This window comes from Kogia breviceps, chromosome 3, assembly GCF_026419965.1.
Source record: "Kogia breviceps isolate mKogBre1 chromosome 3, mKogBre1 haplotype 1, whole genome shotgun sequence".
Taxonomy (NCBI): Eukaryota; Metazoa; Chordata; class Mammalia; order Artiodactyla; family Physeteridae; genus Kogia; species Kogia breviceps.
In genome coordinates, this window is record NC_081312.1 from 182,768,462 (window position 1) to 183,056,819 (window position 288,358).

Here is a 288,358-nt window from a genome sequence, read left to right on the forward strand (position 1 = left end):
ATAACCCTTACTCAATCTGCCTTTTTTATGCAGGACTATTTTCCACTATGTAAACATGACACACCATCTTTTTTCATGTACAACCTACATGAAACCCAGAAGTTACTTCCTAGTTATACCATTGCAGTTAAAAGAAAGAAAAAACTAAGTGTTTATAACTGGAATATCAAGTATGATCCTTTATTATTTTCCAAATGGTCAAAAAATAGGGAGCTTGAGTAACTGTGAACCAAACTTGCAAAAAGAGAAACATTAAGAGGATATTGGGGTTTCACACAGTGAAATTCTCCCTGTTAAATATTCCTCTGAGCATAAATTGTGGTATGCCATAGTTAAAATGGACTAAAATTGTGTACAAAATTTAAATCTGTGGGAGCTTCAAAGAGAATTTGATGTTTTCTCATTAAAAAGGAATTATTTCTAAAAACTGCAGCTCTTCTGCAAATACCATTCTAAACTTTTCAAAGAAAATATTTTCTATGATTTTTGCAAGTAATTCTTTTTGTTGGGTTTCACAGTATAGTAAAATGAACCAACAACATCATGTAAACAATGACACCTGAGATTAGATTTGGGGCATTATGTGTGATGGGTAACATCAAAGGAAGGTTCTGTTGACTTGCATTAATAGGGAAGCATACATTCTCCTGGTATTCCATAAGGAATAGGCAAAACATAAAGCAATAGAATTAAATCACATGCTGAGCAAACAAGTCACAAATTCATGGAATTTTTCTTAGCCCCCACATAAAAACTGCTTTAGATAAAACTTGAATTATGAATACTATAGTTATTTTGCAATATCAGGGGGTGAAATTCTGGTGAAATAGCTGAATAGGACTCTTCTTGGAAAAAATGTGTTGGATATCTCATCATATCTAAAATTCCCTGCTAGTGAAAATATTGCCAAGTACCATCTAACTGTGCACAGTATTTTTCGGCACCTTTTGATTGCAGAATACCCCATGTAGGATGACAGATCCAGAAAATGTGAGTGTTTTTCTGTTAATAAAAGTACTCCACAAGGTATACTGTTGGGATTCAGGGCAAAACAGTCTAACACCTCTGTATCTTCCCTTAGTTTCCACCAAAGTAGCTGAAGAATCCATATCAAAGAAACCCACTGTTCTTTTCAGGGTTCCATTAACCAAATATATACCTAGAAACCATTAATAAGTCCTTTTAAAAGGGTTCTCAACCTTTTTGTCACAATGGAAATCTCATTTAATCTATTTCCATTCCTCTCCTTTGGACACTGTTTTCTATTGCAACTCCTGGAAATCTGGGAACTCAAGCGTGACAGAAAGCATTTTGCCGTTGTGGCTAAGGAGCCCATTTGAAGAGTCCCAGGTATCCCTGACCTTGACACTGAGATACTGCATACCTGCTACTCTGGAGGCCCATCCAGATAGTCAAGCCAAGTTGCAACCTGTGTAGTTTTTTAAGACAAAATCTTCTAAGCCTAGAGTTCAATGAAAAAGCCAACATACCTGGAGCCATCACCTTTTTATCAGAAAAGCATCCTAAATGTTCAGTTCCTCACAAATGAAGAAGTTGTTTACAGACTACTCCAAACTCAGGAGAGTAACAAAAATCTGAAGGAAGTGTTGGTCAGCAAGAATTCCCGAGGCATCTTAGAATGAAAACCTGTAGAAACCAGTGTGTGTATTTGTATGTGGAAGTACATAAGCATTCACACAATAGAGCAGGCAGGGTGGCTGGGTCTAGCATTTATTCCTTAGTTAATGTGGGCATGCATTATGTTACCACATTAATAATGATGAATCTGCCACACAGAAAGAGAATAGATTTTAAGATTAATGAGAAAGTTGTATTTGTTTCCTACTGCAGCTGTAACAAGTGACCTCGAATTTAGTGGCTTAAAACAACACAAACTGGGGAGATCAGGAGAGACAGGAGGGTGGGACCCTCTGGGAGGAGCGGAAGAAGAGTAGAGGGTGAGTGCTTTGCCCACTCAGGCACGGGGAACCTGCTGAGCTCCCAGGCCAGTCCCCTGCCCTCCAAGTCCCCACTGCCCCCACCCTCCCCACTGCATTCATCCTGGGGGCATAGGAGGGAGGCCGGGGAGATCAGGAGAGGCAGGTGGGAAGGGCTCTCCCAGACCAGAGGAGCAGTAGAAGAAAGGAGAGCATCTGCCCTGCCCACTCGAGCCCAGGAAGCCTGCTGGGCTCCCAGGCGAGGTCCCCTGCCCTCTGAGACCAGGGGTGGGGGGCATGCCTGGGCCCCTCCACAGCCAAGGCCTCCCCCCCTTTATTTTTTCTTTTCTCTCCTCCCATTTTTTACTATTGTGGTACTGATGTACCTTCCAGTTGTTGATTCATCTGTATTTTTATTCTTACATTCTTTCTAACATCTGCTAGTTTCCTACTCTAATTTTATTTTTTACTTTGTTATTGTCCTTTGTTTTTTGCCACTCCATACAGCTTGTGGGATCTTGATTCACGAGCCCAGGTTGGGCCGAAGCTCTGATGGTGGGAGCTCCAAGTCCAAACCACTGGACTAACAGCAAACCTCAGACCTCAGGGAATATTCATCAGAGTGCGGTCTCACGGAGTTCTTCATCTCAGCACCAAGACCCAGCTATACCCAATAGCTTACAAACTCTAGTGTTGGAGACCTCAGGCCAAACAACCAGTAAAACAGGAACACAATCCCACTTATAAAAAATAAAAATAAAAAATAAAAAAAGAGACAGCAAAAAAATATGTCACAGGTGAATCAGCAAGGTAAAAACCTACAATACCAAATAAATGAAGAGAAAATAAGCAATCTACCTAAAAAAGAATTCAGACTAATGATAGTAAAGATGATCCAGAATCTCGGAAGTAGAATGGAAGAACGGATTAAGAAAATACAAGAAATGATCAACAAAGATCTAGAAGAACTACAGAATAAACAAACAGAGATGAACAACACAATAACTGAAATGAAAAATACACTAGAAGGAATCAATAACAGAATAACTGAGGCAGAAGAACGAATAAGTGAGCTGGAAGACAAAATGGTGGAAATAATTGCCAAGGAGCAGAATAAAGAAAAAGGAATGAAAAGAACTGAAGACAAAAAGGAATAAAAAGAAGTGAAGACAATCTCAGAGACCTCTGGGACAACACTAAATGCACCAACATTCGAATTATAGGGGTCCCAGAAGAAGAGAAAAAGAAAGGGTCTGAGAAAATATTTGAGGGGATTAAAGTGGAAAACTTCCTTAACATGGGAAAGGAAATAGTCACCCAAGTCCAGGAAGCACAGAGAGTCCCATACAGGATAAAACCTAGGAAAAACACACCAAGACACATATTAATCAAACTAACAAAAATTAAATTCAAAGAAAAAATATTAAAAGCAGCAAGGGAAAGACAAAAAATAATATACAAAGGAATCCCCATAAGGTTATCAGCTGATTTTTCAGCAGAAACTCTGCACGGCAGAAGGGAGTGGCAGGGTATACTTAAAATGATGAAAGAGAAAACCTACAACCAAGATTACCCAGCAAAGATCTCATTCAGATTTGACAGAGAAGTCAAAAGCTTTTCAGACAAGCAAAAGCTAAGAGAATTCAGCACCACCAAACCAGCTTTACAACAAATGCTAAAGAAACTTCTCTAAGCAGGAAACACAAGAGAAGAAAAAGACCTACAAAAACAAACCCAAACAGATAAGAAAATGGTAATAGGAATGTACATATCAATAATAACCTTGAATGTAAATGGGTTAAATGCCCCAACCAAAAGACACAGACGGGATGAATGGATACAAAGACAAGACCCATATATATGCAGTCTACAAGAGACCCTCTTCAGACCTAGGGACACATACATACTGAGAGTGAAAGGATGGAAAAAGATATTCCATGCAAATGGAAATTTTTTTAAAAGTTGGAGTAGCAATACTTGTATCAGATAAAATAGACCTTAAAAGAAAGACTGTTACAAGAGATAAGGAGGGACACTACATAATGATCAAAGGATCAATCCAAGAAAATGATGTAACAGTTATAAAGGTTAATGCACCCAACATAGGAGAACTTCAATATATAAGGCAAGTACTAACAACCGTGAAAGGAGAAATCGACAGTAATGCAATAAGAGTAGGGGACTTTAACACCCCACTTACACCAATGTACAGATCATCCAAAATGAAAATAAATAAGGAAACACAAGCTTTCAATGACACAGACCAGATAGATCTAACTGATATTTATAGAACATTCCACCCAAAAGTGGCAGAATACACTTTCTTCTCAAGTGCACATGGAACATTCTCCAGGATAGATCACTTCTTGGGTCACAAATCAAGACTCGGAAAATTTAAGAAAATTGAAATTGTATCAAGCAACTTTTCTGACCACAATGCTATGAGACTGGAAATCAATTATAGGAAAAAAACTGTAAAAAACAAAATATGTGGAGGCTAAACAGTGCATGCATTACTAAATAACCAAGAGATCACTGAAGAAGTCAAAGAAGAAATTTTAAAATGCATAGAAAAAAATGACAACAAAAACACAACAACCCAAAACCTATGGGATGCAACAAAAGCAGTTCTAAGAGGGAAGTTTATAGGAATTCAATTTCACCTCAAGAAACAAGAAAAATCTCAAATAAACAATCTAACCCTACACTTAAAACAACTAGAGAAAGAAGAACAAACAAAACCCAAAGTCAGTAGAAGGAGAGAAATCAAAAAGATCAGAGCAGAAATAAAAGAAATACAAACAAAGAAAACTATAGCAAGGATCAATAAAACTAAAAGCTCGTTCTTCAAGAAGATAAACAAAACTGATAAACCCTTAGCCAGACTCATTTTAAAAAAAAAAGGGAGAGGACACACACAAATCAATAAAATTAGAAATGAAAAAGGTGAAATCACAACTGACACTGCAGAAATACAAAGGATTACAAGATATTACTATAAACAATTATATGCCAATAAGATGGACAGCCACAAAGACATGGACAAATTCTTGGAAAGGTGTGATTTTCCAAGACTGAACCAAGAAGAATTAGAAAATATAAACAGACCTATCACAAGCTATGAAATTGAAACCGTAATTTAAAATCTTCCAACAAACAAAAGTCCAGGACCAGATGACTTCACAGGCGAACTCGATCAAACATTTAGAGAAGAGCTAACAGTGATCCTTCTCAAACTCTTCCAAAAATTTGCAGAGGGAGAAACACTCCCAAATTCATTCTACGAAGCCACCATCACCCTGATACCAAAACCAGAAAAAGATATCACAAAAAAAGAAAATTATAGACCAATATCACTGATGAACATAGATGCAAAAGTCCTGAACAAAATACTAGCAAACAGAATCCAACAGCACATTAAAAGCATCATACACCATGATCAAGTGGGATTTATCCCAGGGATGCAGGGATTCTTCAATATATGCAAATCAATCAATGTGATACACCACATTAACAAATTAAGGAATAAAAACCATATGATCATCTCAATAGATGCAGAAAAAGCTTTCAACAAAATTCAAAACCCATTTATGACAAAAAAACTCTCCAGAAAATGGGCATAGAGGGAACCTACTTCAACATAATAAAGGTCATATATGACAAACCCACAGCAAGCATCATACTTAATGGTGAAAAATTGAAAGCATTTCCACAAAGATCAGGAACAAGACAAGGATGTCCACTCTCGCTACTCTTATTCAACATAGTTTTGGAAGTTCTAGTCAAAGCAATCAGAGAAGAAAAAGAAATAAAAGGAATACAAAATTGAAAAAGAAGTGAAACAGTCACTGTTTATCAATGACATGATACTATACATAGAAAATCCTAAAGATGCCAACAGAAAACTCCTAGAACTAATCACTGAATTTGGTCAAGTAGAAGGATACAAAATTAATGCACAGAAATTCTTGGCACTCCTATATACAAACAATGAAAAATCAGAAAGAGAAATTAAGGGAACACTCTCATTTACCACTGCAACAAAAAGAATAAAATACCTAGGAATAAACCTGCCTAAGGAGGCAAAAGACTTGTACTCAGAAAACTATAAAACACTGATGAAAGAAATCAAAGATGGTGTAAACAGATGGAGAAATATACCATTTTCTTTGATTAGAAGAATCAATAGTGGGAAAATGACTATACTACCCAAAGCAATGTACAGATTCAATGCAATCCCTATCAAACTACCACTGGCATTTTTCACACAAGTAGAACAAAAAAATCTTACAATTCACATGGAAACACAAAAGACCACAAATAGTCAAAGCAATCTTGAGAAAGAAAAACGGAGTTGGAGGAATCAGGCTCCCCGACTTCAAACTATACCACAAAGCTACAGTAATCAAGACAGTATGGTACTGGCACAAAAACAGAAATATAGATCAATGGCACAGTATAGAATGCCCAGAGATAAACCCATGCACATATGGGCACCTAATTTACGACAAATGAGGCAAGAACTTACAATAGAGAACAGACAGCCTCTTCAATAAGTAGTGCTGGGAAAACTGGACAGCTACATGTAAAAGAATGAAATTAGAATACTACCTAACACCATACACAAAAATAAACTCCAAATGGATTCTAGACTTAAATGTAAGACCAGAGACTATAAAAACTCTTGGAGGAAAACATAGGAAAAACACTCTTTGACATAAACCAAAGCAAGAGCTTTTTTGACCCATCTCCTAGAGAAAGGAAATAAAAACAAAAATAAACAAATCAGACTTAATTAAACTTAAAAGCTTTTGCATAGCAAAGGAAACCATAAGTAAGACAAAAAGACAACCCTCAGAATGGGAGAAAGTATTTGCAAATGAAACAACGGACAAAGGATTAATCTCCAAAATATACAAACAGCTCATGGTGCTCAATATCCAAAAAGCAAACAATCCAGTTAAAAAATGGGCAGAAGACCTTAATAGACATTTCACCAAGGAAGACATACAGACAGCCAAGAGGCACATGAAAAGATGCTCAACATCACTAATTATTAGAGAAATGCAAATCAAAATTACAATAAGGTATCACCTTACACCAGTCAGAATGGCCATTATCAAAAAATCTAGAAACAATAAATGCTGGAAAGGGTGTGGAGAAAAGGGAAGCCTCCTGCACTGTTTGTGGGACTGTAAATTGATACAGCCACTATGGAGAACAGTATGGAGGTTCCTTAAAAAACTAAAACTAGAACTACCATATGACCCAGCAATCCCACTAATGGGAATATACCCTTAGAAAACCATAATTCAAAAAGAGTCAGGTACCACAATGTTCATTGCAGCTCTATTTACAATAGCCAGAACATGGAAGCAACCTAAATGTCCATCAACAGATGAATGGATAAAGAAGATGTGGCACATATATACAATGGAATATTACGCAGCCATAAAAAGAAAGGAAATTGAGTTCTTTGTAGTGAGGTGGATGGACCGAGAGTCTATCATACAGAGTGAAGTAAGTCAGGAAGAGAAAAACAAATACCCTATGGTAACACATATATGTGGAACTAAAAAAAAAAAATGGTACTGATGAACCTAGTTTCAGGGCAGGAATAAAGAGGTAGACATAGAGAATGGACTTGAGGACACGGGATGGGAGGCGGAAGCTGGGACAAAGTGAGAGTGGCATCAACATATATACACTACCGAATGTAAGACAGTTGGCTGGTGGGAAGCAGCTGCATAGCACAGGGAGATCAGCTCAGTGCTTTGCAATGACCTAGAGGGGTGGGACAGGGAGGGTGGGAGGGAGGCTCAAGAGGGAGGGGATATGGGGACATGTGTGTGCCTATGGCTGATTGGCTTTGTTGTGCAACAGAAACTAACAGAGTATTGTGAAGTAATTATACTCCAATAAAGATCTATTTTCTAAAAACCCACAAATTTATTATTTTTTAGTTCTACAGGTGAAAGTCTCACTCTGTTGAAGTCAAGGTGTCAACATGGCTGAATTCCTTCTGAAGTCTGTAGGGATGTTACTGACTGAATTCTGTTCCCCTGAAAAAAATGTTGAAGTCCCAACAACCCCATCCCCAAGTGCCTGTATTTGGAGATACTGCCTCTAAGGAGGTAACTAAGGTTCAATGAGTCGCCAGGGTGGGGTCCCTGTCTGATAGTTCTGGTGACCTTATAAGAAGAAGAAGAGGCACCAAAGAGCTTTCCCTCCACACACATGCAATGGAAAGGCCATGCGAGGACAAAGTGAAAAAGCTGCCACCTACCAGCCATGAAGAGAGACCTCATCAGAAACAACCCCTGCCATCGCCTTGATCTTGGTTTTGTAGGCTCCAGAACGGTGAGAAATATTCTTTTGTTTAAGCTGCCGGCCTATAGTATTGTTATGGCAGCCTGAGCAGACTAATACAAGCAGAGAATACATTTCCTTCCATTTTCCAGCTTCTAGAGGCTGCCTGCATTCTTGTCTCATGGTCTCTTCCATCATTTTCCAAGCCAACAGCACAGCATCTTCGAATCTCTCTCCCTGAATCTGACAATGCTCCAAGAACCCCTGTGATCCCATTGGGCCTACCCAAATAATCCAGGATAATCTATCCTTTTCAGGATCCTTAACTTAATCACATCTGCCATGTCTTTCTGCAGAAAGTAAAACGTTCACGTACGTAAAAGGTTAGGAGGACATCTTTAAGGATTCCATGGTTCTACCTACCACTATGTGGCAATACACAAAACCATCTACTCTGCAAGTCAGAAGTCTTCGTTCTGGTACAGCTTCCTGATTAGTGAAAGCAAGAATGGCTGCGAAGCCATTTCACAGAGAAGAAAATGGAATGATTTTAAATCCGAGACCAGTTCACTTCAGGCTGAACTGGAGCCTAGGATCAGGATAAACTTCTTCCAGATATAAACTGAAAAAGGCCCAAGTGTTGCCCAGCCCTGAGAAGACTAGGTTTTGCATCCGCAGTGGGTTTATCCATCCACAGCCTTACTGAAGTGAAAGGAGGGCTTCTTAAAAAACAGATCTTCTATATACATAGGAGCTTCAGTATTGAGAGTGAGGTAACTTAGCACGTCCTGCCCCTTTAGTTCTTGGCTTGGGCTATAACCCAGTCAGTACAAAACCAATGTCTTTTTGTTTCCAAAAAACACTGCTTCACAACGGCTTTGAAGGCACATGGACCAGGAAGTCTACTACTTTGGGGGTTAAATACAATTCTTCTATAGTCTAGATAATTGAATTTCCTTTAATATTTCTCCTGAGGTCCTATATTCTAATTCAATTATATATTTTTTTATATTCTCCTTTGAGCCAGTCGATTTTTCTGCATCTCTGTTCATTATAAATTGTACACAATAGGAACCATAATATGCTGTCATTCTTCTACTGAAATTATTTCACTGAGCTTTTTTCACAGAATTTTTTCTATCAGAGGGATGAACTGTAATAATTTATCACATCCAGGCCCCCTTTCTTCCAACCTACATATCTGCCGACTGGAGATAGAGATGAATTTAATGGCCATGAGATAAAAGTGTGTGAAGTCTGAACTATGACACTGAGCCTCCTGCAAAATACCCCACCCTTATGCATCATGGGTGAGTATGGTTAGCTTCCAAATAGCCAGAAACTATGTAACAGTTCTTAATGAATTCCATCATTAATAGAGTCTATATATTCAGATGGAGAGTTGAGGCTCTTTGAGAGGAAACTAGTCTTGACAGATCGAACTTTAAAAATCACGTGAAGAGGACATAGAGAACAGACCTGTGGTTGCCAAAGGGAGGGGCTTGGGGGAGGGATCGAGTGGGAGGTTGGAGTTAGCAGATGTAAGCTGTTATACAGAGAATGGATAAACAACAAGGTCCTACTGTAGAGCACAGGGAATTATATTCACTATCCTATGATAAACCATAATGGAAAAGAATTTTTAAAAAACAGTGTGTATATATTATATGTATATCTGAGTCACTTTGCTGTACAGCAGAAATTAACACAACATTGTAAATCAAGTCTACTTCAATTAAAGAAAGGATTAAATGACTACATATGCAAAACAATCATGTGAAGAACTTTTAAAATGATATTTCTGACGATTCTATATGATGGAAAAACTTTCTAGCATACATTTAGAGAAAAATAACTATGCACAAAGTAAAATGGAGCCATGAGACAGTTAATAACAATTCAAAATAGATTTCTTTGATCTATTTACCTAGCTTTTCTTCATTTTAAATTTCATTTTATGTGTTTTGCTAGAGAAATTGTTTCCAGAGACTTTTTATCAAATACATCAATTCTGAATTTTAAAAATATTTCAGACACATTTCCTCATATCTTCCTCATAGTTTATGTATCTGTTCGTTGTCTAACAACTTTATTGTGATATAATTCACATACATAGTCACTCATTTCAGAGTACAATTCAATGGTCTAAGTATAGTCACAAAGTCGTGCAGCCACCATCACAATTAACTTTAGAGGATTCTGCGCCCCCCAGAAGAAACACCATACCATTAGCAGTCACTCCTCACTTCTCCCCAATCCCTCAAGCCCTAGGCAACCACTAACCTATTTTCTGTCTATAGATTTGACTGTTGTGGACATTTTATATAAATGCAATCATACAATATGTGGTCTTTTATAACTGGTTTATTTCACTTAGCATAATGTTCTTCAGTGCTGTAGGACATATTAGTACTTCATCCCTTTTTATAGCTAACTAATACAGTTGACCTTTGAACAACTCACTGTTAATCCAAGTGTAACTTACAGTCAACGCTGCACATCTATGTTTCCCCTGCATCAGTGGGTTCAACCAATCACAGATCCTGTAGTAATGTAGTATATTTACTATTGAAAATTATCTGCATATAAGTGGACCCATGCAGTTCAAACCCACATTTTTCAAGGGTCCACTGTATTCCAGTCTATGGATATGCCATGTTTCATTTATTTATTCATCAGTAGATGGACATTCGAGTTTATTTCTACTTTTGAGCTATTAGGAATAATGCTTATATGAATGTTCACGTAGAAGTTTTCAATGTGGACATAAGCTTTCATTTCTATTGGCTATATAACTTGGAGTGAAATTGCTGGGTTATACGGTAACCTTATGTTTAACCTTTCAATGAACTGTCAGACTGCTTTCCAAAGCGTCTGCATCATTCTACATACCCATCAGTGATGTACAGAGGTTCCACTTTCTCACAAACACTTATTATTTTCTTTTTGACTATAGCTATCCTGGTATCTCATTGTGGCTCTGATTTACACTTCCCTAATGGCTAATGATGTGCATTTTCCCCATGTATTTACCAACCATATCCATTCAGATTCTTTGCCTCTTTTTAAAATCAGGTTGTCTGGTTATTGTCATGAGATTTTCTATATATTCTAGATACAAGTCCCTTCTTAGATTTATAACTTACAAATATTTTCTTCCATTCCGTGGGTTGTTCTTTCAATTTTATGATGCTGTCCTTTAAAGCACAAAAGCTTTCAATTTTGACAAAGTCAAATTTATATCTTTTTCTTCTGTTCTTGTGCTTTTGGTGTCACATTGAAGAAATCATCGCCTAATCCAAGGTCATGAAGACATATGACTATTTTAACTTTTATAGTTTTAGCTATTGTACTTTAGTATCTGATCCATTTGTAATTAATTTCTGTATATGGAATGAGGTAGACCATACCAACTTCATTCTTTTACATGAAAATATCCAGTTATCCCAGCACCATTTGCTGAAAAGACTATTCTTCTTCCCATTGAATTTGTCCTGACACCTTTCTTAAAAATCAATTGATTGTAGGGACTTCCCTGGTGGCTCAGTGGTTAAGAATCCACCTACCAATGAAGGGGACACGGGTTTGAGCCCTGGTCTGGGAAGACCCCACATGATGCGGAGCAACTAAGCCCGTGCACCACAACTACTTAGCCTGAGCTCTGAGCTCTAGAGCTCTAGCCACGACTACTGAGCCTGTGCACTACAACCACTGAAGCCCGCGCGCCACAAGTACTGAAGCCTGTGCATTCTAGGGCCAGCATGCCACAACTACTGAGCCTGTGGGCCACAACTACTGAAGCCCACGTGCCTAGAGCCTGGGCTCCGCAACAAGAGAAGCCACCGTAATGAGAAGCCTGCGCACCGCAATGAAGAGTAGCCCCCGCACACAGCAACGAAGATCGAGTACAACCAAAAATAAATAAATTTATTTTAAAAAATCGATTGATTGTAAGCGTGACAGTTTTTTCTTGACTCAATTCTATTCCATCTATCTCTATGTCTATCCTTATGCCATAGTTAGTGTTTATTAAAAAGTATCTCTTCCACAGAAATTATATTTCATGGAAACATTAAGTATTTTAAACTAAAAACAACACCAAAACAAAACCAGCCAGAATGTTCATCACAATACCTGCTCTACTGAGCAGTAAATGGCTTGGAAAATGACAAGTGACTGTATATTGAAAACAGTGAAACTAAGGCAAGAAACAAAGTCAGTAAATGATACATCTAGGCTATATGATCTCAAGATAGTGAGCTATTGCCTATAGGTGAGGTATTTTTAGCTTATTATCATTGCAAATTGCTCTTATTAAAATCAGGGCTTATAGTAACTTCAGTAGAAACATTAAAACAAATACAAAATCTAAATTCAAATACATAGGGAAGACTAAAAATTCAAGAGCATATTGTACTCCCAGAATCAATCAAAACCACTAACATTTATTATGATCCAGCCACTTTACTTGCATTGCTACATTTCATCCTCATGACTCAGGTAAAGGGAATTACCCAATTTATAGGAGATAACAGTGAAGGTAGGAGAAGTTAAATAGTTTCTCAGCATCACCAAGGTAGTTAGTGGACAAGTTGTGATTTGAGCCTGGATTAGTGGAAACTCAGGAGAATTGATAACCACCACTCTTGTTTATCAAGCCTAGCTATCCAAGGGTTACAACATTTTTCAACCTAAGGATTGAAAACTCCCAAACGTTTAACAATGAATTCCTATTGTTATTTTAATCTCATCATCATATCACATTGTTCTTACTCATCGTCACATTGCTTGCAGCAAATTAGCTAAGATTTCAAAAATATGAAATCTAGATTCAATAATGATTCAAGAGCTTCTGGACTGGTAGCTATCTGACAGCCCATCTAATCCAGCCCTTGGTTTTATACGTGTAGGAACTGAGACTCGGGGATTAAATGACTTGTTCAAAAGCTCAGTATACTGCTGAGTGGTGAATCCTAGCATAGATTTCAAATATTACATTTTTTCCAACCACTGCTTCCACTGTACTTAGCATGTGTTATCAACTCCTGTTTGATATAATTCTGAGTCACATGTTTTAGAATCTAAACCCTTGCAGGCTGTGCTTTCTCTTGAACTTCTTTGACCTCAGAGCAGTTACCACAGACATTGATGTAAACACTTGCTTACTGCACCCTGGCGTTGGATGACCTTCTCCAGCCATCTCGGCTCCCAAGCCGTGCTCTTCACCACTCAGAGAGGCAGCCTTTATCTTCTACTCTTTCTCCAAATTATCATTATTTAACCCTACCTACTTCCTGTGGCTTGTATACTAAGTAGGTCTTTGGAGTCTTCTGTTTCACTTACTTACCCCTTTGGCCAAAACACAAAAGAAACACACTATTAAAGGTGATTCACTGGGTCTTCCCTGGTGGTCCAGGGGTGAAGAATCCGCCTTTCAATGCAGGGGACCCGGGTTCGATTCCTGGTCGGAGAACTAAGATCTCACAGGGCAACTAAGCCCCGCACCACAACTACTGAGCTTGCACGCCTCAACTAGAGAGCCCATATGCCACAAACTACAGAGCCCATGCTCCCTGGTGGCCCAGCGCCACAACTAGAGAGAAGCCTGCACGCCCCATCAAAGAGCCCATGTATCGCAACTAAGACTCGACCCAACCAAATAAATAAATAAATAATAAAAACAAGGTGATTCACTGAGTAGCCATCATAGTTCTTACATTTACAATGAAATATATATAGTCTCTACATGCATGCCTTTGGTTCTGAAACTCAGAGGTAATTTTTTAAGGTTTATTTAATAAATGCTAAAATTGCTCCTTTAGCAACATGTTTTGTCTTTTGGAGATTCTCTATTCAGTTTTTGGTAGGCAAAAAAAAACAAAAAAAAATTCTTGCTTAAGAGGCTAGGTTTTCATGCCTATTCATGATATAAATAAGTTTAGAACCTAACCTAAAGGCTATCAAGAAACACTTCACAGTATTGCTTTATCAATTCACAAAGACAGAAGAAAAAACTCCAAATTCCTCATTATTTCTACCTCTTGTAAACAACATAGTTAATAGTTAATATTTTTGTAATCATCAACTTTTCTGTGCAGCAGTTATTTTAATTAAGTCACTTTTGTTGCAGAGTTAAAACACAGGGCATAAAACTAGGTAGTAATTCACATTTTCAGTTGCCTTTTCAAACTTGCTCACTTTACAATCTTCTGCACGCCAGGTGGTATCACTTTAAAGGAAGCAAGCATTTTATTAAAGTGAGAGTCCCACACAAGGGGAGCAACATGGAAAGCTGTGATCTGAAATGGCAGTTGGTTTATCTACCATTTGATCACAAAATTTCTATGCCATCTGTGGGAAGCCACACAGGCAAATGTGTCACCACATCTAATAATGAAAAGAAAAAACAGACAGAACGTGCTGCAGAAACAGACTGCTTTAATTACCCCCTCACAATGCTCCTTGAGAACTGGGAAGAAAATCATTGTGCATGGAAGTTATTTATATTGATACAAAGAAGGTAACCAGGGTTGAAGTTTTGTTTTTTTTTTTTTTTAATATATCAGGGTAAATGCCCTTTTATTTCCAGCCTGTCCAGTTGAGAGCAGAAAACAGACGTATGGTAAAAGTTGAGGCAGAAATCTTGTCAAAAACAGACTTGGTAGGAAAATAGTATGGTTATTGTTTATAGTCCACTACTGATATGGTGAAATCTCAAAGTTAATATGCTTTAAATTAGAATATAACCTTACTATGGTTCTACAGTGCGAACACAGGAAGAGGCTGAAGGTACGTGAACAGCTCCAAGACACAGGGACTTCACTTGACCAACATCTATTGGTGAAATAGTCATTGGTGCCTGACAATTACCTTTCTTCTTTCAAGCTAGACCAGGGACCCATGTTGTAACTGTTCACAGTCTCCCTAACACAGGTGTTCTCAGAAAGATATGAGTGTCAAAGTTCTTTGCTGTACACATGAAACTAACACAACATTGTTAATCAAATATACTCCAATATAAAATAAAAATTTTAAAAAGATAAAATTTTAGCTCATGTAAAAAAAAGGAAATTGGGAGATTGGGATTGACATATATACTCTAATATGTATCAAGTAGATAACTAATAAGAACATGCTGTATAAAAAATAAATTTTAAAAAAAGAAAAGAAACAAAAGTAAGAAAAAAAAAAAAGAGGAATAATACGAGTTGTGTTCCGGGCAGGTAAAAAAGATGGGAAGGACACAGTGACTCATTTGACCCTTACCCATGTAACTATGATGACATAAGACCATTATATTCACTTTTCTCCATTCACTCTGAGATTGGTACCAGCTCTATACTTGGCCAAATCAAAAAAGAACCACTCCATTTCTGCTCACTTTGTGTTCAGTTTTTGTTCACTTCCCATTTTATTTCTGTTCATGTTTACCCCAGCTGTCTTGGTACCTTGAGTAACCACCACTCCACCTGCCACTGGTCCAGTAACTTCTACAGTCATCAATGGGTAAATCTTCTCATGACCACATCTCTAACTGACATTGGGACTGTAGTGTTGAAGTGAACAGGGAAGAGGAAACAGGAGTTCAAAGAGTGGCCAGTGAATGGTCTCTAGACACAGTGACAGATATGCTAAGACATCAGGCTTACAGCAAAGCTATTACAACATGGCCCCGTGTCTGTGTGTCCTGGGAATTCATTCTCATACTAACTTGTGTTGGCCTCCCTCTGAAACCTTACCACTGATTCATTTGGTAACCACTTCTGAGTACCAACTATGACCTAAGTTCCAGCAGCACTAAGGAAACAAAGAAAAAAATTAATGAATAAACATCATTGGGCTTGCCTGGTGGCGCAGTGGTTGAGAGTGTGCCTGCTGATGCAGGGGACACGGGTTCGTGCCCCGGTCCGGGAAGATCCCACATGCCCACGGAGCGGCTGGGCCCGTGAGCCATGGCCGCTGAGCCTGCGCGTCCGGAGCCTGTGCTCCGCAACGGGAGAGGCCACAACAGTAAGAAGCCCGCGTACCGCAAAAAAATAAATAAATAAATAAATAAATAAAATAAACATCACTGACCATGAAAAGTTACAGCCTATTTAAAGAGACTCAAACATCACCACACCATCATTTTAATTTTAAGATTACACAACAGATTCACATCTCTCTCAGATCCTTTGAGTATTTCCATTTTGACTAAAGGTCTACATGGCACCCAGGATGTGAAACAACTTTCTCAAAGTACCTAAACTAGCTTCAGGCTAAGTCAGACAGAGAAAGACAAATATCATATGATATTGCTTATATGTGGAATCTAAAAAACTATGATACAAATTAACTTATTTACAAAACAGAAACACTCACAGACTTAAAGGATGAACTTATGGCTACCAGGGGTAAAGGGTGAGGGGGCAAGGGATGGATTGGGACTTTGGGAATGACATGTACACACCACTATATTTAAAATAAATAACCAACAAGAACCTACTGTAGAGTACAGGGAACTCAGCTCAATATATATTCTGTAATAACCTAAGTAGGAAAAGAATTTGAAAAAGAATGGATATGTGTATGGGTATAACTGAATCACTTCGCTGTACACTTGTAACACATCGTTGTTAATCAACTATACTCCAATATAAAACAAAAACTTTTTAAAAACTAAAAAAAAAAATCACCACACAGCACTTTTTTCAGCATTTTTCTCATTTCATACACTTTCAGTAATACGTAACATGCAAGCCCGCACAAAAATGACTAAATATGAAGCATATGTAAAGATATTAAAAATGGCAAATGATATATACATGTATTTGAGTAGAAAATCTCTTCTTCTAGACTGGTACATTTTTAAAATTATTATTATAAAGTTATAATTCATTTTTTCAAAAATGTTTACTGAGCACCTGCCAAAGGCATTGTCTAGGCACCATAGATAGAGCAGCGTATACGGCAGACAAGATCCTTGTCTTCTGGAGCTTACATTCCAGTGAGGGAGATGGACAAGAAACACAAAGTTTTTGAAAAGTAAAATTGATAGTATGTAAGAAAGAGAAAACTGCTAAAGAGAAACCAAACCACAGAAGAAAGATAAAGGGAGGGATAATAAGGGATGTCTTGCAATTTAAAATTGAGTGGCCAGGAAAAGCCTTACTGCAAACGTGACTTCTAAGTAAAAGCCTGAATGGTGCCATGAATTATGTATCTATCTGGAGAAAGAGCATTAATAATATTCAAACTAAGTGCAGATCGATTTTGACTTGTTTTCCATTTAACACATGCTGCAAATATTTCATTTTAAACTTCATAAGAAAAAACAATCTGTCAACATATAAAATTAATTATGACATGTTTGGTTCGAGAATTAAATACATATTAAAATGTAATATAAAACCTAACTGTATGTTTAATACTGTTTTAAAAGGCAAAAACTGTTTCCAGGATCTGATACTCAGTAATTTTGCATTTTGGGGGCTTTAAAAAAATAAATCAACAGGTTTCACTCCTATTTGCAAGTACATTTCTGTAAATAACATATTGTGAGTGGGGAGAGTCTTAATTTCCCAAAAGTAAAAAATAAAATTGGAAATAATCATCAGTATGCCTTCTTTTTAACATATGATTTTGAAGTATCAGTTTTATCTTGAAGTCCAGCCTAAGACATTCGATCACATGAGTGGGATTAATGGATCTTACGAAGTTCATGTTGAAGTGAATTTGTAGACGTAGCATCATTTGTATCTCCCTATTAATTTACTGAATTTCAAAACCAGATTTTCTTGTACTGTGTAGAATTTATCATGCTTGTTATAGAGTTTAATTAAATAATATATGACCTATAATAACAAAAACACACACTTTAGAGCTGTATAATGGCCACTGGCACAAGATGGGTAATAGAGTTTGGCTGAAAAATAAAACATTCGAATTATTGACTCTGGGTCATGGTTACTGTTCTTCAATAACTGCCTCGCATGATCATCACTCCATACTTGGAAACTCTCCAACAAATCGGTCTTAAAGGGAAGAAAAGGCTTTGATAATCACTTTACTGCTTCATAGCTTAAATAATTACTTCATTGCTGAATGTACACCATTACTCTGTTGAACAGCGTGAGCCACCTGTAGTGCTTTGGGAAAAGTCAAGCTGGGAAATACCACGATGCTACCCCTTGATCACAAAGCAAGAGCTATAGCTTAAAAGGAGGATGGAGCTCAATGGAGGCAGAGAGGAAGGACCCATACTCAGGGGGAGGCCTTGCAAGAACACTTCATCTGAAAGACAGATAGGAAATAGGCAGTGTAAGAGGAAAGAGCTTCCATGCAAAGGTACAGAGTTTTAGGGAATGGCCAGCGGTTCAACATGATGAGTTCTGATGTGAGTCAGAGGGAACAGCAGAAGTTGAGGGAAGAAATGGCAGATCATGCAAATACGTTTATGACTCTACCCTTACGTGGTGGGGAGCCATCAAAGGGTTTTATAATGGAGATAAAGTATTTTGATTGGTGTCTTTGGAAAAATCACTGGTGCTATGGGGAAGGTAAAGCCCAGATACCAATAATACCTTGTTTTCATTGACGCCTATGTAATATGAGTTACAGAGTTTAAAGAGATCCAGGAAAGCTTTGTGCAAGTAATGCCGTCTTCCTCTTCTCCCACCCTCTTATAAATTCCACTTGGATGAAAGCACTGTCTTCATGCATCCTGGGTTAAAAAAATCACTGAACTCGCCAAAATGGGATGCTAAGAGTTACCAGTCTTCAATATTTTTGTCTATTACATTATTTTTCTCCTGCACTAAAGAGAAGCAAGTGAAGTAGACAGGAGGAGCAGTTTTCAGAGGCTTGGTGGTGAGTAGCCTATCCGAGGTGAAGGATCAGTCTTTTATAATCAGGAGAGAAAAAGTTGTCCGGAATTCCTGGAGGTGCTAGACCTCCAGAAAAAAAAAAAAAAAAAAAAAAGCAGGAAAATCAGGAAGGCAAGAAATTGAGGCTGGTCATGGTAAAGTGGAAAGAGTAGAAGGTATGAGAGTTGAGAACTCTGAGTTCTAGTTATGACTACCACTGGTGTCAGGAACTATGAAGATTCTGAGACTTTACACATGAGCTGAAAGTTAACCTGTCACAGCTGCAAGGATGCTGGCAGAAGACACGAGATTCCTGGGTCAGAGACAAAGGACAATGTTTTAGTAACAGCAATAGCTAAAGTATCATCATTGTCTTGCCTTAGTTCCCTGACTCCCAGTTCCTGTAGGGCCACACAGAAAGGGTCAGGTGATACTTGTATATGCAGTCGGTTGAGTTGTGGGAGAGGAACCCTAAGCCTAGCAAACTCTAGTCTTTTATAATGGGTAGCAAATTGACCAATCTTTGCTCTGGAAGGAGCATCACCTCTGTCTCCTAATACAACAGTTCACTCTCTTTGAAACAATGGTCCAGAGCATAAAAGACTCTGCCTTCAAGACATGCAGAAATGCTAGAAATCCAGGGAGAACTGTCTCCCAATAGTACCTAACACTGTGGTCTTGGTCAGGTTATCTGTCTTTACTGTACTTGTTTCCTTACGGATAAAAGGGAGAGATCATTACCCAACTCCTAGGACAGTCTGAAATAAAATATTATTCCAAATTCAAAAAGAGCCAAAATCATGACTACTTAACTTTTTATATGACGTTAGAGCATTTTCTGATAGTCCTGCTGGAAATATAATTTTGTTGTTACCATATACTGCATTAATAACCCACAACTGATGAAAACACAGGTAATTCCAATCCAGTAAGATTAAAGGTTAATCTCTGAAATTAACGAGGTGTAGAAAGTTAACTAATTGTATATCTAATGTAGCAATTGTACTTATACATTCCTTTTCTGTCTTTACTAATTAATCCCTGTTCCTAAAACATTCTTTGCCTGCTCATTTGTCTTCCTACTGGTTGCCTCATTAGAGAATTTTAAAATTTTACAGAGGCTAACAAATTTGTTTTAAAAGTTTGTAAGTTTCTTATGGGGATTAAATGAAATAATATATATAAACTGTCTGAATGTATCCAGAGCATATGAGGTGTTCAATAAATATTAGTTCTTTCCTATCATAGGAACATTCTATGATTTGAGGCTACTGAAAATAAATTATGCCAACATGATCATTTTGTAATTAAAACTACAAAGTCATATCGTTTCCTAATAGTTTTAAAATAATGACCATTTGCACTGATTACCATATATTTTCAGAATCAATATAATTTTGATTTTAACTACTCATGAAAAAATGGTATTTAAATGCCCCCATTAGCTAAAACACCTTTGTAGCTAGAGCATTCCTTTTACTTCCTCTTCATGTGTCCTTTTCACCTGGTTTCTCTCCCCCCCCCTCCCCGAGTCAGTCCATCACTTTTGTTTCAGGAATGGAGAGGGAGAAGATGTAAAAAGAGCAGAGGGGTTCTTTTCCAGTTGCCTATTTAGAGGAAGCCTTGGTACAAAGGGCACTGAGCTTATTTCAGATGGCCCCGAAATACTTAAGTGGGCATGCCAAAAAAGCTGAAGATCAAGTTTGCTAAGTTCTTTGTTTCCTGTGTGGGATGGGCGTTAGGGTGAAAGTCAGGGAAACTGTTACGGAGCCCACCATGCTCAGGGCCAGTTAACCCACAGCAGAGGCTTTGGGGTGGGCAGCATGAGTTGGAGGCCAAATAACAGATGTGGCAGTGACTCAATGGAGTCTTCAAACCCTATGAAGGACAAGGGGAGGCTGAGTCATCAGAGAGGGTTTTCGCAAGTCCTCAGACTCTGAAATACCATATGCCTGCACTGAGAGTGCATTCACCTAAGACTTCAATAACAGATAAACAGGTTACCTAAGATCAGAATTGGACTGCAGGGGAGCTAAGTTCACACCAGCTACCACAGCTACGCAGCCCTCCCAATTCCACAGAGTCTTGTGATCCCTGCCTCATACTCTTGACTGCCATCTTAGAAAAGAGCAAGGAGAACATAAAGCCATCTGAAACACTGAATGGTTGTCCAAAGAATCAAGTTAAACCTAAAGAAACAGATACATTTGCAACAACATGGATGGACCAATAGATTATCATACTAAGTGAAGTCAGACAGAGAAAGACAAATAGCATACGATATCACTTATATGTGGAACCGAAAAAAAATGGTACAAATGAACTTATTTACAAAACAGAAAGAGAGTCACAGATGTAGAAAACAAACTTACTGTTACCAAAGGGAAAAGTTTGGGGGGGGTAGGGAAAAATTAGGAGATGGGGATTAACACATACACACTATTATATATAAAACAGATAACCAATAAGGACCTATTGTATAGCACAGGGAACTCTACTCAATATTCTGTAATACCTATATGGGAAAAGAATCTAAATAAGAACGGATATATACATATGTATAACTGAATCACTTTGTTTGTACACGTGAAACTAAAACAACTATACTCCAATAAAAATTTTAAAAAATAAACAGATAAAATTATTTTGCCTTTGTTTTATATCAGACTAGGCTGCTTTGTGGGTTTTGTTTTCTCCTCTACCCAACCAGGTAGACACTTGATGAGAAAAATCAGTGTGAGTAAACTTGTGACCCTGCCACCTACTTTTCTGAGATGTTCAAAAACTTTCCACTATTACTGGGGGCAGAAACAGTTGGAGAAGGCTCACAGCAACAGAACAGCAATCTTGAGTTTTGCTTTTTTTAGGATTTCAAACTCTAGTATTGTGTTATTTTTTTTCCCTAAAATAACAGCCATAGTAGCTTGAGAGTGCAAAGTTATAAAACGAAATAAAAAGGTCTATGAGGGGCTTCCCTGGTGGCTCAGTGGTTGAGAGTCCACCTGCCGATGCAGGGGACACGGGTTCGTGCCCTGGTCCGGGAGGATCCCACATGCCGCGGAACGGCTGGGCCGGTGAGCCATAGCCGCTGAGCCTGCGCGTCCGGAGCCTGTGCTCCGTAGCGGGAGAGGCCACAGCAGTGAGAGACCCACATACCACAAAAAAAAAAAAAAAAAAAAAAGTCTATGAGTAGCTGTACAAATTGCGCATTAAAGCGGATCACTTTTTTTTTTTTTAATACCAGTTAAGCTTCATAGACTAAGGAATAACCCAGCTGAAGATCTACAAGTGATGTTATCCACAACCTGAAGAGTCTGGTAAATAAAGCCTTCACCTGTCAGCTCCTAGCATCAACCTCATCCTAATCAGATAAGTAAAAACTGGGTCTGACTTATGAGTGATGCAAAGCATGGCTCTTAGGGAAATAGCAAGGTTTGTAGTGATTTAGCACCTGGTCATTGGAAAACTTGATTATAAGGTAAAATAAGCAGAAGCTCTAGGAAAGGCATAAAAATGTCATGTAAATAGGGGAGCAGTCGGGGAAGAGCTGAGATCAAATAAAATTTTCTCATAAGGTGTGCCACTTTATTTTGATGCACCGAGAGGCAGTCTGTTGTGACAGTTAAGGGCACAGGTTAGAAGCCAGGCTGCTCAGTCTCGAATCCTGCTCTGCCCTTTACTGACCTTCACAAAGTCATTCAACCTGACAGTACCTGTATTTTCTCATTTGCAAATGGTGATAATAATAGTATTGACTTCACTGGTTGTTGAGAATTAAGTGTTCAGGTGTTTCAGGTTCTTAGAAGAGTGCCTAGGATGCAGCAAACACTATGTGAGTCTTAGCTGTTATTATCACTGTTGCTAGTAATATTATTACAATGACACCACCACGAGTGTGTGAGAGACACAGGTGATAGGATGCGCAGCGGAATTACCACGACCCCTGCCCTCTGAGAGTTTGCAATCTAACAACTGGAGTAGATTTGACTGAATAGCCTTTGATGTTTTCCAGTTAACAGAACAATAGGTTGTAATATGACTATGAATTGCATTTTAAATGCAAACTGCAACATACCTGGAGAAAAGTAAGAACTACTAGGTGGTTTTCAGACTGGTTTTTGAGCAGCGCTGTGTTTTTTTAAATTAATTAATTTGTTTGTTTTTATTTTTGGCTGTGTTGGGTCTTTGTTGCTGCGCATGGGCTTTCTCCAGTTGAGGCGAGCGGGGGCTACTCTGTTGTGGTGCAGGGGCCTCACATTGTCGTGGCTTCTCTTGTTGCAGAGCATGGGCTCTAGGTGCCTGGGCTTCAGTAGTTGTGGCGCACGGGCTCAGTAGTTTCTCCCCAGCATGTGGGATCCTCCCGGGCCAAGGATCGAACCCGTGTTCCCTGCATTGGCAGGCGGATTCTTAACCACTGCACCACCAGGGAAGCCCAGCCCTGGGTTTTGAGTAGTGATTCTTCTAACGGGGGAAGGGAGAGGGGTTAGAAAAAGAGGATACAGGGAGAAGACAGTGGAGCTTAGTATACCTTTTCAAAGCTTAGCAATCAACAGAAAAGATGTTTGAGAAAACAGCTCACAAATGACGTACGTAACTGCGTCCAAAGTGCTTGGAAAGTTGAGTATCTTAAACAGGTTAAGAATTTCCCTTTCACTCTTGCTGTTAACACCATTATTTAACCAACCACTTGGATCTCTAGCAAACCATTTCGATCCTAAGAAAAAGAGTAAAAAGTTCAAACTGACCCTTCTCCATATTATTACAAATTCCTGAGGTCTACTTTACTTATACTTGATCCAACAGCAATGACTCCAAAATACATCTTCTGAGAGCTAGACTGTGATATTCTATCTTTCCATAAAAATCAAGTAGTGGTAATCTCCACCTGATTCACAGGAGGAAAGAAAAAATGTACCAAACTTGTGGATAGAAAGTTCTCACTTGAGTTTTTCTTTCCTAAACTTTCTTCAGTGATTGGCGCTTATTACCACTACTGATGACAAGTGCAAACAATTAAATCAATCAATAAGTAGTAAAAGAAAGTTAACGAAAACCCTGGAAAAGGACCAGGCTCAAATTGTTATTTCACAGGCACTCAAGCGATGATTTTACAGGCCACACATGTTCTGTTGTTCTATTTTTGTTCCTGGTCCTCTCAGCAGAGCTGCATGCCTCAGTATTTCTTGGAGTCCCACACCCCTTAACTTTCAGCTCAGACATCTGAATGAGTCTGAAATCACCAAAGTATAAGCTCCTAATGCTTTAATACAATCGAATGGAGAACCTGTGTTTCCACGCCCAAGAGCTCTCCTACCAACTTCGCAGGCTATTTGAGAAGCCGCACGGTGATACACAACCATTAACATCAGCTGTGCTATTTGTGGCCTGTGGAGACTCATCCACTGTGAACAGGGCTGAGAACACTGTATCCCAGAACACTGCATCCTTGGCCCCAAAACGCAGAGCAGTTTGACTGGATTGCAAAACACAGTGGGAGAATTTGGAAAAGCATATTATACCTCGAATTCCATGGAGCCCGTCCCCACCTTTCCAACATGCTTTTAATCATTAGGAAGGATTTACCAAAGTCGTAGGAGCGCTATGCAGGCCACGGCACCCCAAGCAAGAAAGCTTGCCTTCCAGCTCTGCCTTGCGACCTTGGGGAAATTATGAAATCATATTCAGTGAAACGCGAGAGGGAGTTGACACCAATGTCTTCCCCAAACGTACCGTAGAGGAATTTGGGAAAGAAGGAAACTATATTTAGACTAAAAATCTCCTGCCCAAACAGCCTGTGACAACAAAACAAGGTTATACCTCCCAATTTTCAGAAATTTGCCCACCTTAAAAGGCTGTGAAGCTCTCTGGATCTTTAGCCAGGGATCGTCATCCTGTGCACCCAGGAACCAGCCCCTCAAGGCTCTTCAGTTTTGCTGTCTCTTGCTGTTGGCTTGCGAGATTGTCACCCCCACCCCGGACGGCTGCTGGCCACGAGGGACCCAGCCACACAACCAAGACCAAGTTCGAGCTTTCGCCAAGACCTTGTTTGATAAGCAGGGAAAAACTCGAGAGTAACTTAAGAACCAGCTAGTCAAAGAGCATGCAAACCCAAACTGCCCTTGGGTGCTATATGGATGGCGCTCATTGGTTCCAGCTGTTCTCCTGATTTTCTCTCTGTATCTTCCTAACTTCTCCTTAATTGAGAGTTATGAGGGCCTCTTAAAGTGCCAGCGTATAACTTATGTCTCAGAAGTTCCAGAAACGGAAAACCTTGAATGTAAATACCATGAAGACAAAATAAATGGGAAACAGTATTCGGAAAAAAAATGCATTTTGAAGTATGTTAACAGAGAGAGACAGAGACAAAGAGAGAAAGAGAGAGAGAGAGAGATTGGGATTGAGGATAATGAGCCTGTACCTATTCCAAAAAGTATCCTACACACATGCTTCGAACATCCGGGAAACCTGAGAGCTGTCCATAGTACTGCTGAGGCTTCTCATAAATTTCTGATCTTGAGTAGTCTTTCGAAGGTCACAGCTGTGGAAATGGAGATTGTGCAGTCTGAAGGTGCCAGGATTCTCTGCTCTGGGTCTCCAACTCAAAGCCAATTTGCATTAAGCTACAAGGTCTGCGGCTCGAGCTTCAGAGAACGATATGGGAATAAGGAAAGGTTTCTACTGTGTTGGTTTCCTCCGCAGCACTTGTGTGTTTTATAATTTTTAACTTTTTTCTCGTTCACTGTCTGCCTCACTCCCATGGGACTATAAGTTCTGCGAGGACAGAAAACACAACTCTTTTGCTTATTAATTTATACCCAGAAATGAGGTCTAGCACACAGTTGGCACTCAAAAAAAAAAAAGTCACTAAAATGATTGACTGAAGGATCTGGGGAGCAGGAAACAGAAAGAAAAATGCATCTAGCTAGTAAGTAACAGGGCAGTGAACAAACCATCTGGTGGACTGGCCAGCACAGGGCAGACCCCTATTCTGTGACAGTTGCCCCCCAGTAACGGGGTAACACCAGGTGCATGGGGGCAAGAGAACTTGGGTCTGAGGAACAATTGGGAATTAGAGAATTTTCTAGCTGAAAGGGCTGGGAGATAAGCTTAGTTATTTCAGGGTGCTCCCAAAGCCAGGCTGCTACCAACTTAGAGGAGAACCCAGTCTTCCCAACTCCTGGTTTTAAGTGCCATATTCTCTGAAGTCATGGCTTCAAACAGAGAGATGTGAATGTTAAGATAATGTCCATCAACAGAGGAATGGATAAAGAAGATGTGGTACATGTATACAATGGAATATTACTCAGCCGTTAAAAAAGAATGAAATAATGCCATTTGCAGCCACATGGATGGACCTAGAGATGCTCATACTAAGTGAAGTCAGCCAGACAGAGAAAGACAAATATCATACGATATCACTTATATGCAGAATCTACAACAAAAGGGTACAAAATAAACTTATCTCTTGATACAAAACAGAAACAGAGTTAGAGATGTAGAAAGTAAACTTATGGTTACCAGGGGGTAAGGGAGGAAAGGTACCCTGTAGTGACCTATTTGGGAAAAAAGTCTAAAAAACAGTGGATATATGTATATGTATAACAGATTCACTTTGCTGTACAGCAGAAACGAACACAGCATTGTACCTCAACTCTACGCCAATAAAAATGATTTAAAAAATAAGAAGAAAGATGGGCTGAAGGTCCTGGCAACTGACCCACCAGCCTTCTTGTAGCTCCCTAAATGCATACGGTGGCCTCCTGGTCCAAAGGCTCGATTTAAAGGATGAGAAGAGGCAAAATTCGCAGAGTTGATCTCTGAGCCGAACAAAGGCGAGAGATGGGGGAATAGACTGTCAGGGTGGGGTGCGATGTTGGCGCGTTGGCAGGGAGGAGGGTGGGGGAAGGTTCTGGGCTTTGGGAAAGAGCATCCACAGAGAGGGAGGGCTGAGCTATGTTGCTCCAGTGGCAGCTGGGGAGTGTGGGAGGTGTGGGAAGAGATCACAGAGGGGGAGCTGCAGGAAAGGCAGTGAGAAGCCTGCGTGCCCTTGATCTCCAAGGCTTGACCGCACAGCACAGTGGTCAACGCTGGGAGGCCCTGGGGCCCTCCGCCAGTCCCTGGTCAAGGGTTCCTGGCACCTTGGACCCTGGGGTCCTGTGGTTACTTCTGCCTTCTCCCCAGTCCCAAGCCACTCCTCTCAGGGACCTTTCACCCCACTTCATCAGAAGAATAACTCAAGCATCTGTTCACATTATTTAATTTTTAACTGCAAAAGTTTAAAGGCTTCGCACCCACTGCTGCTTCTAGTCTAACAGTTGCTGCTTAAACTAAAACCAGAAAACTCTGCAATGAGCAGCACAGAACTTCCCTCGGGTTTAAAAAAAATAAATAAAAATCTGACACAAAGTCTGTAAAATATAAGGGTGAGCAAAGAGGACATTTCCACAGACTTTGCTTATACTTGCCCTGTGACAGAATGATCCTGTTAATCTAACCTTTAAGTTACAATTTCTACTTGCGATTCTGTGGTTATCCTTAGGTTACAGATGAGCTGTTTTTGTCCACGTGGCTGTATCCTATGGCCTTTGCTCTATTTTGTAAACTGTATCGGTACGATCTCTAATAGCATCTCGAATTTATCTGGCAGTCTTCTTCAGAAAAACCTCAGGACGCTTTTCACATATGCCATTCTTTTATTCCTTTAGGACTTTCATTGAAAGGATTCTTAGAGGCGGGCATAAAATAAGAAGTCCATTCTTTTCCTTCAAGAGGGCGCTATTAAGTGTTGCCTATTTCAGTGAAATTCTCTTCACATTTACACATCCTCTTCTTACCTTTCAAGTTTTGTGATTTTTCTCTCCACCCACTGTTCTAAGCTTATTTTCTCATGAGACAGTGTCTTTTTGGCCCCCTGGATTTCACTGTCACCCCCTTGCCAGGCTTTCATTCTTTTCCTTCACCTGAGAAACAGCCAGTGGAGATTTCATCAAGTATTCTTCGATTTTTGTTTGTTGGTTTGTTTTTCTCCCTTACTTTCTAAACACCAAAATGTGAAAATGTAATTCCAAAGTGAAATTCTGGACTACTTTTCAGAGCTAGGCACTGAGAGTCAGCTGGTTCAACATCTGAAACGTACTAACTTATTTCAGAAAAGGGAACGTTGTAACTTCAGCAGGGATGGCACGTAGTTGCTTAGTGTAATCTTTAAAATCAGGCTTCAAACAATTTGAGGAGTCAAATGTTGTGCTACATGGATTCTTATCTACAAATACTTAATGGGAATCCAGGCTCTGTGTTGTGAATAACCTAGTTAATAACTTAGGTTTGGGGGCTTTGCTTGCTACAAAGAGGTTATAATCTAGTCATCTACATCCAACCTCTATGGGAGTCCTATCACTTTCTTAATAAGTTTACTTGCATCCATTCTTTGCATTAATTTAGCAAAAAACATTTGTTAGCGCCGACTGTACGCGATGGCAGTGCTCAAGTCTGGTAGTATGGTGGTGATCGAAACCATCCAGTCTTTCTGTTTCCACATAGGGAGTAATCCTCTAGTCACACTTTCACATCTAAAACTACAAACTGAGAGAAGCATTCCAAAGGCAAAGAGACAGGGCTTGCTATTTGAGATCATGAAACAAGGGGACAAGACCTGAAATAGGAGCAGCTGGGAATCAGAGAAAGTGTCACTAAAGAATAACACTGGACTGTAATCACTATGTTGTGCATTACATCTCCAGAACCTGTCTTTTAGTTGTAAGTCTGTACCCCAACTCCCCGACCCCTTAGCTCCTGGCAATCAACTTTCTATTCTCTTCTGTAGGTTCCACATTTAAGAGATACCATACAATATTTCTCTGTCTGGCTTATCTCACTAAGCATAATACCCTCAAAGTCCATCTATTTTGTTGCAAACAGCAGGCTTTCTTCCTTTCTCATGGCTGAATAGTAATATTCATATATTGTGTGTGTATATATATATATATATATAAAAGTATATCTCACATATTTATCCATTATCCATTTACAGACATTTAGCTTGTTTCCATATCTTGGCTATTGTGAATAATGCTGCAATAAACATGAGAGTGAAGATATCTTTTTGATACCCTGTTTTCATTTCCTTTGTATATATACATACCCTGAAGTGGGACTGTGGGATCATATTGTAGTTATATTTTATTTTTACGAAGAAACTTCACACTGTTTTCCATAGTGGCTTCACCAATTTACATTCCAACCAATGGTGCAGGAGGATTCCCTTTTCTCCACAGCCTCGCCAACACTTGTTATTGCTTGGCTTCTTAATGACAGCCATTCTGACAGACGTGAGGTGACATCTCATTGTGGTTTCGATTTGTACTTCCTGGACGATTAGTAATGTTGAACATTTTTTTACATACCTATTGGCCATTTGTATGTCTCCTTTGCAAAAATGTCTATTCAAAATTTCTAGGAGACTAGGTCTTAAGTGTTCTCACCGCAAAAAAGAAATGGTAATTATGTGACGTGATAGAAGTGTTAGCTAAAGCTATGATGGCAATCATATTACAATAAATAAATGTATCAAATCAACACATTGTAAACCTTAAACTTACACAATGTTATATGTAATTTTATCTCAATTGAAAAAGAAAGAATACCTCTTGACCTGAAATCTGTAGAATGGGAAGACTTTAAATAGGAGGTAGTAGGGGAGGGTGGTGCAGACCTATAGAATGACTTACACCTAAGTCCACGGTGTTAAGAGAAAAGACTAGACATTTTTGAAGATAAGGCCAAAAAGCCAGTTTGTCTAGACATGGAGAATAAGATGATCAAGTCTGAAGGGCCAATCCACAGAGGCGCTGGAGAAGTTTTTTTAGTTGCTGGGGATTAGGATTCAGGTGTTTATATTGATGGTGGTAGGTTTTTTTATTGGCAGGGTCAGGTTTATATTTTGGAAACACTGGCTGCAGTGTGAAGAGGAATAGCAAGGTGGTCTAAAATAGATGAGTTGGGATCTGTTAGAAATCTATTAAAAATCTAAGAGAGTGGGCTTCCCTGGTGGCGCAGTGGTTGAGAATCCGCCTGCCGATGCAGGGGACGCGGGTTCGTGCCCCGGTCTGGGAAGATCCCACATGCCGCGGAGCGGCTGGGCCCGTGAGCCACGGCCGCTGAGCCTGCGCGTCCGGAGCCTGTGCTCCGCAACGGGAGAGGCCACAACAGTGAGGCCCGCGTACCACAAAAAAAAAAAAAAAAAAAAAAAAAAAATCTAAGAGAGTGAGAAAAGTCACATAATTAGGATGGTTGAAATTGAGATAGAAAAAAAATGGATTACATTTAGAAATATGTAGGAGGTGAAATTGAGAGATTGGTAATGATTGGATTTGAGAGTAAGAGAAGGAAACGTCAAAGATGGCACCTAACTCTTTAGCTTTCATAATTAAACAGTGGTCCCAGATTAGGGAAATGGGAATGTCCAAAATTTGTTTTTGTTTGAAGATTTTGAATGTCTGTGTTTTTGAGAGAACTAATAGATACAGAACTGGAAATTGGATAAGATGGTCTATAGTTCATACAAGCCAGGATGGAGATATACATTTGGGAGTCATCAGCATATGGTCTGTTCTTGTTGCTATTCCCCAGGAGAGAGAACTTAAGAAGAGAAGATAAACTAAGACATAACTTTAAGAAAAAAACAAACATTTAAAAATACAAGAAAATATATATACTTTAAATGCTGAAAGGGACCTTGTGAAGAATCAGGAGAAAATGAGAAGGATGTGGTTTCATGGAAGCCAGGGTAAGAGAATTTTTCAAGAATAATGGAGTCCCTTACCTCACATCACGCACAAAAACTAACTCAAAATAGATCAAAGACCTAAATGTAAAAGCTAAAACTATAAACCTCTTAGAAGAAAACATAGGAGTAAATCTTTGTTACCTTGAATTAGGCAATAATTTCTAGATATCACATCAATACATATACATATAACCCCATATCTCCTCCCTCCTGCATCTCCCTCCCTCCCTCCTACCCTCCCTATCCCACCCCTCTAGGTGGTCACAAAGCACCAAGCTGATCTCCCTGTGCTATGAGGCTGCTTCTCACTCGCTATCTATTTTACATTTGGTAATGTATATATGTCCATGCCACTCTCTCACTTTGTTCCAGCTTACCCTTCCCCCTCTCCATGTCCTCAAGTACATTTTCTACATCTGTGTCTTTATTACTGTCCTGCCCCTAGGTTCTTCATGATCCTTTTTTTTTTTTTTTTTTAGATTCCATATATATGTGTTATCATACGGTATTTGTTTTTCTCTTTCTGACTTACCGCACTCTGTATGAAAGACTCCTGGATCATCCACCTCACTACAAACAACTCAATTTCGTTTCTTTTTAGGGCTGAGTAATATTCCATTGTATATATGTGCCACATCTTTATCCATTAATTTGTTGATGGACACTTAGGTTGCTTCCATGTCCTGGCTATTGTAAATAGAGCTGCAATGAACATTGTTGTACATGCCAGTAGTGGGATTGCTGGGTCGTATGGTAGTTCTATTTTTAGTTTTTTAAGGAACCTCCATACTGTTCTGCATAATGGTTGTATCAATTTCCATTCCCACCAACAGTGCAAGAGGGTTCCCTTTTCTCCACACCCTTACCCACACTTATTGTTTGTAGAGTTTTTGATGATGGCCATTCTGACCAGTGTAAGGTGATAACTCATTGTAGTTTTCATTTGCACTACTCTAACAATTAGTGATGTTGAGCATTATTTCATGTATTTGTTGGCAATCTGCATATCTTCTTAGAAAAAATGTCTATTTAGGTCTTCTGCCCATTTTTAGGTTGAGTTGGTTGTTTTTTTGTCAGTTGCTTTGTCAGTTGCTTCATTGCAAATATTTTCTCCCATTCTGAGGGCTGTCTTTTCATCTTGTTTATGGTTTGCTTTGCTGTGCAAAAGCTTTTACGTGTCATTAGGTACCATTGGTTTATTTTTGTTTTTATTTCCATTTCTCTAGGAGGTGGGTCAAAAAGAATCTTACTGTGATTTATGTCATAGAGTGTTCTTCCTATCTTTTCCTCTAAGAGCTTTATAGTGTCCAGTCTTACATTTAGGTCTTTAATCCATTTTGAGGTTTTTTTGTGTGTGTATGGTGTTAGGAAGTGTTCTAACTTCATTCTTTACATGTAGCTGTCCAGTTTTCCCAGCACCACTTATTGAAGAGGATGTCTTTTTCCATTGTATATTCTTGCCTCTTTTATCAAAAAAAAGGCGACCATAGGTGCATGGGTTTATCTTTGGGCTTTCTATCCTGTTCCATTGATCTATATTTCTGTTTTTCTGCCAGTACCATACTGTCTTGACTATTGTAGCTTTGTAGTATAGTCTCAAGTCAGGGAGCTTGTTTCCTCTGGCTCCGTTTTTCTTTCTCAAGATTGCTATGGCTATTCGGGGTCTTTTGTGTTTCCATATAAATTGTGAAATTTTTTGGTCTACTTGTGTGAAAAATACCATTGGTAGTTTAACAGGGATTGCATTGAATCTGTAGATTGCTTTGGGTAGCATAGTCATTTTCCCAATGTTGATGCTTCAAATCCAAGAACACAGTATATCACTCCATCTGTTTGTATCATCTTTAATTTCTTTCATCAGTGTCTTATAGCTTTCTGCATACAGGTCTTTTGTCTCCTTAGGTAGGTTTATTCATAGGTATTTTATTCTTTTTGTTGCAGTGGTAAAGGGGAGTGTTTCCTTAATTTGTCTTTCAGATTTTTCATCATTAGTGTACAGAAATGTAAGAAATTTCTGTGCATAGATTTTGTATCCTGCTACTTCTCCAAATTCATCGATTAGCTCTAGTAGTTTTCTGGTAGAGTCATTAGAATACTCTATGTAGAGTATCATGTCATCTGCAAACAGGACATCTTTACTTCTTCCTTTCTGATTTGGATTCCTTTTATTTCTTTTTCCTCTCTGTTTGCTGTGGCTAAAACTTCCAAAACAATGTTGAATAATAGTGGTGAGAGTGGGCAACCTTGTCTTGCTCCTGATTTAAGTGGAAATGGTTTCAGTTTATCATCATTGAGAATGATGTTGGCTCCGGGTTTGTCATACATGGCCTCTATTATGTTGAGGTAAGTTCCCTCTATGCCTACTTTCGGCAGGGTTTTTATCATAAATTGGTGTTGAATTTTGTCGAAAGCTTTTTCTGCACCTATCGAGATGATCATATGTTTTCATCCTTCAATTTGTTAATACTGTTTATCACGTTGATTGATTTGCGTATATTGAAGAATCCTTGGATTCCTGGGATAAACCCCACTTGATCATGCTGTATGATACTTTTAATGTGCTGCTGGATTCTGTTTGCCAGTATTTTGTTGAGCATTTTTGCATCTATGTTCTTAAGTGATATTGGCCTGTAGTTTTCTTTCTTTGCTGTTGTTTCCTAACAATATTCCAAAACAGACATCTTTGTCTGTTTTAGGTATCAGGGTGATGGTGGCCTTGTAGAATGAGTTTGGGAGTGTTCCTCCCTCTGCTATATTTTGGAAGAGTTTGAGAAGGATAGGTGTTAGCTCTTCTCTAAATGTTTGATAGAATTCACCTGTGAAGCCATCTGGTCCTGGGCTTTTGTTTGTTGGAAGATTTTTAATCACCATCTCAATTTTAGTGCTTGTGATTGGTCTGCTTGTATTTTCTATTTCTTCCTGGTTCAGTCTCGGAAGGTTGTGCTTTTCTAAGAATTTTTCCATTTCTTCCAGGTTGTCCTTTTTATTGGCATATAGTTGCTTGTGGTAATATCTCATGATCCTTTGTATTTCTGCAGTGTCAGTTGTAACTTCCCCTTCTTCATTTCTAATTCTATTGATTTGAGTCTTCTCCCTATTTTTCTTGATGAGTCTGGCTAATGGTTTATCAATTTTGTTTATCTTCTCAAAGAACCAGCTTCAATTTTATTGATATTTGTTACTGTTTCCTTCATTTCTTTTTCATTTATTTCTGATCTGATCTTTATGATTTCTTTCTTTCTGGTAACGTTGGTTTTTTGTTTTGTTTTGTTTTCCTGTCTCTAATTACTTTAGGTGTAAGGTGAGGTTGTTTATTTGAGATGTTTCTTAAGGTAGGATTGTATTGCTATAAACTTCCCTCTTAGAACTGCTTTTGCTGCACCCCATAGGTTTTGGGTCATCATGTTTTCATTGTCATTTTTTTCTAGGTATTTTTAAAATTTCCTCTTTGATTTCTTCAGTGATCTCTTGGTTATTAAGTAGTGTATTGCTTAGCCTCCATGTGTTTTTATTTTTTGCAGGTTTTTTCCTGTAATTGATATCTAGTCTCATAGCGTTGTGGTCAGAGAAGATACTTGATATGATTTCAATTTTCTTAAGTTTACCAAAGCTTGATTTGTGACCCAAGATATGATCTATACTGGCAAATATTCCATGAGCATTTGAGAAGAAAGTATATTCTGTTGTTTTTGGATGAAATATCCTATAAATATCAATTAAGTCCATCTTGTTAATGTATCATTTAGAACTTGTGTTTCCTTATTTATTTTCATTTTGGATGATCTGTCCTTTGGTGAAAGAGGGATGTTAAAGTCCCCTACTATGATTGTGTTACTGTTGATTTCCCCTTTTATGGCTGTTAGCATTTGCCTTATGTACTGACCTGCTCTTATGTTGGGTGCATAAGTATTTACAATTGTTATATCTTCTTGGAATGATCCCTTGATCATTATGTAGTGTCCTTCTTTGTCTCCTGTAATAGTCTTTATTTTAAGGTCTATTTTGTTTGATATGAGAATTGCTACTCCAGCTTTCTTTTGATATCCATTTGCATGGAATATCTTTTTCAATCTCCTTACTTTCAGTCTGTATGTGTCCCTAGGTCTGAAGTGAGTCTCTTGTAGAAAGCATGTATAAGGGTCTTGTTTATGTATCCATTCAGCCAGTCTATGTCTTTTGGTTGGAGCATTTAATCCATTTACATTTAAGGTAATTATTGATATGTGTGTTCTTATTACCATTTTCTTAATTGTTTGATTTGTTATTATAGGTGTTTTCCTTCTCTTGTGTTTCCTGCCTAGAGAAGTTCCTTTAGCATTTGTTGCAAAGCTGGTTTGGTGGTGCTGAATTCTCACTTTTGCTTGTCTGTAAAGGTTTTAATTTCTCCATCAAATCTGAATGAGATCCTTGCTGGGTAGAGTAATCTTGGGTGTAGGTTTTTCCATTTCATCACTTTAAATATGTCCTGCCAGTCCCTTCTGGCTTGCAGAGTTTCTGCTGAAAGATCAGCTGTTAACCTTACGGGGATTCCCTTGTATGTTATTTGTTGTTTTTCCCTTGCTACTTTTAATATTTTTTCCGTTGTATTTAATTTTTGATAGTTTCATTAATATGTGTCTTGGCATCTTTCTTCTTTCATTTATCCTGTATTGGACTCTGAGCTTTATGGACTTAACTCTTTCTTTTCCCATATTAGGGAAGTTTTCAACTGTAATCTCTTCAAATATTTTCTCAATCCCTTTCTTTTTCTTTTCTTGTTCTGGGACCCCTATAATTCAAATGTTGCTGCATTTAATGTTGTCCCAGAGTTCTCTGAGACTGTCCTCAATTTTTTTCATTCTTTTTTGGTTGGCTTTTCTGCTCGTGTTACCTGAGATCATTTGTGAGGCTGCAGTCACCTGGTACCATGTGACTAGATAAGGCTGGACAGTCTAGGAACCTCATTTATGTTGTCTGGTCATTGGTTCTGGCTGTTGGCTGGGAGCCTGTGTTCTCTTCCACATGGTCTTTCTTCTTCTAACAGGCCAGACCGGACTTCCTTACGTGGGAATGATCAGGCAATGGTTCCAAGAGACTGAGGATGGGAACTACTAAACCCCTTGAAGCCTAGGTTCTGGAATTCACATAATGTCACTCCTGCCACATTCGACTGGCCACAGCAAGTCAAATGTCTAGCCCAGGTTCTAGGAGAGGGGAAACAGACTACACCCTTCATGGGAAGAATAGCGTAGGCACAGTGCAAAGAAGTCTGCATTCAGAAATGGAGGGGTTATGGCACCCATCTTCACAAGCAATCTATCAGAGCTGAGTTGGACTTCCCTGTCAAGCTGTTGGATTTGATTTGCAATTACTACCCTGGGTAGTCTAGGGTTGGTCCAAGTCATGTTTTCTCAGTAACTTTCTCATATAGCCCTGTTTCTTTTCTTCGGAGTTGCTTTCTCAGTTTGAATTTATAGACTGGAAAGTATGATTATTAGGTGACTATCTCTCCTCCCTGGGAACACAGACGGGTTGTTTGTTTTTATTCACTATTGTATTACCAGCACTTAGAACTGTGCATGTAACTTAACAGCCACTCGATAAATTTTGTTGAATTATTGAATAAAGGAATGAATAGTGTCAAAGTGATGACAGAGGTAATATGTCAGCTGTATCTTGAAGGATAAATTTGACTGCACTAGGCAGAGAAGAGTCAGATGAGTGTATTAATTCATATGAAAGAATCAATATGCATAACAATAAATGGCTTTCAACATGAATTCCAAAGTTCTTTAAAAATGATAATAGGGTACAATTATTTAAATACATTAATATAATATGCTAGAACTAACAGAAAGTTAAAATAGACAAAACTAAGTAACCTCTTAAAACAGAAAATTATAAAGCATTAATGATAATTGCATACATAGGAAAAATATTAACAATATACTATAATACAATATATAATATATAAAATGAAGAGGTGAAATATAAATTTTTAAACTTTGACAATATATCAAAAGGAAATCTATCATAAAAATAAGTAGGAATTAAAATTATTCTATTAAAATATGTATTACAGAAAATATCTTTAGAAAATACATAAAAATCAGCAGAAATTATACCATTCCATTTCAAGACATCTGTAACAGCTATGTAAAAATCATCAGTGATAGCAAGGAGCCAGGCAGAAACGTTGTTTCATAATTAGTTTTTATGTAAAACAGAAAATATTGCAGGATAGGATATAAGGAAATATGAATAAACAAATGCACATACTTTCTTTTAAAGAAACTCTTATGAGGATTCTACCCAAATAAGTTCAAAGAGAAAAATCCCAATAGTACTAATGATATCTTAAGTCACAAAATATACTCTCTTGCTGGAACTCAGGAATAGAGCTACCAATATAAGTATGGGGATATTTTCATCCTGAGGGGGAGATATATTACACAAAGAAAAAACATGAGACCATTTTTTTAAAATCTGGAAACCTGTATACAACCTTTTTCATTCCTTTCTGCTAGAATAAGAAAGATCAGAGAAGTCCTGTAAGCAGCACCTTGAAAATGATGACATACACACCTGTATGTGTTCTAAGTTAACTAGAAGAGAAGAACCAGAAGCAGATCCAGCTTTAACATTTGTGGGACCCAGGGCAAAATTAAATTTAGAGGTCTTCATATAATACATGGAAATATTTAAAAGTTATAAATCATGATGAACTTTTAAATAAGTTATTTCTATTTATTTCCTTTACAAAGTTTCCATTTTGATTCTGTGATTCCTGAAACTGAACATCGAACATGGCCTACCTGTGGTCGGTATCCCTGACTTGCCACTGCCAGCTCCATCTGGCACCAAGGAGACCTCAAGTCCATTCATGAAAGTGCCTGAGCTCAAATGACCCACAGTTCCATCCACGTTCTCTCAAAGGACTCTCCCTTGGCTATCCTTTGGGCCTGGGAGCACATCAACAACAAAACAGACCTGGGAGGAAGCCTGCATAGTTTCTGGTATCAGCCATGGGGTAGATCAGACAGAGAACTTAACCCAACCCAAAGGGATTGCTGTGCAGGCTCAGAGTGAACACCTGTCCCCTTACCCCAACCCTGGCTCCATGGACTTCCTCCCCTCACTGGAAGGGCATCACCACAGGAGGGCTAGAGCAGGGTACTGTCTTACCTAATCTAAGGTAGAACTAAGCAAAAGAAAAGCTGGGCCATCAATAAACACTGTGGCATCATGCAGAGAATGTTCTAGATCCTCACTACATCCATTAGGGGTGTTTTTCACTATTTAAACTTAATTTGAGGTCTTAGACTTTCTGATGGTTAAAGTTTTAATATGGAAAATATCTGGTAATCTTATCCAATTGAAAAATATTTATTAAGGCCTGCTGTAGGCAGAAGAGGATGTTACTTGCTGGAAGTGAGTCTAAAGGACTGGCCATGACTTCTGCTTCAAGGAGCATACAATCTGGCACAGAGACTGTCACTTATGTTCAATTAACTATAATACAGTGTGATAAGAGCAAAAGAAGGCATAAAATAGTGATACTACGTGATGTCCCACCACTTGAATGCAACTTCTGCTAGGTCAGAGATTTTATTTCTGCTGTTTACTGCTTTATATACCAGCACCTACACTAATGTTTGTCCAAAGTAAGACATCAATAAATATTTGTTGGGGGGGGGGTGCTGGGATGAATTGGGAGATTGGTATCGACATATATACACCAATATGTAACTAACAAGAACCTGCTGTATAAAAAATAAAACAAAATTCAAAAATAAATAAATATTTGTTGAATGAAGGAAGGAAGGGACAATAGCAAATACTGGGCACTAGCTATGTATCAGGAACTTACATAAATCACAGTGGCTATGAAAGGGCTACTATTATCTCTGTTTGGCAGGTGAGGAAAAGGTGACATCGAGAAGTAACTTCCCTCTGAGAGAGTGGCATGGATATACATACACCACCAAATGTAAAATAGATAGCTAGTGGGAAGCAGCTGCATAGCACAGAGAGATCAGCTCTGGGCTTTGTGACCACCTAGAGGGGTGGGATAGAGAGGGTGGGAGGGAGACGCAAGAGGGAGGGGATATGGGGATATATGTATACATATAGCTGATTCACTTTGTTATACAGCAGAAACTAACACAACATTGTGAAGCAATTATCCTCCAATATAGATGTTAAAAAACAAAGTAACTTCTCTCAATTAAAAATGACTGATAAGTGGCAGAGATCAATCTAGAACCCAGATATGACCTCAAAGCTCATGCTCTCCACACCTCCACATCCCCATCAGACCCAGTGCTCTCTTTCTATAATAAATATTTTTTAATATTTTAAAATATCTTCTTTATTGTCCTGCTATGAAATTGACAGTGAATATATATTTGCATAAATAAGTTCAGAAAAATCAATTCATTGTTCTGATTATAAAATAAAGAATAAAAAGGAATGTAACTTAGGATAAAATAATACATAAATATTTACAATTGTTATATCTTCTTCTTGGATTGATACTTTGATCATTATGTTGTGTCCTTCTTTGTCTCCTGTAATAGTCTTTAGTTTAAAGTCTATTTTGTCTGATAGGATAATTGCTACTCCAGCTTTCTTCTGATTTCCTTTTGCATGGAATATCTTTTTCCATGCCCTCACTTTCAGTCTGTATGTGTCCCTAGGTCTGAAGAGGGTCTCTTGTAGACAGCATATACGTGGGTCTTTTTTTTTTGTATCCATTCAGCCAGACTATGTCTTTTGGTTGGAGCCTTTAATCCATGTACATTTAAGGTAATTATTGATATGTATGTTCCTATTACCATTTTCTTAATTGTTTTGGGTTTGTTATTGTAGGTCTTTTCCTTCTATTGTGTTTCCTTCCTAGAAAAGTTCCTTTAGCATTTGTTGTAAAGCTGGTTTGCTGGTGAATTCTCTTAGCTTTTGCTTGTCTGTAAAGGTTTTGATTTCTCTATCAAATCTGAATGAGACCCTTGCTGGGTAGAGTAATCTTGGTTGCAGGTTTTCCCCTTTCATCACTTTAAATATGTCCTGCCACTCCCTTCTGACTTGCAGAGTTTCTGCTGAAAGATCAGCTGTTAACCTTATGGGGATTCCCTTGTATGTTACTTGTTGTTTTTCCCTTGCTGCTTTTAATATTTTTCCTTTGTATTTAATTTTTGATAGTTTGATCAATATGTGTCTTGGCATGTTTCTCCTTGGATTTATCCTGTATGGGACTCTCTGCACCTCCTGGACTTGATTGACTATTTCCTTTCCCATATTAGGGACATTTATGATCATCTCAATAGATGCAGAAAAAGCTTTTGACAAAATTCAACAACCATTTATGATAAAAACCCTCCAGAAAGTAGGCATAGAGGGAACTTACATCAACATAATAAAGGCCATATATGACAGATACACAGCCAACATCATTCTCAATGGTGAAAAACTGAAACCATTTCCTCTAAGATCAGGAGCAAGACAAGGTTGCCCACTCTCACCACTATTATTCAACATACTTTTGGAAGTCTTAGCCACCACAATCAGAGAAGAAAAAGAAATAAAAGGAATCCAAATTGGAAAAGAAGAAGTAAAGCTGTCACTGTTTGCAGATGACAGGATACTATACATAGAGGATCCTAAAGATGCTACCAGAAAACTAGTAGAGCTAATCAATGAATTCGGTAAAGTAGCAGGATACAAAATTAATGCACAGAAAGCTCTTGCATTCCTACACACTAATGATGAAAAATCTGAAAGAGAAATGAAGGAAACACTCCCATTTACCACTGCAATAAAAAGAATAAAATACCTAGGAATAAACCTACCTAAAGAGACAAAAGACCTGTATGCAGAAAACTATAAGACACTGATGAAAGAAATTAAAGATGATACAAACAGATGGAGAGATATACCATGTTCTTGGATTGGAAGAATCAACATTGTGAAAATGACTATACTACCCAACCAACACAATCTACAGATTCAATGCAATCCCTATCAAACTACCACTGGCATTTTTCACAGAACTAGAACAAAAATTTTCGCAATTTGTATGGAAACACAAAGGAGCCTGAATAGCCAAAGCAATCTTGAGAAAGAAAAATGGAGCTGGAGGCATCAGGCTCCCTGATTTCAGACTATACTACAAAGCTACAGTAATCAAGACAGTATGGTACTGGCACAAAAACAGAAATATAGATCAATGGAACAGGATACAAAGCCCAGAGATAAACCCACTCACCTATGGTCACCTTATTTTTGATAAAGGAAACAGGAATATACAATGGAGAAAGATAGCCTCTTCAATAAGTGGTGATGGGAAAACTGGACAGCTACATGTAAAAGAATGAAATTAGAACACTCCGTAACACCATACAAAAACTAAACTCAAGGTGGAGTAAAGACCTATATGTAAGGCCAGACACTAGAAAAGCCTTAGAGGAAAACGTAGGCAGAAAACTCCATGGCATAAATCACAGCAAGATTCTTTTGACCCACCTCCTAGAGAAATGGAAATAAAACAAAGAGAAACAAATGGGACCTAATGAAACTTAAAAGCTTTTTTTTTAAGCCTGCAGAAAACATTTATTAATGATAAATACAACAATATTCTTGGGGGAAAAAAGACTGGAAAAATATGTAATGTTGAACAAAAAACACTATATATAGATATTTTTTAATAACAATCATTTATTGAGCACTTGTCATGTGCCATGCTGTTTTGGTTTTTTAAATTTTATTTTATTTTTTATACAGCAAGTTCTTATTAGTTATCCATTTTATACACATCAGTGTATACATGTCAATCCCAGTCTCCCAGTTCATCACACCACCACCAACCCCCGCCACTTTCCCCGCTTGGTGTCCATGAAACTTAAACGATTTTGCACAGCAAAGGAAAACATAAACAAGATGAAAAGACAGCCCTCAGAATGGGAGAAAATATTTGCAAATGAAGAAACTGACAGAGGATCAATCTCCAAAATTTACAAGCAGCTCATGCAGCTCAATATCAAAGAAACAAACAACCCAATCCAAAAATGGGCAGAAGACCTAAATAGACATTTCTCCTAAGAAGATATACAGATTGCCAACAAACACATGAATGGATGCTCATCATCAGTAATCACTGGAGAAATGCAAATCAAAACTACAATGAGGTATCACCTCATACCAGTCAGAATGGCCAGCACTGCTGGTGAGAATGTAAACTGATACAGCCACTGAGGAGAACAGTACGGAGGTTCCTTAAAAACTAAAAATAGAACTACCATACAACCCAGCAATCCCACTACTGGGCATATACCCTGAGAAAACCATAATTCAAAAAGAGTCATGTACCACAATGTTCACTGCAGCTCTATTTACACTTGCCAGGACATGGAAGCAACCTAAGTGTCCATCAAAAGATGAATGGATAAAGAAGATTGGGCACATATATACAATGGAATATTGCTCAGCCATAAAAAGAAAGGAAATTGAGTTATTTGTAGTGAGGTGGATGGACCTAGAGTCATACAGAGTGAAGTAAGTCATAAAAAGAAAAACTAATACCATATGCTAACCCATATATATGGAATCTAAAAAAAAAAAAATCGTTCTGAAGAACGTAGTGGCAGGACAGGAATAAAGATACAGATGTAGAGAATGGACTTGAGGACATGGGGAGGAGGAAGTGTAAGCCAGGACAAAGTGAGAGAGTGTCATGGACATATATACACTACCACATGTAAAATAGATAGCTAGTGGGAAGCAGCCGCATAGCACAGGGAGATCAGCTTGGTGCTTTGCGACTACCTAGCAGGGTAGGTTAGGGTGGGGAGGGAGACAGAAGTGGGAGGAGATATGGGGATATATGTATAAGTATAGCTGATTCACTTTGTTATAAAGCAAAAACTAATATACCATTGTAAAGCAATTTTACTCCAATAAAGATGTTAAACAACAATAATAAATCAGAATCTAAAACTAAAAAAATAAAATAAAATAAAAAATATATACGTAAATGCTCAGGTATGGCTACAGCAGAGACATGGTGATACAGACACTTGCTCCCATGCACAGACTCTCTATGACTGTGAAAACCATTAGTGCATAAGGAGAGAGGCAACAGATATCGGGGCTCAAACATCACAAGTGGTGCTACCATTGATTCTTGGCAACATTCCAAATAAAACAATATGCAGTCTTCTCTCAGTTTATATGGTAGCTGAACTCTTGGAAAAGTCAATTTAAAATATGTAAAGAAACTTAAAAAAAAAAGAGTGGTTACATGGATACTTATAACCGATTCACTTTGCTGTACACCTGAAATTAACACAACATTGTAAATCAACTATACTCCAATAAAGAAATTTTTTAATGTGTAAAAATACTGGGCATGGAATACTTTATTCTATAGAACAAGCTCCACCCACTAAATGCCAGAACTACTTGCTCTCATTCAACAAACTCACGAATTTCCAAAATGCCACATAGAGCACCACCGCCCAAGGACCCCATCTCCTTACTGGTCCTCAGTAAAGAGCTACGGAACTCCAAGGAGAAAACTGCAATTCGACCTTGCCCAGTCTGGGCTGTGGAAGTCAGCAAAGGCTTCCCAATGAAGGCGAAATGTGACTTGGGGCTTGTCAACTGTGGACTTCTCCATACTAAGTCCCTGGGAGCACTTTTCCAAAGAAAGACTGCAGGAAAAGGCTCAGACAGACCTTCTCTACACCCAACATCATTGATCAGAACTAGAATAGGATACTAGGCTCCAGGCTATTGTCAAATTTGTGTGGAGAAAATGTAATTATTGACTTGAATAAATTTCATTGACCTCAACAGGAACTAGGGAAGTCAAATTCTTACACCAGACCTCTACCAGGTTTTTAGCAAGTTATTCCATATACACCAGGTGTGGTTTTTTTAAAGTCTCCTTATAATGTCATTCAGTGATATAGTTGGTCAGTAACATTTTGAGCTCCAAGCGTATTAGGCTACAGATTTAAAAGAGGAAATAGGACTGATGATCCACGTGAACTGTGGTTTTTCACTATGAGCTGGATTCTGTCTCTCTCATATTTCTGGAACACAATTTCATTTGTCTAATACCTTGGCATATCTTAATCATGACGCTATGCTTAATCAATGTCTCTGTTTGATCTGAAGTCTCATCTACTGTATTGAATCAACATAGCCCTGCATTTGTGCCTGCATGTGTTGGAAATGCTGTTCAAGCATCTGTCCAAATTAGCGCACTGAGCTTCATTTCCTTCTTGGGGGAATCTTATAATTGTTCTTATTCTAGAGTTTTTAAGAGGCCTTAATTGTTTATATTTTTTGTTGTGAACGACTCCTTTGGAGCTGTTAACAAATACCTCATAATAAGTTGGACTAGATGATCTGTAAAATTTCCTTCCCGTTCCAACACTCTATGAGTTTATAAGTGGTACATTAATTTCCCTAATTTCTAGAGAACTCAAATATCACGGGCAGATACGGAAAACATGAAGTGGTTCTCGGTGAACCATCACATACTTCCATAATTTGAATACAAAGTGCACTGAGAAGCATTAAAGGGACAAAGGGACTGCTCCAGTGCTGAGGTTATTAGACTTGGGTGGTGTTTGAAAGGATTTCACAGAGTAGGATTATCTTTTAAAAGTTTAGAGCAGGAAGAATACCATGTATTGGCAAAGAGGCTTAAGGAAGTTCTACCAAGAAAGTGGAATAATCCAAAAGAGGGAAAGACAGCACAAAACAAAGATGTGTGAGAGGTGAAGTTACAGAGTTATGTGGTGGACATTGGCAACTAAACTCCAAAAGTAATGTGTTTTGGTCCAGGTAATTTTAAATGTAAAAAAAAAGTAAAACACTTCAGATTGTTGGCAAGGACCCCAAAATGGACTAGCTGCCACTAGATCCATCAAAGAGCCTACGGCGGTCACCTTCAGAGGATTTGGCTGCTGCACTATTACAAGAGGATGCTGATGAGGGGGGAGAGAGACCACTGTTTCACAATGTTTCCATTTTCAATTTTCATGAAACATATATACTGACCTGGGTTACTCTGATTTTTGTTCTTGTTACTGGTAAATAGAAATAGTTTTACCTTTTTTGTCTTAATATATATATACTGCAATATACACATATATATATATATATATATATATATGTATGTATAGCTGGTTTCATACAACTATCTACCCTCATTCCTGAGATGTTCATTTTTACCAGATCTTTCATTGCAAAGCAAATGTATAATGAAAATTCACATCTGTTCCTTTAATTAGGGTATTCCTCTCTAGTCCATTTTGCCAGTTTTCACTGGATTTCTATATTGTCTTCATTTCTAGCAGCATTTCCAATTTCCTTTTTCCTATGTTCATCTTCTGTCCTGTATATCTCTCTCGGAGAGTTCCTTAAATGAACATGGGCTCAATCTGTTTCTTACTTTGCCATTCACCTAAAACAATCTGCTTTTCCACTCCTTCATTATTCTTACAAGCATTCAGCGTGGGGAGGTTTGTAGTGTTGCTGATTCCATTGGCTACTTCAGGATCGGTCACACCTCTTCTCCATTCTTCTTGTCACACTACTTTGCTCATGGATTTTTCATCTCATGTGGGTTTATTTTGTTGATTCCTTTTCAAGACCGTTTTGCTGTTATCCTTCCACCCTCACAAATACACACACACACACACACACACACACACACACACACACACAGAGCCACCACCACCTCTGTGTTCCCCTTTGCCATTCCCTTTGTCACCCAGCTTATTTGCATCCTAGCATCAAATATGTAAGTCCTCCATGCTCACTGCAATTCTCTAACTTTCATCTCTCCTCCTGCCCTCTAATCCAAACCCATGCCATTTTACACGTATTCATTCTCACCTCCTTCTCCTGTCAGGAAAATGTTTCAGTAATGTTCATAAGAACCGACTGTTTATTTACCACTTCAGTGAAAACAAAACCCCCCAAACCACAGTTGAAATCTGAAGACCGAGAATCGACTAGAAGCTGCTTCTTCACTTAACAAATGTGTGTGGAGTATAGCTCTGAACTAACTCCATCTTTGAGAAAAAAAAGAACTATCAGATTTGACACCTACCCTCAAGGAACTCTTGCTTATTTAGAAATCATAAAAATCACAAACTAAATGTGATTGCTCCTATATGTCTGAAATGGGGAAGGGGGACTTTACCAGCTGAGAGGTCTGAGATTTCTGTCTAATTTGTCCTTTGAATGTTAAAATAGGACAGAGGGGACTTCCCTGGGCAACTGGGAATTTTCATTAAAGATGCAAACATATTATGGATCCCTACATGAAGCTGCTGCAGACTGAAAAGGAAGGAAATAAAATATATCCAAGTAGGATGCTATGGAGAGAGAATGTAGCTTTTAGAAAATAAAAATAAAAAAACCCCAAAAAACTAGAACCCAAAGCATACCAGAGAGCTGTAGAAGAGAGAGCAACATACCCAGAATGTACTGACTTAGGACAAAATAGAAGGCTCAGGAATTGCAGGTGAAGAGGCCTTGAATAACCCTTTTTGGTGAAATCAGAGCAGCTGGGCGAACTTCCTTGACCATGGTACATGTACACAATAGAATATTATTCAGTCATAAAAAAGAATGAGATCTTGTCCTTTGCAACAACATGAATGGACCTTGAGGGCATTATGCTAAGTGAAATAAGTCACACAGAGAAAGACAAATACCATATGATCTCTCTTACATGTGGAATCTAAAACACAAAAACAAAATAAAACAGAACAAAAAGTCATACATACAGAGAAGAGATTGGTAGTTGCCAGAGGCAGTGGGTGAGGAAAATGGGTGGAATTGTTGACATGTCCTTGACGCTTATGTTTGTATAGTAATAATTTTAACATATATGATGTGAAAGATTATTCATGGGATAAAACTCCTCTGTGCTTCAGAAGAATTCTCAATAGGACTCATTAGGTTGAATGAACATAGTTACACTTCATACCTGACATGGAAACCAGGCAAAACTGAAAACTGGTATAAAAAGGGAATTTCTAGCAAAACACAGAACAAATCTTACAAAGACTAAGTTTTCTTTTCCAGAATTCCCATAGCTCTGGATCTCTCCCACTTCTTTTTTTTTTTTTTTTTTTCTGTTACTGAAAAATTTGCCTCAATACAGCATCAGCTATAAGATCTTTCAGGAAGATTCTCACAATTAGAAACAATCTGCAAGCAGAAGTACTACTTTGTTTATAGTCTTCCACTGTAATTGAGAAAATAGACAAAAATGGAATCAACAAACAGAATCTGTGACATCAAAAAATTAGAACATCTCACGGGGATGAAAAGAAAAAAATACATTTAAAGATTTATGATTTGGGCTTCCCTGGTGGTGCAGTGGTTGAGAGTCCGCCTGCCGATGCAGGGGACACAGGTTCATGCCCCGGTCCGGGAGGATCCCACATGCCGCCGAGCAGCTAGGCCCGTGAGCCATGGCCGCTGAGCCTGTGCTCCGCAATGGGAGAGGCCACAACAGTGAGAGGCCCGTGTACCACCAAAAATAAAAAGATTTATGATTTGGAAGCAAACAGTATTTGATGTGTCCCTGCAAGAAAATAAAAGTAATGACTATAAAATACAAGATAACATACACAATGGTAATACAATAGTAAAAGGGAGGGGGAAAGTGCTCGTGAAGCAGGAAGAAATTAAAAGGAAGCAGGATGAAATAAGGAAAGAATGTGACATGAAGGACAAGCTTGAGTCACAGAGCCAGAACGCAGCAAAAAACACTGAATTGTATGACTGAATCAATATCATACCTGAAATTATTATGACTTCGGAGCTTTAATATCTGGTTGAGTTATTCATTTTTTCAATATTCTTTTTAAAATTTATTTTTATCTTTTAAAATTAATTTTTATTGGAATATAGTTGCTTTACAATGTTGTGTTAGTTTCTACTGCACAGTAAAATGAATCAGACATACATACACATATATTCCCTTTTTGGATTTCCTTCCCATTCATGTCACCACAGTGCATTAAGTAGAATTCTTCTTTTAAAACTTAAAAATATTTTTGTATTTTCTTCCTTTTGATAAAATGTTTTAAGATCTGACAAATAAAAACACTGCTGTAATTTTATACATACAAAATATTATTATATTTGAAGGGAATTTATATTTTTACTTGCAACTTGGTATGTATTTCGATTTAAGCCTTATTTTTTTTTTTGTCCACTGACTAAATTGTATAACTTTTTTCACATCGGTCTGACACATTTTAATTAAGTATATTCCTCTGTACTGCAGTCTTTTACCTTTTATTTAGGACCCTAAAGCAAAACTCTCTTAAAGGTAAAACACTAAAGCTATTCATGTTAATGTCAGGATGAGCTCATCATCTTTATAGTGCATTTTGTGTACTATAAAGATGCACAAAGTGAGCTATATAGTGCACAAAGTGCACTATAAAGATGTTTAGTTTATTAGTTTATTAACTAATAAACTAAACTATAGTTTAGTTTATTAAACTGATTTCCTTAAAGCAGTGTAAAAACAAATATTTAAAATAAGAAAATATAATGATGAGCAGAGTCTTAGAATTCTACCTTCAAAAAAATCAAAATTTTATCTCAGTTTCTTCCCTAAGAACTTTAGGTTTTACTATACAGCATCTCAAGATTAGAACTGAGTAATGTGAAATTGTACCTGTGACCTGCAGCAGTTATATGGAGTGGCTTTTCTGGAAATTGCCCACCCTTGAATAATGCTTTTCTGTGCACTTTAAGCAAGCAGTGTGCTAGTCTAACAGGAGGCATGGGTGGCCAACGGGGAAGGACAGAGCCTGGGAGAAATGGACGAGGAACACACAGCAGAGGTCCCCAGTTAATTAGAAATAGAGCCTGGATTCAAACCTATGTCCCCAACTTCCATCATGGAGTTTTTTCAGCTACACCTTTGAAGTCAAGTTTAGAGAATGGTTGGATATGAAGTCTGGGAAGAAAGAAGAATCAAAGATGACTCTAAGACTTGAGACTGGAAAAATGATGGTATTGCTGTCATAATTATGAGCATCAAGAGGTAGTCCTTCCTAGAGTTCCCTGGTGAAAAGGTTTCGCTTTCACTAGGTAGTCAACTGGCTCAGATCTTAGAGAAGGGACTTGTCTGTGCCTGGGACAAGCAATTCTTAGAAAGCCAAGCTGGCTTTAAAGCTTACACATCAGAGTGCATGGATTGTTGGGATGATGGGGAGCAAGGCTGTGCAGATATTAGGGAGCCCAAAGGCAAAACAAGCTACAGGAATGATTAGCCTGCTCTGTAACGAGCGAAGTCTGTGAAAGAATCATAAAGAAAGGGGCTGCTGAGAACATTATGGTATATGTATAATTTGTAACAAGAATGGTTCTGTGTAATTTCTGGGACATAAAGCAATAGTTTGGGAATTTTTGTACCAGTAAATAAGTGTATTGCTATTAAAATATACTTTTGGATCATTAGCAGAAATCAAGGATTGTCATGGCACAAGTAACATGTCTCATCTCTATGACTGAGATGATCAACAGGCAAGATGTGATCCCATAAGGGCAGGCAGATAAGAACTGAAGTGGTTTGAACACATATGAGGCCCTTTCCCATCAATTTGTGAAGCCACTACTAAATTACTCTAAATTCTCCGGCAAAAAGTGGTTCAAAGCATAATTGAGAAGGAAAGTTGGGTTGGGGGGGAACAACGTATTTATAAGGGAGTAATTAGAAGTTAGTTTGGAGGGTAGTTATTTGAAATATATTCAAAGTATCTATATTAGATGTGTGTTCTGACCCCACCCCCCAAAAAGTCCTTGAATTTCTGAAAAGTCCTTGCATCTCTGTGCAATTCAAGAACTCAGAAAGCAGAAAAGTTCCCTAGACTCTAGGTATCCAGTGAAACTGTTAGCAGCAACTGCACAAGTAAAGTGTCTGTGGTGGGTCCAAGCTGGGCTGTCTCATTGCCCAGAGACTTGAACAAAATGCCTCTACTGCCCAGTGCAAAGTGTTTGGTCCTCTCTATGGAATTACACTGACCCCCTCTGTAAGAAGCAAAATGGCAGCGGTGAACATTCACAAAACCAAGCCACATGTATTTGCTTATAAAAGAACATTCTAGAATATTTCCATCCTTGAAATACTAGACCTCTTAACCAGACAGCACAGATGTCAGCAATTTTTCCATGTTGCATTGCTTTGAATCTCTTTGAATTAGTATCATTCAGACAAATTTAGGGCACAGAAAATCTTCACGGCCAATAAAATTGATAAAAAGATTTTAGAAATTACTGTATACCTTTTTTTTTGCCCTTCAAAAAAAGATATATTCCAATACCTGATTCCAGTGATTGTAATCTGTGGAAGAAACAAACATTTCATGAAAGGTTTTTCTTAGACTTTGAAACTAGCCAGTCCCCAGTATGCAGGGTTTACATCATGGTCCTATAGAAAGGGTGCTTGTCACAATATTTTATAGTAGGCTTTTTAAAGATGGAAAACTGCATAAGCACCTGTATTTAAGGACACAAGACAAAACCATGATTTCAACCGTGGGGGAATCTTTCTAAACTATTTTGAACATAATTGCTCACCAACTTATACTGCCACATGGTTTTCTTGGAGCAGTCAAGACATTTGGTCATTCATGTGCCTTTGCACATCATAGTACCATATAGAAGAATTTAGCTGATTGGGTCTTTTGAAACTTATGGTAAAAATAAATATGATTCAAATGAAAAAGTTTGGTGGACAAGGGCTCTGTGGAAATAGTCATTAGGGTGGTGATCATGAGATTCAAAATTAAATCAGAGAATTCCTTGTAGCCCAGTGGTTTGGACTCTGTCCTTCCACTGCAGAGGGCCTGGGTTCGATCCCTGGTTGGGGAACTAAGATCCTGCAAGGTATGTGATACAGCCAAAAAAATTTTTTTTAATGTTTTAATGTTTTTAAATTAAAAAATAAAAACAAAAATGGCATACTAATTCCCTTGGTCTAAAAAAAATTGAGTTCAATTCAGGAAACATTTGCTCGTTTATATGTAATGATTTAGAGGTGTTCTAAATTTGGGGAGATAGAATGAGACATGTTTCTTTCTGTCAAAGTCTTCACAGACTAGAGGTAAAGCCAAGACTATAACTCCGTAACAAAGGTATACGTCACAGTGCCATAGACATGAAATCCTCCAAAGAAAATTCCCAGTGACCAGGAAACCTCTGGGCAGAAGACCTCCAGAGGAGGTAGCATTTGAAGAAGTCCCTTGATGGAAAGGGATGGGAGAGAGAGCAAAGAGAACAGAAAGTGTGTGTACTTGGAAAGGCAGGGAATCAAATGGGATGGACACAGAGGGGTCACGTGGGAAATAAGTCTGAGAAGAGCATTTGGGGCTGATTGTGTAGGGCTATTAAGCTCTAAGCCAAGGGCTGGCACTTTCTTCTGTAGGTAACAAGGGGACAGCACAGGCTTTCTAGAAGAAGAGCAATGTGATTGGATCTGTATTTCAGGCCAAGCATTCAGGCGGCCATATGTGGGGTGGACAGCAGCCAGGAGTGACTGCCTCAGGAGGCCAGTTCCAGAAATTGCTACAAGATTCCAGGTAAGAGGATATGAGAACAGCGGGAAGAGTAAGTGGGGTACAGCCAGAGGGAAATGAAATGAGGCAATGGGTACAGAGTCAGATGACAAGCTAGAAACAACAGGACTTGGAGACCCTGTTGCTATAGGGATAAGAGGAAGGTGTGGAAGTGAAGATGCCTGAATTTATTCTCTTTACTTCTTATTTGGAAGTGATTTCAGACTTAAAGTTGTAAAAAAAAAAAAAAAAAAACAGTATAAAGAATTCCTAAGTCTCCTCACCCAGAATTCCCAAATGTTGCATTTTTATCATTCTCTCTCCCTCTTTATTGCCTTACACGTATCATTTTTTTCTGAAAAAAAAATTCCTGACCTCTAAATACTGAAGATGACAAAGTTCTGAGCTTGCTGGTATTGAGAAACTTGTGACAAAAAGGAATCTAGAGTGTGAATATGAAAAAAGAAAGGCAGGGTGTGTTGGGAGCCAAACAATGCAAAGAGACTAGGAAGAAACATAAAAATGTCCTGCAAACTTTTTCTTAATGTTTATCTCATCAGTAGGTATTCCTCTTCTGATTAGAAAGGTTACTCTTTTCTAGCAAGTGTACAACTCTGAAAGGGTCACAGCCAGAGCAGAGATTGGGATGAAGGAGCACTCACTTCCCCAGCTGGATCAGCCAAATGCTTTCTGGTGACCAGATACTGCAGCAGATCAAGCTAGACATTAACCTAGACATTACTCCCTCCCCCTACTCTGAATCTTTCATTCATTCATTCCATCAACAAGTAGTAAGGGCTTAATATGTCAGGAACTTTTCTACATACTGGGAATTCAACAGTGAGGAAAACAAAGTCCCATGCTTTAATGAAACTTATGTGCGTAGTGGGGAGAAAGAGACAATAAACAAACAAATATGCATCATGAGATGATAAGGGCTATGAAGAATAGCTGAGCAAGGTTAAAAGGTAAAGAGTGTCAGTCCAGGTTTAGAGAGCTACCTTAGATTAGGAGGTCAGGAAGGGCTTCTCTGATAAAGTGGTATTTGAGCAGAGACCAATTGAAAAGTGGGAGTGAGCCATGGAGATACCTGTATAAGGAGAGCGTTTCCAAGAGAAGGACAAGAGAGAATAAACGTACTGAACTGGGAGCATGGTTAGTGGCCTGGGCAATATCAAGGAGACTTCTATTAAATTGGATATAAACTTAAAGTAACTATCAAAACACAAAAACAAAGAATTCTAGTTAATAAGCCAACAGAGGAGATTAAATGGAAACATACAAAATGCTCAAATCCAAAGGAGGCAGAATAAGAGGAAAAGAGGAACCAAGGGAAATGGCACAGATAGACAGCAAATACAGTATCCCCTGCTTTTCACAATTTCAATTTATGCCACTTCACTTTTCAAAGCCCTATGATAGTACCTGTTTTTGCTAGCCAAAAGAAATTCCAAGAGGATTTTCACTTTTATGAAAAAAAAGATAATTGCTTCCTCACTTCACACTATTTTGGTTTACAAAAGTTTTCACAGGAATGCTCTACTTTTGGATTGTGGGAAAAACCTGTAGTGAGATAAAAAGCTCAAATATAATCATATCAGTAATCACATTAAATGTAAATGGTCTAAACACTGGATTAAAAGGCAGAGATGGGCTTTCCTGGTGGCACAGTAGTTGAGAGTCCACCTACCGATGCAGGGGACACGGGTTTGTGCCCCGGTCCGGGAAGATCCCACATGCCGCGGAGCAGCTGGGCCTGTGAGCCATGGCTGCTGAGCCTGTGCATCTGGAGCCTGTGCTCTGCAATGAGAGGGGCCACAACAGTGAGAGGCCCACGTACCACACAAAAAAAGGCAGAGATAGTTACAGTGGACAAACCCCAACAATGGTCTGCCTATAAGCAACACATTTTAAATAAAAAGATACAAATTGATTAAATGCAAACAAGTGAAAAAAACATAGTCTGAAATCTAATAAAAAGAAAGCTGGAGTGGCTACATTAATATCAGACAAAGTAGGTTCCAGAACAAAGATTATTTTACAGGATAAAGAAGGTCATTTCATAAAGAGTAAAGAATAAGGGATCAGTTCACCAAGAGGACGTAGTAATCCTGACTTAAACCCCTAATAACAAAGCTTCAAAATCCATGAAGCAAAGATTGATAGAACTACAGGAATAAATACAGAGATCCACAGTATAATCAGATATTTTACTGCCTCTCTCACAATAACTGTTGGAACAAGTATAATTTGAGCAAGAATACAGTAGAGTTGGACGATGTCAACTAAGTTGACCTAATTGACATTTAGAGAATTCTCTACACAGAAACAGTCAAAAACACATTCTTCTCAATTACACACAGAACACTTACCAACGTTGGATATACACCTCATCTGCATTACTTGCAAGGACATTCAATGATCAACATGGTATCTTTCCCACTCTGGCCCACAATGAGCCATCTGCCTTCTAACATCTTCTTTTCTTTTTAGTTTCATGGGTAAAAACAAACATAATCATAAAGTTTCTATTCTGCTAAGAAAAATCCATGGGCCAGACCATAAACTAAAGCTCAGTCCACCCATCTTATTCTCCTGGTCTACTTGTTTGGTTAAGCCAACAAAACATGGCTCACTTTGCTTCTCCACACTAAAGTATTCTGTTCACCCTTAAATCAACTCCAAGTCAAACTCTGAGTCTGCACCACATTCCTATGCTTGAAGAATTTTAAATATTCACTACCATGGGGTTGCAATAGGCACCACTCATTTGAAATAATCATATTTAACACCATTAAGTTAATGAAAATGCCATCAAGTTGTAGGGCTCCCAGATTTAGCAGATGAAAGCACAGAACAGAAGCCCAGTTAAATTTGAATTTCAGATGAACAACAAGTAATTTTTTAGAGTAGGCATGTCCCAAATTTTGCATGGGGTATATGTACTTTAGATCACCTGGAAACATCAGTTCAGGAGCACATGGTAAATTCTTGTAGTGAAGGATTAGAAGGCCATAGTGCCTATGTGGTGGGAAGTGAATAACTATGGGATCTCAAGCAAAACAAAAACAGAAGGGAGCGACCGCAAGAAGCACAGTATCAGTGCAACCAAGATCTGATACAGGAATAATCTCTGACTTTCCCCAAGAGGTGGCTGTATGGGGAGCACGAACACTGGTACAATGAGCCAGAGTGCAGCCCATGAAGCCTACACGCTACTGTGCCATATTTGTCTGGAATCTTTCTTCTGCTTCTACGTGCGGTAATTAAAATAATGCTGCTACTGCTATTTTTATGGCTGTACATTGCTCTGACTTTCAAAATGAAAGCTTTAATCTATAATCGCTTACCAAGGCTCTTGAGTAAAGGATACAGTCTTTATTCATAAAGCCATTCCCTCAAGTAACCACTCTGCATGGGTTAGATTAAGTGAGAGAGGGAAAAGGAGGGGGACAAAGGAGGAGGAAGCTAAAGAGGAAATATGAATAAAATTGCTTTTGCTAATAATGAACTTGTAGTTATACGAGGCAAGGAAAATGGATATGCTTTAAGAATTCCTCAGGACTATGGCAATCCTTATTTCTACATTTTCAACCTCTAATTTGAGCTCTTTCTTATAAAAAGAATAAAGCCATACAGTCTTAGAATAGCAGTAGGCTTATATAGCATTGAGCACAGTACATTGACTGCAACAACCAATCCTGTTGAAAACAGAGACATCAAAACATCAATGGGGCCTTCCCTGGTGGCGCAGTGGTTAAGAATCCACCTGCCAATACAGGGGACATGGGTTCCAGCCCTGGTCCGGGAAGATCTCACATGCTGCGGAGCAACTAAGCCCATGTGTCACAACTACTGAGCCTGCACTCTTGAGCCCACGAGCCACAACTACTGAGCCCACGTGCCTAGAGCCCATGCTCCGCAACAAGAGAAGCCACCACAATGAGAAGCCCATGCACTGCAACGAAGAGTAGCCCCCGCTCACCGAAACTAGAGAAAGCCCACACGCAGCAACAAAGACCCAACGCAGCCAAAAATAAAATAGATAAAATTAAAAAAAACCCCAAAGACATCAATGGATCCCTATCTTCAGACAAGACTATTCCTATCTTGCTCAGACCAAAGAGAATTGATTCTAATTTGGGGGGCGGGACAGGAGAAATTCTTAGGGGAATGAGACTATACATCTTCTTCGCTAAATTATTTTAGTCTTTCCTGATAAAATAAGCAGGACTTTCTTTCCCATAACTCACCCCAATAACTCCTATTGTAGTTCAGGTTGACATCCTTTGAGATCTATTAATATGGTCCATGGAGAAAAAGAAGAGCTAGTTACTCTCTTATGGACAGTCCTCATTCAGGCACTGAAAAGTCCTGACTAAATAACCCCATCAGCCTTCTCCCAGACTTAATCATTTCAGGTCTTGTAACCTTTATTAATCAGCCCTATTTTTCAAGCCTTTGTTCATTTTTCATCATTAGTTACACCACTGCATAAAGATCAGGGCATAGACCCTTTGAAAGAGTGAAAAACTCAAATAATTCATTCCAACAAATGAAATGCTAATGCTGTTGCTATGCAGCAGCGCTGGGTTCATTAGATGCCTTTGCTAGTTGTACCATCTGCAGTTCTCCTCCTTTTATCCCACCAGCTTTGGAACATTTTAAAGGGTGGAATGTGTCATAACCCATTTATTGTGACTAAATACCACATCACATCTCTGTTTTCTATAAGACAAAACAAAGCTTCTCACACTCGGACTAATAGCTCTTAATAAGGATTATGTTCTTTACGATTTTTTAAAACATTCTCCTAACAGACAAATTTTCAATTTGAATAACTGTTTAATTAATGACTATAAAGCAATTTGGTGAGACACAAATAGCATTTAGCACACATTCTAAATAATCATGACTGTTATTCTGAGCCAAATGCACTGAATTTTCATGGTAAGAGGCATGTCAATAAAATAATTTCTGGTAAGCTTCTGCAAGACTCTGGGAAAACTTGTAACAAATAGCAAGCAGGTAAGTTTGCCCTTTTACACTCTTATTACCCACCTATGTGTTCTCTACTCACCTTCTGAACTGTGCCCTCCAACCCATAATAGACACTCAGAGTTTTCCTGCCCCTTCTGGGTGTCAGGACTCCTCCAATTGCACCATCTCTCTCCACCCTATCACCACCCCATGACTGATACTGTTTGCTCTGGGACAGAGACTCAGATATTTGCCAAAATCTACCTCTCCTGTAATCTTTTCCCCAAAGACTCTTCACTGCCAGGTGTTGAATAACTAGTCCAATAAATTCACCTGCTCCAATGACTTTTAAATTCTTTAGGTGAAAATACTATAATCTGAGAGAGTAATTTTTTTGTTTTTGTTTTTTAAAGGTTAGCTATAATTATTTTAATAAAATATTTTCCTGGAAGACATCTTTCCCAGAAACATTTTTGCATTCTATCATACAGATGATGATTGCTTTGAGGGATCCAGATCAAAGTTCATTCAGAGCAAAGATTCTTTATGAATAATAAGTAATATAAATTAAAAATGACCACTTCAATTTTTTCTATTTCCATTCATTTTGCCAAGCCACTTATTCAATAGCTACCTAAAGTTTATAACTAGGCATTTGCTCAAAATTCTCCACCTGATAAGATGACTAAGTTCTGTCAAAACTTTCCCCGGTGGTGTATGTCCAAAGAAATGGTACTAGTCCATCTTATCCAGTTAAATCAAACTTTCCCTTTAAACTTAGGGCTTTATAACTGATGGCTTCCAAATTGTATGTTTAGCAAATATAAAAGAATCCCTCTTCAGTGGTCTGCTGGAGCAGGCTGGCATCATCTGTTAACAGGTGATTGTAAGCATCTCTGAGAGAGTAATTTAATGACGGGGGGGTATCCTTTGACCATTCAAATGAATATTGGGGGCTTCCCTGGTGGCGCTGTGGTTGAGGGTCCGCCTGCCAATGCAGGTGACACGGGTTCGAGCCCCGGTCCGGGAAGATCCCACATGCCGCAGAGCGGCTGGGCCCGTGAGCCATGGCCGCTGAGCCTGCACGTCTGGAGCCTGTGCTCCGCAATGGGAGAGGTCACAATAGTGAGAGGCCCGAGTACCGCCCCACCCCCCTGCAAAAAAAAAAAAGGAATATTGGGTGCTAGGTTTTTTAAAAACTCGTCTCATGAATCATGAATCCACAAATTTATCCTCATTTCCATCTTTTCCATAGCTTCCTCACACACTATAGGTATTACCTTAGCACTGTCCAGAGTGACCTTACATATGGATAGGTAAATTTCCTCTTCCTTCTGCTGGATGTACTGTATTATTTATTCATTAACATTGAAGTCACAGCCAACACACTTTAACTCATGCCTTAACAAAGCTATCTAACACACTTATTTTCTTGGTAAGGTACATCACAGCCTTCTTGCACATAGGAGCACTAGGCAACACTTCAGCATTATGTTTAGGGGCCATTTTAAACAGCAAAACACCCACCAAAAAAAGCACAAAAATATGATAAAACTTGCCTCCAAACAGACCACCAAAAAGACACTTGTTTATTTTAATGAGAGCTGAAACAGGAAGTTAGAATATTGCCTTGCTCAGCCTCAGCTGAGAGGAACAGGCACATTGGGTAACTCACATTATTTGCAGTTCTACAACCTCAAAACCTCATAAGCATTGATTTTGGGGGTAATATGCATCAAAAATAACAAAATGTTTAGGTATAAATTTAACTAAGTAGGTGAAAGATCTGTACACCAAAAACTATGAAACATTGATGGGATAAATTAAAGCAGACACAAATATATGGAAAGGTATTCAGTGTGCATGGAATAAAAGATTTAATATTGTTAAAACGTCCATACTACCCAAAGTAATTCCTATCAAAATTCCAAGGGCATTTTTCACAGAAATAGAAAAATCAATCCTCAACTAATCTTGACCAAGAACAAAACTGAAGGCGTTATATTTCCTGATTCAAATTATATTAGAAAGCTATAGAAATCAAAACAATATGGTACTGGCATACAAACAGACATAAAGACAGATGGAACAGAAATCGAGAGCCCAGAAATAAACCTACGCATATTTGGTCAACTAATTTTTGACAAGAGTGCCAAGAATGCACAATGAGGAAAGGATAATGTCTTCATCAAATGGTACTGGGAAAACTGGATATCCACATGAAAAGAATGAAATGGACCCTTATCTTACACTAAACACAAAAATCAACTCAAAATGGATCAAAGACTTAAAACCTGAAACCATGAAGCTTCTAGAATAAAACATAGGGGGAAAGCTCTTTTTTTTTTTTTTTTTTTTTGCAGTATGCGGGCCTCTCACTGTTGTGGCCTCTCCCGCTGCGGAGCACAGGCTCCGGACGCTCAGGCCCAGCGGCCATGGCTCACGGGCCCAGCCGCTCTGCGGCACGTGGGATCTTCCCAAACCGGGGCACGAACTCGTGTCCCCTGCATCGGCAGGCGGACTCTCAACCACTGCGCCACCAGGGAAGCCCGGGAAAGCTCTTTGATACTGGTCTTGACAATGATTTTTTTGGATATGTCACCAAAGGCACAGGAGACAAAAGCAAAAAAAAAAAAAAATTGGGATTACATCAAACTAAAAAGCTTCTGCACACCAAAGGAAACAATCAACAAAATGAACAGGTAACCCATGGAATGGAAGAACATATTTGCAAACCATATATCTGATAAGAGGTTAATATCCAAACCACATAAGGAACTCATGAAACTCAATGGCAAAAGACATATAAATAATCTGATTTTAAACTGGACAAAAGACCTGAATAGACGTTTCTTCAAAGAATACATAAAAAGGCCAAGAAGTATACCAAAAGGTGCTCAATATCAGTAATCATCAAGGAAATGTAAATCAAAACCGTAATAAGGTGTCAAGATGTTAAGATGGCCATTATTAAGATGGCCATTATTTTTGAAAAACACAAGAGATGACAAGTATTGGCAAGGATATAGAGAAAGGGGAACTCTTAGACACTATTGGTAGAAATGTAAATTGGTACAGCCATTATGGAAAATAGTATGGGGTTGCCTCAATAATTTAAAAATAGAAATATTGTATGGTCTAGCAACCTCACTTCTGGATATATATCCAAAGGAATTAAAAGCAGGGTCTTGAAGAGATATCTACACTCCCATGTTCTTTGCAACATTATTCACAATAACCAAGATATGGAAACAACCTAAGGGTCCATCAGTGGATGAATAAAGAAGATGCAGTATATATATGCAATGGAATATTATTCAGTCATGAGAAAGAAAGGAATATTGCCACCTGTAACAACATGGGTCAATGTGGACGGCATTATGTTAAGTGAAATAAACCAGACAGAAATAATGTACAATCTCACTTATATACGGAATCTAAAAGAGACACTCATAGAAGCAGAGAGTAGAATCAGGCGTTACCAGGGGCTGGGGCAAACGAGCAATGGGGATGTGATGGTTGAAGGGTAGGAAGTTTCAGTTATACAAGTTCTGGAGATCTACCATACAGCACAGTGCCTATAGCTAACAATGCTGTACTGTATACTTAAAGTTGCTAAGAGGGTAGATCTTACGTTAAGTGTTCTTACAAAACAACAACAACAATAATAAAGAGGGCGGGAGGAAACTTTGGGAGGTGTTAGATATGATAGATACCTTGATGGTCTTGATGGTGGTGATGATATCACAGGTGTATACTCATCTCCAAACTCACCTAGATGTACACATTAAATACGGACAGCTTTTTATATGTTAATCATACCTCAAAAATGGTTTAAAAAAGCAATACCTTTAGTGAATAAATGAGTTTGGAAATTCAGAACCCATGAATAATGAGGACTGACTGCATTATCTTCATTGAATGGATGAAGAAACAGAGGTAGACAGGGTAAGTAAGTTGCTTAACTTTCTGGATCCAAATCCTATGTATAAACTATTATATCACAGCATTTTCCATATGACTTTTGCACTGTCCTATTGAGTGATATCTTTTGTCTGGTCTTGGTGAAAAGTGAAAACAAACATTGGATATCCCCAATTTATGTATGATGGAACACTGATTTCGTCACTTAGAGATGCATTCTATGTCCATCCTTCTCTACATGACAGAGGAAATCTGTCTTCTGATGAATCTAAACTGCTAAAATTCAGAACTGGTATTGAAATGAATTAGAGGGTTTGGAGTCACAACTTTGGTTTTTAAATCAGCTCCTCTCTATACTAGCTGTGTGACCCAAACACTCTCATTATCCTCTGTAAAACAGTAATTGTAATGCTAATTTCATAGGACTATCCTCAGAATTAAATGAGATAATATAAGGAATCTAGCTCATAGCAAGTGCTTGAAAATTAGCATATATTACTCTTCAGTATTTGGTTTTTTGGACGTTCCTAGAACCTGTTCAATAAAAGGACTTTTATCACTAGGATTCTGCACACAGGTTCTTAAAAATCAAAAGCAGAAACAACTGTCCATGACTATAAGAACAGCCACACTGCCTTACCCTGCAAAAATCTAGAGCTCAGCTCTAGCTGTCAAGGGTAATACAGATGTGATATGTATTAGTGGCTCACAGGTGGAGATTCCAATATTCCATCATCAAACACAGCTTGAAAACAAACCCAACCCCACTTAGGATTAAAGCTAAATCTGCCGTGAAAAGTTGTGTCCAAACTTCCACCTCTTTAAAATACGCTTGTGTTTTGATTTTCAATTCTAGTTCAGAAATCACTCCATCTGCTCTGGCCAATCAGGATGCACAAGAAACACTGAATTTAGTTTATTTATATATATAATACCAGAGGATCTGTTAATGTAAAAACGAAACAAGCTTTGAAATAATGCAAGGGAAAAGATGGAAAGATTTCATGAATACTTCTCTAAACCCAGAGGGTTTAGGGGAGATGAGAGACTCAAGTACCTTCAAAAGAAAGGCAACAATAGCCTCTTAACGTGATGCCTAAGAAATTTTTACTTCTTGGCAGGCAAGGTTAAAAAGAACAACAATGATGCTGTTTTAAAGTATGAACCAAATAGACAAGGAAAGATACCTACAGCGTCTCCTTTATCCATGTCTTCTGTATAATGGAAAGATCATAAGGAGTAAGACTTGGATTTCAGTTGCCACTCCTTTATTATTATGTGACATAGGCAAGTTATATGATCTCACTGAGCTCAAGGTTTTATTTATAAAAATGGTGGGAATAATATCAGTCGCACAGCATTGTTGCAAAGGTTAAAATTAGAGGGACTTCCCTGGCAGTTCAGTGGTTAGAACTCCATGCCTCCACTGCAGGGGTGTCAGGTTTAATCCCTGGTTGGGAAACTAATATTCTGCAAGCTGCACAGCATGGCCAAAAAAGAAAAAAAGAAAAAATTAGAACATACGTGTGATACTGAGTGATGTAAGTCAGAGAAGGACAAATAACGTATGACATTGCTTATATGTGGAATCTAAAAAGAGGTACAAATGAACTTGTCTACAAAACAGAAATAGAGTCACAGGTGTAGAAAACAATCTAATGGTGACTAAGGGGGGAAGGGGGAGGGGGAAGTTGGGAGATTGGGATAGACACATATACACTACTATATATAAAACCGATAACTAATAAGGACCTACTGTATAGTACAGGAACTCTACTCAAAACTCTGTAATGACTTATATGGGAAAAGAATCTAAAAAAAGAGTGTGTATGTGAATATGTATAACTGATTCACTTTGCTTTACTTGTGAAACTAATACAAAATTGTAAATCAACTATACCCCCCCCAAAATTTTTTTAAACAGAAATTTACATGTGAAATTTTCCACCACAGAGGTCTTAATACATCTTAATTGTGTTCTTTCTAAAATGAAGAATTGTTGACTGTCAATATACACTTGAAAAAGATCTACAATAACAAACCAAAACAATTAAGAAATGGTAATAGGAACATACATATCGATAATTACCTTAAAAGTAAATGGGTTAAATGCTCCAACCAAAAGACATAGATTGGCTGAATGGATACAAAAACAAGACCCATATATATGCTGTCTACATGAGACCAACTTAAGACCTAGGGACACATACCAACTGTAAGTAAGGGGAGGGGAAAAGATATTCCATGCAAATGGAATTCAAAAGAAAGCTGGGGTAGCAATTCTCATATCAAACAAAATGACTTTAAAATAAACACTATTACAAGAGAAAAAGAAGGACACTACATAATGACAAAGGGATCATTCCAAGAAGAAGATATAGCAATTGGAAATATTTATGCACCCAACATAGGAGCACTTCAATACATAAGGCAAATGCTAACAGCTATAAAAGGGGAAATCGACAGTAACATAATCATAGTAGGGGACTTAAAAACCCCACTTTCAACAACAGACAGATCATCCAAAATGAGAACAAATAAGGAAACACAAGCTTTAAAAGATACATTGAACAAGATGGACTCAATTGATATTTATAGGATATTCAATCCAAAAAAAAAAAAACAGAATAAACTTTCTTCTCAAGTGCTCATGGAACATTCACCAGGATAGATCCTATCTTGGGTCACAAATCAAGCCTTGGTAAATGTAGAAAACTAAAACCATATCAAGTATCTTTTCCAACCACAACACTATGAGACTAGATACCAATTACAGGAAAAAAACTGTAAAAAATACAAACACATGGAACCTAGATAATACATTACTAAAAAAACAAGAGATCACTGAAGAAATCAAAGAGGAAAATTTTTTTAAACCTACAAACAAATGACACTGAAAACACGACAACGCTAAACCTATGGGATGCAGCAATAGCAGTTCTAAGAGGAAGGTATATAGCAAAACAATCCTACCTCAAGAAACAAGAAACATCTCAAATAAACAATCTAACCTTACACCAAAAGCAATCAGGGACAGAAGAACAAAAATCCCACAAAGTTAGCAGAAGGAAAGAAATCATAAAGATAAGATCAGAAATAAATGAAAAAGAAATGAAGGAAACAATAGCAAAGATGAATAAAACTAAAAGCTGGTTCTTTGAGAAGATAAACAAAATTGATAAACCATTAGCCAGACTCATCAAGAAAAAAAGGGAAAAGACTTAAATCAATGAAACTAGAAATGAAAAAGGAGAAGTAACAACCGACACTGCAGAGATACAATGGATGATAAGAGACTACTACAAGCAACTATATGACAATAAAAAGGGCAACCTGGAAGAAATGGAAAAATTCTTAGAAAAGCACAACTTCTGAGATGAAACCAGGAAGAAACAGAAAATATAAACACACCAATCACAAGCACTGAAATAGAGACTGTGATTAAATATCTTCCAACAAACAAAAGCCCAGGACCAGATGGCTTCACAGGTGAAATCTATCAAACATTTAGGGAAGAGCTAACATCTATCCTTCTCAAACTCTTCCAAAATACAGCAGAGGGAGGAACACTCCCTAACTCATCCTAAGAGGCCACTATCACCCTGATACCAAAACCAGATAAAGACGTCACAAAGAAAGAAAACTACAGGCCAATATCAGTGAACATAGATGCAAAAATGCTTAACAAAATACTAGTAAAGAGAATCCAACAGCACATTAAAAGGACAAAACACTATGATCAAGGGGGGTTTATCCCAGGAATGCAAGGATTCTTCATTATACGCAAATCAAACAATGTGATAAACCATATTAACAAATTGAAGGAGAAAAACCATATGATCATCTCAATAGATACAGAAAAAGCTATCGACAAAAGCTACCAACGCTCCAGAAAGTAGGCATAGAGGGAACTTACCTCAACATAATAGAAGCCATATATGACAAACCCACAGCCAACATCATTCTCAATGGTGAAAAACTGAAAACATTTCCTCTAAGATCAGGAGCAAGACAAGGTTGCCCACTCTCACCACTATTATTCAACATACTTTTGGAAGTTTTAGCCACAGCAATCAGAGAAGAAAAAGAAATAAAAGGAATCCAAATCAGAAAGGAAGAAATAAAAATGTCACTGTTTGCAGATGACAAGATACTATACATAGAGAATCCTAAAGAGGCTACCAGAAAACTACTAGAGCTAATCAATGAATCTGGTAAAGTAGCAGGATACAAAGTTAATGCACAGAAATCTCTTGCATTCCTATACACGAATGATGAAAAATCTGAAAGAGAAATTAAGGAAACACTCCTATTTACCATTGCAACAAAAAGAATAAAATACCTAGGAATAAACCTACCTAAGGAGAAAAAAGACCTGTATGCAAAACTATAAGAAACTGATGAAAGAAAATAAAGATGGTACAAACAGATGGAGAGATATACCATGTTCTTGGATTGGAAGAATCAACACTATGAAAATGACTATATTACACAAAGCAATCTACAGATTCAATGCACTCCTTATCAAACTACCACTGGCATATTTCACAGAACTAGAACAAAAAATTTCACAATTTGTATGGAAACACAGAAGACCCCAAATACCCAAAGCAATCTTGAGAAAGAAAAACGGAGTAGGAGGAATCAGGCTCCTGGACTTCAGACTATACTACAAGGCTACATTAATGAAGACAGTATAGTACTGGCACAAAAACAGAAATATAGATCAATGGAACAGGATAGAAAGCCCAGAGATAAATCCATGCACATATGGTCACTCTATCTCTGATAAAGGAGGCAAGAATATACAATGGAAAAAGACGGCCTCTTCAATAAGTGGTGCTGTGAAAACTGGAGAACTATATGTAAAAGAATGAAATTAGAACACTCCCTAACACCATACACAAAAATAAACTCAGGATGGATTAAAGACCTAAAGGCAAGGCCAGATACTACAAAACTCTTAGATGAAAACATAGGCAGAACATTCTATGATATAAATCACAGCAAGATCCTTTTTGATCCACCTCCTAGACAAATGGAAATAAAAACAAAAATAAACAAATGGGCCCTAATAAAACTTAAAACCTTTTGCACAGCAAAGGAAACCATAAGCAAGATGAAAGGACAACTCTCAGGAAGGGAGAAAATATTTGCAAATGAAGCAACTGACAAAGGAGTAATCTCCAAAATTAACAAGCAGCTCATGCAGCTCAATATCAAAACAAACAACCCAATTCAAAAATGGGCAGAAAACCTAAATAGACATTTCTCCAAAGAAGATATTCAGATTGCCAACAAACACATGAAAGGATGCTCAACATCACTAATCATTAGAGAAATTCAAATCAAAACTACAATGAGGTATCACCTCACACCAGTCAGAATGGCCATCATCAAAATATCTGCAAACACTAAATGCTAGAGAGGGTGTGGAGAAAAGGGAACCCTCTTGCACTGTTGGTGGGAATGTAAATTGATACAGCCACTATGGAGAACAGTATGGAGGTTCCTTAAAAACTAAAAATAGAACTACCATGGGACCCAGCAATCCCACTACTGGGCATATACCCTGAGAAAACCATAATTCAAAAAGAGTCATGTACCACAATGTTCATTGCAGCTCTATTTACAATAGCCAGGACATGGAAGTAACCTAAGTGTCCATTGACAGATGAATGGATAAAGAAGAAGTGGCACATATATACAATGGAATATTACTCAGCCATAAAAAGAAACGAAATTGAGTTATTTGTAGTGAGGTGGGATCGACCTTGAGACTGTCATATAGAATGAAGTAAGTCAGAAAGAGAAAAACAACACATATATGGAATCTAAAAAAAAAATGTTCTGAAGAACACAGGGGCAAGACAGGAATAAAGATGCACATGTAGAGAATGGACTTGAGGACCCAGGGAGGGGGAAGGTTAAGCTGGGAAAAAGTGAGAGAGGGCATGGACTTATATACACTACCAAATGTAAAATAGATAGCTAGTGGGAAGCAGTCGCATAGCACAGGGAGATCAGCTCGGTGCTTTGTGACCACTTAGACAGGTGGGATAGGGAGGGTGGGAGGGAGATGCAAGACGGAGGAGATACGGGGACATATGTATATGTATAACTGATTCACTTTGTTATCAAGCAGAAACTAACACACCATTGTAAAGCAATTATATTCCAATAAAGATGTTAAAAAATACATACATACATTTGAGATGAATCTTTTTCATCAAAGCATTTCAATCATTCATTCAACTTTTACTGACCATCTTCTGTGTGTCAGGTACTGTGCTAAACAGTCTAAGTCAGAAATCCTTGATCCTTGTGTGTTGGGGGGCTCGGGAGGAGGGGTGTGGGGGGAGAGGAAACATGATACTATCCATGGATGTCTATTCAGACATATATAAATCTTGTACTTTTCTATGCCCTGAATTTGCCATATTAGCAAAGACTCCACTCTTACACTAATCTCAAAAGGTAATCAAATATTACTTTTTCCATAAACCTTTCTTTCATCATCCCAAATAGAAGTGTTTTGGTGGTTTGTTTTGTTTTGTTTTGTTTTTGGCCACAGTGCATGGCATGTGGGACCTTAGTTCCCCAAGCAGGGATCGAACCTGTGCCCCCTGCAGTGGAAGCACTGTCTTAACTACTAGACCACCAGGGAAGTCCCAGAAGTGATCTTTTTATACTCCAAGTTCTTACTACATCTCTTCTTTATTCATTTAACAAGAAATATTGTATTTACTTTTTCATTTGATAAAACTTTCTTGGACTCCTACTCTCGGTGAAGCATGAGTTAGACACCAGGAAGAAATAGCCCACCTAACATTGCTTCCTGCCCTCCAGAAGTTACCACAGAGTAAGGAAATTAAGATATAAACACAAGTAGTTTAATTCGAGAGAAGCAGTAATTAAGACCAGGAAACTACAAAAAGGAAAAAGATCACCTCTCAGTAGGATCCAAGAAGGCTTCCTGGAGGATGGGCTTTAAAGAATGGATAATATTTCAATAAATGCCACAACCTAAGAGACAGAAAAACACAAGATTTTTTGGTCTCAACAGACACTTATTCAGTACTGCCTTGTGTTGTTCGTTATCTTCTCATGCTCATGACTTATTTCTCTAACTCCTTGACACCATGGGGAAGTGCTTTACTCTTCTCTGCTGCTCTCACATAACACACAGGGTCATATGTACATGTATCGAATGGTTGAATTTTAAGTCCAGATTGGACTAGCCTGATTCAAAGAACACCTGAAGGTGAGAATCTACTCTGTTTTCCAAGATCCAGGGAAGGGAACTCTCCAACATCCTCAGTCAGAGTACGTACATTGGGGGGTCATACAGCTCCCTCCAAATCCTGAAGGACTTAGTCACCAGTCATGTCTGTGTGCCGATAGCAACACATGTTCCTAAGATAGATGTGATCTTTTATGTTCTTTGTGGCCTCTTCTTCCTCTTGAGTTCAACAAGATGCTTCAAAACGATGTTGTCCATCCTTGGCCAGGAGATGGAGTCCCGGGCTTTGACACAGGCAGTGCTACTTACGTTCCTTGCTAGAATTTGCTCAGAGGGTCAAATTCAATCCTTGTTTCTGGGCTAACTTCATTTCTAAGGCAACATCAAGTCATGAAGTTACTACAGCACTGAATTAGCATATGCTGTTGCAATTTTTTGGCATGGATGCAGTTTTTAATGTAGTTAGAAAAGGTTATTATTATGGTTTTTGGAAGGGAAAAAATATATGGTTGGGGAAATAGGTCCAATATCATTTTTTCAAAAAGAAATATGTGCTCCAAACTCCCAGCAGGTATCTCAGCACAGAAAATATGGCTCTGAATTTCAATATATTTTGAACAAGGGCCCCAGCTCTCTGTATAACAACAGCCTTAATGTCACAGCATCCAAGCCACATAGGACATGTGAAGAGAATTGGAAAATCCTTTTCTCACCTTCTTGGGCTGCTCTAGATTGTTTTTGTTTCATTGTTTTCACACTTTCACGTTGCTTTTTGATGCCTCTTGGAGAGGCTGGAGGTGAGAACTGATTCCAAAGCTTCAGGAAAATCTTTTATAGAGTACACACCAGCCAACTCCTATTTCAATGGCACATTCTGGTTTTAAGAAAAGCTAATGATCTCACTGAATAAATGCAGACCAAGTTTCTGGCAAAGTCAATGTCAATAGGCATGTTGCACAGGAAAACCTCACAGGCCAGAGTAAATGTCACCATGACTTGTGGTCCCATTGATATATCACCATAACTCTTGGTTTGAATGTGTTGGAAAGATGTTGGTACACATTGGTCATACGTTTTGAATCTTTTCCACTGAAATCATAAGTAAATAACAGAAATTCTAGAATTTAAAATGTGTTTCCAAGGGAGGTAGGGGAGGGATAATTTGAGAGTTTGGGATCGACATATACACACTGCTATGTAAGAATAGATAACTAGGGCTTCCCTGGTGGTGCAGTGGTTAAGAATCCAGCTGCCAATGCAGTGGACATTGGTTCGAGCCCTGGTTTGGGAAGATTCCCACATGCCGCAGAGCAACTAAGCCCGTGCGCCACAACTACTGAGCCTGTGCTCTAGAGCCCACGAGCCACAACTACTGAGCCCATGTGCCACAACTACTGAAGCCTGCGCACCTAGAGCCCGTGCTCCACAACAAGAGAAGCCACTGCAATGAGAAGCCCATGCACCACAACAAAGAGTAGCCCCCGCTCACCGCAACTAGAGAAAGCCCGCGTGCAGCAACGAAGACCCAACACAGTCAAAAATAAATAAATTAATTAATGTTTTAAAAAAGGTAACTAATGAGAACCTGCTGAAGAGCACAGAGAACTCTATTCAGTACTCTGTAATGACCTATATGGGAATACAATCTAAAAAAGAGTGGATATACGTGTATGTATAGTGGTCTCACTTTGCTGTACAGCAGGAACTATCACAACATTGTAAATCAACTATACTTCAATAAAACAATTAATTAAAAATAAATAAATAAGATGTGTTTCCCTTACCTATTAAACAAAACAATAACTGTCTGTGAGAGTTAGAAGAAAATTCAGTTTCCCTGGTGCCATTCTTGGTTTATCAAGGTCTCATTGCTGGTGGGTGGTGGAGCAGCTCTCAGAATCCACACTCTCTAATTTAAAGTCCCTGAACTCCTAGGTAATAGTCTTCACTCTGTGGTGACAGAAGCATAAGGTTTGGTTTTTATAGAACGACATCCCTTCTATGTGGTAGGCAGAATAACGGCCCCAAAGATGCTGAAGTCTCAGTCCCCAGAAGCTGCAAATATGATGTGTTACATGGCAAGGGCAAATGAAGGTTGCAGATGGAATTAAAGTTGCTAATCAACTGGAACCTTGTACGGAGGAGATTATCCTGGATTATCTGGGTGAGCCTGGTGTAATCACGTGTCCCAATAAGGCAAAGTGGAAGGCAAGAGGATTACCGTCAGAGTGGTGTTCTGTGGCAAAGACTCAACTAGCTATCACTCGCTTTGAAGATGGAGGGGGGCCATGAACCAAACAATGCGGTAGCCTCTAGAATCAGGAAGAAGCAGGGAAACAGTTCTTCCCCTAGAGCTCCTGAAGGATGCAACTATGCTGACATATTAATTTTAGCCCAGTAAAACCTATTTAAAATTTTTGACTTTCAGAACTATAAGATGAAAAGTTGGTATTGTGTTTTTTTAACATTCATATATATATATTTTTTTTCTTTTCTATTCTGGTTCATCACAGGATATTGAATCTAGTTCCCTGTGCTCTACAATAGGACCTTGTTGCTTATCCATTCTAAATGTAATAGTTTTCAAGGAGAGACCTTCAAGATGGCGGAGGAGTAAGACACAGAGATCACCTTCCTCCCCACAATTACATCAGAAATACATCTACATGTGGAACAACTCCCACAGAACACCTACTGAATGCAGGCAGAAGACCTCAGACTTCCCAAAAGGCAAGAAACACCCCACATACCTGGGTAGGGCAAAAGAAAAAAGAAAAAAAAAGAGACAAAAGAATAGGGATGGGACCCACACCTCTGGGAAGGAGCTGTGATGCAGGAAAGGTTTCCACACACTAGGAAGCACTTTCACTGGCAGAGTTGGGGGGTGGTGGTGGGGGGAAGATTTGGAGCATGGAGGAGAGCACAGCAACAGGGGTGCGGAGGGCAAAGTGGAGAGATTCCCTCACAGAGGATAGGTGCCGACCAGCACTCACCAGCTTGAGGGGATTGTCTGCTCACCTGCCGGCTGGGACAGGTGGGGACTGGGAGCTGAGGCTCAGGCTTTGGAGGTCGGATCCCAGGGAGAGGACTGGGGTTGGCTGCGTGAACACGGGCTGAAGGGGCTAGTGCACCACAGCTACCCAAGAGGGAGTCCGGGAAAAGGTCTGGAGCTGCCAAAGAGGCAAGAGACCATTGTTTCAGGGTGTGCAAGGAGAGGGGATTCAGAGCACCGCCTAAATGAGCTCTAGAAACGGGCGTGAGCCACAGCTATCAGTGTGGACACCAGAGACGGACATGAGACGCTCAGGCTACTGCTGCAGCACCAAGAAGCCTGTGTGCAAGCACAGGTCACTGTCCACACCTCCCCTCCCAGGAGACTGCGCAGCCCGCCACTGCCAGGGTCCCGGGATCCAGGGACAGCTTCCCCGGGAGAATGTACGGCGTGCCTCAGGCCAGTGCAACGTCACGCTGGCCTCTGCTGCCACAGGCTCAACCCACATCCATGCCTCTCCCTCCCCCCGGCCTGAGTGAGCCAGAACCCCGGAATCAGCTGCTCCTTTAACCCCATCCTGTCTGGGTAGGGAACAGACGCCCTCAGGCAACCTACACGCAGAGGCAGGGCCAAATCCAAAGCTGAAACCCAGGAGCTGTGCGAACAAAGAAGAGAAAGGAAATCTCTCCCAGCAGCCTCAGGAGCAGCGGATTACATCTCAACAATCATTTTGATGTACCTGCATCTGTGGAATACCTGAATAGACAATGAATCATCCCAAAATTGAGGAGTTGGACTTTGGGAGCAACTGTAGACGTGGGTTTTGTTTTCTGCAATAATTTGTTTCTGGTTTTATGTTTAACTTAGTTTAGTATTTAGAGTTTATTATCACTGGTAGATTAGTTAATTGATTTGGTTGCTCTCTTCCTTTTTTTAATATAGAGGTATATTTTTTCTTCCTTTTCCTCTTTTTGTGAGTGTGTATGTTTATGCTTCTTTGTGTGATTTTGTCTGTATAGCTTTGTTTTTACCATCTGTCCTAGGGTTCTGTCTCTCCGTTTTTTTTCTGGTTGTTTGTTTTTTTAGTATAGTTTTTAGTGCTTGTTATCATTGCTGGATATGTTTTTTGGTTTTGTTGCTCTCTTCTTTTTTCTTTTTTTAATTACTTTTTAATTTTTAATAATTTTTTTATTTTTTATTTTAATAACTTCATTCGTTTTCTATCTTTCATTCTTTTTTTTTTCTGCCTTTTCCTCTGAGCCGAGTGGCTGAGAGAGTCTTTGTGCTCCTGTGAGTGTGAGGCCTGTGCCACTGATGTGGGAGAGCTGAGTTCAGGACACTGGTACACCAGAGATCTCATGGCTCCACATATATCAAACGGCAAAAGCTCTCCCAGAGATCTCCATCTTCACACTAAGACCCAGCTCCACTCAATGACCAGCAAGCTACAGTGCTGGACAATCTATGACAAACAACTAGCAAGAAAGGAACACAACCTCACCCATTAGCAGAGAGGCTGCCTAAAATCATACTAAGTTCACAGACACCCCAAAACACACCACCGCATGTGGTCCTGCCCACCAAAAAGTCAAGATCTAGACTCATCCACCAGAACACAGGCACCAGTCACCTCCACCAGGAAGCCTACACAACCCACTGAACCAACCTCAGCCACTGGGGGCAGACACCAAAAGCAATGGGAAATATGAATCTGCCATCTGCGATAAGGAGACCTAAGTTAAACAAAATGAGGAGACAGAGAAACACCCAGCAGATGAATAAGCAAGGATAAACCTACCAGACCAAACAAATGAAGAGGATATAGGCAGTCTAGCTGAAAAAGAATTCAGAGTAATGACAGTAAAGTTGATCCAAAATTGGGAAACAGAATGGAGAAAATACAAGAAACGTTTAGCAAGGACCTAGAAGAACTAAAGAGCAAACAAACAATGATGAACAACACAATAGATGAAATTAAAAATTCTCTAGAAGGAATCAATAGCAGAATAACTGAGGCAGAGGAACAGATAAGTGACCTGGAAGATAAAAGAGTGGAAATAACTACTGCAGAGCAGAATAAAGAAAAAAGAATGAAAAGAATTGAGAACAGTCTCAGAGACTTCTGGGACAACATTAAACGCACCAACATTTGAATTATATGGGTCCCAGAAGATAAAGAGAAAAAGAAAGGGACTGAGAAAATATTTGAAGAGATTATAGTTGAAAAGTTCCTTAATACGGGAAAGGAAATAGTCAATCAAGTCCAGGAAGCTCAGGGAGTCCCATACAGGATAAATCCAGGAGAAACACACCAAGACACATATTAATCAAACTATCAAAAATTAAATACAAGGGAAAAATATTAAAAGCAGTAAGGGAAAAACAACAAATAACACAAAAGGGAATCTCCATTAGGTTAACAGCTGATCATTCAGCAGAAACTCTGCAAGCCAGAAGGGAGTGGCAGGACATATTTAAAGTGATGAAAGGGAAAAATCTACAACCAAGATTACTCTACCCAGCATGGATCTCATTCAGACTCGAGAGAGAAATTAAAACATTTACAGACAAGCAAAAGCTAAGAATATTCAGTATCAGAAAAACAGCTTTACAACAAATGCTAAAGGAAATTCTCTAGGCAGGAAACACAAGAGAAGGAAAAGAACTACAATAACAAACCCAAAACAATTAAGAAAATGGTAATAGGAACATATAAATCAATAACCACGATAAATGTAAGTGGATTAAGTGCTCCAACCAAAAGACACAGACTGGCTGAATGGATATAAAAACAAGACCCATATATATGCTGTCTACAAGAGACCCACTTCAGACCTAGGGACACATTCAGACTGAAAGTGAGGGGATGGAAAAAGATATTCCATGCAAATGGAAATCAAGAGAAAGCTGGAGTAGCAATTCTGCTGTCAGACGAAATAGACTTTAAAATAAAGACTATTACAAGAGACAAAGAAGGACACTACATAATGATCAAGGGATCAATCCAAGAAGAAGTTATAACGATTGTAATTATTCATGCACCCAACACAGGACCACCTCAATACATAAGGCAAATGCTAACAACCTTAAAAGGGGAAATCAAGAGTAACACACTCATAGAAGGGGACTTTACCACCCTACTTTCATCAATGCACAGATGACCCAAAATGAAAATAAATAAGGAAACACAAGCTTTAAATGATATATTAAACAAGATGGACTTGATATTTATAGGACATTTCATCCAAAAACAACAGAATACACTTTCTTCTCAAGAATTCGTGGAACATTGTCTAGGATAGATCATATCTTGGGTCACAAATCAACCTTGGTAAATGTAAGAAAATTGAAATTGTATCAAGTATCTTTTCTGACCACAACTCTATGAGACTAGATATCAATTACAGGAAAAAAAAAACTAAAAAATACAAACACAGGGAACCTAGACAATACACTACTAAATAACCAAGAGGTCACTGAAGAAATCAATGAGGAAATCAAAAAATACCTAGAAACAAATGACAATGAAAACATTACAACCCAAAACTTATGAGATGCAGCAAAAGCAGTTCTAAGAGGAAAGTTTAGAGCAACAAAATCTTACCTCAAGAAACAAGAAACATCTCAATTCGACAACCTAAACTTACACGTAAAGCAATTAGAGACAGGAGGAAAAAAAGCAACACAAAGTTAGCAGAAGGAAAGAAATCATAAAGATCAGATCAAAATACATGAAAAATAAATGAAGGAAACAACGGCAAAGATCAATAAAACTAAAAGGTGGTTCTTTGAGAAGATAAATAAAATTGATAAACCATTAGCCAGACTCATCAAGAAAAAAAGGGAAAAGATTCAAATCAACGGAACAAGAAATGAAAAAGGAGAAGTAACAACTGATACTACAGAAACACAAAGGATTATGAGAGACTACTACAAGCAATTATATGACAATAAAATGAACATCCTGGAAGAAATGGAACCTTCTGAGACTGAACCAGGAAGAAATAGAAAATATAAACAGACCAATCACAAGTATGAAATTGAGATTGTGATTAAAAATCTGCCAACAAACAAAAGCCCAGAACCAGATGGCTTCACAGGCGAATTCTATCAAACATTTAGAGAAGAGCTAACATCTATCCTTCTCAAACTAATCCAAAATATAGCAGAGGGAGGAACACTCCCAAACTCACTCTACAAGGCCAACATCACCCTGATACTAAAACCAGACAAAGATGTCACAAAGAAAGAAAACTACAGGTCAATATCACTGATGAACATAGATGCAAAAATGCTCAACAAAATACTAGCAAACAGAATCCAACAGCACATTAAAAGGATTATACACCATGGTCAAAGGGGGTTTATCCCAGGAATGCACGATTCTTCAATATATGCAAATCAATCAATGTGATAAACCATATTAACAAATTGAAGGAGAAAAACCATATGATCATCTCAATAGATGCAAAAAAAGCTTTTGACAAAATTTAACACCCATTTATGATAAAAATCCTCCAGAAAGTAGGCATGGAGGGAACTTACCTCAACATAATAGAGGCCATATATGACAAACCCACAGCCAACATCATTCTCAATGGTGAAAAACTGAAAACATTTCCTCTAAGATCAGGAGCAAGACAAGGTTGCCCACTCTCACCACTATTATTCAACATAGTTTTGGAAGTTTTAGCCACTGCAATCAGAGAAGAAAAAGAAATAAAAGGAATCCAAATCAGAAAGGAGGAAATAAAAATGTCACTGTTTGCAGATGACAAGATACTATACATAGAGAATCCTAAAGAGGCTACCAGAAAACTACTAGAGCTAATCAATGAATTTGGTAAAGTAGCAGGATACAAAGTTAATGCACAGAAATCTCTTGCATTCCTATACACTAATGATGAAAAATCTGAAAGAGAAATTAAGGAAACACTTCCATTTACCATTGCAACAAAAAGAATAAAATACCTAGGAATAAACCTACCTAAGGAGACAAAAGACCTGTATGTAGAAAACTATAAGACACTGATGAAAGAAAATAAAGATGATACTAACAGATGAAGAGCTATACCATGTTCTTGGATTGGAAGAATCAACATTGTGAAAATGATTCTACTACCCAACGAACACAATCTACAGATTCAATGCAATCCCTATCAAACTACCACTGGCATATTTCACAGAACTAGAACAAAAAATTTCACAATTTGTATGGAAACACAAAAGACCCTGAATACCCAAAGCAATCTTGAGAAAGAAAAACAGTGCTGGAGGAATCAGGCTCCCAGTCTTCAGACTATACTACAAAGCTAAAGTAATCAGGACAGTATGTACTGGTACAAAAACAGAAATATAGATCAATGGAACAGGATATAAAGCCCAGAGATAAACCCCCACACACACGGTCAGCTCATTTTGGATAAAGAAGGCAAGAATATACAGTGGAGAAAAGACTGACTTTTCAATAAGTGGTGCTGGAAAAACTGGACTGCTACATGTAAAAGAATGAAATTAGAACACTCCCTAACACCACACACAAAAATAAACTCAAAATGGATTAAAGACCTAAATGTAAGATTGGACACTATAAAACTCCTAGAGGAAAACATAGGAAGAACACTCTTTGACATAAATCACAGTAAGATCCTTTTTGACCCACCTCCTAGAGAAAGGGAAATAAAAACAGAAATAAACAAATGGGCCCTAATGAAACTTAAAAGCTTTTGCACAGCAAAGGAAAACATAAACAACATGAAAAGACAACCCTCAGAATGGGAGAAAATAGTTGCCAACGAAGCAACTGACAGAGGATTAATCTCCAAATTTACAAGCAGCTCATGTAGCTCAATATCAAAAAAACAGAAAACCCAATCCAAAAATGGGTAGAAGACCTAAATAGACATTTCTTTGAAGGAGATATACAAATTGCCAACAAACACATGAAAGGATGCCCAACATCACTAATCATTAGAGAAATGTAAATCAAAACTACAATGAGATATCATCTCACACCAGTCAGATTGGCCATCATCAAAAAATCTACAAACGATGAATGCTGGAGAGGGTGTGGAGAAAAGGGAACCCTCTTGCACTGTTGGTGGGATGTAAATTGATACAACCACTATAGAGAACAGTATGGAGGTTCCTTAAAAAAATAAATATAGAGCTACCATATGACCCAGCAATCCCACTACTGGGCATATACACTGAGAAAACCATAATTCAAAAAGAGTCATGTACCACAATGTTCATTGCAGCTCTATTTACAATAGCCAGGACATGGAAGCAACCTAAGTGTCCATTGAGAGATGAATGGATAAAGAGATGTGGCACATATATACAATGGAATATTACTCAGCCATAAAAAGTAACGAAATTGAGATATTTGTAGTGAGGTGGATGGACCTAGAGTCTGTCATAAAGAGTGAAGTAAATCAGAAAGAGAAAAACAAATACTGTATGCTAACACATAAATATATGGAATCTGAAAAGAAAATAGTTCTGAAAAACCTGGGGAAAGGACAGGCATAAAGACACAGATGTAGATAATGGACTTGAGGACACAGGGAGGGGGAAGGATAAGCTGGGTCGAAGTGAGAGAGTGGCATGGACATATACACACTACCAAATGTAAAATAGATAGCTAGTGGGAAGGAGTCGCATAGCACGGGGAGATCAGCTCGGTGCTTTGTGACCACCTAGAGAGATGGGATAGGGAATGTGACACAAGAGGGAGGGGATATGAGGATATATGTATATGTATAGCTGATTCAGTTTGTTATAAAGGAGAGAGTAACACACCATTGTAGAGCAATTATACTCCAATAAAGATGTTAAAAAAAAAAAAAAGATGTAATCAGCCAAAAAAAAAAAATCTTTGGTGAAATCACCCAGGCAGTGATCATATGACCTCAAGTTTTCAATTAGCATTGTGCAGGGGAAACATAACCTACAACTAATACACAACACAATATTGACCTGTTCTGGGAAAATAAGTCCAGCACTAGATTCATGAGACACTGAATGGTCCAGGTTATGAATGACTCTCATCCAGAGGTGAACCAACTTTTGCTGAAATATTTTAGTAAATATTTTAGATTTTCTGGGCCACACAGGTCTCAGCTGCAGCTTCTCAACTCTGCATTTGTAGCGTGAAAGAACCCATAGACAATTCATAAATGAATAGTGTGGTAGTGTCTCAATAAACCTGTTTTTACAAAAACAGGCAATGATCCAAATTTGGCCTGTGCTGTGTAATCTGTCCATCCCTGAGCTTGCCCATTCTTCCAATACTTTGTTATCAGAAGGAGAAAAAAATAGACAATGATGGTTACTATGCATCCTGAGCTATAGCTACTTGAGATTAGTTATCTCATTTATTCCTCCTGGCGGTCTGTAAAGTATATAGTATGATCCCATTTCATGGATGAATTAAGTAAACTTCAAACTCTCTTAAGTGGCTTGATAAGACCACGTAAGCAACAAGTCGTAAACCTTTGATTCAAGGTGACTTCACAACTCATTCTTCCTTCACTAAAATACACCATCTTCACTTTGCTGTCTACTGAACGCTTGTTGTGAGATATGTAAATTGTGCAAGTTTAACGATTTCTTTTATCAGTCAAGAGAGGCCTGGCTGTGCTGTGGTCATAAACTCAGTCATCCCAAGTATCTTAATTGCCACGGTGGGCTATGAAAGGATGTTGAGACCTTCAGGCCAGGCAGTCATATTTTGGTGTGATTCTGAGGGTTTAGTCATTTTCCAGAAAGAGCAGAGAGAGTAGGCTGGGTGAAGATAGGGTGGTTCTCACTTATTCCATTTGTTCATTGCAGGTCAGCAGAGGCCCTGCTGACTCACTCTGAGACCCAGATGGAGGGAGACCCCACCCACTGGAGTATCACTGGGACCTGTGCCAGGGGGACGGGAATAAAGCAGATGATGCATATACACTGTATAGGTGTCTTCTCAGACTCAGTACACATTAGTCCTGCTCTCTCTTCATTGGCTAAAGTCAGTCACATGGTTTTATCTGACTCCAAGGGGACATGTAGCCTGCTATGTCCTGGGCTAAAGAAAACTATAAGTATTAATGTAAGTGAATAGCACTGATGACTACCAAGATTTTAGTAGCAAAATTAAGATTTCTGCTAAGTAGATTAAATGTCAAAAGTTTTCATATCTGAAACTATGCCAATGTGTGTGGGAGAAAGCGGAGGTCCAAACGCCTTCAGAACATATTAATGTTAATATCACCTTATGTGTTAATTACAGAAACACTCTTTTCTGGCTCATTTACCCCATGGTGAATTTGGATTCCGAGTACCCTCTCCAAACATTTTGCAGTGGGAAATGAAGGCATTCTACAAAGTATCGCAATATTATTTAATATCTTGTGGATTCTCAAATCAAGGTTTACAGAAAATAAACTCTCAGCCACTGCGCCACCAGGGAAGCCCGAAATATCTTGATATTTCTCTTGACCTTGGAGTTTTCTCCACAATAAAATTACAACTTGTTCTTTATCACACTGACTTGGTTCTTGTCTCCCAGATCTGGACTTGCCCAGAGCCAGGCCTGCTTTTCCATTTAGCTCAGAAACCCTCACCCCAGGATTTAGACCTTCTCTTATCCTGCCCTGATGTGCTCATCTTCTTACCTCTGACCCAAATGTGCCAATGAATTTGCCCTGCTTCCACGACTCCAATCCCAATTTGATTCTGATGAGTGGGGTGTTACAGAGAAGTTTTTTCCAAGGAGCAAATGCAGACAGTTATTCTAGTTGAATGGAACAGAATGTTCGAAGTTGCAGAGATCTGAAAAAGTAAAGTGTGTTTAGTAACCTAGATTTGATATGGTTATTATATAGACTACAGAGTAGAGAGTGGCAAAGATTAAACTAAAGAATAGAAAAGACCCAGACTGAAGGGGACCGCATGGAAAGGAACATATATCTTATTCTGTGGTTAGTGGAGAACCACTGTTAGATTTCAAAGAGGGAGGCATGTGATCATATCTGGATCTTAAAATATTGCTCTGGAGGCAATATGGTGTATGGAGGAGTGGAAAGGATTGAGGAGAAAGAAAGCAGTTACCTGGCCATTGGCAGGGACCAGATAAGAAATGAGAGCCTCAACTTAAAGTAGAGAAGAGAACAGATTTGCGATATACATGGGAGTTATTTCAGAATCTATGTCACCTTGGATGGTGGACGGGGGAAAGAAGCAGTCTAGAACAGCGCTTCTGAATGTGTCTTGGTGAAGTCTGTTATAGAATTTCCAATCCGTTGTGGACCACCTCTTTTGTAAAATGAAAGAAAATGATCATGTGCTTGGATGTTCCAGAAATGTCAACTTGCTATAGAAGTGTCAAATGCTTACTTTCAATTTCTGTACTTAACTTGTTACGATGGTAATCTGTGGTCTAACTCATCTGCAGACCACACTTTGAGCACCACTGTTCTAGAAGGAGTCCAGAGTTTCTGACTTGGATGACTAGATGATTGGAGATGACTTTAGCCAAGGTAAGGAACAGAGAGGTGCATTTAAAGTTTGTGGATGCATTCCATTTTGGACATGTTATTCTTGATGTCTCAGTGGAACACAGATGGAGAAATCCATGAGGCTGTTGGCAATTCAGCTTGCATGCGTTTCATTTGTAGAGAATGTCTCACATAGGGTAGGTATTTAGTAAGGTTTTTTTTTTTTTTAAATGAATAAATGGAAACAAATTTCCCATTTAACTGTCCGTGTGGTAAGTACACTGTGCCTCTTGGAACAAGCAATGGGCAGGACATTGGGGGTAAATATCATCTAATAATAGCCTCTCAGGCACCTGAGAAATTACACGAAAATCTGAACAGGAGGACTTTTAAAACAGCACATGACAGGGACTTCCCTGGAGGACCAGTGGTTGAGAATCCACCTTCCAATACAGGGGGTGAGGGTTCAATTTCTGCTCTGGGAACTAAGATCCCACATGCCGCAGGGCTACTGAGCCCACGGGCCACAACTACTGAGCCTGTGCACCTCAACTAAGACCTGATGCAGACAAAAAATTAAATAAATAAGTAAGTAAAGCAGCAGATGACATGAAAAGTTGACTTTTGCACAAAGGAAAAATGAACTCTTTCTCCACCACTTCTGAGCCTCCCTCCATGCCTCTCCAATCAGGGACCTCCATGGACTAAGACCTTCCACCACAAGGGCTCTACTTTCAAGTGCTTGAGAAATCATTCCACTGCTTCCTACACTACACCGGGAAGCAACCCCTTCCACCCCCTCTGCCAGCACATGTCTTCTGAGTGTCTATGATGTTCCAGGACTTGCTCTACACTCTTTGGAAACTCCAATAAACAAAACTGACAAAAATCCCTGGCTCCATGAGGCATGCATTCCGGGATGAGGAAATAAATAGCAAACATTATAAGTAAGTCTAATTACATAGTATATTAGAAGTTGATAAGTGCTGTGGAATAAAGTAGAGGAGGGTCAAGAGGATTTACGAGAGCAGGCTGGGGGCTGTGGTTTGAAATTTTCAATGGGCTTGTTAGACTAGAGTTCATAGAGAAGACAATATCTCAGCAAGGGCTCAAGAGAGGTGAAGAAGCTCACCAAGTGAGAAGCAGGGAGAAGGGCACCCCAGGCAGACGCAACAGCAAGTGCAAAGGACGGAGGGCAGGGGCTTCCCTGGCTTCCCAGTGGTTAGGACTCAGCACTTCTACTGCAGGGGGCAGGAGTTCCATCCCTGGTCGGGGACCTAAGGGCCCACAAGCCTCTCGACCAAAAAGACATACTTTCTACCCTCCAGGAGTTCAAAGCTTAGGGGGAAAACATGCAAATTTAATTTAAAAAAAAAAAAAGAGCCTGTTCCAGGAACAGCAGGAAGGCCAGCTGAATGAGAATGAGAAAGGGTGAATGAGAAATGGTGAGAATGAGAAAAGTAGAATGAGAATGAGTGAGAAAGGGTGAGAAAGGCCAGAGATGCATTCACAAAGGCAAAGGGGAGGGGTGGATTGGGTCCGGCTGGCTTTCACTCTGAGGGGAACGGAAATTCATGGAGAGTTCTGAGTAGAGGAGTGAGGTCATCTGACTTAGACCATAAGGGAGTGCTCTACTGGTCATGCTGAGAACACACTATAGGAGGAGGGTCGGAGCATGGTGACCTGTTAGGAGCTACTTCAGCAGCAGTGGAGGCGGGCAGGAGTGCTCGGATTCTGGATGTGTTGTGAAGGCAGAGCCAACAGTATCTCTTGTTGGGTCGGATACAGGGTGTGAGAGAAAGATGAGTTGAAGACGACGCCAAGGTTTTGTCTTGAACGTGGGAGGGATGGAGTTAGCATCACCTGGACAGGGCAAACTGTGGGCAAAGAGGTTCGTTGAACAATATCAGGCCCGATGTTTTTACTGTGAGGCTGTGTTTCTACACTTTGGTATTTCCAGGGCCAAATACAGTGCCTACTAGGTTGGGAGAAAATACACGCTGAGTGGACAAATGAGTGAATGGATGATTAAATACAATCCCCACGGGGCAGGCAACCTGAGGTCTTGCTGCTTCCTCAGGTTCTACCCAGGAAGCACTGGGCAAAATCTCTCTTTGCTTTCAGATTCCCCCAAACTATCTGAATTTCTTTCATCCATGTCCTACCCATCCAGGAATTTTCAGTCCAGCATAGGGATAGAGTAATGTTTGCATTCTCAGAGACACCTATCTCAACTCTCTTCCTGCTTCTCCAACTGTCTTCTTTCATCCTACAGTCCAGACAATCTTGATCTGTTTCCAGGACTAAGAAAAACTGTCTAATTGTATATCTTTCAAAACCAAAAGATTTTATGCTTGGTATTCAGCTTCTAAAATGCCAAACTTAAGGATCATACTCTTATTCTCTGAGTTTAGACCAGCTGATTCAAATGTGGCAAGACGCTATTTTAATTTATTAACCAGTGGCGTACCACTGGTTGAATCAGGGTAAGGGGAGAGGTGCAAAGGAATGCCAGCGATGAAACACTCCCGTTAATATATCAAATATTCAGCTGCTACTTTTTGATCGTTTTGATGAAACAGAGCTGTCCCAGGAATAGGCTCTTCTCTACACAACCATCTTATAATTACTATCAGCGTGCCAACTGATCCAGAGTAAATTAGTCTGATGATATTTAAGTAAAACCAGATTCGGTCCATGAAATTATGCAAACTGTAACAATGTCGACACTGGTCACACTGTGCAAGCTAAGAATTAGACACTGTCTATGTCATTTTCTGAACTTTCCAAGAGACCACTAAACAGTAAGGCATTTGTTAACGGTAGAACATTTCCAGGGGAAAATGGCTCTTAGGAGAATTGAGGGGAAAAGGATCAACAGTACACAGTGATGAGAATGAAATGTGAAGGGGTTTTTGAGGAAAGAGCAGAGAAATGTATATTTCAACAATAAGACAGAGTAGCCTCTACCTTTGAATTCTGCCAGTGTTACTATCCTATCTAATTTTTTTATAGGTTAATCTCCACCTCTTGTTTGTGAAGATGCCAACTCCCTGTGAGCTTATTAAATAACAGCCGATTCTTTAACTCAGGAGGGAGAGTTCCTGGAACCCTTGAAATTTCTCAACTTCAAAAAGTCCATCATAATCTATCACCTTCCTGATACAATGTAGTTTCATATAACTGCAAAATAATATGCAAACGATCGAACTCTCACTTGATCAGCTTCTGTCCTGGCTGAAATACTTACTGAATCCATTTCACAAATTCTGCTTTTTCTAATTTTCATGAAGAACATATGGCTGGCTTGCTTATATCATAGATCCTAGTCACCAATAAATTTAACATTCCACTCTTTATCCAAAAGGTCTATTTTCTGACTAAGAACTAATACTTTTTTAGTCTCCTTCACTTACCTCATCATTCTAGAAGTTGTCTTCCTTTCAGGCATCATTTATCCATTTTCTGGCAGAAGAAAAAATTTTTCATACACACACAAGATCATAAGTTGAGCCCGCCGCACCCCCAAATGCACACATCCTAGGCTGCACACTGGCTTCTGACCAAATTAGTCTCTAAGAGACTGAGTCCTGTTCACCAGCCTCTAGGATTGAAAGTAATCTCTCAGCAAAATCTCAAATTATTTAATGTCATGAACTTCCACGACACCTGCAAAACGACAACTACAAATGTTAAATTCATGAAGACAAAGGTTCTACTCTCATTTCCGTAGAAAATAGCACAACGTATTTGAAGTGAGTTTACGCAAAATCATATTAACATAGGCTAAACTTGAAGGGCACTTTTGTTCATTGAACAAAAATTCACGAGAATCCCCTAGGTACTATGAATCATGCAGAGATGATTCTCCCATGGCCCCTGCCCCCAAAGAGCATACAGTCTGCCTCGAAATGTTACCATTCATTCGACAAGTGTTTCTTAAGCTGTGCTAACCACTCTCATAGGTCTTGGGCACACAGCAGTGAACAAGACAGGTAATGTCCTTGCTCTACTGTGGGGAGACAAAAAAAATAAACAAATACAATAGTAGGTAGTGATACTGGCTACAATAAAAATGTAGCAGGGCATTGTGATTAAAAAATAACTGGAGAAGTTTATTTATTTATTTACGGCTGTGTTGGGTCTTCGTTGCTGGGCGCAGGCTTTCTCTAGTTGCGGCGAGTAGTGGCTACTCTTTGTTGTGGTGTGCGGGCTTCTCATTGCAGTGGTTTCTATTGTTGCAGAGCACGGGCTCTAGGCGCACAGGCTTCAGTAGTTGTGGCGCATGGGCTCAGTAGTTGTGGCTCGTGGGCTCTAGCGCACAGGCTCAGTAGTTGTGGCGCACGGGCTCAGTTGCTCCGCGGCAGGTGGGATCTTCCCGGACAGGGCTCGAACCTGTGTCCCCTGCATCGGCAGGCGGATTCTTAACCACTGCGCCACCAGGGAAGCCCCCTGGAGAAGCTTCTTGAAATGAAATCAGAGATCAGGCAAACAGTGGTCTGTGCCAGGTCCTGCCTGCCATCTTGTTTTTATATGACCCATGAGCTAAAAATGTTTTTTACAGTTCTAAATGTAAAAAAGATCATTAGCTTTCCATGAAAACAGTTGCTCTAAGTGCCCAAGATACCGCCTCTTAGCCTGCATAAGCCTAAATTCTTCACTATCTGGCTGTTTACCAGAAGAAGTTTCAGACCCCTGGATTGGGTGACCAGGAGAGGACTTTCTGTGGAGGAGATGCTCCAACTGAGAAGTGAATGGCAAGAAAGTCAGCAGTGGAGGGATGTGGGAAGAAAAAACTGTGTATCCTATGGTAGAAATGGGATTGGTGTATTCCAAGAGGAAAACGAAAGCAAGGTAACTGGAGGGTAAACAGGGGAAGAGTTCAGATTTAAAAGGGGGGGGGGTAGGGCTTCCCTGGTGGCGCAGTGGTTGAGAATCTGCCCGCCAATGCAAGGGGCACGGGTTCAAGCCCTGGTCCAGGAAGATCCCACATGCCCCAGAGCAACTAAGCCCATGCGCCACAACTACTGAGCCTGCGCTCTAGAGCCCTCGAGCCACAACTACTGGAGCCCACATGCCTGGAGCCCGTGCTCCACAACAAGAGAAGCCACCGCAATGAGAAGCCCGTGCACCGCAATGAAGAGTAGTCCCCGCTCGCCACAACTAGAGAAAAGCCCGTGCACAGCAACGAAGACCCAATGCAGCCATAAATCAATAAATAAATTTTTCAAATAAATAAATAAAAAATAAAAGGGGGTGGGGGGAGCTCAACAATGCAAACCAGGCGTGGGTGAGATGAGATAATTCAATTCAAAGTACACAAGGTAGAAAATGGCTACACAGAACTTCATCATGTTAATGTTTCCTAATGTACTTCAACAGTCTTCAATGAATGGTACTTGAGCTGTCTCCAGATTTTCTAACTTACAGACAAAGCCTCTATAAAACCCCCAAGTAGGTATCTTGACAAACTTTTGGAAGTAAATCATTAGGTCAAATTCCTGGTGGTGGGTCAACTACTACGGATATTTTTAAGTTTGATAGTAAAAGTGGGTATTACGGAAGATTGGGAGGAGGGAAAGAAGACGGCACTTGACTTAAAGGCTAGGAGTGAGAAGCTCATTGGCAGGCATGGGGAAGGGTGCCAAGCCTGGGTCAGCTGGAGATGAGAAAGCGTTATTTAATTAGGAACAGGAGTAAGACAGGTAACATCGGTGTATAGAAAATGAAGAAGGTCCTATCCATGGACCCAATTCAGATGGAGTAATGCGGGTGACCATGGTGTTTTCATATTCCTTGTTTCTGCCGCGGATCTGAGATCAAGAGGGAAGAAGCAGTCATTGCTCGTTTGGATCATCTGATGCTCTTCTTAAGACCTGTCATCAGAAGGTGTGGACTATGATGGTAGTGGGGGGAAAAATGGAAGCTGTTCTGAGTAGAAGACCAAGTGGGAACTGCTTACATTGGTTATGTAAAACTTAAATGATGATCTGCCTCGACTCCTGATTCCTCTATCAACTTCAACAGTTTAACACACACGTATGGAGCCTCTGTTGTGACACAGAACCGATGCTTCCAAAGGTAGGGGGGAAAATAAATAAACTGAGCTGTTGCCCTTGAGCTTACAATCTAGTCAGTTTCTCCAGGAAGAGCCAGTGACCTCCTTCTTGGTGGGGTCTCAGCCCATTTGCACCCCTCTGTTACAGCACTTCTCACACACATTATAGAACTAATTGTTCAGAAGATCACCCCCTCTGTGAGCATCAAGAGGGTGGTAATTCTGTCTTATACATATTGTATCCCCGGTGCCAAGCTTGGTTGCTGCTATTTACAAGGTGGAAGGTACATACAGAATGAATACATGGACAAGAAAATGATCAGATATGATCCCATGGTCACTGTACAGATGCCATAGAGAAGATACACACACATTCGCTCATTTGCTATCAATCTCTGGCCTTTCGGTGGCAATAAAATAACCTGTCAACTCAGTTAACCCTACGGGGGTCCAGGGTGGGAGGTGGAAAAATCAGTTCATCAAACTTTTCAAAGTTGATCAATACCTCTATTTAAACTGCTCTTTTAGTTTCTCCAGTAGATAAATCTCTCTGGGCTTCAGTTTCTCAACCTGCGAAGCCACAGGAGCAGACATTTTGGAGCCAGCCCCATTGCTTACTTCAGGCCACTTTCTCTGCACTTCATGTATTAAGTAAAATGAGGATAAAAACATCAGCCTCAAGAACTGTGGTCCAGATTAAAGGAGACTATAATTAACACAGAACCCAAAACATAGGAGATGTTGAATACATATTTAGTACATATGATTTACATATCCAACATGTATGCCCTTCTCCTTTTCTTAACTAGATTAGAAGCTCCTTGAAGGCAGAGCCCATGTATTACCATTTTGTATCCTATCTCGATTCTTAGCCCATGAAAGATGGTAGGTATCTGGTAAATATTTGCTGCATGGTTAGAAGAAAGGACTTAAAAAGCTAAAGATTGCATTTGTACATTTCTTTTAGAAAATAAAATTTAGCATCATTTAATCATAAAACTAACATATCATCATTGTACACAATTTTTTAAATACAGATAATTATACAGAAGAAATTAAAATTACTCATTATCCCAAATCAAGAAATAGAAAGAATATCTGAAAATGTTTTAGTCTATTTACTTCCAGTCTTGTTTTCTTCCTGTACATTTTATGTATGTATATTTTTTCTTAAAAAAAAAAAAGACTCGTATTCTCCCTATTGGCTTGTTAACTTGATTTTACTTCTCTGCTTTGCATTATATTATAAGTATCTTCAAATGGCTCTGTGTTTCAAAAACATGATTTTTCGTGGTAGAATAATATTCCCGTGCACCATAAATTCTTTATTGTTTTCAACTGTTGGACATTTATGCTGCTTCCAATTTTTCACTATTTTAAGTAATGCTAAGATGACTAACCTCATACATATTTTACCACATTTCTGATTATTCTGTGACATTTATGCATTCCTGGGAGGCCATCTACCATAGTGGCAAAAAAATTCTAGATTCTGAAGATACCCGACCCTAAGTTAAAAGTTGTGCTTTACTACTAACTACAGCTATGTGTCCTTAGGCAGTTGACCTTTCTGAGCCTCAAAAATGTGTAAAAGGAGAGGACAATTCTATGTAAGTATATTTATGAGCTTACAAGTGTGTGCTATAATGAAATAAATCAAAAGAGTGAGTGGATCATGTCTATATGTGCATGTTATACCAGCCCTTGTTTTAAATACCAGGACACCTGTTTCCTAGTACAGTTGAAATAAAAATAAGTATGCATTCTAGGGGCTTTAGACATTTTCTTCAATGTGACAATTGTTTATATGTTCAGGAAGATGAGGAAAAGTGAGCAACAAGTGGTGTTTCATCGAATGCTGTTAATTGAGTGATTTTGCTAATTAACATACTACATACTAACAGTGAATGGATAGAGACGTTAATTGTCCTCTTCATTACAAAGGTGGCATTAATGCCAAGGATTTGAAACAAACAGCACTTAACTCGCTGAACGCTGGATGAAGAGGGAGATGGATGTTTGCTTTTGATCATTCTGGTCTTTTCATGATCTGAATCAATAAGTATGCTTTAACACTTGGAGTCATGGTTCTAATTAGTTCTCCTGGCCCTGGATTACAAAGGACCAAAATGTAAATTTTGGTCAAATCATATAAATCAAATCATATTTGCAAATTCCAACATGCTTCCTGGACTCATGCCATCTCAATAAAATAGTTTAAATGCCACCTGCTTGCTAAAAATGCTTTTCCCTATGACAAAATATTTATACCAGCAAATTCAAATTACTTTTGAAAGGAAAGGAAAATGTATTTTTAAGCTATGAATATTTTACATAATGCTACTATAACTAATGGGGTATATGATAAATCAGTTCATAACGAAATAGAGACAATATATCTGTATACGTCAAGAACTTTGAAACAAAAATTAATAGGAGAACGTGGTGATTTTGAAAGGACAGTGTAGGTGGCATGTCTAATCCAGAAAAACATTATTCAGAAGAATAATCACCCACAAAAATCCCTGCCTTGCCAAGGTACAAAAATCAAAACATAGCAAAATGAACACTGGCCCTGAGTTTTGCCCAAACATCTAAAACAACCACACAAAATTAAAGAGAACTTTTTATTCCAAAATTGTAAACTCTTTTATAGGAAATAGAGGAGTCTACACAATGGGTTGGCTTAGCTGGAAATCTTTCAATTGGTTATTTGGTGTGCTGTCGTGATTGCCCCACTAGACCCTAAACCTCATGGTCATCTGCCTCACCTCTGTACCTGCAGCATCTGGAATGGAATAGGTGCTCAGTACTTATATGCTGCATGAATGAAGGAGTGAATGAATGCATGCATGAATGAGTTGGTGTGTGTGTCCCCTCCCCATCCTGGGTAAGTCAGTGAGAAGATAACTTCTCTTTCCTGTCTCTCTTCCCCCCCCCCCACTTTGGGCCATGCTGCATGTCTTGTGGGATCTTAGTTCCTCAACCAGGGATCGAACCAGGGCCATGGCACTGAAAGCGCCGAGTCCTAACCACTGGACCACCAGGGAATGCCCTATTTCCTGTCTCTTGAAGGTTGCAAATTTTGATTCCTTTTTTTCTAAAATGGCCTCTTGAGTTTGTCCTCGTACTACCCCACTTTGTAATGAGCTTGTAATCTGCTTCTGAATTGGGAGTCATAAAGGGAATCAAAAAGACTGATCAGCATTTGGTGAACTTTCAAAAATAAATAATATTGGGTATTAGCATAGCACACTGTCGTGTAGTACTTGATAAAAATCACAATATTATATTATAAGTAAATATACACATATCTAATTGAACATACATAATCTAGCCACTCAGTGATTTAAACAATTAATAACTCATTTGTTTGGTATCCAAAGTGAAAACTCTATGATCCTGTGGGGTCCTGAAGACTTAGGGATTACTGGATGCTGCCTCCTCCCCAGATGAGAGATTTTTTTTCCGTAAGCAGGTGGTACCATACTACCTACGTTCTTTGCAAAAAGAACATTATGACCATAAACTCGGACAGAAACACCAACATGGAATATTTTGGGACATTGGGGCAGGGGAGTCTGACGGGATGTAGACTCTACATACTGTTGCAAGGTTGTAGGGACCACACTTAGTTAAGTGCGCTAGGGCAGTGCCATGGAGAACACAGTGTGCCTGCATTTGCTGTCCCGTTCATTAAGAAAAGGGAGCCATCTAGACACTTGGGTGGAACAAGACAATAATCAAACGTCTTAAGAATTCTTCAAAATGCAGAATGGAGCAGTGGCAGAAGAGGCAGAAAGCTGGAAGATTTAGTAGTGGAGCGACAACTTTTTAACTCACATCATGACTCATGTATGCATAGAAAATGTACTTCTAAATTTCATCTTTATTTGATTTGCCCTTTCTCCTGCACCCACAGGTTAGCAGAGAAAAGAAAAGCTAAATGCCTAATCTGGTTTAAACGTATTCCTAGCCAATCATCTAAACAGTTCTTACAGCTGTTGCTCACTACCTCTTGGACAATGGCACTCAGTCTATGAGATGGACTGCCCCGCCCTGCTTTTCTAAGATGATGTGCCTGTGTATGAAGAAGAAGGGTGACCTATCTGTCCCCAAGGCGTTGGGGAGGAGGGGCTTTGTGTTGGTTCTTAGGTGGGTACTGGCTGCATCCACAGGGCTGAAGTCTTCTATCTATCTGTAAGTCACCTGCCCAGCGAAATTGCAGCTCTTGTGCCTTGTGATCTGATCTCTTTTGGTCTGCTGAAAACTCAGGAAGACACGCCAGCTGACTTGGTGTCATTTCAGACGAGCTACAGATTTCTGAATGTCAGTCGCACCATCTACAAATTTACTTGCCCGGTGACCTGCCCCTAACCTCCGCTCAGCCCCTTCTTCCTGCTGTGGTGGACCAAGTAGCATGTTATGGCTTTCTCACCAGGGTTTGAACAAGGCTGAAACTGAGAATAGCTATGGAAGGACTCTAACAATACATGAGAACACTAAACTTCACATCCTCCCTCTTTTTGATATGTCATGCCACCTAGTTTAATTTGTTGCTCTCCAGATTGGCCCAAAGCTGCCTCAGCCTGCACCTAACTGTCAGAAACTAAACTAGAGAAGAAAGTATTTGGATCTCAATTATTTTTTTAATGGGGAAACTTATAAAACTTAATTGAGTGACATTAAAGAAGACTGAATAAATGGCATAGCATACCATATTCATGGATTGGAAAGCATTATCATAAAGATATTAGTTGTGTCCAAACTGGTTCAAAAACCAGTGTATAAAATGAAATAAAAATCCAGATACAGCAGATTTTGTGAAACTTGACAAGCACTTTGAAAATTAAACCGTCAATAAGATATTATCACAACTGCCAGATTAGCTAAAATTAAATGGTCTGACAACCTCTGGAACAACATTAAAGGTACCCACGTTCACATTATAGGGGTCCCAGAAGGAGAAGAGAGAGAGAAAGGACGTGAGAAAATATTTGAAGAGATTATAGCTGAAAACTTCTGTAACATGGGAAAGGAAACAGTCACCCAAGTCCAGGATGAGCAGAGAGTCCTACGCAGAATAAACGCAAGGGGGAACATGCCAAGTAATCAAACTGACAAAAATTAAAGACAAAGAGAAAATATTAAAAACAACAAGGGAAAAGCAACAAATAACATACAAGGGAATTCCATAAGGTTATCAGCCAACTTTTCAACAGAAACTGTCCAGACCAGAAGGGAGTGGCACGACATATTTAAAGTGATGAAAGGGAAGAACCTACAACCAAGAGGAGCCTACCCATCAAGGCTCTCATTCAGATTCAATGGAGAAATTAAAATGTCTGACAATAATAAGTGTTGGAGAGGGCATGGAGGAATGGGGTCTCTCAAGGACCACTGGTGGCAGTGTTAATTTGCACAACCACTTGGGAAACTGTTTTGGGGCCATCTACTAATGCTAGATAAATAAGTATTGTGGGTTTGCTGGTGCCGCTGAAAAAGATATGCCCAAGTCCTAACCCTCAGTATCTGTGAATGTGATCGTACTTGAAATTAGGGTCTTCTCAGGAGTAATCAAGTTAAAATGAGGTCAGATAGGATTAGAGGAGGCCCTAATCAAGTAACCAGTATCTTTATAAGAGAAAGAAGAATGAGATTTGGAGACAGAGATGCAGAGACACAGGCACACAGGAATGAAGGACAGGTGAAGACAGAGGCAGAGACTGGAGTTATGCTGCCTAAGCCAAGGAATGCAAGGATTTTCAGTAAACACCAGAAACTAGGAAAAGGCAAGGTAGGAGTCTTCCCTAGTGCTTTCAGAAGGGGCATGGTCCTGCTGACACTTGTATTTCAGACTTTGAGCTTTCAGACTGTCAGAGATAAATTTCTGCTGTTTTAAGTCCCCCAATTTGTGGCACTTTGTTACAGCAGTCCTAAGAAGCTAGCATAATTCACATATCCTATGACCCCACAATTCCACGCTGTATAGAATATACTGATGCATATATGCCAGGATACATTTAAAACAATATTCATTGCACATTCTTCATAACAGCAACAAACTGGAAATACCCAAATGTTCATCAACAATAAATGGATAAACTAATGTCATTCATTCATTCAACATGATGCATGGAGTGCTTACCATGTAGTAAGCACTGTTCTAAGCCCCTGCAGAATTTATATTTCAGTAGCAGGAGAGAAACCATAATATATATGGATCGAATTATATACTATGGTATAAATTGATCAAAGTTATGGAAATATAAACGTAGAACCAGCTGATGGTGATTGGAAATGCCAGGTTAGTGCAAATTTCACTATTAGGTGGTCAGCCGTTATCAATTGAATGTCGTCCCTCCAAAGTTCATAGGTTGAAGTCCTAACCCCCAGTACCTCAGAATGTGACAGTATGTGGAGATACGGCCTTTAAAGACAGAGGTTAAAATGAAACTATTCTGACTGGTGTGCTTATAAGACTAGACTAGGACATATAGAGAGAGACACCAGGGACATACATCCCCAGGACATGCACACACAGAGAAAAGGCTCTAGGAGGACATAAGGAGAAGGTGGACATCCATAAGCCAAGAAGAAAGCAAACCTGAAGACCTTGATCTTGGACTTCTAGCCTCTATAGAACTGAGAGCAAATACATTTCCATTGTTAAAGTCACCCAGTCTGTGGTATTTCACTATGGCAGCCCTAGCAGACTAATGCATCAGGTTAAACTTTACTAAGAAGATGAGATTTGCATGAATACTTGAATGAAAGTCTAGGGAAAGAATGTTTGAAGCAGAGGAAATAGTTAAAACAAAGAACCATGAGTCAGGTGCTTGCCTCACATATTTGACAAACAGCAAGTAAAGCAGGTGTGTGAGGAGAGTCTGAACATGGAAATAGGAGTGGGGAGTTAGAAAGAGTTGAGGAGGGCTTCTCTGGTGGCGCAGTGGTTAAGAATCGGCCTGCCAATGCAGGGGACACGGGTTCGAGCCCTGGTCCGGGAAGATCCCACATGCCGCGGAGCAGCTAAGCCCGTGCGCCACAACTGCTGAGCCTACGCTCTAGAGCCCACGAGCCACAACTACTGAGGCCGTGTGCCACAACTACTGAAGCCCGTGTGTCTACAGCCCATGCTCCACAACGAGAAGCCACCACAATGAGAAGCCCACGCACCACAATGAAGAGTAGCCCCGCTTGCCACAACTAGAGAAAGCCCACGCGCAGCAACGAAGGCACAACTCAGCCAAAAATAAATAAATAAAATAAATAAATATAAAAATTTCAAACATTTAAAAAAAGAAAAAGAAAGAGTTGAGGAACTGGGGTAACAAGCATCAGTCAAGTAGGGCTTAGAATACTATTATGAGGACTGTGGGTTTTGCTCTGCCTGAGACGAGTATAGCCATTTCAGGAAGATACAGAGGGATGAGATACTTCATAAACTGCCGACGGCTATGCAAATTGCTACAACTAGTTTGATCTGATTTAGGTTTTAAAAGGATGATTCCATTTTTTCTTCCTTCCTTCTCTTCCTGAACAACTTAGTCCAAAAGCCATGCGGTAGCACAAAGCAGGGTAGACATCCATGCCAGCAGAGAAGAGGGATGGGGCCATGTGACCCAGGATGGGAGTCAGAGCCCAAGCGAGGTGAAGGGGGCATCCACATAGAAAGCCTGCTCAGCACAGGGTAGCCAAGACCAAGCAGGTTAAGGAGGGCTGGTCTGACTGGGGATATTGGAGCCCAAGCAGGATGAGGAGGTGAGGAGGACCCCCAGCCACATGGGTGAACCAATATGAAGAATCAAAGTCTGAGGGTCTATAGAAGGCACCTCTACAGAGGGGTGGTCCACTGTTAGGAACCAGAGCCCATGCTGGGTGAGTAGAGCATCTGGGTGTGGAAGGCACATAGTACAGCCCGGAAAGTGCTATTACAGCCCAAGCTGGGAGAGGAGGGTGTCCATGCAAGGCAGTGGCTGGTCGTACAGTTGGAAGAGTGGTTACAAATAGTGAAATGTGTTAGAGATAACTGTAGCCATGTTTCTCATGGTTACAGAAGGGAGTTATGAAAGGGAGAATATTAGAACAAACCCTGTGGTGTTGGAAGCCAGTTGGTAAAAACCCTTGGTTTCCAATAAATATAGTTATAAAAATAAAGGCACACCTTATTTTACTGGGTCTTGCTTTATCATGCTTCACAGATACTTTTTTTTTCCTTTTTTCTTTTTTTTAATATATTAAAGGTTTGTGGCAACGCTGCATGGAACAAGTCTATCTGCACCATTTTCCCAACGGCATTTGTTCACTTTGCGTCTCTGTGTCACATTTTGGTAATTCTCACAATATTTCAAACTTTCCCATTATTTATACATTTGTTATGATGATGTGTGATCAGTGATCTCTGATGTTACTACTGCACAAAAAAATTACAACTCGCTGAAGTATCAGGGGATGGTTAGCATTTCTTGGCAATAAAGTATTTTTAATTGTTACATACATTGCTTTTTTTAGACACAATGCTATTGGACATTTAATTGACTGCAGTATAGTGTAAACATAACTTTTAAATGTACTGGGAAACCAAAAAAGTTCATGTGACTCCCTTTATTGCAGTATTCACTTTACTGCAGTAGTCTGGAACTAAACCTGCAATATCTCTGAGGTATGCCTGTAATCTAAATGTGGATTTGCGTGTGTATACAAACACACACACACACACACACACACACACACACACACACACACTCCCTAACTCTGCCAACTGAGAGGGCTGGGAACAGTGACACTCCAACAGCAATGACCACTATGTCCCAGATCATGTCTTCTAAATATTATATTTCATTATAAGGAACTAGGGCTCTCTGGATAAATGACTGATTCCAAAGTTGGTACAGGGAATGTATAAGATGAATCTAAAATATCTTCTTCTACTAGAAAGCACAGAAGGAGGAAAAGAATGACATGTGAAAAGGACACAGAAGCTAACTTGAAAGGGTTCTCACTAACCGAATATGGGCCATTTGAGTAATGAGTAATAAGAGGAACCAATTATAACTCATTCATAAAAGAGAAAATTATAGGTCCATACTGATATAAATATATGAATAAATGGAAAGTTTGATGATACATGAGATACTGACACAGTTTAAATTACTCCCCACTGCAAAATTCTTATTAATTACAAATGGAAAAAGAGTGCACACTTCCAGTGGCTGGTATCATGTATCATCTGAGAGAACACAGCTCCATTTCTATGACATCCTCGACCAAGATGTATAATCTGAATCTAATCATGAGGAACCATCAGACACTCCAAATCAGGGGACATTCTAGAACATCACTGCTCGTAATCTTCAAGCATGTCAACACTATATGAGTCAAAGACAGAGAAAGTTTTTACACTGAAGGAACCTAAAAAAAGACCTGACAACTAAACACAGTATTTGATTCTGCACAGAATCCTTTTGCTATAAAGAACGTTATTAGGATCATTTACAAAACCTGAATGAGGTCTGAGGCCTGGATGGTAGTAATACATTAACTCTAGTAGTGGTGTTATGGTCACTTAGGAGCGTGTCCTTGTTCGTAGGAAATACTTGCTAAGGTACTAGGGAAAATTGGGACATAAGGACAGCAACATACTTTCAAATGATTCAGGAAAATAAATGCTCTTTGCACCACTCTTAAACTTTTCTGTGGGTTTGTAATTGTTTCAAAATTTAAAAATTAATAAAAATAAGAATTCAAACCAAGGACTCAAACAAATACTTGTACACAAATGTTCACACAGCACTACTTCCAATAGCCAAAAGCTGGAAACAAACCAAATGCCATCAATAGAAAAATGGGTAAATGTGGTATATAAAACAGTGGGATATTATTCAGCCATAAAAAGGAATCAAGTATTGACAGATGCTACAATGTGGATGAACCTTGTAAACATTAGGATAACTGAAAGAAGCAGTCACTAAAGGTCACATATTATATGGTGTCACGTATATGAAATATCCAGAATAAGTAAATCCATAAAGACAGAAAGCAATTGATGGTTTCCAATAGAGGAATGGGGAATAGAGAGTGACTGCTTAATGGGTATGGGGTTTTCTTTGGGGAGGGTAAAAATGTTTTGGAACTTAATAGACGTGGCACTTACAGAATACTGTGAATGTATTAAATAGTACTGAATTACACACAAAAAATGATTATGTTAATTTCATCCCAATTAAAAATATATATACATCAGTGAGCCTCTCATTCTTCAAAAAAAAAAAGGAGGCGGACAATTTCTGCTGCTATGTGGAAAGAATTTGGTAGAGTGGGTATAAGTGTAGAATTCAGTTAGAACTCTACTGCACAAAGCCAGTTCAAGCGCCTGGTTTATTGGACCAGGGTGGTAGCAACGGAGGTGGTAAGAAGTAGTTGGATTCTGAATGTATTTTCATGGCAGAGTCACAGGAATTTGTTAGGGATCGTATGTGAGGTGTGAAAAAGAGAATGGAATCACTAATAACTCCAAGAATTTTGGACTTAGCAACTGCAAGAATATTGTTGCCTTCGATAGTACGGAAAGGCTGAAGCACAGGCTGAATAATTCATTTGGTTTGGGTCAGGTTGAGTTTAAGATGATTATAAGATAACTGAGTAGAGATTTGAATAGACATTTGGATATACAAGTCTAGAATTTGAGACAGAAATTTGGGCGGCAGATCAAAGATTTGAAAGTTGTTAGCGAAGTGAGATACAAAACTGTTATGCAGGATGAGAACATCAGTGAAGTAAATATAGATGCAGAAAAAAAAGAGGGGCACGGACTGAGCCCTGGGACATGTCCACATTAAGTAGCATGACAGATGTTCCCAAAAAGGTACTGAAGAGTATTAACCAGTGAGGAGGAGTATTAACCAGTGGAAAACCATGAGAGTATCTGCCCTGGAACCTATACGAAGAAAAGATATCCAGGAGGAATGTGTGAAAATTTCTGTAAAATCCTGTTGATATCTCACATAAGAAGACAGATTTTTGGAGCTACATTATTAAATGCAAACCCACTTAAGGTTGTTATTTTTTATGAAATTACCATTTTATCATTTTGAAATGTCCTTTCTTTTTGATAAGACTCCTTGTCTTGAAATACACTGTCTGATATTAATACAGCCACAACAGCTCTTTTATAGTAAGTGTTTGCACAACATAACTTTAAAAATCCTTTTACTTTCACTCTATCAGTGTCCTTGTATTTAGAGTGAGTCTCTTATCAACAACACATATTTGGATCTTGTTTTATTATTCAGACTAACAGAATCAGACAGAGGGATATTTATTCCTTTTGCACTTACTGTAATTACTGATATAGTTTGTTTTAAGTCTACTACCTTGCTATTTGTGCTCTAATTGTTCCTTTGTCCAAGAGTGTCTGCCTTCTTTTAGATTAAATAAAAATTTTATTTTTTCATTTTATTTTTCCTTCTTAGCTATATATTTCTGTATTTTGTTCAATGGTTTCTCTAGACATTACATGCATACTTAACTTTTTCAGTTTACCATGAATTATTATTTTGTTACTCCATGTACAAGAACCTTACAAACTATAATTTCACTAACCCCTCCTGCCCTTTGTGCTACTTTTATCATATATTTTACTTTTAGGTATGTTATAAAGTATATAAACAGTCAATAGAAATTATTCAAAATATTATAAAATTACTGCTTATGATATTTTTCATTCATTCCTATAGGTCTATGCTTCAATTTCAGAATATTTCTCTATTAGCTTGAATTTGGTTTTTTTCCTGTCTTATTTCTTATAGTATTAGATCATCTGGAAAAAAATCAGCTTATGTTCATCTGAAAACATCTTTATGTTAGCTTCATTTTGCAGTTTACTTTTGCTGGGTATAGAATTCTAGGTAGGCATATTTTTTACCAAGTAATCTAAAGATGTCATGCCATTGTGTTCTGACTTCTACTGTTTTTGACAAGTCAATCTCATTCTTGTACCTCTGAATATAACGTGTCTTTTCTCCTCTGGCTGCTTTTAAGATTTTCTCTTTTTCTTTGTTTTTCAGCAATTTCACTATGATGTGCCAGTGTGTAGCTTTCCTTGTATTTACCCAGACTGGATATTGATGAGCTTCCTGAATCTGTGGGTTGACATTTATCATCAATTTTAGAACATTTTCAGGATTCTCTCTCTAAATGTTTATTCTGCATCATTCTCTCTCTTCTCCCTCAAGTATTAGACCATCTTTTATTATCCCTCATGTCTCCAATGCTATTTTTTTCTCCATTCCTTTTTCACCCTCTGTTTCAGTTTAGATCATTTCTATTTATCTACAAGTTTATTGGTCCTTTCTTTTGCTGTGTCCAATCTGCCATTAAGCCCATTCAATGAATTTCTAACTTCAGATATTGTATTTTTCAATCCTAGAATGTCAATTTGCTTCTTTAATAGCATTTCACTGTTCTTTTAAACTTCTCCAGCTTTTCACTGAGTTTCCCAACTTTTCCTGTATCTTCCTTAAAATAATTAGAATTGCTGAAGTCTTTAATCTGCTCATTCCAACATCTAGGTCATCTATGGGTCAGCTTCTTTGAACTATCCTTCCTGTTGGTTATTTTCTCATGATTGTTTGCACGTTTCATACTGTGTTTACTGTATGTCAGACACTCTGATTAAAGAACTGTAGACATTGGAGTAAGTAGTATTTTCCCCCAGGGAGAGGACATACCCTTTTCTTCTGGCAGCTAGGGCGGGGGACTAACTACTGTGATCCAATCAGGAATTGCACCAGGTTGAGGCTGGGTTGCCCCATCAGTTAGTTTTGGTCACTTCTTGATTTCAAAAGGCTTGAAGGCAAGATCTGCTCGGTGTATACTGATCTCTCTGCTTTCCAGCTCCACCTTCAGCTTACTCTATCTCCTTGTACTCAGCAAAATTCTAGGGCGATTATGGAAGGATAAACAGGAATGAATCTGAGGCTGCTCCACATTCCAATCTATCACCAGATGGTTTCAAGTTCTGCTGGTATCTCTTTACCCTGGGAAATCTTTCTTCCTATGGCAGACCGAATAGTTGTCCTAACCATGTTCAGACAGGACAATTTGCCCCTGGGATGAAACTGGCTACCAGTCTTTGCTCACTTAGCAAAGGCTTGCCGTTCTCTGGAATGTAGTTCCTTTATATTTCTGTCTTTCCATAGTACTATATTAGCTTTAAAATACATGTAGATTTCATGGTTATCCATTTTATTAGGGCAGGAGTGATGGTCTGTCATGAAATTTTTCATCCCAGCTAGAAGATAAATTATTGACCCACATATTTTCTTTTTTTCTTTTTAAGATGCTTCTGGGGTTTTGTTTTTGTTTTTGTTTTTTATTTTTGGCTACATCGGTCTTCGTTGCTGTGCGCAGGCTTTTTTTAGTTGCCATGAGCGGGGGCTACTCTTTGTTGCAGTGTGTGGGCTTCTCATTGCGGTGGTTTCTCTTGTGGAGCACAGGCTCTGGGCGTGCTAGCTTCTGTAGTTGCGGCTTATGGGCTCTAGAGCGCAGGCTCAGTAATTGTGGCGCATGGGCTTAGTTGCTCCACAGCATGTGGGATCTTCCCGGACCAGGGCTTGAACCCGTGTTCCCTGCATTGGCAGGTGGATTCTTAACAACTGCGCCACCAGAGAAGCACCCATATCTTTTTATTTAACTCTTTTCCTTTTCTCTTCCAATTTCCTTCCCTGAACCCAGGAATCAAGGGGGTTTTTATACACCTCCTCCTTTTGAATTACAAATAACTAGCTAAGTATTAATCACAATTATTGGCATTTACTATATATTTTGAGGTTCCTCTATGACCTAAATCCCTGGTTTAGCAATTAATATGTCAAAATGTAGGGAGACTTGTGCCAAAAGAATTTGTTAAATTCCTTTTCAACTAAATAGATAGGCTTACAAGGCAATTATCTTGGCTGTAAAGACCTATTTTGAATGTCAAAAGCTGACATTATTTCTGTACAGGTAAAAATCCTACTTCTCTCCACCGCCATCCACAAGAGGGATGTTCCTAACCAATTAGGGCCAAGTTCATGGACTTGAGAAAGCAATATAGACTAGATTACGTTTTTTTTAATTATTAGTTCTGCACTAGAACCTTATCTAGGGTAGTAACAATGAGGATGTTTTTTAAAAGGAGAGCAAATACAAAAGCCTGCTTTTGTGGCAGATTTTTTTAGGAGAGTGAAAACTCATTTTATTTCCTCTTTTTTAAAAAAATTAATTTTTGTTTATAGTTGTACTTAGTTGAATAGTGTCCCCCCCCCCCAAATTCATGTCCCTCAGGAAGCTCAGAATGTGACCTTTTTAAGAAAGAGATTCTTTCTAGATGTAACCAAGTTAAGATGAGGTCATACTGGATTAGGGTGAGCTCTAAATCCAGTGACTAGTATAGATTTGAAGATACTCAGAGATGCAGAGGAGAACACAGGGAAGAAAGCTATGTAAAGAAGGCAGAGATTGGAGTGATACAAGCCAAGGGTTGCCAACTAAGTTCAGGAAGCCCCAGAAGCTAGAAGAGAGACATGGAACGGATTCTCCCTCAGTGGCCCCAGAAGGCACTAACCCTGCCAACACCTTGATTTTGGTCTTCTGGCCTCTAGAACTGTAAGAGAATACATTACTGTTGTTTTAAGCCACCTAGTTTTTCATAATTTGTTAAGGTAGCCCCAGGAAACTAATACAGTATTTAATTCTCTCCTTTAACACAACCCAATGGAAGAAAAGCAAGAAAATTTGTCTCTGTTCTTTTCTTTTTCTCTCTGATATTGATAATGACTTACAATATGGAGAAAAGATTTTGTTTGTGTATTTATCACATGTATCTGTAAAGAATAATTTCTAACTGCGAACACATAAATAACAAAAAGTCAAAGGTGATACCAAAGTGCTTTGGCTGAAAGAATGGTAACAACAAGAAAATGTTCCAGGGACTTTCCTGGTGGCTCAGTGGTTAAGAATCTGCCTGCCAATGCAGGGGACACAGGTTGGAGTCCTGGTCCAAGAAGATCCCACATGCCGTGGAGCAGCTAAGCCCATGCGCCACAACTGTTGAGCCTGCGCTCTAGAGCCCACAAGCCACAACTACTGAAGCCCACGTGCCACAGCTACCGAAGCCCGTGCTCTGCAACAAGAGAAGCCACCACGATGAGAAGCCTGCACACCACAACAAAGAGTAGCCCTCGCTCGCCACAACTAGAGAAAGCCTGCACACAGCAACGAAAACCCAACGCAGTCAAAAAAAAAAAAAAAAAAAAAGAGAGAGAAAAAGAAAAAAGTAAATGTTCTAAAATATTAGGTAAAAGAGATTGTTTGACAGGGAGATTAGCAGGTTGGTGAACGCATCAAACTTGAGAGAGCAACGTGAAGTGAAGAAACTGTGCGTGTAGTTAGAAGTAATATGAATCTAAATTACTACTAATTACAATGATACCATTTATTAAGAACTGTACAGCACTCTGCTAATTGCTTGACATCATCTAATATAAAACAACCCTATGCAATAGATATTATGATCCCAATATTCAAATGAGAAAAACTGAAGCTCTGAAAGTTTAACACGATGCATGTCACACAGGCAAGTGGCAAAACAAACATTTGAATTCCAAGACCATAGAATCGAAAAATCTCTGCTCTAAGTTCTAGTTCAAAGCTTCTATGCTCCACTATTTCATTTCAAGGGGAGAAAAAAGAAATCTAGAGCATTGGTTTAGATGGAAATTTAGGATTCCTCTAATTTTGTTTGGAGAAAATTATAAATGACTTATATGATTCTTCCCTAATTCTTTCCTGAAGCAATATTTGACTTGATACTTTCTTTTTAACTTCTAGTTCTCTTATAGAAATAGGAAACTTTACTTATTATGAAGCATACCCAGAGTGCTTGGTGGGTACATTCTTACCGATAGAGAAGCAGAGTGAAACTTCTTTGCGCGAGTTAAGTGAGTAATGATAAAGTGATAAAATCAAACATTTATACTCATATCTTTTCATCAGAGAAAAGTTTTTGTGAGAAAAAACTGCAATACTACAAGGCAAGGAAAGACTAATTAAAACTCTTAGTTGTGAAGCAGCAATTTTTGAAAACACATTATTTTGGAAAACAGATATTCTCACTAGCAGATTTTCTTATTTGGCCTGAAAAGAAGAAAAAAGAAAAAGTGGAGCCAGAAGAAGGGCTTATTTGTATTCTTTTAAAAACCCTTGTCTTGGGCTTCCCTGGTGGTGCAGTGGTTGAGAATCTGCCTGCCGATTCAGGGGACATGGGTTCGAGCCCTGGTCTGGGAAGATCCCACATGTCGCGGAGCAACTGGGCCCGTGAGCCACAACTACTGAGCCTGAGCGTCTGGAGACTGTGCTCCGCAATGGGAGAGGCCGCGACAGTGAGAGGCCCGCGCACCGCGATGAAGAGTGGCCCCCGCTCGCCACAACTAGAGAAAAGCCCTCGCACAGCAACGAAGACCCAACACAGCCACAAATAAATAAAATTTAAAAACAAAAAACTCTTGTCTTTTTCAAAGGAGAAATACCCATTAAAGTTGTACAAATTACAAAGGGCAATTATATTTCCTTCCACTGAGTGTGAGGCCTCCTTAAGTCTGAGAATTCCCCCCAGATGGCTATCATCCCTGATGGTACATCACAAGCCCTGCCAGTTCACTGATTTAGAGCCTCAATCGACCGGACATTGAAATCTGCCACCGTCCAGCTCTGACAAAGGGAGATAAATAGCCGAGTGTAGTCAGTAAGCTGCTGATTCTGTTGCCAACATTTCCTCGTTTCTTGAGTGGCATCACCGCACATTTAACAGGAGAGGTGGCTGGAAACGGACCCCCAAGGCACTCACTGAGAATGAGCCCTCCAGACCAGCATTTCCACTGCCAAGTGATACGAGGTCCAATTACCTCTGGCACTTTCTCCAGAGTTGCTATTGCCGTGATGCTTAGGCAATTAAGCGGTGCTAGTGGCACGAAGTCCTACCATTCTTTTTGTGTTTAAACAGATGACAGAACTGATTGTCTGAGGTCATGGGTAAGGTCAGGACTCACCAATCACTCCACAAATACTCAATGGTGTTTGTGATGAAGCCAAGTAAGGAGCAAATTGAAGAAGCCTCTGTTTGTCTGATGCTTTGCTTACACTTTGAGACAGACTTCTAACGTAACCCTTCTCCCCAGAAGCAGAGAAGGACGAATATAGCTCCAGACAATGAAAATGATGGTGAATCTACCATCATCTAGCTAAAACAAAATTTTAAAAATAAAATAAAAATAAAGAAGATAATATCAAGGCCCCGTTTTTGTTGGGTTTTGGTATTTGCCATTTGGGTCATTTGAAGCTGCTAATCAAAACTTTATTTCACTTGTCGAATTCTTATCTGCTCACTCGACTCTTATGGCCACTGAAGTAAAAGAGGTTTCGGCAACAGTCCACAGTTGGTCTGCTTTCCAATTATTTATCTTTTTAAGAGTTCACTTCACTGTAAGAGCAGAGAGCAGCCATGTAAAGTGATTAAGTCAAAATGTATGGCTTGTCATGAGCGGATTATCACTTCCTATTAAATGAATTCTAATGTGTCTATGAGTTAGTTAACAGCTATAAGTGAAAGGTTTCGGATTAAGAAGTGCACATTTAAAAAGACAGTATCTTCCTATGACTACGGCACCATTCGTTTCTGTTGGGTTTTATTTAGGATAAAATCGCCTCCACATTGGTCATTCGGGTACTTTCAGCCACATGAGACAGAGCACGACTCAGAATGGCATGAACAACAAGGACATTTATCGCCAGGATTGAAGTCCAGAGACCTTCCGCAGAGCTGGTTAACACAGCAGCTAGATGATGCCGTCAAACACCCAGTCTTGTCTTTTCTAGGGTAACCACCTTGTCCCGATGTGGCTGGCACATTCCTGGCTTCGGGATTTAAAGTCCAAAGTCATGGACACACCCTTGGTCCGGACAACTGGGATGGCTGGTCGCCCATTAAGCCTTCCACCCTTAGCGTGTTAGCTTCAGCCCCCGGGGGTGCTCTTGTTGCTAAAAATGATTCCACCGGCTCAGATTCCCCGCACTCAAACACATTCAGAGACAGAACTGGTTAGTACTCTTTCTGTGCCTCCATCTCAGAGCGAATAAGCTGTCCTAGAACCTGCCAACAGACTTCCCCAACATCCCATCAGACAGGACTGTATGACACCCCCTTTCCCCAACCAGTCATTGGTGAAGGAAGTGGCATTGGCGTGACAGGCTTTATCTAATCTAGATTCAGCCACTTGGGGCTGGGAAGTCGTCCTCCCTAAGCACAGTCATGAGGAGAACGAGGAAGAAAGGTACCGGGTGCTGACGTTTGGGTAGTGTCTGTGTAGCAGACACTGTTGGATGCCTGTGGGTTTTATTTTGTAATGTATGCTTGCCTCCCTGCTCCTATAGATTCCTTGGGGGGAAAAGGGGATTTCTTCCCCATCCACATTTTAGGATGTTGGGGGAGGGAGGCAGTCGGACCTTCCCAGGTGATGGAGATGCCTTCTCTCCTCTCTGCACTGTTATTGAAAGCCACAGCAATACAAGATAGATTTCCATGACTTCAGACAGGTGGTGCTAGTATTTCTAGAGTTTCTACCCTCCAGGCAACTCCAACACCAGCTTCGCAGACCTGAGATTCTTTACAAATAAAAACCCGTTTGTTTCCTTACATTGCACCTACCTACCATCAAGGGCTGGAAATGTCACCCTTAACATGGTGTCTGAGGAGGAGAAGAGTAGACGGGGGGTGGAACAGGGGTCTCTCACATGATCTAGTGTTCATTTGGGAAGCTACCTTGCCGACTGTATCACAGAAAGCTAGTCAATGAAAGGCTGACTAGCAGAACCACCAATTTATGTATAAAATATCCCTCAATTGGAAAGAATGTCCTGCCTTGTGTTCCAGAGCCAACAAGACTCATTTCAGATTCATTTTCTTTTTTTTTTTTTTCTCAGAGTATCCACAGCCAAAACATTGGATTTGAGCGTCAGTGCTTTTGAGCTGCAGCATTTCAAAGATAGACTGAAGTAGCTTCTAAGTTACAGGTTAAAAAAAAAAAAAAAATCTAACCAAAGGTGTCAAACATTAAAGTAAGCCTTTTTTTCTGCCTTAACTGGTAGGTATCTTTGGGAGACTTATAAATGACTGAAGTAACACCTTCAATATTTTCAATGAACTGAAACACAGTGACCCTGTTAGGTGCTCTTTCAGAGTATCTGTGCTGAGGACTTTTACCTGCACTCACGCCCCTCCGCAGAGGTCCTTATGAGCTGCATCTGCCAGATCACATCAACCACTGTGGATGTCCTCTGCAAATACAAATATTTGTAAAATATTCTCCGAGTGGGTGGGCACACACTTCGCTGATAGTTTAGAATAATTAAAGGGGCTCCATGTGCAAATGTCAAAATAGAAGAAATGTGGCCGAAAATGGGGCAATGACAATACAAATGGCCAGACCTCCCTATTATCACTTGCTGTACATCTCACAAGACAGCTGACTCTCCACTCTGTATGGGTTCCAGCATCCAGTGATTTATTGGGTAATTCAGCATTTGCCAGTATGTCTTGTGCTAATTAAATGCATCGCACTCTATTCAGAAATGTCACAATTGATTTGTCTTCTGCAAGCACTGACTTTATTTCAATCTTCTGAAAAAGATTTTATGAGGCCCAGATAACTTATCCTGGCACATTCATTTCCCAGGGTGGCTTCCACATGTGAGGGCAGTAAGGGAGGAAACCCTCAGTGAACACTCGATACAAATGCCTTTGCAGACATCTTATTTATCCGTTACATGCCATCTAGGTGAGAAACGGCCTAGGTACAGCAAAATTACAAACTGCTCCATTAGCCTATAAAAAGCATTTAAACATGACAGAAGTTAATGTAAAACGATACTGGCAGATCTCATTGGATGATATTAGATCAGTCCAAAAACATGTACTTTGAAAGTGTGTTATTTATTACGAGGTGTTTACTTATTCACAAATTGATTTTGACTGAATTCAGCTATTAACTAACTTGCATACAAGAGGAAATCACATAATGTCATTTCAGGGACAGGGAGAAGAGAGGAGAAAAGTGCAGCACAGTGAAGTTTTTAGGAGACAACACATCTCACACTCCTGTAGAATAACAAAGGTCACGATGGGCTACTAGCCATTATTTAATGCCAGGTAGGTTTCCCCCCGGGCACTCCCCGCTCTGAACCCACCTACACACTCCACGTTCAGTGTCTTTATTAAGGGTGAGCCACAGGAAAAATATCCAACTTAGACCAGAGGAAATAAAAGTTCAGCACTTTTATAAATAGCCACTGCTCATGAATTGATCACCTATGCCACAGAAAGAGAAAGAAGACCATATATGTCCTATTGGAAAAGAGCAATCACTGCATCTACATGTCAGATGACTCAAAGAAGAGACACAATGAAATCTTCAACAGGGAAATGTAGAGGGCATTGTCTTCTGGAAATTAGTAACTCACTAGCTTGTATTTTCCATTTTTCTCCTTGTTTATATTAACGTTTGGGTCTGGGTCCCTGACTGAATAGTAATAATATCAGTTTTCAGAGTCTACTTGGTCTTCTAGTCAAGACATACTTTTCCTTTCAAACTAAATGTAATGCTAATCTTAAGGGCAGAGCTCTTTGTGTGGTTTAAGTTCAAGCTCTTTATGGGGTCCTATTGAAATGGCCATTGCTCTATCTATTTTAGGGCAAGTGAAAGTCTATGAGAGACTAATTAATTTATTCAGTGGTCTTCAGAATCAGCCATTTTACCCTGTTTCTAAAATAGTGCAATCAGTGGCTTCCCTGGTGGTGCAGTGGTTAAGAATCCGCCTGCCAATGCAGGGGACATGGGTTCGTGCCCTGGTCCAGGAAGATCCCACATGCTGTGGAGCAACTAAGCCCGTGCGCCACAACTACTGAGCCTGTGCGCTAGAGCCTTCAAGCCACAACTACTGAGCCCACGTGCCACAATTAGTGAAGCCTGCGTGCCTAGAGCCTGTGTTCCACAACAAGAGAAGCCACCACAATGAGAAGCCTGCACACCACAAAAAAGAGTAGCCCCCGCTCGCCGAAACTAGAGAAAGCCTGCACACAGCAACAAAGACCCAATGCAGCCATAAATGAATGAATGAATGAATGAATAAATAAATAAATAAATAAATCTCCATGGGATTCAGTTTGTGAATAGCTGAAGTAAATTGGTAAATGAATACAGAAAGTTCTTTAGCAAAAACACAAACGGAATGTATAAGGTAACAGCGTACCAACCAATTTCTTATGCCTCTAAACTTTAAGATATACTATTATTTTCTCTGAACAGGAAACTGAGATGCAAATTAGTTGTGACCCTACTTAAAAGTATACAAAGAGCTGTAAAATGGCAGAACTGAAACTCAAAAACAGCCTTCTATCTGCAAGTTGAAACTGTGTTGTAGGGCACTATATAAACAAAATCAAAACATTATCAGGAAAGATGGATTAACCCAATTCTAGATCATTTGGTTCCATAGCCTATCTTCTTAAATGCAGAAGATAATAGTTGCCATGGCATGCTGTCCAGATCTCCCCTTCAGGATGGAGATCCTCATTCCCTGGCTGCCTGAAATCTCAGTGACTGAGTTCTTAGCTCAGCCCCTCTCCAGAAGCCATTAGCCCAAGGTCACATGTCCTTCCAGATGGCAGCCAATACCATAAAACTGGGAGGAGTATAAAATCTGTACCCCTTGCCTCAAGGGAAGATGACTCTGAAGACCATCTCAGTTTTAGAAGTCCCTTCGGGAATCACTCAGGTCCCTGTCGTAACTGCATTGTATTGATAATCTGACTTTCCCATTGTTCCAATTTGACTTCTCTCACCCCCTTACAGGTACGGCTCTTAATAAAACTTTTGCAATCTCATCTCCATCTCAGAGCCTGTTTACTAGGGAATGTGACCTCTGACAATAAACATCAGATTGATCCCAAAAGTCATCAAGAATTTCACATTTTGAGCACATAAGAACGAACTATGGAGATATAGGTTTTCTGAGGATCATTTTTTACGAATTCTTACACCCTATTTTGGTCACATAGAATTCACAGTTATTTGTTCTAAAATTAGGTACAATCATTACCTGAGTTGGAGGTTCACAGGAAATCAAACGAGTCATATGGACTGTAAGAGACTGACAGTTTAGACATACGTTTTAGGGCATTACCCATTAAAAAAAAAAGCATGAAAACTGAAAGTAGTTTTAATCAGCTTATAAATGTTATAAAATGTGAATTGAATAAATATTATTGTTTGTTTGCTTTTACTCAGGACACCATAATAAGAGTTTTCTTGAAGTTTGGGGGAAATATGCAAATAAACATGAGAAAGTATCAAATTAAATTATCCAAGACAGAAAACAAAAGTAGGTTCTTAAAAAAAATAATGATCTGCAAATGACAAATTTGTAAAAAGTGACTGAGAAGTAATTACCTAAGTAAGTTCTAAAAAAGCATTTCTGAAAATTCAGTACCCATTCATGAAAACAAAGAAACACTTTAAAAGTAAGAACAGAAGGGACTTCTCTGATCTGATAAAGAATGTCTCCCAAAAATCCATATTTAATTGTGAAACATTCAAAGCTTTCCCCAAACTGAGAAAAAGACAAGGTGGCCTGTTAATAATACTATTGAAAATCGTATAGTTTTAGCCAGTGTAATAAGACAAAAAAAAAATAAAGCCTCAGGGCTTCCCTGTTGGTGCAGTGGTTAAGAATCTGCCTGCCAATGCAGGGGACATGGGTTCGAGCCCTGGTCCGGGAAGATCCCACATGCCTCAGAGCAACTAAGCCCATGCATCACAACTACTGAGCCTGTGCTCTAGAGCCCGCGAGCCACAACTACTGAAGCCCACGTGCCTAAAGCCCATGCTCCTCAACAAGAGAAGCCACCTCAGTGAGAAGCCCGTGCACCACAATGAAGAGTAGCACCCACTCGCCACAACTAGAGAAAGCTCGCACTCAGCAATGAAGACCCAATGTAATAATAAATAAATAAATTTATAAAAAATAAAAATAAAGCCTAAGAATTGAAAGCAAGAAATAAGTGTTTGTTATTTGAAGCTATCTTCACATACAAAGTGCAAAAGAAGATAAAACTATTAGAATTAATAAGTAAGTTTAGCAAGATAATTGGTTCCAAGGTCAGTATATAAAAGTCAATTGTGTTTCTAAAGACCAGCAACAAATAAAATATCGAATTTAAAAAATTATACCACTTACAATACCACTAGCAAACATAAGTTGGAGATGAACCTAAGAAAGGCTATGCGAGATTTCTACTTGCATAGACTACAAGACATCATAGGAAGAAATTTAACAAGATTTAAATAGATGGATACATATGTTATATTTATGAATTATAAAATCAGTATTATAAAGATGTCATTAATAAAGATAGACATATATCTGCCCAATGATCCAGCAATTCCACTCTTATTTACTCAAAAGAAATGAAACCAAATATCCACAAAAAGATATCCAATAATGTTCATACCAACTTTATTCATAAGAGTCAAAAACTTGAAATAACTCAAATGCACATTAATGGATATTTAATGGCTATGGATATCCAGAATGGATTAACAAGTTGTGGCATGCTTATATATTGGAATACTGCTTAGCAATAAAAAAAGAACAGACCACTGACAGACACAACAATGTGGATGCTTTTCAAAAACATTATGATAACTGGAGAAGCAGACACAAGCGAGTACATATTGCATATTGCCATTTATATAAAACTCTAGAACATGCAAAACAAATTTGTAGTGGTAGAAAGCAGATCAGGTTTTGCCTGAGGCTGGGGTAAAGAAGAGACCGACTAGAAAGAGATGCTGAGAACTTTTTGGTGTGACTGAAATATTCTTTAACTTGATTGTCAGGGTGATTACACAGGTATATAAATATATTTCAAAACTCAAACTGTACACTTAAAATGGGTGCAATAAATTTCAAAAGTCAAGATTTAAAAAAGAAAATCACTAGCTACAAGGATAAACAGAATGAAACCTCATTCTAAATAAACTCAGTATATTCATAAGATATATAGCAATGTGCTATCTCCAGGAACAAAGAGATCCTGGAAATTTTAGATGGATATTTTAGACTCCCTATCAGGATCACAACCAAAAAAAAAAGGGATGACACACTCAAATTAGATAATTTAAGAAAAGCTTAATTTAAATTTTATTTTTTATTAAATAAAATAATTTATTGAAAAGACATGGGCAGAGTATAGGAAAACTACAAGAGAAAGTGCAGTACCCCAAAAGGTTATCACCTTAAGACCTAAAGAGACAAGGAAGGGAGTGGTTGTCAGTACATAAGAGACAATCCTATGCAGAGTTAGGCTTTGATAGGACTTTCAGGAAGGAGGTCTCCAGCTAGAAACAACCTGCGGTGTAGGGCAAGGGGGAACAAATACCCAGACTCACCATCACCCTTCCCTCTGTCTCCTGCTAGGGCCCCCCTTGCTGAACACACCTGGAAGCCAGAAGGCAAGGATGCTCAGTAATGTTGTTTGTATGGATCAGTCTCTTGGATACAAAGCAGAGTGGAAAAGACTGAAGTATAAGTGTGGAGAGGCAAGTGGAATATAGCATAACTTCCAACTCCCCCAATCCTCTCACTGCCCCCCACTTTTTATTTGGTAGGTCAACAGTGGGCCCAGGAATCTGAATTTTTAAAATCTGTACAGGTAATCCTGATGACCAGTAAGTGATTGGATCACTGCATGAAACTACCTCTCTGCACTGATCATCAACAGGTAAAATTTTTAATATGGACACAAACACAAATTTTATGAGATGCTATTTGTAATTACTTTTTAATACTTATATGTAGGTTCCATTCACCTAAGAATGTAAAAAGGTATTGAATATTTATAATACATGATTTCTGGGAGTCTAAGGAAGCCAATACCACAGGCAAAAGTTACTTCAGTGACTATTAGAAAACTTAAGTATTGCCCCCATGACACCTGGAACAGTGGAATTGGGCTTCCTCTTCTCTGGGAGTTAAGGAACTTACTACCTTAGTCTTTACCCTTGAAGATTCCCAGAGAGGAGCCCTGATGGTCACAAGAAATTAGCAAGGTCAAGGAACCCAACTGTTTAACACATAAGATGACAGTCATCAGTCATGGGAAGGGGCATCTTCCCATAAAGGGAGCAGCTGTTGGGTTGAAGGGATCAGTTAATCTCAGTGATACTTTATCTTATTTTTGCAGAAGTGGGGGGTCTAGGAATAAATAAGAGAATAAACAACTCACTTCCCTCAGTTGTTCAACTGCTCCCTTCTTTATTTGGAGCCTTTTCATAGAAGGAGAGAATTGAAGGAGGAGGAGAGAAAGGTACTTGCTCTCAGGTGCTAGGCTAAAAAGCTCAAGACTTCCCTAGTGGCGAGTCACAGGGCCTGCACTAGGACTCTCCAGATTAATTTCAGTGACAAAATAGAGTAAGATGAGAAAAATTTAGCAAACTTCAACACAGACAGTCACACTTTCACAGATTTTTTTTTTGTAGTACAAAAAGCTGTGTTTTTAGTTTTAAAGTACTTAAAAGGAAATGATAATATAAATCCTGTAAAGAATGCACTTTGAATGTATTTTTATCCTGAAATCACGTAATAACTGTATGATGCATACCTGGTATGAGAAGACAGTTACTAATGCTTCTACAATGCTTCCTTTCTCAATTAAATACCACAGTAAGTAGGTGCATAATGTTTTTGTATAGGAATAGTACATAAATATGTTCATCCCCAAAATGACACAAAATGTAAGCACAATTTTGGGTAAAATAACATTTAAATGTTTCTAATTTTTCCCACAATAAGACATCAATTCCACTTTTTCTTTTTTAGAAGAGTGGGTGTTATTAATTCCACCCTCTAATTCCTCTTTGTTCTCTAGATCAGTATTTGACACAGTTCTACTAAAAAGGATGTGTTTCTATAGTCAAGGGCTTCAAGACAGAGAGAGCAGCTATGGAAATTTCTGAGATCAAGGAACCTAAATATGGGACCATAATTAACTGCCATAGACAGATGCATGGGTCAGCTTCTACGAGGTCAGTATAGAGAAAGCAATTTCTGTCATGTGACCATAAAGGATGTTTCCATAAAGTCATCTCTAGAACTCAGGTGAGGAATGAAAGTAATCATTTCCCTGTGGATGTTCCCTTGATTAAGTGTAGACCTGCCCATAACATTTGTAAGACAGAAGGTTAAGATGACAAATACAGACATATATTTGTTGAAACATTTACATGTTAAAAACAGGCTAAAAACTGAAAAATATATGTTCTACAACCTTAACAAATACACCTTCATAATGACAGAATAGAAAAATGTATATAAAGCTGTGGCTTTTATAACACTGCAATTCAGTAAAACAGCAAATGACTAAATTTAATTATGTTTTGTGTAAGTCAGGATATTTTGTTGATGCACCAGTAAGTCATAAGATAAAGACATATAATTCATAAATTATAAATAATTTCATGAAGTTTATTTTTCATATTTTCCTTTCCACAAAATCAATAATTATGTTGTTATAATGAAGATATGTACATAATTTTTATTCAATTGTCAGTAATCACCTAAAGAAGTATTTACAGTAGTGATTTTAAGTGACAAATTTTGACTATATTTTCATCCAAAATGTAAATTAATGTATATGTAAAAAATCCCCAATCATTTTATATATATTTTTAAAAGATATTTTTCTATAATAGAGTTATTAAAGGGATAATACAAATTACATTTAATATTTATCAAAATTTTTACTTGATCAATTTCAGTTGCTTCGTATAACTAAAATTTTTAAGCAAAATTAAACATTCATTTATTTTTTGAAAATTTAATTAAATATCATCAAATATACTTATAGAAAGAAAACTATTTGTAATTCTAGGGTTCAATGTTCATCTAATTGCCGATGTAAAGCGCTGATACCGTGAGTCACACACCTAGACCTACAGAGTGACAAATTTAAGAATGGTATGAACCATTTAATGCCACAAAAATGTTCCTCTGACAACTCCTGCAGCTATTGTCAATACTGCAAACCTGTGAGCACTTTTATAACCACGGATTGGAAGAGGAAGGAAAAACCTGAAACCAAGCAGGACCCTGTGGGCCTCCTGGGCACTGAAGTCTTTCAAACAGTTGCTCATCAGGGAAGGGAGAGGATGCAGGGACAAGTGGGGAGCAGCCAAGAAACAACAGTGCAGCCTTGGCGCAGGGTCCTGATTCCACCTCAAGGGATACACATCACAATATCTTTAAGCTCTTCTGCAAAACTAAACCCTGAACCAAATGGAAGATGTTCCAGAGCGAAGGTCACAGTTTGATCACCTCAAAGCTCATCAGACCCACCACCTGAGGCCAGATTAAAGGACTGCAGGCCCTGCCCACATCCTGATCCTTCAGCAACCTGCCCTTGAACCACTGTTATAAAACTCCTCACCATATCCTCCCGGGTTGGGACACAGTGTTTCAGGGCACGAGCCCACTGTGGCCCCCTTTGCCTGGCAAAGCAATAAAGCTGTTCTTTTCTACTTCACCCCAAACTCTGTCTCCGAGATGTGATTCGGCACCGGAGCACAGAGGCCGAGTTTTCGGCATCAAAACTGGACTGTAGGTTCTACTGGGAAATTCACTTGTTATACAAAAATCTCTTGGATTCAAGCCATCTTAATGGATTTTATTTATTTTTATTTTTGGCTGCTTTGGGTCTTCGTTGCTGCGCGCGGGCTTTCTCTAGTTGCGGCGACCGGGGGCTACTCTTCGTTGCGGTGTGCGGGCTTCTCATCGCGGTGGCTTCTCTTGTTGCGGAGCACGGGCTCTAGGCGTGCGGGCTTCAGTAGTTGTGGCTTGTGGGCTCTAGAGCGCAGGCTCAGTAGTTGTGGCGCACGGGCTTATTTGCTCCGCCGCATGTGGGATCTTCCCGGACCAGGGCTCCTACCGTGTCCCCTGCATTGGCAGGCGGATTCCTAACCATTGTACTGCCAGGGAAGCCCAGCCCTCAAGCCGTCTTAGAGGAAATATTTGTTAACCTGTCTTCCCCTTAATTAAATGCCTCCACTATTCAAAGCCCATTCTTAGCCCCCAGCTCTTTCTCCCATCCACTCCAGAGTCCGCAAACCTTCAAGGCATTCAAGTACAATCACTTGTACTTCAAAGGGAGAGCAGGAAACCTGGATAAAGCTTCCCTGGGACCTGAAGGGTGCTGGTCACCACTGCGGATGTTTAGGATTATGTGTGTAGCTGTGCTGACGCCGAGCATTTGGGGCCCCCTAAAGCTCAGGGCTGGGATTTAGACTAGAGGACCCCACCCCCACTAAAAAAGTTTAAACCAATTTGTTTCACTAAATTCACAACTTATTTTTGTATGAATAGATCAGAGGTTGGAGAAACATGGGAGCTGGGCGAAGGCTAACCCAGCAGGACAGGTGGAGCCTGTGAGAAACTAGAAAGGTCAGGACTACCTAAAGGCATTCAAATTCAAAAGTAATTTGTAAACACTTAAGATTTATTGTAAAGTGTACTCAACATACACACACACACACACACACACACACACACACAAATCCTAAGGATGTGCAGTGATAGATGTGTAATTAACTTATTGTGGTAAGCATTTCACAATGTATACATTTTTAAATCATCACATTGTGCACCTTAAAAAAATCACATTGTACATCCTAAATATATATACTTTTTATCTGTCAATCATCCCTCAATAAAGCTAGAAAAACAAAACTCCTGGCCAAATTTGGCCAGGCTTGAAACCACTGTGACCCATCCTATGAGAGAGACTTTTACCGAATTATACAAAATAATTTGTTCTACAACAACAAATATGTATGTTACAGATGCAATGCTTATAGGTGCTACTCAGGAAATAACTCCCAGTCCCCACCCAGTCTCAACCGAAAAATGCAATTCAAGCAAACCCTGATGCTTAAAAGTTGAGATCAGTGTTTTCTTCTCTAATTCAACAGATCTCTTATATGTATCACACACACACACACAGAGACACTCTCACTTTTTTCTGGAATTAATTATATATGCATGTAAATTTATAAATTGTATATATGTAACTAATTCCAGAGGAAAAAAAAACAGTGGATGTTTTCAGTCATTTGGTATCTTTTCAAGGGTATTATCCAGAGGCTATTACTTCTCTTTAGTCAGGAAGGTTACTATCAGGTGGGCAATAATGCCCAGCTTATGACCCCATATTCCAAACAGCTCAACAGAGCAAATATATTTTTGAATTTCAACTACCCTACAGTTGAGCTTACATAGTAGAATGCACTATTAATAGGATTTATTATTTAGGCAAAAATTTAAATTAAAAAATATGCTTTTGGACTGTTACCAAGTTCTGCTCATATTTCCAGATGTGGGGGAAAATTCCTTTTCTAATTTATTTTAAAACTTCTTTATTCAAGGCTGACCAAGATTTAGCTTAGGTTAAATTTCACTTCGAGTTGATGAAAATGGTGCTTCTCCTACAGCTCAGGACTGAGTTGTACCTATTGTTTTTCCTCTACCTGTGGGAAGAGAGTCATACCCTAATGAGCATTCTAAACAATCAAGAGGCTTTTATCTAGATTTTACACATCAACAAAAGCAGGGAGTGAATAATAACCAGCCCCCCAAATGAAATATTTAGTAATGCTAGGTGCCAAGCATACTGCTAAAATGCCCTCCTTATTTATTTCCCAGAACCACACTGCAGAGCCTATGAGTATTGCTATTATCACCTCTATTTCACTAGTGAAGAGAAGACCGGAGTAGTTAACTCAACTGCCCAAGGTCACACAGCTAGTAAGTGGCTTAACCAAGACTCCAGTCTACATCTGCTAGATTTCACAGCTCAATCCCCCTCCCCATCTTTCCCCCTACCCCATTTTTTTTTCTTTTTTTTCTTTTTTTCTTGCTGGACATGCCTGAGCCTCCCATTTTCTATTCAAAGTTTCCCTCCATTAACTCCATTTCTATTTCAACTCTTTGGCCATTCAAATTATTTTTTTGGTAATTTTTAATTTGACTACAATGTTTAAACCTATATGTTAAAACTAATATACCTTCATCTCTGATACAGATTGCTTTAAAAAAAAAGATAATGAACACTTTCTACATCCTAACATTTTCAGCATACATCAATGGAAATTAACAAGGAAGTTAAACAGAGGTATAAACATATTGCTCCACAAAGAACTCATAACAACAGTTCATATCCTAAGAGGGCCAAGGAATGACTTGAAAGATTAATGGAATTAACTTTAAAAAGCGATGAGATTTTCATAAAGTGGAGATTCTCATTAGGTATAAAACAAACTTAAATATGATTTAATGAATTATTAGAAGTGAGACTTCAGGGCTATCTAAAACTGCCCTTAGTCCAAAGAATCCTTTGCAAATAAATAGAAAAGTACATTGAAAGAAAAAATTCTTACTGAGGAGAAGGGTCCAAGACCACAGTAAACTAAGTTTACTAAATTGTTGATCCATTTTTTGACCTGTATATTATTTTCTGCAGTGTGACACAACCAGTGGTTTAACCCAGACCAAATGGTTGACTTTACTTGAAAAGTAAATAATCATCTACAAAAGTTCTTGATTCAGAGATGACTCACTGTCCACGAGCACTGTCCTATATGGACGGACACTGGCTTCATGATTAACCTCTGCTAGGAGCTCAGTTGACTAGGAGACTGAGCAAATGGTTAATGAGTGAAGAATGTTTTTTCCTCTGCTACTTAGAGTGTCTGCACCAAGACAGAATGCTATGGCAACCAGAATATAGAGAAGTGATGGAAGGATATTGCCGAGTGATGACAAAAGCATTTTGCAGGAAGCACTGAAGCTATGGTAAAATGAATATGAAACAGAAATGAAGTCTTGGGAAGGAAAAAATAAATAGAGAATAAAGGAGAGGGAAAACTCAAGAAAGCTGGACCTTTAGGAGGAAGACTAAAACTTTACAGACATGAGACAAGATGAGAAAAATTTCTGGCTAACATGGAGTAAGTAATAGCAATAGAATCTACAACTCCGAGTTTTTAGGCCATCAACGAAAATTAGGTAATTTTTCAATCACATTCGAGCAGGTGTGATTCATTAATCACAAATGTCTTAAACCATCACCATCATCTTCCAGAAGTATCCAGTAAATGTCAATCATGCACGACTAGGGAGGTCCTGTTTGGGTTTTTTTGCAAGAAAATTTCACATTCTTAGTTTTTACCTAGTATGTCACTTTGGTGCACATTAAGTGCACAATAGTTTGCTAGCTGTTGGGTTAGAGGCTGGCAAACATGATCATGTATAAGAATACAGAATAGGAAAAATATTAGAAATGGTCCAAAATACGTCACTGAGTAGTTATTCAAATGAATGCATCTTGGCCACATGAATTTAGGCCATATATAATCAAGATGGCATCAAGCAGCCACTGAGTTTAAGGTGAAAGGGTGAGCTCAGTTCTCATCTCTGGGAGGCCTGAAGAGAGAAGGAGGATATTCAAGAGCATTTCTAGCGACAAATGAAAGACACAGCTCAGCGTCTGGGGGAGGGGGACCAAGGAGGGAGGAGGGGCTCTAGGCAGAGCCTCAGCCAGCTTAAGTAGGTGTGTGAATGACTGACCCCCTATGTATGCCTGTGCCTGAGATAAGTGAAAGCCATGCATGGGCCGAGGTATAGAAAGATATCGGGGAAGATGGAGGTAAGATTGAGATGACTGCAAACATGCACATTGAGGAGGAAGAATGCTTCGGCATGGGTCTGGAATGTGATGCTCTTCTTCCTTGCTGACAATCTTATTTTCTTTTGCATCGAAATCCCAGTGCTGGGGCAGGTCGTGGGGGAAACATGTGAACATAAAAGGCAGCATGGTTGGGCTTCCCTGGTGGCGCAGTGGTTGGGAATCCGCCTGCCGACGCAGGGGACGCGGGTTCGTGCCCCGGTCCGGGAAGATCCCACGTGCCGCGGAGCGGCTGGGCCCGTGAGCCATGGCCGCTGAGCCTGCGCGTCCGGAGCCTGTGCTCTGCAACGGGAGAGGCCACAACAGTGAGAGGCCCGCATATCACAAAAAAAAAAAAAAAAAAAAAAAAAAAAAAAAGTCAGCATGGTTAGAACTGTGTAAGACTAGCCCAATCCCCACTGCATTTGGAAAATCTGAACAGAAAAGAACAGCAACCAGTGTTAACCAATGAGGACATTTGGTTGAAGCCAAAAGAATTTAATATTAGTTTCACCCCCTCCTCTTATTTGACCACTCAGGGCAAGTCACTGACAACTTTTCCTTCAGGGCCCCTGTGTACAGCCTAGAACAGCATGCACCTAACAGCAGAGAAATTAATCAACCAATCAACCCTCTGAATCCACCTACACTCTCATCGACAGCTTAAGTATCCTCCCTGATATCACTGTTTGAAGATTGTTGAAGGAGCTAACAGAGGGCCATGGCACTCAAAACCCACAGTGGTCTTTCTGGTATCAGAACAGGGTTGATTAGGTAATGTCTGCAAAGATAAGGGCCAGATTCCTAAGGTCCAGAATGATCCTTATGAATGGTTCATTCCCTACAGCAGAATCTCAGCCAGAACTGAAGGAGGGAGGGAATAGGCTCTCCAGCTGGGCTGATGTCCAGTAATTGGTCTCTAAGAAGCAACAATTACTTTTCAGGTGTCCTCTCAATGAAGCCGAAATACATGCTGCACTCTCAAAATCTCCCAACTATTCGTTATCTGCAAATCCATTACTTGCAAAGAGCTTCTAGCTTTTGGCCTAAAACACGGAGATTCACCTCCTTCCTGCTGAATATCTCAAAAGGCAGGAAAAGGACAAGGGAGCAGAATGTGACTAACCCATCCGTCAGGCCACTTCTGCGACTATTTCTGCAGACCCTTTGTCCCCTCTCAGTCAGTATTAACTACACAGTCCAATTAAACCCAGCGCTGGCTGTCCGCGGGGATTCCTCTCATACAAAAATGCAATTCGCTCCCAGATTCTCAGCATTACCTAATGGCCTGCATAGAAGCAGTTGGATGGTCTCTGGCCAGTTCCCCGGGGACAAATTGATCACCATGGCAATAATCAGAAGCTCTCACCCTATAGAGGGGCAAGGTAATATCCACAGCGCCGCGGAGGAAGCATATCTGATTATCTCAGAAGGGCTGCCTCCTTGGACTAGGCTGCTACCGCCGATTAAAACACACACACACACACACACACACACACACACACACACACACTGGACTAGGCTGCTACCGCCGATTAAAACACACACACACACACACACACACACACACACACACACACACACACACACACACACACACACACACACACACACACACACACACACACACACACACACACACACACACACACACACACACACACACACACACACACACACACACACCCTTCTCTTGGTGCCAGAATGCAGAAACAGGATGCAGCCCAGCTACCTCTGCTCAGGTGGTCTGGGTCAGCTCTCTGTGACTAGGACCCGCTCAGCCCCAGTAAAGAGCACTGATGGATACTTGCAGAAATACAACTGGACTGAATCTGGAAACCACTTCACCAGCAATACAGTAGGAGGAGAAAAATTCAGGAAACGTGATGCCGTGAAAACGTTTGAGAAAGTTACGTGAGCCTGCATCAAAACCCTATGATAATTATAAACTGTTTGATTTTACAATTCTTTTGGAGAGCCTACAACTATTAAAGGAGGAACTAGATCTAATTTCGATATTTTTTTCTGCTATATTGCTCTCAGCTAGATTTGCATCTTTTGTTGGAGACATCCTCTGAAAAGAATGTCAATAAAATACAGACGAGAGACGTGTAAAAGAAAATACATACTTGTATTGTGTAACCTCTAGAGTAACAAATGCCCGGTGGGCCAAACAAGACCAAAAATCTAGTTTCCTACACTTGTGTGAAGTTGGCATGTTGGCACTTCACAAAGCTAGGGTGAAATTGATCCAGGGAGAAGTTAATGTATGCATTCTCATTACTACCTATTGTAAAGGCACATACATACTTTTCCTTATTACTCTGTGCATTCGAAGGCCTTCGAAACATGCATTCACAACCCTTACTTTCCTTTAGTGCTGAGAACCATCTAGGGACGGTTCACTGTAGATGATCAAGGGAGGGAAATATCTTCTAAGCCCTCGTGCAAAGCTCCCACCTTTGTAAGGTCAGAGGCTGACATCTAACCCCATATGACAGGAAAGATGTGGGCTAGTAGTCAGACTGCCTCTTGGGGGGCTGCCTGCAGTCACTTCTGGGTAGAAAGATGGGCCCTTACAGGACTTTAATGAGCTTGCTGAAAATCTCACTGAACCCAAACACAGAATGATTTCACAATTAGAAGTTGGGATTGTCTAATCTCTTACTTTTCTGTCACATTTTTGTGCTGGGTGTTAATAGGTCCTTCAAACTCTTTCTAACTAACCCCTTAAATAGACTGCAATTAAAGAATTTCAATGATGCTATACCATATAGGATAAATCATATTTCAGATCTGTGAAAACTCATCTTTTCTTTTTCAAGAAACCACTATCTTGTGTTAAACTAATTTGTGTTAAAATAAATGTGGATTTGACACGGCATTTTGTACAAAGTTTCTTTAAACTGCTGCCATTTAAAATAAATAGCCTAGGGCTTCCCTGGTGGCGCAGTGGTTGAGAGTCCGCCTGCCGATGCAGGGGACACGGGTTCGTGCCCCGGTCCGGAAGGATCCCACGTGCCGCGGAGCGGCTGGGCCCGTAAGCCGTGGCCGCTGCGCCTGCGCGTCCGGAGCCTGTGCTCTGCAACGGGAGGGGCCACAACAGTGAGAGGCCCGCGTACTGCAAAAATAAATAAATAAATAATAAAATAAAATAAATAGCCTCTTCTTTGCTGTGATAGTAGTAAAGTGTAAAGATTTAACCTATTAATCTCTGGGTCTCTTTCCTCAATCAGTGAAGAAGTTGAGATTTGTGTGTCTTATCCCATGGGTTCGTGGTGACGATTATATACTTGGCATGTAATATTTTCTCAAAAAATAAGTTACCCATCTCTCCCATTTATGAACCATATTTTTGTCAAGACTTTATGTTATGGGACTTCCCTGGCGGTCCAGTGGTTAAGACTCTGCACTTCCACTGCAGGGGGCATGGGTTTGATCCCGGGTTGGGCAACTGAGATCCCACAGGCCATGCAGTGTCCACCCCCCCTCAAAAAAGACCTTATGTTAAATATCCTTAAATAATAAAGTCCCACTTTCATTCTATTTGCTATTTCATGAAAACGAAATGCAAAAACAGAGTAGATTTTAAATCCTCAGACCCATAATTTAGTGAATCTTTGGGAAATTGATTAGAGGAAAGTGAGGCAGAACATACCCATCTGTAAACCTCATCACAGATCTCTCTCTCCCAAATCAACTAAATGTCCTTTCTCACTTCCAATGTCTTCATTCTTCTATTGTCCTCAAATCAGGGTGTGCAAAGACATCCTAAAACAAGATGTCACCAAAACCAAGAGCATCTGGGATCTGCGGGTACATTTCATGTGAAGAGGCCTGCTGGTACTTAGGGGAGTGTAAACTTTGGAGTGAGGTAGAGCTGGGTTCAAATCCCAGTTCCACCGTATTTGGCTGCTTGATCGCCGGCAAGGTGTCCAAACTTGCTAAGTCTCAGTTTTCTCCATTGTGCTATGGGTGATATCCATCATCTCTAAGTGTTATCAAAGACCCGGGTGGCTCTGCAGTGGAGCCAGTGAAGCTTAACTTCCAGAACTGCTCACTTGCAGGGGTGTCTTCAAGGCCCTCTACCTAATACTGCATTTCTACTTTGTATTCCTTTTCTTAAACAGAGCTTCTCAACGTGTGTAAACATCAGGTGCCACAAATCCTGGACCTACCCTTGCATGATGATTAAACAGGAAAATAAACTTCAGGTATTGGTCCATAGCAACTGTCCAACAAATGGCATTACTGTCATCAGTCTCACAGGCCAAATGATTCGATCTGGTACCAAGCGAATGCACGGAAGGTTACCACCTAACGGTATTGCTTACAGATTACACAAAGCTTAACTCTAATAACCTAAAAGGGAAGAGAACCTGAAAAAGAACAGATATACGTATATGTATAACTGAATCACTTTGCTGTCCATCTGAAACGAACACAGCACTGTTCATCAACTGGCCTCCAATATAAAATAAAAATCAAATAAAAAGAATCAATAACTTTTAAAGAGCATTCACTGATTCAAGAGTCATTTACCAAACGTTTACTGTGTACCAGGCTTTGGTACAATAAAAGCAAATAAAAACTAAAACTAAAAAAAAAAAAAAGTTTAACTCATCCTAAAATATGCCACACGAAGCTCAGTGAGATGCTAGAACCAAGCTCTAGCGACACATTTGGATTCAACATTAAATGTGTAACCGTACTTGGGTACATTGGGAAGTAAGGCTTCAAGCTGATTCATCACAGGATAGGTCGACTTAAATGTTGAGGAAGCGAATGTAAAAGCCTCGAGCAAATGATGCCCAGGGTTCTAGGGGGAGGGCTCGTAATGCAGACCGGGGGGACCTGATGTTTTTTGTTTTTTTTTTTTGCGGTACGCGGGCCTCTCACTGTTGTGGCCTCTCCCATTGCGGAGCACAGGCTCCGGACGCGCAGGCTCGGCGGCCATGGCTCACGGGCCCAGCCGCTCCGCGGCACGTGGGATCTTCCCGGACCGGGGCACGAACCCGCGTCCCCTGCATCGGCAGGCGGACTCTCAACCACTCCACTGCGCCACCAGGGAAGCCCGGGACCTGATGTTTTGGAGGCTCACTCATGTTGCAGCAAGTAGCAGTTCTTCATCAGGCCTCTGCCTTTTTGACAAGCTACCCCACCCGGGCGATTCTGAATTCTAGTTAGTTTGACAACACTTGCTTACTGATTAAACATGAAATACACAACTGATGAGATATTTTTCAGGATTCCGCATATGTTCCTGCCTGGCTCAGATGAAAACCAATTTTCTACCGACAGTGTGGCCCTTCTCTTCCACAGCAAGAGGCGAGTGGTTTGTACATTTTCTCTCTTGATGGGTTTACCACAATTGCCGATAAAGAGCATGCCATTCAGACATATATCACGATTCCAGCAGGATCGGGGATCTCTTTACATACTTGTGGATAAGACGGTTTAATGTTAGCTGAAATCCAGATCTACTGCCCAGAGGAAGAGAATCCTCCTGAAGACGGTGGATTAACAGCCACAAAAGCCTGAAACAAAGTTTCTAGTGGAAGGACAGAACGCTTGCTCTCTGGCTTTGCCCTGTTTCAAACTTGTTATCAATAACAGATGGAAACCTCAGAAGCATGCTTACAAATATACAGGTAGTGCAAAATAAGGAAGGAATAAATGCCTGGAAACGGATAATGGTCAAGCTACAAAGCAATCCAAACAGGCTGGGATTAGAACCCAAAACAAATACGACCATGGAATTGATGCAAGCATGAGTGAAAAGAAAAGAAAAGCAGGACTGTCTCAGGAGGGTATTATTGATACAAGTTTTGTTTGAGTCCACAGTAAAATGCTGTGAGTTTAATGCTGTTGCTGCTACTTTTATATGTGCATATATTTCCACTTTTGGGAAGAAAATAGTTCTACTCTATTCTGTGCTGGTCAAACTATGTTTTTTGGAACAGATTCCTTTCTGGGCATAACACTTTAAGAGGAGAAATCCTCAAATTACCAGGCAGCCAAAAGGGGATTGCTCAGATGGTGAGGAGTCTAGAAACTAATGTATACTCCATATGATAGCTTGAGGGGTAAAAAAAGGCTTGTCTGTCTTCAAATAATGGATTGTCTGTAGACTTACTCTGTCACTGCTGGGCAAAATCACGGCTGTGTGATGGCTGTACGAAGGCCTGTTAAGTTAACTACAGGAATATACAATGAAACAGTTAAATATCTCCCCAAAATGCAATGGAGAATCCAGTATGGAAGTGAGCTCCCTGTTGTGAAGGTAATCAAGCACAGAGTAAACAGTGACCCAGCCAGAATTACTACAAAAATGCTTTCTCTCACTTGATATTGTTCAGAGAGAAGAGTGGATAAATCCGAGATGCTTTCAGCTCCATAGAGAAGTTTCTATTATTTGCTTTATCTTAGCTAGCTCAGAGTTTGGGCTGCAGGTTGAAGCTGGAGAAGGGGCAGAAAACAACTGGGAGCAGAAAAAAACAAAACCCCAAAAGGGCATATAGACATTCAGTAAGTGTGTCTGGAGCACATACCAAGTGCCATACCCTGTTCCAGGCAATGGGGATACAGAAGGAAAAAAAAAGTCTCAACCCCAATCCCTGCCCCCATAGAGCTTATATTCTATTACGAGACATTTATGAGAGGTGGTTTGGTGATTAGCCCCTGCTGTGAGAACACAGAATAAAGTAAAAAGGGCTGTGGGGAGTGAAAGGGAAGCATAACCTTGCCACAGGGCATTACTTGAATACTTCTCAGTCCAAATAAATCCCAAGACTCCTTATCAATGAAATCTATCCCATATTAAGATTTCATTGGCTTCTCTGAAGCACCACAGTCTAATCATTTTAAAAGGGCACATTTGCTGCCCCTACTCCCCTTTTAAAGATCCCCAAATGACCATCTGACTCTATCAATATTGACTTCTTTAGAGGAGGTCACCACCTACCAGATGTTACATCCATTATGTCAAATGAGTTCCCCCTGACATATTGATTATTTCATTTTTCTTGTCTTTTGGCCAGAACCTCCTTTCGAATGAATGCATTCTTGGTTCTATCAGTGTGTACATCTTTGATGTTCCCAAGACTATACTGTCTACCTGAATCACCAGCTGCCTAACTCGTGTAGCTGCTGTTTATCTCTGGCTTAGTGATCTTCTGGAACCTTGACTCTGTTTGCCTTGCTCTAGGAGAACGTGGAACACATTTGCAAATCCCAATTCCAAGACCGCTTCAGTTTACACGTGCATCTTCTAAGGTAGAGTCTCTCTTCATGATCCACAGGCATCGTTGGCAGTGAACGAACTCAGCTCTCAGAGTCTCACATAACCAGGGTAAAGCCTCTACTTTCTCTCTGCTTTTATTGCTGGTTTCTGCTCAATTCTGCTCACCTTCAGAAATACAGATGTTGGGGTCTGGAGGTCAACTGTGCGGGTGTTTGAGTTGTAACCCCAGCAAACCACGGTGCACTGATCTCCAGTCTCCTAGTGCACTCATATTTCTCTCCCTGGAATTAGATGCTGAGCTATCTGCCAGGGGACCTCTTCCCAGACAGTCTCTGAGTTGAACTATCTGAGGGCTCCTCATCAAGCTGTTATGGGAGAGTAACAACCCACATAGCTCATGCTATGTGCTCCCCTCCTGGGGAACAATGCTGCATACTTGCCAATGAATCAAACCAACACCTCAATCGTAGAAGATTAATGTCTCTTCGCTTATATCCCTGAAGGGGGAAAAACAGCTAATGTGATTCTCTCCTTCCTGAAGGCTTCTATGCAGTAAGTGGCTGGGATTAAATTATATAATCACATCATCTATCTGTTCAGAAGCCTGTCACTCTTTTGCTGCATTTGCCAACTTGTCCCTTTAGCAGAGGGCTCAGTACTGAGAGCCGTGGAAAAGGGAGCATTATGATGCCGAGGAATATAATTCTAAATACCACCAAGGCCATAAAATGGGAAGTAAGTGATAAATAATTTATATTTATCAGAATGACTGAATCTTATTACAAGTTCAGCAATATCATATCCTCCCAGACAGCACAGACACGGATGCAGAAAGAGATCAGAATTTCAATAGTTGGCCAGGGTCACACTGAATTCTTGTTTAAAGCCCTACAAACCTGGTGTGAACCTGATTGATCTTTTTTTCACTAGTCCCTAGAAAAGAGGGTGCTGGTCTTTTTTTTTTTTTTAATAAGTTTATTTATTTTTGGCTGCTTTGGGTCTTCGTTGCTGCACGCGGGCTTTCTCTAGTTGCGGCGAGCGAGGGCTACTCTTCGTTGTGGTGCGCGGGCTTCTCACTGCGGTGGCTTCTCTTGTTGCGGAGCACGGGCTCTAGGTGCGCGGGCTTCAGTAGTTGTGGCTCAAGGGCTTAGGTGCTCCGTGGCACGTGCGATCTTCCTGCACCAGGGCTCGAACCCGTGTTCCCTGCCGTGGCAGGCAGATTCGGGCGCTAGTCTTTTAACAAGGAAGTAAGCAAGTCGAAAGAAGAAATCCAATTCAACAAGATGATTTGAAAAAGATAAGAAACTATCGCAGTAAGTAAAAAGGCTAAGATGCTATAGTTGTTTCCATTCTTTTCTTCATTCCAAGTTTACCTTTATTCTTAAATCATTTCTTTATTCATTCATTCACTTTCTTAAATGCCTAGAGTGTGTAAGATACTGTATTAAGAATTGTGGGGCTTCCCTGGTGGCGCAGTGGTTGAGAGTCCGCCTGCCAATGCAGGGGACGCGGGTTCGTGCCCCGGTCCGGGAGGATCCCATGTGCCGCGGAGCGGCTGGGCCCGCGAGCCATGGCCGCTGAGCCTGCGTGTCCGGAGCCTGTGCTCCACAACGGGAGAGGCTGCGGCAGTGAGAGGCCCGCGTACCTCAGAAAAACACAAAAATTGTGGAAGAGGCAACAATGAAGAAGATGCTTCTCACCTTCAAGTAGTTTACACTTAAATACAACACACTGGAATAAACCTTGGGAGGCAGAACTCCACCTGTATAAAGAAGAAGTGAGTATATGTCTGAGCTAAACACTAATACATTATCTTTTTCTTCATCCTTCTATCTTGATGGTATCTGCCTAATTCAGAGCTGCTCCCCCTTGAAAAGTTTCCTCCTGGGACCAGGTCCCTGGTTTGAAAAGCAAAAGTTCAAATCCATTTTCATTTCCTAAACAGGATACTCAGAGCAAAGTCATTTCTCAAATGATCAATTAAACTTTGTTTAACATATTTTTTTCTGACAGAAATAAACACTGATCAGGGAGGCCTATCTCTCTGAAAACACACTAATCTCTACACACACGACTACAACTCAAGACTACCTTTTCTTTGGTGGGATATATCTCATGTATGAGCACAGTTATTTTTAGTAAATACCTGATGGTGTGCTTGATTAAAAATACCAATCCCTGGAAATATAAATTGATATAGCCACTATGGAGAACAGTATGGAGGTTCCTCTAAAAATAGAGCTACCATACAACTCAGCAATCCCACTACTAGGCATATACCCTGAGAAAACCAGAATTCAAAAAGAGTCATGTACCACAATGTTCACTGCAGCTCTATTTACAATAACCAGGACATGGAAGCAACCTAAGTGTCCATCGACAGATGAATGGATAAAGAAGATGTGGCACATATATACAGTGGACTATTATTCAGCCATAAAAAGAAATGAAATTGAGTTATTTGTAGCAAGGTGGATAGACCTAGAGACTGTAATACAGAGTGTAGTAAGTCAGAAAGAGAAGAACAAATACCGTATGCTAACACATATATATGGAAACTAAAAAAAAAAAAAAAAAAAAAAGGTTCTGAAGAACCTAGGGGCAGGACAGGAATAAAGATGCAGACGTAGAGAATGGACTTGAGGACACGGGGAGGGGGAAGGGTAAGCTGGAACCAAGTGAGAGAGGGGCATGGACATATGTACGCTACCAAACGTAAAATAGATAGCTAGTGGGAAGCAGCTGCATAGCACAGGGAGATCAGCTCGGTGCTTTGTGACCACCTAGAGGGGTGGGATAGGGAGGGTGGGAGGGATACGCAAGAGGGAAGAGATATGGGGACATATGTATATGCATAAATGATTCACTTTGTTATACAGCAGAAACTGACACACCAGTTTAAAGCAATTATACTCCAATAAATATGTTCAAAAAACACCACCAATCCCTTTTCGCCTTTTCTGCTTGGAGTAATAGCAGCAGTTCAGCTGTGTGAATCTTCTCCTCACCTGCCATCTGGCTATCTTTTCTTTTAGGGTAGGCTCCCACACTTTATTTTCTGGTCCAAAAGAGTTTATTAAATAACACTAACATCAGAATACATTTTTTTTTCAACCCTTCTTCAAATCCCTGCTGCTGCAAGCTACACTTGAGAGACGACCAAGGTGGGAAACCCAAGGGACACAGCGACAGCCTCTAGCTACCACATTCTGGTGACAGCAAGCAGAGGTCCTGGGTTAGTCCCCTCTTCCAGTCACCACGGCGGCTTACGAGCGTCTTGTCTTCTCCTCCGTACGCAACCCACCCCGTTCTCTCCGTAGCCCTGCTTCAGCAGAACCTCCATGTTGAATTAGCAGGTGAATTGGCAAATTCTCAAAACTGCTCAAAATGCATCAAGCTCTTCGGTGCCTCCGAGTCTGCTCCTGCGCTGCCCTCTCTGCCCGGCACGGCCTTTCCTTCCCCCGCCCTCTTGTGCCTCCAGAATACGAGTATCCTTTAAACCCAGATGAGAAACCAGCTCCTCAGGACCCACTCTACAGCCTCTCCGACCGCAGAGGAATTAACTCTTCCCTCCTGCTGATTTTCGATTGTTGCTAACGCAAATTACCAAAATGGAGTGACTCATGACAACTCAAACTTATTATCTTACCGTTCTGAAGGTCAGAAGTCTTAAAAATCAAGCTGTCGGCGGGACTGTATTCCTTCTGGAGGCCGTCGGGGAGAACTCATTTCCTTGCTTTTTCCATCTTCCGGAAGCTGCCTGCACTTCCGGCTTGCGGTCCCGCCCCCAGACGCTCTGATCTCTGCTTCCCTCACAGCTCCCTCCCTTCGCCAATTCGCAGCACTCCTGATTCTTATTAGGACCTTTCTGATTCCATGCGGCCCACCTGGATAATCCAGGCTGCTCTCCACAGCTCAAGATCCTTAATTTTTTTTTTTTAATTGAAGTATAGTTGATTTATACTGTTGTGCCTGGGAGTGTGGCATTAGCAGATGCAAACTAGTATGTATAGGATGGATAAACAACAAGGTCCTACTGTATAGCACAGGGTACTATATTCCATATTCTGTGATAGACCATAATGGGAAAGATTCTTTTGCATGTAAGTAACGTATTCACATATTCCGGGGATTAGGACATAGATATTTTTTGGGGGGGGCAGTTATTCTGCCTACAGCCCCTCCTTCTGAAGCCCCACTCTGCACTTCCAAATGTCCACATTAGCTGCATTATATTCCAGTGCATTTTGTTTATAAATGGCACCCTAACAGTCTTCCAGAAGGTACTTTGGGTCTTTAACTTGTTTCTCCAATGCCTAGAACTTTGCTTATTACTTAGCAGTCAATAAATCGAATTGAATGTTTGTGGAAAAGAAACTCAGGGGGGAAAAAAAAAAGTAAGGATGATTTAACTGTAAGGCTATTATTTGACAAAAAATATAATAAATGAATTTTTGCATCAACAAGGATGACGAAGCAAATGGTTGGAAAAACAATCAATTCAGCAGTCTGGCATAAGGTCTCATAGATGATCACAGAACAACAAAACCCAACAGGTGTAGATCAGGGGCTGGCAAACTACAGCTCGTGGCCACCTGTTTTGTAAATAAAGTTTTATTGGAACGCAGCTGTGTCCATTTGACATACTGGCTGACATATTGCTTTTGTGAGTCAATGGCAGCTGTTGAGCAGTTGCTACAGAGACTATATGCCCTACAAGCCTAAAATATTTAGTGTTTGGCCCTTTATGTAAAATGTTCGCTGACTTCTGATCTACGTTGAATTAGAATTTTGTTCCAGGCAGGCTGCAGCAAACATTTTGAAAGCCAGATTCACCCATTCAGCTACCATGGCAGTTGAATGCCCAACTATTTATCTGGGCTCTCTTACCGATTAGATTAGAAGGCTGACATACTAATCCAGTCATGAAATTATAAAGCTGGTCAGTTGATATATTTTGAATATGTTAACGATAGCCAAGGTAAGACAGCAGTGTCTCCAGTTTCTTATCCAGTGATCAAACTTCAAATTTCCTAACTCCATCCTTATAAATGTGGCTCAAATTGTCTTACCAATGCTTAACAACGGCACCCTTAGAAAATTATTTCAACATTTAAGATGCATCGTTTCTACCTCCTCCTTGCCTCTTTTGAATGCATGTATAGGCAATAGGCAGAAATAGCCATCCAATTCTCTTTGATAAAAATCAACCTGTTTGTAAGAGAAAACAGAATGAGAAGACCGGAAGTTAAAAAAATTTTTTTTTCTAAAATATTACCTTTTAACAAAGATGGCTTTGTAGTTTTAAACAAACAAGCAAACAAATAAGCAAGTCACTATTTGTGGTACTTGCATGAAGTTAGAACTTTTCATATATTTGGTCTGAGAGAAAATATTTATTGGTCATTTTTGCCATATCACTTTAAATCATACTCCTTTAATTAAAACAAAATTAAGATTGAACGTCAGCAACCACTATTATAAAACTACTAACATTTAACTTAGTTTCTCATTCTCAGGAATTGAAATTCAGAGCCTTGAGTCATAATTCCAGTTCTGCCATTAACTTGCCATGTGAACTATAAGTCACATACATTTCCATGGCCTCAATGTCCCCCCATGTAAAATCATTATAACAATATCTTCCTCACCTAATCCGTGGCACTGTTGTTATGATAAAATGAGGCAATGCTGGTGAATTTGTGCAAACTCTATACAAACGAAAGATATTATTATTATCTGATTATTGCCTTAACATCTTCCCAAATTGTCTCTGGCATTAAAAATGTTATGGTCATAAACATCTATAACAGTGCTCCATAGTTGACAATGAAATATTTCTCCTTGTGAATTTCATAGTTTAGATTTTATTTTGATGTAATAAAACGAGCATAATTAACTTTTATTGTGTGCATTATTTGTGGGAACGTTTTAACATGTTAAGTATAGCCATTTATCTCGGCATCACACAAGGATTACCAAATTGAGAAATGCTTTCTTTAAAAATGGGGTGATTTCATTTGGAGATTTGAGTTTGGTTTTATTGCTGAGATTAATAAAATGTTGTTTAAAATGAAACTGTTTTCTTTCCAGCACTTCATATTTTTGCTTGGTTAAAGAAACAGCAGTAATATGATTATATGTCAGTAATTAAATATCTTTGCAGAACAGTATCTTAATAGCATATATTTAGAACACAGCCATACCAAAAACATTCAATTACATAGATACAGCTTTAATATTTAACAGCTTGTTTCTTAACTACCATCCTTCTGGTGAGCTGATGTTGACTATCTATAAAGGAAAGCAAGCAGCTTAGTGTCAAATTAAGGGAAGTGGAATATATTATAATGGTACTTTTTATGTTTTGCTGTTCTCACATTCAGCCAAGTATAATGTTTTTATTTAATACGTTTAACTATCGATTCATCTCTCTTATTTTTAGCAACAGGGGCCTTCAATTTTCTCTAAACACAATGAAGGTTTGTCCAGGGACCAAGGTAGAAAAAACAAAGTCACTTAACTTAAGCATCATGGGGAAACAAACACGTAAGAGAAAGAACAGGCATTTCCAATAAAATTCCTGGAAAACAACACGCTGAAACCACTGGAAAGGAACCTCAGGAAGTAGAGAAGAAAGCTACCTCATACTCTTTCTTAGAGACGGGACTAGCAAAGAAGCCAGGCTCCTGTTAGGAGCCTCTGTGTTTCCCTTGCACCTAATGTTAAATGTGAATTTGTAAATAAATGGAACTATCCATAATTTATTAATGGTGTACTTTGTTTTAGAAAAGAACCTAGCGTTTTCCCTAAATTTTGACTTTGATTCCAGTTTCACGACTCCTTACTGTAAGTCAGGGCTCGGCTCTTTCTACTAAAAACTAAGGAACGAGGCATGGACTCTAATAGGTAGAGTGATCTTCAAAAATCCCAAACAAAGGGAGGGTAGGGACGTGGTTCAGACTATTTCCAGGTCCCCACAGTGACAATGACCAGGATGGTTCGCGGGGCAAGATGTCCATCAAACACTGGCTCACGTCTCTGGTTGGGTAGAAGCCAGTCTGCCAGTAGACACAACTGCGTCTGAAGTTAAACCACAGGGGTTAAAGTTTGGTGCCACCACTTACTCCCTGTGTGACCCGGGGCAAGTTGCTAACTGTCCAAATCGCAGTCTCTTAGCTGTGCAATGAGAGCTACTAATGGTACCTACTTTCTGGAAATGTCAGAATGTTTAAGCCAGGTATGCAATTCGTGCTCAGTAAATATTAGAAGAACAAAGGTGAAACACTGCTAGAGAAAAATCAAGCAAACGGGAAACAGTATACGGAAAGAGAGTACCTGTTTGGATGAGAGCAAGTCTTTGGTAGGGAAGACAGGGAGAAGGCCATGTAGAGACAGGTGACTTTTACAGTAGTTGTAAGGAAGAGCAAATGAGACACCTCACCAGCAGGCTCTGCCTCCTTCATGTCGACTACAGTTTCCTGGGGTTACCGGGAAATCAGAAGGATTTGACTTAAGTGGCTTGTACTTCCTCTGACCTTTGAGCCTTAAAATATTGTGCACTGCTGCTGGCCTTTTGAGCTTAATTATGATGGCAATAACAACGGGTGTAAATCTGGAGCAGACCACATCCTTTGCATGTGAACCATTGGATGCCGTCCTCATTACTCTGGTTACTAGTGAGCACTTGATAACTATGTGTTGAAGAGCTGATCTTCTTGATGGTCTTGACGCCCAAAGCTCAGCCTCTCTGCACACACGTGCTGAACTGAATCTCGGAGACAGAGTTTCGGGTGAAGTAGAGAAGGATACCTTTATTACTTTGCCAGGCAAAGGGGGCCACAGCGGCTCCTGCCTCGAAAAACTATACGTGTCCCAACTTGGGGAGGATACTGAGAAGTTTTATAGCAATGGTTCAAAGAGGGCGTGGCCAGCTCACGGACGTTCTTCTGATTGGTTGGTGGGGAGGTAAGTGGGAGTCGGCATCATCAACCTTCAGGTTCCAACTGGTCTGGGGTCTACGTGCTTGTGGGCAGCACACCATCGTTAACCGTTAACTTCTCCCACCTGGAGGGGGTTTCAGTCTCTGCAAAAAACAGCTCAAAGATATTGCTGTGTGCATCCCTTGATGGGGCACCAGGACCCTGCCCCAAGGCTGCACTATTGTTTCTCTTGACTGTTTCTCCCTGGTCTCGCATCCCCTCCCTTCCCTAATTAACAACTGCTCGAATCTGCCCCGTTGGAACCCAGGGAAGGTCATGGAGGCTGAATGAAGGCTATTTACTATAATCAAAGAAATGGGGGACACAGAAAGGCTCTGTGCCCAGGAGCCTCACAGGGCCCTGCTTGGTATCAGTCCTGTCGCTGTTCCGCACTGTTATCTGTAGAGCCTCAAGTACCTTGTACGGAGGGTTGGTGGTCGGAGGGTTGGCTGGCGTTCTTTCTAGCAAATGAGGGCACTGAGCTGCCCCTGACTCCGTGCGAGGTCTGCTTTGCGAAGGCGGCAGATCGTCAGAGGGAAAATGGGCAACGCCAACGAGAACTGCTGCGCTCTATCCTTCTGCTCTATTCTCCATGCAAGATCATAATTAATATCCTTTAGCAGTGAATGGCCTATCAATGGCTGAACTGAGGAGACAAAAATACTTTCTTTCTGATTCGTCTCGCAAGTACTGCAGCGGAGGGGATTCTGATAAAGAAGAGCAGTAAACATTCTCGTCAAACCCTGCTCTCCTCCAGTCTGTCAGGAAGGGAATGAAAATGCTGCCATAGAAGCAATATTTCTATGAAATCCTCCCTGATTATTTCCACCAGGGTCTGCCCAGCTTCAAAGCCACACTGTTTAAAAAGAAAGAAGAGAGGGCATTGCTATAAATAATGGGAACGCGTAGAGGGAAAAGCACAGGAGAATAAGGCAGAGAGATAGCATTAAAAAGACTTTTCTTATTCGACACAGAAGAAACCTTATCTCCCAACAACAACGAAAAGTCAGATGAATATGTAAGCTGCTAATACTTCGCTATGTCTGAGATTCCATCTTGGAGTGAAAAGGAATGATTTCATTGTGGCGCCCTGAAAAGAAACATACAGAGAAGGAAGAGGAAGTGTCTCCACTTAAAGACTACACAGTGATGATATCACATTCTGAGAAACTGTCTCCTGCCACCAGCTATAATACCATCTCAGATTTCTACGGGGCTTCACACAAATAGAAAAGGTGGGAGCGGATTGTAGCTGAAGCCCCCCTCTTTTTTTTTGGTGTTTTTTTTACCTCTGGTTTAAAAACAATGGAAAGAGTGAGGATGTTCTCTCCATCACAGACAAAGCCGAGGGCTGTTTTTAAGTTAGAAGTTACTTCCAAGTCATTAGAGTCAAAGGACTTTGAGGGAAGAGAGATCACTAAAGACTTTGCAACTATTGCATAACAGAGAATCAACTATCAACCCAGCAGAAATGGACAAGCTGAAGAGCGCTTCATTCATTTTGAAATAACTGAAATCAAACTCACTGGAAATAATTCAGTGAAAACAGTTGGCTCCACAAAAGAAAAACCAGGGAACTGAAATAGGCCGGTGACGCAGTATCTTGCACTCATACCTTCAAATCACCCTAGCCGAGGTTTCTCACTATTGACGTTTGGGGCCCGACAATTCTTTGTTGTGGAGTCTGCCCTGTGCTCTGTGGGAGGTTTAGCTGCATCCCTGGCCTCTACCCAGTAAATACCAGTAGGAGCCCCCTTCCCAGTGTCTTCCGACATTCACCAGGGCAGGGGAAGGAGGCAAGGCAAGTCACTCCAGTAGAGAACCACAGCCTTAAACCCAGTCTTTTTTTTTCATTGATCCATACTCTGCTGTCCACTCCGATACCTCAGAAGACTCATTGGACATCATCACCAACTTCTCAAACATTACAGGCCTCACTTAAAAATGTGCTAACCCATCCTATCCTTAGAGCACCACCCTTTATTTCCCTTTAGATGGTCCTTGAGCAGACCACGTTGCTTTCTCAGGCACTGGCCTGACAAGTCCACCAAACCGTTTTAAGGCCTCTACAGGCACTTGTTGCAAAGTTGGTGAGTCCTGGGTTCAAATCCTGCCTCTGCCACTTGGAAGCTGTGAGACCTTCAGGCAAGTCATTTTCCTTTCTGAGGCTTGGCACTCTCTCTCCCCTTTCTCTCTCCATATGTATATATATATTCATAATAAAATTATATTTACCCTATAGCAATGTTGCAGATTAAATGACATTATATGCAAAGCCCCCATCAGTATCTGGATGTACTTACTTTATGATAGCTTACAAAGTTGGAAATACATTGCTTAAACATAAAGAAACAATTTGAGGGACTTCCCTGGTGGTCCAGTGGTTAAGACTCCATGCTCCCAATGCAACGGGCCAGGGTTCAATCCCAGGTCAGGGAACTAAGATCTCACATGCCGCAACTAAGAGCCCACATGCCACAACTAAGAGCCCACATGCCGCAACTAAGACCCGGTGCAGCCAAACAAATAAAAAAGAGAAACAATTTGAGGGTAACAACAGGAGGCCAGTTGGAGCTGAAATAGTATTTGATCAATTAGCACAAGAATGAACATCAGCAGTCTTGGAAATGAATGAGTGGTCAGAATGATAGGCAGGAACTCAGGTGGGTAGAGGTCACCTGGGCATTTGCAAGCAGCTTAATGATTATGATGGTCAGGGCCAGGAAATATCAAATTATGGCATACAAAGATGGAAATGAAAAGAGCTGGTGTTGAGAGAAAACAGTACGTGTGCCTAAAATAGACACAAATGAACCAAGGGATAGACTGGTGATCAATCCTTTCTTTTTTTTTTTTTTTTTTTGCTTCCTTGTGTTTCACTAGCCAACTATTTTCATCTCATTGATTTTCCAGCTAATTTGGAAGCTGTCACCTACTCGTAAAAGAATTCCCTATTTCCTTTAGATTAATTTTTACCTGCTCAATGTTTCTCTGATTGATTCATCACATCAAAATCAAAATATATTATTAATGAAACATGACATTTCTATAGCACCTACTTTTCAAAAACATGCAACAAAAGTGCCTGAAAATGTCTTACTTGCCTATAAATTCATTCTAGACTATATTTTTAAAGGGAAGGTAAGTTTTAAAAACCCAAGTTTAAAGAATTAGTTTAAATTCGTTTCTTTAGTTTAAAGAATTAGATTTCAAGAAAATAATACAAACTGCATTGCACTGTAAAACTCATTCGTAGAGTGGATTTCTTTATGTCTTGAATAGTACACTAACAATAATTAGGTAAGTTTGAAGATAAATGCATTCACAATCTTCCCTTTAAATCCAATATTAGTATAAAATTTCATTGTTGCTTAATTAGAAGTTGAGCTGGTCGCCAATATATCATTTTATGTAACAACAGTCATGAGAGAAATTATTGTATAGGATCAAAATAATAAAGCAGTAGCTGACAACTGCATTTTTCTATCAGATGCATTCCTAATAGCTCTATACAATCACTATTAGACCAAGCCCCAGCTAGAAGTGTCAGGAAAATTAAAACAGACAGGTACCTCTTTAGGGCACTTGGTACAATTTAGTTTGACTTAATAGGGTCTGTTTCAGGGAGTCTGAATAGAAGTATAAGCAATTCCACCAAAATTTTCAGATCTTATTTGTGTTAGAAATGTCCGTTGCTTTTGACCATGTTGACCATGGGGTCCTTTAATTTGACTTGCACATAAGATTGGGTTCCTACCAGGTATTATCTCGTTTCTCTACACACTTGAATGTTTCTCCACTTTCATTTCAGTTTAAACAAAGGCACATCTGGCAATAACCCACGGAATAACAAGGTTCCTCAAGTCATTATTCTGTGGACATCTTTTCAGGCATGTTTTTTCAGTTACTATGTATGTCTTTCTCTGTATCCATTTTTAAGTGTCATGTATGTTCTCTCTGTTATATCCAGTTTTATCACTGTATTTTCAAACAACTGCAAAAGAAATCTTGTCTCTATAAAAATTACAAATGGAGACAACTTATTTTCCATCTTAATAGAAAAGAAATCCTATAAATTTTACTATCAAATGCTGCCTCTGTTTTATATGTTTAGAACAAAGATGAATTTCACTTTTATTGCATTGTCTATTCCATTTTTGAAAAGAGTTTAGGGTGCATATCCCGACTGTGAAACTTTCCATAGCAACAAGATATAAGAAAGGAAACGGCTTTCTTTTGCATTTTCTAGGCTAAATGGCTGTGAGCTACTTTGATTTTGGCCTTTGAAACGCATTCCTGCAAACATTCACAGATAGGACAAACGCCAAAATGTATTGTGTGTGCGTCTAAATCAACTGAGTCAATTATTTTTATTTTCAAACTATATTTTAATTATGACTAGTGTTTGGGACTGAATTTCAAGGAATTAAAATTATTTTACTATGTACTCACATGAGATAAGAGACTATTTTCTTTGTATATAATCTGGGGCATAGAGAAATGAAACATGATTAAGGAAGCTCATCTCTCTCTCCCTCTCTCTCAATCTCTCTCTCAATCTCTCTCTCAATCTCCCTCCCCAACCCCATGCGCGTGCGCGCGCGCACACACACACACACACACACACACACACACACACACACACCCCTACACGACCCCCAGGATCTGAATCATGCTGGGATTTGGTGGGTGAAGGAGGGAGTGTGGTAGAGTGTACGTATGTCAGGGAACATAATGGTCATTGTTGATGGTGTTTAAATTTGGGGGAAAGTTCACAGTTCTAAAATCTCAGACCTCAGGACTTCCCTGGCGGTCCAGTGGTTAAGACTTCGCCTTCCAATGCAGGGAGTGCAGGTTCGATCCCTGGTCAGGGAGCTAAGATCCCACATGCCTCGTGGCCGAAAACCAAAACATAAAACAGAAGCAATATTGTAACAAATTCAATAAAGACTTTAAAAATGGTCCACATCAAAAAAAAGAAATCTTAAGAAAAAAATAAATAAAATCTTACACCTCACTGTCGTTTTGTTGTTTTCCCTCCCTCACTAGACGTTTTATCGTCTATGAGCTGAGAAGCCTTGCCAACTGCAGTAAGGGTCTAATGACTTATTAAGCATTTTCTAAAGCCTGAAAAGTCACCCATCTACTAGCAGTAGACTCCCGGGTCCAAAAGTGCGGCCAAGAAATCCAGATTCAACATTCACACAACCTGGTGTTCTTTTGCAGAATAGTTCTCGCAAAGCAGTGCCTGGAAAATGATATTTAAAAACGAGTAATTGCATGATCAAGGAAATGGGGAAGAGTAAGCCCTAATTTTCAATATTTGTGAATAAAGGGAATTTGTGTTATTCAAATGTAAGGAGCTAATAATATATCTAGAGGGTGATGCTTGAGAAATCTGGCACCAAAGTTCTCTATTTGCAGAAATGCATAACTCACACAATCCACGTTTATACAGTTCTTGTTTAGCAAAGGTACCTGTTACATATTTGTTGATGTTTTCTTACCTTGTGTTGTTGATGCTGTTTTGTTTTTATATGAAGAACTCCCAAAGCACAAGGTTCTGTTTCATGTTTCTCATGAAATATCTATTTACTTAAACATGAAAGTCTGTTAAGAAATAAAGAACATGGAAACACACACAATAGAGAAGAAAAATTTACTCTGAATCAAAATATGCATGTTCTCAACTTAGTTTTAATTGTTCGTATTAAAAACTGAATGGATACAAAAATTTAATCAACAATATGTGCATAAGGTACAGTGAATTACAATAACATTGACCACCACATGCCCACTACCCAAGATAAGGAATAGAATGTTTCTGGCACCTTTGAGGGCCTCTATGCATCACTTCATGATGTCATACTGCTTCTCCCTAGAGGAAACCACTACCCTGAATTTTGGTTTATCCTTACCTTGCTCTGGCACATATGTTGATATTCTCAAACAGTGGGTGGTTTAGTTGCAAATGTCCTGAGTTGATATCAATGGAATCACTGTCTGAATTCTTCCGCAACTTGATTTTTTCACTCAATATTATTTTCTAAGATGCATCCAACTTGATGTGTGCAGTGATATTTTATTCTTTTTCATTGATATATAGTACAGTTACATTATTTTAAAAACCACATGAGATGGAAAATTGGCCATAAAAAGAAAAATGCATCTTCAGTATTTGTTGTTTGAGAGAACTTCTAGCTTTATTTCCATTTTAGCCCTTGACTCAACTTTATACTTCCCCTGGAGAAAAATAATAATATATTATTTATTAATGCACACAGAGAAGTTAGAGATTATTTTGCTCAATTCTCTCACTTTATGTATGAAGTGCCTGAACCCTAGGTAGATGAAGGGACCCTTGCAAGATTACAGAACACTTAGGTCTTTGGGCATCTAACCTCAGCCTATATTTCATACCTCCTCAAAAGAAAAAAAAAACTTACCCTCTGCCATTCTCTTGTACCTTCTCTTTTCTTCAGGAATAATTCATCAAGATACTAAAAGAGGGGTTGTTTCTAGACTCATTTCAAAGTGACTATAGGTCCTGATTTTCAGAAAAAATACAAAGATTTTTCTACACTTGGCTAATATTCACCGTGTAGGAACTGGTAGGAGGCAAAGCCTACTTGATACCATAGGAGCCCCAAATACCAAATATTCACTTTCACCGCTTCCCTTGCAGCCAGGCATTGCTACACAGGTGTCCTTGATCTGTAAATACCTAAACTCTTGACTTTGAATTGGGAGCAAATGACTTAAATCCTTTGTTGTCAGTGGCAACAACATCTAATTTTCAGAAGTAATAATGGCAGATTAGAGCTACATATGTACAAAGGTAAGAGAAACCTGAGTTAACACTGCAAAAATTTCCTCAGCTGCCATGTACAACTACAGCAAGTTCCACATTAATTCATGGGTATCTTTAGGGCCACAAATTAGAACAAGAAGAGAAGCAGGAAAAAGGATGTTCAGCATTGCTAAGAAATGTTATTTCCTGATGCAACACTATATTGCCCTGATAGTATCTGAGAAGGCTTGGACATGTTAACTTCTGTCTTCTTGTACCTAAGTTCTTTGGCTGCCGGAATTGTCCCTGTGCTCTGAAGCAGTGTCTGTCTCTCATGTTGGCAGGGACGCCACCCACAAACATTCATCAGGAACACCTGCCTTTTGTTTCGAGGATGTAGAGCAAGAGATGTGAAGTGCTTTCCCAGGGCCTGATCAGCGTTAGTGTCAAGAATGGATGTCAAGAGAAGACACTAACAGTGTTAGTGTCTTAGCATTAAGAATGGATAGAACGGATGTTAAGAAAAGATGCTCAACATCACTAATTAGAGAAATGAAAACCAAAACTACAATGAGGGGCTTCCCTGGCAGTGCAGTGGTTAAGAATCCGCCTGCCAATGCATGGGACATGGGTTCGAGCCCTGGTCCGGGAAGATCCCACATGCTGTGGAGTAACTAAGCCTGTGCGCCACAACTACTGAGCCTGCGCTCTAGAGCCTGCAAACCACAACAACTGAGCCCACGTGCCACAATTACTGAAGCCCGTGCGCCTAGAGCCCATGCTCTGCAACAAGAGAAGCCACTGCTGTGAGAAGCCCACGCACTGCAGCTATATGTAGCCCCTGCTCACCAAAACTAGGGAAAGCCCAAGCACAGCAACGAAGACCCAACGCAGCCAAAAATAAATAAATAAATTTATTTTTTAAAAAACTACAATGAGGTACTACCTCACACTGATTAGAACGGCCTTCATCAAAAAATCTACAGACAATAAATGCTGGAGAGGGTGTGGAGAAAAGGGAACCCTCCTACACTGTTGGTCGGAATGTAAATTGCTGCAGCCTCTATGGAAACCAGTATGGAGTTTCCTTAAAAAACTGAAAATAGGGCTTCCCTGGTGGCACAGTGGCTGAGGGTTCACCTGCCGATGCAGGGGACACGGGTTTGTGCCCTGGTCCGGGAAGATCCCACGTGCCATGGAGTGGCTGGGCCCATGAGCCATGGCCGCTGAGGCTGCGCGTCCGGAGCCTGTGCTCCGCAATGGGAGAGGCCACAACAGGGAGAGGCCCGCGTACCGCAAAAAAAAAAAACAAACTAACTAAAAATAGAGCTACCATGTGATCCATCAATCCCATTCCTGGGCATATACCTGGAGAAAATCATAATTTGAAAAGATACATGCACCCCAATGTTCATTGCAGCTCTATTTACAATAGCCAGGACATGGAAGCAACCTAAATGTCCATCGACAGACGAATGGATAAAGAAGATGTGGTACATATATACAACGGAATATTACTCAGCCATAAAAAAGAACAAAATAATGTCATTTGCAGCAACATGGCTGGACCTAGAGATTGTCATACTGAGTGAAGTCAGACAGATAAAGACAAATATCATGTGATATCACTTATATGTGGAATCTTAAAAAATGGTACAAATGGACTTATTTAAAAAACAGAAATAGAGTCACAGATGTAGAAAAAAACCCTTATGGTTACCAGGGTTGGGGGAAGGGAGGAGCAATAAATTGGGAGATTGGGATTGACATATATACACTACTGTATATAAAATAGATAACTAATAAGAACCTGCTGTATAGCACAGGGAACTCGACTGAATACTATGTAATGACCTATATGGGAAAAGAATCCAAAAAAGAGTGGATATATGTGTATGTATAACTGATTCACTTTGCTGTACAGCAGAAATTAACACAACATTGTAAATCAACTATACTCCAATAAAAATTATTAAAAAAAGAAAAAAAAAGAATGATGTTTACAGTTATGGGTCCTGCACTTCCAGCCCTGAGCACCAGACCCCACATGTCAGGGATGCCTGGATGTTCTTTAACGTGTGTTGTGTGTGCACGTGTGTGTGTGTGTGTGTGTGTGTGTGTGTGTGTGTGTGAGTGCAGGAAGTGGGACCCTCTAAAGGGCAGGACCTGCTACAGGGGTTGCTCTGGCCTGGATCATAGGCAGCATTATTCATGACAGTGTTCAGAGTATGGCAGCTGCTATATAAAAGGCCATTTGCCTAAGAAGCAGAGTGACCATGACATTCTTCCCAGACTGGTTCGTGGTCCTGCTCATTGCTTAGTCTCCCTTTACTCCTTATTTATGGGCTTGTCCCCCTCCTTCCTGACAATCCTTGTTGTTGGATATCCATTCATACCCATGGACACTTTACTACCTAAATCCACCAGGATTTTGCACAGGTTCTGTAACATCTCAATATTCCATTGATACGACAGGCACTTTTGAATTTGCTAGATCACAAAATCCAAGTGACTGCAGGTTAGATCAGCTAGATCAGCTAGAAAGTTTCTCTTTCCTTTTCCTTCCAGGTAAATAGGTGTGGAGAAAGAAAATCTCCCTGGAATTTTTCTGTGTTTCCATAGCCTTTTAAGACTCTTCAGGGGATTTTGATATGTAGCCATTTGTCTAGTTAATTGCCCTGATTTGAAAGAGTACTATATTTTCTTATCTTCCCAGGTGGACCAAATATAATAGTTACAGCTCTCGAGTAGGTCCCTAGGCTAAGTCGAAGGTGTCTTGAAGACGGGAGTGCTAGCTCCCTAGATATTTGCATTTCAAAGAGGAATGGCCCCCAAGAGGCACATAAAAAGATGCTCAACATCATTAATTATTAGAGAAATGCAAATCAAAACTACAATGAGGTACCATCTCACACCAGTCAGAATCGCCATATTAAAAGGTCTGCAAATAACAAATGCTGGAGAGGCAGTGGAGAAAAGGCAACCCTCCTACACTGTTGATGGGAATTTAAGTTGGTGCAGCCACTATGGAGAACAGTATGGAGGTTCCTCAAAAAACTAAAAATAGAATTACCATATGATCCAGCAATCCCACTCCTGGGCATATATCCAGACAAAGCTATAATTCAAAAAGATCCATGCACCCCCCTATGTTCATAGCAGCATTATTCACAATAGCCACGACATGAAAACAACCTAAATGTCCATCGACAGATGAATGGATAAAGAAGATGTGGTACATATATACAATGGACTACTACTCAGCCATAAAAAAGAACAAAATAATGCCATTTGTAGCAACATGATGCAACTACTAATTATCATACTAAATAAGTCAGAAAGAGAAAGACAAATACCATATGACATCACATATGTGGAATCTAAAATATGACACAAATGAACCTATCTATGAAACAGAAACAGAATCATGGACATAGAGAACAGACTGGTGGTTGCCAAAGGGGAGGGGGTTCAGGGAGGGATGGAGTGGGAGTTTGGGGTGAGCAGATGTAAGCCTTTATATAGAGAATGGATAAACAACAAGGTCCTACTGTATAGCACAGAGAACTATATTCACTATCCTATGATAAACCATAATGGGAAAGAATATACAAAAAAAGAATGTCTACATGTGTCTAACTGAATCACTTTGCTGTACGGCAGTAATTAACACAACACTGTAAATGAACTATACTTCAATAAAAGAAAAAAGGAATGGCCCCTGGAACTTAGAGAGTTCTCAAGGTCACAAAAGCAGGGACACCCAGGCTATCAGGCTTCTGCAGAGATTTATTTCCATAGTGGGACAAGGGACCTGACGCTCATCACATCACCTCAGGAGTAAGACGGTTCCAGGAAGGGTGGATGAACTAACTATTTACTACGAGGTATTTACTATGAAATCCCTCTCTGCTCCAGAATACCAGTGCGCACATTCAGGGCAAATTTGATAACAATGAATATTAACAATGATGAGATACAGGCAGGGTCGGTCGAGCGCGTTTTCAGACCCCTACATCAAAATAATAAGGACTGGGGTTGGTGGTGAAGGGTAAGACGAGTGGGGGTCGTGATTTATTTATTTGGGCCACGCCCTGCAGCTTGTGGGATCTTAGTTCCCCGACCAGGGATTGAACCCAGGCCCTCGGCAGTGAAAGCACGGAGTCCTAACCACTGGACCGCCAGGGAATTCCGGGCATCATGATTTATAATCGGGAACATTCTTGAACCTTATCCCAAATCAACTGAATCAGAATCTCTCGGTATGGGACCCTAAAATCTGTATTTCAATCAATACCCACCCCGCTTCCCAGTGATTCCTTTGCCTCCAAAATGCAAAAGGGACTAGATTAAGAAAACGTATATATGAAGACAATGGCTCCAACTTGAGATCTAGGACACTTGGAAATCCCTGGGTCCCTTTCTGCAAGTCCATGAGGTCAAAACTCTTCTGATAAAAATACTCTGATGCTATTTGCCTTTTTCTCTCTTATTCTCTTACAGGCCTACAGTGGAGCTTTTCAGAGACCACATGCTGTGTGTTGACTTTGCTGCTCTGCCAGCTCGCGGAAAGTGTATTAGGCACTCTTGTGTCCTAAAAAACTTCCCAGTTTTAATTTCTAATATGATAAATGTTGAGAGAGATAACCAACATAAATAAAGGCACCTTGGAATCTTCAATAAGGTTTAAGAATGTAAAGGAATCCAAGACAAATAAAGGTGTAACAACCACACTTCGAAGCTGTGTAGGACCTAGAGGTTCATCCTATCCAGAAGGCATTTGCACTCTGAGATTAGTTTAACCCAGTGAGCCTTTAATTCGTAAATATACCGGGGAAACACTTTGTAGATTAGAACTGTTTAATGCCAGTGGGGTACAGGCATACTGCATTTTATTGCACTTCACAGATATTACATTTTTTACAAATTGAAAGTTTGTGGGAACCCTGAAAGTCTATCAGTGTCATTTTTCCAACAGTATTATTATTTTTTAACATCTTTATTAGAGTATAATTGCTTTACGGTGTTGTGTTACTTTCTGCTGTATAACAAAGTGAATCAGCTATACATATATATATATATATATATATATATATATATATATATATATATCTCCGTATCTCCTCCCTCTTGCGTCTCCCTCCCACGCTCCCTATCCCACCCCACTAGATGGTCACAAAGCACCGAGCTGATCTCCCTGTGCTATGCAGCTGCTTCCCACTAGCTGTCTATTTTACATTTGGTAGTGTATATATGTCCATGCCACTCTCTCACTTTGTCCCAGCTTACCCTTCCCCCTCCCTGTGTCCTCAAGTCCATTCTCTATGTCTGTGTCTTTTTTTTTTTTTTTTCGGTACACGGGCCTCTCACTGTTGTGGCCTCTCCCATTGCAGAGCACATGCTCCGGACGCACAGGCTCAGCAGCCATGGCTCACGGGCCCAGCCGCTCCACGGCATGTGGGATCTTCCCGGACCGGGACACGAACCCGCGTCCCCTGCATCGGCAGGCAGACTCTCAACCACTGCGCCACCAGGAAAGCCCCTGTTCTCTACGTCTGTGTCTTTATTGCTGTCCTGCCCCTAGGTTCATCAGAACCTTTTTTTTTTTTTTTTTTTTAGATTCCATATATATGAGTTAGCATACGGTATTTGTTTTTTTCTTTCTGACTTACTTCACTCTGTATGACAGACTCTAGGTCCATCCACCTCACTACAAATAACTCAGTTTCGTTTCTTTTTATGGCTGAGTAATATTCCTCTGGGATTATTCCCCAAAATATACAAGCAGCTCATGCAGGTCAATATCAAGAAAACAAACAACCCAATCCAAAAATGGGCAGAAGACCTAAACAGACGTTTTTCCAAAGAAGATATACAGATTGCCAACAAACACATGAAAGGTCGCTCAACATCACTAATCATTAGAGAAATTCAAGTCAAAACGACAATGAGGTATCACCTCACACTGGTCAGAACAGTATTATTTTTTAACTGAGGTCAGTACATTTTTTAAAGACATAATGGTATTGCATACTTAATAGACAACAGTATAGTGTAAACATAACTTTTATATGCACTAGGAAACCAAGAAATTCGTGTGACCTGTTTGTTGCAATATTGACTTTATTGTGACAGTCTGGAACCAAACCCACAATATACCCAATGTCTGCCTGTGCTCTGTCACCCCTTTACTTTCTATCATCGAACAAAAGGATTAAAAACTCCATACTCCTTTTCTGAAAGGTCACTATTTGCCTGGATTAGACTGAATGTTCACCAAAACTCCTTGTGGTCAGTTTCAATGTGTTTGGTAATTTTTAACAACAATCAACCACTAATAACTTCTGTTTAACTCCACGTTAAGCAGAAAACCTTTATATTTCAATCCTTATTAGACAACCTTTCCAAAATGCAGCAATATCTTTTCTTAGAAGGTAAACAAAATATTCTTTAGTTTGTTCTTATTAATCCAGGGTCTGCCAGTGTTTTAGGACATGCATTTAGAACTCCAGTTCTTTTTTTTTTGGCCACACCGCAAGACATGTGGGATCTTAGTTCCCTGACCAGGGATCGAACCCACACCCTGGCAGTGAAAGCGTCTAACCACTGGACCTAAGTGGACCATCAGGGAGTTCCCAGAACTCCAATTCTTATGCTGGAACATGACTGTAGCAGGCATAGATGAGTTGGCGGTGTACCAGAATGGAGCCATGGTTTTGGTCTGCTACGGTTTTCTAAATAGAATAGCTTGCTCTCTTATAATTTTCCCCTAAAAGCAACTTGGATTAGAATAATACCAACTTGATCTACTTTGTATTTTTCTATTATAAAACACGTTCACATCATTATAATCCATAAAACTTACTGTATGCTCAGAATATATTCCCATCTACAGAGGGGTAAAGCGAGAATCAGTGGAGTTCACTAAAGCTTTTAGTTAGCTGAGTTCCGTATATTTTAAAATTTAAATTTAGTTTTTAAAAACTACGTTTTAAAAAGTAAGCTCTTTCTCTAATCTACTTTTATTTGTAACATTTGAAATTTCTGAGCAATATTTTTAAAAAATACCATGTTAAATGCTAAGGAAATACAAACAAATATACTTTTCCATTGATTTAGGACAGATACTAAGATTCTAATGTGTATCTTTTTCTCTGTTTTTAATTCATATTGCTCTTGGTTTGCTTTTGAAGGACAATATCTTTCTCCCCAAATTCTCAAGTAATGTTCAAGAAAAGTACTATCTGATGGTGAATGTACTTTTCTTCAGTAAATTATTACAGGATTATTCTCTTTATAAGACAGTGCATGCTACTTACTTTTCAATAGATATCATACATCCTACAGTAGTTTAAACTGAAAAGCATTTATGCTTCTATTAATGTTTCTCTTTCCAACTCCTTTCCAAATTAACTTACAGAAGAAAAAAATTACTGACACCATCTCAAGCAAGGTTCCGATTCACCAGGTAACACTAATCCCTTAGGTAAAGAGTTTGAGTGTTCTCCAAACAGATGGGGGAAAAATCATGGATCCTAAGTGAACAATGCCTGTTACTACAGAAGAGACATGTGACTTCCTTCACACAGCCTCTCCATCTTAACACCAAATAATGAAAGAAACCGTTCCAAACAAAAGCAGGCCATTTCACCTACATGTAGACTTGGACAGTTAAGCTTTGAAATGGCAACTTGATTCCTAGACACTACCACAGTCCCCGTATACTCTACCACAGTCATTCTATATACCGACATACTCACCCTATACACTACCACAGCCCCCCTATACACTACCACAGTCCCCATATACACTACCACAGTCTCCGTATACTCTACCACAGTCCTTCTATATAGCGACATACTCACCCTATACTCTACCACACTCCTTCTATATACCGACATACTCACTCTATACATTACCACAGTCCCCTATACTCTACCACAGTCCCCTATACTCTACCACAGTCCCCTATACTCTACCACAGTCCTTCTATATACCGACATACTCACCATATACACTACCACTGTCCTTCTATATACCGACATACTCACCCTATACACTACCACTGTCCTTCTATACACTACCACAGTCCCCGTATACTCTACCACTGTCCTTCTATATACCGACATACTCAACCTATACACTACCACAGCCCCCTATATACCGACATACTCACCCTATACTCTACCACAGTCCCCTATATACCACCACAGTCCCCTATATACCACCACAGTCCCCTATATACCACCACAGTCCCCTATATACTACCTCAGTCCCCTATACTCTACCACGGTCCCCGTATACACTACCACAGTCCCCCATATACCACCACAGTCCCCTATATACCACCACAGTCCCCCTATATACCACCACAGTCCCCCTATATACCACCACAGTCCCCTATATACCACCACAGTCCCCCTATATACCACCACAGTCCCCTATATACTACCTCAGTCCCCTATACTCTACCACAGTCCCCGTATACACTACCACAGTCCCCTATATACAACCACAGTCCCCTATATACCACCACAGTCCCCTATATACTACCTCAGTCCCCTATACTCTACCAAAGTCCCCGTATACACTACCACAGTCCCCCATATACCACCACAGTCCCCTATATACTACCACAGTCCCCTATATACCACCACAGTCCCCTATATACTACCACAATCCCCTATATACCACCACAGTCCCCTATATACTACCACAGTCCCCTATATACTACCACAGTCCCCTATATACCACCACAGTCCCCCTATATACCACAGTCCCCGTATACACTACCACAGTCCCCGTATACACTACCACAGTCCCCTATATACCACCACAGTCCCCTATATACTACCACAGTCCCCTATATACTACCACAGTCCCCTATATACCACCACAGTCCCCCTATATACCACAGTCCCCGTATACACTACCACAGTCCCCGTATACACTACCACAGTCCCCTATATACCACCACAGTCCCCTATATACTACCTCAGTCCCCTATACTCTACCAAAGTCCCCGTATACACTACCACAGTCCCCCATATACCACCACAGTCCCCTATATACTACCACAGTCCCCTATATACCACCACAGTCCCCCTATATACTACCTCAGTCCCCGTATACTCTACCACAGTCCCCTATACACTACCACAGTACCCTATATACTACCACAGTCCCCTATATACCACCACAGTCCCTCTATATACTACCTCAGTCCCCTATACTCTACCACAGTCCCCGTATACACTACCACAGTCCCCTATATACAACCACAGTCCCCTATACACTACCACAGTCCCCTATATACTACCACAGTCCCCGTATACTCTACCACAGTCCCCGTATACATTACCACAGCCCCCTATATACTACCACAGTCCCTCTATATACTACCACAGTCCCCTATACTCTACCACAGTCCCCTATATACCACCACAGTCCCCCTATATACCACCACAGTCCCTCTATATACTACCACAGCCCCCTATACTCTACCACAGTCCCCTATATACCACCACAGTCCCCCTATATACCACCACAGTCCCTCTATATACTATCACAGCCCCCTATACTCTACCACAGTCCCTCTATATACTACCACAGTCCCCCTATACACTACCACAGTCCCCTATATACTACCACAGTCCCCTATACTCTATCACAGTCCCCTATACTCTACCACAGCCCCCTATACTCTACCACAGTCCCCTATATACCACCACAGTCCCCTATACTCTACCACAGTCCCCGTATACACTACCACAGCCCCCCTACACTTGCCAGTGCATGGCAAGGAAAATATATTACATACCTCAGTTTTCTAGATTACAGCAATGATTGCTGCTCCTACAGAGTCTGAGCCGGTGAGAGTTCTATGCTCAAAGGAAGGATCCTTGGTATCATAAATTCCTTTATCCAGGTGAACAGAAATGGTCAACGTTTGGCACGGGGAAACCAGATGAAGCCTCTCTCTGTGGCTCCACATTCCACCCACTCCCATGTCTTGCATGCGCTGCTGCAGAGGGCTTTGAAAATCTGTGATGATGTAAAGGACATGTAAATGATTTGTCTGAATCGACTTAACACCAGAATTGGTCATCTATTAAAGTAAACTGGATAAGAAAACCCACTACTTATAGGTAGAGGAGACAGCAATTCACACAGTGTGATTTTAGAAGTATTGAAAGACTCTAATTCCAAAACACTTACCCAAGGTGCCACCATGGTATCTGAAATTTACACCATCAGAAAAATCACTACTTTGGGTTAAGGAAGCATATCTCTAAGTGTGCTCTCCACGGAGCATTAATAGGTGTTATAGTAAGAAAAAAATATACACATAGACTTACGTGTTCATTAATATTCATAAGTGTGGGTAAATCTCAGGTTTAAATAAATAGCTGTCTTTACTGTCTAACTTACCCATGCTTGGAAAAACCACATAGTGTTCTGAATCTCCAATCATGGGGCATAAATAAGTAGTATTTTCCAAACTTGATTGACCATGGGACACGTTTTTTAAAAATTTTACAGTGTATCTTATTAGACTGCTTTCTTGTCTCAAATTAGAAAATGCAACTTTCCCAGGTGACCCTGAAGAGCATGTCCTAACTAGATGGACAACTTATGAAGCCATATCGTTCATGAATATTTGAGCCTGGGCTTCTTTCTTCTATCAAAATAATTAGCTGCAGAGAACAGAAACTTGCAGTGACAAGAGATTTACATCTTGGTGTGACTGAAAAAGAATGGGGGATACCTAGAGGGTACTGGAAGCAGGGGAGGAGTCCTGGTGGGCAGGTAAACTCAGGTGTAGAGCTACCCAGTAAGAATGGCTCCAAATCCCAGAGAGAGCAAAGAATGCATAATGTGGAGTTCAGAGAGCATGCGTGAGCATCACCAAACAGACTGAAACAGAAGTGAACAGGGAAAAGGCAATTGTTAAAGGCAATTTCAGTTCATGGAAATCATTTGCCCAAGACTACCCTTACCAGGAAAGAAAAATTTCACTATTTCGTATTTCCAGAGGCAGCCAGCTGTTAGAGCTCTCCCTGCCTGTAACCTCTCCGAATGTAATCCTTTCTGCCTTCATCTATAAATGAGTATAATTACAGTGTGCAAAAGAGTGGAGACCTTCAGGAATGCAAAGTTAATGCCTAACATTCAATACACTTTGACTTCTCCAAGGCTCTGAAGTTTAACACCACCCATACTTGAACTCCCCCCTTCTACGGAAAATGGGTTAACTTGCTATTTTAAAACCCTTCCTCAAAACCACACAATTTTAGATTCTGTATTTAGAATTTTCTCCTACAACAAGAGTCGAAGAGTCACGTCCTAGAGGAAGCACCTATCTTCACTCCCCGTGGGATATTAGTTTCTACCGTAAAGTGAAGTTTCTGGTCAAGACTCTGAATTCATATGTGAGCACCATTCTAATTTTAAATTTCCCAAATATTTGAAACGATGAGGGATTCGCTTGAGCCTAAAAGCAACTTTTCTACATTGCCTCTCATTATAACTGAAGATAGTTCAAAAGGCAGTGGTGATGGAGGTTTCATTTGGGAAATGGGCATATCACGTTAGCATCGTATTCAGCGAACACGTGATACCTGTTGGGACTGTTACTTTGAACTGGATCCTTTTCCTGCTGAAGGAAAACTGTGTTTTGCCATAGCAAGAGTTTTTTTATTTCTTTCACCTACCGAATGTCATGTTTTCCACCTTAACACTCACAGTCAATGAAATATTTTTATGTGAGCTTTCTACTGCCTGTCAAAAGGTGCCATCTGCCTGTTATATGATGTGCTAAGCTATTTGTACCTTATCAACTGTTAATTAGCATAACAGCCTGAAACTTTTTTTTTTTTTTTTTTAATTCAGTGCAGTTCTGGGTGTCTCGTCTTAGGTTAACAAGTGCCGGCTGACAGAACTACTCTCCTTTTACACTTACTACAGGTTCTCTGGATGCTGACAGAAACATTTTTTTTTTTTATGCTGATAAGACAGGCTGTCCTGTTATCTAAAAGAGGAAAGAAGGCAGGCAAAAAAGTTAGGGAAATGAACATTTCCATGACTTCACCCAGGCCAGAACGAAAGTAACAGTCCCATCTCTGAGGGGTCTAAGTGATATCTTATTCCCACACGATTTATTTTAAAATATTGAATTTGCTTGATGTTAAAAAATAAGTATGTTGGGCTTCCCTGGTGGCGCAGTGGTTGAGAGTCCGCCTGCCGATGCAGGGGACGCGGGTTCGTGCCCCGGTCCGGGAGGATCCCACGTGCCGCGGAGCGGCTGGGCCCGTGAGCCGTGGCCACTGCGCCTGCGCGTCCGGAGCCTGTGCTCCGCAACGGGAGAGGCCACAGCAGTGAGAGGCCCGCGCACCGCAAAAATAAATAAATAAATAAATAAAAATAAGTATGTTGTCTTTTATTACTATAATAAATGATGTGACGAAGAGTAGCTTGTCCTTTTATACAAGTCCCTGATTGATCTCAAATCCTGTCTTTTCCACTTTTATTCCTCTTTGCCCATCTCCCACTGATTAGAATAATCCAATACCGCTCGTTTAGGATCAAAAATCTCTGCAAAACCACAGGCACTGCTCAGGGCTGGTGCACCTGCAAGGTCACGTGTGATCCGTGAAGAGCCAGACTAGGGTTTCATGCAATTTGTGGGCAAGAAACAACTCCAGAACAGGGCAAAGGAGTTCTATGCAACCTTTGAGGAATTTTATGGCACAGAGGAATTTTTTAATTCTCAGTAGCACTTGGCTGCTTTTACACAAAGCATGACATAAACAACTGTCTTAGGGCCGGCACACAGAAACCACCAGCATCTCCATTCTGAGAGCTTTGCCAGTGGCAGCACTGGAACATGGTTTCCAGAGCACACAATCGAAGGCACATAGAAATGTACCAACATGTTACGAAATAAGACAACCAACATTACTTTCAGGCCATTGATACCAAAATATTGCTCCAATCGAAATAAAGAAACAAGTTCATTAACAGCGTTCGTTGCCTTTTTCTTTTTTTTTAAACAAAAAGCAAAGCCAGCACTTGCCTCCAGGGTCTTCTCCTTCTCCATTCCCACTCCATTCCTGACAAAGTCACAAACTTTCTCATCTCATAACACCATTGGGTCCGAATCTCTGGTTACCAGGTTTCTTTCTGCTGAATGACCTAGGTTAGGATGTTCAGCTGGGAGAGCCCAAAGCAATGTGAAGATAGAGCACCGACCATCCGTGCTCTTCCTCGGGTGCCGTGGTATTCACTGGGTTCCAGGGTGAGACCTGCAGTGGATTAGAAGTCTCCCCTGGCGCCCCTACAGCCTCAGGCTCTCCAGAGCTACCCCTGCCCTAATTCTGGCCGGCGAGCCGATGAAGCCAGAGTTGCTCTTATCAACTTCTTATTCTCTCTGCACAACTTCCTCACCCTACACCACACCTATAAAAAGGGAGTCTTTGTGAGAAGGACCATGTACGCATCCACCAGGAAAAGCTCGGGATCTCTGATTTAAAGAGCAGTGGAATAAGCCAGGACACCATTACCCTCCTCCCAAATCCCCCCAATACAAAACAGTCCTTCTTGCAAATACCTGTCTTGTGACCCTGTTGAACCTCTGTACACTCAGGCTCTGAACGTTATAGAATTTTGAGTGTTCATGGTAAAAGAGTCTTCTCAGTATGTAACTATTGTGGACATCATTCCTTGGGGAATTATAATTCTTGAAGGACTGAGACCAAGTCAAGCTCATTAATTGGTTACGGAATTTAGCAGACTATGTGTTTAAATCTGCTGCTGAGGGAATTTTTAAAGTCACGTCTGCGTTATTTTCCTTGTCTGTGAGAAGTAAGTACCATCGTTAGCTAACTTTAAAAACAAGGAAAATCTGGGCAAAACTGGGTTAAGAAATATGGCATTTGCTGTCACTTTGTGACTCTGATTTTTAATGGTAATATTTTTCCTACTCTTTGGAATCCTACATCCAGGAGACGGTGATGGTGGGTGTGCCTGAAATACTGGGGGTCTCTAAGGATAGACAGGGAATAATTGACATAAAATTCAGGAGAGTGGCTGCCCTGCGATGAGGGTGAGAGATAAAGAGACCAAAGAAGAGGGTTCAAGGGGCATCTCTGGTATCCGTAATGCTGGGTGGTGGGTTCACAGATGTTTATTTTATTACTAGGCTTTTTACCTTCCATAATATTTATTGAATATATTTTTCTGTGTCAATTAAAACTACCATGTGCTTGATATACAAACAAGACTGCCTGTTAATGCTTCCACACAACTATGCACCTTATGTTAAAAAAGATAGTTCTTTATTAAAATGACCATACCATCCTCACATCCTATTACCACCTAAACACCAGAATAATGAAATGCTTTATTTTCGGGAACGTTAAGAAAAAGAATGCCAGCTTCTAAAATAGGACTTTTCCGATTACATCTGTTACTATTAACACATATTCTAACCTTAACCTCGCACACATGCCGTGATTATGGAGTGCTTTCTGACTCACTCTGCTTTTCTCAAGTTAAAACCTTCCTCGGGGACTTCAAACTCTTGGAGTTAAAAGCTCTTTTGAGTTTGGATCTTTCTCAGCAGTCGGCGATTAAAAAAAAAAAATCCCAGTGAATGTCCTTTGCCTCCCTCCAAAAGGAGAGGGGTGGATACCAGGTTGTTTTTAAGATCTTCTTCTGGCTCTAAACATCTCTGATTCTGTGACAGTCAAGGAGTGTTCGCTTTCTTTTCCAGCTTCTCTGCTCTCAAAGTATCGCTTCCTTCCCCATACAATCGAAGAAAAAGAAGACTGCTCGGAATTAGGAATTACTTTACTCCCTGACTTCTCAATTCTTTACTCTCCAGGGTGATTAACCAGCAGAAGAGCCCCTAGCCCTCCCGCCCGCTACACTCTCCCCTACAAACACGCACACACACACACACACACGCACACGCACACACGCACACACAGTATACACAGAGCCTAGACTCACAGACTCTCCAGCTCACATTTAATACCTGCTTCTACTGATCTGTGTCCCATACTCATTCCCTTGTCTGAATAAAAACAACAAACACTCCTTGATCCCTTTGCTGTGCCTTTTGCTAAGAAGCTGACTTGGATTTCCGGGGAGCGAGTTCTTAGCCTTTGCGTTTGGGAGTCAGCGAGTCCTAGATTTGGATCTCAGCTTAGCCCTTTATTAGCTATGACACCTTGAGCAAAAAGATGTCACAACTCTGAGCCTCAGTTTCCACATCTGCAAAATGGGGATTATGCAAATAAAAATCTTACAAATGTTTACAAAGCACTACTAGAATAGAGACTGGCACACAGATTGTTGATAAATGACAGCTATTTCTATAACTGTTATTCGACTTACTTACTGCCAGCGCGGCGACACTGGCCATGAGTTCTAGGTCCTTGCTCCTTGGCGTCTTGCCCGAGGCTCTGATACTTGATTTTCCTGCCTCCCGCCTGGGTTTTGGATCCTTTCTCCTGACCCTTTGGTTCCTGGGCTTTTCTCTGATGCTTCTCACATGGGTGGTCTCTTAGAGTACTGCACCCTGAGGCCCACCTACCCTCTTCTCTGAAAACACACCATTTACTTCATTCTATTTACTATTTCTTCTTTCCCCCTTTTTCCAGTTCCACTGAGATATAATTGGCTTACAGCACGGGAGTCGTTTAAGGTGTACAGCGTAATGATCTGACTTGCATACATCATGAAATGATGATCACAGAAAGTTTAGTGAACACGCATCATCTCACACAGACACAAAATTTAAAGAAATTTTAAAAAATAGTTTTTCCTTGTAAATAACTCTTAGGATTTACTCTCTTGACGATGTTCACATATAACATACAGCAGTGTTAATTACGTTAATCATGTTGCACATTGCACCCCTAGTACTTATTTATTTTATAGCTGGAAGTCTGTGCCTCTCGACCCCCTCCACCTAATTCCTCCCCACGCTCCCACCTCTGGTAACCCCAAGTCTGATCTCTTTTTCTGAGTTTGTTTGTTCTTGAAGTCTAACTGACCTACACCACTACTTCTCTATACTTCAACCATGATTACCTCTCCTGTCTAGCAAACCTCCCAGTCTTATTCTGAAGACTCCAGGTAAGACACCTTCATATAGGGTATCGCTTAATCCACATACAAACCCTATGAAGACACACAAGGGCTCTGCCATCTTCAACACATAAACTCTATCTCTGGTCCTAAGGCAGCTTCTTCAACTCCCATCTTCTCCCAGTGGGGTGGGGCACAGATCAAACCTGCTAATTCACATGGCCTTTCTTAGCTGCAAGAGAGGCGGCGAAGTCTAATCTTTTTTTAAAAGAATTTTATTTATTTGTTTGTTTATTTATTTACTTTTGGCTGCATTGGGTCTTTGTTGCTGCATGCGGGCTTTCTCTAGTTGCAGCAAGCGGGGGCTACTCTTTGTTATGGTGTGCGGGCTTCTCATTGCAGTGGCTTCTCTTGTTGCGGAGCACAGGCTCTAGGCGTGCAGGCTTCAGTAGTTGTGGCACACGGACTCAGTAGTTGTGGCTCGCGGGCTTAGTTGCTCTGTGGCATGTGGGATCTTTCCGGACCAGGGCTCGAACCTGTGTCCCCTGCCTTGGCAGGCGGATTCTTAACCACTGCGCCACCAGGGAAGCCCAGTGAAGTGTAATCTTTAATTGGGCGGCCATAAACCCTGCTAAATTATTAGTATGAAAGAAAAGGAGAACGGATCTTAAGAACAACCAGCAAGCTGCCCAAGGAAGGTAATTGTGTTTTCATTTCATATGAGGACACCGTGGCTCAGGGAAATGAAGAGGTCCCAGGAATTGAAATCAGGTTTATCAGACTCCAGAGCTACCGCTGAAGGTACTGTTTGGTTCTACCTGGTTCCCTGTGTTCACAGAGAATGGAGCTGCTCCCAGCACCTTCTGTCTGGAGATACGTTCCAACAGAAGGCCCTGATTCCCCCCCTTACTCTAGCTAGAAGATGGAAGCAAACTCTTCTCTTCAGTTATTTTAGCCACAACATGATTTTTACATACCCTAGTATATTGTTACTTCTCTTAACAGTATTTACTAAGCAAGACACAATTTTGCCAAGTACTCGCAGGAAAGAGTTCTTTAGAGCAAGGTTGCACAGGCTGTGTTCCTTACATAGCACAAAATATTTAAAACCAGTATTTAAACAAGATTTCTGGAAAGCAATTTTAACTAACTCTGTGGCAAAAAACTACACACACAGACACACAAAATTTTTAAAGATCCTGAAATAAAAACACAGAAATTATTCATATTACTTAAAGGGGGAAAAAAAAGTCAAGTTATTTGAATTATACATTCAAGTCATCCTTTTAATGTTTGCTTCAAACCCACATTGTTCTGTTTTTCAACACTGAGAAAACTCCCGTTTGGCATATTCTTCACAGACACACATGCCCGGACTTCGAGTTAATGAAGAGCTTCCGTGCTGAGGTTTTTTTTTGGGGGGCGGGGGTGGAGTGGGGTTTAATATCATTCTGTTTCTCTCAAGGCTGTATTAAATATTAGAGATCAATAATCACATTATCATGTGCTGGTAGACGCCTCTAACACAGATAATTCTCTCAAGGATTTAGGAACCGTCATGGAAGGCATCTCATATTAGTTATTAACGGCTGCCTAAAGGAGGGTGGTTTCCAATGTGCATACGGAATCTCCTCATCCTCTTACCAGGACACATACTCCATTAATCAGGGTGGGCTATCTGCTTAATAAATAATCCCATCTCGGGCTTCCCTGGTGGCGCAGCGGTTGAGAGTCCGCCTGCCAATGCAGGAGACACGGGTTCGTGCCCTGGTCCGGGAAGATCCCACGTGCCGCGGAGCAACTAAGCCCGTGAGCCATGGCCGCTGAGCCTGCGCGTCCGGAGCCTGTGCTCCGCGATGGGAGAGGCCACAACAGTGAGAGGCCCGCATACAGCAAAAAAAAAAAAAATAATAATAATCCCATCTCAGTGGTTTAAGACATCAAAAGGACACTTTTCACTCCCGTTTCCTCATAGCTAAGTGTGGTAGGAGGGCTCTGCTTCACATGGCCATTCAGACTCTGCAGGTTCCAGAAATTCTCTCCATCCTGCCCATGAGTGGAGGAAGAGTGGAGGATGTTGGGTAGGTGGGAGTTTTTTGAGAGGCCAGTTCTAGAAGGCCTACCACATCCTATTGGCTGGCACTCAGTGGCAGGACCACATCTAACCGCTAGGGAGCTTGGGAAATGTAGTGTAGTGATGTGGCCAACAGGCGGAGGATTAGAAGGAAATGGGTTTAGTGAGCACCTGACCGCCAAACATGGGAGTCTCTGTCACAAATACCAAAAGAAATCGCTAGGCCAGGAAAAAGAAAACAAAAAAACCAACCTCCCTCCCACCAAAAAAAAAAAAAAACCTAAAGAAACCCCCAGGCAGTTCACTTTAAAAGTTGTTTTTAAATTAATGATGATACAATTAAAAATTATGACCTTTTATTTATACTAGCAAATCTAGTGAGAGTAACAGGTGTTCTAAATTCAAGTCAACTTTTGTAAATTATTTACAAACAACTGTCTGAAATCGAGTCTTTTTCTATTGTGGTAAAACATTCACAACATAAAATTTACCATTTTAACCATTTTTAAGTGTACGGTTCAGCGGCATTAAGTACGCTCGCATTGTTGAGCAACTATTACCACTACATCCATCTGCACAATTTTTACGTCTTCCCAGGTTGAAACTCCGTACCCATTGAACGCTAACTCCCCTTCCCTCAGCCCCTGGTAACCAGCATTCTACTTCCTGTCTCTAGGAATCACGCTAGTCTAGGTGCCTCATATAAGTGAAATCATACAATATTTGTCCTTTTCTGTCCAGCTTACTTCACTTAGCATAATGTCATCAGGTTCATGCAAGTTGCAGCACTGACAGAATTTCATTCCTTTTCAAGGTTGAATGATATTCTATTGTACATATAGACCATATTTTGTTTATCCGCTCATCAATGAACATGTGGATTGTTTCCACCTTTTGGCTATTGTGAATAAGACTGCTATGAACATAGGTGTACAAATATCTGCTCGGTTTTTTGCTTTCACTTCTTCTGGATCTATACCCAGAGTGGAGTTGCTGGATCATTTGCTAACACTATTTTTGGAGGACCTGCTCTACTGTTTTCCACAGGGGCTGTAAAGTCATAATAGTTTTTGAATACAGATTTGTGATTGGCTTCTACAAACGGTTGTAATGACTCCTTTGTAAAGGTATAGCCCCTATTAAAAAGTTCCCTGCATTGGGGGTGGGGGGTTACGTGTTTTCAATTTAGCTCTTTGAGAACTAGAATATTTTAATTTCACTTTTCCTTTGGCCACTAAGTAATAAAATACATTGAATAGTTAGTTGTATTCTCTGGGAGGTATAAAGAATAGGAATTTAATACAAAAATGTGTGTTGAAAGCTCTGTCCTATCTCTAATGTGACACTGGTATCTAATAGATTTCCCAGAAATGATGGGACTAGTTTATCACACCATGGCTAAAAATTAATCTGAGAAAATCTCTGTGGCACTGTAAATTTTAACTTCCAATTAACAGTTAAAACCTGACAGCAACACCATTTAAGACTTGATATCATCAGCTGTGCTCTTTCCCTGCTGCTCTTCTGACAATCATCTGGATACTTTATATTTTGTCTCTTCAGATTTTTTTTCTATCGTTCATTTCTGCATAAGTATTTAAAAAATTAACTAGGGTGATGAAAACCTGAGTGCCTTCCAGGAGTTTAACCCAAACAGCAAGGGGTACTGGATGTTTGGGTTTGATTTTCTTCTCTCTGCCAATTTAGTGTTTCTGAGTACAGGTACTGTTAAAATTCAAAGATACTATGAAAATGAAAAGCAGGTACTGTGGAAATGAGAGTGCATTTGAACTAAACCCTTAACAGGGAGATTGATTTGGAAACCTTTGGCTCCCTAATAATATGATTTTTAGCTCAACTATTTCATCACAGACAGATGATGGTATGGTAATATCCTAGGTTTCAAAAAATATCTGCAAGTTAAGCTTTTCCAGGAAGAAAGGCTGAAAAATGACACTGGGTACAAGGTTGGTTGGCAGATTATGATATTTGATGGCAGGACATCATAAAAGACATCTTTTAGCTCTTCTTGTCTGCCTATCATCAGGGCTAGTAGATTTCAGGGCCAGTTCTGAAGCACGTTTATTTTAATTATTTTTATTTTTACTTTTTAAGTTTTTGGCCTCACTGCCCAGCATTTGGGAATCTCAGTTCCCTGACCAGGGATCGAACCTGTGCCCCCTGCATTGGAAGTGCGGAGTCTTAACCACTGGACCGCCAGGGAAGTCCCTATTTTAATTATTTTTAAAGAGGATAGCATTTGGTGCTTAACCAACAGGAGTGCTTACATCACGTAGGAGGTGAAATGGAATTATAGTCTATACTCCAATGCCGTACACAATCAAGGTTTTTCAGTGTTGTACCTTGAATTTGCATGGATTTCTCTCCCTGTGTTTGAACACACGTAGTCACAATAGTTTGATAAAGTTCCTGAAATAAAACTCCTACCTATTAAATTGACGTTTCCTTGAAGCTACTTCTTTCAAAGAGAAATAAAATCTAGAGTAGTTTCTCTTTGACACTATCTTTTTAAGGTGTAAAGCCCTAGAAAGAAGAGCCTGCATGTGAAATCCATCACAAATCTTGCACAATGGGTGTAATGTGGACAGTGGAGAATTTAGTAACTTCCATAAAGGAAAACGGAAGTCATTTTTTAACATGAATCTTGTGTATCATTTCACGTTTGGCAGCATGGACCAGTAAAATACATAACATTGTAAATAATGGACTTTTAGGCCTCACCTTAACAACCATTGTCAGGTACACATTCATACGGCTTCAGGGTTGCCGTACAGGCAGTCAAAGTAGCAGGTGGCACTGAAATCACTTTAGAAGCTTCCCTTGACCCATCTATTCATTATATAATCTCAGTATGAGCCCCAGTCATTCTTAGGAATATTCAACTGCCCCAATACTCATGCCCCTGGAGTTCTTAACCTGTACGGTTATTCTTGTCTCTCCCACTCCTGGGTGCTATTTTTATCCCCTTCCCTGTTCTTAGGCTTAAAGGAGCCACCATCTTTAAGGACCACTGCTTTCCCAGTATTTTCTCCTTGCCTATCCCTTACCAACCAACTTCTCATACTTTTACCCTCCTTGTAAAACAAAAACAACCCCACTCCCCACCCCTTATTTCCTTTTATCCTCTTTTTCTCACTTAAATATATTAATGTATTTCCTGGCCTCCTATGGAAGTTCCCTGCTGCTCTCTGCTAGGAGGGCAGGTGTTATGACATCACCAAACTGGGTTCTAACCCCAGCCTTGCACAAGGCACTTCTCTGTTTTCTTATCTGTAATCAGAGGAGAAATTGATCCTAACACATATAGATTGTTCTAAAAATTAAGATAACAGAGGCGGGTATCTAGAGCAGCAGAGGAGGCCTCAGGAAGCATCTTCTATTATTTTTATTACTCTTCTTAAATGACTTCCTTTCAAATGACACCTGGAGGTTCTTCCCATCTGAGTACTCAACTTCTTTTTCTCAGAATTCAGGATAAAATTAATTAAATACACTTAAACACTTAAATTCTGTCCTGCGGCAATGGCTCCTAGCACTGTTTCCTAGGCTGACTCACAGGTATTCAAATAGGCTATTTGTCACATGAATTGCTGGGGCCAGTGCTTATAGTATAGACTCTAATTTTAAAGATGGGAAGCCTCAGGCCCAAGAATATGAAACAATGAAGCAATAAACTGACCCCAAACATTGTGAATTTACTAAATGTCACCTAATTGTACACTTTAATATGTATAAAATGATAACTGTTATGTGTATTTTACCGCAATTCAAAAAAATCATCTGGGAGGAAAAAAAAAAAAAAGGCATGAGCCGAGAGCTGCCTGTGTTCAGGAGTGATCCAAATCCTGCTCGCGCCACCCAAGTGCCAGTGCGCACGCCCTCTGATTTGTTAACCCTGAAGGAAACCAAAATAGCTACTAAAGCCTCCACGTTGCAGGCTTTTCCGTGGAGAACTGAGATCTGGGGAAAATGCAGCGGCTTCCTTTCTCCCTGGGGGGATCCAGCCCCTAGCCCTTTTGACTCAGCCGCACTAGAAAGAGAAGAGAAACCTCTCCTGCCAGGATATTTGGCGGCTACTTACAACAGACCTGCGCCCAGCAAGTGGGTTCTCAGCCCAGCCGCTGAGCGGGTCCTCAGGCTACACGCCTTCTGCCCGCTCAAGGGTAGGGCCAGGCCGCGGGAGCCTGGAGCTCAGACAGCCGGGAGGCGGGCGGGGCAGGGGCAGGGGCAGGGGCAGGGGCAGAGGCATGGGCAGGGGCCCGCTGGGCGTGGCCTAGGGCCAAGGGCGGAGCCTGGCAGGAACCTGCTGGGCGTGGCCGAGTCTAGAGGGATCTGACTGGCGCCTGGCGAGCGCGGCCTAAGGAAGGGGTGGGGCGTGGCCTAAGGAAGGGGTGGGGCGTGGCCGGGGCCCGTGGGATGCGGCCCTGGGGCCCTAGGGCGGGGAGAACACTAGACCGAAAGGTGAAGTGGGCGGAGCCTGGGGAGACTTCCAAGGCCCAGTTCCTGCGGAGGGTCCCCGGGGAGAAGGTGGTGAGCAACGAGTGGAGGGAAGGCGCCCGGGAGCCGGAGCGGGCGCGGGAGCTGTGGGCCCGGTAGGAAGAATGGGGTCGCTGCCGAGCTGGGCGCGTTAACTCCTGCAGGGACCCCGGCGGAGGTCCGCCCTGGGAAGGAGTCTTAACGCAGTCCCTAAGGCTTTGGCTTGTTGCTGCTTTTCTCCTGGCGCTCGGGGGGAGCTGCAAAAACGGGGATCGTGAGGCTGCGAGGCCTGGGAGGCTGGCCTGGGCTTGCAGCTGGCTGGTTGCCCCGAAGTCTAAAGTCCTGCAAAGGCTGGCTTGAAGCCCAAGGCTCAGAGTCCGGCGCGGAGCGAGGCCCCAGGGCCCCGCGTGGCTCGAGCTCAGGGTTGCTCGACAGAAATGCTCCGGGGTCGTCGTTGGGCCGCTGTGCTGGGATGACGGGGGAGGGGGGCACCTACTCCACGCTTGTTCTCCTCTAATAAGCTTTGAAATCATACCTCTAAGCCTTGGGCCTCAGCTTTCCCCTTTATTTTACCGTCATGGTCCTTCTATCGTAAAGATATGCCAAATACACTTGGGTGCGGATATGATCATGGTATTTACAGCCACGATGTGACATTTGTGAAGACACCTCAGGTGCAGTGACACCTGGGGCGGGGGCTGCGTTTAGAGAACTAACTCCTTGGGTGGACACACGAGTGAGTCTATTCGTCCTTAAAGCACCTCTCCAGTGGAGGAAACTGACAAGCATTGACTCCTATCCTAAAGGATCGTCACATTCACTGTCATATAGAATGAACGTCAGTAAGAAAAGAGCCCTAAGATTTAGGACTTGGCCGGTTACATTTTATTTTACATGGGCAGTAGGGGTGTACAGCCGTTATCCTGAAGGTCTGTTGTAATTCCAGAAATAACCACCCCCCCCAAAAAAAAAGAAACAGTGCACAGGGCAAAGAGAAAGCGATCAGACAACTTGCTGACTGTTGATAACAAGATAGCAACTTAATTTTAAAGAGGATAATTTGAACAAAGAACTCAGAGTGCTACTTTGTGAAATTCTGTATTCATTCGTGGAGACTAGATGTTGCTTTATTGTTATAAAAGTGACTAAAATGTATGCAATATAGATTTTTGGAATAGAATAGCAAAATACGTTTTATTTCCATTCCTTGATCTTAGAATCATAATAGAAAGCCCCAAGCCTGTGTTTTTTGACAGTTAGTAAATGCTAATCACCAGGGGTCTTCTCTGAGCTCTGTACATGCTAATACTAACTTAAGACAGTTTGCCGTGTGCATAGTTGAATTCTGACCCAGACAGGAGCAAAGAACAACAGATCATTTAGAGTCTTGAAAAGACTATGCCAGTGTACTTGCTGCCTTCTCAGCCAGGGGCTTGGCCCTGAGATCCCTGGGATTATAGTAGGTAGAGGACCCCTATGTAAGGCTTGCAGAGGTTGCTCTCAGAATTAAGCCTGAAGACAAAATAATGAACTACAGAGAATGGGAGGAGCTACTGAAAATAGAAGGTAAAATATACATTCTTGCTTCCATTTGCTTAAAAGTGTTACTATCTGAGGAATCTTTCATCCTTCTCAAACGTCTTAAATACCCCAGTGACCCACACGGTAACACTGCTGAGAAGTCCTTAAGCTGTGTTCTGCTCTATGAACTTCACTGTTAATAGGAGAACCTGAAATGGTTGTTGAATATGTTTTTCATATGTCAAACATGACCTCGTTCTTCTGTACTCGGTAGTTCATGTTTTCCTTAAAAATGTTGCATTTAAAAAAGACTTCTCGGGCTTCCCTGGTGGTGCAGTGGTTGAGAGTCCGCCTGCCGATGCAGGGGACGCGGGTTCGTGCCCCGGTCTGGGAGGATCCCACGTGCCGCGGGGCGGCTGGGCCCGTGAGCCATGGCCGCTGAGCCTGCGCGTCCGGAGCCTGTGCTCCGCAGCGGGAGAGGCCACAACAGGGAGAACCCCGCGTACCACAAAAAAAAAAAAAAAAAAAAAAAAAAAGCCTTCTCATTCATAGATGTCCCTCCCTCACTTAAATAAAAAAAAAGGAAGAAGAAAAATAAAATATCTGCTCCCACCTAGTCACCTGGCTCCCACCTCTGTCCCCTTCCAATGAGGCATGGCCATGTGACTTTCTCTGGTCAATGAAGTTTAAGTGGAGTGACCCGTGTCACTTCCAGGTGGAAGCTTTAAAAGCCAACGAGAGGTGCATCCCGCCCCCCCCACTCTCTTTCCCTCTGCCAGGGTGACCACCAGCTTTCTAGATAGTGGTGATCTGTTGGCCTGGGTCATGGAATGAAGAAAATCAGAAGAGCCTCCATCACTCTGTGTTAGACATAGAGTGTAAGCCAGAAATCAGTCTCTGTTGTGTTTAGACCCCAGGATTTGGGGACTTGTTTGTTAAAGCAACATAACCTAGCCTATCCTGACTAAGACACTCAGCGTCTGAGCCACATGTCTCCAAGAATTACTGGTCTCCTTGGGAGCCTAAAAGAGGGAGGATGCTATAAGAAGTGTGCTGTTGTGACCACTGTCCCTCTTACTGTGTGGACTTGTTTCCAGAATGGTCTGGAATGTCGTGATTTTAATCAAAGGTGGAAAAAATGGCATTTAGATGTTTAATTATATTCTGTAAGGGCAGCCAGTATTAAAGTGTAAAGTACATGAAGTTTCAGTGTCCATAAGGGATAGGAATTAAGGCTCTCATTTTCATTTTGAAAAACACTATCTATCTGTCTGTCTGTCTGTCTACCTATCTATCTACCTATATTTAAAATTTTCCAACTTCCCTGGTGGTGCAGTGGTTAAGAATCTGCCTGCCGATGCAGGGGACACGGGTTCGAGCCCTGGTCTGGGAGGATCCCACATGCCACGGACCGGCTAAGCTTGTGCACCACAACTACTGAGCCTGCGCTCTAGCGCCTGCGAGCCACAACTACCGAAGCCCGCGCGCCTAGAGCCCGTGCTCTGCAACAAGAGAAGCCACCGCAATGAGAAGCCCGCGCACCGCAACGAAGAGTAGTCCCTGCTCGCTGCAACTAGAGAAAGCCCGCGTGCAGCAACGAAGACCCAATGCAGTCAAAAAGAAATAAACTTTAAAAAATAAAACAAAATTTTCAGCATCCTTCCAAGTTTTCCAATATAAAGGAATGTTTATGGATTCATTGTTAAGACACAATTCTTTCCAAACGTAGTTATGTCAGTGGACGCATTTCAGAAATTATTTTGTCATCAAGGGACACTTGAAATGAATCATGCAAACTTACCACTGACTAATACCTAATTTTTTTGTGAAAGCAGCTTCAAAGAGTACTTTAAGTGTGATTTCTTGGCTTTCTTAGTTTGGATCTAAGAGGATCAGACCTAGGTTTTGCTCCACACATCCTGGAAGCAATGTGTTCCCTCTTTTCCTCTGACTTAAACAGAAGTGAAGCGGGAGCATTTTGCTTAGGGCAGAGCCCTGCTGCATTCTTAGGGTTGTTGGCTATAAATCCACTCTCCCTAGAGGTTAATAGTCAGAGTTCTCCCCCTCTTGCTCAGACGAGTGATATGATGCTGATAAATTGCTTGGACTTGACTGCCCCGAGCTCTGGTGTGATGAATTATGTTGTTCAGGGCACAACCAAAGATTCTCCATTGTCTGTCGACAGCATTGAATGTTGGCAGTTTTCATAAGTAGCTTTCTGCCAATTTTGGTCTCCGCTTTGCATATTAAATTCGCTGTTTTCACAGGTCATGGTTCTTAGTTCTTAATCATCTCTGTCTTCCCCTGAATTCACTTAGCTAATCAACCTTTTGTTTTTTCATGTTCCTCCTCACTAAAAGGCTGAGCTCTTCTCACAGTTGTGTTCAGTAAACATTGAGTCTTTCTTCACGGAAACTGTTAAAATAATAATTATTAGTCCTTTCCACTAAATCCAGAGTAATAACAGCTTATCTTGCAATGGCTTAATTGGGTAATTATTTAGTGTTTGAAAAGCACTTTGAGGAGACTATTGGTAAATATTATGAATTTAACGCTCTGTTGTATAATTGAAAGTCCACTGCAATCACCAAGTCCTTTGTATTATTGTGTACCAACAAAGGTGTGTTTCTTAATATTGCTTTACTATTTTCAAAACTGTGTATGTATAGATTTTTGAAATATTTAAAGTATTTTCATACACTCTCAGAGTTATCAGGTTTATACTGTCACATTTCTAGGTCTTATGTACTACATTCCCCTTTATGTCTCTGAAAAGTGAGATGTCATTGGTCTTGGACTCTAAAAGTTTGGAGGAAATAATATAAAGTGGATTCCCCAGTTCAGGGGTATTTCACATCATACGGCTGCCACATCTGTTGTGTGTGGTATCTGCTTACCTTTTCAGCAAGCTTTCCTATTAAGCCCTGACGAATCACCGCAATAATCATTTATTTACTCAGACTCTATACACTGAGCTGTCACCTCATTGGCATCAACATTTGTCAACAAGGATTAGATTATATTGCATATGCCCAGCCAGACCCTTTGACAGATTTTCTACTCACTTTATAGACCCAGAGCCCCTTGGTTTAATTAAAGGCCACTTCCGTGGCTTGGACTACACAGCCTCTATTACTGACTGTATTAGTTTGCTAGGGCTGCATAATGAAATATCACAGGCTGGGTGACTTAAACAACAGAAACTGATTTTTTTTTTTTGGATCATTCTGGAGGCTAGAAGTCCAAGATCAAGGTGTTGGTAGATTTGGTTTCTTTTGAAGCCTCTCTTTTTGGCTTGCTGATGACCTCCTTCTCCCTGTATCCTCATGTGGTCTTCTCTCTGTGTCCTAACCTTTTCTTATAACTACACAAAATAGTCATGTTAGGTTAGGACCTACCCTAACAAACACATTTTAATATAATTACCTCTTTAAAGATCCTATCTCCAAATACCGTCACATTCTGAGATACTGAGGGTTAGGACATCAACATAAGAATGTTTGGAGGGGGTACAATTCAGCCCATCATACTAGCCTCCAATAATAATGGCCTCTAGAAACTATCATTTTGGGAGGGGTTTTTTTTTTATCAAATTTGAGCAATCAAGTGATATAACTACACATCTTTTGGAAGGTCTACTCAGTTCAGGAACTTCTTTTTTTAAAATTTTTTTAATTTTTGTTTTTTTTTGTTTTGTTTTTGTTTTTTTTTTTTTTGCGGTACGCGGGTCTCTCACCATTGTGACCTCTCCCATTGCGGAGCGCAGGCTCCAGACGCGCAGGCTCAGCGGCCGTGGCTCACGGGCCCAGTTGCTCCGCGGCACGTGGGATCCTCCCGGACCGGGGCACGAACCCGCGTCCCCCGCATCGGCAGGCGGACTCTCAACCACTGCGCCACCAGGGAAGCCCAGGAACTTCTTCTTAACATTACTTGGAGGAGAGCTTTATGCTTATGACCTAAAAGATTGAACTAATTAGATTAAAATGAAAGCAACATTATTAAATGAATTATATTGGGTTGGCCAAAAAGTTCATTCGGGTTTTGCCGTAAGATGTTATTGACAAACCCGTACGAACTTCTTGGCCAGCCCAAATATGAGGTTTATTAGGCTGTTGACCATAAAATGCGCTTAAGCAAGTATACCTTGCTGTCTGAACGATAATCATCCAAATATTTGTGATGACAACTCACAAATGTTTCTTACCTAAACTATCTGCTCTGAATCAGAAAAGTGCCATGACTCGTCTGCATACGTACGCCGTCAGAAAGGGCAGCAGGATATAAAATACACTCTGGTCCTATCGCACATCTTCTCCCGAGAGGGTGGTATCTTGTGCTCCCGCTGTTGGACGCATTCTGAATTCCTGCCTCCATATTATCAACTGAAAATGTCTATGAAAGCCAAAGAGTCTCTGAAGAAAGATGATGAGGCCAAGAGGAAGCTAGATAAGCTCTTAAATTTGAAGAAATATTGGGAACGTGCAAGCCTCAAAGACCTCAGTGTGACCTGCCCGTATCTACCATGCAGACTAGAATTGATTCTGGAAAACTTTACAATATTCAGCTTTGGAATAGAATCGTAGTCTTTTATTTTTTTAACATCTTTATTGGTATATAGTTGCTTTACAATGCTGTGTTAGTTTCTGCTGTATAACAAAGTGAATCAGCTATATGCATACATATATCCCCATATCCCCTCCCTCTTGAGTCTCCCTCCCACCCTCCCTATCCCACCCCTTTAGGCGGTCACAAAGCACTGAGCTGATCTCCCTGTGCTATGCGGCTGCTTCCCATATCCACCTCAATACAAATAACTCAATTTCATTTCTTTTTATGGCTGAATAATATTCCATTGTATATATGTGCCACATCTTCTTTATCCATTCATCTCTCGATGGACACTTAGGTTGCTTCCATGTCCTGGCTACTGTAAACAGAGCTGCAATGAACATTGTGGTACATGACTCTTTTTGAATTATGGTTTCCTCAGGGTATATGCCCAGTAGTGGGATTGCTGGGTCATATGGTAGTTCTATTTGTAGTTTTTTAAGGAACCTCCATACTGTTCTCCATAGTGGCTGTATCAGTTTCCATTCCCACCAACAGTGCAAGAGGGTTCCCTTTTCTCCACACCCTCTCCAGCCTTTATTGTTTGTAGATGCTTTGATGATGGCCATTCTTACTGGTGTGAGGTGATACCTCATTGTAGTTTTGATTTGCATTTCTCTAATGATTAGTGATGCTGAGCATCCTTTCATGTGTTTGTTGGCAATCTGTATATCTTCTTTGGAGAAATGTCTATTTAGGTCTTCTGCCCATTTTTGGATTGGGTTGTTTGTTTTTTTGATATTGAGCTGCATGAGCTGCTTGTATATTTTGGAGATTAATGCTTTGACAGTTGCTTCATTTGCAAACATTTTCTCCCATTCTGAGGGTTGTTTTTTCATCTTTTTTATGGTTTCCTTTGCTGTGCAAAAGCTTTTCAGTTTCATTAGGGCCCATTTGTTTATTTTTGTGTTTATTTCCATTTCTCTAGGAGGTGGGTAAAAAAGGATCTTGCTGTGATTTATGTCATAGAGTGTTCTGCCTATGTTTTCCTCTAAGAGTTTTATAGTGTCTGGCCTTGCATTTAGGTCTCTAATCTGTTTTGAGTTTATTTTTGTCCATGGCATTAGGGAGTGTTCTAATTTTATTCTTTTACATGTAGCTGTCCAGTTTTCCCAGCACCACTTATTGAAGAGGCTGTCTTTTCTCCACTGTATACTCTTGCCTCCTTTATCAAAGATAAGGTGACCATATATATGTGCATGGGTTTATCTCTGGGCTTTCTATACTGTTCCATTGATCTATATTTCTGTTTTTGTGCCAGTACATACTGTCTTGATTACTGTAGCTTTGAAGTACAGTCTGAAGTAGCCTTTTTTAAAAATTATTTTTTTAAATGTCTTTTGCAGTGGGCTTCCCCGGTGGCGCAGTGGTTGAGAATCCGCCTGCTGATGCAGGGGATACGGGTTCGTGCCCCGGTCCGGGAAGATCCCACATGCCGCGGAGCGGCTGGGCCCGTGAGCCGTGGCCGCTGAGCCTGCGCGTCCGGAGCCTGTGCCCCGCAACGGGAGAGGCCACAACAGTGAGAGGCCCGCGTACCACAAAAACAAAAACAAAAACAAACAAACAAACAAAAATGTCTTTTGCAGTAAACTGAGAGCCAGAAATCCTTAGAGGATTGTTACGTGGGTTTATAAGAGTATGTTCATAATATATGGGATAATTGGCTGATGGCTTGGAATGAGCTGTGAAACATTTTTCCCTTCAAAAACTGTTTTTAGTTGGAATTATTGTGGAAGCTGGGTGACGGATACATAGGGGTTCACTATACTACTCTCGACATTTGTGAACATTTTTTAAATGTCCATATTAAAAAATTTAAATAAAAGAATTGATTTTTACCAAAAGAACTGAATTATATATATAATTAGATAAATATAATTATGTAATATAATTATATAAATATATATAAAATTCATTTCTTCTTTATATATATAATTATATATATACTTCTGTGATGCAAAATTTGATACCATCAAATTTTCAGGGACAGGTTAAATTTGAATAATAAGCAAATAAATTTGCATGCATATGTAAGAGAATTCACATGTAAGTAGGATGTGGTTTTTCACTCCCAGTCACTCCACAGAAAAGTACTGTTGAAACCTTTCTCTGGGAAAGGCTACAAGGGTGTCTTTGCTAGTTTTAACCTAGGTTATTTGACACGATTTTATTTATTGCTCCCTGGTCTATGGCACGTCTATCATTTCATGAGTCAGTGCTTTTCTGCGAGTTATAGAGTTTCCCAGGCTGAGGTTTCTCCAAGTTCAGTCTTTATTTATTTATTTACTTTATTTATTTTTGGCTGCATTGGGTCTTCATTGCTGTGCGTGGGCTTTCTCTAGTTGCGGCGAGCAGGGGCTACTCTTCATTGCTGCGTGTGGGCTTCTCATTGTGGTGGCTTCTCTTGTTGTGGAGCACAGGCTCTAGGTGAGTGGGCTTCAGTTGTGGCTCACAGGCTCTAGAGCACAGGCTCAGCAGTTGTGGCATATGGGCTTAGTTGCTCCATGGCATGTAGGATCTTCCTGGACCAGGGCTCGAACCCGTGTCCCCTGCACCGGCAGGTGGATTCTTAACCACTGTGCCACCAGGGAAGTCCCCAGTCTTTAACTTTAGAGACTTTCCATTTGTCACTGCACAAATCCATTTAACACAGGAATTCCAGAAGAGGCCACTGGCTTCCAAAGCAAATCTAAGGCCTTACATTGATTCCCCTTTGCTTCTGTTGCTTTGAAATTGCCCCCTTATCATCCAGAATAGAACAAATTCCAAGGGTTCCTCTTTCTCCTGTGGAACTAAATATTTCAGAGCATCTGAGTGCATAAGTAGCGAAGATTCTGCTGTTTTAAGTAAGACTGAGACTTCGACCTTACACCCATATTTGACCTGTTAGGTATCCAGGGAGAGAGAAGGTTCCAACAAATCCAGTTGCAGTGCTCCTTTTCGACTTTCTTCATTCCTCCCAGGCACTGCCTTTTCACTTTTTGTCTATCAGGGTATTTCAGTAGATAAATTAAAATATTTCAGGCTAAGCGATGCAGGCTTTAAATGGTCTCTGTGAAGATTCTATATAGTTCTATATATTCTTGTCCATTGAATGTCATTTGGTTGTTAGATTTAAGATATGTAAAAGAATATATATAGTTTCTAGCATTAGGGATACTTCATGGGCCTTTGCTATTACTTATTCTTGCTACAGGGAGGTCCAGAACCATTAGTTTCTAAATTCCTTTGCTTTCTGATAGACCAAATCAGAATTGCAAAAGATTTTTGTTTAATGTGGAGTTTTCATAATGCATTATGTAGGGATACTGTGTTTTCTTGTGAACCTGTTTCTACTTATTTATTTTTATTTTTGTGTTAGTAATACCTTGGCTAAAATAAGCTTTCATTAGTTATTCCTATATAATGTGATGATTTTACAACATTGGCACTAAAGGAGAGTTCATTTATATTTTGTTTCTCTGAAAAGAATGATGTATTAAACTTTAGAGTTTTATTCTACAAAAATTTGAAAGCTTACTAAGTAGTTGTACTATGTCTGACCACACTGTCTCAATCCATATTTTTTTACACCATATAATATCATATTTATATTTTAAAATCAACATCCTTTAAAATAATGTCAACAATTATAGGGTCAGTAAAAAGGTCTAAGAGTTAAAATTGGATAATAGCTTTCTTTGCCTAATTAGAAGTCAAGGTTATATTTCTGCTGAGTTGGGGGACATTATTCCCAGAACAGGAGGTAGTTCCTTAATAGGCCAGAAAAAATAAATTGTTACAAGACATTGCAGAGATGCTAAATGCCTTTTAGTTTTCATAAACTCAGTGTAATAGTCATCAGAGTGAATGAATACATTTATCATTCATTAGTATTCCTCAAATTTGTCAAATCTGAGTCATTCTCGTATCATCTTTAAGAGAGTTTGCTATGCCTATGTACTACCTTCACTACTAATTACTTAATATCTTTTTTTAAACCAACCCACTGTTTTCCTTCAGCCTCATCCTAAGCAAACATATCCATGAAATCACAGGCTTGCAATGTTTATTACTTTTTTTCTAAGACACATTAAAATAAATAAATACTTGTTTAAAACATTTTTAAATGCCCACATATCACCTAAAATCAGTGTGAACACCAGTGGACTATATACCATACCTTCTGAAAACACTGACAAAAAAAAAACAGATTGAGTTTTTCTACTCATCTCACTGCCCACTAAAAAATAAAATGGTTCTTGGTTGTAAAGCTGGCACAGAATCATTTTCAGAATAGTTTCTGTACTTGTACTGTGATGATTAGAAACTGTGAAAACACTAGGGAATGTATATACATATGTATGTATATGTATCTAAGTACACATATACACAGGTAATGTATCATTTCAGCTTTTATTTAGGAAAGAGCCAAGAGTTTTCAGCTGCTTAGACAATCAGCATCATGTATTTGAGGGCAAATCACCACCATTATTTTATACTAGTGCCTCTATTTTACTTTTAGTCATAAGCAGTATAAAGGGTGATCATAGAAAAGTAATAATCTGGGTAGTGAAATATTTTTCATTCATCTGCTAGTAATAATTTGAAGTTAATAGTAAATAATGTAAGGGACTTCCCTGCTGGTCTAGTGGTTAAGACTCCACGCTCCCCATGCAGGAGGCTGGGGTTCGATCCCTGGTCAGGGAGCTAGATCCCACATGCACACTGCAACTAGGAGTCTGCATGCTGCAACAAAAGATCCTGCGTGCTGCAACTAAGACCCGGCTGCAGCCAAATAAATAAATAAATATTTTAAAAAGATAGTAGATACTGTAATGTGGTTTGTTAAGGATGGTTTGCCTTGACGGGAGATCAGAATAGAATTAGAAAGGTATCAATCGTTTTTACATTCCTTGTATAGCAATGTTGTGCCTGATTTTCTACTACGCATATATCCCCATTTGTTTAATGTCTAAACTCCTGGGAGTGGCTGAAAAACCGGTTTAGAGGTCATGTGATGCCTCTTCCCATAGAATCAGAGAAGTTGTATCTGGAAAGAACGTTAGAAATCACCTTGCTCATTAATTCCTTTGTTTCATTCATGAGAAAACAGGCCCACAGACTAAGTGATTTACCCAAAGACACACTCTGAGCATATCAACTTTTTTTTTCTTTTGGTAATGTTTAAGTAGTTGGTAAACTTGTAGCTTTTCCTGCTTTTGGGGAAATAGTGATATTTTCATAAAGTAGGATGTTGTCCCATCTGTGTGCATTCTAACATTTTTTTAAATTTTATTTATTTATTTGCAGTACGCGGGCCTCTCACTGTTGTGGCCTCTCCCGTTGCGGAGCACAGGCTCCGGACGCGCAGGCGCAGCGGCCTCGGCTCACGGGCCCAGCCGCTCCGCGGCACGTGGGATCCTCCCGGACCGGGGCACGAACCCGCGTCCCCTGCATCGGCAGGCGAACTCGCAACCACTGCGCCACCGGGGAAGCCCCATTCTTCCATTTTTAAAACACAGTAACTTAAAATTAATTTTGGGCAGCACTTAAGGTATTTTATAGCTTCTAGATCTTTTTAAAATTGAAGTCTAGCTGATTTACAACGTCGTGTTAATTTCTTCTGTACAACAAAGTGACTCAGTTATACAGATAGATACATTCTTTTTCACATTCTTTTCCATGATGGTGCATCCCAGGATATTGAATACAGTTCCCTGTGCTGTACAGCAGGACCTTGATGTTTATCCATCCTACAGACACTAGTTTGCATCTGCTAACCCCAAACTCCCAGTCCTTCCCCCCGCCGCACCACTTCCCCCTTGGCTACCACAAGTCCGTCCTCTGTGTCTGTGAGTCTGTTTCTGCTTCATAGAAATGTTCATTTTTGTCATATTGTAGATTCCACATATAAGTGATATATAGCTTCTAACTTTTGTGTGTATCAAATAAAAGATTAACCTATTGCATATTATCAGGAATGATATCTGTTGCCTTCAGTACATTTGAACAAGAGAGGGAAACTGATATTTTTTTAAGCAGCGTCAAGGTATAGTTTCCATAATAAATAAAACTTCTGTTCTTACGGTTAGTGCTCTTGGATTCAAACCTCCCTGTGTTCTTGATTGTTAATCTATGTCTAATAACAACAAAATAATAGAAAACTGATCATCAGATGTAATAAAAGTACGTTTTGATATGAATTCATAATGAAAAGTGTATGAAATGAGTTACTGTGAAGAATAGGGCCAAGAAGTGAAAGTTTAATTTCATGTGATGCCCAAGCAAGAACTCGCGGAAGGCTAGGGTAGCAAGGGCCATAGAATTTACTTATGAAATTAAAAATCACTTCTAAAGGAAGGACAGCTAATTTTGTTTATGTAATAAGTTTCTATTGCTCCACAGCTTGTCGGTAAAAGCATCTCTGAGCATTTAGAAAGCACATCTGTATCCGCATTGTGTTCCAGTTTAAAAAGTGTTATTAGTTCTTTTTGGAAACTGAGCCATGGCGTAGTTCTGAGATCTCCCAGGCGCACATAATTCGAGAAAGGGAAAATTAGTGACCATTACCCGCTGAATGCTGTGATTTGCCATCACCAAGAAGGCAGGCAGGTCTTAATAATACAAGAGACATTTGTCAGTTGGTAATTCCTCTGCTGTTGATGCTACCGGAGGGTCCATATTCCAAATCTGCTCCCTGTGGCTTGAGACCTACAGCAGCTCTGAAGCCTGTGCCTTCTCTGCAGTCACGTTAATTGACTCCTCATCCATAAACGTTTCTAGAATGCCCGCCACGGGCCAGTCACGATGCTAAACGCCAGCTGTGACGCGGTTCTCACTTAACACTGAGCAGACAGGAGGCTTCCTTGAGAGTTAGGATAATCCGTTTGCAATTCTCCTGCGGTGTCTCTAGAGTATCAGAGGATTAGAGGGCTCTCCAATGATCACAGCGCCTGGCCAGGCTCTGCAGCATGTGCCATTCGTCACTGACACAACATACACACTTTACACCACGGCTTCAAACCAAGGAGAGTGTCGGGGGCTGGGCGGTGTTCTTCTGAGCCTTGAGCTGATGCTTGGAGAGAGCATCTCTGCTCATTCCTCTCTCAGCGATAAAGACCAAGGTGCAGTGTATTTATGTCCATGCACCTTGGTGCAAACTGAGTATGTACACTACCAAACGTAAAGTAGATAGCTAGCGGGAAGCAGCCGCATAGCACAGGGAGATCAGCTCGGGGCTTGGTGACCACCTAGAGGGTGGGAGAGAGGGTGATGCAAGAGGGAAGAGATATGGGAACATGTGTATATGTATAACTGATTTACTTTGTTGTAAAGGAAAAACTAACACACTATTGTAAAACAGTTATACTCCAATAAAGATGTTTTAAAACAAAACAAAACAAAAAACAAAAATTATACAGGTCATGTAATATAGAAACCAGAGGGAAATTAACCTAAAAATATAAATAATGGACATATGTACACTATCAAACGTAAAACAGAGAGCTAGTGGGAAGCAGCCGCATAGCACAGGGAGATCAGCTCGGTGCTGTGTGACCACCTAGAGGGGTGGGATAGGGTGGGAGGGAGGGAGACGCAAGAGGGAGGGGATATGGGGATATATATATAGCTGATTCACTTTGTTACACAGCAGAAACTAACACACCGTTGTAAAGCAATTATACTCCAATAAAGATGTTAAAAAAAAAAAAAAAAAAAAGACCAAGGTGCGGCTTCCATGCCCCGGTCGGATCTGAGCAGAGGAGAGGTTTCCTGCCCACAACCTCTTTTGGCTTCACCCCTGTGTGGGACTCTGGCAGTGTCTTTGGCGGCCTTGCTTCTCCCCAAAGTTAGTGGCTACAAAGGTGCCAGGCAGACTCTTATGAATGCTGATCACCTGGACTCCATTCCTGCCGTACAGTCTTTGTTTGGCCCTTTATTGACTGGCACACATTTTCTTTTCCGGAGCACCTCGCTCACTTGCTGTCATAGCTATGTAACGCCAGTTACTTCACAATTTAGCATAAGCGTATCCATTGCGTTTTACCTACATGTTGCATATAATCTGCCGTAAACCTGACTAAATTATAAACTCCTTAAAGACAGGGACCACGTCTGCTTTTGCTTTCTACACCACAGAGAGGGAACGGACCTCCTTTATTACTGTTGTGTGAGTCCTAAACAAACAGAAAGAAAAACAAACCACAACGAAAACCTCACATCTTGTGAAAGGACATCTCTTCAATTTAAGAGTTGCAAGGCAAACCTTAGTGCACGATGCACTGACCTTTTGAGGAGTGAAATGTTTTATTGCTGATCGTCACTTTTTAAAAAATTATTTTTTAAGCTTTCATATTACAACATGGCTCCATCACAATTAATCTTATATGGTAATGCAGTGACAATGAGATGATTTCTCTGGAGAATCTATGCTAATACTATTAAAATGCTCTTCCAATGTCAAAATGATTGCAGTGGAAGCATGTGGGGGCTGTGCTTATGTGATTATGATATTCTAGTGATGGGTGATTACCATAGGAAACTCCTAATTCAACTCGGCAGGGACTTGCATTATGAAGCCATTATAACATGAGATTATAATGACACAATAACTTGGATGACATTAATGATGTGAAAACTAAAAGCTAATTTGAATGCAAGTAGTGTTTCCATTAAATTGTAATTAAACACTGAAAGCAATGCTTGTTTAAATTTAAGACAGAGCCATACAATCCAGAAATGAAAATGGTGGGAAAGAAGGCATGCTTAGGAATGGTTAGAACCATTTACAACTCTGCCCTTTGGTACTTACTTGGGGTGAAAGCTCACCTCAAAGTGGCCTCCCCAGACTTTCTCCCACTCTGCTGGTCCCCTGAAGTAACCAAACACTGCATCAGGACACAAGAACCCTGGACCCAACGCCCATTTCTATCACTGCCACATCACTTAGCATTTTAAGCCTCCTTGTTTCATTTTTGAAGTGGGCATGATAGTACATTACCTCCCTCAAAAGAAGAGACTAAAGCAATTTTTCTTCCACTAAAAGTAATCTTTTAAAATATATGACAAAATTATCTATGTTCAAAATCAAACAAAACAGATAATCACAGAGGAGAAAAAGAAAAAACAACTAAAAAAAAATTCTACCCCTCGAAATGGCCTCTATTAGCATCCCTGGGTATTTTCATTTTTTCAGACTATTTCCTATGTATAGGGTATACATTTTTTTTCCATTAAAACTTTGTATTATACAGTAATAAGTACTGTATTATACAGTAATAAGTAAAATCTACTCATTAATTCTCCCCCTCCCTCCAAGTTGCAAGATCTATTTCTTTCTTCTTTAACATCTTTTAGTTTTATTTTTAACCAGCTTTTAGTTTTACTGATCTATGCTATTGTTCCTTCATTTCGTTTTCATTTATTTCTGATCTGATCTTTATGATTTCTTTCCTTCTGCTAACTTTGGGGTTTTTTTGTTCTCCTGTCTCTAATTGCTTCAAGTGTAAGGTTAGGTTGTTTATTTGAGATTTTTCTTGTTTCTTGAGGTAGGATTGTACTGCTATAAACCTCCCTCTTAGAACTGCTTTTGCTGCAGCCCATAGGTTTTGGGTCATCGTGTTTTCATTGTCATTTGTTTCTAGGTAATTTTTGATTTCCTCTTTGGTTTCTTCAGTGATCTCTTGGTTATTTAGTAGAGTATTCTTTAGCCTCCACGTGTTTGTATTTTTTAAAGTTTTTTTCCTGTAATTGATATCTAGTCTCATAGTGTTGTGGTCAGAAAAGATACTTGATTGATATGATTTCAATTTTCTTAAATTTACCAAGGCTGGATTTGTGACCCAAGATATGATCTATCCTGGCAAATGTTCCATGAGCACTTGAGAAGAAAGTGTATTCTGTTGTTTTTGGATGGAATGTCCTATAAGTATCAATTAATTCCTTCTGGTCTAATGTGTCCTTTAAAGCTTGTGTTTCCTTATTTATTTTCATTTTGGATGATCTGTCCATTGGTGAAAGTGGGGTGTTAAAGTCCCCTACTATGATTGTGTTACTGTCCATTTCCCCTTTTATGGCTGTTAGCATTTGCCTTATGTACTGAGGTGCTCCTATGTTGGGTGCATAGATATTTACAATTGTTATATCTTCTTCTTGGATCGATCCCTTGATCATTATGTAGTCTCCTTCTTTGTCTCTTGTGATAGTCTTTATTTTAAAGTCTAATTTTGTCTGATATGAGAATTGCTACTCCAGCTTTCTTTTGATTTCCATTTGCATGGAATATCTTTTTCTATCCCCTCACTTTCAGTCTGTATGTGTCCCTAGGTCTGAAGTGGATCTCTTGTAGACAGCATATATATATGGGTCTTGTTTTTGTATCCATTCAGCCAGTCTATGTCTTTTGGTTGGAGCATGTAATCCATTTACATTTAAGTTAATTATTGATATGTATGTTCCTATTACCATTTTCTTAATTGTTTTACATTTGTTTTTGTTAAGTCTTTTTCTTCTCTTGTGTTTCCTGCCTAGAGAAGTTCCTTTAGCATTTGTTGTAAAGCTGGTTTGGTGGCGCTGAATTCTCTTAGCTTTTGCTTGTCTGTAAAGGTTTTAATTTCTCCGTCGAATCTGAATGAGATCATTGCTGGGTAGAGTAATTTTTGTTGTAGGTTTTTCCCTTTTATCACTTTAAATATGTCCTGCCAGTCCCTTATGGCTTGCAGAGTTTCTGCTGAAAGATCAGCTGTTAACCTTATGGGGATTCCCTCGTACGTTATTTGTTGTTTTTCCCTTGCTGCTTTTAATATTTTTTCTTTGTATTTAATTTTTTAAATAGCATTTTTAAATGTATTCATTTATTTTTGGCTGTCTTGGGTCTTCGTTGCTGTGCGCAGGTTTTCACTAGTTACGGTGAGCGGGGGGCTACTCTTCGTTGCAGTGCGCGGGCTCCTCACTGTGATGGCTTCTCTTGTTGCAGTGCATGGGCTCTAGGTGCGCGGACTTCAGTAGTTGTGGCTCGTGGGCTCCAGAGTGCAGGCTCAGTAGCTGTGGTGCATGGGCCTAGTTGCTCCACAGCATGTGGGATCTTCCCACACCAGGGCTGGAACCCACATCCCCTGCATTGGCAGGTGGATTCTCAACCACTGCACCACCAGGGAAGCCCCTGTATTTAATTTTTGACAGTTTGATTAATATGTGTGTTGTAGTGTTTCCTCCTTGGATTTATCCTGTATGGGACTCTCTGCGCTTCCTGGACTTGACTGACTATTTCCTTTCCCATATTAGGGAAGTTTTCAACTATAATCTCTTCAAATATTTTCTCAGTCCCTTTCTTTTTCTCTTCTTCTTTTGGCATCCCTATAATTCGAATATTGGTGCATTTAATGTTGTCCCAGAGGTCTCTGAGACTGTCCTCAATTCTTTTCATTCTTTTTCTTTATTCTGCTCTGTGGTAGTAATTTCCACTATTTTATCTTCCAGGTCACTCATCCATTCTTCTGCCTCAGTTATTTTGCTATTGATTCCTTCCAGAGAATTTTTAATTTCATTTTATGTGTTGTTCATCATTGTTTGTTTGCTCTTTAGTTCTTCTAGGTCCTTGTTAAACGTTTCTTGTATTTTCTCCATTCTATTTCCAAGATTTTGGGTCATCTTTACTATCATTACTCTGAATTCTTTTTCAGGTAGACTGCCTATTTCCTCTTCATTTGTTTGGTGTGGTGGGTCTTTACCTTGCTCCTTCATCTGCTGCATATTTCTCTGTCTTTCCATTTTGATTAACTTAATGTGTTCGGGGTCTCCTTTTCGCAGGCTGCAGGTTCACAGTTCCCTTTGTTTTTGGTGTCAGCTCCCAGTGGCTAAGGTTGGTTCAGTGGGTTGTGTAGAGAGGACTGGTGCCTGTGTTCTGGTGGGTGGAGCTGGATCTTTTCTTTCTGGTGGCAGGGCTGTATCCAGTGGTGTGTTTTGGGGTGTCTGTGAACTTAGTATGATTTTAGGCAGCCTCTCCGCTAATGGATGAGGTTGTGTCCCTGTCTTGCTAGTTGTTTGGCATAGGGGTGTCCAGCACTGGAGCTTGCTGGTCGTTGAGTGGTTCTGGGACTTAGCATTGTCCAGCACTGGAGCTTGCTGGTCGTTGAGTGGTTCTGGGACTTAGCATTGAGAAGGAGATCTCTGGGAGAGCTCTCGCTGATTGATATTACATGGGGCTAGGTGGTCTCTGGTGGACCAATGTCCTGAACTTGGCTCTCCCACCTCAGAGGCTCAGGCCTGATACCCGGCTGGAGCACCAAGACCCTGTCAGCCACACGGCTCAGAAGAAAAGGGAGAAAAAAAAAGAAAGAATGAAAAAAAAATAATAGAAGTAAAATAGTTAAAATTAAAATTATTAAAGTAAAAAAATTTAAAAGTAATTTAAAAAAAAAGAAGGTAGCAACCAAACCAATAAACAAATCCACCAATGGTAACAAGTGCTAAAAACGAAACTAAGATAAACATACAAACCAGAAACAAATCAGTTGCATACAGCAAACCCCAAGTCTACAGTTGCTCCCAAAGTCCACCTCCTCAATTTGGGATGGTTCGTTGTCTATTCAGGTATTCCATAGATGCAGGTACATCAAGCTGATTGTGGAGATTTAATCCGCTGCTCCTGAGGCTGCTGGGAGAGATTTCCCTTTCTCTTCTTTGTTCGTACAGCTCCCCGGGTTCAGCTTCGGATCTGGCCCCGCCTCTGCGCATAGGTCGTCCGAGGGCGTCTGCCCTTTGCTCAGACAGGATGGAGTTAAAGGAGCAGCTGATTCGGGGGCTCTGGCTCAGGCCTGGGGGAGGGAGGGGCACGGAGGCGGGGCGAGCCTGCGACGTCAGAGGCCGGCGTGAGGCTGCACCGGCCCGAGGCGCGCTGCGTGTTCCCCCGGGGAAGTTGTCCTTGGATCCCGGGACCCCGGCGGTGGCGGGCTGCACGGGCTCCCGGGAGGGGAGGTGTGGAGAGTGACCTGCGCTCGCACACAGGCCTCTTGGTGGCGGCAGCAGCAACCTTAGCGTCCCACACCCGTCTCTGCTGTCCGCGCCGACAGCCGCGGCTCGCGCCCGTTTCTGGAGCTCCTTTAAGCGGCGCGCTGAATCCCCTCTCCTCGCGCCCAGGAAGCAAAGAGGGAAGAAAAGGTCTCTTGCCTCTTAGGCGGTTCCAGACTTTTTCCCGGACTCCCTCCCGGCCAGCCGTGGCGCACTAACCCCTTCAGGCTGTGTTCACGTCACCAACCCCAGGCCTCTCCCGGCTTCCGACCGAAGCCCGAGCCTCAGCTCCCGGCCCCCGCCCGCCCTGGCCGGTGAGCAGACGAGCCTCTCGGGCTGGTGAGTGCCGGTCGGCCCCGATCCGCTGCGGGAATCTCTCCACTTTGCCCTCCGCACCCTGTGTGTGGCTGCGCTCTCCTCCGCGGCTCCGGAGCTTCCCCCTCCGCCACCCGCAGTCTCCACCCGCGAAGGGGCTTCTAAGTGTGTGGGAACCTTTCCTCCTTCACGGCTCCCTCCCAGAGGTGCAGGTCCCATCCCTATTCTTTTGTCTCTGTTTATTCTTTTTTCTTTTGCCCTACCCGGGTACGTGGGGAGTTTCTTGCCTTTTGGGAGGTCTGAGGTCTTCTGCCAGCGTTCGGTGGGTGTTCTGTAGGAGCAGTTCCACGTGTAGATGTATTTCTGATGTATTTGTGGGGAGGCAGGTGATCTCCGTGTCTTACTCTTCCGCCACCCTGAAGATCCCCCCTGCAAGATCTATTTCGTATCCAAGAGAATCCAGTTGATAAGTTTTTGTTTTTCGAAGGTCAGCTCAAGCTGGATGATTTGACGTGTCACGCGGGAAACTATATTTTGTTATTAGGGAATAGTGCTTGGCAGGGTTTATGCTCTGCATATGTTACAGGATGGTTCTACAGTGTTAACGACACTACAAATGCTTCATTCACACTTACGTCTGTTTAGTAACGAGTAGTGCATTTGCTAAGTCATAGAGTGCTCGTTTGTTCTTGATTGATAATTACTCTATGGCTTAGGTCAGCATAAAGACAGATTATGGAAAACTAGGAACGTTTAGGAGCTGCTGAACTTGTTAGATAAACCCCTGCATTCGCTTGTTCGGATGGCATAAGGACATGCAATAGCTAATATACACTCCCTCCTAATATTGACTCAAAGTGGTTATTACTCTTTGGTTTAAATATAATTAAGATGAGTTTTTTGTTATTAAGTATTTAGTTCACACTTAGAGATGCTGTATGCTTTGTCATTATTTTTATTACCACTTCTTGCGACAACCAATTTAGGTAGATATATTTAAATTACTCCAGTCCCCCTTTTTTTTTTTCCAGTCCTTTTTTCAATATTTAGGAACAGGGAAGCAGAGTGCACTGAAATGGCTTCCTTCATGCCATGCAGTCTACAGTGGAGTTGGGATTCGATTTTCTGGTCCTGGATAATTGTAGCTTCTTCCTTAGGCCGATGACTGGTGTTCCCGCTGAACAGTGTTCCCATATAAATGGACACCAGGATAACTTAATGTGGTGTTTACAGCAAATATCTACATGGTTAAGTCAGGTGAACGCTGGACTAACAAGTTGGAAGACTGCAGCTGGTTTAGGTTATTATCTGGCCTTCAAAAAATAAGGATTCAGTTTCTGCATCTAAAAATCAAGTCTTTGTATTAAGTGAGCTCTGTAGTCCCTTCCAGCTCAAAACGCATATGTGTGGAAGCTAGAAAAATGGTACAGATGAACCGGTGTGCAGGGCAGAAACTGAGACACAGATGTAGAGAACAAATGTGTGGACACCAAAGGGGGGAAAGTGCGATGGGGGTGGTGGGGGGTGTGCTGAACTGGGCGATTGGGATTGACGTGTATACACTGATGTGTATAAAATGGATGACTAATAAGTACCTGCTGTATAAAAAATAAAATAAAATTCAAAAAAAATTATACATATACATATATCCACTCTTTTTTAGATTCTTTTCCCATATAGGCCATTACAGAGTATTGAGTAGAGTTCCCTGTGCTATACAGTAGGTCTTTATTTTCTTAAAAAAATCTGCAAACAAATAGTATTTAACATTCATTGAAACTTTCATATTTTAATTACAAATATGCATTTTAATATTTACTATTAATAAAAATATTTATTTTACCTGCTTCAAAACCATTCATCTAAATTAAAAAACATACCTTATTTAGATGTATCTAATAATTTGACATGTTCCAGCAGACTTATAATTTGAGTTAAAATTGTTTTTAATTTAGGAAATTGATGAAAATTATTAAAGTTGCAGATATAAATCTAATCCAAAGAAGAGATTAAAATTATAGTGCTTGGGTATACCCGTACTTGTTAAAGTACAGTTAGAACTACAGTGAAAGGAAACTTCTGCTTTCATAATTGCACAAGTACATAGATAAATACTGTGTTGAATAGTATTTCAAATATACGACTTTCTGTGAATTCTTATGAAGCAAGTAATAGCAGTGACTGAAGTACCAAATTAAAACATACTGTTAGACAACCTTTCTAAATCTTTTAGGGTACCTTATTTTTATGAGGAAAATAAATAAGCATTACATTCCCTTTATATTTAAATACATATATATGACTAGGGACTAGTTAATTAAAAATTTGTTAGTTGGCTGTGGGGAATTTTCCTAATTTTGTGAGGCTTGTTATCTTGAGAATTTAGAATTCCTTTAGAGCATTTTTTTTCCTGCCATCTCAAAGACTGGGAGAGAGTGATTATTGCTCTCTGACACATGTATTTATTACAGACTTGCCCTTGGTGCCTCTGTAGGAAATCAGTTTTCAGGAGTAGAAATAAGCTGTTTGTTACTTTATTTTTAGTACATCAAATACCCGTCTTTCCCCAAAAGAGGTTTCTGTGTCATGTACACAGTCTCTTAGGATGAGGCAAAATTTGTTACCTGCCTTCTTTCCTAGACCCATCAGTAAGAATTATCTCTAAAGCCATTTTTCTCATACTTGAGGAGCCACAAATTCTCAACAAAAATGTTTTCGTGTTTTCATTTGTATGATAATCTGCACAATTGTTAAGCATAGTCTGGATCATTATAAGCATCTTACAACCAAATATTGCCATAAAATTTCATTATTTGTATCCCCATTTGTTTTTCCAGACTTCGATGATAAGAAATTATTACCTAAAACCAAGACAGCATCTATCTTTTTTTCTGATTTTTTTTTCCCCAAAACTGGGATCTCTGTTTCCCTGGGAGCCATACCTGTGTTTGGTAGGATGTCAGCAGGTGTTAAGATTGAGACAGTGGTGCCATAGTCTGGTTAAAGTCGTTTGGGCCCTTTAATTTCCTTCCTAAGAAGTGCATTTGGTTTATAAACTAGATCATGTATGATAACTGCATGTCTGTTTCTTTTTCAGAGTCTCATTTTAGAATCTACACCACTCTCCTAAGTATAGAACCAAGAGTCAGGAGTTACCATTTTCTAGTCTTCTTTTTTCCTAGCTCTTGCAGTTTGTACTGTGTCTTCAACATAATCAACCTCCTTAAGACTGGTACCCACTCGTCTCTGTGTTGCTGAGGGAAGGACACGGATACAGGGAAGGCAGCTGTGAGACAACTCAGCCAAGCTTCTGATAAACCAGCCAATGAAAGCTAAGAGATTACAGATCATGATACATTGGGATTCTCATCCTGTGTTCTTTTGCAAGAAAAGGGTGATGTCTGTTTTCTTTGGTGTGCATTTTAGGTGTTCATTAATAAGTGCAGGTTGACTATATGGGAAAAGCATCTAAAAAGAGTGGATACACGTATATGTATAACTGACTCACTTTGCTGTACAGCAGAAACTAACACAACATTGTAAATCTACTCCAATACATAAATAAAGAAAGAAAAAAGAAAAAAAAAGTACTGGTTGAATCTCAAAGGAGAAACCTCAGAGATCTTAACACTATTTTTAAGGGCCTCCCAAGGGATGCTTACAGAGCCTAGAACGGTGTATTCTGCCTTCAGTGAAAATGGAAGATAGCTCATCGTCTTTGTCTGAATAAACCCCATTTCCTCATTGGTGAAATGGGAACAATAATAGTAATGGCAGATTTCATCTAAAAGTATGTCCTATGGTCCAGTCTTCTAGCTGGGTACTTTTCGGTGACTCACATTCACTGGTCCCTTGCTCATTTCACCAGGACATTAGGAGATTTAATTAAAGTGTAAAGAGCGTCCTGAGCTCTTCAGAGAAACACACGACGTTATTATTGTAGATCACACTTTTGATATTCCATAATCTCTTGAAAGTAATGAAGCCAGCAATATAGAAAAAGCTGGGGCTTCAATGCAGTTAGAGTTTTATGAAGACACATTCATACCATGTGATGTCATCATCGTGGGGTTTGAGAGTTCAATTTACTGTGAACTTTCTAACTGTTCTAAGTATTTTGATTTAATTTTTCCCATCAATAAGTAACACGTTCGAGAGGTCAATGAGTATTCAAGTCATGCTATGTTCAGTCAACATTTAAGACTTTCCAATTGTGTTTTCAGACTATGATTGGGAAAAGTACTTTACACAGCTATCATTTTAACGCTTCTGTAAGTTAGAGGGGGAAAAAAAGAGAATGCTCATCCAGGATTCCTTTCCCCTGAAACGTACTCCTGCTCTTAAAATCCCTGAGGAACAATGAAAAGTCGCTTTTGTTTCCTAACTCATCCTAGCCTCCAGTCTCCAGCATTCAGCCTATACTCACACTGCTCATTTAATTACCATCCTAATACAGGTCTCATCCTTTGAGGCCAGCCCATGCGTCAATATTTTCTACTACAGACCTGCCATGCAATCCATGCATGAGCCTCTAAAGACTGCTTACAAACCCCCAAACATTGCTCATTGCTCATGCCACCCAAATGCCTCCTTGCTAAAATCCTCTGAAGGTTCTGCGGCATTGCCTAAATGTCACCTCCTCCAGGAAGCCCTCCCAGCCCCTCCAGTACTGATGAATGTTGTCCAGACAATACTCCCCAGAGCACTTGCCTTGTACTTCTTTTCTAACATTTACTGCACTCTGCTTTATATCATAGCTGTCCCACCAATACACAGAAGCTCAACCTATGTCAGGCACTTGTGCTGGAACGCTTCAGCTTCCTAAGGCAGGACTGCTCCTTTTTCATCTTTGTTTACCATGGTATCCTCCTCCAAAGGAGATCAGCAGATCCTCAGCAAACGTTTGTAACATCAAATTGAAATGTACTCAGGTGAAATCTGTGGATGCCTGGAAAGCAGCCTCCCTTATGTTGCCTTCCTATGCTCTGAGAATTCAAGGACCAAGTTATCCCCTCAAACCTACAAATCAAAGTTACTTTTCTTAATATTTCGAAAGAATAACAGTAGCTGCTCACAAGCCTAGAACGAGGCCACATTGCCAATGAGAACATCAGATTGTTTCCGGCTGAAATTACGTTCCATCAGTGTGGAATTGAAGGGTGGCTAGAACTCAAGCTGTTCATTGGTTGAACAGACACTTTTTGAGCATCTGCTTCTTGCCCATAACTAATATAGCTCAGAGGTGGTACCTACTTCTGCGTGTGTGGGAAGTAGTTATCAAAGCAAAAGTAGTTATATGTATAACTCCTCTTCCTCAAGCATGGGTGGCATTTCTCATATAGGCATCTGGGTAGAAAACAGATCATGTTTTGGAAGTCTCTAGAACAAGACAAGGAGGGCTGCAATCAGATGAAGAGTCCTCTGGTTCTCCTTGACCATTTTCTGCAGGAAAAATGGCAGGTCTACCATTTTTTACACCAAACAGGCTAAATGTGACAATCTAAAAGCACATACATGGTACTGATTCTTTTTAAGCTTAGCTAATTCAGCTAACCAGGATAGTGAAAGTCAAGACTTTTCTAAGACAGTCTACTGTGTGGTCTTCAAAATAAATAACCTGAGATGATTTTGTGGGAAATGCCTTTTAGATAGATAGCTGCTCGTGCAGTAGAAAGGCTTTCTGGGATTCCAGGAAAATTATTTTGAAATTAAACTCTCTTAAAAAGAAATCAGGAGGGATGGTCTACACATTTAAAAAATTAGCTGTAATAGTCATTATCCAGTTTTACTCCTTATAAAGGAATGGTTACTGCTATGAATCACCTGCAGTAATTTTACTGAGTATTTTTAGTTTCTGGATTTATATTTGGTGTCTACGAATTCAGGTAGGAAATTCCTTGAAGATGAAGTCACTTGACATTGTTTCTATACGCTCAAGAGTCTTGCTCTTATTTCGTAAGGGAAAGTTTTTTTTTTCAAAAGAGCATATGTATTCCCATGTACTGCTGTTGGTGCAGTACTGAGTACGCCACAACTACTGAGCTCGTGCGCCTCAAGTAGCGCCCGTGTGCCGCAAACTACAGAGCCCATGTGCTCTGGAGCCTGCACGCCACAGCTAGAGAAGAGAACACCTGCATGCCACAACTAGAGAAAAGCCCGTGCACTGCAACGAAAGATCCCGCATGCCTCAACAAAGGTCCCACATGCCACAACTAAGACCCAAGGCAGCCAAAAATAAATTAAAATTTTTTTTAAATACTTAGAAAAAAAAAGGCTGTTGGTGTGTTGGGTGTAGAAGGATAAGCTACAATGGCATGTTTACTATCTTCTGAGAGTTTAGAGTGCAAAGATACAGGAACGTTGAAAAAACAAACATGGCCTCAAAATCCATAACCCCAAAACTTTTGGGAAAACAGTTTTCCATGCTTTTAAATAAGTTTTAGTGGTTTTGATTTAGGGAAATAACGTGATGTGCCATAAATGGGACATGCTATGATCTTAGAATTATTTATTGTTAGATGCATATTAATAAATATTCCAGGAAAATTTTTTTTAGCCCTTTTCTAACAACCATGAACCTGTTCTTTTCTGATCCTGATTCTACTTCAGTTTATAATTTCCTTGCTTCGGCTTTAATATTTGTTTTCTTTATGTGTCTTTTGTGTACGTTACCTCAAATCCTTCGTGGAATAGGGCTGGATTAAAACAAGCAAGCATATAGCTCTTAATTAAGTACTGCTATGTGCCAGGCACCTCCAGGGGGCTGAGGACTGAGAGCCAGGACACGGGCTCTGCCCTCAAGGAGCTCAAAGTCTGACGGACAGACATTAACAGAAGATGTGAGTTTCAAGGGTAAACTCAGAGCTATGAGATCACCTAGAGTGGGTGTCTTATCCAGAATGCTGAGTAACAGGAGGAACATCATGAAAACCTTCCAGTTAGAAATGATGCCAAGGAACTTCCCTGGCGGTCCACTGGTACAGAATCTGCCTTCCAATGCAGGGGACGCAGGTTCGACCCCTGGTCAGGGAACTAAGGTCCCACGCGCCGCGGGGCAACTAAGCCCGCGTGCCACAACTACTGAGCTCGTGTGCCTCAAGTAGAGCCCGTGTGCCGCAAACTACAGAGCCCATTGCCCTGGAGGCTGCGCGCCACAGCTAAAGAAGAGAACACCTGCCTGCCACAACTACAGAGAAGCCCGTGCGCTGCAACGCAAGATCCCGCATGCCTCAACAGAGGTAAAGAAAGAAAGAAATGATGCCAAAGCCTCATCCTGAAGGCCTAGTACAAGTTAGCCAGGATTGGAAAAGGCTTGAGGAGGCAGACTGGGAGTAGGTGGGATTTGTTAGCTCAGAAAAAAAAAAAGAGGCAGAAACACACTCAGAGACCTTGAGACAGGTGCAAGCATGTTGAGTATCTCCCATAGGCTCTACCTGCCAAGCACAGGATCTTACACTTAAGGGATGCTCAAGAAATATTTATGGAATCTATGATAGCTGGCTTTTTTAAAAAAGGATGGAGAAGCTGGATGTGAAAGGGTTAATTTGTGGAGGCTTCTGCAGAGAGGCGGATGGGGCTCTGGGAGAAGGTACCTGAAGTGCATTTTGACAAGGGGGGAGGGGCGGGCAAGGAGCATGTACTTAGGACCAAGTCTCAGGTGCCCTCAGGACCGCACAAGCTTGAAAATAGAGAAAGCTTCTAAGGAAATGACACTGAGTTGAGAATTTAGCCACAAAATCAGTGGGGGAGAAAACAACACAAACTTTAGAGTCTGTAGGAAGATCATGAATTGAAGAGTCTGGCATTTTTGAGTAACCGAAAGGCCAGGGAGGAGAGGGGTCAGGGAGAAAGGGTAGAGTGGAGTGAAATGATTGGAGAAGGAACCAGATCATGCCATGCTTTATAGCTTATGCCAAGTATTTTGGACTGTATCCCAAGGGCAATGGGAAACTTCTAGGGGACTTTGGAGGAGGGACAGAAATGATCAAATCTATGTTTTATCAGGATCCCTAGTCTATGGAGAACAAGTTGGAGGGGGACCCAGTGGATAGATAACTATGTTTATTTCATCTTTTTGTTTTTCTGCTAACCTGTCAAAGGCTGTTAACATTCCTTGAAAAAAGAGTATTTTTAATATGGTTTATCTTTACTTAAAATTTATATCGTTTGATCCCTCTTTTTCACTTATAAATCAATGATGGCCCATACTTGATCATTTCTGACATTTCCTATGAAATGACTCATTGACTACCCCTCCCCCATCTGCGTCCCTAAGCACACACAGTATTTCATAGTGGGATTGTGGTCCTTGAGTGGCTTGACTGTGATAACATTTATTCAGGCTGCTGAAGCTTTTCCAAAATTCTCGTTGGGCTCCAGGACTTCAACGAGAGTCAAGTTCGATCCACGAAGGGCTCGGTCAAAGAGCTTGAATGTAATCAAAGCGAACCATAGCCACTGCAACGGCATGTAATTTGATCAGAAGTATTTGCACATGAACAATGTCAAATCTCAGGCTTGACTGGCAATTAGCAATTCTGTGATAATGAAGAAGAATCTGAAATAGCTCTTGAGTTAATAACTCTTTGTGTGTCTTAGCTGAGGATTCAAAATCTGTATTCTATGAAATAATGCCATTTGCACAACATGGACGGACCTAGAGATTGTCATACTAAGTGAAGTAAATCACACAGGGAAAGACAAATACCATATGATATCACTTATACGTGGAATCTAAAATATGACACAAATGAACTTACCTACAAAACAAACAGACTCACAGACACAGAGACTTGTGGTTGCCAAGGGGGAGGGGGAAAGGGGGAGGGTTGGCTTGGGACTTTAGGATCAGCAAATGCAAACTATTATATATAGAATGGATATACAACAAGGTCCTACTGTATAGCACCAGGAACTATATTCAATATCCTGTAATAAACCATAATGGAAAAAATATGAAAAAGAATATACATATATATGTATAACTTAATCACTTTGCTGTACACCAGGAACTAATACAACATTGTAAATCAGTTATACTTCAATAAAAATAAATAAACGAATAAACCAAAACCTATACTCTATTATTTTACAGGTGACAATAGTATAGGCATACAACAGTATAGGTTTACACTGGTAAGACTGACCTTTTCTCATTTCACTCCCTTTTAATGATATAAATGAAATAGATATACATTAAAAAACTGGAACATAACATTAAATTGTAATGAAGAAAAAAATTATCTATCTTTACTGTCTATTGCCCAAGAGACACAATACATTTTAAGTTCTACTCATATGTAGCCATATACATTCACCATAAATTTACAGTTTTGTATTTTCTTTCACATGTTATGAGAGCATTTTCTTGTATCCCTAAATATTTTTTGAAACTATCACTTGAGTGTCGGCATCATGTTCCATCATAGAGGGAAACATTCCTATATTATTGGCTATTTTGGTCACTATTCTAAATAATGCCCAAAAGAAAACTTCGGGCATAAATATTTTTTACAGGTATCTAAATATTTCCCGAAGACAGATCGCCAGCAGCACGATAACATTTTAAAACTCTAGCTACAAATTGCTAAACTGCTTTTCAGAAAAGTTGGGCAAGTTGGCCCTTTGCTAGGGTTACGTACAGGAGAGCCATATGTCACCACGTTCACTATGCAATCACTCATCTCTCACAAGCCAGACAGTCAATGAGCCATCTGTGTTTTAACCATCTCCCAACTCAGACTTTCTACTGGATCCCCAAAAATGTGCCCACTTCTGCTAACTTTTAGGACTCAGTTGCCATTTAGAATGGAAAGCTTTTTTTTTTTTTTTTAATGTGAAGCTAGATTTCTATCTATGACAAATTCCAAATGGTTAGTTGTGTTTCAAGTGTAAGTTGAGTTCCTTAAATGTGGTATACATTTTAAGTACTTTCATTATTAACCGTTGTTCACACAAAATTGAAATCAAGCTCCCCTCTCTGCCACCATGTTTTGGAGCTTATCTGGCAGCAGCAATTCCAAATAAGTATCTTATTTGATATTTGGGCAGCTGTTTGAAATTTGGACAGTTTTCTATTATATTGTATCCACTGGCAATTATTTTTTAAAAAATACATCATGCTTGAGGTCTAGTTTGCAGGCTTGAGAATTTTATGTATGTAGCCACTTCGGTCTTCCTTTCTCACTAAGAAGGCATAATTTAAACTAGACTGTCACATTTGTTTGTATATAAAAGAAAAAGTAATTATTTGTGGGATAATCCATTGGGATTTGGAGTATAGTTGTACATATTATGTGCCTTTTCCACTTGCAAACTTCAACAAAAAGGGGGAGGTGGATTTTAATCTTATTGGAATGATAAAGTTATAGTAAATTTTCCTTTATTCATTTTAGGATGAAACTTTTTGCTCTTTCACTCATTAGGGCATAAACAAATGACTCTATTTAGTTCAGTCCAGTTTCACAGGTGCAAACCAAATGCTAGATACTAACTATGTAAGTATAGGAGATACTCCCCTCCTATACACACACACACAAACACACACACACACATACACACATACACACAGAGCACCTAGTCAAATGGAGACAAATCCCTTAATAGATCAATTCAGTACAATGTGACATTTGCTGGGATATACTTTTAAATTTCACTCTGTGATATACTCACTATGAGTGCGTGTCCCCACCATTAAGAGGTTTAGATAAACCCAATCTATGCACTAATGAACTGACCATTCAAAAACTAGTTCCCGTTCAAGCATTCCTGTTTCCTTAATCCTAATTTCTGTTCCTGCCTAGCATCTGAGTATCTTTTTCTTCAACTCTGCTGACTGCTGTAAATAGTCATCAATATCAAGGGATATGATGCAAATAGACTGCGAAGTAAAATTGAAAATTAAAAAAAAAAAGATGCAGTTTGTCATGACTGAGAAAAGTGATACTGGAGAAATGCTATAATACATACAAACCCAAAATAAGGATGTGACAGAATTAGACCTTTAACAACCCAAGAGGAGAAATTAACAGGGATAGTATCAGGATTAGCGCTTCAAAAGAGAATATGCAGCATAAAACTGGTTAATAGAGGACCTTGGTAAAAAAAAAAAAAAAGATAAAAGTCTTCAGAAATATTTTGGCAAAAATAACCTTTTTCATCATTGGAGTGGGTGCAAAAGTCAAGTAAAGGATGTCATATCACCTAATTTCATCAGAAAAATTATGCATTCAATTAATTTTTTAAAATCCAACATTCAATTAATTTTTTGTTCCAACAGTTACGGCATACTGATAATTATGACTTATTTTATAATATTTTATTTCTCTGATTTGAAATTTTAATCAAGTCTTTAAATATGACTTATTCAGCTTTGGTCTCTGTACATTTTGATTACCCACTGCTGTGTAACAAACCAATCCATCCCCCCAAAGCACAGGTTTCAGATAACAGCCATTTTATCATCTCCCATAATCATAATCCTGTAGGTTAGCCAGACTCTGCTAGCTTAGCTGTAGCTGGGCCTGCAGTCATGTGGGATCTTGGCTGGGTTCAAATGTTCAAGATGACTTACTTGTCTCGTACCTTCCCAGGGACGGCCGCACAGCTGAGCTCAGTGGGGTGACCCGGGAGCCTCTCCCACTATCCGTGTAGTCCTAGGGTCCCTCCTTCTCCACATGAGAGGGTAGCCAGACTTCTTACACTGCAGCTCAAGGTTCCCCAAAGCACAAAAGCAGAAGCTACTTCCAAAAATTGGGGTCCCCAGCTGACATAGCATCACTACTGCCACGTTCTATTGGTTAAAGCCAGTCACAGGCTAGCTCAGTCTGGAAAGAGGCTGCCCCAGGACGGGAACATCGGAGAGCACAGTTCACTGAAAGCCAGCTATGGAGACCAGCTAATACACTGTTTGAAGCCCCTTCATTTAAAAAGGCATTTCCAGTACCAGTTCTCCATGGATGAGGGTCTCCTGTAGCTGTAATCACTTCAGTGGGTCATTTCCAAAAGCCCAGTGAGTTGTGATGTCAATTGAAACAGTCAGTCTGCTTCTAAAAATCATGGGCCTCAAGTGAAGGAATTCCTTTCTAAGCAAATTAGAGCCTCAGTTTGATTCATCAACTCCAACCCCTTATTGTTAGTTTTTTTTTTTTAGGGAACAAGTTTAGGTTCATTTGCCTAAGGATACTAAGCCAATATTTGGAAAAGAGTTCAAAGTTTGGCAAATAATAATAATTCAGGACATTTGTCTGGGGCTTTATAACTTAGGTAATGCTTTTAGGTACCACCTTATTTGCTTTTTGTTTCAAATCTAAAGCAGTAGATCAGGCAGATCTACTGCAGTTTTCAAGTGAGGAAATCAGCTCAACTCACTGTAAGCTTTAAAATTTTCCACAATTACACAGGTAGGAAACATTGGAGCCAGAACTTCAAGTTCAGGGTTCTTTCAAACCATCCGTCCCTCCTAGCCTCTTGGAGAGTTCTCTTTTAAGCTTAGAAGTAGCTGAAACTGAAATTCATTCATTCATTCTCTCTCTCTGTCTCTCTCTCCATGTATGTTAAGTATTCACATGTATATAAAATGTACTTTTTTTTTTTTTTTTTTTGGCTGTGTGCTTTGCAGGATCCTACTTCCCTGACCAGGGACTGAACCCGAGCCCACGGCAGTGAAAGGGCCAAGTCCTAACCTCTGGACCACCAGGGAACTCCCTAAAATATACATTTAAAAAAACATTCTTAAAGTACAGCCTTTATTCATAGTTCATAAATGAAATTGATATTTAATGAATGAAATTCATTCTGTCTCTCTTAGTATATGTATGTGTATGTATGTATGCATATCTATATAAAATACACATTTTAAAAACTGTTCTTAAAGTACAACCTTCATTGATAATGACTTCTAGAAAGTCAGTAATATCCATTTCAAGTTAAAGGCTATCACAGAAGCACGGATGTCATCCAGAAGTCATCTGGTCAACCCCTTCATTTCACAGATGGGAAAACAGCCTCAGAGTGTTAAGTTATTTGCTCAAAGTCACACAGCTGTTTAGAGGAAGAGCCAAGAGCTTTGACTCTGACCGGACCATTCTTCCAACTAAACCAGGCCACCTCAAGAATAGCCTCCCAAATGAAACTGTGCGAGGAATGTAGATATTTTGTGGATAAGACATTAATTTGATTTGCCAAGAATTAAAATTAGCACAAAATTTAAGATTCTTAATGACTAAATACAGTTAAGGACCAGCTGTGCAATTTGCTCAAAATATTGTTGTTTCCAGGAGACAACCTATTGCTAGGAATCCATGGAAGAAAAAAAAAAACAACAAAAAAAACCGCCCTCTATAATAAGCTGAGAACTAACTTCACCTCAGAGAGTTCTTTATGAAGAAAAAGAAGTTTTCATTATTGTATCCAGTAACTTGGTGTATGTTTCTCTTCCAGGACTGTATGTTAGCAAAATCAAAAAGTTTCATCAAACACCCTCAAAGCACTGAGTATGGAACCTTCTTCTGAGAATAAGAAGGGCTAAGATGAGCTAAGATCTTAGCTTTTCAAATGAAGAAAAACACGAAGGTCCGTTCAGTTCTGCATATGGCAGCATTTTGCCAACATTGAACAACTATTACTTATGTTACTATGATAAGTAGTAAGCAATATTGTATTTTGACCTCCATAGAAAGAAATGTTGTTTTTTCCCTCTCTTTCTCCCCTACTCCCACATCCTTCCTCTCTCCCTTTCTTTTCTCGAGGAGAAAATATTTACCGTTTGTTGACTAAACAGGTAACGGATTCAAGAAGCCAGCAGTACAATTTACCAAAGTTACCGTGTGTATGACTTGAAGGGTTGACTAGTGAGCACATGTTTGACTAAATTAAAGAGTCAACGAAGCCACAAGCTCCATCCCTTCAGTCAAGAGCCCGATGCAATTTCTGAGTTTAATAATCACTTGAATGACTTGGCCTAGCAGTTTAGATGAACCGTTCTCATCAAGGAGCACAGGATGGGGTAGAGCTGAGCTGAGCCAGAGGAGGGGCGCACCTTTCCCAAGCACACCTGCCTGTGACCGCATTTTTCTAGGAATGTCACTTCCTGTGCACATCTCTGCCACCATCTTCATATTTGTGGTTTGCGATTGGGAAATATCCCGAGTTTGTCTCTCTTACTTCCTTAGTCAAATAGAAAACAAAAACCAAAAAACCTGGGGATGAAACCCACCATTTTCCTCTGAATTCCAGAAACAAGTTGCTCATCTGTATCTCTGAGTAGCTTTGTTTTATTTATGTCACAGTTTGAAGAGCTTGCTGGGTCCCCTTATTGTTCTGTGTACTGAGGTGGCTGGATTTCTTTCTCTTTATTCAGATCTTTGGACAGTGTTTAATATGAAAAGTTATAAATCTCCACGCAGTAGGAACCACTTAGCCATAAATATTTGGGCAAGTGGACACGTGGGGTCGTGTGTGAGGAGAAATTCCTTGAGTCACCGTTGTTCAGCCACCGGACCGATGCTGTTGGAGAGAAGGCATGTCGAAGGCTTGAACCTGAACATGACGGAAGTATTCAAACAAGCTTCCAAAAGTATTATGCGGTGTCTAAAATATTTTAGTCACAAATCAAATGTCAGCTTTAAGTGCAGCGTTTATGGAGTACTGCTGCTCTGCATGATGTAACCCATAAAAAAATAGAAGTGCCCACACATTTCCATGAGACGGCACTTTTTTCTAAGGAGCCCATTTATTTGGGGGATACTACTTTTATAGCACCAGCAAGGCCAGTGAGAAACTTCCATCTGCTGTACTTCTTTCTCCTTCTGCTGTCTCACCATCTCCACTGGCATCAAGCTCAGACCAAGCCACCACTGGATTGTGTCCAGATTCTAGCAACACCCTGCTGGTCTCCGTAGGCACACTGGCCTCGCTTCTGCCCATTCTCCACACAGTTGCCAGGTTTTTCAGATCATATCTTCTCCTGCATAAAACTCTGAAATGCTTTCCCATTTTTTCATCCGTTAGCGTTTCATTAGGGAAAGGAAACAACTATAAGTGAAATGGACCAAGGGATTTATTACAGAGCTTAGAACTTACACAGCTGTTGAACAAGTGAACTGAAAATCAATTCATCAAACACCAACTTGCCAGTTTCACCATTGCTTCTAAAATTATAAATTGTGTATCTCCAGTCTGGTCTAGGACCTGGTGCAGCAGATGTAGGGGCAGGAAGAGGGCTTATGTCTATGAAATCGGACAGTATATTGCTGTTAAAGAAATTCCATACATTCAATATGTAAAATATTCAGAGGTCCAGAAGTCCTACTCTCTGGACTATGAAATATAATTGAAGTGGATCTCCACCTTAGGTAGACAGAAAATATCTTAAGAGTAATGGCGGCGAGGGTGAAATAGCTGTGGCACAATTTCAGTGAAATGAAACTAAAATCGCTCCTGAACTACCTACTCGCCACCCAACTCCAGTAATTTAGCCAATTTGTTATACATTTTATAAAAGTTCATTTATGCATATGTTTTCAAAAAAGGCTAATCCTACATATTGTCTCTGGTTTCCAGCTCAGTGGTTATAGTAGTGCTGTTCTCTGATTCTGTTCCTCTTTTTTTTTCTCTTTAAATTTCTATGTTTTTTTTTTTTTTTTTTTAATTCTATACCCATTGGAATTGGAAGAGTTGTCTCCTCTGATCAGGCTGTCATAGAAATTGCAGATTGTCCTCAGTCTCTCTGACTGCTCAGATGTCATACCTGAAGTACAAAGCTTGTGGCCAATGCGTTTATAGCTCTGCCTAACCCTTTTCCCACTACCTTCTGTGCAGGTGTATACAGTGTGGTCTGTAAAATGCCTGAAGCCTCCTTTTTGCAGGGGGCGGGGCGGGTGGGGGAGGGTCACTCCTGTTTGCACAGCTGTGCACCGCAGCTTTTACTGCTCACTTACTGTCCTCTGTATTCTGTGCACTCTCTCTATGGAGGAGGGCCATTAATAGCCCCCTGCCTGCCGGCTGAGAAGAGAACAAGTTGTTCCAGGGTGAATATAGACCCAAAAGGGCTCCCTCACTACAGAGGAACTAGGAAATCTACCTGCATGTTTTCATCCGCTAAAAGATACATTCTAGCATAGAGTGGTGTTGGCTATGGTTTGTTCTTTAATCTTTTATCTTTTAAGTGTGGGTTGCATTGTATATGATCACAGAAAGCACCAACTAGCTGTGCCTGAGAGTGTTAGAGGAATTTCCCAGAGGAGATGACATTTCCTAGGTGATGTTTTTTTCACGAAGATTCGCAGCTTGTGAGCTTGAAACTTACCAACATTGCTCTTTCAAATCTATATCAATTAAATATGCAGTGTGGTGCTTTTCTAGTAAAAGTGATAGTGTTTTGTCGGTTTATCCAAGTTTCTGGCCCCTGGTGATTCTCCAGGAACACATCGGTGAGACCATCAACCAGAAGGAGGGAAAGCACAAATGAACGCATATGGGATATTGAGTCTATTACTAATGGTACTTTGATTTCATCAACTGAAGGAACTCGCTACAGTAACAAGGAATAAGGCATCGAACAGTGAGCTCCTAGACACCATCAATGGAAAATACTGCGGTCTGCACTGGCTGGCAGCTACAGAGTGTTTCTCTAAATTGATATGATCTTCTCCCGCTACGGCCGCCCCGTGAAATATTTAGCTTTTGGAAGCCTGGCTTGCAGACGAGCACTCTCCAACAAAAATTAATGGCCATGCTAGCCACAAGTCCTAAAGTCCTCTGTCAAACAGTCTAAATCAATCATTTATGCGCTGCACGCTAGTATATATCAAACACCTGCATTCCAGATAATTGTAGTGGCTTGACGTAAAGTGGCCCCATAACTCAGTATTCCTCTTTCTCCACCCTTGATTTATTTTCACCTTGTCTTATGTATGCGCTACACCCATTACAAACTTGTCCTATACCCATTGCTTCTCTAATCAGCCACTTCCTCTAGAAAGAAATAACCCAGGACATATATAATAGTTTCCAGAACCAGCATAACAAAGCTACTATTTTCTTGAAGATGTGTGCTGGGTGCCAGACACCTTTACAGGTCTAATTACCTGTGCTATGTAATTTAATTCTTATGGCCGCCTATGAAATGTGCATTGTTGTTCTAATTTACAGATGGGAAAACTGATTATCAGAAAGTCACAGAAGACCATCAAAGGGGGAAAACGGTTTCAGAATGTCTTTTAAAGGAACAGGGTGAAAGAACAAATATTTAATGAACTATCTAAAAGAGGTAAATTCATAGGGACAGGAAGTAAATTGGTAGTTACCAGAGCCTCGGGGAAAGAGAGAATGGAGAATCATTGCTTAATGTTTACAGAGTTTCTGTCTGGAGTGATGAAAGAAGTTTTGGAGACAGATACTGGTGATGGTTGCATAACATTGTGAATGTAATTAATGCCACTGAATTGTACATTTAAAAATTGTTAAAATGGCAAATTGTACGCTACATATATCTTACCACAATTAAAAAGAGGGGAGAGGAGGAAAAAAAAAAAAAAAAAAAAAAAAGGAACAATGTGAGAGCTTCGAAAGACACTGTTTTACTCAGTTCCCGGCAGCTTGTTTTCCACCGTCCGTCTCGGTGTGTCTGGTTGGTGCTCCAGTGGGACACTGTCTCTGGCTGTGGTTTTGCCCTTGACTATGTCCCTTCACCACTTTCAGGATCGTCTTTTTTCCTTCCAAGCGAAATCCCTTCGTTTAGGAAATGAAAAGCATTGGAATCGGGTCCGTGCTGTCACTGATAGAAACTTGGTGCACGCTTAACTTGGGTCACAAATGAAATTAAACAGAGGATAAACAGAGAGGGATTTGCTCTTTTTAGAGACTTCAGTTTCAGTAACTCACAGTCGCTCGTTACACCTAAGAATTTTTGCTATTCTGTATTTTTGAAGTGTATTTCTGAGGTGTGCCCTAGGCAAGATAAAACATCTAGAATGGAGAGGTTTGTTTTTGTTTTTTTCATTATTAAACCTAGATGTACTCCCTCCGGCTGTTTTTTGGGGAATAATGTGTGAAATCGTCATAGTCAGGGATCTTGTCGTACTTCTCTTTATATATCCAATTTCTACATGGTGGACCTTCAACAAGGAATTTGTTCACGTGGATAGTGAATGAGTCATGGAATGATCAGTAGCTTCAGTATATTTAATTTAGCTCAAAAATGACAAATGAAAGAGTTCTGATACATGGCTGCTTTTGAGACACGTTATTGATTATGAAGAGGTTTTTTTTTTTTTTTAAATGGAGATTATTTTTGAATTACCCAAGGCAGCATAGCTATGACTAATGAGGTAAAATTAAGCAAAAGAAAAATGTGAACTGAATATCAAGAAATACTTCCAGTAGATGAGTGTGGGATTAAATCAGGCAGAGGAGTCCCAGTGGAAGTGGCTGGGAGCCATTTAACGCCACGCATGTCACTTAGAGCTGCAGTGAACTTAAGCAATTTCCAAGCAGCAGCCTCTGACTTTGTCAGTATGATAAGTGAGATCGTATCTCTAGTCTCATTGATTCTCTCTCTTCTACTGGTATACGTCCACAGCCTCACATCCCCTATGGACAGAATTTATGTGTGTGTTACAGTTTCTGATTACAGTTTTCTTTTTTTCCAGAAAACACTCTTTTTAGAGCATCTCCTGGTCCCATCAGAAATGTCTTCCTTAAGTGGGAAAGTCCAAACTGTTCTGGGCCTTGTGGAACCAAGCAAACTGGGCCGCACCCTGACCCACGAGCATCTGACTATGACTTTTGACTGCTCTTACTACCCGCCTCCTCCGTGCCATGAAGTGACCGCCAGTGAACCTATTACAATGAAAAATTTATTCTGGATCCAGAAAAACCCTTATTCCCATAGAGAGAATCTGCAGTTGAATCAGGAGACGGAAGCCGTCAAGGAAGAACTGCTGGATTTTAAAGCCAAAGGTGGAGGAGCTTTGGTGGAAAATACCACCACTGGGATCAGCCGAGATATGCACACCTTGAAGCGGCTGGCGGAAGAGACTGGCGTCCACATCGTATCCGGAGCTGGGTTTTATGTGGATGCAACTCACTCTTCAGAGACCAGAGCCATGTCATTGGAGCAGGTAAAAAGCCCTAATTTCTTGGGCAGTATTTGTGTGTAAATTCAGAATCATCAGAACTTCAGACCGTGGATTATCCCTACGTGTCATCTACATTTGGAAATGTCACTGGCTCAGAGGCGTGCTGTAGAAATTTGCTAGCTAGCAAAGGCGTCTGTCAATGGGACCTAAATCAGGAACATTTCATTTCATAAAGAAAAAGCATCCAGGAAGGAGATCTCAAGGCACTGGTCACCGGAAAACCCACTGGGTTAATACTTAGATTCACGTATATCGTGGTGTGCGGTAGCGGGGGCACAGTCTGTGTGTAAATCTCAGTTTTCCATTAGAAGCTTCGGTTATGCAACCTCAATTTTCTTTCTGGATTTTATAATAACCAGCAATAAAAATTCACTGTCGGGTGAAACGTGGCAGGCAGAGACTTGGCACAGTTGCGAATATGTTTCCTTCTCCTTTTACAAACCAGGAGGGGTAGAAGAAAATCCATTTTCCTGTTTGTGTCATAATATGATCTTAAGCAAGAATGGGCAGAAGAAAAAGTAAATCTTTCAGGGACAAAAAGAAAGGATAAGGGGCTTCCCTGGTGGCGCAGTGGTTGAGCGTCCGCCTGCCGATGCGGGGGACGCGGGTTCGTGCCCCGGTCCGGGAGGATCCCACGTGCCGCGGAGCGGCTGGGCCCGTGAGCCGTGGACGCTGAGCCTGCGCGTCCGGAGCCTGGAAAGGATAAGCCACAAAGCCTTTTTGTATGTGTGTGTGTGCTCTCCTTCTATATATACATGTAATATACATTTAGATGTGTGTTTACACATACATGTATATATTTATATGTATCTTCCATTGCCTGTTTCATAGGCATAGAATGTCAGCTGCAGTCTTTGCAAAGTCAGTTAATCTTTAAAATACTTAATATTTCAAAATTTTATCTGCATTTTTTTTTTCCAGTCAGGCCTTTCCCTTTTTATACATTTATATTAGTTGAAGACTATGCTGATATCAGGGATTACCTATTCTTCTAACCACTCAATATAAATATGAGCCCCCAAATGCCATCTTAGTATTGTATGCTGTGAATTTGCTTTGCTGTATAGGATAAAGGACAGGATGAATAAGAGAAAATTAAAGAATTACTTGCTACAGTTGACATAGATTCAGAGGCAGTCTTTTTACATTCTGGATGCCCCTCAGGTTAAAATACAGATTTTTATCTCAATGAACGAATGTCCAATGAATGTACTCTCATTAAGTCACGTTTCCCCCCTGCAGCCTCCTAAAGCCATGAATTTCTTGGTAAATAATCACAGTAAGTTACTATGGACTCTTTGATTTAGAGTAACTTGGTTTTTTGACCTTTTTAAAAAATTTTATTCTATATTGGAGTAGAGTTGAGTAACAGTATTGTGTTAGTTTCAGGTGTACAGCAACGTGATTCAGTTATACATACACATTTATCCATTCTTTTTCAAATTCTTGTACAGTAACTTGTTGAATTTGAGATTTGGTCAGTACAATGCCTTTCTCATCGACCAATACTAACTGAATGAACGTTGGACACACTTTTAAAAGAATGAGTGACTGAATGACTAAATTCATTCACATACTGTGGTGACTCTATGTTGACAAAATCCAGTCTCTCCATTTTCATTCTCTTCCTTAGCTTACTGATGTCCTTGTTAGTGAAATTCTCCACGGAGCTGATGGAACCACTATCAAGTGTGGCGTTATTGGGGAAATTGGTTGCTCCTGGCCTCTGACTGAGAGTGAAAGAAAGGTTCTGCAGGCCACAGCTCACGTTCAGACTCAGCTTGGCTGTCCTGTTATTATTCACCCGGGAAGGAATCCACGTGCCCCATTTCAGATTATCCGAGTTCTGCAAGAAGCTGGAGCGGACATCTCCAAAACAGTTATGTCACACCTTGACAGGTAAGCGGACCATCTACCAATTAGTGTGAACCATCACAAGATTCATGAATGGTCAAATAAATAAAATCATCAGATCAATAAAGCACTAGAAAAAAACTACTAACTACTTGGAAGGGAGTATTTATAAAGTTTTACCGTAGACGTTAATCAAAATCACCAATGCCATTTTTGTGTCCCTACGCTGTGGCAGAATGCCAGGTATTTTGCAGAAGGCGTTTCTTTTAATTTACTTAATCCTTCATAATGCTTCACAGTTGGTGCCACCATTTTGTCTCAGGGTTAGGATGTCACAGTTGGTGCCAATTCCACATGTTCAGTATTTGCCAACAGTTAAGAGTGATACATTTATCTGCAAATATAAAGGGACGGGAAATTGCATGGCTTTCCCCCTGAGAATAAACACACACATAGAAATGTTGAGGTGTCTTGCTGTGACTGGTGGCTTGAATCATCTTAATTTTGGAAAATGCACGGCTAAGAAAATAATAGTAATACGTATATTATTTGTTTGGCTGTACTATGTCTTGCCTCCTATGGCTTCTGTAACAAATTATAAGAAACTGGGAGGGGGCTTCCCTGGTGGCGCAGCGGTTGCGAGTCCGCCTGCCGACGCAGGGGACACGGGTTCGAGCCCCGGTCCGGGAAGATCCCACGTGCCGCGGAGCGGCTGGGCCCGTGAGCCATGGCCGCTGAGCCTGCGCGTCCGGAGCCTGTGCTCCGCAACAGGAGAGGCCACGGCGGTGAGAGGCCCGCGTACCGCAAAAGAGAAAAAAAAGAAAAAGAAACTGGGAGGCCTCAAACAATAGAAATGTATTCTCTGACAGCTCTGGAGGCCAGGAGTCTGGAATCAAGGTGTTGGCAGGGCTGCGCTTCCTCCAAGGATCTACAGGAGGAGCACTCCTTGCCTCTTCTAGTGTCTGGCTGTTCCAGGCTTTCCTTGGCTTGTAGCCTAACTTCAATTTCTGCTGTCTTCACATGGCCTCCTCCTGCTTGTCTGTGTCTCCGCTTTTCCTTCTTATGAGGACATTTGTCATTAGATTTAGTGCCCACCCAGATCATCCAGAATGATCTCATCTCAAGATCCTTAACGTAATTATGTCTGCAGACCCTTTTTTCCAAATAGGGTCGCTTTCAGAGAGATTCAGAGGGCTGAGACATGGACTTGTCTCTCTGAGGTCCCACCGCTCAGCCCCCTCGTGTTGCATTAGACCTGTAGGGCTCCGCAAAATAACTGACTGTATAAACAGACATTGGCTGCAGTTACTGGTATGAAGAAGCTGAACAATGCTGCAAAGGCTACACATCGGCCTTTACGTTGAATTGATGAAAGAATTAACGCAGTACCGATGAGACTAATAATACATCACGATTAATTCTATCTTGCAAAGCGGAGTGCAGCCATATTAGCAGACTGATAAATCCTGCTCATCAGACCTGACAGTCTGCTATTTAATAAACTAATGCGCCTACAGAACGTATTGGTAAAATGCTTCATCTTAATAAAAATGCTGTAAAACCCTGTGCAGAAAAAAAATAAAACATTATAATTGTGGCAGAACAGAGAAGCCAGTGTCTGTTAACGGGGAATCTGAGGGACATCAAGGTAAAGGCAGCTGTCCCGGCAGCTGGGTTGCTGTAGAGATCAGTACTTGGCTATATCTTCAGGAATCTTCTGGTTGTACTGATGAGACGGAGGGATGTTTCTGGATACTGGTCACAGAGGTAGTGCATCACAGTGTGAAGAATAGAATCTTTAGGGCTTCCCCGGTGGCGCAGCGGTTGAGAGTCCGCCTGCCGATGCGGGGGACGCGGGTTCGTGCCCCGGTCCGGGAGGATCCCACGTGCCGCGGAGCGGCTGGGCCCGTGAGCCGTGGCCGCTGCGCCTGCGCGTCCGGAGCCTGTGCTCCGCAACGGGAGAGGCCACAACAGTGAGAGGCCCGCGTCCCGCAAAAAAAAAAAAAAAAAAAATAGAATCTTTGGACCTAGAGACACGTGTGCTTTTAAACCTTGCCTCTGCCATTTGCTATGCAATCTTGGGTAGCTTCCTCTGAATTTAGAATCATGTATTGGATAATATACTTTTGTATGATATGGAATATATGTGGCACCTTTAATCAATAAGGATGATTTTTGATTCTTTTTAAACAGTGTGAAGTATATCAGGCATACAAAAGAGTATAGATAATATATATTTTAAAAATTAAAAAATATTTATTAAGTTCTTGAAAACATTGCATTCTTCTGTTATTATATAAATCCTCTCCATATACCCCTTCGACTACAGTTGTTAATCATGGTGTTCAAATATTCTATATTTCTACCGATTTTTTGACTGCTTCGTCTATTGGTTACTATGAGAAGTATGTTAAAATCTCTCATGGTGGATTTTTAGTTTCTGATTGTACATATTTCAGTTTTCGCTTCATATATTTTGAAGCTGTGTTACCACATGTATACAAATTATTATATCTTCCTGATGAATTGAAACGTATATCAACATATATGGAGCTGCTTTATCTCGCAATGTAAGTACTAGTGTTTTATTTTTATTTTTTTAATAAATTTATTTACCCTATTTATTTTGGGCTGCGTTGGGTCTTCATTGCTGCACGTGAGCTTTCTCTAGTTGAGTTGAGCGGGGGTTACTCTTCGGTGAGGTGCGCGGGCTTCTCATTGCGGTGGCTTCTCTTCTTGCAGAGCACGGACTCTAGGCACGTGGGCTTCAGTAGTTGTGGCACACGGGCTCAGTAGTTGTGGCTCGCGGGCTCTAGAGCACAGGCTCAGTAGCTGTGGCGCACGGGCTTAGTTGCTCCGCGGCATGTGGGATCTTCCCGGACCAGGGCTCAAACCTGTGTCCCCTGTATTGGCAGGAGCATTCTTAACCACTGAGCCAGCAGGGAAGCCCAGTACTAGTGTTTTAAAAGCTGTTTTATCTGCTGTTAATGTGACTGTACCAATCTTTTTGTGTTTGTCTTTATAATTTACATGTGTCTTGTATAAAAAGCATATGGCTGGGTTTGGAGTTTTACCCAGTCATTCTCTTTTTTTATATGCTAAATTCAGTTTATTTGCATTGGCTATGTTTACTGATATGCTTATTTCATTTTTTTGTCATAGTTATTGTTAAAATTTCTTGATTTCTTTTTATTCGTTTTTTTTTTTTTCACCTCCATATTCTATTTTTCCTCTTTACTTCTTTGGAAGGTATGTGTACGATTTATATCCTATGAGCAGTTATAGAAGAAAATTTAACATGTATATTTAACACATCAAATTTAAACATTTTAAAATATAGTAAACATTTTTACCTTCCTTCCTTCCTAGTAATACAAGAACTTTAGAAACCTCAGTTACTCACCATCTAAGTCATAGGCTATGTTTTCCAGGATGTGGGGTCTACCTGATTTTTTTTTTTTTTTGGCCACACCACACGGCTTGTGGGATCCTAGTTCCCCAACCGGGGACTGAACCCAGACCCTTGGCAGTGAAAGCATGGAGTGCTAACCACTGGACCACCAGGGAATTCCCTACTTGATTTTTTTTTAATCCCAGTGATAAGACATTATTTTATTATTAAAAAACATGGTTAATGTAGATTTAGATTAACTTTTTTTCTTTCTTTCTTTGCTTATCATTTCCTCTCACATCTCAGATCTTTAACCTTAAATTATTACTTATTTCCTGAGGTACAGCATTTGAAGTTCCTTTACTGAGGGTCTGTTTTGGTAATAAATGCTTAGATTTCACGTGTCTGCAAATGCATTTATTCCTTCATTCATAAGAGATCATTTAATATAATAGATAATTTATAATAGTGAACTAGAATAGATAATTCTATTTTAAAGTTATTCTTTCCAAGCCCTTTCCATTTTTATCTGACATGTATTATTGCTGCTATATCAACTCAGAGTAATTATGCTCCCTTTGAAGTAACCTGTCTTTTTTTTTCTGATGACTTTTAGCATCTTTGTCTCTGGTAGTCTGTATTTTCCCTATGATCTATCTCCGTGTGAATTTCTTTTTTATTTTGTATGCTTGGAATTCCTCAGTAGAAGGGTATTTTTCATTGTTTCTGGAAAACCTCAGCCATTGTCTCTTCAAATATTGCTTCATCCATATTTCCAGATTATTTACATTGTAAAGTATAAGTTGATATAGGTAGGATCTTAATACCTGCACTTCATACTTCCATGCATTTGCATCTCTGAGCTGTAATTTCTTCAGTTCCATCTTCCTGTTTACTCCTTCTCTCTCCAGTGGAATCAGTCTGCTGCTTAGTCTATCAATTTGTTTTATCATATTAAGAACTACAGTTTTTATTTTTTCTTCTGTAAGTTCTATCTGGTTACTTTTCAAATCTCCTTGGTTAATTTTGATAATTCCTTTTTCCTTCAACATGCTTTCAGCTTCATCTTTAAAAAAACATTAAGCATGCAATGTTAACCTTGTACTTAATAAATCTAATTCCCACTGTCTTTTTATTCTGAGTGTATAGTTTGTTCTTCTGGCCCTCATTCATTATTTCTTTGTAAAATATTACTGTGATCTTAGATTCCTTGGAAATTATTACAGATCCTGGGTTGGAGGGTTTTTTTCCTGGCCTTTTGTTTGTTTGCTATGTTTGTTTCTTATAGGCAGTCATGGGGCATTACCAACCTGAGACTATTTTAAATTTTTAAAAATTAAAAGACCATTTTTACTGTAGTAAAATACACATAACATAAAATGTACCATCTTAACCATTTTGAAGTGTCAAGTTTGGCTGTGTTCAGTGCATTCACATTGTTGGGCAACTGATATCTAGAACTCTCTTCATCTGCACAACTGAACCTCTATAGCCATTGAACGTCAACTCCCCATCCCCCCACCCCTGGCCCACGGCAACCGCCATTCCATTGTCTGTCTCTACGAATGTGACTATAGGTACCTCATACAAGTGGAACCATCCCGTATTTATCTTTTTGTGACTGTTTACGCATTTGAGGGTTTTAGAACCACACAGGTGCCATGAATTCTGGCCCCTAAACTCAGTAAGTGCAGGTTTGTGGTTATAGATTCTCATGGAAGACTTTTTTCCCAACTGCCTCCCCTCCACCAGAAGACAAGACTGAGGAAGACGTATAATCTCCAAAGACTCCTTCTGTGGGCCAGACTTGCACTGAGTCCACCCACATGGGTGGTTTTCGGGTGAGAGGAGTACTCCCTTCATGTGCTGGCGGAGACTATGTCTCTGATTTATTTCTATTCAGCCCCAGTTCTTTCTCACTTCGTCCTTGAAAACCCCCCAGGCATCAAAAAACCAAACAACCCAATTACAAAATGGGCAGAAGACCTGAATAGACATTTTACCAAAGAAGACATACAGATGGTCATGAAAAGATGCTCAGTATCGTTAATCATCAGGAAAATGCAAATTTAAACCACAAGGAGCTATCACCTCACATCTGTCAGAATGGCCACCAGCAAAAAGAACACAAATAACAAATGTTGGTGAGGATGTGGAGAAAAGGGAGCCCGTGTGCACTGTTGGTGGGAGTGTAAGTTGGTGCAGCCATGTAGAAAACAGTATGGAGGTTTCTCAAAAAACTAAAAATAGAACTAGTGTGTGACCCAGCAATTTCACTCCTGGATATATATCCAAAAAAGCCAAAAACACTGATTCAAAAAGATACATGCACCGCAATGTTCACAGCAGCATCATTTACAATTGCCAAGATACGGAAGCAACCTAAGTGCCCATCAACAGATAAGTGGATAAAGAAGATGTGATGTCTATAAACAATGGAATACTACTCAACCATAAAAAAGAATGAAATTTTGCCATTTGCAACAACATGGATAGATTTGGAGGGTATTATGCTAATGAAATAGACAGAGAAAGTCAAATACTGTATGATATCACTTATATGTGGAACCTAAAAAATGCAACAAACTAGTTAATATAGCAAAAGAGGAAACATAGTCACAGATACAGAGAACAAACTACTGGTTACCAGTGAGAGGGGGGAGAGGCAAGATAGCAGAAGGGGATTAAGAAGTACAAACTACTATGTATGAAATAAATTAGCCACAAGGATATATTGTACAACACAGGGAATATAGTCAATATTTTATAATAACTAAAAATGGAATATAAGCTTTAAAAATTGTGAATCACTGTGTTGTATACCAGAAACTTACATAATATTGTACATCAATTATACCTCAATAAAAAAAAAAGAAAAACAGGCAAACGGCTGCTCTAGGTCACCCCTTACTCCTTATTTTCTCTGCTCTCTCTTTTGTTTCTGCCCCCTGAACAAGTCCTTTACTTTCCTACCAGCTTAGCCAGGCATTTAAAAATATGATATTTTGTCCCCTTTCATTTTATTCATTATTTTACACGTACTAAGCTGGCAAGGTATCCTGTGAACGTTTAGCCTGCCCTACTGCTTGAACTGGCTCATACTAATTCTCAAAGAAGAATCTTTCTAACTCTATTTGTTTATACTTAGACATGTAGGTAAGTGAGAAAATGAGGCCTGGCATTAATAGAACATAACCTTTCATTGAGAATTGTGAAATAAACGTTAACTTCTACAACAGTAGGACTTCCTTGTTCATAAAATCAAACTCTATGTGTGTGTGCGTGTGTGTGTGTGTGTGTGTGTGTGTGTGTGTATATATGTGTATGTATATGTGTATATATATATATATATATATATATATATATATATATGTTCACTCCTTGCTCATAAAATCAAACAACATATATAGGCACATAAAATGTATATACACATATGTATATGTATTTTCTTTTAAACAATAAAGCTACAGTATCTGAGATTCATTGGCTGCCATTTCAATGCCTCCTTTTAAAATGGCCCAGGATGGAATGGAGAGCTTGAACTGACATCAGACAAACTCAGAGCATCCTAGAAAATCCTGAGACCAATTCTAGAACAGCCACCCATTCTGTCCCTATGTTATGGATTATTCAGGGGTCCAGGCCTGAAATACTATACCTAGAAGTATGAACATTTCAGAGGACAGGCAACTAGGGAAAATGGCCTTAGAAAAAGGAGTGCATTTGGAAAAAGAAACCAAATAAAGTAACAGAAAAAAGAATTCCAGGAGGCAGAGGAAGGCAATTTTAGCTTTTTGATGTGAGTGTTCACAGCAAGACAGTTGCCAGGCTGGCGTTTGACTAGGTCAGCCTTTCACAGACTCTCTGAGGTCTGCTGGGCTGCACACACAATCTGACCTGTACTGAAAGGGCAAGGACTTCAGCTTCTATAATGGGGACAAATCACCAAAGAACATGTATTTCATGCAACAAAATGCACATACCACACACAAAAAGAAGAGCATCCTGAAAACAAGGCCTCCAGGAAAACAACAGGAATTTTCAGGCTTGAAAGAGAAGGTTCTGAACCCACAGGCTGCTGTAACTGTGGGTAGCAAGGTAAGATGCTGGCTCTGTCCTGCAACTCTTTTTAGGACACTGGGCTTTCTAGCTGGACTGCCGTTCAGCCTTGACTACCTGTAAAACTGTTCATTCATCCCTCTAAAGGTAGGATTTCTAACATTTGAGAGCACAAAATAAAATATCTCCAGGTGTCCACAATCCATTGATGCAATTAAATTTTTAAAAAGTTTTTCTAATCTTTTTTTTTTTTTAATTTAATTATTTGGTCGCACCAGGTCTTAGTTGTGGCAGGTGGGCTCCTTAGTTGCGCCTCCAGGGCTCCTTAGTTGCAGCACGTGGGCTCCTTAGTTGTGGCACGTGAACTCTCAGTTGCGGCGTCTACGTGGGGTCTGGTTTCCTGACCAGGGATTGAACCCAGGCCCCCTGCATGGGGAGCATGGAGTCTTATCCACTGTGCCACCGGGGAAGTACCAACAATTAAATATTTTTAGATATATAAATCTTCACTAGCATTCATAAGAAGGCATTTTACCTTAAAATACATGCACACACACATAAAGCAACAACACCAAAACTGCTATATGCCTATATCCAAAAGAAGCAGTTGAGACCCTGAGAGGGAAGAGTTAACGAATGGCCAGCACCTTAGGACACCTCTGAACGACACTGTTGTCATGTGACCCCCTGTGACCTGCTTCAGGTCGTTTGCCTGGAGAGAACAGCCTGACAAGATAAATCTGCTTCTGTGTCTGGGCCCCTCCCCTAACCATCTGCTCTCTTTAAGAAATACAGGCCTGTGGAAGGGCCCGTGGACTGCGGTAGATGTAACCCTAGGGAACACTGCAGGGGGCTGCCCTTGACAGTTATAGCCGCCCAGAGTCAACATTTGTCGAAAAATAACACCAGCACTTATGTGCTCCTGTTTGGGCTTTTAATCCACAAAGGCCTTATGCCTTTTAATCACGTATTAAAACTTGACTACCTGTTAAAACTCTAGCCACATTTCCAGGTGGCATATGATCACAGCACTGCCTCTGCCCCTGGTTTGACACAGGGTATATTATATGGGATTGAAGAAGATAACCCATGGAGAGTCTTTTTGCCATCCGCCTCCAAGGAATTTTCTCTGCAATGTACTACAGAGTAGCTGCAGGTATTTTTATGACAGCAAAATCCTGTCGTCACCAAGGAAAGTTGGGTAGAGCAACTTGGGTGGAAGGTATTTGGGTACTAACTATTTACTGATCAAACTCGGAGCCACTGGGACGGCCAAAGACAGGGGCTATGCCTCAATCTTTCTTCTACTTATCGATCTAACAAACCAAAGGGCTTTAATGGAAATCCAGGGCCTAGAGTTTGATTAGAGGCACAATAATAATTAAGTGCAGAACATAGCACATCTCCCTCTTTGAAAATTTCTCCCTGTGGAAGGTAGGAGAATTTGACCCAAGGGTTTCTGAAAGAGGAGAAGGCAGGTTGCTGTGGACGGGCTCTTTACCCCTGATTATCCAGGCCAAATATCCCCATCTCCTTAAAGGACGCTATCTAGATACATTTTTGTTCATGCTTTTAATTAGATAAAGTAAGTGAGTGGAAAATCACTTCATTTATTCATTCATTCAACAAATATTTGTTAAGTGCCTAATTACCATATACCTGACACTAGGAGGTAGCACGGAACAGGACCCATTTTCTGCCTTCAACACGATCACTTCATTATAATTATGGTGACTTAACCTTAAGGGTGTCTTTGTAAAGGCACCAAAAAACAATCATCTGGTATCCTTTGAACTGTACAGTTTTTTTCGGACGCGCAGGCCTGGAGGCCATGGCTCACGGGCTCAGTTGCTCCGCGGCACGTGGGATCTTCCCAGACCAGGGCACGAACCCGCGTCCCCTGCATCGGCAGGCGGGCTCTGAACCACTGCGCCACCAGGGAAGCCCTGAACTGTACAGTTTTAATTCCTGTGAATACTAGCGAATTAATGTGAAACCATACAAAAACAATTCCAGGCAAAAGTTTGGCAAACTTAAAACTGACCAAAATACTTTTACATATTTAAATAGCATGGAAGTACTTTAAAAAAAAAAATTGGAATGTTCTGCACATGAAACGGTTTATAACACTTAGAATCCTTTGCATACAGTGCTGTATTTCTTAACAGTTTATTGTTAGGCTTGTGTGTGTGCATTATGTGCAAAATGCACAGTATGTGGTGAGAGGAATGAGTGTGCCTTGTAGAGTATATGCTTTGTACATGTTATATATATAGTACAGACAACTTACTTAGTCATATCAGCTCAGATCCAACTACGGAGAGAGAAATTAAAGACATTAATTCAGGCAACAAAGTAGGGGCCTGAGAAGCACATGAGAATTGTTAAGAGAAAATATTTACTAATACCACTGCCCTTTTCTCATTTCCTAATATCCACGGACATTTCTTCTGTTACCCGTATGTCATGAGACAGGAAAATATAAGAAAAACTAGATGTTTTTAAACATACAATCATGGCTACTGGTATAGAATTAGGTATGACTGTAGCTAAATTTTACATAAAAATCTACACTGCAGCCCACAGAATGGGAGAAAATGTTTGCAAATGACAAGGGATTAATTTACAAAATATATAAACAGCTCATGATCAATATCAAAAAAAAACCCCAACCAAATCAAATATCAAAAAAACCCGATCAAAAAATGGGTGAAAGATCTAAACAGACATTTCTTCAAAGAAGACATACAGGCGGCCAAGAGGCACATGAAAAGATGCTCAACATCACTAATCATTAGAGAAATGCAAATCAAAACTACAATGAGGTATCACCTCACACTGGTCAGAATGGCCGTCATCAAAAAAATCTACAAACAATAAATGCTGGAGAGGGTGTGGAGAAAAGGGAACCCTCTTGCACTGTTGGTGGGAATGGAAATTGATACAACCATTATGCAGAACAGTACGGACGTTCCTTAAAAAACTAAAAACAGAGCTACCATAGGATCCAGCAATCCCACTTTTGGGCACATATTCAGAGAAAAACAGAATCTGAAAAGATACATGCACCCCAATGTTCAATGCAGCACTATTCACAATAGCCAGGACACGGAAGCAACCTAAATGCCCATCGACAGAAGAATGGATAAAGAAGATGTGGTACATATATACAATGGAATATTACTCAGCCATAGAAAGAATGAAATAATGCCATTTGCAGCAACAAGGATGGACCTAGAGACTGTCATACTGAGTCAAATAAGTCAGACAGAGAAAGACAAATACCATGTGATATCACTTATATGTGGAATCTAAAAAAATGGTACAAATGAACTTATTTACAAAACAGAAATAGAGTCACAAATGTGAAAAACAAACTTGTGGTTACCGGGGGCAAAGGGGAGGGGGATAAACTGGGAGATGGGGCTGGACATACACACACTACTATATATAAAATAGATCACTAATAAGGACCTACTGTCTAGCACAGGGAACTCTACTCAATGCTCTATAATGACCTATATGGGAAAAGAATCTAAAAACGAGTGGATATATGTATACGTATAATTGATTCACTTTGCTGTACGGCAGAAACTGACACAACATTGTAAATCCATTATACTCCAATAAAAAAAATTTTTTTTTGAAGTCTACATCGGTTTGTAGAGAGCACTCAGTGACAAAGAAACACAAACCTCGAACACGTTTCAGTGTGATGTCGTGTGGTGACATTGGCCACAGCTATTCTTTCATGAATGCAGTGGCTGGGGCAATGGAGAAAGACGGAGTGCTGGGGTCACAGTGTCTGATTCTATTTCTGACAGCAGCACTTACTTGCTAAGTGACCGTCCGCAAGTCACTTAAGCCTCCAGTCTTTTGCTCATCTGTCAAAAGGCATTAAGAAAAATTATGTTTTAACCCTTAATGTGTTAGGCAAATTTCCCCAATGATCGTTTATCATGGTTTTCCTTTCATTGAAAAACTTATTTTAAAAGGAATAGGGCTTCCCTGGTGGCGCAGTGGTTGAGAGTCCGCCTGCCGATGCAGGGGACACGGGTTCGTGCCCCGGTCCGGGAAGATCCCACGTGCCGCGGAGCAACTGAGTCCGTGAGCCGTGGCCGCTGGGCCTGCGCGTCCGGAGCCTGTGCTCCGCAACGGGAGAGGCCACAGCGGTGAGAGGCCCGCGTACCGCAAAAAAATAAATAAATAAAATAAATAAATAAATAAATAAATAAAAATAAAAGGAATAGAAAATCCAGGCAAATACTGGACAAACTGAAATGGAGCACAACTACTTAATATACCTAAAAGTGCCGAATAAAACGCAGTTAAGTTATGCTGGTAATTGGTATGTGCTCACTATCCTGAATCACACTCGTTAACAGAGACACTTGGGCGAATCAGCCCAATGTCAAGAGCAAACGAAGGCACTAGTCCTGTATTCTCTCTGATACATTGTACCCACCAAAAGCTTCCACAAGTAATTTTTTTCTTCTAAAGACATTTGTCATGACTCTGACACCATTCCCATGAAAGGTGACATTACAACAAATAGGATTGGCCGCGTCTACGAGATTTATCTTCACTCTCCCCAATGCCACCATTCCTTGAACTGCGTATCGCTTACGTGAAAAACGCGACCTCTTTCGTGCGCTGCGGTAGCTGGAAAGTTCATATGGTAAAAAGCTCTTCCTAGGGTGGATAAACTGTGAAATCCATTTTAAAATGAGGTTTTAATTACATTTCGCAATTCAGAGCCAACTTCTGGTTTCGGTGTAATTTAAACAAGAGTTTTTTTTTTTTCTCTTGTAGCCATCTGTTCCTTTTCCTCAAGCCTACACTTATGTCATAATATTGAAAATGTGACGTCATTGCCTCCTATGACGTCATTAAACATCTCTGTACGATAAAGACCCAAGAAGAGAACTGAATCACGTGGGAGGAAGATGCCTGTTCAAATATAGATAGTGAGGAATATGTAAAATGAATACATTGCAATCTGAATTATTTTTCTTTCGCTCTTCATTCCCGCTTAGCCTCTACAGCTGAAAAGACGGTTCCAGAGAAGTAATGCTTTATCACAAAAACATCCTCGAAAAAAGACAAAAGAATCTTTAAAATACCTACATATATGGGAATAAACTAGTATATTAATGTGAATGTACCATCTGAGTTGATGGTTTTGAGTTTGTGTGAAACCAGAGTTCCTGGTAAATATTTAATTGAAGTGATAAATTATACTTTCTAGCCAGAGACGATATTTAGGCTGTACATTAAAGACTTACTTCATTCTATTCAGTTTCTCTTCTTGACATTAAAAAATAAATTAATTGAAATTCATCAATTAAGAATTTCTCAGATTTTGTAGGTAAGTTGCAACTGCCGTTAATAGTATAGAAATATACGTGAATAGTGTCTGAAAATTATATTAGCATTGAATTTATTAGGTTGTATTAATTTATATATTAATTTCTTTTAAACACTGTATTACAACTATTTTAAAAGTTATTTTAGGTTGTTACATCAACAATTCTAGGTGAGCTTAATAATTCTTTTAAGTAGTTGTTGAAGAACTCTCATAAAATTATAAAGGATCCTGCATGACACTATCTGTACAAATACTCAGGGGTTTTATTTATTTATTTTTTAAAAATTATGTATTTATTTATTTTTAAACATCTTTATTGGAGTATAATTGCTTTACAATGGCGTGTTAGTTTCTGCTTTACAACAAAGTGAATCAGCTATACATATACATATGTCCCCATATCTCCTCCCTCTTGCGTCTCCCTCCCTCCCACCCTCCCTATCCCACCCCTCTAGGTGGTCACAAACCACCTACCTGATCTCCCTGGTTTTAAATTAAGAAATTCAGTGAAGAGGGAGACAGGATTTTTTTGGAGTTCTTTTGTGGTAAACAATTTTTATAATAATCAGTCATTGAAATTAAACATTGTTTTAAATAAATCAGTTATATATAAGCATCTCCTTATTATCGTATTTGTAAGTTAAAAAAATTTTTTTAATTACTTGGTCAAGTTCATAAGCTTTGGCACTGAAGATATTCTGTGCTTCTGTATGTGTCAGGCCCTGAGCTAGTCCAGTCTCAAAATACAGCGACACTCACAGTGCTTTTATCCTCCACGCCCTGGAATTCACAGACTGGAGTAGCTGATGAATTCCAACAAAGTCACTGCACAGTATAATGGAAAGTGCACTAGCCTAGGAGTTCCTGGAATTCCTGGGTTCTTGATCACTTAAAAGACCCAAGCTTTAGTTTCTTCATTTCTGCAATCATGTTAATATGCAGCATCAGTAGTTCACCAGTTCTTTATGAGCTTCAGAACCTGCCCTTTCCATGCTCGTGGTAGCATTTAATGATGCCAACATCTAACGAACTGCCCGTGGCAGGCCCTTGATTCTCCTTCTACACGTCTGTCACCACGGGGACCGCATCCACCGCTTACTCTTCCTTCTTGCCCTATTCTGGTCAATGACAGTATTATTCGCCCAGATGTTGGTCTAAAGTCCCCTCCCCTCTGCAGCCCCACACGTTCAAACCTGTCTACCAAGCTAAGATCTCCAAATACAGCCCCTCTGATCTATTCCTCCATTGTTCGCCTAATTCGGGTCCTCATTGTCACCTGAACTACTGGAATTGTCTCCAAACAGGAACCACTCCCTCAGCTTTGCTTCCTAACCTAGCCTCCAAACTGCCATCGTTTGGATCTTTGCAAACACAAATCTGATGACATTCCCCCACCCTGATTTACGGTCCTTCAGTGGTTCTGTGTCACCTTCAGCACAAAATCCGAACATCTGGGTCATCTGGTCCCCACGCATCTCTCCATCTCATCTCCCACTTTCTCTAGCGCATAGGCAGAATCTGGGCTAAAGCCACACTGCCTGTGACTTCCTGTCACCTGTGCTGAGTGTTCTCACGTGCTTCTCACACAACCTAGTCCGTCTGGGGGAAATACCCTATTCTCTGATCTGCGAGGCAGAGTCTTTCTTCAATATACAACTCATCAGAGATTTTGTTCTCTAGGAAGCTTTTCCTGGATGAGCGAAGCAGTGTTTGATGTCTCCTTCTTTGTGCCAACTCAGTTCCTAGTAGCACTTCCTTAGACTTGGTAAGGTCTGAAAAGCCATTAGTGTTTGCACGTCTCTTTTCCCTAAGAGACACTGATCTTCTTGAAGGATGAGACCCTGTATTATTTGTCTTTTTTTCCCCGGCTCATACTTCATAGTAAGTAGATGATCAACAATTTCTTATTAGATGGATGGATGGGTGGGCGGGTGGATGGATGGATAGATGCGTCTCCCCTCGTGCACTTTAGCTCTGATAAATTACAGCCTTATCCTCTAGAAATGACAAGCTCTTTTACCTCTCAATAGGTGTTCTTCTAGATTATCCATCCCTCACTGGACACTTAAAGCCCACCAACCCACATCTGAATCGTTTTCTTCAAGACTCAGCTCAAAGGAGTCACCTCTTTCATTATTCTTTCATAATACTTTGTATGTATTTGTACTACAAAAAGCTTTCAACACATTTAATTGTAATTATTAATTTAAATATCTATCTCCTTCCCTAGACTTTCAGTTCTTTGAGACAGCAGCTTAAACTTCTTATCCATAGGAGTATTCCCAGCACAAAGGCTAGCACGGGGTAGGTGATAGCACAAAACAGTAAATGTTTGCTGAATTAATTCATGAAGGTGCGCTTGAATGTATGACATGAAATCATGTATTTGTGAGTATTTTGCAACTGTAAAAACCCAAGACAAATGTTAGGTAATGTCATCATCTTGATTACACCACGTGTTATATCCTTTCCTCTGCTTCTTAGTTCTTGCTTCCCAGAGAGCGCTTTTTTTTTTTTTTTTTGCGGTACGCGGGCCTCTCACTGCTGTGGCCTCTCCCGTTGCGGAGCACAGGCTCCGGACGCGCAGGCGCAGCGGCCATGGCTCACGGGCCCAGCCACCCCGCGGCACGTGGGATCTTCCCGGACCGGGGCACGAACCCGTGTCCCCTGCATCGGCAGGCGGACTTGCAACCACTGCGCCACCAGGGAAGCCCTTCAGTGCATTTTGACATTAAACTACACCCCTCAGCTCTTGGATCAGATTTAGAATATAAAGAGGTTTGAAAAACGGAATCAACTGTCTTGCGTTTCAGTACTGGCCTTAAAACAGGTATGTACATGATAACCATATTCTGAAAATGAAGCTAGCCAAATGGCATTAGAGAACCATTTTCTTAGTTAATAGCAATATATCTGTCATAAATATAAGCCCGCTCCTTACACAGAGAGAATCTGTTTACTGGTTGAAGAGCAAAAGTGTCAAACATGCAACAGAAGAAATGATATAATGTGAGTAACAAGAACAAATACTTGATGCAAACATCTCATCTTCCTCTGAGGAAATCTCAGGGTATTTTACAAATGACATTGCAATCAACTTCGTTCACCTGGAAGAAGGGACTTTCTCCAGTGTGTGAAGTGCAGCAGCCCTTTTGCATCTCACAGCCACCTCACTGACTATTTAGGGCAAGAGGTGAAAGATATATACCTTAAAGGCTGGGGAAGACTGGAATAAGAAAGAATGTAATTATTCATGGAGATAGAATATGGAATGAGGAAAACTGGCTGCTGCTGACACCTTCGCTCTTATGAGAAGTGCTATGAGATCATTGAGGGGCAGGACCTCCGTTTAATCCTCTTCTGACAGACGTCAAGCAGAGGACATTTTTTCCCTGGTACCATTTTGACATCTGGGGTCAGTGCTTTCTCCGAGTGAAAAAAAAGTCACATGCATAAATGCAACTTCAGTAACAGCTTGACGGCCCCTGGAAGTCACCCAGCAGAATGTCAGTTTAATGTAGTTAAGTCACCTTGTTAGCCACTCATGGTGCAAAGGCGAGATGCTTTTGTGATGGGGTGTATTTCTCCATAGGTAAGTGCTGACATAAGGAATGGAGCAGCTGAGGCGGGAGAATGCTGTCATCACAAAAGGGGCAGCAGCGTCTAAGAACATGGCTTCTGAAGATGAACGCAATTTGCATTTATTTACCACATCCTCATTTGGGAAGTTGAGACTTACGAGCTTTTCTGAGACTTCGTTTCCTCATCTATAAAATGGGGATGATCATACTTTTCTCATGTAGTTTTTGTAAGGATTAAATGAGATAGGGCCGTGTTTATTGCCTGCGGATTACTGTTTTATTTTCTTGCTTCACCTACTTCTCCATCCTACCGCCTCAATAATATCTAATACCAAACTCATTTTATTTTCAGGGCTGTCTTCTGCAAAGTATGTCTGATCATTGACCTACTTTTTCCCATGGATTTTATACTATGTTTCCTCCTTCAATAGGGAGAATTTAAGTGCACTCGTATCTTAGTTGCCTCCACACTAATGTTCAGTTATCTACGGTGTCTCACATCATCAAATGTTACTAGTAAAAATAATACGTACGTACATACATATAGGTATGTGTATATATGTATATGTATGTGTGTGTGTGTGTGTGTATATAGGTATATTTATCCTGGCTTTTTAATGACAGCAAATTTGTCTGCCTCCTTTTTAAACTGCATTCTCCTGATGGTCAAAATATCAGCTTAATTGCTTCTTTTCTGAAATCTCCTCGCCTACAAATGACTGTGAATTTTTTTTTTTTTTTTTCTTGCGGTACGCGGGCCTCTCACTGTTGTGGCCTCTCCCATTGCGGAGCACAGGCTCCGGATGCGCAGGCTCAGCAGCCATGGCTCACGGGACCAACTGCTCCGCGGCATGTGGGATCCTCCTGAACCAGGGCACGAACCCGTGTCCCCTGCATTGGCAGGCAGACTCTCAACCACTGCGCCACCAGGGAAGCCCATGACTGTGAAATTTTTAAGAGCATTTTACAGAGGGACCGTTTCTCTCAAAGACACGCTCCTTTCTGTGTGCTGTTCTACTGGGTAAGCGTTCCCAGGGATTACATTTGAAACTTACATGGGTAGATGGATCTTATTGAACTTGTTCATCCTTCCTCTAGAAAGTGATCTCTGCCTACCATGCCATTCTTCCGATAGCATTTCCAACACAGGCAGGATTTATATATAACTGACATCTGGAGATCTGGATGCCTACGTTCCCCATCCCTCTCTGAGATGAGATTTCTGGAAGGCCGCCTCCAGGAAGATCGTTCAGGACCTCGTGGGCCACTGTAAGGCCCTGGCTTTTTCTCGGAGGGAAATGGGGAGCCATGGGTGGGTTGTGAGCAGAGGGGAGACCTGATCTGACTCAGGTGTGTAGATGGATTTTGGTTGCTGTGTTGGAATAGACTGGAGCAGAGCAAAGGTAGAGAAGTAGGGAGAGAACCTGGGAATCTGTTGCAGGGATCCTGCAAGACAAGATGGTGTTTGGGATCAGGAGGGTAGCAGGGGAGGTGGTGACAGATTTGGATTCTGGTCCTATTTTGAAAGTCAAACCAAGAGTCTATCTTGATGGGATAGCTGTAGAGTGATTCAGAGGAAGAAAGAGGAGAAAGCTCCAAGAGTTTTGGCCCGAGCATTGGATGGATGGAGTTGCCATCAGCTTAGTTGGAGCAGCTGGTTTGGGGCAGGACTTGAGGGGTTTAGTTCAAGGCATGTTAAGCTGGAGTTGCCTATTAGACATCCAAGTAGAGATGGCAAGCAAGTAGGTGTGCAATCTGAACTTCAGGAGAGAGGACCTCATTATAGAAGACCCTTAATATATGCCACTTAATATCTGTAAGAGGCGTAGAACAACATCAGGGTCCTAGTAAGAAAGTCAGCGATGGTCACAATTAATATAGTTCCTTCTCCTCCTCTGACCGCATCATTAGAAATATCCAAAATAACTGTAATGGTCAAATCCTGTCTATTATATGTCGTTATGCTTTGAGCTACTGATTGAAGACCTCCACAAAAAAGTAATCCTTTCTTACTTTTTTGGATAACTTCCATTTTTCAAGCACAGTTTTTGAGGGTACTGTGGTGAGGGAACTACATTTCGAAATAAAAATTAAAAAACACGATGTGCACACAAAGTCAATGTTATTCTGGAAAATGTCCTTTGAGGATAAAATATGTAGCAGTGGGACTTCCCTAGTAGTGCAGTGGTTAAGAATCACCTGCCAATGCAGGGGACACGGGTTCGAGCCCCGGTCCGGGACGATCTCACGTGCCACGGAGCAACTAAGCCCGTGCGCCACAACTGCTGAGCCTGCGCTCTAGAGCCCACGAGCCACGACTACTGAGCCCACATGCTGCAACTACTGAAGTCCGTGCGCCCTAGAGCCCGTGCTCTGCAACAAAGAGAAGCCACCGCAATGAGAAGCCCGCGCACCTCAATGAAGTGTAGCCCCTGCTCGCCACAACTAGAGAAAGCCCGCGTGCAGCAACGAAGACCCAACACAGACAAAAATAATAAAAAATGTTAGAAAAGGAAAAAAATACTAAACTTATCTCTTCCCCCTTATGTTATTTTAATTGTGTATATTTCATTTTTAAGCATGGTTCTTTGGGGAAAACAGAATATGTTTACTATAGTAAAACACATATTCTTTTAGCCTAGTAATTTTGGAAGCAAAAATGGTCTCCATGGTAAGAAGATAGAAAAGGAGTGGTATTAATAGAAGGTAGCACAGAGCTAATGTGCATTTTATAGCATAAAGGAAAGATTTTTTTAGCCTCCCTTCCTAAAACAACATCGTGAACTCTAAGTTACGCTAAATTGGTGAAGAGAATAAAAAGGAGCCAGCTACGCTATGATGGCTCAGAGTGAAAGTCAAGAGCCAACTTGCAGCAGTCCAGGACAGCAGAATCCTCTCACGCTCGGACACAGAGGCTTAATTGGTCCTCCTAGGGTTTGGAAAAGAGGCTTTGAAAATACTTCTGACCTCTTAGAAGCAGATTTATAGACATACAATAGTGCTTTAATCCTTGCATCCTGGCATTGCTAAAGTAATAGGATATCAGAATGGATAAAACCCTAATAAGACAAGGATTATCTGACGTTGCAACTCTTCTCCAAGCCCATTTTGGATCCCAAACAATCACTTCCTTCCTCTAGGTCCTTAACTCCCTTCACACAATGTTTAATGAGGTGTATTTTTTCCTTCACATTTTTTCCGTATTGCCTCCTGGTAGAATTTTTCTTTCTTTCTTTCCTATTTCTCTCTGTGCTTGAATCTCTACGATGGCATTTTGGGGGTCAATTTTAGGCATCCTTTTTACTTGTTAAAAGCCGCAATTTCTTGAGATCATCTACTCTTGTTCCAGACTCGACTCTTCTGTCTGCAGCCTGCACTCATCCTATATTTTTCTCCTTTTCCCATTCATTTACATAGTCTTACAAAAAGAGTGATATTTTACTATGATCTCTATTGAAGTGAGACGATAGGCATAAAATTACCATAAAATAATAAATTCTGTTTAAGAAATAAACACATCAGAACATAAATATCTGTAGGAGTACTGCCCCTCCTTTTTAAAAAAAAATTGCAATGATATTCACATATGCTTTGGAATTAATTTTAGAACAGCTTTATGATCTCCCCAAGAAAATCGCCCTGTTACCTTACCTTGGCTTCCTGTTTTATCAAGATCAGTATTACTCACCCAATTCTCCAGTCCTGAAGCCAAATTTCCTCTGATAGTTTCCTCAGTTCACAGCAGTCCCACTAAGGATTTTCAAAGGAATACGGAGCATATCCTGAAGACAATTCTGAAAAAGAATTACAAAATTGTTTTGGAGATGGCAGCATAATTAAAATGTCTATAGTTCCCAAGTCCTTGAGGTGGGAAAACTCCCTTTTGGATGGGAATTTTCCCTAATTTCTGGTAACAAATTGAACTATTTTATAGTCACATCATAAAAACCAACTCAAAACTTCTCTTACTTGATTTCAACTACATTCCAGTACATAATGTGCTTAAAACTTTGAATTTGTATATGTGAAAAATATGCTCTTGTTTTTTTGTTTGTTTTTAGCCACACCACGTGGCATGTGGGATCTTAGTTCCCCGACCAGGGATCAAATCCGCGTCCCTGCATTTGGAAGCTTGGAGTCTTAACCCCTGGGCCACCAGGGAAGTACCTGGAAAATATGCTTTTAAGAGTAACAATATGTCTGTCTTATTGTGTCTAGGACTCTCCTTGACAAGAGGGAACTACTGGAGTTTGCACAACTTGGCTGTTACTTGGAATATGATCTCTTTGGTACTGAACTTTTCCATTATCAATTCAACCCGGCTATTGACATGCCGAATGATAATAAAAGAATTAAAAGGTAAACATGATGAAATCTCTCATGGTATTTCCTTTTACCATCTCTTTTGGATTTTCTTATCTGGGGTGGGTATTAGCAAAGATTCAGAAAACAGTAAGCAGGCAGAACCAGGGACTTGCAGACAAAAATATATCAATGCTGTTTCAGGAAGGCAAATGTCTATATATTATTTTGAGGAGAAAATGAATCAGCCTAAGTAGGCAAAAGCTTCCCAAAGCCTTAGAAGTTCAGTGCAGATGGGCAGCTGATAAGCAATACAGACAATACTCGATCTCTGCTCTGACAATAAAAGAACAAAAGACATTTCCCTCTTTTTATCCTTAACGAAGTAAGCTGCTTCTTTCTCAGGCTGACCACACCTGAGGTCCTAACCTCCTATAATGCATTTTTGAAATGCTTTACTAAAAATATTCACTAAAGAGGTAACTGCAACTTACAGGCTATAAGTATAATGTCTAAAGGTCAAACGTTATATAAAATCCAACCCCTCAAAATTGTCCAATATTTTGGGGGTGAAAGCAAATAGTTGTACAAGTCATTCTCTGCAACCAAGTGGAAAATTTCCGGAGTCAAAGCTGGCTGCTACCTGGTTTGTCTTGGTTACGTGGTGATATGAGGACTGAATGCACCAAGTTGGGAAATGTGGGAGGGGAAATAGATTTTCGACTGACAGGATGACTTTATCTTGGGAATATCGTCTTGCTATCTGGTGGGGCCCTGGGATAAGGGTGCGAAGCTCAGGACAGAGACTTGGACATAAATCTAGACGTTGTTGGCTTGCATGTGACATTTCCATGGAAGCATGGGAATGAATGAGATCTCACTCAGAGAAGAGAATGAGGACAGAGCCCCGGTGACCACTCAGGAACAGACCCTCAGAGACACGTTGAGAAATTGTCAAAGCGTTAAGAATATCAGGGAAGCGCACTGTTATGAAAGTTGTTGGAGAAGAATACGTAAAGCAGAAGGGCTTGAACACTTGTAATAGGTGGCAGATATCAAGTGAGATAACGACTGAAAAGTATCCATTGGATTTCACAATCAGGAAATTGTTTTGTTTTTTTTTAAATTTTATTTTTGGCTGCGTTGGGTCTCCTTTGCTGCACACGGGCTCTCTCTAGTTGCGGCGAGCGGGGGCTACTCTCTGTGGCGGTGCGCGGGCTTCTCATTGTGGTGGCTTCTGTTGTTGCGAAGCACAGGCTCTAGGCGCGTGGGCTTCAGTAGTTGTGGCCCGCGGGCTCTAGAGCGCAGGCTCTGTAGTTGTGGCGCACGGGCTTAGTTGCTCCGCGGCACGTGGGATCCTCCCGGACCAGGGCTCGAACCCGTGTCCCCTGCGTTGGCAGATGGATTCTTAACCACTGCGCCACCAGGGAAGCCCAGGAAGTTTTAATTTCAGTCAATAAGTGCAGTCTTGGCAGAAAAGGCTTGAGGAACGAGTAGAAGGTGACGAAGGGGACAGAGGCTACTCTTTCAAGAAGCTTGATAGTAAAGGGAAGCAGGCTGGAGGGCTGGAGCTAGAAGTCCAGACAGGACCAAAGGAAGGTTTTGTTAGGAGACAGAGAGAATGTATCCAGGGAAGTGGTGCCTAATCTACAGGGTTATTATAGAATTTATATGAAATAAAATATGCGGTTTTTAGCTGAGTGTCTGGGGTAGACTATGGGAGTGGTCAGTCAATGTTAACCTAAAAACAAATCTGGGCAGGTAAGAGAGAATCTGGGCAGCAAATAGGAAGTTGGTCGAAAGGAAGTGTACTTTCCTCCCTGGAAATGAGAGCAGGTGAGGCAGGTAATGGAGTGAGAACAGAACAGTGTTTTGCTGAGAGGAGCAGGAAACTGAGGACAGATGGTCCCGTGTGATCTCCAGGGCGCCTGTGAAGGAGACATGGTCATCTCCTGAGAAGGAAGGAATGGATTCAGGGCAGGGCCTTGTAGAGGAGGATAAGGGGTGGGAGTGGATGGTGAATGAATGAGAGGGATACTGTTGTCTGGAAGACCCAGTGGGGGCCAGAGATCATGACTGCATGACTGTCTGTTGGCACCAATGGGCATGATTTGGTGATGATTTTCCTAACAAATGTTTTGCTGTTTGGGTAGGAGGACCAAAGAAGTTTTGTGAGTAGAAGATAGAGACAGAGAGCTTGAGGGCTGGGATTCTGTCTGAAAAACGTGGTTGAGATTGGGGGGACCACGGAGGGGTTGAGATGAGGGCCACGAGGTCCAAGCTGGAGGGAAGAAAGTGTAGAGAGAGAGATGGAGAGATGTCCAGGAATAACACGGCAGGGGAAAATCCCTGGATGCTTGAAGCAAGTGGGTGAATACAGATAGTGGGAGAAGGTGAGCGAAAAAGTAGAAGGACGGAACTTCTGGCCAGAGTGCGAAAAGGAAGGTCGAGTGGAAGTAGTTCTCCCTGATGGCAAACTGGAGCAGAGGAGTGACGTCGAGAAACCGTGAGGCTCAAGTAGCAGAAGATGGACATGTGTACATTGGGTTTGAGGGGGACGTCTTGAGCCAGTGGCCACAGCTGAGTCAGCCTTTGGGTCTTTCCCCGGGAAGTCGATCTTCACATGAGGCCTTCTACTGTCCCTGTGTACTGGCACACCTCCTTGATGAGCTTATTAACAGTAAAATAGGCTGCAAGTTTCATATCATCAGAGTTGACTGATGTTACAGTAGTTCTGTATATAAATATGGAGACACTCAGCTCTACATGAGCAAACTGCTTTGACTGTTCTGACCAGAATCGCTAGGGCTTTTTTTTTTTTTTTTTCCTACTACTCAAACCAGTTCTTTGATAAACAGATTTATTGGTTGGTTGGTTGGTTGGTTTTTGTTTGATGATTTTAATTTCCTTGCCCAGGAGTACCACTCAATACAGGCAAACAGGTTTCCTAAGAGCCCTACTAGCTTGGACCATACTCAGAGGTGAATGGCCTCTGGAATTTAAAATGGGGTGCTGTGTAGACCTTTCTCATCCTTCGTGACCTCAAAACCATGATTTCCTGATGAATGCCCTCAACACACGTTTTACAATTCATCTTGGAAATAGGAAGTTTGCTCCCAGGACCTGCTTTGTTTCTCTAAGCCCGTTTAAGGCAGTGAGCTGTATCTTCTCCACCCCTGTGCTCTCCATGACACTCCTAGACCTGGAATAAAAGAGGGAATCTGCAGAGGGAGGTCTACGGGGATACGAGCTTTCATTAAGCTAAATGTAAATATTCTAGATGTATGGAAATACATCAAAAAGTATATATATGTGCATGTGTGTTTGTGTATATCTCTGTATCTGTGTATACTGTATGCATCCTTAATCTTTGTAAATTAAAACCATGCATTAAGTCCCTGGACTCAAGTACAGCTCATGGTAATTACTAAATGACTTTTGGGGTGTGTGTGTATCCCCTTGTCCCTACCTCCTGGGCACCTGATTTTCATCATTAATCAGCAGTCCTTCTCTGAGCCTCAGTAATCTGAAAGCTTTGAAGTGCAAGAACAGAGAAGCACGCTCCTGCCTACCTCTGGTTTTCAGCACCAGAAATTCTGTGTCTAACACCTGTTTTCAATCTCATGCTCCATTTCCCACTCTTATTATATCTCTGCCTTTTCACACTTTGTAGTCTCTCTCTAATATTTGTTTGCAAAACACTAACTCATTTGTATTTCTATAATTACTGTGATTTTTTGTCTTCTCATCTGTAGCGGTTCTTTCCTTCTGGCGGTCTCTCTCTAAATACTGTTCTTCTACACAATGGCGCAGCATGTGAGACGATCTCTTATTTTAGGAGTGACCAGGCAGTTTTCTTAATAGTCAGGATATGATGATGTTTCTAGAGCCAGAACATTCTCTTTCTCGTGAGATCACTAGTCTCCAGACTCTTGACTTAACGAGTTCTAAGGGTTCCCATTTTGAAATGAGTACCTTTCCATACTACTGAACAATTCAGTGACTTTGTGCATCAGGATGTGACACAGGCCTCTTACGGGAATTTGTTTACACAAATGTGCCTCTGCAGTAATAAGATGTCTCTTTTTCTCAGACAAGGAAAAGAGACAAAAATGTTGAGAAATGCTCAGAAAATATACAGGGGAAAGTGTACCCTAAAATTTCCTGTAAGGTGATACTCCTTTGCAGTTGCGGATCAAGGTTTGTCACACTAAGTTTCAGCACCGTGCATGCATCTGTCAAGTCTTTCTCTTTTTTCATAAACGATCATATAACTGCCTTAAATAATTCCCTTAAAGAGAGTTCGTTCCAAAAGTAACTTCAGATCAGGACTTTTGGACATTATACACGTTTTAAAGAGGCAGATAATGCCCTACCCCTATATAGGGGTAGGTAGGGATATAGGGAATTCAGAGGTAGGGGATTAAGAGGTATAAACTACTAGGTATGAAATAAGTTACAAGGATATATTGTACAACATAGGGAATATAGCCAATATTTTATAATAACTATAAATGGAGTATAAACGTTAAAACCTGTGAATCACTATACTGTACATCTGTAACATATACTATTGCACATCAACTATACTTCAATAAGAATAAAGAAAGAAAGAAGCAAATGATGATGTTGGCACAGCTATAGCATTCTAAGTGCTCTCAGGACACATGAGGTACGTGTTATGTGAATGCAGATTTCTAGACAAAACACCCAGCTTGGCTCTTTTCTGGCATTCCTTTGGCCTGCAAACATAAGATCTAATCTTTAAGTATAATTTCTTTTAAAATCTATGTTCTCAGAGGGCAAGGCTTTGTGCTCAAGTTTTTTGTTTGTTTGTTTGTTTGGGGTTTTTTTTGCTGTATGCGGGCCTCTCACTGCCGTGGCCCCTCCCATTGCGGAGCACAGGCTCCGGACGCGCAGGCGCAGCGGCCACGGCTCACGGGCCCAGCCGCTCCGCGGCACGTGGGATCCTCCCGGACCCGGGCACGAACCCGCGTCCCCCGCATCGGCAGGCAGACCCTCAACCACTGCGCCACCAGGGAAGCCCCATGCTCGAGTTTTTTGATGTAGTGGCCCACAGTTTGCTTGCTGTAGTAGTTATTAAATATGACTCATGCACTAGAATGCCAAGAAATGCTATTGAAACAAAAAAGATACCTTTCAAATAATTAGCCCTTGGCGGAAGGCTCTGCCCATCCATCTAGATCTAGATCCATCTGGAAATCTAGGGATCGACAAGACAAGACAGAAAGTGCCAGAGAACAGCCATGGTCTCCAAGCTGCATCTCCTGCCATCAGAGACCCATGGAAGCCACAGCAGACACTGCCCAGGGCCCAGACCTATACAGACGGTGGCTGTCAGGAGGCGACCGACTCGCAGTACAGATTACAGCGCTTAACAAAGCCAAGAGGGTTCCATGTTTAGACAATAGGCAGGAAGCCATTCTGTAGTCAACTGACTATACATTTAAAGGAACAGCTCATTATTTCTAGCAATCTTAATGAAATGGAAGGAAGAAAGAGTAAATTTTTATTGGCCAATTTAATCCAATGCTCCCAGACTACTACTAAGTCAAAATTCCCATCGGCTTCAAAAGGACTAGTGCAGAGGGACCGTAACTGACCTTTTAAAAATGACTAGCAATGTCAAATATGACACAAATGAACCTATCTACGAAATGGAAACAGACTCACAGACATAGAGTACAGACTGGTGGCTGCCAAGGGGGACGGGGGTGGGGGAGGGACGGACTGGGAGTTTGGGGTCAGCAGATGCAAACTACTATATACAGGATGGATCAACAACAAGGTCCTACTGTATAGCCCAGGGAACTATATTCAATACCCTGTGCTAAACCATAATGGAAAAGAATATGAAAAAGAATATATATATATGTATAATGGGGTCACTTTGCTGTACAACAGAAATTAACACAACACTGTAAACCAACTATACTTCAATAAAATTAATTTTAAAAAGTAACTGTCAAGCTCATCATATGCCCTTCATTTTCAAACCAAATGATTTTACTCTCAGAATGTTTTACTTGTACAAAGATTCCTTTTGTTTCCCTATTTTTTTTTTTTTTTTTGCGGTACGCGGGCCTCTCACTGCTGTGGCCTCTCCCGTTGCGGAGCACAGGCTCCGGACGCGCAGGCTCAGCGGCCATGGCTCACAGGCCCAGCCGCCCCGCGGCACGTGGGATCCTCCCGGACCGGGGCACGAACCCGTGTGCCCTGCATCGGCAGGCGGATTACTCAACCGCTGCGCCACCAGGGAAGCCCTGCCTATGAGTTTTTTTTTTCCGGTACGCGGGCCTCTCACCGTTGCGGCCTCTCCCGTTGCGGAGCACAGGCTCCGGATGCGCAGGCGCAGCGGCCACGGCTCACGGGCCCAGTTGCTCCGCGGCACGTGGGATCCTCCCGGACCGAGGCACGAACCCGCATCCCCCGCATCGGCAGGCGGACTCCCAACCACTGCGCCACCAGGGAAGCCCTGCCTGTGAGTTTTTTTTTCCGGTACGCGGGCCTCTCACCGTTGCAGCCTCTCCCGTTGCGGAGCACAGGCTCCGGACGCGCAGGCGCAGCGGCCACGGCTCACGGGCCCAGCCGCTCCGCGGCACGTGGGATCCTCCCGGACCGGGGCACGAACCCGCGTCCCCCGCATCGGCAGGCGGACCCTCAACCGCTGCGCCACCAGGGAAGCCCTGTTTCCCTATTTTAATCACAAACAGTCATTGATTTTATTTGCTAGGAGAAAAAGGAGAGACAGAGGGAATGAAATCCGAAAAATGGGTCGACTAAGCGAGGCATTTTAGAATGGAGAGCTGGGTACAAATCCAGAATAAAGTTATTGAATAAAATGCTAAAGTGGCCAGTTATTCAAACTGGCACATCCTATCAGAAGCTGTCTTATTTAATGCAGGATTGCCAGGCATCGTCATAAATATCACAAGCTAGGAATGTCCGTGTACAGGGAATGAGGATCATGTTCCTACTAGGATGCGGTGATACCTTTATCATCACCGCACAATATTTATTAAGGGTCTCCCAGGACACGTGCTGCACGGAAAGATGGTATCTTTATGACAACACGATAGGTTTATGAGCAAAAAGTTTAAAGCACCATGAAAATTGTAAACGTGAGACCGATGCCCTATAATGAGTTGACATTTTTCACAGGGTACGTCTTCTGGTGGATGAGGGCTATGAAGATCGAATTCTGATGGCACATGACATACATACGAAGCATCGGCTGACGAAATACGGAGGTCACGGCTATTCTCATATACTTACCAACATTGTTCCTAAAATGTTGCTTAGAGGTATAACTGAGGCTGCACTTGATAAGATACTGATAGAGAACCCCAAGCAATGGCTAACTTTCAAATAGGATGGTTGTTCTGAATTCATACCTCGAGTATAAAGCTTGCAGGGAACAGACAGTGATTTCAAACCCACTGTGAGATATTAATCAGAGCTACGTTGGACTGACAGAGCATTTCCTTTTTATGAGAATTAGAAGACTTGCCTTCTCAGAGATTGGCTATTACATCTGTACCTTTAGGGAGTTCCTGAGCCTAATTAAGCCCTATTGTTTTCCCTTGACAAAATAAAGACAAAAGTACCCATATCCAAACAATGATTGACAGTGTACATCCCCTTAGTGGAGTCTTGCTTCCTTTTGTTTTGTTTTCTTAATCTATCACCAGCACTCCATGAGAAAATATAACGTGTTTCTAGTTAAATTACCCCTTTCTGGAGCAATCTAATGTTTCTTGTAATATTGATGATTCTACTAATTATCCTGCTGTTCTTTAATTAATGCTTAATGAATCATATGGCACTTCAAAATAGCTTCTGCAGCAAGGGAAGTTAAATTTTGAGACTTTTTTCGAAGGATATTGTAATATAATTACCAATTCACAATGGTACAAATATTGTGGAAGGTTAATTATATGCTGTTCACCTATCTATATATACTGATAATAAATCAGTTTTGTTGCCTGTGGCTTTCTGGTATCCAGTTCTCCTATAAATTTTGTGGTGTTTTGAAAAATTTGTACAAGGGGACATGAACACATAACATAGTACTCAATTATAAAAATTCAATCATAAAAGTCAAAATATATTACATAATATAGTTTAATGAATCATTACATTTATAATAACAAAGGCCACAATTTAATTAATTAATAATATAGAATGCAAAAAAAAAAAAAGAGGAATGTTTGCCTTATATATATTCCCTTTATTTCCTTTACCTTTTATTTGTCTTTCCTTGGGCCTGAACAGAGAAAATAATGCTTACTTATCTGAAGAAAATGTCAGATCTATTAGAAGTGACAGTCTGATTCTAGAGCCAACTCTTTAAAAGACACCCAGCCCTGATGTTCTGTGTAAATAAAGCCTTTTAAAAACTCTCAGTGGAAGTGTTCTGCTGTTTATAAACTAATCTTTCGGTTGAATCCTTTACTATGATTTGTTACCTAAAAAAAAAAAAAAAAAAAAAAAAAATCTCCAAACCCTTACTGCTAATTCCTCTTTGATAAATACGTATTGTTTAAATGGAAACAAAACCCACTGCAATTCCTTTATGAGTTATCTTACGTATTAGAAAGGCCAAATAGAATTAGTCATTATTCTTGATAAACGGGCTTACATGTTTTTAGTCATATAAATCATGAGAGTTACTCAGACCAAGGCATTTAAACCAAGCAAACGGCACGTTCAGATGGGAAACACCAGGTGTACCTCTTTTGGAAAGTTGAGGTTGGCTAAATAAAAGATATTTCTGTGGATCAATGATGATCAAGCTTTCTGTGTATTAGAACAGAAAGTATCCAAGAGCAATGAGCCAAACAGAACAAACTAGTTCCTTTAAATGAAAAAGTGCAAATGTCCTTCTCCAGTAAAACAGGCAGATTTTTCAATCTCTGTTTTTGAAACCTACTTCTCAAAGAGTCTTCAAAGGCACCTGAGAGTGGAACAGATTTTTCATTGTAATAGTGGAAGTTGTCTGATAGTTAGGATGTATCAACATGCATTTTAAACCTTTTTCTTAGATTAAAGAGATGGCTTTTGGCAGTGTACTTTAACCAGAGAGGAAGGATTTGCACTACTCTCAAAATCTACTTTACTGTCAGCTTCTGTCCACCTGAGAAAAAAGAAAAAAACTGCTCATTCAAATGCATATATTTCATAAACACTGCAAAGGACAGCTCCTCCGTCTCTGCAGACCTAACGGCAACAGCCGGCCACAGAATGCAGTGAAAGTATTGATTGGCATATGGTAATAAAGAAGCCACAGACCTAATTTACAGACACATGATTTCTGGGGCATTTTAACCTAATAAAATTTAATTTTCTGGATAACTCTTAGAAGTCATCTAAATTATTTTGCTACTCCATGTATTTTTGTCTTCCAAAATATATTTCAATCCAAAATAAGTCAAATAACTAATGCACGTTTGTGTGTGTGCCTACACGTACATTTCTTTAAATTAAATTTTGGGGGCTATACAGCCATTGCGGCTACGGTCTGAAGCCATATATATATTTCATCTAACATATACATATGTACACATACATATATATATGTAGCAGGTATTTGTATAAAATATATATACTTTATTGTCATATTGGTTATATGTGAAATTGTTCATTTTGAAATAACCTCAGGCCATGACTTGTAGTAACTATTTGAAGGCCTTACTTAGTGTCTCCTTGGTGACGCATGCACCAGCGCAAATTAAACCTATATGCATTGGGTTATGAATAATCTTTTGTTCCAAAGAAGGCAAAAGCCTCCGTGTGATTTAACACCAAAGAATAAATTTCTCTGACTCTCCAAGTAAATCTAAATGCATTCTATTGACAAACTGGACACAGGGGGATTTTCTAAATACCATACGTAATTACACATTTACACACTTAGAGGGTAATCCTATGATACAAGTTCGTTCTCTACTTTTAAAGACTATCACCCGAAAAGAGAGGAAAGAATATTCCGAAGAAAAAGAATGTGAAACATGATCACAGGCTTGGGAATTCCCTCAAGTCCAGAAAATTCCAGGTTAAGGCTTAAAGTTGAATCATTCCCAGGTCTAGCTCTAAACTTAACAGGAGTACAAGGCAAACAATTTCTTTGGGGACAAAGCAGCGTTACGTCAATGAGACCTCCTCCTGCAGGTAAAAATCGTCCTTCCCCACACTATGAATGGACCCCAAGTATCCTAATAAGCAGGTAAACTCACGAGAACCAAAGCCGACATATGGATAAAAGCAGCAAGATCACAGTACACCAAAGTATCATATATACTGAAGAAGTGATTCAGTGTCTTAGATTTTTCTATAAAAATTTGTGATCTATATAGGACTTCATTCACATGGACACTAACAATAAGATGTATTTGCTTTGGCGGTAGTGGATCAACATCTGCTTAACTTGTTTTTAATATATATTTTTTTTTTTACATAATGTTTCTGAGTACACAGATGTGAGTCAGGTAGCATTTGAATTCCCCACATACACACAGCTGAGGTGCCCCGCATCTGGCATCCCCTGAGGTCCTCGATTCACTGACGTTAGCCATACGAATCCAGTGTCCAAACTCAGAGTAAGAAGCTTAGTTTTTGCATGATCAGTCAGCGTAGATAATAAATCCAGAAAATGTGCTGTATTTGTTGTTGTTTCCTCCGTGGGCTTTCCCACCATCTAATTTGATGTAGACTTCGTCTCCTGGCTCCAAATGAAGAACCACACTATTGCTCGCATAGTCGTAATTCTGATCAGCGTCTTGGGCGATCGCGCTAGCACGCACCTGCGTGAAACAGACAAGAATTAGAATTTGTAAGAGAGAATTCTCAGGCTTTCTTTTCTTTCTTTCTTTCTTTTTTTTTTTTTTTTTTTTTTTTTTTTTTTGCCATTCACACAGACTGGCTGCCATGGCACTGAATTCAGCACAGCCAAGCCCACCTTGGCCTTGGGGCTTTATGAGGATATCTTTGTAACAGTTTCGACTATGTTATTGGAAAGGAGAAAACAGTGCTTTTGTGAAGGTGATTCTAACAGTCTTTGTTTTTCTTTTTACTATATGTTGTAAACAATGCATACCACTCTATTCTCTTCCTAAATCCTGACTTTTTCTAATTCCTTGTAACTCTGTGCCCAATGGCTTCTTGAAATGGTCCATTTTTGCATTTTAATTTAAGCCAAGCAGCAATATCCTAACCAGCTGTTTGAGTACAGAAGTTCAATCCAAACTTCTGTTGGTCCCCGTGATTATTAGAAAATTGACATCCACAGCACGTACAGACTCAGAGAAATCCCCCTCCTGTAACTCTACTTACTATACAGGAAGAAAAAAAGAAAAATCCTTTTGATTTTGGGCTTTCGAAATCTAATTCAAGGCAAAGCCCCTGTACCCGAAGCTTAACTCATTGAAACATCTTTGGTTTAAAAGTCTTCAGAGTTATTTTTTCTGTCTGTGCCTTTTTATCACTTAATTGTGACGTGTGTACCTAAATAAGCTATTTTATTTCAACACATCTAAAAGTTATAGAAAGAACTACATTTCTATAATTTGAAGTCTCTAAAATTTCTGAATTTTTTTGAATGATCTCACGGAATACCCTTTTATATTGAGGTGATTCTAAATGTGTGGTTTGCTTTGAGGATGGAGATTTGCTTCTAATCCACTCAGGTTGAGCCTGTGATCTCATTAGTGAGCTGACAGACATTTGCAAACAGTCCAATTGCCCACCATATCAAGTAATATGGACATTCTGTCACATCCTCAACTCCAATTAGGCTTCATATCCGTTTAGCTATATTTTGATTCTGACTTGGAAAAAAATTTTTTTCAATAGGCAGACTTGTACTTGATTTATTTCAGTAAAACATCTACTTTGTGGCTTGTATCTGTTCCACCGTAATGATATTTCTCCGAATAACACAGCAAGTGATTTAGTGGTTTTGTAAACCTGTACTATGTAATAATGCATGACTTGGGGTGTAATATGTGGGATTTTATCACTTGGCAAAATAAGAGAAATGAGACATAAGTCAAGAATTTCCAAGCCTTTCTTTCAAAATTTAAATGATTGGTTTTCAAATTAAATTTTCATGTGGTATGTTCTCACATTAATGCTGAAATGTTAAAAAAGGAGAAGACTCTTTGACACTGCTGAACTTGTAAAGTAATTTGAGTAGTATTTTAAAAATTCATTCCTGGATATCATATCGCAAAAGGAGAAAAGGGCTTAAAAGATTCAGAATTGCTTAACATTGTGCTGACACTAATAAAATGAAAGCAAAATACAATTATGCTCACAAGCGCTGACTTCAATGTATACACCGATTTAGTGAAGTGATCTGTTTTGACCATTGAGTAATAATACAATTTAATGTCATACTGTTTCCTAGGAATTAATCACTAGTTTATAGGAGTTGGATGCTTTGATTCTTTAATTTCATCTAGTCATTAGTTCCCACGGAAAAAAAAAATCTACAAGGAGAATAGTACTCTTTGGACCTGATTTTTTTTTTTTTTTAATGCGTGGATTTTTAATGGATGAGAAAAATTAAAATATAAAAATACTAATTAGCTATATTAGTAATATATTAGTTAATTACCAATCTATGATATACTTCTCACCTATGATTAATAACCAGACTATTCCGTGCGATATAACCACAAGCCCACAGAATTGCTACCATTTTTATTCAGTAGGTGTTACCACAAAAACCTGCAAATGCATTATTATGATCCCACAGACTGGAAGGTTTTACCCTCATGGTTTTCACTTCCTTTGTTGGATAAAGCCAGTGTGATTACTTTTTAATGAAAGTGATTCTCTAAGATTTTAACCATAAGACTCTCCCAATTAAATACCTGCCATACTCCAGTGTACTCTGCGTGGTTTTAGTATGCCTGCTCGCCTGCTCATACTCTAAAGGTAATAATGGGACTTGAAATTTCAAGCTGTAGTATCCAGCCCAGTAACTTCCAACCTTTCTTCCTTTAAGCCATCAGACTACTGAGGAAAGTAATGCATCCACCCTGGAGGCTATTTTCAGGTTCCTAAACGTACACAGATTTCAGCATTTTCTCTGACGATATGATGCATCCTTTCCTTAGCCCGATATACCCATTTCTACCTAAGTGTACTCTAATACCTTTCCATCTTATAAGTTAGCTATTTCGATCCTGCTGATCTTTAGTGCACGTTTCACAGCCCCTAAAAAGATAATTCATTTGCCATCTCATTAGTCTTGCTAATAAATGAATAACAGACCGCAAACTGTCTTGTTTCCAACATATGTCATGTTCAATGGTGCCATAACTAATAAATTCTTGGAGTAAAAACTAGTCTTTAATTATTTTATAGTTCTAACCTTAAGCCAGTTTTAGTTTTTATTAGAGTGGCTTATTAGAGTGGTATTATAGTGATTGGATTCAAATAGCAATATTTTTTATTCAGGTTTCCTGCTAAATGTATACAAACATTAAAAAAAATATTTCCAGTCTCTATGGAAAGCTATCTGAGTCCAACTTTTGCCTTTAATATGCACTGTCATGGGCTTTTTAGACATGGTAAGATTAAATTTAGGTTGATGGTTTTATGGGGAATATGAGAACCGTGGTCTTTTTAGTGCTGTGTTTGTGAGGCTGTAATAGGCTAGGCTGCCTTAGCCTTATCTTATTAGGGAGGGTTTATCATTAGAGACAATATTTATGGTAAAATTTGCTAATTTAATTAATCGCTACTGATGCTCTCAGAGTTTCATTTTCATTGCACTTCTGTGGAATCATAAACAAAAGGTTAAGTGGGCATCCGGTTAATTTACTGGCCTTTGATGTTTCCATCTGTGATCCTGCATTCAAACACAAAGCATAAATAAAATGGTTCTCATGTGGTTATGGTCCAGAGGCATTCCTCTATCCTAGAGTGAACTGCATTTTTAGTTTCATTTTTTTGCGCTTCTCAAATCCACTTAATCCATAGAACATTACGCTGACATGGATCTCGGAGTTTCTGTTTTATGAAAACAAATTAGGTCAGCTCAGAGGGGGGAACTGCCTGCCATCTAAGAAGTGATCAGACAAGAGCAAAATTGAAAATCAAGGATAAACTCTTTCTTTAATATTAATTAAAAAAGGATTTTTAAAGCTTTCTCATTTGCAACGCCTGCAGACCAGACTTTACAAAACAGTTCTATTCTAGATTTAGAATTCCTTAACAGTAATACTGTAATAACCATTTTGCAAAACAGTCCGTGCTGAACTCGAAAATATATTGTTTGCTACTATATTTGTTTTTCTGAATAACTTGTTGCTCGCCTTTTGTAGAAGTAGCAGCTTAATAATGCCAGTGAGAAGCATTATACATTTTAAGGTCAGCAGCTGTGCCCCCACCACACACCGCCCCCCCCCCCGCCCCCCGCCATCCTCACACAATGTACACGCTAGGATGATACAAAGAAGTGTGCTACACTCCAAACAATGAAATAATTTTAAAAACAAAATGCACATAGAACACATATATGGAATGGTTTCCTTGGAATCTTTACCTGGGGGCCTCAGCACCACCATTTCAACTAATTTAAATGTACTGTTCCCCAGCTTTTCATGCAGTTGCAATTTCCAGATACTTAAAGAAGTGTGTTTTTATACCTTGATAAAACTTGAATCTTATTCTATTCGAATTAATACCTCTAAAAACAATCTCTCCAGCCTGATAGTATTTGCCAGGCCTAACCTTTGAGTCAGAAGGCAGCCAATTTGTAAATAAATGGGTGCCTCACCCATTTATTTGGGTGCCTGCTGAGGGGCTGTCCACAAGTCATTTTGTTAGGGTGACACAATAGCTCTATTTTGGTACAGTGCGTCATGGCCTTTTTAGCCACTTACCTATAACTAACCCACTGCTCTGTGAATAATTTTTATTTATCTTAATATTATTTTCGTGCATAATAACTATAATAAACAACCCTGTCAGTGCCTCCTGGTGGCCATTTTTCCTCTTTTTGTTCTATGTGACCTTAGGGTCCCTTAAGCTATTTACTGCTGAATTCCTTTAGAAGTAAGGGGTGGTAGGAAGGGGGAGGGACAGGATATTTTGTCCTTCGTCTTATACATTTAGGGTATTTGTCTTTCACTTTGGAAGAATTCTGACACTGTGAATTAGGACTTTGGGATACAGTCTGCTTTAATGGTGCTGAGTAGGAACCTGGGTTATAGCTAGAAAGGTCTGAATTCAAGGGAGAAGTGACCTGAAGCCGGAGAGCCCTCGTAAAATCACAACTGGCCAGGGCAGGGTAGAGGGGGGCCACTCCCTGGACCACCCGATAAGCAAAGTTGAAGCCCAAGCATTCAACCCAGACTGCGGGCTGCAAGGTCTCCCCCAGCGGCTGCTGATTCAGCGCTTGCAGAGGGTCTGATTACACTTTGAGGTAATTACAGACGTTATTTTCCTTCCCCGCTGAAGAGATGGGACACACTTTGGTTTTGCAATGACCGCGAATTTCTCAAGCAAACGGGGAAGTGGCCCCCAGCATAACACTGCAGACCAGTGGCCCTTGTGGCAGCGCCGGCCGTGTCGGCTCAGGAGAGCAGGCGGGTCCTCTGGCCGAGGGCTGATCTGAGGCTATTTCAGAGTCAAGGCCAAGGCCACTGCCGCCCGTGAGCGAAAGGCTGGGCTGGAAAGACCCTCACGCAGGCGCCCTGGGGCTCGCTGGCCTTGAGGCCCAGAGCCCCGGGGCTGGGCTCTCGGCCCGGCCTCCCGACCACCTGCCCGTGCGCCCTCCTCCTCCTCCTTCAGCCAGAGGAGTTTGGGTTCTGTGTCTGCGAGCGTGCTTTATGGCATAAACCCCGAGTGTCAACTTTTCCTTTTGTTAGCAGAGCACTCATTACCTCGCCCCCTTCTTCAGCTGAAATCTAAAGCAGACTTTTTGCATCTCGAATCTGACTCTGTGAGTTTCCCGGGTCTGGGACGCCGCAGGGACCTCGCGACCGCCGGCCCCGTGGCTCTGCCGGGGCCTTGGACGCGCCCGGCTCGGACTCACTCCTTCGCGCCCCTTCTTCCTCCCTTGGGCCCCGGCCTCTCTCCCGTGCGGGTCTGTCACCCCGGCACGCCCACTCCTGGCTCCCCCAGCCCTCCCATCCCCGCCAGGGCCTGACAGGGCCCCCGCACGGCTGAGGACCCCGCAGCCGGGGGTGGCTCGCGGCTCCGGGACTCCCCGCGGTGCACAAACTGTCCCGGGGACCGAACCCCGGCTTCCAGCCCTCGAGGGTCGCGCGCACCAGGCGCAGGTCCCGGGCTCGGGAACCCCCGTCTCCAGGCCGCCGGGCGCTCTCGGGCGTACGGCCGCAGCCTTGCCGGCGTGGAACGGCGTTGGCCCTCGCTCTCGGCTCGCGGGAGCGGGGCTGCCGCGCCCTTCCTCCGCGGGCTCCCACGCCCGTGCCCGGGGTCTCCTCCCTCTCGCCTGCAGCTTCCCGCGCGCCCTCCCCGCCCTCCCCGCCGCCTGCCCGCGCTCACCTGGTTGTTTTTGCAGAGATCGGCCCACATGCTGGTGCCATCCCCTCCGCGCATGAGGACGTGGTAGGTGAAGAAGTAGATGCCCGGGATGGAGCAGGTGAACTTGCCCGTGGTGGGATCGTAGTGGTTGCCCAGGTTGGTGACCACGTCGTCGAACTTGAGCACCTCGTAGCCTTCGTGCTGCCGCTTGAGGCCGGCGTAGAAGGCGATCTTGGGCACCGTGCTGTAGGTGGCGGCGCTGATGGCCCCGGCCGCGTTCAGGCCGGGCGCCCCGGGAGGGCCCGGCAGGCCTTGGCGGCCCGGCTCGCCCTTCTCGCCCGGGGGGCCCGCGGGGCCCGGCGGCCCGGGCTCCCCGGGGGGCCCCCGCGGGCCCGCCTTCCCGGGCCTGCCCGCCTCGCCTCGGGGGCCCTGGATGAAGGTGGGCAGGGACTGCATGAGGCCGCGGTCGGGCGTGGCGGCCGTGCTGGGCGCCTTGGTGCCCCCGTAGGGGTCGCAGACCATGCGGCAGGTGCCCAGCATCTCGTAGTGCGCCGACGTGCCGGCCGAGCTCACCAGCACGGGGATGAGGATGACCAGCAGCAGCACCATCACCACCCCCAGCGCCCCGGCGGCGAGCAGGCGCCTCCTGCCGCCCACCAGCCGGCTCAGCGCGGGCCGCTCCTCCGCTCTGCCTTTGGACAGAATGTTGAAGGCTGGGCGGGGACCTGCTCAGAGCCGAAAACAGCCCCCTGCGAGCCCAGGGCCCCCGGGCGGGCGGGCGGACGCGCGCCGGGCGCTCTCGCCTGCTCCCGCTGCCCCCGGCCGAGGCTGCGGCTGGGCGGCGGGCTCGGACGCCCGGAGACGTGCGCGCAAGTCCCCGGGCAGGGGGTGGGGTGCGCGGGGCGCCCTCTCGCCGCCCGCGAGCCCCTTCGCACCTGTGGCTGCCGCCGGCGCCGGCGCGGCCCCCGGGAGGGCAAGAGCCGCCGCCGCCCCTGGCGCTCGCCGGGGCCGCTCGCACTTTGCCGCCGCCGCCGCCGCCCGCGATCGACTCGGCCGGCTTCGCCGACTGCGCCAGTTCGCACCAACTTTCCGTCTGAAGTTGCCTGTTTCTGCCTCCTCTCGCGCTCGCTGGGATCGCCCTCCTCCTGCCTGTTTTGTTTTGCTTTGCTTTTTTGCTTTTTTCTTCTTTTCCTCCTTGGCAAAACCACCGGAACCCTAACGGACGCGCATCCCCCAAACCCCGCGGCGGCCGCGCGAGCTCAGGCCAGGCGCCCCCCGGGGGCGCGGAGCGGCGGCGCTGGGCCCCGGCGGCTCGGGGCGGCTCCGGGCTGGAGCGGAGACGCCGGCGGGCAGCGGCGAGCGCCTCACCGCCGGCAGCGGAGCGACGGAGAGACTGAACGCAGAATTCTGCCTGGGCACCACCTGCCAGGAGAAGAGGAGGCTGTCAAACGCGCGCCGGAGCAATTTATAGGCACCCAAGGCGCAGAGGAAGGGGAGCCGCGTTGGCATCTCATTGCGGCATCTGCTCTGCTTATCCCACTCAAAGGGAGTTTGGCATTACTCCGACAATGTGGGATTTCTCCCCCCTCGGCCTCCCCCCCCCCCCGCCGCCCTGCACATGGATGAACAGTGAGATTCTGAACACTCCCTTGCGGAGCCCAGCCGATGGCGGCGCTCTCGCTGGACAGATGGGGGTGGGGAGTGAGACAGACGTGCTGTAGCCTTCAGCACTCAAGAGTCACACCTACGTCCCCTGTTTCCCCGCTGCCTGCAGCCCCCGTTGGAGGGTGCAGCTGAAGGTTGAAAGGAGGGTGGCTGGGTCGACAGTATTTCTCTAATGGCTCACCCACAATCAGCGTTTCAGGTGTTTTTTTTTTCAAAATGCCACTTTTAACATAAGGAGAGCCCTCTAGAATTTTCCAGATGGTAGATGTGATTTTTTTTTTTTAACCTTATGGTTTTCCTCACCAGCCTTCCAAAATGAAATAAGATGTTTCCCTGAGAACAGTAAGGTGTGTTGAAGAGCCAAAGGCCGTTTCTCAATGATCTTAAATGAACATGCCCGCCGCATAAAAGTGGGGGAGGGCTGGTTCTTTATTACTGACGCTGCAAATGGTGACTGTATACATACGAACTCTTATTTACAGGCTTACCATTCTAGCAAAACCTTTCGGGAGATTCAGCCATTGACCTAAGCTGCATTTACTTAAAGGTACCACATGCATGAGAAATAAGCACTTGTCAAGATGCCTTCAAAAGTCTTCAGATACAGCAAGCAGCTTTCACAAAAGCAAGATCTTTTCCTAAGATACAGAAAGACTCCTGTAAGTTTCAGAGCACATCTCCTGCATGTGTCTTGGGGGGGGGGGACGTAAGCAAAATAGGAGAAAGAAGAGCTCCCATTCGCCCTGGCGAACAAGAGAAGGAACAGCCTGGATTTATAATATTAAGGGAAAGCCCCCGGGAGTAGCCATTGGGCAAGTTATCCCACCAACAAATATATAAGACACACAAGAACGGCTTTCAATAAACAAGTAGACCTGATTCGTAAATCATACTTTTGCATTCAGGAGCAACGGACGTCAGTCAAATGTGGGTGACATTTGCTTGTCAATAGGGGCATGACGTCTGGGAAGATGGTGACTTATTACACCAGGGCGAGGATGGAAATGAGAAGCAGAAACAAATAAGACTACGCACAGCAAGCAAACGGTCACATCCCCGGCGCCGATCGGGGGCCCGGTCGGTGGGCTCCACAGCACGGACGGACATCTCCTCCTGTCCGCCGTCTGCCTACCCCTTATCCCATCCCACCAGTTCAGTTCTTTCTTTCCTCCTTCTCTGTTTCAGAACAAAATAAGGTCAAATGAGGAGGCAGAAGGCAACAAAGATTCATTGATTCTTCTAAGAGAAATGTCAGCAGCTCGTCAGGTCTTTCCTGGGAGAATCACCACAGAGGCGTTGGATACCCCCCTCTCCGTTCTCCCTCTCTCTGGATGCTGACACAGGCCCTGCTCCTGCTACCGGGACACAGTCCTCCTCACCTCTCAAACCTTTAACTTGTATTCGAGGGGGGTGCTTTATAAACATGTGTCTTTACCTTGGGCATAATTACACGTATATTTCACACTATTTTTGTTCACACGAGCTGCATCATTTTCATACGTTTAAGCAGCACACACATAGTAAGTTCTCTCCTGGCTACAACACCTATTTTCCTAAAATCTCTTCTGGGTTGCTTCTCAAAGTCACCTTTCTTTAGGGGGGTACAAAATGGCACCCCATGGTGTCACCAGTGGAGGGTGATATAGTCATGAAACAGGCTCTATCCCTGAAACGCCAAATAATCAAACGTCATTAAGACTTCTCTGTTGCTAAGGAGAGTTGAGTGGGGATAAAAGGAAAGGTTTTCTAAAGGTAGCATTGTATAAATAAATTCTCATCAAAAACCTCAAGATACACACATGGGCGAAGCCTCAGCTCACAGAGGAACCCAGCAAGGCTGAAATAGTAGCGTTAGAATGGACCCTGGAAAGCAAGTCTCTGCCTGCTCGCTTGGCAGATGGTGAGACTGACACCCATAAGCCTCGAGTCGAATCAGGGTCACCCCATGCGCTCTGCTGGTACACCTTCCTCGACACCGCAGTATCAGTACACCGCGGCCCAGCCCAGCCCAAGACCTGCGGTACTGTTCCTAGCAATTCAGGCTTCCCTCCTTCTACTTCCTCTAATGCCAAAGCAGAGCTTGATTTTTCCAAGTGAGGGGCTCTCACATCTCGAAGTTCTGCGGAGATTTGGACTGGTGCCCCGTCATCAGCCTTCATAGTGGGGACACCACCCCCTGTGTCACATGGCTGACCCTAGTCTTTGAGTCGAGTGTACACACCTCGACGGTGCGTGGACGTTTGGCTTTGGAGTAAACGATCCGGCTCCTTCCTTTTCCTCTAGAAATGTCCCGCCAAGTATTGTACTTTTGGGGAGAAACTTATTTTGTTCCCCCAAGATTTTCAGGGATGCCTGGGATGTAGAAGAACTCATGGCTGGTTCCTGCTACTTTTCACTGCTTGAATTTCCCAGAAGGTTCTTTGGAAAGTTACTCACGCTTCAGCCCTTATTCTGACAGTTTGAATAAACCATCTGATATGGCATATTACTCATCATCTTTATATGTATATAATAATAGAAAATGTGTCAATTAAAAAAAAATATTTGGTTCTTTTCAGTCCTCATCAGAGGACCAGGTTTTCTCTCACAGTCGATATTAGCTTTGGAAGCAGGCCCTGGAAGCCAATTTTCACAGGACTTCCCAATCATTTCTCAAGAAAACACTAGGCTCTATCTTCCCATTCCTTCTGTCCCTGGGCCTTTGGGACCATTAAATAATAAAGTCAAAGACAGAAACCCAGGGGCTTCCCCTGTGGCGCAGTGGTTGAGGGTCCGCCTGCCGATGCAGGGGACACGGGTTCGAGCCCCGGTCCGGGAAGATCCCACATGCCGCGGAGCAACTGCCACAACTGCTGAGCCCACGAACCACAACTACTGAAGCCCGGGTGCCTAAAGCCCGTGCTCCGCAACAAGAGAAGCCACCGCAGTGAGAAGCCCGTGCACCGCAATGAAGAGCAGCCCCCGCTCTCCGCAACTAGAGAAAAGCCTGTGCGCAGCAGCAAAGACCCAACACAGCCAAAAATAAATAAATTAAATTTAAAAAAATCCAGAAACCCACGATCACATGCTCCTGTGATTTTCACCTTTCGCACATCATTTCTGTCTCTTTCGCAGAACTGAGCAGATCCTAAACACACGACTTCCACCCAGACGTGCGTGGCCACCCATTAATCTTTATTGAGCACCCACTGGCAGCATAGCCCTACACCGGGCTCTTCCAAGACAAACAAATATTTAGTCATGAGAATGATTTCCAAATCCAGCAGCACTTCAACAGAAATAGCATTTCTTATAACAGGAAAAAAAAAATAATGAATTCACAGACCCAAGGCTATCTAAAGAAATAGATGTTAAAAATGTAAAAAACAAAAAATTGGGGTCGGCTCAGCTATTGATCTTTAATTTCTGGGTCTCAAAATTGTATTTCAGGACACACACTCCTTTGACTGAAGAATTGGAGGTTTCCAGCCAGATAAGGTCTGCGTGGAGTTCTGCAGGGAAGCTCTGGAATCAGAGGAGTCTTAACTTGAATCTTAGCTTCCTCATTTAGTAGCTAGGGAAGTTACTTGTAAACTTCCTGAGGCTTAATTTCCTTTTCTGTGAAATACCTAAATCAGGATTGTTGCGAAGATTGAGTTAATGCATATAATTACAGTGATACTCAATGCCCAAGAAAAGCCCAGTAAATGTCAGCTTTCATCTTAGTATACTGTAGGTCTACTGAGTAGTGTGTGTATGTCTATGAACTTGATGGTAGAACACAAGGCTCTCAAGGAAGTTAAAGCTAAAGAGTCAGACTTCCGACAAATGACATCCAATGGGCAATAAGTATTACAGACTTAGACAAAACGAGAAAGAACACAGAAGTTCTCCAGGAGAGCAGCCTTCTGCGTTATAAAACAAAACAAGACAAAACTCAAAATAAAGATCACTTTACCCTTCTCCAAAGGAAGAAAAAAAGTTTCATAGCCAGGTCATTTGAATTCACTGCAGTCTGCTAGACCAAGGTTTTAGACTTAGAACCTAGTAGGGAAGCATTAGAACATGCTTTTTGTCCTCTGGAAAGTTCTCCAAATCCCAAGTGGCAAGTGTATTTAAAAATCACTGAGGTTGGGGCTTCCCTGGTGGCGCAGTGGTTGAGAACCCGCCTGCCGATGCGGGGGACACGGGTTCGTGCCCCGGTCCGGGAAGATCCCACGTGCCGCGGAGCGGCTGGGCCCGTGAGCCGTGGCCGCTGAGCCTGTGCGTCCGGAGCCTGTGCTCCACAACGGGAGAGACCACAACGGTGAGAAGCCCACGTAACGCAAAAAAAAAAAAAAAAAAAAAAAATCACTGAGGTTGTTATTCAGGACCTGAGCCTCTGCAGGGTGACCCTCAACAAAAAGCACACGTACCAGAGAGGGTGGCTTTGTACAGGCAGCCAGAAGAGCGACCACGCTGCTGGAGACCTACGTCATAACCATATTCAGGAGAGAATTCTCAACACAAAACTCTCCATTGAAGATAGTGAGTTGAACAGCTAGCTTGGCAGACCGCCTGTCAGAAAATGATCGAATAGCCAGATGGAGAAGGTAACTAGCACATTACGTAAGACTCCGTTACAATATACGGCTTCAACTTGGTCTCCAATGCTTGCTACATCATTTCATAGAAGGATGAAATCTCTAGCATTGATATGATATTTTCGGCTTGCCATGGGTCAAATGCCTATGACTCTACTTAATGTAGAATTGAAATGTTACAAAGAATGAGATCTAAGAGATCAGCAAGTCCTCCTAAGCTATGCTCAGGACAACTCAGTCATACAAGGCAGATGAATGAATCCGAGAAATTAATAGCACTTATTTACAAAACAGAAACAGACTTACAGATACTGAAAACACACTTATGGTTACCAAAGGGGAAACGTGGAGGGGGGGAGGGGTAAATCAGGAGCTTGGGATGAACATCCTCACACTATCATATATAAGATAGTCAACCAACAAGGACCTACTGTCGAGCGCAGGGAACTCCACTCAATATTCCGTGGTGGCCTATATGAGAAAAGAATCTGAAACAGAATGACTATACGTATACGTATAACTGAATCACTTTGCTGTACACCTGACACTAACACAACATTGTAAATCAACTAGACTCCGGTAAAATTTTTAAGAAAAGAAACTAAAAGTGGCTGCCGTTAGACTATGGGGAACTTTCCAGCGGAAGATACATCCTAGGGACACAGCTCAGAAGCTGTGCACCAGACAGATGAACTGGTCAGGCAGCGGTAAGAATTGAGGCGGTCTCGCTGTTTTGTTTTAAAAAAATCTAAAGCATCGTGCATTCTGAGAGGAGAGGTTACAGAGAGCTTCGGATGGAATGAGACCCTGCCGAGAGCAGCCAGTATTCCAGAAACTAGCTCTAAGAGTAATTAGGCTGCAGGGGGCCTGACCATCAAGTGAGGGTGCACTTGGGCCCCCTCCCCACTCCTACTCCTCCCAGGGCAACTGACCTTCAAATATGAACAAGACGTCCTATGAAGAAATACTGTGTCCCTTGGCTATCTGTATGTGAATAGACATACCAGCTTTTCCTTAATGCAGGCAATCTCTTGCGAATAGTTTTAAACGGTGTAAAAATAGACGGAATTCCAAACCATAATCTTAAAAATAAATTGTGAAGGTAGTTTAGATTTGTAATAAGCTGGAAGGAAGAAAAACCAAAATTAACCTATCGGAGGTAGCTGCCTGTTCAATATAAGTAGATGAATACGCCAATATTTCCCACTGAAAGAACTTGTAATGATTCCTAATGCAATACTTTATCTTTAGCTCTGGAAAGTGGAAAAAATCAGCAAAAGTTGATCCTACTGAGACCGGGGTTTTGTGATTTTCTTTTTCCTGCTCAAGACCCGAGTGATCAACCTTCCACTTGTCGGCATCCACGAAGGTTCTCGGGTTTCACTCAGGCCCTTCTGACGCGCGCCAGCAAAGCAGGAAGGTCGAGCGTGACGTTCATCATTCTGGGTCTGGTTGGGACCCTTCCAGCAAGCCAGCAACTTCACAGAGGTGGGAACACAGACAAGATCGTTCATTTCATTACCAATGGCTGCTTCTGTGAATTTCTGGTAAATTTTCGTGGCGGAAAATTTTAAATTATTGGCTGAATTAGAGGGATTAACTGAAAATGTCTCTTATCCAATAGCTGCCATTATGTATTTATATTTGTATATATATAAAATCGCAATTATATATATTAAATATGGCACATTTATTATATTATTGTAATGCAGGTATGTATATTATATATACATAATACATATACGTATATTACATATGACTTATATATCGATATATTTGTGTGTATGTAAATATATATATATATGATTTTTTTACATTTACTCTTAAGGAACTGTTTTCATGGGTGGGCAGCAAGCCTTAATGGTCAGATAATGAGAGCTAGCTATGGACCACCCATGGTGGTTTCTCTTTGTCGAAAGCCCCAGAACACGACCTTGGCACCCCAGGACACATGAGCATTTGTCCCTGCATTACACGGACCACTGGTTGGCCCTCTTTACCCATTTCCCTCAGGGCTGAAGGTGGCATCCACATGGTCCTTTTTTTACAAAGGCCTTGGGCAGAAAAGAGAAGAAGAAAAAAATAGGAGCTAATTTAGAAGGAATTTTAGGAGAAGTGTGGTCTTTCAGAGAAAATCATGCATTGGGTCTAAACTACATAATTAACTTTTTCCTCAGAAATTCAGAACAAGCTCAGAAGGGCCTAATCTAATGTTTTATCTGGCGTTTGATGGCACTAGTTAGAATGAAGTCTCTGGATAAGCCGCTTCTATTATCTTCTCATTAATGTGTTCCATTTAATTCAATTTAATCTAATGGAAAACAGGCCAGAAGAGAGCCGGACTTGGCCGTCCCCTTCCTATGCCTCCAGCCTCCCCCACCTGCAAACTGTTTCAAGCGCAGCATCTGCAGGCACCTTCCTTCAGCACCTGCTGCGGACTCCAGAGCCACCTCTGTCCTCCAGATGGCTCCAGCACCCACCTGCCCACCTGCCACGGCATCGTTCTCCCAAGCTCCGTGAGTTTCCTTCTTCTTACAGCGCTGACCTCATTCCGCTTTGCCAAAGGCCCGTGTCCTTGCTCCCCGCCCCTCCCCCTACCCACGTGCACCACAGACACGTTTACTAGGGGCTAAATACATGTTCGTTGATGTGAATTGCTGAATTGGGAATCAGCGGCAGGGTTTTTGCAAAAGAACTTTTTAAGACTGAGGAAATCTGGATGTACCGAACAAGCTTGGACTGGAAATGAGACATTTCCAAGGACTGAAAATTCTTTACACTGCCCAAAATGTTAGATTAAGAACCGGATTAGTATCCGTTATTAGAAATGACAGAACTGAGAAATAATCTGTACAAGAGTTGGGATTCAAAACTCATTAGGGCCTTAGATGTCAGACCTAATATGTGTTTTCTCTACAGGAAGTCATAATGGTGGACTCACTGGTATCTAGGACGAGTCCCAAAGTTTAAAAACACTATTAGGTTTGTTTAACCATCGTATTTTCAAAACACTTTATAACATGTGTATGGTGGGAGCAACAATTCTCCTGTGATAACCGAAGGGGAACATGCATTGCCCAGGGATTTTTGTCTGAGGGGATGGCCATATGAATCACCTACGCTAAATTCTCCAGTGTATCTTTTATGGGGTTCATCCCCTCCTTTCTTTAAGATGCGTTGCAACATTTTCTGCCTGTACCCTGTTTGCTGTCAACAAATAGAGACATACAGAAGAATGAAATAGTGCCATTTGCAGCAACCTGGATGGACCTAGAGATGGTCATACTGAATGAAGGAAGTCAGACAAAGACAAATATCACATGATATCGCTTATATGCGGCATCTCAAAAAATGGTACAAATGAACTTATTTACGAAACAGAAATAGGCTCAACGGATGTAGAAAACAAACTTACAGTTACTGGGGGGAAAAAGCAGGGGGAATAAATTGGGAGATTGGGATTGACATATACACACTACTATATAAAATAAATAGATAGATAGATATTTTATATATATATAAAATAGATAGGACCCACTGTATAGCACAGTACTCAATACTCTGTAATGGCCTATACATAGGGAAAAGAATCTAAAAAAGAGTGGATATATGTATATGTGTAACTGATTCACTTTGCTGTACACCTGAAACTAACACAACATTGTAAATCAACTAGACTCCAATAAAATTTTTTTAAAAGGAGGCAATATATTTCTTCTAAAATACAGATGGTCATATCAATGCTTTTAAACTTCACCTGTTTCCAAAGAAGTATTTGACGTTTCTGACAAGGAAAAAAAAGACATATAAAATAGTCCCTTTACGATAAAAATATGAGAACTAGAGCTCTGTTATTGAAAGAAGGGCTATAGACAAGGGAGGAAAACACTGCAGCGGAAGTATTACATCCAGGACAGTAGCTGCTCTATAGAAAATCAAATACTTCTGTGTTCCCCAAAAGCCAAGGAAAAAGGGAAACATCACGAGTTACCTTTAGCTCATGATTTGTTAAAAGAAACATATCAGTCTTTCAGGAGAAAGAGAATTTTTCCTCTCACAGAATTCTAAGAAGAGTTTATCAAGAAGGGGGTATAAACTAATATTACAGATAACAGTCAAGGTGGTTTACAGAAAATGAAGAACTGTTCCCCAAAGAGGAACTAAAGTAGCCCAAATCTTATTCAGCTTACTAGAACATCTTGAAATTCATTCAAAGAAAGCTGACATATTGAATAAGAGGCAAATACTGCTCTCAGAAAACACATAATTAGCAAGAACAGAATGAATGGGAGAAAAAGCAGAGTGGAGTTTCAACCGAAAGAGGTGATGACTTATTTTCAAATAAAAATCAAAAGTGCAGTAACCGTTATCCCTGGAGTGACAAAACTCAGCGAAAACAAACGCAAACAAATTCTACATTTCTGTTTCCTTTTAGTGTGTAATTTGAAAAGATCAGTCAAATGTGATTAGCTGCAGAAAAAAAAAAAAAAAAACAAACAAAAAAAGTTAAACCATTTGGCAGATTTGTTCCCAAGTCATGACTACAATATTTTGACCTGCGAATTATGACAGATATAAAAGTGTTACTCATATTATAAAAACAACTTTGAGCAGATAGGAATTTAACTGAATCACACCTAAATCTCCAATTCCGTAAATAGAAAACGCCTGCATATACTATTTGATAATGCTATTCATAAACACCAGGAACTACCCATATAAAAACTTAACAACTGTATGCACTTGTGAACTGCAAACACTGATCTACTTGCTGCAGATGAAAAAAATCACTTTTCTCCCTTCACGTTCAACTGGTCACTTATAAGTAAGCATGTTTATTTCAATCCCAACAACTCTTTAATTTAGCCTAGAGTAAGTCACTGGATGTTTACTCACAATCTCTAAAACATGGACAAGTGTATGCAAGGTAAAAGCCTCCCAGTACCCCCGAGACAGCCAATGAATTTTCTGAAGATTTTTGAGCATGCAGTATAGTGTGAATTTTAATGATTTTCAGCTCCTCTTAGATCCACACACAAATATAGAAATATGTATTGGGCAATGCAAATGAACTTGAAATGGGTTCAGTGGATGGTAAACCCATCCCTGTGCTGAGTGCTTTAATACCCGGGGTTCAGAAACCACTCAGAAGGCAACGTTCTCCCATCAGCAAAAGATAAAAAGGCAAAAGGCAAACTGCTCTTACAAAGCAATAAACACTATGTAATACAAAGGGGGAAAGTAAATACTCTTCCACAACACAAAAGGGAATGGAGCCAGGGAGATAAAAATGCCAGAATAAATACAGGTGGTTTAAACTAGTAAAGGAGAATCTGAACAAGAGAGAAAAATGACTTGCTGGTTTTCTTTCTTGTAGGGCTTTACAAACCAAGCTTTCTTCAAATAACTCAAGTTTCGAATATGGCAGCAGACTTAAGTTCCGCGTTTACCTTTCGTCGTGGTGATGGAAAGCTTTGAAGCAATGTGAGCATTTCCAAAGAACTGGAAACCCTTGGGAAAAGACAATTACAGTATTTATCAGTGCAACTGGAAAAAGGGAATAGAGAGGAATCAGGAACAGTGGAGATTCGCCATAGAGGTGTCTGTTATTTCCTTTACCAAGTCAAAATCTGTTGATGCGCTTAGCACTCTGCCCTCGTGATTAACTGTGGTCCCTCATATTCATCAGGGACTTGATAGCTGGGAGTGGGCAACTCCAGATTAAAATCTCCCCTGTTTTGTCGGCCAGGAGATTCATTTTTGCTGTCATCCACTCCATATACTCCTTCCTTTGTTTGCTGATTATTAATTTTGGACTCATTAGTGATTTAATTTTTCAACTTCAAATGCAATTATTTTAATGATTCATTCGTGTAACGCTTTTTAATTTAAAGTAGGAGAGAATTCAATCTCAACTGAGTTCTTCAAAATGAAGGGGCCTCTTTATGGTAGAAAGCATATTTTAAAGGGGTTCGAAATCTTTGTGTGGAATTTAGCTTCAATGATAGAGCTCAGCGTTGCAGGATGGTTGGGGGATATATATACGATGACTTAAATAAAACATACAGGATTCAAGTCGGAAAACTCTTTTTGAGTAAACTATTCATGAAAATGGAAAATTACAGGATTTTTCTCACTCACATAAAATGTTGGGCTTTGGCAAGATGTCATTACAGCTGATCTTGGCAATGTGAGCTAGTGAAAGTAGATGAGATGGTTGCTTTGGAAGGGAGAGCCTTTGCTTTGAAGGCTGTTTGTTTTGTATGATTTTTCATACTGGTGAAGCCAAAAAAGGATAAAAGTATTTCTTCAGGTTGGTGAAGTAAGAGACCAAGAATCCAGTGAAACCTGCCCCCTTTCAGTTCTCAAATTACCCAGTTTTGTACAGAATGAGTTTGTATTAAGGGACTAGATGTATTTTTAACAAAATATACCCTATTCCCTTTTATATCTCCCATAGCATCCATACCAGCACCTGGGTACCAAGTGAGTCTTCGATAATTGTTTGTCAAAACAGGTAAAGAGAACCATCTTATTTGCCGGGTTGTGACTTGCTGAAAGATCAAGGCATATACAAGGCTTACTATGCAATGGAAGGTTCTGAATCAACAACTAAAGAGACACCTTTATCCAGAGCACTGGACCCTGACTGGGGTGGTGGTTCCATTCACACTGACTCCTTGTTCCCTGAGATCAAGGGGAAGAAACCAGGGTGGACACATCATGTGACCCTTTTGTTCTTAAGGGGCCATCCCTTTACCACCCATGTTTGGCCGAGTAGAACCTTGTCTCAAAATTGGCCATTGAAATTCTTCTCTTTCCTGACTTGTGAGACGTGGTATAGGAAGACATGGAAATTGACAGCACCACTGAAGAAAGGCCCACAGAGGCCTCTTGCAAAACTTGTTAGAGCCGCCCTTGGTTCTTTTACCTGTCCTTCTAATCCTGTGGGATATTTTATATCTTCCAAGAAGGTCCACCACCACCTTCGCATCCCTCTACTCTTTTTTTTTTTTTTTTTTTTTTTAACTTATTCTACCTCAAGTGGGATTATTTTGCTCACAATGGAGAGAACCATAACAAACACAACCTGGTCGGGGCTTTAAGAGAGCTTTAAGCTCTCTTCTGTACCAGCACTGCTCCAATAGCGCTTACTGTGATGATAGGAGTGTTTGATCTACGAGCTGTCATGTGTGGCTACTGAGCATTTGAAATGTGGCTAGTGCAACAGAAAAACTGAATTTTTAAATTTCACTGAATTTTAATTAAGTTGAAATAACCACAGGTGACTAGTGCCTCTGGACTGGATGGGTCAGTGTGATGAGAATGTTAAGAATCCTTCTTCTCTATTTAAGGACAGAACAAGTGAAATGGATTTAATTGAAGCAATGAGGCTACAGATGGGCTGTGAACCAAACCTGAGAAAAAGATGATCCAAGAAGGTCCCTGGAACTCTCAGGCATACTCAGAAGCGGCCACCAGAATAGAATGATGGATCAGCTTGCTGGGTTACTGTAACCAAGTACCACAGACTGGGTGGCTTAAACAACAGACATTCATTGCCTCCCAGTTCTGGAGGCTGGAAGTCCAAGACCCAGGTGTCAGCAGGGTTGGTTTTTCCTCAGGCCTCTCTCCTTGGCTTGTAGACGGCTGTCTTCTCCCTGTGTCTTCACATGGTCTTCCCTCTGTGTGTGTCTATGCCCTAATCTCCTTTATAGGATACCAGTCACATTGGATTAGGGCCCACCCATACGGCCTTATTTTATGTTAATTAGCCATTTAAAGGCTCTATCTCCAAATAGGGTCACATTCTGAGATACTAGGGATTAGGACTTGGACATATGGATTTTGGCGGGGACACAATTCAGTCCATAACTAATGGTCTAGTGCGGATATGCCTAAAAGACAAAGGAACATTGAGAATTCCAATTGTTAGCACAGCCGGGGAACTGCCGTCCCTTGAGACTGGAGACCTGTTCAGCATTTCCAATCCAAGAGTGGCTGCATTTTCTTCATTTTAATTGCAGCAACAGATGAACTACAGACATGGGCATAGCTCGACTCTAGGTTACCATTTCCAGGGAGTTTAATGAGTACGACTTCTTTCAAGTAACTATGAGATTTGAATGTCAATTCTGACTCAGTTGATTCTTCTTTAGAAACCATCTCTAATTTTGATTTTTTTCTTCCTCCAATTGCTATCAAAAGCAGGTCTCGATGATCACATACCAGGACCCTTATAATAGCTTCCTGAACGATCTCCTAGCCTTCAGCTTGCCCGGTTCTTGTTCACTGTATATACCGTGCTTAGATTCTTCTTCCCAAGAGACACCGTTCATTGTTCCTCCCATTTCTTGGAACCTTCAAAGGACTCTCTCTCAGCTTAGTTGTCTCAGGATAAATCCTAAATTCCTAACTTCATGCTAAGTGCATGCTTATGACTTTAATTTCTATTGCTACCAAACCCAACCCAACCCAACCCAACCAAACACCTCTTGTGAATCCCCACGGATCAATTTCCTCAACTTTCCCCTCACGTATCTCACACACATTTCCAAGCCCAAGTCCTTGCTTACATTGCTTCATCTGGAATATCTCCAAAGGCCCCAGGTCTCAAGAGACTTATCATTCATTAAAAGAAAACTTGTCGGACAGAGAAAGACAAACATCACATGATATCGCTTATATGCGGAATCTAAAACAATGGTACCAATGAACTTATTTACAAAACAGAAATAGAGTCACAGATGTGGAAAACAAACTTAGGGTTACAGGGGGTGGGGGGCAAAGGGGGAGGGATAAATTGGGAGATTAAGATTCACATACACACACTTCTACATACAAGATAGATAACCAACAAGGACCTACTGCATAGCACAGGGAGCTCTACTCAATACTCTGTAATGACCCATATGGGAAAAGAATCGAAAAAAGAGTGGATATATGTATATGTATAACTAATTCACTTTACTGTACACCTGAAACTAACACAACATTGTAAATCAACTATATTCCAATACAATTTTTTTTTAAAAAGAGAGAAAACTTGTATTCAGATTTTACTTCCTTGGAAATGTTTTTCCCTGACTGTACTGTCTACAGCACAGCTCCGTCCACTGGCATCCTGTCACGCTCCTTTGTTTTTCATTACTGGCTGAATGATGCCCCCCTGCCAAAAAAATTCCTATGTTGAAGTCTTAACCCCCAGTACCTCCAGATGTGGCTGTATTTGGACACTGGGTCTTTACAGATGTGCTAAAGTTAAAATGAGGTCATTAATGTGGGCCCTAATCCAATGTGACAGGTGCCCTTATAGGAGGACATCAGGACACAGACACACACAGAGGAAAGAGTAAATGAAGACACAAGGAGAAGATGGCCATTAACAAGGCAAGGGGAGAAGGCCCGGAACAAATTCTCCCCTCATGCCTCTCAGAAGAAACCACCCCTGCAGACACCTTGATTGCAGACTTCCAGCCTCCAGAGCTGTCAGAAAACTCATTTCTGCTGTTGAAGCCACCCAGTCCGTAATACTTTGTAATGGCGGCACTAACAATACAGGTGTATGCATTACTACCTACTGTTTTGGATCTGTTTCCCTCTACTAGAAAGTCAAGTTCATAAGGGCAGAAACTTAAATTTTGTTCACTGCTGTATCTTCATTATCTAGAGCCTAGGGCCTGGCATACAGTAGGTGTTCACATAAATGAAGTCTGGGACTCCATTCTATACGCCCAGCTACACCATCTCTGCCTAATTCTGGGCAAGTCCATCGGCTGGCAGATAAAAACTATACCTCCCCCAAACCTAGCCTTTATTGGTAATAAAGGTAGTACTTCAGTCTCTGTTTGCTTTATATTATTTCTCAGTTGGTCTTGAACTTGGGCAGGGAGGAGGGGGTTTAGTACCCTCACTCCCTAACATTCTGGAGCATCTTACAAGTGCAGGTACTCAATGAATATTTTACCCCTACACGTGTTTAGTCCTCTTTACGTATTTCCTGACAACCTCCATACGTGTATATTTTGATTCCCGGCTAGATTCCCAGCTTCTAGAGGGCAGGGATTGTTCTCAGTACCTACAATCTTCCCTCTTACAGTAGCAGCTCAATAAATCTTCAATGACTGAATGGCCAATATACATGGGCTGTGGAACGCTGGGGGAGTATTAGTCCGGCTCCCAACGACTCCCCTTCTCTGAGGATTTTCTCACTTCCCTACCGACCTCTCATCTCTCCTCCACAATGTACAGAGCACGGAGGTGGAAGGAGGCGAGTTTGTACCGTGAGCCTCTGTCCTGTTCCCCTCGGCCACAGATGCTGGACCAGAGAGGGACACTGTGCCACTGAGATGACTTCTCCCAGGAATCTGGATTGAGACCGAGAGACTCATGCTGGCCTCTTGCAGCTGCTAGACTTATTTTTGTCCTTTTAGATAACAGAAAGAGGGCAACTGGTGCCCACCTTGTGACACAGAGAAGGAAAGGCAGTTTGCAGAGGAAGCCAAGGCGTAGGCAGCCAGGCAGAGAGGAGGGGAGGCAGGGAGCCTTCTGGAACCAGATTCTGTTGCTGCCCATCATTTCCAGGAGACTATCCTGTATCTCTGCTACCAACTCCCCCCTCCCCTGCCCCACCTTTGCGTAAATTGGTTTGTTTCTGTTGTTTGCAAAACAAAGCAAAACACACAAGGATAAAACGAAACAAACAAACAAACAACAAAACCATTGACGCATTCACCCCGTGATGGTTTTTTGTGATACAGGGGTAATTCCCTTCAGAGAATGAGGCATAAAAGTCCCTGAGCCCCCTCCTCTACCTCTTAAATCATCCATTAAAGCCCATTTACTCCCAGGTAACTGAGGAGCTGCTGCATGCGTCAGCTCATGTACACTGTTGGACAGTAATGCTTTGCAACTCTTGCCAAATAGAAGAAAGCACACCTGTGCTCCAAAGTCTACCAGGAACACTCTGTGTTTTTAAATCTATCTTCTTCTAAATTGCCTCACAAATTCCTGCTGTTCTCAGGATCACCTTTCTCAACTGTATCACCTGAGATCAACTCAGGTGGTTGCCCTAACAATTCCAAGATGTTAAATCTGAAATGCTAAACACAGATCTTTATGGGAAGAAGGGCATTTATTTATTTTCTTCATGTGTTTACAGCCACACCGTTCAAGAGAAAAAGGTCGGAGGGGGGGAAATCCGTGTGTATGAAATGAAATCCAGATCGGACTGAAAGGACACAATTGTTGGAATCATCTTCAAGGACTCCCACCCATCTTCGTTTGTATCTTATTGATACCCAGTTAGGAGGCTGCTGGACTCGATCAGGTCAGATGGAGGCTTGGACCAGGCGGTCTCAGAGGAGATGGTGCTAAGGAGTCGGTGAGGGCTCAGTGAGAATCAAAACCCGGGGGCCAAAAAGGAAGGACCAGATCATAGACACGAGAATATAATGAACCAGGCAAGGATAAGTTCTGCGAAGAAGATAAAAGCAGGGAGGTGGGACGGTGCCGTGTGGGCTACCTTAGACGTAGTCTCGGAGGACCTCTCTGAGGAGATGATAGATAAACTGAGAGCGGGAAAATCTGGGGAGAAAAAATATTCATCCAGGCTAAGGAGACAATTAGCAAAACACCCTCCCTTGTGAACAAGACTGACAGGCTTGAGAACCACAAGGAAGGTCAGTATGACTGGAACGGAGGGAAAGGAGGTGGGGGGGGAGGGGCAGCGCCCCAAGATCTCTGGTAATTCAAAGGGTGTGTTTCTTGGCTGTTTATACAGGGTTTGTCTTTTTTTTTTAAAAAAAGAAATTGATATTCTTAAGAGCAGTTTTAGGTGTACAGAAAATTAGAGCAGAAACTACAGAGTTGCTATATACCCCATCTGTCCTCCATACATGGTTTTCCCTTTTATTAATATCCTTGCATTCGTGTGGTGCATTTGTTACAACTGATGAACCAATACCGATACATTATTATTAAGTAAAGTCTGCAGTTTACATTAGGATTCACTGTTTCATTAAAGGGGTCTTAGCACAGGCAGGGGGATGGGACTGACATGATCTGATTTACAATTTTGCAAGACTCAGGTTCACAAAAGTGTTGTTACTGCTCGTACAGTTTCTCTCCCCAAGATTCATATGTTGAAGTCCTAATTCCCAGTGCCTCAGAATGTGACTGTATTTGGAAATCAGCTAGCTCTTCATAGAGATAATTAAGGTAAAATGAGGTCACTGGAGTGGGCTTTAATGCAATGTAACTAGTGTCCTTATGAGAGGAGGAGATGAGGACACACACACACAGAAAAGACCATGTGAAGACACAGGGAGAAGGCGGCCGTCTACACACCAAGGAGAGAGGCCTCAGAAGAAACAACCCTGCGCACATTTGATCTTGGACTTCCAGCCTCCAGGACTATGAGACAATAGATTGATGTGTTTAAGCCCCCAGTCTGTGGTAATTTGTTACGGCAGCCCTAACAAACCAATACAGCGGTAAAGACCTGCTATAAGAAAATCTACCTGATTTCATTCAACCAAGTATTTTCTAACATTTAAAATCAGAGGACCCCCTCCCCTTCCTACTATAGACTGCTGACCCTCCACAGACTAGCAGTTTGTAAGTCACACTTTGGGATGGCCTGAACTAGAATACAAGCCCCTCGAGGGAAGGGACTTTGTTCTTGTCACTGCTGTATCCCCAGCACCTGAAATAACGTTTGGAATTCAGTAACTATTTGTTGAATAAGTGAACTACACCTGTGGCTTTTTGCTGTTCCATGTACGTCTCCCTCCTGTCCATTTTCTACTCCCGGTCCCTTTACAAATCTCAGTACCACTTGTCTGCAGGTGAACGGTAAGAATTACCTCATAACTTTCCTTTATTTTTTATGAACAATTCACAGGGAATGGAGGTCAACACCAACCAGAAACAGTCCTATCTAGGTGCCTGTATCTTCCACAGTTTTGAAAAATGCCACATTCTCCCTGAGGTTTCCTTTTCATAGAAATTTTTCTACTTTTATTTTCTCCAATGTTATTTAAAAAAAAAACCCACCTAAATAAAAGGAACAGCCATAAGCAAACAGATATGCACTTTTTCTCACCATTCCCAGTATCTATAGGGGCAGCTGGTTTACTAGGTTGTATGTGCCAGGGACCTATATTCTCTGGAGAACTGTTTAATTGTCTGTAGAGGGCAGAAAGATTCTACATACAGAAATCAAGCCTACATAGTACCATGTGAAAGTGAAGAGCAGTCATCTTTGTTCTATATAGGTTTAAGAGTATATTTATGAGATATTTAAGAATAACAACAATATCTGTCCTAGGGATTAAACTAGGCTATTTATAATAGTCTATAGTAGTACCTCTCATACTAGGATTATTCTGAAAGAAGGAACTAAGGCTCACTTTAGCAACGGAGGCAAAAGGGCATATATTATAAAAACACCCATGTGCAAGAGCAAAACCCATCAGGAAGTCAGATGCCTTCTAAGACTGGCTTGATTGTCCAGTGTCTATGTTCTCTCTTAAGTATCCCTTCTTGTTTTCCTTATTCTGTGTGTGGGGGCTCAGTTCTCCCCTAGGTCCTAACTGATCATTCTTTTGTGTGTTCTCAGACTCTGGAAGGACCTGGTCTTCTTTGCTTAGTTCATTACTGTAGTAACTTTGGGCAGAGTCCTTTGTATGAGGCCATCTCAGGTCACTGGACCCTCTCGCAGAGACTCTGGGGTTGCCGGAGGACCACGTGCACACACCACTGGTCCAATCAGAGCCCACTCTTCCATAAGGAGTCACAGGAGAGCCTGTGACCATGACAGGTATGTCGGGTTGCTTTGCTTTTGCATTCCATTCACGTGAATCTCAGTTGCCACCAAAGTTCTACATTAAGGCTCACAGTCTGAAATGGTATAAAAGGGTCTGGCCATACGCTTGAGATAACAATGATGATCTCTTTATTGGCTATTTTCATAGCTACTAACTGTATTTCATTTACTTTGCAAATTATATATTTGCACATGAGCTAGTATATGTAAAACCCAATCTTGTGTAAAATCTGCAGATGTATCTTGAGCGCAACATCTTGATAGCGATTTTTCAATATTTACCTTAACTTGTAAACTAAAGCCTCACAGCAAATATAAAATGTGACAGCTAACACATGGTTAAAACATTGTCAGGTACATGATGTTTAAGAAACTGACATTGAAAACTGATGTCTCTATTTCCCTCGCCACGTGGGTGAGAACGTGAAGTTGGTTCATGTGATCTGAGGAAAATGGAAAGTTTCCAGCAACAGTAAGTGTAACTCCCTGCCCCTCCAAGCCCTTTTGACTGAAGAAGGATGAATTTGTCGCTACACCTAAGACAGATGCCCTCGTCCCAATTCCTTGGCTTCATCTGAAGGTAGACAAGGAGGAAAGAGTCTATCTCCTAAAAAACAAATTCTGAAGGTTCCAAAAGCCATCTCAAAGAACCTAATTTATTTTCCAGCAACTTCTTAAAAACCCAAGGGCTACAGGGATCTCAGTAAAAAAAGATGTACAAGCCAAAGCATCGGGATAAAAAAATTATAAAAATATTTAGCCATTAAGGGTTCCCTGGTGGCGCAGTGGTTAAGAATCCACCTGCCAATGCAGGGGACACGGGTTCGAGCCCTGGTCCGGGGAGAGACCACATGCCGCGGAGCAACTAAGCCCATGCATCACAACTACTGAGCCTGTGCTCCGGAGCCCACGAGCCACAACTACTGAGCCCATGTGCCACAACTACTGAAGCCCGCGCACCACAACGAAGAGTAGCCCCCCCTCGCCACAACTTGAGAAAGCCCATGAGCAGCAATGAAGACCCAACGCAGACAAAAATAAATAAAAAGAAATAAATTAAAAAAAAAATTTAGCCATTAAAAAAACCCATACAGATAGTACTTTATAGATATACAAACATCTTATATAAAATCTTCTTGCTTATTGGAAAAGAAAGAGGTGCCAAACCTGAGAAATGGCAGCTTCCACCAAATGCGTGAACAGGGAGAAAAGCTGGTTTGTTTCTCACTGTCTTTGGGAATCCTGTTTTCACTGGGAAAAGACTGCCCCGTTTTTCTTTTCACTACACACTTAGCAGCTCTGCAGCCAGATTTCTTTCAGAGGAAGGAGGAGGAAGATTGGTGAGAAGCAAAGTACGAGTTTTCCAGCCATTTGGCTGGCACCATGCTTTTTAAAATGGGTCGTATTGCTTCATATTTCCCAAGAACCCCAAATCATTTAAAAAGGAAGATGAAGACAGAGATGAAGCTTTTTTTCCCTCCCCCAAAGGATAACAATAACAAATAGTTGTTTTACATTTTATCTTGAACTTTGACAGTTGAACTTTGATCTTGGATGTCCACCTTAATTTTTTTTTTTAAACACGTGGTATATAAACTAGGAATCACGTTTTTTTTTCCTCCTTTCTTTTCTGCTCAGCCTGGATCCCTCTGGCAAGCGTTTTTCTATTTCGCTCGGCTTGGGTGACAGCATATGCCATCTACGAGGCTTCCTCCCTGTTTCTGGGTTGTCAGAAGCCGTGTTGGTGGACTTGCATCTTTAAGCATCAGTGTTGTATCAAGGGACAGGGGTGTTGACGGCAGAAAGGAGGTTCCCTCTGCTGGCTGTTTCTCCCTCTGCAGAAACAAATGTCTGAATATCCACTTAGAGGCCGGATTCTTTCATCGCCCTGTCCAGCCAGGAAAGTCTCTCTCACAATGGAGGCAAGGGGAGTCCATGAACGTGAGACCTCGGATAGCCCAACAGGCAAATGCTGGAGTTGATTTCTCTGAGGCTGCTCTCTGAGGTTTTACATGTAAAACCTGGGCTTCTGGACCGAGTTAAATGATAAGATTTATAACTCTGAAAGGCACAGATGGCAGACCTACCCTGAAATAGCTTTTCTGGAAGAGTAACACACGGTAAATTGCATTAATTGTAATAATTGCTTTTTATGCCTTGATAAAAACTGGCAAAGACCTTCAAACGTTTTCTAATCATGGCAAATTAGTACAGCTCCCCGTAGCAGTGACAGAGCTCAAGTGCTATGGCTTTGGCTTCAGCTTAGAAGCTACAGGATTAAAAAGAGCATAGGAACCACTGACTCTGGAAGGAGATGCACAGTTGAGGTCCTGGATATGCACAAGCTAGAGAAGTATCTAGTCCCAATGGGGGCCAGATTGTAGGTATTTCTTGTGGGTACATATTTGGTTAATTTCACAGTCATGGTCCATAAGGATTTAGAAAACCTCCTCCCTTACTCTACACTGTGGGTGAAGGTTACGTTGGTGTCACAACTTCCTTCCTTTCAAACCCAACAGAATAGAGGAGGGCAAGCTTTCCTACAACAGTCCTATATTTTTCTTCTGTTAAAAAACCATGTAACTCAAGGAGAATTTCTATTATTTAACAACACGTTTCCAGTTGTTCCTTTTCTCTTTCTTCTGTGAAGGCTTTTATGTCTTTGCTTTATTGCCCCTCCTTTAAGTACACTGAGTTAAACTTTGGCTTTGTGCGCGGAATTAGTCTACAACTTTGGGTATTTTCTCTTATTTTAAGTCTCCAGGAATGTTTATGTTTTTTTCCCCCTTCATTTACTCTTTCAACAAATGCGAGAAACCTTCGTGGAGAAAAAAGCACTAGATTTCAAGCACTCTAACAATGAGGGCATTTGAATGGCATGGGAGATACAAAGATAACTTGTAGGGGAACTTTTTTTGTTGCAGACACTATTCAGAGCACTTTTGTAATATCTCATTTAATCCTCACGGCAACCCTGTGAGATGATGATGATTATTTTTATCATCAACCCTGTTCTACCCATGAGAAACCTGAGGATCCAGACAGACGAAGTAATTTTCTCAAGGTCACACGTTTCATAAGTGGCAGAGCTAAAACCTAAAATCAGGCAGTCCACCTCCAGAGCCCCTGTACTTCACGGTCTGTACCTTGAAGGACTAAAACAACGATGGTGTGGGTGAGCAAAAGGGTAAAGAAGCAAACAATTTCAGTCCAAGATGGCAAGGACCCTGATACATATATGCAGATGGTTTAGGGCAGGGCCAAGGGCCAGCTAATGAATATTTAAGCTTTGCGGGTCATACAGTCCGTTAGCAATGGCTCAACTCTAACATAGTAGGAAGAAAGCAGCCATTGATAATTCATAAACAAATGAGGTGGCTGTGTTCCAATAAAACTTTATTTATAAAAAATAGGCGACAGGCTGAACTTAACCTACAGGACTGTAGTTTGCCAACCTCTGCGCTCTGCGTTAGGGGATTACAAGGAATCAGGCGCCGACTCTGTCTACAGGTCAGAGGTAGACATTCGAATTAAGTCTTGGCTATCGGGCAATGACAGAGAGTGGCATTCGAAGAGGAGAGAAACATGTTTGAGAATCGGGGGCATCTGACAGAAAATGGATATTGGGGAAAGATGTGAAATTGTGAGTGTCAAGAGACAGATACGAGGATGGCAGAGGAGAAGCTTGGAAAGAAGGATTTGTGCCTATGGTTTATTGTGAAATAACTGCTTTCTAAGTGTGGCTTCTTTATTTTTTGGTGGGCTTTTGCTTTCCTGTGTGAAGAACTTGCTTCTCTTCCCCCATACAACTTTGATATTTTCCATCTTAATTTGTAGCATGGAAAACGTCTTCATTTGTAATTTTATCAGCAAACCAGGAAGAAAAAAATATCACAGAGGGTCTACATAGATAAACTTCGTCACATGGCGTCACAGAACACATGGTGTTCTGGAGATGCTGGGCTTAAACATTCCAGGAGAATACACTCGGATGGACAACAAGGACAAATTTTTGTCTTTTGCAAAACCCCGTGGGTGTAATTCTGCCATTAGTCGAGATGGATGTTTCAACGTTGAGACGTGAGAAATCACTGAAACGCCAACAGCAGAACACGAGAGCTGCAGGGAAACAAAGTTGATTCCGTTCCTTTTCTTGGGCTGTAAGTCAACTCAAGTTGCTTCTGACAGCTTGCTGATGAACGATGACTTGTAATGTTCACAGACACTTGTCCACGTTAATCAGTTTATTAGAATTAGGTCTGAAAGCTGTGGAGGATGATGCTGGATTCTCAGCTCTAAAACCAAATGATCTTCCCAGGTGTGTGTGTGGGACAGCTCCTCACGGCAGGTGAGTCCCTCTGTGGGAGAAAAAAGTGGAGGCTGGAAGATAGATCAGTTTCCCTTGAAACATGGGTATGTCCTCTCTATGTAATCTGGGCATCCCCTTGATTTTAAGATTCCCCATCTGGAAAAATAAAGTTTCAAATGAAGCACTGAGTTCATTAGATAATAGTCCTAAGTCAGGTGCCAGGCCAAGATGCAAGTTTTCGCAAAAGAGCAAACCAGAAATTGTTACATGATTCTTAAGCCCCTACCCACATCAAAGGAATGAAAGGGTGGAAAAGAGAGCTATTAGGGTGGTTTAAGCTCCACTTCACCACACCCACCCAAGGGAGCAGGGTGTCGAGACTGTGCCCTGCACTTCAAGCCTAGTGGGGCTCCATCTGGAAGCCCATGGTTAGAATGACATGGTGAGGCTCAGTGCACTTGACTCTGACCCCTCCCCCTGAAGAGCGGAAAGCAGGCTGGCCAGTTGAAGAAAGGGTGGCTGAGCTGAAGGTCACTCTGCCTGTGAGAATCTCTGAGAGCAAAGGATCCACCAGCGTCTCTTGTAACTGGAGAAGGGTCACGTGGCGGGGAGCGGACAAGAGATGGTCTTAATCTAGTCTAAGATGGCCACATAGCCGGCGGAGGGACTTCAGCACAAAGAGGCTGGAGATGAATCCAGACTCACAGAGGTGGAGGAAAGAGCCATTAGGGACCCGTGGGAAGCGAGGTTCATCCTCCTTCCTTAAGGAACCTGTAGGTGGGACAGCCCTGAAGATGTCTCCACAGAAGCACTCGCAAGAGGGGGAAAGTGTTCAACCTCTGTCAGGCCCAGAAAGCGTGAAGCCAATGTTTGACAGCCCCAGACACGGAAGGACGTTCCTGCCCGCCTTCCACCCTCACTCTGTGGGCCTCTCTCCCCTCTGCTCCAATGGTGGCGGTGTCGGAACCTGCCCTTGGCAACACGGGGAAGAGAAGATGAGCAAAGTAAGGAAACACAGCAAAGAATGATGCCGCCATCTTCCCCAACGGCAGCTTCCAAGCTCCACCGGGCCCGAGTTGGGAGAAGAAAGAGAAGCATCAACTTTGATCAGTTTGAAGAGTAGTGACTCTTACTCACAACCGGACCTTCTCATATCCTAAACTGCCTCAGTGTGTTACGACTTAAGAATGATCGGGGAAGTCACCAGGTCTGCTAACATTTTCACCCAAGGTAAGCAATTCAGGAGTCTCACTAAGGAAACTGAAGTGAGAGGGAAATAAAGTTGCTTTGATTTTGCGTTTATGCTGGTCCTGGGCTTGGCTTCCCCCAGATCCATTTTTTTGCCCCCTCCCCACTCTGTTCATTATCTCAGGGCTGTGGTGGCAGAATTCTAGAGTGGCCCCCAAATTTCTAACTGCTGGTATATATGCTCTGCACAAGGTCCTACCCTTGAATGGGGGCAGGATTTGTGAAAGTAATGGGACAGTCACCTCCTTGGTTAGGCCACGTGGTATAAGACTCTGCCTTAGCAGAGTGGAGAGGGAAGAAGTCTGCCATGTTGTGAGAGGGCCAGGGAGCTAGGATCTGAGTACGACCTCTAGGGGCCTCTCTAGACCCAACAGCCAGCAAGGAAATTCAGTCCTACAACCACAAGGAGACTACTTCTGTCAACAACCTGAACAAGCATGGAAGAGAACCAGAGCTTCACATAAGACCACAGCCCTGGCCAACACCATGATTTCAACGTGTGAGCCCATGAGTAGAAGACCCCCCTAACCTATGCTTGTTCTGTTGCCCAGGGAAAGTATGGAATGATAAATACGGATTGTTTGAAGCCTCCAGCTTTGTGGTAATCTGTCACACAGGTATGGACAATTAATATAAGAGAGTTGATTCTGGGAGGCCACTGTCCCAGGTTCCCATGTCAGCTGAGATCTAGCTGGGTTCAGCCAGTGACAGGTGCTGCCGAGAGATGGAAGTGCCGAGGGGGAAGAAACCAAGGTATGTTCCCTGTCCCTCTGCCATGGATGGACTCTGGAATAGTCGCTGTGTTTCCTTGGTGGTTCCAGCTGCCAATAGGTGACTTGTCCGGTAAGAACTGTCCTCCCCCACCCATTCCACCTCCTTCTTTCTTTTCCCTTCTAACGGTTAGAGATATCAGAAACTGCTATCAGAAGAGCGGTAGAAAAACAAAGGCGAGAGGGAATAGAGAAAAATCTCATCACACTTTTCCCTGACTGCTGACTCCAGGAATTCCACCTCCCCTACTGTCCCCGTTGCTTCCTGAGGTTGCCAATTTCTCATTCATCTCACCCCCTACCCCCTGGTTTAGCTTCTCAGCCATTCCACACTTGGGTAACCCACTCCCTGCATTAAAGTCCCCCTTTTTAAAAAACTCAAATGTTTTCTGATTACTGGTGAGACCCTAACTGATAAAGCATCCCATGAGTCATGTGTGTCTGCCTATTTAGCTACCAACTCATGCATGTGTATAGGTATATACATGTATCTGTGTGTGTATATATATATGAATACACACATACACATATGAAAGTTTTTTAGTAAAAGAATGAGCCAAAGCAGATTCAATGGACTGCCACCATTTCCAGAAAGCTTTCACGTTGGTTAATAAACTTCCTAAAAAACCACATTTGCTTGCATTTAGTAAACTGACATGTTGAGAGCTTTCACAGACAACTCTTTGATCTAACTGGGAATCCGCAGTCTAGCCTTGCGGTCTAATTTGTGACATCACACATCTTTGGGTGTCCTTAGTCTTCTGTGCTAGAAGCTGAGCCAGTTAAAGGGCCTACGAAGGAAAAGTCTACCTCCTCTTCCCCCGCCCCCCCAGCCTCTCACGGCTCTGATACGGACTGACATCGCTGGCCTAAATTCACAAAGCCCAGACTTAGCCGGCACTGGAAGCAAGGTGCGGTCCCCAGGGTGTCCTCGTTATCCAACAACATATTTCATCCATAAGCAAATAAGACATTTCAGAAACACGCTCATTCATTTTTGGTCATGCTGGCAATAAAGTGTAGACACTTTCTCAAAGAGGTGACTTCCTAGACTGTTACAAAATTTCCACTTTCTTGCCCCTTTTATGGCATGCTATTTATGGCTTAACTTCACACACACACACACACACACAAATGTTAAGAGGAAGGGACGCTCGCACAGATGTAGGAAACAAACTTACGGTTACCAAGGGGGGGAAGGGAAGACGAGGGATAAATTGGGAGATTGGGATGGACATATATACACACTATATGCAGTATATAAAATAGATCACTAATAAGGACCTACGGTAGAGCACAGGGAACTCTGCTCAATACTCTGTAAGGACCTATATGGGGATAGAATCTAAAAAAGAGTGGATACACGTACGACTGATTGACTTTGCTGTACAGCAGAAACTAACACAACACTGTAAACCAACTCTACTTCAATCAAAAATAATTTTTAAAAAAGAGGAAGAAACACTTAGGTGCAAAGGCTCAAAAACCCAACAAAAGGGAAGCTGCTGCACCACCCCTTTATTTAACATTTGTGTATGGATTAAAGAGCCAGTGGGCGGCTGGACTCTGGATTAGGGCTCCCTATGGGCTCTCAATCTCTCACAGAGGTAAAGCTGTACTATAAATGCTGACTCAATCACTGGACGTAGTCAGATGTGTCACCCATCAGCGGTCAGCGGTAGCATTAGGCAGACAGAGAAGGCGAGAACGATTCATCGGGATCTAACGTATAATGGAGGACCAGTACAGCCACCCCCTGATATGCAAGCTTTATCTTTTTAAAAATTATTTTTATTTTTTAACTTTTTGGTCACGCCTCGTGGCATGTGGGATCATAGCTCCCCGACCAGGGATCGAACCCGTGCCCCCTGCCGTGGAAGCGCGGGGTCTTAACCACTGGACCGCCGGGGAAGTCCCTGCAAGCTTTGTTTTATACTGGCTGGCTACTCAGTGTTGCTACGGAGACTTGCGAACACTATTGCATCCATTGGCTTTGCGATTCCCCACCTTGCGCCATGATGATGGAGACGCCCACATGAGGAGATGTTTGGTTACAAATCAACAGGCAACACGGAGCATTTACCTCTCTGACCTTTGATTTTCATGATGCTGTGTATGGAAACAACAATGGATTCAAAGGCGAGGCGACTGTTTGTAGAGAATGCTTTTGTTGACGTCTGATGAATTCTTGTACCTGCAGACAAGCTATGGCCGCAAATGACAAATGAACAGAGTTCTGACATGAATGTTAGTTGATATTTTCGTTTATGTGAATGAGTAAGAAAAACTGAAACGACGAAGAAGACATACGTTGGAATTGCACTCTCTTATCTGACATACGTGACTTCTTTGCTGAATCAGGTAATAATTTTTGACTACGAGAAAATACTACCTCCATTTTGTGTGCTATTCACAGTGTAGTAGCTACAAATATAACAAACTCTTTAAGTTCCATCAGCATGGTTAGTATTCTCTCCATCGCTTAATCTTAAGTGTAGAAAACCAAGAGAACAAAAAATCAAGCTCAGATTGGCTGTGCTTGCCAATTTCTGTGGTGTAAATCTTAGCATGCGATCCTCCAATGTTAATCCCTAAACCGGAAGCTCGATGAGGGCAAGACAGAACCTTATCCGCTATGCTAAATGCTGCACCCCCAGGATTTTGTACAGTTCATGGTGCCTGGTAGATGCTCAAAAGATACTTACTGAAAGACTGAGTGAGTCCTCTCCATCTACCTTATTCTGAACTAAATAGAAAATAGAAGCTATGCACCTTTGGGGAGCTCTCTCATAAAAATTCCTTGTTCTACAGAGTTTCCTGTTACTTTTTATTCTCAATTTGGAACTGAGGTCTGGCATTCTCAATAGAAGCCTAAAGGTGCCTTCTGACACCTTTCCCTTCCTTGGTCAAGGACAGGGATGGTGGAAGGGAAAAGGTGAATCAGAAAATCTAAACTACGTTTCTGCTACTTAGTTCAATACAAATTCCTGATTGAACATAGATTTGTGTAACGAGGGAGAGACTAGCAATTCATTCTAAACTTGACTTCTTCCTCCTCATATTTTTATCAGTTACAGTTTTTCTTTCCTTTCCCCCTTACCATCTTCATCCTGCTCCTAAGCGAATACTGCCTCCTTCAGATCTTTTCCTAAATATCACTGTGATGATATGGCTTTCCTTGGCCAATACATTTCAGCACCCCTTATCTCAGATCACCATAAGCTCTACCTCCTTCTTTATTTTTCTCTGCAATGCTCTACATACTATATTTTTTATATATAAATTATCTACATAAAAATATATATATATATATTTTTCTCTACAATGCTCTAAATAGTATATACATTTACTTGCTCGTTTTCTGCCTCTCCCCTCCCCCAACATAATGTAAGTTCCATGAGGGTAGGGACTGGGTTTTTTTTGGTCTATTTTACTTACTGCTATATTTCCAGCTCCTCAAACAATAAATATTTGTTAAATACAATAAAAGAACAAACATACTGAGCACCAATTTTGAGCCATAAAAACTGTGCTAGGAGATATGTCACCACTATCATAAGGCAGACACGAATTTTACCCTGACAATTTCCATTGTCTAGGCAGACCATTAAACAAAAATCATGCACTTAATTAATTAATTTTAATTTAATTAACTACATTTAATTTAAAGGAAAAGTACAAGGGTATTAACCTCATCTTAAAGTCATGGAAGACCTCACTTAAAAGACACTGATTTTTAGGCTGAGAACTAAGGGAAGGCAGGCAGACACAAGCAGTGATCAAGAACAGCAACAGAAAGCTATGAGCGAGAACAGAGAGCTATGACCAAGCACACAAGAACTCAGGGAGCACACGCCATCAGCCCTTTCAGATCAAAGTTGCTTGCTAACAAGACCCAGCCAGTAATAAATTAATAAAAATGAAAACTTTAGGACTCAGCCATAAAAAAGAACAAAATAATGCCATGTGCAGAGACATGGATGGACCTAGAGACTGTCACACTGAGTGAAGTAAGTCAGACAGAGACAAGTATCATATGAGATCACTTATCTGTAGAATCTAAAAAAAATGCTACAAATGAACTTATTTACAAAACAGAAACAGAGTCACAGATGTAGAAAACAAACTTATGGTTACCGAAGGGGAAACATGGGGTGAGGGGAGGGATAAATCAGGAGCTTGGGATTAACATATACACACGACTATACATAAAATAGGTAACTAATAAGGACCTGCTGTCTAGCACAGGGAACTCTACTCAATACTCTGTAATGGGAGAAGAATCTAAAAAAGAGTGGATACATGTATGTGTATAACTGAGCCATTTGGCTGTACACCTGAAACTAACACAACATTGTAAATCAACTAAACTCCAATAAAAATTAATAATAAAAAAAACTTTAGGGAGCCATGGTGGAAGAATTAACCATGAGAATTGACTCTATTTAGATAAAGGACTAAGAATATATATGGCGGAGATTATGGTTATAGGCCAGAACAAAAATTTTAGAAACCTTGACAACATAAAAAATACTAATATAACCACAAAAATAGGAAGTGCAATGAGATATCACAGGAGGAAGTATAAGTGCTAATTTCCTCATCTTTTGTAGGAAGGAGTCAGAAGATTCTGTTAAAATCAAAATATGTTGTTTAAATAATTATAACAAGTTGCTTGTTTTCTTGAGTTTTGAGTTGTCTTTCTAGATCCTGGACAAAAGTCCTTTATCAGATACGTGCTTTGCAAATACCTTCTCCTCATCTGTAGCTTTTCTTTTCAGTCTCTTAACATGTCTTTTGAAGAGCAGAAGTTTTCCATTGTGATGAAGTACAATTAATCTTTGTAATAGCCTCAAGTTGGAAACAACCCTACAGCCTATCACAGGCAGTGATGAACAAGCTGCAGTAGGTGCACACGGTGGAATAATAGGCAGTAATAAAAAGTAATACACTACTGATGTACACAGCAACACAGATGAATCTCAAAGTAATTATGCAGAGTGAAAGAAGCCAGACAAAAACAGAATACATACTGTAGGATTCCATTTACATAAAACCCTGGAAAATTCAAACTATGATAGAAAGCATATCGTTTTGACTGGGTGAGGAAGTCAGAGAGAGGTAAAAGGAAGGGGCTTGCAAAGGGGCGTGATGAAACTTTTGGGGGTGAAGAACATTTTCACTATCATGAGTGTGGTCATGGTTTGAGGGGTGTGCATACAGGCAAAACTCACCAAATGGTACATTTTAAGTATGTGCGATTTCTCATCCGTCAATTAGACCTCAATAAGGCTGTTTCAAAGCAGCACGGTTCTATTACTATTTTGTGCTTTTATTAACTTTAGAAAGGTTTCCTAGGAAGTAATATTCCTTATGGGGAAGAAGCCTGTATCTGAAGTTTTGCTCTTCTTTCAGTTTCCTCTTTATGTTTTTAGAAATTCAAATAAATGTAAAAGTCTCAACTTAAAATACTATGGATAATATAATCCCATTTTAATAAAGTTTTAAGACTCTATGCTGTCATTCATGTAAAAAAATACAAAGTACATTTTATTTGTGTATATGTGTGTACATGTATTATATTATAATGTTATAGCATATATTATATTATATTATAATATATAATATATAGCATATATTATATAATATGCTATATATTATATATAATGTATTATGTTATATATAATACATATTATGTGTATTATATGATACATGTTTTATAACATAATTACATATTATAACATACCTATTATGTGTGTATATGAACATATATAGAGACATATAAAATATGTATATATATATATATCTGTATATATGTGTGTATATATATAAACAAGGTTTTCAACAATGATAAAAGTGAGTGGAAGTTACTCCTTAGTGGTAGGTTAATTTTTTAAAAATTATATTTTGAACTTCTCTGTATTGCTTGCGTTTATTTCAAGCATGTACGCTTTTTTGTAAAGACACATAGTTATTATGAAGATGAAGAAGGGTGAGGAGAAGGGTAGGAGGAGGGCCAACTAGATGGAGGTGGGGAGAAAGTCTGACACACAGTGGAGAATTCCAGGGATCAGCCTGCAGTAGGAGGGGCTTAGCCTGGAAAGAAAGAAAGAAACAAAAACAATGGGACATGAGGGAGTAGCCAGAGATGAGCTGAGGACCAGAGATCATAATTATATAGGACATTGCCGGCTGCTTTAAGGTTGACCACTTTATCCAAGTTTGAAGCAGAGAAAGACAATGAGATTTCTATAATAAAATGATCACTCCTCGAAAAATAAAAAAATTAAAAATTAAAATAAAATAAAAAGCGAGGACAGCGTTTAAAAAAAAAAATCACTCCTTTAAAAATTTACCCCGGTGGCTGCTGTTTTACAGAGGCTTAGTGATAGGAATATAATAATTGTGAGTAAACTTAATTTAAAAGATAAGTCATGACAAAACCAAAAAGACTACTCTATATAAAATAGGTAACTAATAAGGACCTAGTGTAGAGCACAGGCAACTCCACTCAATACTCTGTAATGGCCTATATGGGAGAAGAATCTAAAAAAGAGTGAATACATGTATATGTATAACTGATTCACTCTGCTGTACAGCAGAAGCTAACAGAACACTGTAAATTGACTATACTCCAATAAAAAAACCAAAAAACCCTAAAAGAACATATCAGCGCTTTCACCTGCAACAAGGTGAATTTCTGCCCCCCTACTTGATTCATCTATGCAGTCAGCATTTCCGCCCTTTGGAAATTGGGCTTTGGTTAGTTATAGAAGATGAGTTCTTCCTTTAACACACACAGAGAGAGAGAGGCAGGGAGGGAGGGGGCGGGGAAGGAAGGGAGGAACAGAAGAGAGAGGGAGAGATGAAGAGAAAAAGGAAGGAAGAACTGCAGACTGCAGAGCTGAATGAAGCAATATGGAGCTGATGCCAGAAAAAAAGAGAGAGAGAGGAAAAAGAAAGAAGAAAAGGAAAGGAAGGGAGGGAGTGTGGGGAAAGACAAGAAACAAAACGAGATGAAAAGGATCAATACCAGCAGACAGGCGGGGATCCCTTCAGGCCCTCACCAGCTGTAATTATTTAGCTCAGTGGGCTGGGGCACCAGGCGATGGCCCCTGAAGGGCTTGGATTAGACCCATCACTGTGGCCAATTAGTTTCACCCCCTTTTCTGCTCTGCCTCAGCCACTTTTCACCACCTCAGGTCATGTACTTCAGTTTTTCAGCTTTTCACACCTCAGATGATTCTCCTATAAAATGGGAGCAGCAATATATATTTTTTTCTGCCTTGAAGATTGCTTTAAAAAATTTGCATAACTTACTTGATAGAAGCCAGAGTGTCAATATTTAAAATAGAATTCTCAATTCAGAGCTAACGTTTTTGCTTTTCCCACTTTGTCAGTAAACAAAGGTTCACTAAGGGTCTACTTCTGTGTTCAAAATGCTCTATTCAAAGTTCAAAGTGGTGAAGGAGAACAAGCAGGTATTAAAAAGAGTCCCTTTTCATCGAAATTCACAACTTCTGGTCTTCAAATGACAATGTTAAGAAAATGAAAAGGCAAGCCACAGACTGGAGAAAATATCTATATCTAAAAATATAAAGCATAAAAATACAAAATATAAAAAACTTTTACAAGATGAACAACCCCATTTAAAAAAATGAGCTAAAGATATGAACAGACACTTCACAAGTGGAGATATATGCATGGCCAGTAAGCATATGAAATGATGCTCAATATCATTAGTCATCACCCACAATGAGATTTCACTACATACCCATTAGAATGACCAAAATTAAACAGACTTGACAATACCAAGTGTTGGCAAATATATAGAACAACTGGTGGTGGGAGTATAAAATTGTTCAACCCCTTTTGAAAAGAGTTTGATAGTTTCTTATAAAGTTAAATATACACCTACTAGGCGTCCAACACATACTACTACTGCATATTTACCCAAGAGAAATAAAAACATATGTTCACACAAAGACTTATTCATGAACGTATAAAGCAGCTTCATTTATCATAGCCAAAAAGTGGAAACAAACCGAATGTCCATCATCAAGTGTATGGAGAATGGATACACACATATGCTATCTTCATAGACTAGAATAATAACAAACCAAAAAAAAAAAAAAGAATGAATTACTGATATATGCAACAATGTAGATGAATTTCAAGAGCATTATGCTGAAAGAAGTCAAACTCAGAATACCATACTCTATAAGATTTGATTTATACGAAACTCTAGAAAACACAAATCCAGTCTATAGTGACAGAAAATAGTTTAGCAGTTGCCTAGGGCTGAGGAGGAGTGGGGGCTGACCGGGAAGAGACAAAAGAGAATTTTTAGGGCGATGAAAATGTCTCAAACCTTGATGAGACTATATATGTTTGTCAAATCTTATTGAAATGTATTCTTAAAATGGGTGCATTTTATTATATATAAAGTATACCTCTAAAAATTGATTTAACTTTCTAAAAAATAAAAAGTAAAGTAAGAATCTCTATATCAAAGGGCTCGCAGTCTAAGAAGCATTGCGTCGGGCTTTCCTGGTGGCGCAGTGGTTAAGAATCCGCCTGCTAATGCAGAGGACACCGGGTTCGAGCCCTGGTCCGGGAAGATCCCACGTGCCGTGGAGCAACTAAGCCCGTGCGCCACAACTACTGAGCCTGCGTGCCTAGAGCCCATGCTCTGCAACAAGAGAAGCCACCACAATGAGAAGCCCGCGCACCGCAACAAAGAGGAGCCCGCGCTTGCTGCAACTAGAGAAAGCCCGCGCACAGCAACAAAGACCCAACGCAGCCCAAAATAAATAAATTTATTAAAATTAAAAAAAGAAGCACTGCATCCTTAGGGTACTTTATTCCAAATTATATCAATTTGAGGAGGGGGAGAATTTTCTAGTAGGGGATCTTAAAGCCTGTTCTAATATTAACATACTTTCTATATTAATGTAACCATCAATCATATCTCAATCTATAAAGTGACAAAGATGCTAAAGTAAATCAGGCAGGATACCAACCCCTCTACTGACATCTTGACTATCCTTTATAATGTCATCTGCCTTCAAACAAATCAAATTTTGTCCTAAGAGGTACCATTCATAATATTTGTGCCATCAGTTTTACATTTACTGTGCGTACTGGTTAATAGCAAGGTTTTTTAAGCTCCAGAGACTTAAGTGACACTTGAAAAATATCCGAGATAAAAAATATAGTAGGTGAATAATTTCCTTAATCAGTATAATCTCCAAGAAATTGATTATCATGGTTTATAACTGGTTCATGGGAATACCTTTAAAGTCTTAGACTACTGTCAAAATAAATGTGTTACAAATGATCATTTATATTATAAAAAGAGAATTAATAATAAAAAGCTACTTTTTCATCTCCCTTCTACTCAAATTATTTCCAATTACTGTCACTCATTCTTTTGTGGAATTTCTTGCCATTACCTTTTCATGACAAGTTTGAGCTCTAGTGTATCCACAGGGAACAAGAATTGTTTCGCTAGTGCAGAGAGTGCTGGTCACAGCAAAATAACAGACTTCAGTTAGCCAAGAATGACGACATTCCCTTGCTGCCTTAATCCTTGTGGAATGTTCCTGGTCTGGCTCATTCTAAAGGTGCTGATTATAAATAACCCTGTCAACCAACATGTGGTGGAAAGATCTCCTTTAGACCCAAGATGCAACAGGTTGCAGTCCTGAGGACCTCCTTTCCCCTTTTGTTTTTATTTGTAGCAATTAGAGAAACTCAATGATAAGGATGAATTGAAATTCTTCTAGAATGAACTATGGCCGAGACCCCACTTGATGTAGAAAGTAGGATTTTTGTTCTGGAGTTTACCTCCTGGCATTTCTTCTTGGATCATATTCAGTAAAAGGATTCATTCTTACTTGATTTACATCCATCCCTTCCTTAAAAATGAACCAACAAGTACTAGGCACTGTAGAAAGAGTTCTAATTTAATCCTCTGAACCTCCCTACAAAGTAGTCTCTATTGCTATTTTTCCATTTTGCAGAAAAGAAAACGGAGACTCAGCGCAGTTATGTAATTTCCCCAAGGACACACAGCTAACAATCAGAAGAGGGAGGAATCAAGTGTAATCTGACTGACTCCAAAGTCACCAAGGCATTCTGCTTTCTCATTGGGAAACTCAGCGCCTGCTTATTGAGACATCAGTAGCTTACTGAGACATCAAGGATGATCTCACCATGTTCAACAGGAGAGAGATTCTGTACAGAGAATAAGCAACACGTTCTTACTAAATCGAAAAGTTATTCTGGGGGACTTCCCTGGCGGTCCAGTGGTTAAGACTCTGCACTCCCAATGCAGGGGACGCGGGTTCAATCCCTGGTCAGGGAACTAAGATCCCGCATGCAGTGCGGCCAAAAACTAAAAAATTGCAAAGCTATTGACATAAGAATAGTGGTTATATATGTTCATCCTCTACTAAAACTCTACTAATTTTCAACAAGGTTGACCAATAAATTCATTTTTAAGAGCCAATTAGCAAATATTTTGGAGGGGAGATTGGCAGCATCTAATAAAGTTTGGATTGCGTAGAGTTTGGACCCAGCATTTCCACTTTCAGGATCTGTCTTGTAGTAAACTTGCACAAGTATCAAAACACAAATAAACAGAAAAAGAAAAAACACAAAATGTTCTTTGCAAACATTCTTACAGGAGCAAAAATTGAAACAACCCAAGGAGCACCACTGGAGAATGGCTTTAAAAGTTTTGCTACCTTTAAAAAATAACCTTACTATGTAGATTTCAAAGAAAGAGGTAGATTTACATGATATGGGAAGTTATTCAAAAAATATTTGGTGGAAACATAGGTTGCACAACAATATGTGTATTATTTTTTGCAAAAAGAAAAAGATGTATGAATAGAAAAATCTGGAAGGATACATGCTAACTGTTAACAGTGGTTATCCCTGTGGTAAAATATTCACGAGACAAGGAGGAGGGGAAACTTTTGCCATCTTAGGTACTCCTAGATGTTTGCAATGAGAATGTGTCTCTGTGTTTAAATAAAAGCAAAGTATTTGAATTTACATTGCTCTTTACTTTTTACAATATATTCATATAGATGGACACATATTCATTAAAAAAATACATGTAAATACATCAAAATGTAACTGATTATCTCTGGATGGTGGGACTAAGATTTCTTTTTAGCTTTCTGTTGCATAGACCTTTATATTTTATAACTTTCCTTAATGAATATGTATTACTTTTATAATCATCACAAATTATGTGAATCCCTGGAGAAACATCCTTCTCTCTGGAATTTGGCTCTATTTAGCCATCCCCAAAGGGACAGACTGAAGGAATAGGATGTTCTTTTACCTCATTAGGCAAAACAACACATTCTCAACCTAAAACATTTGGCTTGACCAAACACAATGGAGTGTTTGGTTTTCTGAATATACATAGGCACATTCTTATGTCTCAGATGACTCGGGCATATTTGTTTGGGAATGTGCTCATCCAATCAGCCAACACAGACTTTGTAGGCTTTTGTTTTGCTCAGTAGGCAAGGTGCTGTGGGGAGAATACAAGAACAGGACACGGTCCTCTCCTTCAGGGTGAAGGTCAGGATCTAACTGAGCAGCGAAATATACATTCATGGAACATAAGACAACACCCAAAGTGACATCTGAAGGGTTAAAGTATTTAGTACCAATGAAAGAGCTTTATAGGCACTAAGCAGAGTCAGAAGAAAGAAAAGGGTTGGAAAGAGTTCATGGCATTGTGGCCCTCTTGCCTCATTTGAAACAGGAGATGCATCAGCCTTAGGGAGACAATTGAAACTACTCAGCAGAGCTGGGATTACCTCCTGTTTCTTGTACCCATTCTACTAGGCTAGAATTTCTTTATTTCGGCACTACTGATATTTTGTCGTGAAAGGATGTCTCAACCACTGCAGAACACTTAGCAGCATCCCTGGTCCCTACCTGCTGCATGCAAGTAATACTCCCCTGCCCGGCTGTAACAATCAAAAATGTCATTGCCAAGAATCACCTTCAGTTGAGAACACTGTACTAGACCAGGCTGACTTTTGATAGATTATGAGAAAAGAGGGAAGAATGAAGATGGCAAGGTAAAACACACTATCCACTATGGTGGCACAGGGAGGAAACCAGCCCGTCTGAGGGAACCAATGTTTAGTAGTGAATGGTGGAAAATACAGTCACATAGGCAAAGTAGGACAAGACTCTGGAAATGCAGATGTACTGAGACATAAAAGGAAATATGAGGCCATTGTGAAGTCTGAATAAGGAAATGTCATGATGAAATAATGTTTTAGGGAGACTGGCTTTGTGCAACATAAGGAAAGATTTTATGGGGGTCTGATTGGATTCAGGGAAACAAGTTGGGAAGAAATATCAATAACAGACTCATTGGCAGCTAAGAGAGTGGAAGGAGTGGTGACAATGGGAACAGAAAGAAGTGATAATAGATTAGATATACTTTATAGGGAACATGGACTGGACGGGGCTTGATATGGGAGGGGAAGGAGAAAACTGAATGAAAGAAGACAGAGTATCAGATCCTGGGTGACCACAAGGATGGGATAAAAAAAAAAAATTAACAGGAATGGAAATGTCAAGAAAGGAAGCCAATTTTCATTCATAGGTGATCATGGGTTTCTTCATATAAATGTTGAATTTGAGGTCACAATGAGATATCCAAAGAGTAATGACCACCAGGCATTTAGAGCTAAAGACCAGAGTGGTGATATGACCTTAAAATGGTGAGGCCAAGTTTGTGGATGGCTTTTGAGTTTGTGAATCTCTCTTCCTCTTTACAAACACAGCTTGTATAAAGAATTTGAACTCACAAACTTAAAAACAAAAACAAAACACCTTTGTGGTCCAGACCACAGGTACAAAGTGTCTCCAGTTCTATTAATTTCTCATTGAGCCATTCCCTCCTGAAGAGCATATAAGATACAGGTTGAGAAGATTATTTCTCTGAGGAGTTCATTTTATGTTTTCAGATAGCATCATCATCCAGAGGAATTTATTTATTGCCAAATTTAACTCGAGCTATATCAGGTACCACACAAAGAAAACAGCACAGATGTAGTCCCTGACTTCTAGATTCATACTTATACAAACAGGTAAAGCATTTACAGATAGAATAAAAAATTCTAAACAATGCATGTCATGTACAAGTTGAAAGTATGGGGGAAGAAAGCCATACTGGGGAGACAATTCCATAATCACACAAAATGGCACTGAAGGTAAAGCAATGTGAAAATGAGGGAGGGGGTCAAGGGATCCCCCTCCCCCTCACTGAATCACTGAATGATCTTTAGCAAATCAGTTCAATTCATGGGGTTTGCATCTCTCCATCTGTTAAATGCCACTGATATTATCTGTTTGAGGATACACTCATCTATTTACTTATTCAACAAACACTGAATTTTACCTCCATATGCTGGTCTCTGTGGGCGGATCCAGAAATGTAAAACTGAGAGCACCATAACCCTGACCTTTGGAGGAAGTTGGCAAAAAAAAACAAAACAAAATACAACCTTAACTGGAGGGAATTGTATCTGCTAGGATGCTCTTGATTATAAGTAACGAGATCCAACAAAATGTGGCTTACATAACAAAGATGTTATTATCCCACATCAAAAAAAGTCTCAAGATAGAAGATCCTAGGGTTGATTAATTCAGTGGCCCCATGTTGTCATGAAAGACCCAGGTATTTTCTGTCTTTCTGACATCCTCAGTTTGTTGGCTTCATGGATAAAGAAGGCTACCATAGCTCCAGACATCACATCCTGAGGCAACCACAGATTGAAACTGTGAGGATTAAGAGAAGTAATGCATATATAAAGCATAGGTCCTGGCACATAGAAATGGCTCAACGGATATTAGTTTTTATTACTTTGTGATATTATGTGATACTATTTTGCTCCAGAGAAACTGTTTGTATTAGTTTGCTAGAGCTGCTATAACAAAGTATCACACACTGGGTGGCTTAAACAACAGAAATGTATTGTGTCACAGTTCTGAAGGCTAGCAGTCCAAAATCAAGGTGTCAGCAGGACTGGTTCCTTCTGAGGGCTGTGAAGTAAGGATCTGTTCTAACCTCTCTTCTTGGCTTGCAGACGGCTGTCTTCTCCTTCTGTTTCTTCACATTATCTTCTCTCTCCTTATCGTTTTCTCTTCAGTGGTGTGCTTTTTATAAGGACACCAGTCATAGTGGATTAGGGGCTCATTCAACTCCAGTATGACCCCTTCTTAACTCATTGCATCTATAATGACCCTATTTCCAAACAAGTTCACATTCTGAGGTGGTGGAGGTTAGGACTCCAACATACGAATTTTGGGGTGGAGACAAAATTCAACCCGTAACATTGCTCATCAATGTGCTTTAGTGCAAGCACCTTTATTTTATCAATGCTTTTTAAAGGACCTATCCAGAGATAGAAAAGAGGTGGGGAAATAAGACACCTTGGCCAAGTGTTCAGTGCACTAGATCTCCCTTCTAGGTTGCAAATTCCGTGTTTCTGACTGTGGGCTGACTTACGATGCACTCGGAGGTGAAAGCCTTCGTGGGGAATTTCGCATATACTGAGCTCTTTTTGTAAAGAATGATGTTGTCTTCTCTGGGTTTTATTTCCTTTACTCTTTCCCCCTCCAACTTCATCTCGTTTGTTTCCTTGCCCTTTTGAAGAAAAGCTAAAAGTTCCTATCGTATTCATGTGCGTTTCTTCCCAATATGCGGGAGAAAACCAATGGCCGAGAGTCTATGAGAATATATTCTTATTTGCTGCCATCCTTTTCCTCTGGTAGGGACCGTGCCTGGAATTTGGCCATGGTTTACGTAGACCACAGAGTAAAACAAAGCATAATACTTTTTACCAAGTTACACGTTCTCCGGGGCCCAGGAAGAGTTTGTAAGCTACTCAAAGTTGAGTGAGTGCCCCGGGCTGCTCAAGGGAAACGCCAAGACCACCTGGGCAGCCCGCCCTTCCTTCACCTGGGGCCATAGCCGCCCTGTCCTGGGCCTGGAGGGAAGCTGGATGGAGGAGAGTGCTGGGTTTCATTTCTGGGAAGAGAGGGAAGCTGAGAGCTGAGAGGGGACCTCTTAGGGACTCTCCCTCCTGTTCCTCAGCAGGACTGCGGTGTCATCATCTTCGTGATGACAAGCTGAGAAGCAGGCTGCCGTCGGCGCCCTCACCCAGCTCCCGTCTCCCTCCTACTTCCCTCATCTTTCCTTTCCACCGGCTCTACTAGTGTTGGGGAACTCGAGCTTTTTAATTTTGCAAACCTGGACCTCCCATCCCAGAGCTGCTGGCACTGCTGTACCCTGGCACGTTCCCTGCACCCACTCGGTGAGATGGAGACGTGGCACTTGCCCTACCACTCAATTTAAGTGATCAGCTTTGTTCACTGTGATAACTCGCAGATGCCTTATTCAGCTGTAGGTACGATTTTTAATTCCAAGCCAAGCTTTCTGAAAAACCAAATTAAAGATGCTTCCTTTCTCTTTTTAATGCTTACCATTAATATTTTTTTAAGGAGAAATGAAAAAAGTTTTAGCATCTCCAACAGTGTGTTCCATGAGTTTCCTGGTGGGAGGTGATAAAGGCATTTTTTTAACTGACTAAAAATGGTTAGCCACAACACCATGAAAATATCTCAGAATGTTTTAAAATGAAAAAAAAAAAAAAAAATTCTGTGACATGGAAATAGCAATTTAGAGGGGGGTCCAGGGGTTACAGGCAGCTTTGAATGGCTGATTTTAGCTTTCTCTGGACCTCCCTCGTGATTTCCACACCAATTTCCATCTACTTCAAAAAAGCGAGCCACCTGAGGTGCAGAGGGGGGAAAGCATGGGATCATTTGTTATTTTGGACACAGATGATTCCAACGGAGGGAGGACATTAAAATGTTTCAAGAAACACAGCCTTTGAAATACAGCAACAGATTCACATCTATAACAGACTCTTCCGTAATATAAACACCTCCATCGAGCACAGAACCCTTTTGTGACTCTGTAGGCTTCAGATCCCACCCCCCTAGGAACCTTTTTAACTCGTGGAATTTAGCTATAGCCTCTACTGATGCTTAACAACTACTTGAGCCATATACAGATCTAAGCATAAAATTATGATGCACACCACCACCGTAAAAACTTCCACCATTTGAAACTTTGCTGTCGAAAAGAGGATAGAAGTACCCTGCATTGCTACATATTCCTGGAGAAGGGCTGACACCATGCTTATAAAGTGTCCTGTGTCCCTTAACAAGAGGATTTCAGTTGAGGTGGCTGGAAACCGACACTAATTTACCCTTATTTGCATATCCAAAATGGAGGTGCGATGAAGACCAAATTATTATTTATTGTTACTTTGAATAATACTAAATGAAAATATGGATCCCATCATTCCAGTTGTTAATGACCCCAATTATTTTACTGTTATGCAGATTTTTTTCATGACCATCTTTCTGCTACCCTTTCTTCCCCCTTCAGTCTTATTCTTGTAGTTCTACGGCTTTTGATGTCCAAGGACCAGCCCTACCCAAGGGCCCTCACTTGAACATTTTCCAGATGCTTATTTATTCTGATCACTCCTTGGTTTTTGTTGACTCAGCCTCCTTCCTACTTAGGGTGCGCTGCCCAGGGCTTGTAACCGTCTCTTAGAGGAGACGGAGGGTCCTAAGGGCCGGAAGAGAGAGCAAAGGAGGAGGCAAAGCTATGGAAAGGTGCTTCTGTGCATTTCAACTGGGTTTAACATTTAAGCCGTCTTACCTAGAGATTGTCATACTGAGTGAAGGAAGTCAGGCAGAGAAACACAAATACCATATATCGCTTATACGTGGAATCCAAAAAAAGGGTACAAATGACCTTATTTACAAAACAGAAATAGAGTGTAGAAAACAAACTTACGGTCACCGGGGGAATGGGGGGTGGGAAGGGATACATTGGGAGATTGGGATGGACATAGACACACTACTATATATACAATAGATAGCTAATAAGGACCTACCGTATAGCACAGGGAACTCTACTCAAAACTCTGTAATGACCTATATGGGAAAAAGAATCTTAAAAAGAGTGGATACATGTGTATGTATTTAAGTGAATCACTTTGCTGTACACCTGAAACTAACACAACATCATAAATCAACTATACTCCAGTAAAATTTAAAAAAAAAAAATTTAAGCCATCTTGGAACAGTGAAACAGAGCAGTGAACTGACATATGCAAACCTACTGTTTACCGTTATCATATTATGCTGGGATTATTTAAATGTAGGTGAAACACACACCAAGATCCAGGCACATTTTCGAAGTCAGGTAAAAAGAGAGATGGTTCCTTTCCTTTACCTTTTACCTCTTTGCTACTTTGGGAGGGGAATCTAGTCCTGACACGAACAGATCGGCCCAGAGAGACCTGCTGACAGTTTATGTTTCTGTTAAATTCGGCTAGATGGATTTTTTTACTCAAATATAGTTCTTCGAAACATGGATGAAACCACCAGCTCCATTTCACTAGCCTTTGATCATACTTGATCTTTCTCTAGGTTTTTCCAACAATGCTCATCTTTGGAAGTGTTTTGGCTCTGTTTTTCTCAAATAACTAGTGAAGAGTATTTGTTTTGGCTCTTCGGGGCTGTGTTTCCCCCGACTCCAAACAAAACTCTGGGATTATCCACATAAATATCCTGTTACATCTCATTCCAGCTATAGGTGGGAGCTTTTGCCATGTGGCCTTTGAGCCAGCTGTGACTTGATTTGGGTGGTTTGGCTCCACACGTGGTGGTGGCGCTGAGGGCTCTGAACTATGGTGAAGTCACCATGACGCCATGTTCTCAGCCTTCTGATGATATGCCTTTGGTTGACTACACGCATCCCCCGGACATCAGATCTCCTCAATCACTCAACTCCTCCCGGAAGAGACAGAAGATGCGGGTGTCGTCATTCTCACTTTTCGAAAGAGCGAAGTGAGATGAACTGACGTATGAGGGTTATAGGCAAGTTTCGAGGACGGACCACTTCAGCCTACATTTTGTTGGTTTGTTTCTATTCTCTCCTTTAGTATTTTATGAAATGATCCCTGGATCGTGTCTGGACATCCAGATTCTTGTCCTGTTCATGCCGCTACTTTGCTGTGAGACTTGAATTTCTGGGATCACTTGACTTCTCTGGGTTTCAGTTTTCTTATCTGCCAAATGCTGGCGTTGGATGAAATGGTCTCCAAAAACCTTGCCTGAATGAACCCTCCAAGGTTCTCTGGCATCTTGCTTTCATACCTCAATCTTTAAGGGGAGGAGGAATGTGGATAAGATGGCAATATTTTATTTCCCAAAGCTTTGATCAAACAAAATTGGCTGAGTAGGGAACTTACATCTCTCTACTCTTTTCTCCATATGTAACGGCATAAGTTGCTAACTGTATGCAAGGAAGCATTCCTTGGGAAAATGTGAAAAATGTAAATGTGGTTAGAACTCTTTTCTAATGCACATATATGACCACCACTTTCTAAAGCTGATGACCTCTGCTCTCTTGCAGTCAGAAATTATAAAGAAAAAAACCAGAGAGCTGCTGGGAGGGCTGTGTTAGTGCTTCTGAAGAGTAAAATGGCAAAATAAAAGTTATAACAGAAATATTCATTGACTTAGTGTGACGATTTGGTGCTGAATCTTACGGTAGTGCCCTTATATAACCCTGGGTTCATGACAGTTCGCTAAATGACGGTGCAATGGGGAACTTAATTTGTGCTCATTGCTCTTCGTGGCGAAATGAAGCTTGTTGCCTTTTTGAAAAGTTAGTGGTCAAAACAAATAACCAGATGAAATACCACCCTCTCGGTTTTTGGTGCCCTTCAGAGACTTTTTCCGAATGGGTACTCCATTGCCGTGGAAGTGAATGGCTGCCGTCTTGCTACCTGAGGTAGGTAAAAGAAATACGGTATCGTTAGCCGCACCCATGCAGCCAAGTAACCTGACGAAGCTCATTACCCGGGTGCTACCGCACCAAGGGGGTCTGGTACCTGTATTCTCCTCTTCTCCAAAGTGGTCTTCTAAGTATCTACATCAGATCATACAAATTCTCTTCTTCAAATACTTCGGTGGGATCCCTGTGGGCTCTTGAGGAAATCCAAATTCCATAAACGGCTGAGAAAGCCCTATGTTTGTTTACTGCTCTGTGTCTAGTGCTGGGACAGTACCGGGCATGAAGTGGGCACTTGAACACTTGTTGCATGAATGAAAATGCTGCGTGATCTGCTCCGTGCTCATCTCACCTATCCCTTCATCTTCCTCAGCCACTCTGGCTGCTTTACAAGCTCAAGAAATAAATGGCACATGACAAGCTCCTGTTCTGTTCCAGGCTCCAGCTTGAGTTCTGTTTCCTTCTTCTTAGCTAGTTAATTCTATCTTCCTTCAGGTAAAACATCATTCCCTCAGGTTTTCAATGATGCCCCCAATCTTATTTGGTCCCTCATACTATTCTTTCTTACAGTACCAAATTCTTCTCTTTCAGAGGATTACCGATTTTGTAATTACCTAATTATTTGTGTGAAGATTAGGTTATAGATGGTTTCTCCCATTAGACTATTAAGTTCCATGGGGGCAGTGATTGTGTCTGCTTTGTTTAAAACTGTATGCTTCATAATTAGTACAGTGTCTGTATGTAATGAGTGCTCAATATTTTAAACACTTTTTTAGAAAAACCATCGGCATGCTAAAGTTAAATTTTTATGTATTTATTCCAAATACTCAATACATGTAGATTAAAAAAAGTAGACGGTGGAAGGAGGTCCCCCGTTTCCATCACTTGAAGCAACTTTTGCTGTTACTTATATGTCCTTCCAGAGAGAATCTCTGGGAATCAACACATCTTTCAGATACGGCCAATAAATGTTCTTTGATGAATGAATTAATGAATCACTTCCATCATCACGAACCCACTGTGAGACTTTTCATTCAGTGTATAAAACCGTATAAAGTAAGCCTTACCTAAGCAACCAAGAAAATATAATATAATTTAACCAGCTCAGGAAAAAAACCTTGTCATAGTGATTCTGTCTTTGTTTATAGCTCTGGATCAGAAAATAAGCATGAATACAGAATGTCACCCAATGCCCATAAAGAAAGAAGAGTTCTTTAATGAGGTAACCAAAAAGATTTTCTTTCCTCAAAAGAGATAATTCCATTTTTAGCCTTTTCTGCAGCAACAGAAGCCACCTGATGAAATAGGAATCATTCGGGTTCTTAACTGGAGAACCTGAAGCACAGCCAGAGATGGGGAAAGGCATCTCCTTAGGCATTCCTGGCACTCACAGCCCAGGCTGATATGCTGGCTCCTAAGCTGTTGGCCACATGTAGTTCTGGGCCCGCCAACGTGGGACAAAAGCCGCAGACGGCGCTGGTCTCCTCTCTTCTGATCAGAGGGGCACTGATCACTGCTGGCTGTGCATTATGCTCTCTGGTCCGCGCTGGCATCGCTCAGGAAGCAGCCCGGGGTTGTTCTGAGCTGATTCTAGATGCCTGTATTCATTTCCTAGGGCTGCTGTAACAAAGTCCCACCAACTTAAACCAAGAGAGCTATATTCTCTCACAGTTCTGCATGTGACAAGTGTACAGTCAAGGTGTCAGCAGGGCTATGTGCCCTCTGAGGGCTCCAGGGAAGGACACCTCCTTGCCTCTCCCAGCTTCTGATGTTGCCAGCACCCCTGGGTACCCCTTGGCTTGTAGCTGCAATACTCCAATCTCGGTCTCCGTTGTCACATACCCTCCCCCATGTGTCCCTCTGCCATCACATGACTTTATTTTATTTTATTTTATTTTATTTATTTTTGGCCGCTTTGGGTCTTTGCTTCTGTGCACAGGCTTTCTCTAGTTGCGGCAAGCAGGGGCTACTCTTCTTTGCAGTTTGTGAGCTTCTCATGGCGGTGGCTTCTCTTGTTGCGGAGCACGGGCTCTAGGCGCACAGGCTTCAGTAGTTGTGGCACGTGGGCTCAGCAGCTGTGGCGCGCAGGCTCAGTGGTTGTGGCGCACGACCAGGGCTCGAAACCGTGTCCCCTGCACCGGCAGGCGGATTCTTAACCACTGTGCCACCAGGGAAGTCCCACATGGCTTTCTTACAAGGCCACCGGTCAGTGGATTTAGGGCACACCTAATCCAGTATGACTTCATTTTAACTTAAATAATTACATCTGCAAAGACTCTATTTCCAAATAAGGTCACATTCTGAAGTTCCAAGGTAGATGTGAATCTTGGCAGGGGGGATACTGTTCAACCCAGCCTGGTACCCGAGGCAGGCAGATGACCGGTGTCCAAAGCACAGCCAAAGCCTGCGCCCATCTGAACACCTCCATCAACGAGGACGGTTCCCTCCGACTGCAGTTTCTTCTTGGTTCGCAGGAACTTGGGCATCTTCATGTGTGTCCTCCACACACCTGCAATTTAGACCACCTCTCTCTCGTCCCGTTTGTTTTTAGGTCAGGTGTAATTCTGATTGCCTTCCATCCAAATCCTTTCCGTCGTTGATCCTAACAAAACAGCCACAGCAAAGCTCCAGCCCACACCGGAGCTGCTAAATGGTGAGACAATCTCGGAACCCGGACCTAGTGTTCAGACGGGGTCTCTTCCCTAACGGAAA

The 288,358-nt window shown here is 40.7% G+C and overlaps 2 protein-coding genes and 1 long non-coding RNA gene across 5 annotated transcripts; 1 reads left to right on the top strand and 2 right to left on the bottom strand.

Moving 5' to 3' along the window:
• Positions 1 to 138,874: 138,874 nt before the first annotated feature.
• On the bottom strand, positions 138,875 to 223,304 carry LOC136793872 (uncharacterized). Its single transcript, XR_010839907.1, has 3 exons — positions 223,199 to 223,304; positions 149,839 to 150,062; positions 138,875 to 139,471 (listed from the first exon to the last, which is right to left on the bottom strand). It is a non-coding gene; the product is annotated as an uncharacterized lncRNA (long non-coding RNA).
• Positions 162,632 to 232,238, top strand: PTER (phosphotriesterase related). Of its 3 annotated transcripts, none has more exons than XM_067030491.1 (5): positions 162,632 to 162,738; positions 200,769 to 201,239; positions 202,891 to 203,156; positions 223,729 to 223,869; positions 230,995 to 232,238. In XM_067030491.1, exons 2-5 carry the CDS (start codon positions 200,808 to 200,810, stop codon positions 231,203 to 231,205), a joined length of 1,050 nt encoding a protein of 349 aa, XP_066886592.1. In that variant the 5' UTR covers positions 162,632 to 162,738; positions 200,769 to 200,807; the 3' UTR covers positions 231,206 to 232,238. The 3 variants fall into 3 exon arrangements, with proteins under 3 accessions (XP_066886592.1, XP_066886591.1, XP_058915200.1); XM_059059217.2 differs by having other exon boundaries at positions 162,683 to 162,800; XM_067030490.1 differs by lacking the exon at positions 223,729 to 223,869 and having other exon boundaries at positions 162,663 to 162,800.
• Positions 231,940 to 241,027, bottom strand: C1QL3 (complement C1q like 3). The gene is made up of 2 exons (XM_059059233.2): positions 240,355 to 241,027; positions 231,940 to 234,635 (listed from the first exon to the last, which is right to left on the bottom strand). Exons 1-2 carry the CDS (start codon positions 240,940 to 240,942, stop codon positions 234,456 to 234,458), a joined length of 768 nt encoding a protein of 255 aa, XP_058915216.1. The 5' UTR covers positions 240,943 to 241,027; the 3' UTR covers positions 231,940 to 234,455.
• Between the last annotated feature and the right edge of the window lie 47,331 nt (positions 241,028 to 288,358).

Excerpts from the sequence above, each read along its gene's own strand:
- PTER (XM_067030491.1), top strand. The coding sequence starts at position 200,808 with ATGTCTTCCTTAAGTGGGAAAGTCCAAACTGTTCTGGGCCTTGTGGAA. Across the intron at positions 201,240-202,890 it reads GAGCCATGTCATTGGAGCAG|CTTACTGATGTCCTTGTTAG; the intron begins GTAAAAAGCCCT and ends TCTCTTCCTTAG. Across the intron at positions 223,870-230,994 it reads GATAATAAAAGAATTAAAAG|GGTACGTCTTCTGGTGGATG; the intron begins GTAAACATGATG and ends CATTTTTCACAG.
- C1QL3 (XM_059059233.2), bottom strand. The coding sequence starts at position 240,942 with ATGGTGCTGCTGCTGGTCATCCTCATCCCCGTGCTGGTGAGCTCGGCC. Across the intron at positions 234,636-240,354 it reads ATCTCTGCAAAAACAACCAG|GTGCGTGCTAGCGCGATCGC; the intron begins GTGAGCGCGGGC and ends TGTTTCACGCAG.